The sequence below is a fragment of the Artemia franciscana genome, chromosome 19, assembly GCF_032884065.1.
Source record: "Artemia franciscana chromosome 19, ASM3288406v1, whole genome shotgun sequence".
Classification (NCBI taxonomy): Eukaryota; Metazoa; Arthropoda; class Branchiopoda; order Anostraca; family Artemiidae; genus Artemia; species Artemia franciscana.
This window is the reverse complement of record NC_088881.1, coordinates 27,183,845-27,438,500: the sequence shown is the minus strand read 5'-3', so window position 1 is coordinate 27,438,500 and position 254,656 is coordinate 27,183,845. Positions and strand designations below refer to the sequence as shown.

Here is a 254,656-nt window from a genome sequence, read left to right as displayed (position 1 = left end):
AGATATTACAATTACGTAGACAATTTTAAGTAGACAATTATGAAGATGGACGCTAGTATAGACAAGGATATATGAGAGAGAAGTATAAAAGATGGAGAACAGAAAGAGAAAAACTTTGCTTAAGCTTCCGTATGATACCAGTCCTCTTGAAACCTTGACTCTTATCATCTGAATATGCTGCTGGAATATAAGATTTTCATCCAGAAGAAGTCCAAGGAATTTTACGTATCGGTCAAGCGGCCACCATATAGGATCTTTTAAAGTTGGAAGCTCCCATACTGTAGGACAACTCTCACCTACTGTACTTACATATAGTAGGATATGTATGTCCTACTATAGAACAACTCTAACCTATACAAGAAAAAAAGCAGGTTACGACTTTTTACATTCTGAGCCAGTGATAAATTTATTACCAATGATAAATTTTCTCCGGCATCATTTGTAACTTTATTGTAAGGATTGTATGGAGCATAGAAAAGAAATTTTGGAAGCTCCATTCAATTACACCGACAAAAAAAGGATTGTTATTCTCTAGCTGATGCCCCTAACGAAGGGTCATCAGCGAAGGCGATAATTTCATCACTCTTATTGGATGCAGTCTTTTTTTGCGATTTGAGAATTATGTTATTATTTTTTACATTTCTGACATCTTCAGCAGAGATTTGGCGTTATGTACTAAAAAGCCTACAGAGTTCATTGACATAAACAAGGAATAGTGAATGCCGAAGAATTGAACCTTGAGGCACTCCATAAGTAACTGGAACTTGGTCGTCCAAAGTTTCAACACCGTTAAAACGGCTAGTGAAGTATGAAGAAAACAATGACATTTCCCCCCCACCAACTCTGCGATGAGACAGTCGGGGGGGGGGGGGGGGAGTTCAAAGGCTTTTTGTTCTCAAAACTGAGACTACCTTGGATACTAAGCCTTTTTTGGAAATTTATAAAAATGATGTCATTTCACTTGTTTTTTATCTAATTTTATGCCTTTATTTTACTTTTCTACCTTTTATTTTACTTTTCATTTTCTTTTATTATAGTAATAAATGGTATGGAAACTACAGGCAAAGTAAATGTGATGGGTAACCGGTATGAAGTCCAAATTGTTGATCGTTTGTGCTACCCTGTGTATTGGTCAGAAAAACCATACCCTGTTAGAAGAAGTGGGTGGCTCTGGAAGAAGTGTTCTGAAAGCAAATTTACTCCCTTTGATGAAGCAGTATCTGGTTAAAAAGAAATGGTTAATCCGGGTGGATTTGATCTCCTAATCTAGACTGTCTTTTGTTTCTTTTTGTTTTAGTGCAAAAAACCTAGATTAAAGCTCAAATTTAGCTATTAACAGCAAGCCTGGTGATTTCGCCTCAACTGCCATTTCATATTTAGATGTTAGTTGGTAATTTGTCAAACTGTAAGCTCCCCCAACTCAAATCAGTCTACAGTGATAAATACCTATATTGATGTTCCTTTTTGATAATAATACAAATAAAATGGAAACATAAATGTCACTCAGTAACTTCTGAAGAGAACCAACAGAAAATGAGCTAGGTTGTTTGTTGTACAGCTGCGTACGCTCCTTCTCCGCACCAACCTGTTTCAAGCTTCACTCTTTACTCCCTTCTTTAACTTTCTTTTCTACTGTTTATTATTACCTCTTCTCGACCCATTCGTAGATGTCCTCCCTTTTATTTGGTCCGTAGATGGATGCCCGAAAAGCCCAATTCTATCATACACCTATCATAACTCATCCGTAATAAGGGGATCGAACCACATTTTCACTGCCTATCATTTGATATATGGTTATTCAAAAAAGCATCTGAACTTTTCCTTAGACAATTCCAAAAAAAAGGCAAAAAACGATTGCTGAGGGTGGGTGTTAAAGGGTTTTTATCTGCTTTGGAAGACCAGTTTACGAGTCTGAAATTAATTTAGTTTTTAGGAGAAATAGTGTTTTATATGCGTTTTTACGACCAGTTTATGAGTTGCAGAAATATTTTGGAGGTGGGGGGGGGGTCAAAGTCTAAAATATCACCCTACATTCGGAAGTAACTGCCCTCAACATCCCTTTGTGAACTTCAAGCATCTGAACTTTTCCTTAGACAATTCCTGTGGAAAGTAACTAGAAGGTCTTCCTCGCCCTTTTGAATTGCCCATGTTTCAAGCTAAACTTGACAACTGCATTTTTGCTTCTTCCAGCATCCCAGTTATACTTTAAAAATTATCTTCCTGTTCTTGCAAACTTTTCAACTGTAAAAGATACTGTTCTCCTTGGCTTCTCCTTTTTACACCTTTTCTGCATCCACTGTTTTTGCTAATAATGCTGCCTAGATAAGTGAAGCTGCCCATTCCTTGGTCGTCTCCTGGCTCTCTTCATCACCTCTTCATTCACATTTAGTCCTAGTTTCATGACTTCGTCTTCTTAACATTAGCTTTAGATTTCAAAGTTTCAAACAGTTCGTGGTAACGAACTGTAGGAAGGAGCGATCCGGCTCAATAGTAACCAAAACTCTAAAAAATTGAATTTTGATATCAATAGCTACATCAAAAGAATCGCATTTTAATGCTGATTTTAAATATATAACTTAGTCTAGTTTAGTCTTACCCATCAAAATTTACGAGCCTGAGAAAATTGGCCTTATTTAGGAAAATAGGGGAAAACACCTCCTAAAAGTCGTACGATCTAAACGAAAATGACATCATTAGATTCAGCGTATCAGAGAACCCTACTGTAGAAGTTTCAAGCTCCTATCTACAAAAATGTGGAATTTTGTATTTTTTGCCAGAAGACAAATCACGGTTGCGTGTTTATTTATTAGTTTGTTTGTTTTTTTTTGTTTTTTTTTCCCAGGGGTCATCGTATCGACCAAGTGGTCCTAGAATGTCGCACGAGGGCTAATTCTAACGGAAATGAAAAGTTCTAGTGCCCTTTTTAAGTGACCAAAAACATTGGAGGGCATCTAGCCCCCCTCCCACGCTCATTTTTTTCCCAAGGTCAACGGATCAAAATTCTGAGATAGCCATTTTGTTCAGCATAGTCGAAAACCATAATAACTATGTCTTTGGGGATGACTTACTCCCTTACAGTCCCTGGGGGAGGGGCTGCAAGTTACAAACTTCGACCATTGTTTACATATAATAATGGTTATTGGGAAGTGTACAGACGTTTTCAGGGAGATTTTTTGGGTTTTGGGGGTAGAGTTGGGGGAGGGGGCTATGTGGGAGGATCTTTCCTTGGAGAAATAAGTCATGGGGGAAAAAAATTTAATGAAAATGGCGCAGGACGAATTTGGTCACGTTAGAAAAAAACGTCAAATTCAGAGCTTAATATAGGGAAGAGGGGGGCGAAACCGTACGGGGGCGAAACCGTCCGTTGTACCTCTCATCCAAAGTCCTTGAACTAATCCATTCAGAAAATCGCCGCTAGATGGCATTCATGTAGCGCACATTAGGCGGAAGTTTTGAATATTTGATGCCAAAGGCCACTGAGATAAGAGGTAAAGAAGTTTTTTATATACTCTCTGGAAATTTTGACACCTGTAGTCCTCGTCGAATATTTTTCAAGTTATTGTAGCTATAGGGTCGTAAGTTAGAAGAATCGTAAGAGGTATGTTTCCGGTATTTTCCTCGTAATTTTCATCAATAAATGTCTGGCGGTTTCCAAAAAAAGGTGAATTTTCAAAATGGCGTCAATAAGGGGTGACTCCGGACAGTTTTTTGGGGGCGACTCCGGACACATTTCGAGGTGTCCGGTTTCGCCCCATGCTGATGGAAGGATCTCCGAGTCTGGAATTGGAATTAGCTAGAGCTAGGAAATTACCAAGTATTTCAATTTTATTATAGACTAGGAATAAGAATTTATTAAATTCAACTTTCAAAAAACAAAAACAATATTATGCCCCAACAGAGAGCAGAGCTCGTAATGCTGGGACAGTACAAATGCATAAAAAAAACACAACATCTCATCATAAAAAAAATACAAGATAGGAGATAACAGAGGAGTTCACCCCAGCGCAAGAATACCACAATAAAATATATGCTAAAATCTATTATTCATCAATCCAGACACCCGGGCAAAAAACTATTTTTGAAATATATTTTTTCAAAGAAAATCAGCTCACGAAACTTTGGGGCGTTTCTGCTAAATTAAGTTTATTTACAATATGAGGATATATAGGCTTCTCTCCGTCTTTGACATTTTAGACATTTCTTTTATTAATGGTTCGCACCTATATTCGAAAAGGGGGTGGCCCCCCAGATCAAGAATTACTGAAGCGTGCTGTGAGACAAGTCGTAAATGAGAATTCATCTTTCCGATCAGCCGCGGAAGAATTTTCTTTGAAGAAGTCTACCCTTGTGGATGCCGTGAAACGCTACAAGAGTAAAATGTAAGATCTTGAAAAGGGTAGCCAAGTGCAAACATTGATAATGATAATTTTCAGGAGAGTTCTAAGTTCGTTTTTACTCCCAAAAAAAGAGAGAACTCACTATATACCTCGAAAACTGCTCAATATTGAACCACGGACTAACTCCAAATGCAACGAGAAAGTTAGCCTACCAATGGGCAACAACTCTGAAGCTCAAATTCCCTCCAAGTTGGGAGCTGAATGAAAGAGCAGGAGTCGACTGGTTCAAAGGATTTATGAACCAGTAACGCCAGTTTGTCCATTAGAAAGCCGGAAAACGCAAGCCAGGCTCGTGCTGCCGGCTTCAATGCCACTGTAATTGGTTCCTTCTTCCGTAATCTTCAGGGACTGTATAGCAAGTTCCATTTTCCTCCTGGTAGGATTTGGAACTGCGACGAAACAGGAGTGCCCACAGTTGTTCAGGCTCCAAAGGTGATTGCTAAAATGGGGGCAAAACAGGTGGCACAGACCTGTCGGCAGAAAGAGGGAAAATACCCACAATGCTGTGCTTTGTGTCTGCAACTGGTCAGAGTATTCCACCAGTGTTTGTTTTTCCAAGAGTTAAGGTTCCCGAGAGAATGTATCGAGATGGACCACCAGGATGTATTGGCTTAGCCCATCGCAGTGGATGGATAACCTCGGAGAATTTCCTTTGTTCATTGCAGCACTTCCAGAAAGAAGTTAAACCCAGCAAAGAGGATCCTGTTTTGCTCTTGTTCGACAATCATGAAAGCCATATTTCAATTGAAGTAGTTTCCTTGTGCAAAGATAATGGCATTCATCTTCTGGCCTTTCCTCCCCATTGCTCTCATCGCATCCAGCCCCTTGATGTTTCGGCTTATGCACCATTCAAACATGCCATCAGGGAATCCTTCGACACTTGGTTGCAGATAAATCCAGGTTGGAGGATTTCAATACACGAAATAGCAAAGTTGTTCAAGCAGCCCTATCTAGAAAAGCTGAACCCTCATAACATCACAGCTGGTTTCGAAAAGGTAGGAATTTGGCCTTTGAATCCGAATGTCTTCACAGAAGCCAATTCTCTACCAGCTGAAGTGACAAACCGCCCTGACCCAGCAGAACAGAATCACTCAGATTCTAAAGGATGATCCTCACCCTGGTTCAGTTCATTCTTCTGCTCCTGTCTTGGGGGATCAACCAAAGGACACACCAAAACTACCTATAACTCCTGGAAGCATAAGACCATATGCAAAAGCAAGAATGCAAATGGATTCCCGCAAAAAGCACCAAGATAGGGAAAACTAGAATTTTGACAGATACTCCAGAGAAGGAATCCCTTGAAGCAGAGGCTCAGGCAAAGCTTGACAAGAAAACTAAAAAAAGGGTTCCTAAACGTAAACCAAATGAGTCCTTGATATCGGAGTCATTGAAGAAGTCCAAGGTTTCATCCATTGACGAGGAGGCTGAGGTTAGCATTTCAGACAAAGATATGCAGCTAATAGACGATTCAGATGATGAGTCTTTGCACATTGGAAGTGTCAGTGAACTTCAGACTAACGAAGAATTTTCTCCAGGAAATTTTGTGCTTGTGAGGTTTATGATGGGAAAGAAACCAAACTCCGCTGTTTACTATGTTGGTCAGATTGAAGAAGTGAGTGGCAGATTAGCTAAAATAAACTACCTCCGCAAATCAAGTGAAAAGTTCATCTTCCCAGAATGTCCCTATTGTGCTGAAATTGATTTTGATGATATTATTATGAGGTTGCCTACTCCTTTTACTGCAGGAGGGACAGGGCAAGCAGTCAAAGGCCTTGTATTTGGGTGTGACTTGTCTCGCTATGCCATAAAATAATGATGTGAAATGCCTTTTCAGTTCTTTTGATATTCCAGTTAATTCTGCTACTTTTATATTTTCTGAATACACTGTTTGAATCGTTAACTAAAGATGTCCCAAAATACCCCTTATGTGTCCGAAGTTGCCCCACGGTAGGGGTGACTTCGGACACTTTAAGAGATCATATGTTTTAGGGTCTCACTGAGAAACGACTTGATGGAAGTCATTGAAAAAAAATTCCTAAGAGTGATGAATAAATAAGCTTTCTGTACATGTAAGAACAAAGTTTGTATCTTTAGAAGAACATACTATAGGGGTCAAAAACCTAAGACCGTACGGTTTCGCCCCCCTCTCCCCTACAATGCTGGGTGTTTGGAGCCTCTCTATTATGGAGTATAATTTGAAAATAACACAACTATACGAGCGATAAAACATATATACCACAACCATAACTCAACTAACGAAAGAACTGCTAAGAGATAACACAACTGTAAAGCGAAAACAGGTGAAAACTAACGGGAAAATAAACGAACTAAGAGGTGGAAGGGGCCCAGAGAAAAAAATACAATCCTTTTCCAATTTTGAGCCTAACTTCCGCAAAGGAGTAATAATGTCAGAAGCCCCGAAATACCGAATTATTTTCTTTTCAAACAGTTCGTGGTAACGAACCGTAGTAAGGAGCGACCCGGCTCAACAGTAGACGAAACTCTAAAAAATGGAATTTTGATGCTAAAATATACATCAAAAGAATCCGAGTTTCATGCTGATTTTAAATATGTACGTTTCATCAAATTTAGTCTTTGCCATCAAAAGTTATGAGCCTGAGAAAATTTGCCTTATTTTAGAAATAGGGGGAAACACCCCCTAAAAGTCACAGAATCTTAACAAAAATCACACAATGGCATTCGGCGTATCAGAGAACCCTGTAGTAAAATTTACAAGCCCCAATGCTATCTACAAACATGGGGAATTTCGTATTTTTTGCCAGAAGACAAATCACGGGTGCGTGTTTATTTGTTTGTTTTTTTCCCCAGGGGTCATCGTATCGACCAAGTGGTCCTAGAATGTCGCAAGAGGGCTCATTCTGACGGAAATGAAAAGTTCTAGTGCCCTTTTTAAGTGACCAAAAAATTGGAGGGCACCTAGGCCCCCTCCCACGCTCATTTTTCCCCAAAGTCAACGGATCAAAATTTTGAGATAGCCATTTTATTCCGCATAGTCAAAAACCATAATAACTATGTCTTTGGGAATGACTTAATCCCCCAAAGTCCCTGGGGGAGGGACTGCAAGTTACAAACTTCGACCAGTGTTTACATATAATAATGGTTATTGGGAAGTTTAAAGTCGGTTTCAGGGGATTTTTTTTTGGGTTTTGGGGGTGGGGGCTATGCGGGAGGATCTTTCCATGAAGAAATATGTCATGGGGGAACAGAAATTCAAAGAAAAGGGTGCAGGATTTTCTAAAATTACTATAAAAAAACAATGAAAAAATAAACATGGAAAAGTTTTTTTTCAACTGAAAGTAAAGAGTAGCATTGAAACTTAAAACGAACAGAAATTATTACGCATATGAGGGGTTCTAAAAATACTTTAGCATAAAGAGCGAGGTATTTAGGAGGAGATAAATACCTTGCTATTTATGCTATAGTATTTTTAGTAATTTCAACTATTTATTCTACGACCTTTCTGATTCAGGGGTCATTCTTAAAGAATTGGGACAAAACTTACGATTTAGTGTAAAGAACGAGGTATTAACGAGGGTACGAACCCTCTCATATACATAATAAAAATTTAAGAATATAAAAGTTTGTTACGTAAGATAATTCTTAAGTTACATATATTTTTTATATATTTTATATATATTTTTATATATTTTTTTGGCTCTTTACGCCAAAGTTTGACTCTTTGCCACAATTCTGCTTTTTAATACAGTTAAAAGCTTTAGCCTAAAGAGCGAGGGATTGCGGAGGGGACAACCCATTTCATATACGGAGTAATTTCTGTTCGTTTTAAGTTTTAATGTCGCTCCTTACTTTCAGTTAAAAAAACTAGTTTTTTTTATGTAATTTTACAGCTAGAGTTCATAGCCTTCTATGACTGCCAGTTAAGTAATATCATCCCTGAATTAAAAACGAATGAAGTGTGATTGTCAAGACCTTATATACCCTATTCGAGTTTATTGCTACTAACACATTAGTTTGTATAAGTTATCCCGTTTGGCTACCGACGTCAAGAACATCAAAAAAATTGTAATAATCATGACAAATAATCAGAAAAGAAATTGATCAAATTAGACAAAGAAATTCTTCTTTGACTAATTTGACTAATTCTTCAAGAAATTCTTTTTTGACTAATTAATCAAAGAAATTAGTCAAGGCAGTGGTGTTGCACTGATATAGAGCGATAAGGTCCCCATGTATTTTTTATTCCTTAGCCACTGTGTATGAAAACGCTGGGCGTAGGAACTCGGAAAAGGCTCACCACCCTTTTCCCGCGCCATTTTGTCCCCGGGTACCCCTGTAACTCACCTTGGTATGGGATAAAATTTAAAAATAAGCATTTTCTTCGTTAATTGTCGGAAAGCCATTTAAATATGTCTCTGGGGATAACATACTCCACCAACATCACAAGCAAGAACCCTTAGAATGAAATACTAGTTGTTCATTGATAGATCTTAGTAGAAAAAGGTAGGTATGTTTGGTCTTAGCTAATGGACTATTTTAAAACTTTCAGGGACTGTTCCCTGTGCCAAAGGGATGAAGTGTGCCCAAAAATAACTTGAAAATCTGTTCTCATTTGATTGGTTGAAATTTTACATCCATAAGTCATGGATGAAGGAGACTGAAAGACAAAAAAAAATTATTTAATGGGTATGGACCACCAGAAAATGGGTTAGACCGCTTTTTCTTTTTTCTTGGTCTTTAAATTAGTTGTCTTTTCAGGAGTGTTGCGAGCCAAGCTCTTTTTTTGCACGGAAAATAAAAATTGTAAAATATAAACTTAGCTTTCAGGCTATTTTATTTTTTTATTTGGGTTATCCAATTATTCTCTTGCTATGCTTATTGATTCGTATACTAAACTCAAATATTTTATGATAAATCCGAACATGTGAGCATTGAGAATCATTTTTTTTTTGCGCCGAAAATAGAGTTTGGGCAGCTTAAACTTAAGTTAAGGCTATGTTTTGTTGCTTTTTAGATATGAATCATCCTTAAAAAGGTGTAAAATTTAAAAATAAAATCCCACCTCTTTGTTTTTTTCGAAAGAACCAAAATTTTTAAGTCTTGCTGTTATGCAAAGATTTTTTTTAGTCATTTTTAGTTTTTTTTAGTTAAACTTTACGCTAAAGTTTGACTCTTTGCCACAATTCTACTTTTCAAAACAATTAAAAACTTTAGCGTAAAGAGAGAGGGATTGCGGAGGGGGACAACCCATTTCATATAAGGAGTAATTCTGTTCGTTTTAAGTTTTAATATCGCTCCTTACTTTCTGTTGAAAAAACTATTTTTTTTTATTTAATTTCTGAACGTTTTTGGATTAATACATTTTTGATTTTGGCTCTCCACGCATAAATTTACAAAATGAAATTTGCATTTTAATTCCTTTTTTGGCTAAATGGCTTTCTCTTAGTTTTGATCAGGCGATTTTGACAAATAAGGGGTAGGAAAGGAGGCCTAGGTGCCCTCCAGTTTTCCGGTTACTTAAAAAGGCAACTAAAACTTTTAATTTTTAACGAACGTTTTTATTAGTAAAAAATATACGTAACTTAAGAAATAACCTACGTAACAAACTTTTATATTCTTATATTTTTTATTATGTATATGAGGGGGTTTGTCCCCTCGTTAATACCTTGCTCTTTGCACTAAATCTTAATTTTTGTCCCAATTCTTTAAGAATGACCCCTGAATCAGAAAGACCGTAGAATAAATAGTTGAAACTACTAAAAATACTTTAGCATAAAGAGCAAGGTATTTATCTCCTCCTACATACCCCGCTCTTTATGCTAAAGTGTTTTTAGAACCCCTCATATGCGTAATAATCTCTGTTCGTTTTAAGTTTTAATACTACTCCTTACTTTCAGTTGAAAAAACTTTTTCATGCTTATTTTTTCATTGTTTCTTTTTTATAGAAATGCTAGAAAATCCCGCGCCCTTTTCATTGAATTTCTCTTCCCCCATGACATATTCCTCCAAGGAAAGATCCTTCCACATGGCCCCCTCCCCTAAACCCCACCCCAACTGTACACTTCCCAATAACCATTACTGTATGTAAACACTGGACAAAGTTTGTAACTTGCAGCCCCTCCCCCAGGGACTGTGGGGGAGTGAGTCATACCAAAGACATAGTTATTTTGGTTTTCGACTATGATTTTCAGCAAGATTGTATAAATTTTAGGGGGTCTTTCACCCATTTTTCAAAAATCAGGCAAATTTTCACAGGCTCGCAACCTTTGATAGATTTAAGTAAACTTAATAAAACTTATACATTTAAAATCAGCATGGAAAGCCAATTCTTTTGATATATCTGTTGGCATCAAATTCTGTTTTGAAGAGTTTTGGTGACTATTGAGCCGGATCGCTCCTTACTTACATTTTGCTACCACGATCTGTTTGATATTATCTGGATGTAACTGGCTACATTTGTTCACTAACAGATGGAGTAGTTTTTTGGTAGATATATGCCTCTAGTAATTTTTAGGGTATGTAAAATTACGGCTTTCAACAAGAATTGGACGACCCAAGGCTCGCTAGCAAACAAACAATTCTACATTTGGAAAGATCCTATTGTATTAAATAATGACAACATGAAGAATTAACATAATTTTAAAGTAATGTTTAATATGTGCCTTTTCTAAGATCCCAAATTCAGGATTAAAATCCAAATATTCTGGGAAAAATCCCAAAGTTTGACAGATCTAAGAAGAGTGAGGATGGTGATTTAAAATACATACGAAATTCACCTAATTTTAAATCAAACGAAAGGCCTCAAACAAGTTTGCTTCAAGCCTGCTAGCTGCCCAGCTTTTGCTTTGTTGCAAGCTTAAATCAAGTTTTGAAACAGCTTGCAAAACAAGCCAGAAGCAAAGAATCCCCTGCAATTAGAAAGAAACAAAACAAGGTTTTCCTTGAATCCTTATTTGGTAGCCCAGAATTAAGATTAAGTAGCAGAGATAGAAATAATAGATTTATGGTGGCAGTTTTTCAGATGAAATCGGAATCGATCGAGTGCCGCGTCAGTGAATCCCTTTTCTATCCCCAAATTTTAATTTTCCTTAAAAGCCACTTCAAACTGGGGCATTGATAACTAAAATGGATTTGCCGCTTCATTACGCTTAGGAAAATTTGATTTCGAATCATTTTCTTGTCTATAAGATTTTTCAAACAGTCCGTGGCAACAAACCGTAAGTAAGGAGCAACCCGCTCAATAGTAACCAAAACTCTAAAAACGGAATTTTGATCCCAATACATATATCAAAAGACTCAAATTATTATACTGACTTCGCTCTTTACGCTAAAGTTTGAATTTTGTCCGAATTCTTTAAGAATGACCTCTGAAACACTATGCTCGTTTAATTGGAACAACAAGAAGCGTCTTTCAAAATTACTAAAAAACTTTAGCGTAAAGAGCGAGGTGTTGACGACGAGCCAATCCCTTGCATTTACGTAATTTAAGTTTTCTGTTCGTTTTAAGTTTTAATGTTGTTCCGTACTTTCAGTTAAAAAAATATTTTTTTTTAAATTATATAAAGGTCAAAACTGTTTATTGCTAGTGAAGATAACTAGTTTTTAAGATTGACTAGTGAAGATAACTAGTAAATAACGCATTATACCCACTTTACTTTTTACTTAGACAGCGCTATTCTGCTATGATTAGTAGATGACATAATTACAATACTAGGATGTGACTTTAATTTGACGTCATTATGGTTATTTACTTGCATGCAATCTTTTATATTTGAAAATGACGTCAGTGTGACAATCATGACGTCAAATTTACCATATAAATTTGATTTCTTAGTCTGTGGTCATCATTAATTCAGTAAATCTTACACAGTGATTCTATAAAGTATATAATGAATACCTTATATAAATGTCTTTTCATTGGAATTCCAGCCTCCTGTGCTGTAGTATCAGTTGCCATAAGAAAATGCTGTAGGTGGGCCATAAAAAATATTTACAAGCTGAAACGGAGAAGTGCTCGAGACAATATAATGAAGTGCTCAAGTCTCTTAAGAAGTGCTAAAAAGCTGACAAGGAAAGAGTGTAAAGAGAAACCCAAAAAGGCCACAGAGAAGGAAGAAAAACAAATTTCTCGCAGTGTTAAGAAGAGAAGCCAAATATTAGACAAGCTTTTAGAAGCTTTTAAGACCGAGCTTAGCAAGGTTGACAAATTTCAGAAAGCTTTAGAGAAAAGAGAATACAGGGATGAAGAGTTGCTCCTTATTGCAAAAATAAGGAAGACTACCGAATACCAAGCGGATTACAAAGCTATTGTAAATGGAGAAGACCCAATAGAAGGAATTCAAGCTTTTCTCAGAATAATGGAAACATTTAAAGCTCACATAGATTTCTAAGCTATGGAAAAAGGAGAAGACATTAAAAAAGAAATAGAAGCTTATCTTAGAACCCAAGCAGATGCTCGAGTTTCCAAAATAGGAAAAAAAAACATCACAAAAGAGGACAAAATCTTGATGGAACAATAAGAACTTCTCAAGTAAAAAAAGGACGAAGAAGAAAAAAGGACAATGATTTAGTTTATTTTACAGATTTTGCTTATTCACACCAGCGAACGCATAAAAGAGCGTATAAAAGTAAAAAGAAATGAGAGGGTGAATGGTTTTGTTGTAAAAAACCAATCAATGGTATGGAGCTAACCCGCCATAAGATTTTTTTAAATTGTCTTATTAGAGTTTAATTTAATTAAATTATTTATACAAATTTTTACTTTTTCTTTTATGAAGTTAATGAAACCAACCATTGTGTATATAGATTGGTCTGCTGTCATTTTTTCTTTACCGTATTCACATTTTTTCTGATATTTTGATAAATCTGTACTCACTGATCGATATAAAAGTTGTTCGCAAATGTTCATCAGACATTCAAAATGCTTAGTCCTAAGAACCCCGGCTTTGAAGCCGTTTTTAAGCTAGTGCAGTGAAACACAATATCAGACGTACGACTACCCATATGAGCCCCACAAGCACTAGTTCTGTCCATGAAATTAATCATCACTTGCTCACACATTTCCCCATCAACTTTGTACTCTAATAGGAAAAATTCACAAGCTGTCAAGATTGCGGTGGATAGGCTGGTCTCCTAGTAACAGTATTAGTCTTTCTGGGAAGTTTTCACACTGTGAAGCGTTTGTGTTTCCTGGAGTGTAGCAAGTTGCCAGTTTGTTTGTTTTTTTTTTGGGGGGGGGGCAGACATTTTCAGTGTTCAGTTGATTCAACTCAAAGAAAATTATTAAGCATCTTAAGATAACGAAATCCTTTCAACGTGACGACCCTTACTTAGTCATCTTCGAAAAAATGGACAGTTTAACCCCTACTCCAACTTAATCGCCAAAACGTAACTCAGGCTTTTGATTTATTGTGTTGACCCTGATTTTTAATCAAATATCTTGATTAGCCTACGAACACTTTTGGCTTCATCAGTTTCCACGAAAGTTTCCCCACTTTTGTAGGGATTTTTAACGATCAACACTTGCTGTTCCATACAATATCTTTCCAAGATTATAGCTATAGACTACAAAGATGAAATTGGAGAACAAAAGCACAACATCAAAAAATTACACTAGGTATGTGTAATAAAAACAACTTGTAAAAACCAACAAATAAAAATAGATGGCTTTTCAAATCCTGCGTTCTTTTTTAAACACCCTTTATTTTTTTAACTAATTCTCTGAACAGCAAAAACCAAAAATGGTTAGCTTTTTATGGAGCTGTGACATCCATCGTGGCCTTGGTTGTGGCGGTCGGTTGTGGCGAAAGAGCATACAAAAAAGGCCGACCCACAGATGATATGAAGTTTTTTTAGGCAGGTTAGCTCAAAAATAAATCGGATTTTAAATTCAGAAACAGTCAATTGCTCCGACTACTAATGTTCATTGCAGAACCAAGCCACCTGAGACTAACACAGCTGCGGACACTTCTCCACTCAGTCTACTGTAAGGTTTCCCTTTTCCCCCCTCGTGAAGTTTCAGTTCATTTTAAATATTTCATTATATCCTTTTTTCATCCCATTAAAGGAGAATTTTCTTTTCGTTCGGCACCAGATGAATCGTCAAGAAGAAACAAAATTGCATAATTTTTGATGAAATGAAATCAAAATGACATCCTTTAGCCGTAAAACTTGTCTTATTCCAGGGCTGTTCAACATCGATTGGAGGTCAATCTGCCCTCCTCTTTAGCTCATAATTTTCCAATCGCTACGAATCAAAATTTAAGATAGGTATTTTGTCCAGCATAGCCGAACAGTCCTGTAATTGTATCTGTAGAGGAGGTATAAAACTAATTAAATGCCTCTATTTGTGTCCAGATTTTTAAAAGGCTCTGTGTTGTTAAAAATTGGTGAAAAAAGTTTCTCCAGTATGCAAAAAGCAGGCCAGATTATAAATTCTAAAAAAACGAAAACATTTACGCTATTATTTTCTTTTTCCCTGAAAAGACTATGTCAATATAAAACGAAATGAAATTCATTAAAAAAAACTTTTCCCACAAAATAAATTTTCAAAGAAAAATAAAAACTCCACTCAACCAAAAATAAGCAAAAACAAAGGCAAATAATCTACCAAGTGTAAAACTACAACAAGTCAGCATCGATGAATAAATGAAACCCAAAATGAACAGAATTACAATAAATAACCGAGTTCAACTCAAAACGAGCAGAAACTAGCATGAGTAGCTCTCAAAACCATTATGCCTTCCCAAGACCAGAACATAATTTGCTAACTAACTAAATAAAAATTATATGTTTTTAGAACTTTAATAAGTTAAATATCTGTCCCACAACTACCGTTTCTTCGCGAACGTCGTTTGGGTTTGATCTGTGAATCTAGCCAATTTCTTCTTAGCAGTGAAAAACATAGAGATACTACCACCAGTAATGAGGAATAAAATAGATACAAGGTCACCTAGCACAATAAGACTGGAAGTGCCTACTCCAAGAACAAACCGTTTTGCCAATTCGTTCGTTTCTTTTTACATGTCAGCGTTTAATAAGCTATAGTCTCGTGTTTTTTTTTTATTCCTTGTTTTCGTTGTAAGTACTAGCGCAATTTAGTTGGATTTTTATTCTAAGCTACGATTGCTTGTATAAATAAAGCTTGAGAGTAAAGAGCTAATGTTTGCTAGGAACCAGAGTCTTCGTATAATTCAGAAAACAAAATTAAATTTGATTTGATGCAGTAAATACATACATAAGCAATAACCATTCTCTTCGAAATTCAAGGAAAACTAAACAAAAACTATAAAGATATTTAACAATAAAGCTTCTCAATGAGAATCAAATGTAAAACCAAAATTGAAACAGTGTTAGTATTATTACTTCATGGAAGCTCAAAAAGGCTGACTAAAGAAATATTAGTATTATGCAATCGCTAGATTACTCAAAATTTTTGAAGCAACTTGGGATTTTTTTTTTGTAGATACAAATTCAGTATCCCATGACCTGAGAGCGAAATTATCCTGTTCCTTACAAACCCAAAACTTTTGAGATCTTACTTTTGTTTTGAATGATTTTTTCCGCTTTTTAGAATGCTCTATATGGGAATCTTCTAAGACCCTCTGCTGCCTAGTAACTGTAAAGTCAGTTATATACCTATCAACTCTTCTATGTTTGTCCTGGTAATGAAATTACCCTATTCTGCTTGTTGGTTTTTACTATTAGTAACGGACGAAGAAAAATTACAATTTCAAAAATTAAAATATATCTTTAACTTTGGAATGTTTTTTTCTTGGAATTAGTTGTGAGAATTTTAGGGAAATTTTGGCTTAGTGACATGTGACCATAATCATTTTATAAATGGTTTTATCTTCCATTCTAGATTCCTCCATTCATATGCTCCCTCTTCACCTGAATCTGTTCAAAGTATTCCACTTAACTCCCTCCTATGAAATTCTAGTTTTCTCTCTATTATATCTCTTTGAATTCTTCTTACCCTGTTCCAGGAAGCCCTTGATTTCCCTTGGTCCTTTAGAAGAAAAAAAAAGAAAGATTTTGGTTATTTACCATTCTTCGTTCGTAAAACTTGACTTATTCGTCTTAACCCTTACTTCAAAATAGGCCTAAAAAGTGGAATATAACATTTTTGGTGTGGTTTCTTGTTTGATTTATAGTTATTCAAACGAGTTCCTCAAACCACCTTTAGACAATTCCTCTGAAAAGCATTTTGCATATCTTCCTCAGTCTTTCAAAGCATCCACATTTCCAGGATATACTGCATTTTGATCATTATTGTGACTTTCAGTATCCTAATAGTAGTTTGAGGACTTATCTTCCAAATTTTTTCCCAAAAAAATGTCCATTTCTTGGCTATTCTACTTTTTACCTGTTTACTGTAGCCATCATCTTCTACAATGCTTTGTGAATAAGTGAAGTTGTCCAGATTTTCATTTAGGATGTATGCTTGAGGCGAAACTTTATTTAAAAGAATTCATTTTACATAGCTGTCATATATGCATTCATCACACATACATGACACATACCGTAGATAAATACATCAATCGATAAATCATAGAACTGTCATGCATATATAGCCCATACATACAAATATGTATATATATATATATATATATATATATATATATATATATATATATATATATATATATATATGCGAATGTTAGTTTGATATGGGTATTATATATGCACCCCCACAATAGCTGCCATACATTTATAATTCGTACAATGCATACTAGCTTGTATTTATGATGTGTGTATAATACACACACATACATATTATGCTTCGTGTGTGATACACACAAGTCACACATGCATACACATACATAATACAAACATACATGCATGATTAGTTGTCGTACATGCATAATACATGCATCGAATCTAAAGGGTATTGGGTTGCAACTAATAAAGGAAACTATGGTATGGAGATGCGTCCTCAATGTTTGACATCAAAGTTGACACTCTTGCTTCGATGACATGGTTTTGAAAAACAGTTAGTGCTGTACACTTGTGAAGTTTGAAAGTATATCTTGGGTAGTCTCGTCTAAAATTTGAGTATTTTTCATTCTTTCGACGGAAGTAAACTTTTTAAACACCAATATCAGACTTTTCATTGTGCTCAAATGCTGATGTAGCCTATTTTTTCTCCGTTGACAATGAGACGCTAATATCGAGATTTAGCTAGCCCTAATTTGAGCCACTCATGTTTCTCACGGAATTTCCTGGTTGGCTGAAAAACTATGAAAAATTCTGATTGGCTTGGTGCAAGTAAAATCTTAGTGTGAATAGGTTTAATAATAAGTAATTAGTAATTCCATAATTACATAATTACGTAATTCAATGCAGGTTTAGAAACAATAGGTGAATAAAGTTTAATATTAGCTTTAAAAGACAAGAACCTGAGAAAATTTTATCAATTAACAAAAGAGAGAAAAACCACCAAAAAGTATCAATTGATCTCGGTGAAAATCAATACATCAAATTGAGAATATCAGAGAACCCTACTGTAAAGATTTCAAGCTCTTCTATACAAGTTGAAGGATTTTGCTGTTATTTTCCAAAGGAAAGATCATGGATGCGTGTTTTATGTTTTTGTTATGTTTTTCCCAGGGGTGACTGCATTTAACCAATGCGCCTAGGATATCGGGAGAGGATTCATTACATCGAAAATCAAATGTTCTAGTGTTTAGAGTGACCAATAGGTTGAAGGATAGCTAGCCCCCCTTCCGCGTCCTCTCTACTCCAAAGTTGTTCAGTATAAATATTGTTATAGCCATTTTATCTATCATAGTTGAAAGGTTGAGTAACTATCCCTTTGGGGATAGTATGACAACTTCCCCACCCCTACAGTCCCTATAGAAATGGCTTTAAGTTACAAAACTTACCCATTGCTTAATATTTTTCAACTATGATGGTATTGTCTGGAGGGATTCTTACAGAGAAGTTTTCATTGAGTGGAGGCAATTCATGAATGTTTCTTTAATCGTTGTTTGTTTGAAAAACGATTAGGAATAAACAAAAACAAATTACTTTAACTGAAAGTAAGGAACAACATTAAAAATCAAAACGAAAGGAAATCATTCCGTATATGAAGTGGTTGATCTCCTGCTCAATACCTTGCTTTTTACGCTAAAGTTTGACTGTTTTTGTCCCAATTCCATAGGAACAACTCCTGAAACTCAAGGGCCGTTTAATTTGAATTAGGAAGACTTTCTAAAAGTGCCAAAAAACGTTCTTGTGACGAGCACGGTCTTGAGGAAGAGGGCAACGCCTTTATATACGGAAGAATTTTTGTTTGCTTTGAGTTTTGATGTTGCTCCTTTCAGTTAAAAAAAAAATTATTATGAAAGAGTAATGGCTGTTTAAGAAACAGGCGACATAAATATATAAAATTATTGATAAAATCTTGGTCGGGTATTCTTTTAAGCTGTTTTTATCTGACCACCTAAAAAATTTGAGAGACTTTTAAAAGAGTTAAAAAAAACTTTTTTTACCATTAAAGATTTCTTTTCAGTCAACATTGTGGTGCAATTTATTTTGGTCATGTTTGGCCTTGGGACAGAACGCCGAAGCTCACTCTGCCCTCGTGTTGAATCCTGATAAATCTCAAACAAGTGACCTTCTATTTGACCTACTGGAACGAGGCAATGCCAAAGAGCTGCTAAACTACTCTTACAGTGGAATGGAAAGCTGCATATTTGAGTATATGCTTTCATGTGCTAGATCATTAACTATTGGTGAAGCAAAGGACTATTATAACTTTCTTTACTCTTTGAATATTACGAAGAATAACCCTAAACAAGGTAAGCTTGAGCTTAAGATCCACGATGAAACTTGAGAACTAATCCTTAACCCCCCAACCCACCCCTCCATATACAACCACGTTGGGCTTGAAGAAAGAACTGAAACTTTTGCGCTGGTCAAGTCTCATGATCATAGAAACTTTGTAAGGGGCTCATTCGATCGGACATTCAACGTTCTAACACCTTTTATGTAGGACGAAAGTAATGCGAGAGCAACCAGCCTTCCTCACTTACCCTTTTGTGCTACCCCTCCTTCTGTAGGCCCAATGATATTGGATCTAAGTTCGGAGATATTATTTTTTGTTCAGAAACTCTAGAATGTTCAGAGCGTTGTCAGGCTATCAAAATAGTGTATCTGCACCATCTTAAAAAAAGGCTAGGGAGATCAAGTTACAACTTCCATGGAGTTTCTTTTTTTTGGGTGGGGGAGGTATTAGGTCTTCCAATTTAAACTTTGGGGAGAGAACAGCGAAGGATTAATTAGGTTTTGCCTAGAATTTACTAAAATTTTGGTAATCTAAGTCCTTGTGAGATTCGAAAGTATTTACAGTGAAGTAGTAATATAAAGTGGAAGAAATTAAGTTTACCTAGGTCATTGTATATAAGTTTATACAGTATAATCAAACTCAGTATTTTTTTTAGCTACTACATTATCGGCGCTTACAGACAGTTCTTTCTCTTCCCATTTAATCTGCCATCAGCGGTCCAGTGTACATTGCCCTGGAACACGTATTTTGGCAGAAACGTTCTCAAAATGCCTTTGAAACCAACTTGTGACTTCGAAACCAACTTTGAAATCAACTTGTAATTTCTAAAATCATCTATCAATAACATTACACTACTAATAACCGATTTCTGTATACTATATGTATTAGAATAAATTAATTTAAAATTAGATTCTTTAAAAGTTATTGTTACAAAGGTGAAGCCAAATTTTGTGTTCAAGAGAAATCTGACTTGCCTACTCGTGAAAAAAATCTAACGTCGCTTAAATTTCTTCTTATTTCAAGGTTCTCCGGGGCACTTGCATCTCGGTCCGTTTTTGTCTAACGGTTGAGATAGGGAATGATTTTACTGTCTAAATTTGTATACCAGGGTTAACAAAAGGGGGTACAGGTAATCTTAAGATCGGTTCGGGAAATTGAGTCGAAACTTTGGGAGGTTCTGTGGAGTCAAATAAATCTCAAATTTTGACTTGATGAAGGGGGCAGAGGTAAATCTAAAAACACTATGCGTATTTAACCTGTAGCAATAATTTTATTTGCAATATCTTGAGACCAGCTTTAGAAATGTAGCTCCAATTTCAGGTAGTGAAGGGAGGAGGAGGAGGAGACTTCAAATTTTGTGCTGGAGGAGGGAGTGGCTAAATTTATGGTTTCCAAAGCATCTCATGGCTTTTGCACTAGAATCTTCATTGGGAATTACAACTTTGTAGCGAGGTAAATCCAAAGACACTATTGGGTACGAAGCTATGAACTTATCGCATGAGCAATATTTCTGAAATGGCCTGAGATATCATGTTAAAGCTTTCAGGGAATTTTATATGGACCAAGTTAGCCTGAAATTTATACTTATTGAGAAGGAGCAGGGGGAGAAGGTATTTTTTCGATTCACCTAGCTTTTTTGCACTATAACCCTTTCTGAGACTCGTGATCTATTCATGGTTAACTAGCATTGTACTAAACCAAGACAAACTATGTATTGCTGCCTGATGAAAATATCGTATCTGCTTTATCCTTAGGATGGCTTTGGGGATCAAGCTGAAAATTTTGAAGGAATGTAAGGGAAAGGATTTAAAGATCTGGTGTCGAATCTATTTAAATTTTTAGCTCTATTAGCCCCTATTGGACTAAAATCTATTTGCAGTGAAACTGTTTTTAGAACAAGAGAAACCATGTTAACCGTTTTATTAACGTGCCACATCTGTAATATCTCCAGAACAGTTTGGGAATTGAGTTAAATTTTCAATGGGATTTGTAGGACCAAGTAAACCTTTAATCTTGGACAGAGGTAGATATAAAGAAAATATGTTTTCTTGTTATCAAACTGGTAAATCTGAAATATTGGGAACGACAGGTGAGGATTGAGCTGAAACTTTGGAGCATTAGGGGGGGGGGGAGGAGGCAAGAAGGCTTCATGTTTTGTGTTTATTCAGATGTAATGCAAAAAATGTATGCCTCCTTTCTACTTAAATCATTTGAATAGTTTGCCTAAATTGAACTTTGAATCTGTTTACGTGAAGTAGTTAGATGAATTAAAATAACTCTTATGGACAGAAATAAACATTAAAACTCGAGAGTGGCCTCAAAATTATTTCGTAAGACCCTTATTTTTATATAACCTAGCTACTTCACTTTGAGTGGTTTTGATTGTTCCCGGCCAAAAAGGCTAAATAATTTGAGATACACAAAAAGACTAAGTCATATTCTTTCGTCTATGCAATAAGCTTTGAAATGACATTCGCAACTTTCTTCGCCAGGTAGGTTCTTGCAATGAAAATAGATTCGAAACTAATGTTGGATGCATTAGTCTGTGACCTCCAAAATTGTGTTCGCCTCAGATAGGTATACAGCTTCCACGGCTAGATAGACTTGAATGAAAGCTGAGTATTTTGAATACTCACTATGTTGATTAAAAGTGAACGAATTTAAACTAAAAGATCGTTTTTTTTTTGAAGAGCAGTTTATCAAAGAAAAGTAAAGAGCCATATTAATTTACAAGACGAGTAAACGCAAGCAGACGAGACGAGCAAAAATAAAGGACTGTAATAATTCAAACTTGAAACTGGTGACTATTACCATCAATGAATAAATGAAACTTAATTTTAACATAAATTAAAATTAATAATGACATCTAACGTCAAGATAACAGTTACTGCTATAGATGAATTAACACATCCTAAAACTAGCAGAAATCAAAATGAATAATCAAGTCAAACTTGAAACGACCAGAAATTTAAAAGAGTCTTGCTTCCGCCCTAAATCTTTTAAAGGCCATTTACGCTTTATTGAAAACCAAATATAATAACATGTTGAACAGTTGTAACACAGAAAAATCAAGAATTTCTGGAATTTTCAGGAATTAGTGCAACCTTCTATCCAACAATAAGTTCGCTTCTATTAGTTCTTTTCAGTCATTTTGATTATTATGGTAATCTGATTGTTTCTTATTTTTTTTTTATTTCTTGAAAAATAAAGCCATACTGTCCAAAATATATGTCGTTTTCAATAAAACACAAACGACGCCCAAACTGTTTAAAGGATTTGAGAAGGATGATTGGTTTTATCACTTTTATTTTCAAACCATGATTAATCTTCTGCCATACATTTTTATTGTTGTGTTGCTGTCGATTGTTGGAAAAATAAATGACACACAGTTTGAAATACATATCGAAACCACTAAACTTTTATGCTTAGATCATACATATCAGCTTCAGATCCTTTATATCAGCTTCTTTATATAAGTTTCAGATTATCATTGATCATTATATCCGCTTCAGATTTTATCACCTTCAAGGATTTTATCTACTTAAGATCATTTTTTTTATGTTTACCGTAATTTTCACTTTTGGCCTTCTGTGCTTATTGTATTTTATATATCACATCTTCCATGGTTTATAGAAGGAATTCTTAAAATTCTAAGACAATGGGTAAAAAAAAGTGTCAAACAGATTGGGCCATACATAAAATGCTTCCAATCTAACTGTTGTGGAAGAGTTACATGGACCTGATTGCGTATGGTCTAATTGTAGGCCAGGTAAATGAAATAGATAATAAATTCTCTTAAGTTTTGAGTCAGTAAATTATCTGTGCTGATTCAAAAGGTGTTAGTGAAATTTTTCTTCGCCGCTTGGATTTACAACTTGTACCCTCAAACCAAGCCAAAACAATCGATTAGTTTAATCAGCTTCTCTCATATGTTGGTTCTCAACTTGTTTTCAACAAGTTGTGTATCAACTTGCTTTTTTCCAAAATGTACACTCTTCTCGCTCACATTGTTAGTTAGGAAATAGAGCTTTTACTCTCAAAATCAGTTTTGTTGTATCTTCTATGCATCAAAAACAAAAACCTTTTTTGTGTACAATCACCTATTTCTTAATAATAGTTACTTGAATTACTGTAACCAATATTCTTGCCGTAATCTCCAATCGTTGAACAAGTTTATGAGATCTGGTGTTCTGCTCCTTTTCTAAAGGATTTAAAGACGGTATATCTATACGTTACTAACAGCTTGCTTTGACATGGTTCACACCTCAAATCGTTGAGTTGAAAAACCCGACTTTTCGACCTTATGATTTTACATTGCTATCCAATTTTCTTATAATTTTCCTACTCTAGTATATATTATTTATTTTTTCTTTTACCTTTTTATCTAAAAAATGAGAGTATTATTGCAATATATTATATATTTTATTATTATTGCTCTGCTTGCATAAATGTATACAATATTTATAAAAGTGTTTATTTTTATTAATTCTTATATTTTAAAAATATATATTTATCTTCGTTTTTGCTATGTTTTATGTCTTTTATTGCTAGTTCTTACATTTTATTGGAGATATTTGTATATTGATAATTGTTATTTTCTTATAGCTTCTAATGTTATGCATGAACAAGCATATCGACTTAAAACAGAGACTGAAGCCAATAGTCGTAGCCTCAGTCAAAAAGTGCAGTGCTTATTGCTCACGATGACTTGCTTGGAATTGGTACATGCCTCAAATGCTTGGGTTGAAAGACCAGACCTCAGAAAAGGTATTTTGGGTCATGAGAGGAATGTCGAGGTATAATCATTGCTTTCTTTCTCTTGTGTTTGGTCCTTGAAATCTCATAAGTTTTGACAAGTTTGGTAACACTTTTTGATTTGTTTTGATTTTTTTTAAGTAGAGTGTTTTTAACTTTTTTTTTTAGGATGACCGTAGGGGGAGAGTGATTGAAATCTATGAAGTTTTTATGCCATCCTATTTCAACTTTGGAAAAGAACCCTTAACACAAAAAAATTAATATTAACGAACTTTGCTATTATATCTGATATGTTTAGTTTAATTGACGTGGTCTTTTAATTTTTTATCGTTTACTCCCTCCCCCAGCACTGTTCCCGAAAGAATTCCTGCGGAAATAAGTCTGGTGCAGCTTTCATCGCACAAAAAGTATATAAATGTCGATCGAATGTGTGTGTGTGTGTCCTTGTGCGTTGGATTGTGCCTATGCTTGCGTATCAATATATGAACTTGTATGGTATGTGTTTTCATACTCCGCGTCTAATCCTGATTAGTAAATAAGAAGACGAATCCTCGTTTCTATCATAAAATTTCTTCGAAAAGAAGCATTTCAGAACCGGAGTCAAAAGGCCCATACCCCATTGCACATGCCCCCATCAACATGCAACAATTAAAGTAAACTCCTTGCACATGAATAAGTAAACTATCAAGAGAAAAGGGTGGAATATTGAGGAACTATTCACTCTCAGAAATCCTGTACACTGGATTGCGCATGCCAAGCGTGGTGGAACTGTTCGAACTGTACCAAGAATGGTGGAATTGTGCCAAGCGTGGCGAAATTCTGCCAGGCGTGAGGAAACTATGTCAAGTATGGTGGATGTTTGCTAAAGAACGATGTGACGTCAACCATCACAGCCAGTTGGGAATGTACGTTACACACTTATTGAGTTAAATAATTAAAAATTAACCATCCAGTTTAAAACTTGAGATGAACAAGAAAAAAGTCCTATAATAATCCAAATTTAAACGATCAGAAATTACTGTCAAAGAATAATTGAAATCAAAAATAAGCCAAAATGAAGATAAAAATCACATCAAAACTAAAAGTAACGGTACTTATATATATGAATAATTAAATTTTGTTGATCAGTCCAAAGTCGATAATAAATCCCGCCTTGGAATAAAAACTGCTGAGGAAGAGAGCCATTGAATTCCTACGATGCTTTCTCCCTCTCAAAATTCAAGGTTGAATCGTCTTCTTGGAGCTGAGAAAGTGCTCCAGATCTGGTTTCTAAAATTAGTCCCTTGTTGTTGGGGTTAGATTGATCTGTGGCAGAAAATGAGGCAGACTAGTGATCTCTGTCTGAGGGATCGTTTGTCCCGAGCTAAAACATCTTGTGGTTTTTTCACTGATGACATCGCAGGGCTCAGAATCATGCAGAACCACAGTCGGCGCTTTATGGAGCTCTGGTTCTAAGCTGAGACCACTATGATTTCTTGATGATCTCTGCCTGGCTTGAGCTCTACCTGGACGTTAATCGGAAGCACCTTTTCTTCGAATCTCGTAAAAAAATTTCCCAGCAGAATTTTTTGGGGTAATGTGGGGCAGATCCCTGTTTCAGTCAGTACATCAAGGATTATTCTTTTGTGTTTCATAAGCTGTATCGTCAGAAGCCTGACGGAGCATTCTATTTTGCGGCCCTCCGTCGTTACGTATTTCAAAGTTTTCCCAGGGATGGTGGTAAACTCTCTTGACCCGTCTTTAATGAGTCGATCATTAAAGGTAGTATTTGCGCATCGCAGCGAGCCTTCATAACATATCCTGACTTCGGTTTTGATAGCTTTTCCATCAGATCAGTTGCATATACCCTTTCCCTTTTTGGCTCTTTGGTTTTTCGTTTACCTCCCCTGCATTCCTCTGTTGCATGTGACGTTGAGTTAGGATGGCAATAGTGACGTTTTGGTCGGCGCTTGTGTGGTTTGCCCTCAGGACATCGCTTCAAGAAATCTCTTTCTTGTTTTCTTTCCTCCTTTCTGTTTAAGGATTTACTTCCGAACAGAAATCCATTTCTTTTTTTTATTTTTCTGATTTCTGTTGAGGGGTTCAGTTCCGAAAAGAAATTCACTTTTTGTTTTTCGTTCTAGTTTCTGTTTTTTGTTTTGCTTCCGAACAGAAATCCAATTTTTTTTAATTCTGATTTCTGTTTATAGTTTAATTCCTAAAGAGAAATCAACTTTTTTATTTTACTTTTCTGATTTCTGTCTACATATTCAATTCCAAACAGAAATTCACATTTGTTTTTCGTTCTAATGTCTGTTTTCGGGTTTAGTTCCGAGCAGAAATCTCATTCTTGTTTCTTGCTCATTCCTTTTTACGGGTTTACTACATAACACAAATCCACTTTTGGTTTTGTTCTAATGTTTGTTTTCGGTTTCACTTTCGAACAGAAATCCCCTTCTTGTTTTTTCTTCATTTCTGTTGACGGTTTTACTTCCGAACAGAAATCCACTTTTATTTTTGTTTTAATATCTGTTTTCGGGTTCACTTCCGAACAGAAATCCCCTTCTAGTTTCCTCCTCATTTCTGTTTACAGGTTTACTTCCGAACGGAGATCCTCTTCTTGTTTTTCTTTTTGTTCCTGATTTCTGTTTACGGGCTTGCTTCTGAAAAGAAGTCCACTCTTTTTTTCTGATTTCCGTTTACGGGTTTACTTCTGAACTGAAATCCATTTTTTCCTTTTCATTCTGATTTCGGTTTACGGGTTTATCCCCGAACAGAACTTTCTCTTTTTTTCTTGCTTTTTTTCTCTTACTCTTTTCTTGTTTTACAGTTTCGAGTTCTAATTCTGGGTTCTTCCCGATTACACGTTCATAAGTTAAGCCCTTGTAATTTTACGTGTTGCGCTGGCGGACGACAAGGAGACGAAAAAGCATTCGAGGGAAGCAGGAGCTCCAAGGACTGACTTCGTCCCTTACCACACAAGGTCAAGAACCAAGCATAGCTCTGAAGGGGAAGATCTAGAGAAAACGCTCAAGATGGAACAAACAGTCTTGTAGTCGTTGCTAGAAGCCTTCCAACATTCAGTGGCAAAGTCGACAAAAGCCTTGGTGGAAAACCACAAGAAAGCATTAGGAGAAGCTTTAATGGTTGAGCGAAAGCTGAACGGAGTAACTCTCCACGGAAGGCAAAACCTACACGAAATTTTAGTTAAATCCAAAGACGGAAAGAGGGTAGTTGATTGCAAGATTTGACCCTCATTAACGAAGTGAATTAAAAACATTTGAAAATCATTTGATAGTTGCCAGTATTTAGCAAAACGAGAAAACGTGGATTTCGCTGAGTGTTTTGTTGCTTCTGAAGAAATTCATTTTGGAGGGATAAAGCTACAAATTAAAAAAAAAGCGTGAGTAACCCCCCCCCCCCTTTCTATCCCTCAATCACTCACTTTTTCTTTCTCGCTTTCATTCTATTTTTATTCTCTCAGGATGGAGAGTTTACAATTGAAGTTTATGAGCTTTCAGATTTGAAAAAGGAATACGATATTACTGTTGCCCAACTTAGCCTACTTCAGTTAATGGAGAGACAAGCTCTGAACCCTAATGTACCGTCCTCAGCCCAAGAAACTGTTGCCCAGTTGGTAAATATGAAGGGCTATGAGCTTGCAATCTCTGTTGCCAGAAGCCAAGCAAAAATATTAAACAAACAATTTTGCTTTGGATCCAGGGGTGGGGTTTTAGATCGATTTGTGCTTTATGCCTTAGGCTTGCGGTTTCTTTCATTTATTTATATACTCTATATTATAAATTATAAAATGATACATGTTATGATATAGTCTGACGTAAGCCTGCTGGTAGGCTGGTTGATTTATTTTTAGGTTCTTAGGTTTGAATTTTCGTTTATAGGTTGTTCTGTTACGATTTATTTGCTATTTGCGAACAAATATGTAATTTTACAAGACTCTAATTTCTTTAAAAATACAAAGACTGGCCAATTAAAGGAAACGTAGGAGAAGTCGAACATAAAATAATACCAGTAGTCACCGAAACTAAAAAAGAAAATTTTGTAACAATTTGTACATAGAAAGAATCTGCTTTTCATTTTGATTCCAAATATTAAAAATTTATTAAGAATATTTAAAAATATTAGCGTAAAGGAATATGCCTATGTTTTGTAAAAGTGGGAAACTCCTCCCAAAAGGAGGGGTGGCCGAAAACATAACCAGCAAATTCAGTATATCTGAGAAAAGCAGCTGAGGTTTCCAGTCTTAATGTATTAAAAGTAGTTTTTCTTATTTTTCGAAAAGAATGGTTACGGAGGCCATCTATCTATCTATATATCTTTTTATCTTTATATATTTTTGTCGGAGTGACTTTATTGCCCCAGTGGTTGTAGAATCTCGATTTCTTGTTCGAATAGAAATTCAACGTTCATTTCACGAATCAAAAATTCAACAAATCAAATTCAACGAATCATTTGGAATAACCCTGTTGTATGGGTGGAATTGGTTGACAGTTCTCTCCTTATTGGAGAAAAATTATACACTTATGCACATATCATATACTTATCTGCACTAAAAGGCGAAGGGCTAAGGGCTTTTAACCTTCCAGACTACAGAAATTCAAAGTTTAGCTCCCAAAAGTACACTGTAAGCCCTCGTTTTCAAACTTCTTGTGGGATGTGTTTCAGTGAATTATTGAGAGGGATGTTTATCTCCCGATCTCAATGAATTTCGAGGAATATATTTTTACTAACTTCTGAGGGATTGGGGGCTGATGGGTGAAAAGTTTCAATTTCAAAATTTTTCACGCCTAAAAGTACTCTTTTCCTTGAAACATTGTGGTACAAAGTTTAAACGTTAGTCTAAGGACCGAAGAACTCAAGGGTTCTAACCACCCTGGTGTTTAGGAAGATCCTACGTATGAAATAGAGAATTAACCAAAACTGATTGAATCAACAAATTTTAAACTCGAAGTCCCTTCAGTCCCCTATTCTGTAGTCTGTAGACTAAAGTATCCCGTTATTTTAGAAGCGAATGTTCTAAAAAAAAACGGTTGAATAATTTGTTTTTTCATATTTGCGTACAGTGGAATCTTCTGCTCAAAATTTCAGCTGAGAAAGGCAATTGGCAAACAGAACACATGTGATTCCCGACTGACACTATTTCCTTTATTCTAAAATGCTTTCAGTAAAGCGCTTGTCAAATTATAGTAAGGAGTGAGTGGGACGTGTTTCCTTCATGTATAGGGCAATTTCTTGTCGTTTTAGGTTTTAAAGTACTGTTTACAATCATTAAAATAGCTTCCTTCTTTTCTTGTTATAGTTGTTTCATACTTCTATTTTTGCCCTTTCTTTGTCTGTTTTGTTTTCTAGTTTCGTTCAATGATTCACTCATTGTGTTGTTTTTAATTTATGAAAAATGACCTTAATTAATGATGTTTTGATAAGATTAACTTAAAAAAGTTTAAATTGAAAATAATAGGTTATTTATATGAAAATCTGTAAAAAAAAAAAACTATGAAGAAACAAGAAAAAAATGATAATACTTTATATATTATATTACTTAGTTTACGTTATTTATTTATTATATCTTGATTCTGAAATCGAAAGAGCTTCTTGTGAATTGGTCTGCACTTCCATTTTTGTGTTTTATTCTTCCTCCTTTTTGTATGCAATGATTCATCTTGTATTATTTGCTTTTTTTGTATTGGTCATTCGTTATTGTATTTGTGATGTATTTTATTTTTAGTATACTGTAACGGTAAATGTCCCAGTGGTTTATTTTGCTACTGTCTAAATTAATTATGATTTTACTTAATTATTCATTTCTTCGCAGGTTTGACATCAAGACAACTATCGTGATTGATGCTCTGACATCTGACTATATAAATCTGTTGAGGTCGTTCAAGAATGATTTTACTGCCGAAAGTGAAACTCTTCATTTCATACGATTGAACAATCCTTCTGGTTCGTTTTCATTTTTGTGGGTTTATTATTATTATTGTTTTGTTATTATTACTTAATGTTATTCATTATTATTATTATTATTATTTAATGCTATTTTGTTGATCTAGAAATAGTTTTCGGAAACTGATTTCCAATTATGCTATGAATGTTATTTTGGGGGCTCGGCTTATTCCCTTTCCTTCGCAGGAAATTCCCACCCCCCTGTAATGTCCCTCCTGAAAGATCCATCAAAGCTAAAAACTGCGCAGTCAAAAGGAAATTAAGACAAATAAAAAGTACAAAGAAAAGTATAATTGTGCATCAGCTATTTTGAAGGAAGGACGGTGGGCCATTGTTAAGTTGGGAGGAGGGATGCTAGATGCCTAAAAGATATTTTTCAATGCCCAAATTGGCTATATCTGTATGAGCTTCTGATAAACTAGGACGGTGTATTCGGGGGGGGTGGGGTGGGGGAGGGGAGAATCTTTCATTACCCTTAATTTAGGCTAAGCTTAAATAAGGGTACTGTAGAGAGATATCTCCCTTCTTATTGCAGAAAAACCACTCTAACCTCTATATTAAAGCTTCATTTAACTAATATAATTTGCTTCGTAATTCATAAAATTGGATGCCGGTGTCCCCCTACAAATCCCCCCCATAGAAAATTTCCCCATACGCAAAATTGAGCAGGCATAGAGAAAGATCAAAATAAGTACCGCACAATTTCAATCAAATATTCTAAGGGGTATTCAAAGGACCAGATATCAAAATCAATTTTAGGAGAGGGACTGGCTAGTCTTCAATCACTTCTGACTTTAAAGAGAGGACTAGAACTCTCAATTTCTGATCAAATGAGCATTCTCAGAAGTTTATATATTTACGAGGGGGTGTTGGGGATGAGAATGGGGCATCCCTCTCCTATATGAAATAAGTTCTGCTCGTTTTGGGTTTAATATTATTTTTACTTTCATAATAAAGGTGTAGATAAATATTTCTAGAAGTCCAAAGATATTATACATCAATTTCCCCCTACACCTCTCCTTCCTTAGAACTAATTATGTATTTATCTGAAGACTCAGTGAGAGTTAGGATCTTTTTGTATTGAAATCTACCTTTTGAGGCACCTGCCTTTCCCTAACAATAAAATAATCAGAGAACTCTACTCTAGAGGTTTATAGCTCTTTTCTAAAAAAATTAGAGCTTTTTTTGTGAAAAATATCACTGATGTTTATTGTTTGTTATTTCATTTTTTCCCCTAGGGATGGTACTATCAAACCAAGGGTCCCACAAGATCGATAGGCTATAAGGATTATTCGTATACAATTTTAAGTGTCATTTTAACTAACCCAACAGATGAGAGGGCAAAGAGCCCCCTTCTCATATCCCTAGTTTCCCTAAAGACATCCCAATAAAAATGTGAAACAACTATTTGGTTCATCATACAATGGTCCAATTAGTATGCCGAGACGGGGGGGGGGGGCTAGTTACATATGATCTTTTTCTTCTTAAAATGAGTACAAGAACTTCTGTTTTCTTCTAATGAGCTCTGTCTAGGGTTTATATGACCATCCCTTCCATATGAAGTACCTCTGGTAAAAAAAAAATATTTATAATGATGCATTGAAGCTTTATGGCCATTTGCTATAGGCAACGACAGACCGTCTCCTACTGATATGGTTTGTTTCCTTCACGTTTTTTCCTCAGAAAATTTTGCCCCTGTCCTAGAACCCCATCTGATATCTGGTCCTTTGCAACGCTTAAGACGTCTGGTCAAGGTTTCAAGGCTCTCTTTTTTTGAATAGTTGAAAATATCAATGAATTTACATCCAAGAATGACCTAACCTCCACAACGCCTGGGGTAAGGACTGAAAATTATGTCAAATGTCAATTCTTTGTAGGTATAGTTTAGAGTGGAAAGGGTGGGGGAGGTTTAGTCTTAAGAGTGTATTGGAGTCAGTCTTTAGAATCGTTTTTTTTTTGGAAAAAAAATAATTATTTTGCTATGGAAAGGGGGAGGGGTTAGTGGCCTAAAGTCTTTCCTGACCAATTTTAAACTTACAGTCGTAAGCCCTTGGGCCAAGGGGACTAAGTAAGGTATAAGGAAACTATTTAATGATTGGTTCATTTGAAACTGGTCCCTCCTCTTATAGCATGGGCTCCAAAAAGGGCCGAATCTTTCCAATTTGCCTTAAACTTACGTGAAACTTTTGGCTAAGGGGTCGTAATGCAAAAGGGAATAGATATTTATATCCCCTCAAAATGCAGCCCAAAAAAGTGTCAAAAACTTTTTTTTCTCATCTATTTCTAACAGAAAGGACTATTTTAGAAACTTAAAAGGGGGACTGTTCTATTAAAAGTTGAAAGTTCTTCCATCCTTTTCAAAGGCCGAAAGCTACTAGAGGGTATTACACCTCCCTCTCGCTTCATTTTCTGAAATCTGGCCTTCCTCTAATGCGTTTGATATCGAATGAGATTTTGAGATATCTGTCTCATTCGAAAATCTCCAAATGTGTGTTAAGTTTGTCTTTGGAGTTGATACCAGTCCCATAACCGCAATGTTAAACTTTATCTTATTCTGCAATGATAACACAAAAAAAGTATTAAAATAGATTGGTATTGCAAAAACAAATACTATGAGACATTCTACAACACGTATTTGGCCTACATTTTGGAATATTGGTAAAATATTCCATAATCTCTTCCTTTCTTTTTTTTTTATTCGTCGTATTTTCTCTGTGCCTGCTTAATTTTTGAATATGGGATAATTTTCAGTGGGGTTGATAAGCATAGCACCGTTGTATTGATCCAGTTTTTAAGAAATGGTTAATCCGGGTGGATTTGATCTCCTAATCTAGACTGTCTTTTGTTTCTTTTTGTTTTAGTGCAAAAAACCTAGATTAAAGCTCAAATTTAGCTATTAAAGGCAAGCCTGGTGATTTCGCCTCAACTGCTATTTCATATTTAGATGTTAATTGGGAATTTCTCAAACTGTAAGCCCCCCAAGTCAAATCAGTCTACAGTGATAAATACCTATATTGATGTTCCTTTTTGATAATAATACAAATAAAATGGAAAAATAAATGTCACTCAGTAACTTCTGAAGAGAACCAACAGAAAATGAGCTAGGTTGTTTGTTGTACAGCTGCGTACGCTCCTTCTCCGCACCAACCTGTTTCAAGCTTCACTCTTTACTCCCTTCTTTAACTTTCTTTTCTACTCTTTATTATGACCTCTTCTCGACCCATTCGTAGATGTCCTCCCTTTTATTTGGTCCGTAGATGTATACCCGAAAAGCCCAATTCTATCATACACCTATCATAACTCATCCGTAAAAAGGGGATCGAACCACATTTTCACTGCCTATCATTTGATATATGGTTATTCAAAAAAGCATCTGAACTTTTCCTTAGACAATTCCAAAAAAAAGCAAAAAACGATCGCTGAGGGTGGGTGTTAGAGGGTTTTTAACTGCTTTGGAAGACCAGTTTACGAGTCTGAAATTAATTTAGTTTTTAGAAGAAATAGTGTTTTATATGCGTTTTTACGACCAGTTTACGAGTTGCAGAAATATTTTGGAAGTGAGGGAGGTCAAAGTCTAAAATATCACCCTACATTTGGAGGTAACCGCCCTCAACATCCCTTTGTGAACTTCAAGCATCTGAACTTTTCCTTAAACAATTCCTGTGGAAAGTAACTAGAAGGTCTTCCTCGCCCTTTTGAATTGCCCATGTTTCAAGCTATACTTGACAACTGCATTTTGCTTCTTCCAGCATCCCAGTTATAATTTAGAGATCATCTTCCTGTTCTTGCAAAGTTTTCAACTGTAAAGGATACTGTTCTCCTTGGCTTCTCCTTTTTACACCTTTTCTGCATCCACTGTTTTTGCTAATAATGCTGCCTAGATAAGTGAAGCTGCCCATTCCTTGGTCGTCTCCTGGCTCTCTTCATCACCTCTTCATCCACATATAGTCCTAGTTTCATGATTTGGTCTTCTTAACATTAGCTTTAGATTTCATAGATTACAGCTAGAGTTCATAGCCTTCTATGACTGCCAGTTAAGTAATGTCATCCCTGAATTAAAAAAGAATGAAGTATGATTGTCAAGACTTCATATAGCTTATTCGAGATTATTGCTTCTAACACATTAGTTTGGATAAGTTATCCCGTTTGGTTACCAACGTCAACATAGCCTTCTATGAACTCCTTCTATGAGAGTTCATAGCCTTCTATGACTGCCAGTTAAGTAATATCATTCCTGAATTAAAAAAGAATGAAGTGTGATTGTCAAGACCTTATATACCCTATTCGAGTTTATTGCTACTAACACATTAGTTTGTATAAGTTATCCCGTTTGGCTACCGACGTCAAGAACATCAAAAAAATTGTAATAATCATGACAAATAATCAGAAAAGAAATTAATCAAATTAGACAAAGAAATTCTTTTTTGACTAATTAATCAAAGAAATTAGTCAAGGCAGTGGTGTTGCACTGATATAGAGCGATAAGGTCCCCATGTATTTTTTATTCCTTAGCCACTGCGTATGAAAACGCTGGGCGTAGGAACTCGGAAGAGGCTCACCACCCTTTTCCCGCGCCATTTTGTCCCCGGGTACCCCTGTAACTCACCTTGGTATGGGATAAAATTTAAAAATAAGCATTTTCTTCGTTAATTGTCGGAAAGCCATTTAAATATGTCTCTGGGGATAACATACTCCACCAGCATCACGAGCAAGAACCTTTAGAATGAAATACTAGTTGTTCATTGATAGGTCTTAGTAGAAAAAGGTAGGTATGTTTGGTCTTAGCTAATGGACTATTTTAAAACTTTCAGGGACTGTTTCCTGTGCCAAAGGGATGAGGAAGTGTGCCCAAAAATAACTTGAAAATCTCTTCATATTTGATTGGTTGAAATTTTACATCCATAAGTCATGGATGAAGGAGACTGAAAGACAAAAAAAAAATTATTTAAGGGGTATGGACCACCAGAAAGTGGGTTAGACCGCTTTTTCTTTTTTCTTGGTCTTTAAATTAATTGTCTTTTCAGGAGTGTTGCGAGCCAAGCTCTTTTTTTGCACGGAAAATAAAAATTGTAAAATATAAACTTAGCTTTCAGGCTATTTTATTTTTTTATTTGGGTTATCCAATTGTTCTCTTGCTATACTTATTGATTCGTATACTAAACTCAAATATTTTATGATAAATCCGAACATGTGAGCATTGAGAATCATTTTTTTTTTGCGCCGAAAATAGAGTTTGGGCAGCTTAAACTTAAGTTAAGGCTATGTTTTGTTGCTTTTTAGATATGAATCATCCTTAAAAAGGTGTAAAATTTAAAAATAAAATGCCACCTCTTTGTTTTTTTCGAAAGAACCAAAATTTTAAGTCTTGCTGTTATGCAAAGATTTTTTTTTAGTTATTTTATATTTTGTTTTCAGTCCATGAAATAGTATCTTCCCGGCCAGTTGAGCATGTTGAAAGACTGCTCGAGGCTAGTTTAGTAGCAGCAGAAAGGTCTTTGGAAACGGCGTGTCATCGTACATGTGCCTTTCGAATTCTTAGTTCAGATGTCTTCTTACCGGCTTGGCTTGTAAAGTCCTACTCGGTAAGTCTTTTTTCTGTAAAGGTGAATTTGTTTTTTTTTTCTTTTTTTTCCCAAGCAAGAGGAAAGTCGTGTTAACCATCCTAATTTCTTCTTGCTTGCATAGTTTTTCTTCTCTATTTATATTAAAGTTTCCCTCTAGCATGAACTAATGTATTTCCTTCTTCGTGTTTTTTTTATATACTAATTTATATTTAGATTTATCAAAAAGAGAGCAAACCTTTTGAGCTTAAGAAATGTCCATGATTTGCTCAATTTTCATAGTCAAATACAATTTATTACAATTTTTCTTCTTTTTTGGAGGAAGCGCCATGTTCTCGTTACAAGGGGACGTCGAGAAAATGACATAAAATGGAAAAACGATAAGAAAAGAATTCAATAATTTTAATTAACGTAAGCTTAAATTTTAAGAAGAGTATGCATAGATGGATGAAACTCCGGGTAGATTCATGTGGATCTTGAATACTCTTTATCGTGTGTCAATTCCTCTTGAGGGGAAGGGGGGCGCCGTCTAGAAAAATTGAAAAAAGGTAATTTATTCGTTATACTAGCAGTAGAAAAAGTAGGCCGCCTCCACCTGTCTCGTCAAGACCCAACAAGCATTACCTTCATCATGTGTGAAATCCTTTTTTAGGGTGAGGTCATCTAAAAGAAACTGATAAAAAGGATTTTTTTTTATAATGACACTAATGAAACCCCAGCCCCACCCTCAAGAGAAAAACTGAAAAAGCTTCCCTGTAGCCAAGATTGTATCTAGGGGGTCGGTTGGATTTGACCTCCTGCCCCAGAAATGTTTGTCCGACTCGTAAAAACGTAACAAAAATGAATTAAACAATTTTTGATGCGTTTTTGTACCCCCCCTCTGAATAAAAATCTTGTATACGCCGCTGTCTGTAGCTATTCTCGTTGGCCATCGATCTGTAGATAATTTTGTAGATTGTGTTTGGGTGTACGCTTTCATAATTGTTATGGACCAAGGAAAAACGGCCGTAACCCAGCGCAATATCCATTGAATACCCAGTGATTGGGTTGAGTTGTGAGTAGTAAATGTAAATATTGAACAAGTGACATAATTGTATCGTGCTGCAGACTAGAGAATAGTTTAACTAATGGAAATATTCATTTACTAATTAAAATTTTCATTTTTTTTTGTAATAGCCAAAGGAATACAATAATTATGGCTATTGATTATTTGAACAAGAGGTAGGTGTGGTTTCTGCATGAAGTTTTACAAGCAAGACTTGTCATTATGAAATATGATTATGAATCGTTTGGATGAAACTAAAAACATTTAATATTTAAAGAGAGAAATATAAAAAGGTCTGTTCGGAAAGATTTAAGATACTAAAAACAATTGAAACAAAAATATGATAAAAAATGCTTTGATCTTAAAATGCACTAAAAAAGTAAAAACTAATTTTCTTTTCCGGTATTAGTAAAAATTAGTAAAATTAGTAAATTAGTAAATTATGTTATAGTTATATAATTATGTAACTATATATAGTTATAGTTATATATAGTACTAGCTGTTGGGGTGGCGCTTCGCGCCACCCCAAGCCCCCCCGCGCGCGTAAGTCGTTACGCGCCATATTAGTTATGCGCCATTGTAGTTGTGTCCCTGTGTCCCACCTGTGAATATAGATAGATTTATATATGTGTTTCAAACTACGCAAAAATTGCGAATAAACAACATTCTTGGCTTTCCCATTGTCTGTGCATATGCAAAGCCGTATGTACTAATAATGACGTCATATACAAACGCTCTTTTTACAAACAAACAAACATGCATCCACATAACTCGTTTTTATATAGATAGATACAATACAAATTAACTGCGTAAAACTTGCGAATAAACAACATTCTTCGCTGTCCAATTGTCGCTGCATATAAATACATTGTCAGGTTTACCGACCCTCGAACATGCAACGTACAATTGTCCATGGGAAAAACAATCAGGATTAAGATCTATACCACATTTTTCTAATGATTGACCTTGAGCTTTGTTAATGGTGATTGCAAATACTAATCGAATTGGGAATTGCAATCTTTTAAATTGAAAAAGCAGATCCGTTGGAATCATGGGAATGCGAGGAATAAGAACAGCCTCACCCTCATAAGGCCCTGTCAAGATTGTGGCCTCTATTAGGTTTTCCATTGTTTTTTTTACGGCAAGTCGCGTGCCATTGCAAAGCTTTGGTGGGTTGATATTTCTTAAAAGTATTATTGGTACGCCTATTTTTAGTTGTAGCACGTGTGGTGGAAACCCTGAAGGATCTATGGAATTTAAAAATTCAGATGGATAATTAACCGCTTCATTTGGTTCCAAAACTGTGTCGACTGACTTGTAAAGGACTGCCTGGTCTCGAATCTTGTTCAAAACAATATTGTTGATTTCGTGGACGTCTATATTTTTGGGTGCGAGAATCGCTCTTTCACTTAGCCATTTATTATTTTTATAATTTTTTAGAATATTCGGAAATACTTTTTCAATCAATTCATTTTTGGACGTCACTAAATTACAGAAATCAGCAGGTAGTTGTATACGTCCTGAAATTGAGTCTACTGTTTGACCAGAGTCATCGTTTTGCAATCGGACACGCATATTTGTAGTTAATTTTAATATTTTTACGTGTGCCTATAAATTAGAATTTTTTAGGCAAGCATTCATTTCGTCTGCAGGAGTTAAACTACGTAAAAATTGCGAATATACAACATTCTTGGCTTTCCCATTGTCTCTGCATATACAAAGCCGTATGTACTAATAATGACATCATATGCAAACGCTCTTTTTACAAACAAACAAACATGCATACATACAACTCGTTTTTATATAGATAGATAGATAAAATACAAATTAACTGCGTAAAACTTGCGAATATACAACATTCTTCGCTGTCCAATTGTCGCTGCATATAAATAGATTGTCAGGTTTACCGACCCTCGAACATGCAACGTACAATTGTCAATGGGAAAAACAATCAGTATTAAGATCTATACCACATTTTTCTAATGATTGACCTTGAGCTTTGTTAATGGTGATTGCAAATGCTAATCGAATTGGGAATTGCAATCTTTTAAATTGAAAAGGCAGATCCGTTGGAATCTTGGGAATGCGAGGAATAAGAACAGCCTCACCCTCAAAAGGCCCTGTCAAGATTGTGGCCTCTATTAGGTTTTCCATTGTTTTTTTTACGGCAGGTCGAGTGCCATAGCAAAGCTTTGGTGGGTTTATATTTCTTAAAAGTATTATTGGTAGGCCTATTTTTAGTTGTAGCACGTGTGGTGGAAACCCTGAGAATAATATCTCGAGGTAAAAACTGATCACCGACCATGACGATGGCCACTTCGTCGATAGTTGGAGCATTGTATCTACGCACATGTTGGCCAGGAGGCGTTTTGTCAGCGGAAATAACAATTTTATGCGTATAAGTAGGCATCAAATCGATGGCTGTTTTGAACAGACGCACTAAATTATTATTTTCGTGGAAAAGATGTTGTAATTGGGAAACGATTGTCCTTTCAATGTTGGGAGAAATTTCGCAACGTGCATTCAATTCAGAATTTCTATCACTGATGAAGTACAATTGTAAAAATTTATGATTCTCGCCTGAGAATGGTAGAAGAGACCCTGCTCTATGATAAATTTGCCCTTTTACTTTGAAAGTAGACATAAATTGATCTGGATTTTCAATTTGGGCTCCAAACGACGTCATTTGGAAACATGAGTTGTATTTTCTGATTCATTTATATTCCTTATGTCCCGGTGTCCCGGTCGTCATTTATATCCCCCTGTTTTATATCCCGCTTATTTTTCAGTTTTTTCCTTTTTTTAGTTTTTTTTTTGACTTTTTTAGTTCTTTTAGTTTTTACGTTTTTTAGTTTTTTTTAGTTTTTTAGATGATTTTTTTTTAGTTTTTTACCTTTTTTTCTTTTTAGTTTTTATTGGTTTTTACCTTTTTTTAGCTTTTTATCTTTTTTATTTTTTTTTATTTTTATTTTTAATTTTATTAGTATTCTTTTTCTCTTCTATTTTTCATTTTTCCTTTTTTTAGTTTTTTTTAGTTTTTAGTTTTTTAAGTTTTTTCCTTTTTTTAGTTTCTTTAGTTTTTTTAGTTTTTCGGCTTTTTTATTTTTTTATTAGTTTTTAGTTTTTTTTGTAGTTTTTGCCTTTTTTTAGTTTTTTCAGTTTTTTTTTTAGTTTTTAGTTTTTTACCTTTTTTAGCCTAACCAGGATTTGAACCTGGGACCTTCATTCTCCGTTCTGACACCCTCTCTCACCGAGTGACTACTCCAGCATGTTCATTTTGGTGTTTTAAATGGTATATTATTAACCAAATTAATGGGTTTTACAATATACTAAGCATCGTCATAACAAAAATGACGGCAACTAATTTCATGACGTCAGCCGAAACATGACGTCACCTGATCCACAGATCCACAGACCCACAGACAGACAGACAACTTATTTTTATATATATAGATATAGTTATATAAGTATAGTAAATTATTAGTAAATTAGTAATTAGTAAATTAAATTAGTAAATTAGTAAATTAGTAATATTAGTAAAAACTAATTTTCTACTCGGAAGAATTAGAAGTTTTACAGAATAGAAATAAAAGCGCGTGGTAGTCATTACGCATTTTATATCTGTTCGAGGACGATGATCCAACAATTCATTTTTAGTTCGAAAAATTTTCGAATTTTTTTGGGTAGTAGGAATTTTTTTTTACTTTTTGATACATTTGGATGCTAAAGCATTTTAATCTCTAAAAGGAATGTTTAAGTGTGTTCTCCGTACTCTTGATGTAATTTTTTTTTTACTCGTGCATAAGCGATTTAGAATTAAAGTCGGTTGCATGCTTCCTCTAAAGCTAAGATTCGCAAATATCACACTTAGGTTTAGCTTCAATATCTTTATAAATGCTTAATTTTCTTGTAAATTCTCTCATAATATGTCTTGGTAGATTCCAAATGTTTAAGGTAACAGATTGCCGGAGGTTGTACGAAGGCTATCCATGTGCTGTCAAACGAAAAGTAGGTTATCCCTGCTTTTATTTTGATTCCAACCGAGGACACACCCATAGGGCTGAGAGCTTCGTAAGAAATTTCGGAATTCACACGAAATTTCAAAATTTTAGGAATTTTAAAATAATATTCATACATTTTACAGGTGTTTCTTTACTCTTAAGGCCAATAATGTTTTTTTAAGAATAATGTTCTTTAAAAAAATAATGTTCATACATTTTATAGGCCTACAATCGGCGTTTCTTTACTTTTAAAGCCAAACTGTTATCTGCTTTGTAACAGCTATGTAACCAAATAAATTCCAATTCGTATGAAGTGTAAAAATGATACTGCCTCAAGGTGTTGTTACCAATTATACACGTTTTCAACTTCCTTTAAAAAAACTGGTCGTAATGCTAGGGAGATGTCAACATTCTTAATGATATTCTGGCAAACCCCTCAAGGAGTGCATAAGGCAATGAGAAAGGAGGAAATCATGAATATTAAGAATTATTGCTAAAAATCATCTCTTATAACTACAAACTTAAGAATCTTAGGCATTATTTATCGGTATAAGATCTACAAAACGACACAAAAATCAAAGCTGTGTGATTAGTGCAACCCTTTTAAATAGTAAAGAAAGAATTTCATAAATGACCAATTTTAAAGGAAACTGATGATATTAAAAAAACAATTCACGGCCAAAAATTGTGGAATCTTGTGGCAAATCGAGAGGCTACTTTACAATGCTCTACGTCTTCTAAAAGTGGTTTTATTACTACTTCTAAACATTAGAGGTGTCCCACTAATTAATTTGAAGCCAATGTAATTTTTTCATCAAAGAATCTGCTCGTGTCTGTTGTTAATATACATTTCACTGCTATAGGAAAATAGCATTGGCTTCAAACCTGGGAGACTGACCTTAAAGGATGTGTAAGATTGCCGGTACCACCAACTCTAGACATTTAATTTTGTTTATCACTACCAATCTTCAAGACATAATCACCAATCTAATTTGCTATTTCCAATTTATCATCAATAATTCAATTATTAATCTTTATTTCGGTTATACTCGTATCTTTTATATTACCTTCCTTAATCTTTAAACGGTTTAAATAATACTCGTTCTTTGCATTTCTTCTTAATTTATTTACATAATTTCTCAACTCTTTAAACTCATTTAAAATCACTTTAGATTGGTTATCAAGATATTTACAATAAAAATTATTTCTTTGGCTTATTAAACTCAAATTTCATCATTAATCCACGGCTTTCGCGGTGTCGCTTTCTTACAATTAATTTCTTTCAATGGGCAATTTTTCTCAAACACTGGGTAAAGGATATCTGAAAAAATATTAAAAACTTTTCAAGCATCATCCTTTTCACTGTAAACCACCTCCCAATCCAACGAACTAACTTCATTTTTAATTTAGCCAGATTAACTTCTTTCATGTCACACCGAAGAATTTAAGTTTTTTCTTTTAATTTTACAATCTGATAACTTCTGCAGCGAACAAAGAAGTGGTAAGTGGTCCGAATCAGAATGGGTTAATACGTCAGAGGTGCTATCTTCCACCAAAACTTCACTGACGAACAAATAATCGATCAAATTTGCAGAATGGTCCGTTAATGGGGATGAGATAGAATTTAACGGGAAAAGACAAAATGAAAGCATGACATTAAGGAAATCCCAACTGTGGTCATAAATAAAATTTGAATATGTCAAGAGGTACATTGCACGGTTCATGATTATAATAGTAACCGTTTACATATAATATACCAATTACAATTATAAATGATTAGTACATTCAAAAACACTCACAGGCAAATACCCGAAATAAGCTGCATCAAACACTAAATATTTGTCAAGGTAATATTATTAAAATGCCGAATAAAATAAGGGGAAAATGATATGAAATATCTCTTGGTACTAGAGGCCGGGTGAGTCATTAACTGTGGACCATTCTTTTTTATTTGTTGGCGTCTAGTGGCATGTCCTTCAGAAGGAGGGGGAGCTCTGAAGGTCAGGTAACACAACAAAATGAGTTGGGAAATTCTAACAGTTTAGTCCAAATCTATTTGTCAACTCATGTCTGTGACTATCTATTGAATTCAAATGAGTTCTTTCAGTGCGTATGTTGAGTAGTTGTGCTCAAGTATAATTTATACAGATTTTAATTTTGTATCATCTCAAGTCTATCTGTTTTTGTTAAAGTCGGATGCAAAGCTGGACTCAAGACTGGATGTCAATCTGGTTTCGTTAAAGTCGGATGTCAACTGGTCCTTCAGTAGGGGGGGGAGGGCTTCATGGTCCTTCAAGGTCAGGTAATAGACCATAACAGGGTGGGGAATTCAGGCAGTTTAGTGCAAATATGTATGTCAACTCATGTCTACGACTATCAAGTGAAGTCAATATTAATTGTTTCAGTGTATCATCATATGTTGAGTAATTGTGCTCAATTAAAATTTTACATGTGGAGGTGGGATTAGTGATAATTTCAGGCCTCATAGAAGAGGGACATACTAAGGTGGTTAACACCAAGGAAATACTGAAATAAGGAAATAAACCGTTTCTGTCAGACCAAGAACTAAGTTATTAGTAAGTAAGTAAATAAGTGAGATAGTAAGTAATACTTAATAGTAATTATTATGATAATGTTTATAATATTATTATGTGTATTGTTATAAATTATAACATAATGTTATTATATCTAATTATAATGTTATGTATTATAATAAATTTTTAGTAATTATTAGAAATTAGTAATAAAATAGTAGTAAAAAAATAGTTAATAAGAAATAGTTCCGAGATAAGTTTCCAAAAAAACATAGTTTAATCTCGACAGGGATTTCCTATTCTCAATACCATTAAAATTTCCATTATACTGTATAAAATTCAGCAGATTTCTATTTTATTGAAAAGACATAAGATGAACATATAAGCAATTATCCAAGAAACCAAAAACCGAAACATCAGCGTTTCTAACAGCTTTCAAATAAATTGATGTTACTCTTTCCATATCTGACAAGGCCTAAAATTAGAGAAAAAAAGTTTAAAAGTAATCAGCAAAAATATAACACATCAATAGTATATTCGAGCAATTTCCATAACAGATTGTAGTTTAATAATACTAAAATACAACATACTAACTTTTTCCCTATCTGACTATGGCCAGACAGAAGCCAAATCATGGCTAGAAAAACACCAAACAGAAGACTAAACTTCTGTTTAGAACACAATAAAACAAATCAACAATTCCTGCCATTCGCAAATATCTCTCACCAATAGAGAAAGTTAGTATAAGTAATTTCATAGAGCCACTTCTAAAGCTAAAAAATTGGGAGTTGGTTCCGAACACATTTTAAGTGAACAGCGAATATTTGCAAATACCTTTTATATGTCTTTTAGATGTCTTTAAATTAGATGTCTCTTCTGGTGATAGTCGCTTATTAGAATTTTCCACATTTTTTCAAGTTGTATCATTTATCTATAGCAGTGGTCTTTCAACTGAGGTCCAAGGAAACTTTCATAAGGAGTCCATGATTATTCCAAGCGTTTATGATTGCATCCCTGTACGTTGGGCCACGCTGTTTTTAAAATTACTTATATCTTATCTTTTATGCCGGCGATTCAGCTCTTTCTTTCTACAATCAGTACAAACGTCAGCAACGCTGTACCCTTGTATCGTTTTTGGGACAATTTAGAGGTCCTGTAGCAATGCGAAATATTGGAAATTTCGTATAATCCAGTATATCTAGTATAATCCAGAGTCTTCAGTACACTCCTTTTTGGAGAACATGAGTCGCTCTTAAGAATTGAGACAAAATTCAAACTTTAGCGTAGAGAGCGAGGTGTTGAGGAGGGGTAATACCCTTTGGGACAATTTGAAAGTCCTGTAGCAATGCAAAACACTGGAAATTTCTTAGTATAATCCAGAGTCTTCAGGACACTCCTTTTCGGAGAACACGAGTCGCTCTTAAAGAGTTGGGACAACAAACTTTAGCGTAAAGAGCGAGGTGTTGAGGAGGGGCAACGCCCTTTATATACGTAATAATTTCTGTTCATTTTAAATTTTAATGTTGCTCCTTACTTTCTATACTTGAAGGTACAGTAGTGGGATTAAGGTAGGAAAAGGCTGAGAAATAGCTGAAGCGGGTGGAATCCGGGGGGGGGGGGGGGTGTCTTTTGTGAGAAATGTTTCTGTGTGAGCGTTTGTCATTGCATTTTTTTTTTAATTTTTCAAATGTTTCTAAAAAAAAGGGATAAAGATCCTCCTGGGCCATTGCTGGCGCATAGGGCGTCGAGTTTTACAGGGACAAGTAACAAGCTTGTCGCCCATCGCCCTATGCATCAAATGTTTGTAGCCTGACTTTTTTAAGAAGAACAGTTTGATTGAAGAGGTTTTGAATAGGTGTTTGATTTCATTGCAACGACAGTAGAAAAAAGAAGTTAGGCAAGTATAGGACGCACGGAAGGGTATCAGAAATTTTAAAGCTTTTTTCGAGATTTGTGGATGCGCCATTCAGCACCTTAGTAATTGTAGTGATTGAATGTATAGTGATAGTAGTGATTGTATTTTTGAGAGTAAGTTTTGCTAACCTTCTTAGTGGTAAGAAATCTCAGTTTTGAAAAGTAATCCATTTATGCACCAGATTGAGCAAAGGAAAATTTTCGTGTAAATTATTTTACAAGAAGTCACTAGTGTTGGATTAAAACTAGTTATCTTCACTAGCAATATACAGTTTTGACGATTATATAATTAAATAAAAAGAACTAATTTTTTTCAACTGAAAGTACGGAGCAACATTAAAACTTAAAACGAACAGAAAACTTAAATTACGTAAATGCAGGGGGTTGCCTCGTCGTCAACACCTCACTCTTTACACTAAAGTTTTATAGTAATTTTGAAAGATGCTTCTTATTGTTCCAATTAAACGAATATAGTGTTTCAGAAGTCTTTCTTAAAGAATTCAGACAAAATTAAAACTTAGCGTAAAGAGCGAATAGTCAGAATAATAATTTGATTCTTTTGATATATGTATTGGGATCGAAACTCCGTTTTTAGAGATTTGGTTACTATTGAGCGGGTTGCTCCTTACTTACGGTTTGTTGCCACGGACTGTTTGAAAAGTCTTATAGACAAGAAAATGATTCGAAATCAAATTTTCCTAAGCGTAATGAAGCGGCAAATCCATTTTAGTTATCAATGCCCCAGTTTGAAGTGGCTTTTTAAGGAAAACTAAAATTTGGGGATAGAAAAGGGATTCACTGACACGGCACTCGATCGATTCCGATTCCATCTGAAAAACTGCCACCATCGATCTATTATTTCTATCTCTGCTACTTAATCTTATTTCTGGGCTACCAAACAAGGATTCAAGGAAAACCTTGTTTTGTTTCTTTCTGATTGCAGGGGATTCTTTGCTTCTGGCTTGTTTTGCAAGCTGTTTCAAGACTTGATTTAAGCTTGCAACAAAGCAAAAGCTGGGCAGGTAGCAGGCTTGAACCAAGCTTGTTTGAGGCCTTTCGTTTGATTTAAAATTAGGTGAATTTCGTATGTACTTTAAATCACCATCCCTATTCTTCTTAGATCTGCCAAACTTTCGGATTTTTCCCAGAATCTTTGGATCTCTATCCTGAATTTGGGATCTTAGAAAAGGCACATATTAAACATTACTTTAAAATTATGTTAATTCTTTATGTTGTCATTATTTAATACAATAGGATGTTTGGACCCAGTTTCAGCAGCTACGAAAGTGCCCTTGAGCTCTTGAATTTGCCCACCTTATTCGATCAAAGACATGAGCTAATAATGAAATTTGGGAAATCACTATTAATAAACGGGAGGCACCGATCCATACTTCCACCATCCGTATCAATCAGCAGACATACTACAACAAACCAGAACCAGTCAAGTACCGTACGAACAGATTCGCAAACTCCTTTGTACCATATTTCGTAAGAGCATTTAACAAGTGAATTGAAAGTTGTGCCGTATTTCGTAAGTGTATCTAATTAGTGACCATTTTATGATTGTGAAAATAGCGTAATTTAGCGTTCACTTTTGAGTGCTACGATAGCTATTTCAATAGACGAATTTCCAAATGTAGAATTGTTTGTTCGCTAACGAACCTTGGGTCGTTCAATTCTTGGTTAAAGCCGTAATTCTACATACCCCAAAAATTACTAGAGGCATATGTCTGCCAAAAAACTGCTCCATCTGTTAGTGAACAAATATCGCCGGATATATCCAGATAATATCAAAAAATTCGTGGTAGCGAACTGTAAGTAAGGAGCGACCCGTGCAATAGTAACCCAAAGTCACCGGATCAAAATTTTGAGATAGCCATGTTATTCACCATAGTCGAAAAACCTAATAACTATGTCTTTAGGGACTACTTACTCCCCCGCAGTCCCTGTGGGAGGGGCTACAAGTTGAAAACTTTGACCTGTGTTTACATATAGTAATGGTTACTGGGAAGTGTACAGACGTTTTCGGGGGGATTTTTTTGGTTTTTGGGGGGAGAGTTGAGGGGGGGGGTACGTTGGAGGATATTTCCATGGAGAGACTCATGGTAAAAGAAAATTTCAATGAAGGGGGCGCAGGATTTTCTAGTTTTATTAGAAAAAAAACAATGAAAAAATAAATATTAAAAGTTTTTTCTAGTGAAAGTAAGGAGCAGCATTAAAACCTAAAACGAACAAAAATTATTACGAATACGAGGGGTTTACCTCCTCGTTATACCTCACTCTTTCCGCTAAAGTATGTTTAGTAATTTCAACTATTTATTCTACGGCCTTTGTGATTCAGATTCTTAAGGAATTGGGACACAATCTAAGCTTTAGTGAAAAGAGCGAGGTATCGACGAGGGTTGAACCCCCTCAGATACGCAATAAAAACATAGGAATATAGAAGTTCGTTACGAAAGTTAATTCGTAAGTTACGTATATTTTTTACCAATGAAAACGTTTGTAAAAAGATAAAAGTTCTAGTTGCTTTTTTAAGAAGTCAAAAACTTGGAGGGCAACTAGGCCTCCTCCTTCGCTTCTTTTTTCTCAAAATCTTCCGATTAATGGCAATTAATTAATATGCAAATTTCGTTTTAATTATTTTTGTGCGGAGAGCCAAGATTAAAACATGCATTAATTCAAAAACGTCCAGAAATTAAATTAAAAAAAAAACAAGTTTTTGTAACGGTAAGTAAGGAGCGACATTAAAATTTAAAACGAACAGAAATTACTCCGTATATGAAAGGGACTTTTCCTCCTCAACGCCTCGCTCTTTACGCTAAAGTTTGACCCTTTCTCTTAACTCTACTTTTTAAAACAGTAAGAAACCTTAGCGTAAAGAGCGGGGCGTTGAGTAGGAAAAGTCCCTTTCATATACGGAGTAATTTCTGTTCGTTTTAAATTTTAATGTCGCTCCTTACTTACCGTTACAAAAACTTGTTTTTTTTAATTTATATATCAAAAGAATTGGATTTTTATGCAGGTTTTAAATATATAAGTTTTATTAAGTTTACTTATATTCATCAAAGGTTACGAGCCTGAGAAAATTTGCCTGATTTTTAAAAAAGGGTGAAAGACCCCCTAAGATTCATACAATCTTGCTGTGTGATGAAAATCACACCATCAGATTCAGCGTATCATAAAACCCTAACGTAGAGGTTTCAAGCTCCTATCTGTAAAAATGTGAAATTTATACGTTTTGCCTAAAAAAAGATCACGGATGCGTGTTTATTTGTTTCTTTTTGTTTTTCCCCAGTAACTAGGCCCCCTCTCACGCCAAAATTTTTCCCAAAACCGTCCGATCAAAATTCTGGTTTTGTTCAGCATGTTCAGCATGGTTGAAAGGTCTAATAACAATGTTTTTGGAGATAAAATGACCCCCCACAACCCATGGGTAAAGGTCTTTAATTTATAAAATTTACCCATTGTTTACGCATAATATTTGTATAGTATTAATATTTTGGGAAGTATGTATACATTTTTTGGGTGGGGAGGGGAGGAAAATTTTTTTGCTGGGGGGACTTTGAGGGAATTTGCAAGAATTCCCATACGAAATTTCTTTATTTGTCTCGATTTCTCTTTACCGACTCAATTTCACGCGTGGAGATGTTGTGGGTAGTTGTCCGGGGTAAATTTCCACCAGGATTGAATAGTCACGAGGATATTTCCGTAAGGACGGGGCTTTTTCTATGGGGGTGGAGACAGATTTCCTGGCGTTATTTAAAAAACGATCTGAAATTAAACATAAAAAACTGCTTAAGTTTTTTAACTGCAATAAGGGTTCAATTTTTATTATAATTTTCTCAGAGGGACTCCATATGGATGGGATGGCCGTGGAAACTTTTGAGGGGATTAATTCGACTAGAAATCGGAAGTTCTAGTGCACTTTTTAAGAGTCAAGAGTGATAGGAGGGCAACTAGACCCCACCACACCCTGTTTTCCCCAATCGCATCCGGTCAAAATTTTGAGATAATCGTTTCGTTTAAAATAGTCCTAAGATCATAAGACAATGCTTCCGGGATCGGCACCCCCCCACAGCCTGGGCACATGTATTTTAAACTACACACCGGGGGCATATAAGGTTTTTATGGATGGGTTGGTCGTAAAAACTTTGTAGAAGGCTCATTTGATTGGTAGTTTAAAATTATGATCTCCTTTTTAAGATTCAGAAGCGATCAGAAAGCAACTAGTCCCCTTCGCCCTCTTTCCCCCAAATGCATCCGATCGAAATTTTGAGATAGCTATTTTGTTCAAAATAGTCCAAAGTTCTTAAAACAATGCCTACCTGGTTAAACAAAGCCCCAGAGCCCGAGAGCAAGGATTCTGAGTTAAGGCCTGGGGGACACATAGGGTTTGTATAGAAGGGATGGTCGTACAAACTTTGGAGGAGGCTCATTCGGCTGGGAATTGAAAGTTTTAGTTCCCTTTTTAAGAGTAAAAGTTGATCAGCGGGCAAATAGCACCCCCCCAATTCTTTTTTTCGCAAATGCATCCGATCAAAATTCTGAGATAACAATTATGTTTAAAATAGTCAAAAGATCATACAACAATGCCTCTGAGGTTGACACAGCCTCAAAGAAATAGGAAGCAAGGATTGTTATTTATACCCTGGGGGAGAGGGTTGAAGGTTTTTATGGAAGTGATATCGTATGAGCTTTGGAGGATGCTTATTTGATTGGAAATTGAAAGTTCTAGTTCCTTTTTTAAGAAGCAAAAGTGATCAGGGGCAACTAGCCCCTCCACTCCAAGCCGTCTTTTCCCCAAATACACCTGACTGAAATCTTGAGATAATCATTTTGTTCAAAATGGAGCAAAGATTATATAACAATGCCTCAAGGGTTGAAACAATTCTTCAGAGCCCGAGGGTAAGGGGTGTAAGTCATTCCCCAGTGGCATAATTTTTTTTTTATGGAAGAGTGGTCGTATTGGTAGTCGTAAGAATTAAAACTAATCCGAGGGCAACTAGCCCCCCATGTCCTCTTTTCCTTAAATTCGTCCAATCCAAAATTCTGAATTATCCCTGTTCAAAATAGTCCAAATATCATATAACAATGACTTCAGGGTTGGCACAACCCCCCAAAACCTGGGGGCAAGGGTTGTAAGATATGCCTTGGTGGCATATAAAGAAGGGGTAGTCGTATAAACTTTGGAGGAGGATCATTTGATTGAAAATTGAATGTTTTAGCTCCCTTTTTAAATAATAAAAGTGATGGGATGGCAACCTCCCTTCTGAACTCTTTTCTCCCCAAATCAACCCGATCAAAGTTTTAAGATAGCCATTTTGTTCAAAATAGTCCAAAGGGTCCAAAGGTAAAATATATATTTATCAAGGGTTGACAATCCCCAGCCCCTGGACAATGGCTATTAGTTATGGTAGGTGCCCATTGTTAAGATAAAATGTTTTTATGGAAGGGATGGTCGCATAAACTTTGATGGAAAATAGAGTTTTAGTGTCCCTCTTTAAAGTCTTTAATATATAAGAGTAGGATATTTTTCATTTCTATTTTATCATTAGAGTTGGTGCATGTTCCATCTTAATTTTCCGTTTTGTTGATTTTTTTTAAAACACATTAACACATAATGCCATTATCTTGTTCTATTATGCTAGTATCTACTTAGAAATTTAATCTTAACATGTGCAAGGTCTTTTAAGGAAACATTTGTAGCACTTGTCATTAAATTATATGGACTGTAAAGAAGGTTTTCAAGTTTAATTATCACAGCCGTTTGCAACCGGACCTTTTTTAAACAACGCATTTAAAAGGTTTTACTTGCCCTTCCACCCCTTTTCGAAAGAATTTTATATCTAAAATACGGCAAGGTGAAAAATAAACACATAAAACCCTTCAGAGCAAAGAAAGTATATTCAAATTGGAAACAAAATAAGTCTAAACCAACCAAACATCCGCCTGATAATTACGCCTGATTACGCAGAGATAGAGAGAGAGAGAGGAGAGAGAGCGGAGAGGAGAGAGAGAGAGAGAGAGAGAGAGAGAGAGAGAGAGAGAGAGAGAGAGAGAGAGAGAGAGGGAGAGTGAGAGAGAGAGAGTGAGAGAGAGAGAGAGAGAGAGAGAGAGAGAGAGAAAAAAAAAAAACAACTCTATAGATCTTAACTAAACAAAATAACCAATGTTCAAGCCAATAAAGCTACGCTGAACAGTCTTTTTTTTAAATTTCCTAGCAGATCCAATTTAACAAAATAAAAGAAAAACTTACCACACAAAAACCAAAAAAAAGAAAGCCTTACCACACAAAAACCAGAAAAAAGAAAGCCTTACCTTGCTCCAATAAGAATCCGTCGTTACTTGATACTTGAGCTCCATAAGGAGTTTGTCAAGAACTCTCAGTCGACTTGGTGGTATATACCCTTCCTGATGTTTAAAAGCAATTTTTTCTAGACTCCGAACGAGCTCTGAGTGCTTTTCAACAGCAAGCCGGGAGGCTTCTTCAAGAAAACCAAGCTGGTGATATAGTGATACCAACTCGGGCCAATTTCGTAACTGAAAACCAAAATGAAATAAGGTAACTCTTGCCTAAAAGAACGGTTTTAACTTTAAGTAAATGTTGTCTGACTAAGGCTGTATCCAGGAAGAGGAAGGGGGGCTCGAAATCCCTCCTCTCCTCCGCAAATGTCTGTCCAACTCATAAAGACATAACAAAATGCATACAAAAATGTTGTTATGCTTTTTCTAATCGTAATCCCCCGCCACCGAGCGAAATCCGGATCTGAATGACAGTCTACAGAAATTCAAGAAAGATAAACTATTGTAAAGCAAACCTGCTAGAGATAAGATTCTTTACAAATAAACTCTCAGTTTCTCTGTGTTGAAACCTCAGAGTGAATTAGTGTTTGAACTCAATAATGGGAGCTCTTTAAGCCGAAATCCAGATAAATATTGGTTAAAGTAAAAAAAAAGGCTTCAGATAAATCTTTACGCAGTGGAAAACTACTACTACTAGCAACAACTCACTGCAGCGAGTCACCTGGATCCAAAACAGTTTGCACCGCTCCTCCTCAACATTAATTAATTCTCTTCCCCCCTAATTTAAAGTTTCAGTTTCTTAGAAGTCCTTCCTTATGACCTATACCCATTCCTTTGAACCCATCCCAAAATACGCAGGGAAAAGACATATGTGCAGAACTAACTAAATAGAGGCCTATTTCTACGAAGACGGGCGGGAGGATTAAATTTGTAAACCGGAAAACTATTAAAAAGTTGTGTGAAATCTAAATCATGTGAATTCGGAATTTTCAGAATTTCTTTGAAATTCCTAAAATTCCGAAATTTCGTGTGAATTCCGACATGTCTTACGAAGCTCTCTGCCCTCTGGGTGTGTCCTCGGCTGGAATCAAAATAAAAGCAGGGACAACCTGCTTTTCGTTTGACATCACATGGATAGCCTTCGTACAACCTTTGGCAATCTGTTACCTTACACATTTGGAATCTACCAAGACATATTATGAGAGAGTTTACAAGAAAATTAAGCGTCTATAAAGATAATGAAGCTAAGCATAAATATGATATTTGAGAATCTTAGCTTTAGAGGAAGCATGCAACCGACTTTAATTCTAAATCGCTTATGCACGATTAAAAAAACATTACATCAAGAGAGCGGAGAACACACTTAAACATTCCTTTTAGAAATTAAAACGCTTTAGCATCCAAATGTACCGAAAAGTCAATAAAAAAATTCCTACTACCCGAAAAGTCATTTTGATATAAAATGCGTAATGGCTACCACGCGCTTTTATTTCTATTCTGTAAAACTTCCAATTCTTCCGAGTAGAAGGAAAAGAAAATTAGTTTTTACCTTTTTAGTGCATTTTCAGATCAAAGTATATTTTTTATCATATTTTTGTTTTAATTCTTTTTAGTATCTTCAATCTTTCCGAACAGATCTTTTTATATTTCTCACTTTAAAGATTAAATCTTTTTAGTTTCATCGAAATGATTCATAATTATCTTTCATACTAACAAGTCTTGCTTGCAAAAATTCATGCAGAAACCACACCTACCTCTTGTTCATATAATCAATAGCCATAATTATTGTATTCCTTTGGCTATTGCAAAAAAACTGAAAATTTTAATTAGTTAATGAATATTTCCATTAGTTAAACTATTCTCTAGTTTGCAGCACGATACTATTATGTCATTTGTTCAATATTTACATTTACTACTCACTACTCATCCCAATCACTGGGTATTCAATGGATATTGCGCTGGGTTACGGCTGTTTTTCCTTGGTCCATAACAATTATGAAAGCGTACACCCAAACACAATCTACAAAATTATCTACGGATCGATGGCCAACGAGAATAGCTACAGACAGCGGCATATCCAAGATTTTTTATTCAGAGGGGGGGGGGTACAAAAATTTAAAAAACGCATCAAAAATTGTTTAATTCATTTTTTTTATGTTTTTACCTGTCAGACAAACATTTCTGGGGCGGGGGGTCAAATCCGCCCCCCTCCTAGATACAATACTGGCTACAGAAAGCTTTTTCAGTTTTTCTGTTGAGGGTGGGGCTGGAGTTCCATTAGAGTCATTGTAAAAGAAAATCCTTTTTATCAGTTTCTTTTAGATGACCTCACCCTAAAAAAGAGATTGACGCCTCAACTTACAAAAACGCCTCAAAAATTGTTTAATTCATTTTTGTTACGTTTTTACGAGTCGGACAAACATTTCTGGGGCAGGAGGTCAAATCCAACCCCCCCCCCTAGATACAATTTTGGCTACAGGGAAGCTTTTTCAGTTTTTCTGTTGAGGATGGGGCTGGGGTTTCATTAGTGTCATTATAAAAGAAAATCCTTTTAATCAGTTTCTTTTAGATGACCTCACCCTAAAAAAGAGTTTGACGCCTCAACTTACAAAAACGCCTCAAAAATTGTTTAATTCATTTTTGTTACGTTTTTACGAGTCGGACAAACATTTCTGGGGCAGGAGGTCAAATCCAACCCCCCCCCCCCCTAGATACAATTTTGGCTACAGAAAGCTTTTTCAGTTTTTCTGTTGAGGGTGGGGCTGGAGTTCCATTAGAGTCATTGTAAAAGAAAATCCTTTTTATCAGTTTCTTTTAGATGACCTCACCCTAAAAAAGAGTTTGACGCCTCAAAAATTGTTTAATTCATTTTTGTTACGTTTTTACGAGTCGGACAAACATTTCTGGGGCAGTAGGTCAAATCCACCCCCCCCTAGATACAATTTTGGCTACAGGGAAGCTTTTTCAGTTTTTCCGTTGAGGATGGGGCTGGGGTTCCATTAGAGTCATTGTAAAAGAAAATCCTTTTTATCAGTTTCTTTTAGATGACCTCACCCTAAAAAAGAGTTTGACGCCTCAACTTACAAAAACGCCTCAAAAATTCTTTAATTCATTTTTGTTACGTTTTTACGAGTCGGACAAACATTTCTGGGGCAGGAGGTCAAATCCAACCCCCCCTCTAGATACAATCCTTTCTACAGAAAAGCTTTTTCAGTTTTTCTGTTGAGGATGGGGCTGGGATTTCATTAGTGTCATTATAAAAGAAAATCCTTTTTATCAGTTTCTTTTAGATGACCTCACCCTAAAAAAGGATTTCACGCAAGATGAAGGTAATACTTGTTGGGTCTTGATGAGACAGGTGGAGGCGGCCTACTTTTTCTACTGCTAGTATAACGAATAAATTACCTTTTTACAATTTTTCTAGACGGCGCCCCCTTCCCCTTAAGAGGACTTGACACACGATAAGAGTATTCAAGATCCGCATGAATCTACCCGGAGTTTCATCCATCTATGCATACTCTTCTTAAAATTTAAGCTTACGTTAATTAAAATTATTGAATTCTTTTCTTATCGTTTTTCCATTTTATGTCATTTTCTCGACGTCCCCTTCTAATGAGAACATGGCACTTCCTCCAAAAAAGAAAAAAAAATTGTAATAAATTGTATTTGACTATGAAAATTGAGCAAATCGTGGACATTTCTTAAGTTCAAAAGGTTTGCTCTCTTTTTGATAAATCTAAATTTAGAAATATAAATTAGTATATAAAAAAAAAACACGAAGAAGGAAATACATTAGTTCATGCTAGAGGGAAACTTTAATGTAAATAGAGAAGAAAAACTATGCAACCAAGAAGAAATTAGGATGGTTAACACGACTTTCCTCTTGCTTCAGAAAAAAAATGAAAAAAAAAAAAATCAAATTCACCTTTACAGAAAAAAGACTTACCGAGTAGGACTTTACAAGCCAAGCCGGTAAGAAGACATCTGAACTAAGAATTTGAAAGGCACATGTACGATGACACACCGTTTCCAAAGACCTTTCTGCTGCTACTAAACTAGCCTCGAGCAGTCTTTCAACTTGCTCAACTGGCCGGGAAGATACTATCTCACGGACTGAAAACAAAATATAAAATAACTAAAAAAAATCTTCGCATAACAACAAGACTTAAAAATTTTGGTTCTTTCGAAAAAAACGAAGAGGTGGCATTTTAATTTTAAATTTACACCTTTTTAAGGCTGATTCATATCTAAAAAGCAACAAAACATAGCCTTAACTTAAGTTTAAGCTGCCCAAACTCTATTTTCGGCGCAAAAAAAAAACTGATTCTCAATGCTCACATGTTCGGATTTATCATAAAATATTTGAGTTTAGTATACGAATCAATAAGTATAGCAAGAGAACAATTGGATAATCCGAATAAAAAAATAAAATAGCCTGAAAGCTAAGTTTACATTTTACAACTTTTATTTTCAATGCAAAAAAAGAGCTTGGCTCGCAACACTCCTGAACAGACAACTAATTTAACGACCAAGAAAAAAGAAAAAAGGGTCTAGCCCATTTTCTGGTGGTCCACGCCCCTTAAATATTTTTTTTTGTCTTTCAGTCTCCTTGATCCATGACTTATGGATGTAAAATTTCAATCAATCAAATATAGAAAGATTTTCAAGTTATTTTTGGGCACACTTCCCCATCCCTTTGGCACAGGGAACAATCCCTGAAAATTTTTAAATAGTCCATTAGCTAAGACCAAAGATGCCTACCTTTTTCTACTAAGACCTATCAATGAACAACTAGTATTTCATTTTAAGGGTTCTTGCACGTGATACTGGTGGGTATGTCATCCCCAGAGACATATTTAAATGGCTTTCCGACAATTACGAAGAAAATGCTTATTTTGAAATTTTATCCAATACCAAGGTGAGTTAGAGGAGTACCCGGGGACAAAATAGCGCGGGAAAAGGGTGGTGAGCCTCTTCCGAGTTTCTACGCCCAGCGTTTTCATACACAGTGGCTGAGGAATATAAAATTACACGAGGGACTTATCGCTCTATATCAGTGCAACACTACTGCCTTGACTAATTTCTTTGATTAATTAGTCAAAGAAGAATTTCTTTGACTAATTTGATTAATTTCTTTTCTGATTATTTGTCATGGTTATTACAATATTTTTGATGTTCTTGACGTTGGTAACCAAACGGGATAACTTATCCAAACTAATGTGTTAGTAGCAATAAACTCGAATAAGGTATATAAAGTCTTGACAATCATACTTCATTCTTTTTTAATTCAGGGATGATATTACTTAACTGGCCAGTCATAGAAGGCTATGAACTTTAGCTGTAATCTATGAAACCTAAAGCTAATGTTAAGAAGACCAAGTCATGAAACTAGGACTAGATGTGGATGAAGAGTCAGGAGACGACCGAGGAATGGGCAGCTTCACTTATCTAGGCAGCATTATTAGCAAAAACAATGGATGCAGAAAAGGTGTAAAAAGGAGAAGCCAAGGAGAACAGTATCCTTTACAGTTGAAAACTTTGCAAGAACAGGAAGATGATCTCTAAATTATAATTGGGACACTAAAAGAAGCGAAAATTCAGTTGTCCAGTATAGCTTTGAAAAATGGGTAATTCAAAAGGGCGAGGAAGACTTGCTAGATTACTTTCCACAAGAATTGTCTAAGGGAAGGTTCAAGTTTTCTTTTGAATAGCCATATATTAAATGATAGGCTGTAAAAATGTGGTTCGATCTCGTTTTTACGGATGAGTTATGATAGGTTGTGCTTTATTGGGCCATGATAAGCCCCAAAATTGGGCTTTTCGGGCATCAAACCAAGGACCAAATAAAAGGAGGACACCTACGAACGGGGTAAGAAGAGATCATAATAAACAATGTAAAAAAAGTTAAAGAAGGGAGTAAAGAGTAAAACTTCAAATAGGTTGGTGTGGAGGAGGAGTGTACACAGCTGTACAACAAACAACCTAGTTCATTTTCTGTTGATTCTTTTCAGAAGTTACTGACTGACATTTATTTTCCCATTTTATTTGTATTATTATCGAAAAGGAACATCAATATAGGTATTTATCACTGTAGATTGATTTGAGTTTGGGGGAGCTTACAGTTTAGCAAATTCCCAATTAACATTTAAATATGAAATGCCAGTTGAGGCGAAATCACCAGGCCTGCTGTTAATAGCTAAATTTGAGCTTTAATCTAGGTTTTTTCCACTAAAACAGAAAGAAACAAAAGACAGTCTAGATTAGGAGATCAAATCCACCCGGATTAACCATTTCTTAAAAACTGGATCAATACAACGGTGCTAGGCTTATCAACCCCACTGAAAATTATCCCATATTCAAAATTAAGCAGGAACAGAGAAAAAAACGAATAAAAAAAACCAAGAAGCCAAATACGTATTTTAGAATGTCTCATAGTATTTGTTTTTGCAATACTATTCTATTTTAATACCTTTTTCGTGTTATCATTGCAGAGTAAAACAAAGTTTAACATTGCGGTTATGGGACTGGTATCAACTTCAAAGACAAACTTAACAGACATTTGGAGATTTTCGTATAAGACAGATATCTCAAAATCTCATTATATCAAACGCATTAGAGGAAGGCCAGATTTCAGAAAAGAAAGCGAGAGGGAGGTTTAATACCCTCTAGTAGCTTTCGGCCTTTGAAAAGGATAGAAGTACTTTCAACTTTTAACAGAACAATCCCCCTTTAAGTTTCTAAAATAGTCCTTTCTGTTAGAAATGGATGAGAAAAAAAAAGTTTTTGGCGCTTTTTTGACCTTTTTTGGGCTGCATTTTGAGGGGATATAAATATCTATTCCCTTCTGCAATAGGACCCCTTAGCCGAAAGTTTCACGTAAGTTTAAGGCTAATGGAAAGAATCGGCCCTTTTTGGAGCCCATGCTATTAGAGGAGGGACCAGTTTCAAAGGAACCAATCATTAAATAGTTTCCTTATACCTTACTTAGTCCCCTTGGCCCAAGGGCTTACGGCTGTAAGTTTAAAATTGATCAGGAAAAGACTTTGTGGCTAATTTCCGGACCACTAACCCCTCCCCCTTTCCATAGCAAAATAATTAATTTTTTTACCAAAAAAAAACGATTCCAAAGACTTTGACGCCAATACACTCCTAAGACTAAACCTCCCCCTCCCTTTCCACTCTAAACTATACCTACAAAAAATTGACATTTGACATAATTTACGGTCCTTATCCCAGGCGTTGTGGAGGTTAGGTCATCCTTGGATGCAAATTTATTGATATTTTCAACTATTCGAAAAAAAGGGAGCCTTGAAACCTTGACCAGACGTCCTTAAGCGTTGCAAAGGACCAGATATCAGATGGGATTCTAGGACAGGGGCAAAATTTTCTGAGGAAAAAACGTGAACGAAACAAACCATATCAGTAGGCGACGGTCTGTCGTTGCCTATAGCAAATGACCATAAAGCTTCAATGCATCATTATAAACATATTTTTACAAGAGGTACTTCATATGGAAGGGAAGGTCATATAAACCCTGGGCAGGGCTCTTTCGAAGAAAACAGAAGTTCTTGTACTCATTTTAAGAAAAAAAAAGATCATATGTAACTAGCCCCCCCCCCCCCGTCCCGGCATACTAATTCGACCATTAAATGATGAACCAAATGGTTGTTTCAAATTTTTATTGGGATGTCTTTAATGAAACTAGGGATATGAGAAGGGGGCTCGTTGCCCTCCCATCTGTTGGGTTAGTTAAAATGGCACTTAAAATTTTATACGAATAATCCCTATATCGATCTTGTAGGATCCTTGGTTTTATATTATCATCCCTAGGGGAAACAAATAAAATAACAAACAATAAACATCAGTGATATTTTTCCAAAAAAAAAATTAAAGATCTAATTTTATTAGACAAGAGCTATAAACCTCTAGAGTAGGGTTCTCTGATCATTTTATTGTTAGGGAGATGCAGGTGCCTCAAAAGAAAGGAAGGAGAGGTGTAGGTGAAAATTGATGTATAATATCTTTGGATTTCTAGAAATATTTGTCTACACCTTTATTATGAAAGTAAAAATAATATTAAACCCAAAACGAGCAGAACTTATTTCATATAGGAGAGGGATGCCCCATTCTCATGCCCAACACGCCCCTCGTAACTATAGAAACTTCTGAGAATGCTCATTTGAACAAAAATTGAGAGTTCTAGTCCTCTCTTGAAAGTCAGAAGAGATTGAAGACTAGCCAGCCCCTCTCCTAAAATTGATTTTGATATCTGGTCCTTTGAATACCCCTTAGAATATTTGATTGAACTTTTGCGGTACTTATTTTGATCTTTCTCTATGCCTACTCAATTTTGCGTATGGGGGAATTTTCAATGGGGGGGATTTATGGATTACGAAGCAAATTATATTAGTTAAATGAAGCTTTAAAATAGATGTTAAAGAGATTTTTCTGCAATAAGAAAGGAGATATCTCTCTACAGTACCTTTATTTAGGCTTAGCCTAAATTAAGGGTGATGAAAGATTCTCCCCTCCACCCCCCACCCCCCACATACCCCTTCCTAGTGTATTAGAAGCTAATACAGATATAGCCAATTTGGGCATTAAAACATATTTTTTAGGCATATAACATCCCTCCTCCCAACTTAACATTGGCCCACCGCCCTTCCTTCACAATAGCTGATGCACAATTATACTTTTCTTTGTGCTTTTTATTTGTCTCAAGTTCCTTTTGGCTGCGCAGTTTTTACCTCTGGGGCGAATCTTCTAACAGGGACATTACAGGGGGGTGGGAATTTCCTGCGAAGGAAAGGGAATAAGCCAAGCCCCCAACATAACATTCATAACATAATTGGAAATCAGTTTCCGAAAACTATTTCCAGATCAACAAAATACCATTAAATAATAATAATAATAATAATAATAATAAATAACATTAAGTAATATTCAAAATAATAACAACAAACCCACAAAAATGAAAACGAACCAGAATGATTGTTCAATCGTATGAAATGAAGAGTTTCACTTTCTGCAGTAAAATCATTGTTGAGCGACCTCAACAGATTTACGTAGTCAGATGTCAGGGCATCAATCACGATAGTTGTCTTGATGTCAAACCTGCCAAGAAATAAATAATTAAATAAAATCATAATTGATTTAGCCAATAGCAAAATAAACCACTGGGACATTTACTGTTACAGTATACTAAAATTAAATATATCACAAATACAATAACGAATGGCCAATACAAAAAAAAAAACAGCAAATAATACAAGATGAATCATTGCATACAAAAAAGAGGAAGAATAAAACACAAAAATGGAAGTGCAGACCAATCCACAAGAAGCTCTTTCGATTTCATAATGAAGATACAATAAATAAATAACGTATAATATGTAATATAATATATAAAGTATTATAATTTTTTTCTTGTTTCTTCATAGTCTTTTTTTTTACATTTTTCATATAAATGGCCTATTATTTTCAATTTAAACTTTTTTAACTTAACCTTATCAAAACATTAATTAAGGTCATTTTTCATAAATTAAAAACAACACAATGAGTGAATCATTGAACGAAACTAGAAAACAAAACAGACAAAGAAAGCGCAAAAATAGAAGTATGAAACAACTATAACAAGAAAAGAAGGAAGCTATTTTAATGATAGTAAACAGTACGTTAAAACCTAAAACGACAAGAAATTGCCCTGTACATGAAGGAAACCCGTCCCACTCAATCCTTACTAAAATTTGATTAGCGCTTTACTGAAAGCATTTTAGAATAAAGGAAATAGAGTCATTTGGTAATCACATGTGTTCTGTTTGCCAATTGCCTTTCTGAACTGAATATTTGAGCAGAAGATTTGATTGTACGCAAATATGAAAAAAAATTATTCAAACGTTTTTTTTTTTGTTTTTTTTTTTAGAGCATTCATTTCTAAAATAACGGGATAAAAATCCGAACTTTAGTCTACTGAGATGGGGACTGAAGGGACTTCGAGTTGAAAACTTGTTGATTCAATCAGTTTCGGTTAGTTCTCTATTTCATACGTCGTATTTTCCTAAACACGAGGGTGGTTAGAACCCTTCAGTTCTTCGGTCTTTAGACTAACGTTTAAACTTTGTAACACAATGTTTCAAGGAAAAGAGTACTTTTAGGCGTTAAAATTTAAAATTGAAACTTTTCACCCATCAGCCCCCAATCCCTCAAAAGGTAGTCAAAATATATTCCTCGAATTCATTGAGATCGGGAGATAAACATCCCTCTCAATAATTCACTGAAACACATCCCACAAGAAGTTTGAAAACGAGGGCTTACAGTGTACTTTTGGGGGCTAAACTTTGAATTTCTGTAGTCTGGAAGGTTAAAAGCCCCTAGCCCTTCGTCTTTTAGTGCAGATAAGTATATGATATGTACATAAGTGTATAATTTTTCTCCAGTAAGAAGAGAACTGTCACTCAATTCCACCCATACAACACGGTGATTCCAAATGTTTCTCGGAACAAAGGAAGTTTAGGAATCAAACTTGTGCTCTGCATTCGTCTGAAGGACCTCTCACAGGAGGTTGGAAAATTCGGAGGTAAAATGAACCCATTGAGGCTTTAGATACCCCTACCCCAGTTCGCGTGAAGAAATACCCGCTGATCTTTCATCGTACGCGGTAAGAAATTATACACCACTACACATAAACTTACAAAATCTCAAGTAAGACAACTGAATCTGCATCTTTAGAGTTCTAAATCGATTTGTTTCTTTCAGAATTTTCAGTCTATAGTACTTTGACCTTCTTTGGCAATTGCCTTGCACCGCAAAATGGCTGAAATTCTCACCCTGGCCTGGCCTGTCATGTTTTTTAAAGCAAAAACACTAGAATGTTGAATTTCTATTCGAACAATCGATTTTCCGAGATTCAACGACCCCTGGGGCAATATAATCACTCCGAAAAAAAGATAAAAGAATGGCATCCGTAACCATTCTTCTCGAAAAATGATAAAAACTGCTTTTAATAGATAAAGACTGGAAACCTTAGCTACTTTTCTCCGATATCCTTAATTTGCTGGTTATGTTTTCGGCCACCCCTCCTTTTGGGGGGGGGGTTTCCAATTTTCCAAAACACAGGCAAATCCCTTTACGCTAATATTTTTAAATATTCTTAATAAATTTTTCATATTTGGAATCCAAATGTAAAGCAGATTCTTTTTATGTACAAATTGTTACAAAATTTTCTTTTTTAGTTTCAGTGACTACTAGCATTATTTTTTGTTCGACTTCTCCTACATTTCCTTTAATTGGCCAGTTTTTTTTTATTTTTTAAGAAATTAGAGTCTTGTAATATTATGTATTTGTTCGCGAATAACAAATAGATCATAAAAGAACAGCCTATAAACGAAAATTCAAACCTAAGAGTCTAAAAATAAATCCACCAGCCTACCAGTAGGTTTACGTCAGATTATACCACAACATGTATCATTTCATAATTTATAATATAATAGAGTATATAAATAAATGAAAGAAATCGCAAGCCTAAGGCATAACGCATTAATCGATCTAAAACCCCACCCCTGGATATAAAGCAAAATTGTTTGTTTAGTATTTTTCCTTACCTTCTGGCAACAGAGATTGCAAGCTCATAGCTCTTCACATTTACCAGCTGGGCAACAGTTTCTTGGGCTGAGGACGGTACATTAGGGTTCAGAGCTTGTCTCTCCATTAACTGAAGTAGGCTAAGTTGGGCAACAGTAAGATCGTATTCCTTTTTTAAGTCTGAAAGCTCATAAACTTCAACTGTAAACTCTTCATCCTGAGAGAACAAAAAGAGAATAAAAGGGAGAGAAAAAGTGAGTGATTGGGAGATAGAGGGGGACCGAGATGGAGAGACCCTTCACGAAACAGTTCAACTCATATTACAGAGACAGAGATCCGACCTGGCGATTTATGCGTTTTTATTATAGATTGTCAAATTATTCACGTTTTTTTTTTTCAATTTGTAACCTTATCCCTCTAAAATGAATTTCTTCGGAAGCAACAGAACATTCAGCGAATCCACGTTTTCTCGTTTTGCTAAATATTGGTAACTATCAAATGATTTTCAAATGTTTTTATTTCACTTCGTCAATGAGGGTCAAATCTTGCAATCAATCACCCTCTTTCAATCTTTGAATTTAACTAACATTTCGTATAGGTTTTGTTTTCCGTGGAGAGTTACATATAAGTGGGCCCGTTTTCCAGCTTCCCCGACCCCAACATCAAACATTACCCAAAACATAGTCATGTTACATCTTTTCTGAACTGGAATCATACAAAGATTCTAAATCTTCATAATTGCAGGACCAAAGTAATTCCGTTCTGTCTCCAACTCCCCCCCCCCCCACACTGCCAACGTTAAATTTTGTTTAAATTTTATAACAAATTCTGTGATCATGAAGCGCAAAAATAATTACACTATTTTTATCAAAGACTAAAAAAAAAAAAAAAACTTTTCTAAAATCATGAAATTATTCCCAAAGGCACACAGAAATAAAAGACAAAAAAAAATCCTGGCACCCAGAAAAATTGAAATTATATAAGACTAAAAATGCGCGCTTGAAAAAACGCCAGCACCTTCTGATAATCGTAGTGATGTTGTCTTTATATTCATACTGAAGAAAGCGGAGTTGAAGAAGTCCCTCAGTGGCTACAAAATATGAATACTTAGAAAGCGACTTAGGCTTCAGGTTTATGATGCCAAACTTCAAGCTTTGTAAAACAGACTATGTCACAGGATTCATTGATTGCTGTAAAAATTGACACAGACAAGAGAAAATACCATCCAGCAAATATGACACAAAATTCTAAAATCAGGACTACCCAAGGCTAAACGAGATGGATTCAAAAATCAACGGAATTTTAATTAAAATGGAATAGTTGTGGGCATCAAGTCTTGGCTAATTGTAGAACAAGCCAAGACATATAGTCCAATTGAGCGAGAGGAAATTCTGGCATTAGCCCCCTTTTTTAGGATTGTACAAAAATGATGTTTTATCTGAAATTAGCGAAACCAATAACTACTAATAATGAGCTCAATGTTTAGTTAACCTATAATGGCTTACGTGACCTTTCTAATGGGCTGACGTCACAGAATTCACTTGGCTGACACCCCGAGTGAAGAGGATGAATTGCTCGTATGTACACAGGCGTTTGTAAATATCACAGCCTATATAGACACCAGTTGTGCAAACACATTTCAAAAGCAACACATAGCTATAGTCGCGGCATTACGTCAAAACCAGACACTCTCGCAGTTGGAAACTGGATTCCGAAAAGGCTGATTGGCTGTGGGAGAAATTTCTGTTTTCACTCCCAGAATAGAGCCAAGATCTTTCCGCGCTGATTCGCTGATGGAGCCCCGGAGGTTAACGCCTAGTCTAAAGATGTGTGTTGAAATGGGCAAGATACGACTCCACGCAACTGGTCTCTATATAGGCTGTTGTGAATATTTTGTTAGTTGAATTCTGACTAAAACGGTTCATATTATTTGGTGACCAGCGGAGGGATCCGTTCCCAAAATGAGCTCTTTCTTCCGGGTTCTTTTTACAAAGAAAGACTATTATATATCTCTGCTTCCGGGTTTAGTTCCAAGCAGAAAAAAAACTCATCTGTTTCTATTTCCGAATAGAAATCTCTTTCTTGTTTTCGTTTCTAATTTCAGTTTTCTGGTTCACTTCCGAAAAGAAACCCCTTTCTTGTTTTCTTTCCTCCTTTCTGTTTGAGGATTTACTTCCGAACAGATATCCACTTTTTTTACGTTCTGATTTCTGTTTACGGATTCAGTTCCGAAAAGAAATTCACTTTTTGTTTTTCGTTCTAGTTTCTTTTTTGGGTTTACTTCCGAACAGAAATCCACTTTTTTAAAATTCTGATTTCTGTTTATAGGTTAACTTCTAAAGATAAATCAAGTTTTTTTTATTTTACTTTTATGATTTCTGCTTACACGTTCAATTCCAAACAGAGATTCACTTTTTCTTCTTCGTTCTAATTTCTGTTTTCTGGTTTACTTCCGAACAAAAATCCACTTTTTTGTATTCTGGTCTTTGTTTACCGGTTCAGTTCCAAACAGAAATTCACCTCCGTTTTTCGTTCTAATGTCTGTTTACGGGTTCACTTCTAAACAGAAATCTCTTTCTTGTTTCTTGCTCATTCCTTTTTACGGGTTTACTACACAGCAGAAATCCACTTTTGGTTTTGTTCTAATGTTCGTTTTTGGTTTCACTTCCGAACAGAAATCCCCTTCTTGTTTTTTCCTCATTTCCGTTTACGGTTTTACTTCCGAACAGAAATCCACTTTTGTCTGTTTTCGGGTTCACTTCCGAACAGAAATCCCCTTCTTGTTTTTTCTTTTTGTTCCTGATTTCTGTTTACGGGTTTGCTTCTGAACAGAAGTCCACTCTTTGTTTCTGATTTCCGTTTACGGGTTTACTTTTGAACAGAAATCTGTTTTTTCCTCTTTTTTTCCTGATTTCGGTTTACGGGTTTATTTCCGAACAGAACTTATCTTTTTTTTTTCTTGCTTTTTTTCTTTTGCTCTTTTCTTGCTTTACGGTTTTGAGTTCTAATTCTGGGTTCTTTGTGATTACACGTCCATAAGTTAAGCTCTTGTAATTTTACGTTTTGCGCTGGCAGACGACAAGCAGACGAAAAAGCATTCCAGGGAAGCCGGAGCTCTAAGGACTGACTTCGTCCCTTACCATACAAGGTCAAGAACCAAGCATAGTTCTAAAGGGGAAAATCTAGAGAAAACGCTCAAGATGGAACAAAAATTCTTGAAGTCGTTGCTAGAAGCCTTCCAGCATTAAGTGGCTAAGTCGACAAAAGCCTTGGTGGAAAACCACAAGAAAGAATTAGGGGAAGCTTTAATGATTGAGCGAAAGCTGAACGAAGAAAACCAGCTGTCTCTAGTACATCATCCGAAGAAGGCGATGCAACAAGACCGAGAGCTTGTAGAAAATAGCTTCCAGACTCTCATAAGTATGGAGCCTCGACCTTGTATATGACCTCACTGAGAGGAAGTGACGACGTGGAGGCCTACTTGGAAGCTTTTACAGGAACTGCAACTGCCTGCAATTTGCCTCAAGCAACGTAGGTGGCCAGGCTTGTAGCAAACCTTTCCGGGAAAGCTCTGCAGGCTTAAACAGCCATACCAACTGTCAGGCCTATCGACTTCGACGAGGTCACAACAGCGATTCTCAAGAAATTCTACGTCAATAGCGAGACTTTTCTCCGGCAATTTCGACATGCTAGTAAGCGCTCAGGTGAATCCAAATACAGAATACGGGGACTAACTGACTACCACAGCCAAAAAATGGCTGTGTATTGAGAAGGTGGAGGAACAAAGAACGGCAGAGCGTAACCTGGCCAGGCATTTAGATCCGGTTCTAGAAAATATTGTAATGGAACAGTTCATCACAACTGCTAACCCAGACCTTAGGGTTTTCTTAGGGCAGAGAGATGCAACAGCCCCGAGAGAATGCATCAGAAAGGCTGACAACTGGGACAAGTCTCTACCGCCTGCGGAAGAAGGAGGTAGCTCGAACAACGGGACCTTTAACCAAACCTCAATCAGATTCCTGGTCTTGAAGGCAAATCATACAAGCACCGACCAAAACGTTACTATTGCCATCCTACTCAACGTCACAGCCAACAGAGGAATGCAGAGGAGGCAAACGAAAAACCAAATAGCCAAAAAGGAAAAGGGTATATGCAACTAATCTGGTGGAAAAGCTATCAAACCCCAAACCAGGATATGTTGTCAAGGCTCGCTGCGATGGGCAAATACTACCTTTAATGATCGACTCATTCAAGCCGGGTCAAGAGAGTTTACCCCCATCCCTGGGAAAACTTTAAAATACGTTACGACGGAGGGCCGCAAAATAGAATGCTCCGTCGGACTTCTGACGATACAGCTTATGAATCAAGAAAGAAGAATCTTTGAAGTACTGACTGGAGCAGGGATCTGCCCCACATTACCCCAAAAAATTCTGCTGGGAAGACATTTTACGAGATTCGAAGAGAACGTACTTCCAATTAATGTCCAGGTAGAGCTCAAGCCAGGCAGAGATCATCAAGAGATCATAGTGGTCTCAGCTCAAAACCAGAGCTCCATAAAGCACCGACTGTTTTTCTGCATGATTCTGAGCCCTGCGATATCTTATCAGTAACAAAACCGCAACATGTTTTAGCTCAGGACAAACGATCCCTCAGACAGAGGTTACTAAACTGCCTCATTTTCTGCCACAGATAAATCTAACCCCAACAACAAGGGATTGATGTCAGAAACCAGATCTGGAGCACTTTCTCAGCTCCAAGAAAACAATCCAACCTTGAATTTCGAAAGGGAGAAAGCATTGCAGGAATTCGTGGCTCTCTTTCTCAGCAGTTTTTATTCCAAGGCGGGGTTTATTATCGACTTTGAACTGATCATCTTGGTGGAACAAACGAGCAGATTATTGTTTCCAGTGAGTATAGATCACAGATTATCAAGATGGGTCATGAAACGTGATAAGTGGTCATCCAGGCAAGGCTCGGACCACTGACCGCATTCTACGTAATTTTTGGTGGCCTAGAATTTACAAGGACATCGATAATTACATCAAGTCATGCAGAGCTTGCCAAATGATCGCCAGGCGCAAACCAAAGGAAAAGGTACCCCTAGCCCTCTTCCCACCATAACTAAGCCATTCTTGCGAACCGCCATGGACTTAGTAGGACCACTACCTAAAAGCTCCGAAGGTCATCGGTGGCTTCTAGCAATTACTGACTATGGGTCTAGATATACTGAAGAAATACCCCTGCAGTCAACAAAATCACCAGTTATTGCAGATGAAGTTGCCAAGTTCGTCCTGAGTTATGGGATTCCCGACGAATCTTGGCAGATCAAGGAACTCAGTTCCTGTCTTAAAAAAAAAATTGTACTAAGTACTGAATATAAAGCCAAATAGGAGAAGTCCATACCACCCAGAGACAGATAGACAAAATGAAAAGTTCAACGGGACTCTAATATCCATGCTTCGCCAATACATAAGGACATCAACTAACGGCTGGCACAAGTTTATACCATTCTTACTTTTCGCATATCGAGAAAAAGCGCATCCGTGTCTAGGGTATAGCCCATTCGAGATATTATACGGACAGAATCCTCGCGGGGCCTGAACCTAATGCAAGAAGAATGGGAAGATAAGATGGGGGAAGACCAAATAATTATTGCAGAAAATATTCGACAGATGCGCGTGCGATTATCCGAAATATACGATGTTGCCAAAGAAAGACATGCAACAGAAGCATCAAAAATGAAGCGGTACTACGACCGAGCAACGAAACCAAGGACCTTGTCCAAGAGTGACCAAATTCTACTTTTATTGCCGGGATGAAGTAACAAAATTAATGTCCGCTGGCAAGGACCATTCAAGGTGTTGCGTATTATTTCTCTAGTCGATTATGAAATAGAGCTTGGAGGCTCAAGGAAAAAGAAAGCAATCATATATATATATATATATATATATATATATATATATATATATATATATATATATATATATATATATATATATATATATATACTAGGTATATATATATACCTAGTTGGTGGGGCGCTTCGCCCCCCCCAAGCCCCCCCGCGAGCGTAAGTCGTTACGCGCCATTGTAGCTGTGTCCCTGTGTCCCACCTGTGAATATAGATAGATTTATATATGTGTTTCAAACTACGTAAAAATTGCGAATATACAACATTCTTGGCTTTCCCATTGTCTGTCCATATACAAAGCCGTATGTACTAATAATGACGTCATATGCAAACGCTCTTTTTACAAACAAACACACATGCATACACACAACTCGTTTTTATATAGATAGATAGATAGATAGATACAATACAAATTAACTGCGTAAAACTTGCGAATATACAACATTCTTCGCTGTCCAATTGTCGCTGCATATAAATAAATTGTCAGGTTTACCGACCCTCGAACATGCAACGTACAATTGTCCATGGGAAAAACAATCAGTATTGAGATCTATACCACATTTTTCTAATGATTGACCTTGAGCTTTGTTAATGGTGATTGCAAATGCTAATCGAATTGGGAATTGCAATCTTTTAAATTGAAAAGGCAGATCCGTTGGAATCATGGGAATGCGAGGAATAAGAACAGCCTCACCCTCAAAAGGCCCTGTCAAGATTGTGGCCTCTATTAGGTTTTCCATTGTTTTTTTTTACGGCAAGTCGCGTGCCATTGCAAAGCTTTGGTGGGTTGATATTTCTTAAAAGTATTATTGGTATGCCTATTTTTAGTTGTAGCATGTGTGGTGGAAACCCTGAAAGATCCACGGAATTTAAAAATTCAGATGGATAATTAACCGCTTCATTTGGTTCCAAAACTGTGTCGACTGACTTGTAAAGGACTGCCTGGTCTCGAATCTTGGTCAAAACAATATTGTTGATTTCATGGACGTCTATATTTTTGGGTGCGAGAATCGCTCTTTCACTTAGGCATTTATTATTTTTATAATTTTTTAGAATATTCGGAAATACTTTTTCAATCAATTCATTTTTGGACGTCACTAAATTACAGAAATCAGCAGGTAGTTGTATACGTAATGAAATTGAGTCTACTGGGAGCTTTCCGTTTCCCATTGCCAGAAATTGATCTGAAAATGTTTGACCAGAGTCATCGTTTTGCAATCGGACACGCATATTTGTAGTTAATTTTAATGTTTTTACGTGTGCCCATAAATTAGAATTTTTCAGGCAAGCATTCATTTCGTCTGCAGGAGTTGATCTAGGTATTATAGGTAATGTTTGCCTGAAATCTCCCGCAAGCAATATTAATGTGCTGCCAAAGGGTTTCGACTTCCCTCGCAAATCTTTCAAGCATTGATCCAGAGCCTCGAGCGATTTTTTGTGTGCCATTGTGCACTCATCCCAAATAATAAGTTTGCATTGCTGCAATACTTTACCCATCCCAGATGATTTGGAAATATTGCACGTGGGAGTTTCTGTAGAATGCAAGTTCAGAGGCAATTTCAAAGCGGAATGAGCAGTTCTTCCACCAGGCAGCAATGTTGCGGCTATTCTGGACGACGCAATTGCCAACGCTATATCATTTTTTGATCGAATTGATGCCAGAATCAGTTTTATCACAAACGTTTTACCAGTACCTCCTGGCGCATCCAAAAAGAAAATTTCACCAACGTTGTTATCGACACAATGCATTATCGTATCATAAATGTCTTTTTGTTCCGACGTTAACTTGGAAATGTTATTTTGTACATACGACAATAGATCACTCGTACTGTAACTTTGTTCACGATCCAATTCTACACATGTCGAAACAGCAGCGATACGGTTAGGTGAAGGCATTCCCAAATCCTGAAGAGGTTTGTTTGCCATACGTACGCACAAATCTTCTATAACAACTAAAGTGTAGTTATAAATTTCTGATGTAAAATCAAAAGTCATATCTGACGTCTCTAACTGTTTTCGATGGAGTATATCTTCGGACATTTTTGACTTATATTTTTCCCATAACTCTGTAGGAGCTGATGGAGAGCAAGTTGTTAAAATGATGCCAAACAATGCACGAATTTGACTTGGGGTTGACGTTTCGCACGCGTCATTGAAGCAGTTATCCCAGTGTTGGTCATTCTCCAATAAATTCAGAGCTTGGCATGCACTACGGTAAGTGTCATGTATAGTACCATTTACAGTCCTCAAATACTCAAAGGATGTCGGACCGGGCACATTCACCAAAAGCAGGCGTAGAAAGAAGCATTCATGTTGATTGGGGTGAACGGTGTAGAGTCTTCCTATCGTGGTATCTTTGAAGATGGTAGGTTGGCCGTCGACTGACTTACCCTGTTTTCGACGTTCAAATACTTTATTTTTAGTATTCCACGTGTAATACGAAGGCACTTCAGTATACAGCAGTTTTTTTGCAAAAGAATCATTTTTGCAAAGCGAAAAGAAAGCGGTTAACTTTGCATCCGGTGGATTCAGGGCTCTTTGTTGCACGTTGGTTTCCGAGAAATAAACACGTTGACCATTCTGTAAATGTACCGCTAAGTGAACAACAGCTGGACTACGTTCATGTATCGGAAATGAAAGAATTCGCCAAACAGCTTCATTACTGCTTATGTATCTTCCAGCCTGATATTGTACGATTTCGTCGATATCTTTGATTTCGGGCTGCAAGCCAAAAACTGCCATGTCACTGCCTTTGTTGACGTATTTACATATGTATTTGATTGCCTTTACGGAGTTACAGTATTCAACGTTTATGTGTGCATTAAATGTTTTTGATAATAATGGCGAATATGGAACAACCCACTGGTTATCTACTTCGATGGTGGTACCGTTACGCTTCTTTATTATTGCTGTTTTACCGCCATCTTCAGTAGATCTTCTTCTATATTGTGGGTAACCATCATTGCCAGTAATTGTGTTGGATACTAAAAGTCGAGGATATTGCTTTGTGCACCTTCCTTTGGCCATGCATGGTGAATTTTCGTTCAGTGCACCGCAAGGTCCATGTATCATATTTTTTACAATAATATCATGTAACCCCTTATCGACATTTTCATCAGGTATTTCAGCGGAAATCACATCATCAATTTCGTTCGAAGTAATTTTTTTATGTAGCCAGATTAGTATATGTGCGTGTGGCAAACCTCGTTTTTGCCATTCCACTGAGTACATCCAGCATCGCACTGACCCAAACACTTCAAGTTTTACTATGTAGTTTATCAGTGATTTCAACTTTTGCCGGAAGACACGGGCCGTAATGTCATGTCTATGAACCGCCGATTGTCCTTGAAGTAAAAGCTGCAGTATCTCGTCCCAAGATTGATTACATGTAAATGTAATAAATAAATCTGGACGACCATAGAGACGAACATACGCAATAGCATCTTGAGCATATTCATGCATATGACGGGGACTGCCAGCATATGACGAAGGTAAAATTGTTAATCTTCCAACGTTTGTGATATTACCGTCATTTATAACTGCATCTCGCAAATGAATGTATTGTTCAGAGCGGAGCTTGGTCTGATTCAGGCGGATATATAGCAAACGTTCTGATTCAATTTTAGCATACATATCAACGACGAATTGGTGAAACAATTCACGGCATTTTAAAATATAATTTTCTTCATCCTGCCGAATCATTAGTCTATAGGAATAATAATGCATTGCACTGCATTTCTTATTCATTTCTTTGTTAGTGGCTGGATTCATCAATTTAATATTAAAGTGATAGCCGTCGGCTCCATCCCAAAAATTGATAGGATATTGTAGGGCATCGTAGCATCGATGAGTTTCAGCAATTCTTAACAACTGAGCGTTTCGCTTATGAAGAATAATATCTCGAGGTAAAAACTGATCACCGACCATAACGATTGCCACTTCGTCGATAGTTGGAGCATTGGTGGTTGCAAATGCTAATCGAATTGGGAATAGCAATCTTTTAAATTGAAAAAGCAGATCCGTTGGAATCATGGGAATGCGAGGAATAAGAACAGCCTCACCCTCATAAGGCCCTGTCAAGATTGTGGCATCTATTAGGTTTTCCATTGTTTTTTTTTTACGGCAAGTCGCGTGCCATTGCAAAGCTTTGGTGGGTTGATATTTCTTAAAAGTATTATTGGTACGCCTATTTTTAGTTGTAGCAGGTGTGGTGGACACCCTGAAGGATCTATGGAATTTAAAAATTCAGATGGATAATTAACCGCTTCATTTGGTTCCGAAATACAAATTAACTGCGTAAAACTTGCGAATATATAACATTCTTCGCTGTCCAATTCTCGCTGCATATAAATAGATTGTCAGGTTTACCGACCCTCGAACATGCAACGTACAATTGTCCATGGGAAAAACAATCAGTATTAAGATCAATACCACATTTTTCTAATGATTGACCTTGAGCTTTGTTAATGGTGATTGCAAATGCTAATCGAATTGGGAATTGCAATCTTTTAAATTGAAAAGGCAGATCTGTTGGAATCATGGGAATGCGAGGAATAAGAACAGCCTCACCCTCAAAAGGCCCTGTCAGGATTGTGGCCTCTATTAGGTTTTCCATTGTTTTTTTTTACGGCAAGTCGAGTGCCATTGCAAAGCTTTGGTGGGTTTATATTTCTTAAAAGTATTATTGGTACGCCTATTTTTAGTTGTAGCACGTGTGGTGGAAACCCTGAAAGATCTATGGAATTTAAAAATTCAGATGGATAATTAACCGCTTCATTTGGTTCCAAAACTGTGTCGACTGACTTGTAAAGGACTGCCTGGTCTTGAATCTTGGTCAAAACAATATTGTTGATTTCGTGGACGTCTATATTTTTGGGTGCGAGAATCACTCTTTCACTTAGCCATTTATTATTTTTATAATTTTTTAGAATATTCGGAAATACTTTTTCAATCAATTCATTTTTGGACGTCACTAAATTACAGAAATCAGCAGGTAGTTGTATACGTCCTGAAATTGAGTCTACTGGGAGCTTTCCGTTTCCCATTGCCAGCAATTGATCTGAAAATGTTTGACCAGAGTCATCGTTTTGCAATCGGACACTCATATTTGTAGTTAATTTTAATGTTTTTACGTGTGCCCATAAATTAGAATTTTTCAGGCAAGCATTCATTTCGTCTGCAGGAGTTGATCTAGGTATTATAGGTAATGTTTGCCTGAAATCTCCCGCAAGCAATATTAAGGTGCTGCCAAAGGGTTTCGACTTCCCTCGCAAATCTTTCAAGCATTGATCCAGAGCCTCGAGCAATTTTTTGTGTGCCATTGTGCACTCATCCCAAATAATAAGTTTGCATTGCTGCAATACTTTACCCATCCCAGATGATTTGGAAATATTGCACGTGGGAGTTTCTGTAGAATGCAAGTTCAGAGGCAATTTCAAAGCGGAATGAGCAGTTCTTCCACCAGGCAGCAATGTTGCGGCTATTCCGGACGACGCAATTGCCAACGCTATATCATTTTTAGATCGAATTGATGCCAGAATCAGTTTTATCACAAACGTTTTACCAGTACCTCCTGGCGCATCCAAAAAGAAAATTTCTCCAACGTTGTTATCGACACAATGCATTATCGTATCATAAATGTCTTTTTGTTCCGACGTTAACTTGGAAATGTTATTTTGTACATACGACAATAGATCACTCGTACTGTAACTTTGTTCAAGATCCAATTCTACACATGTCGAAACAGCAGCGATACGGTTAGGCGAAGGCATTCCCAAATCCTGAAGAGGTTTGTTTGCCATACTTATGCACAAATCTTCTATAACAACTAAAGTGTAGTTATAAATTTCTGATGTAAAATCAAAAGTCATGTCTGACGTCTCTAACTGTTTTCGATGAAGTATATCTTCGGACATTTTTGACTTATATTTTTCCCATAACTCTGTAGGAGCTGATGGAGAGCAAGTTGTTAAAATGATGCCAAACAATGCACGAATTTGACTTGGGGTTGACGTTTCGCACGCGTCATTGATGCAGTTATCCCAGTGTTGGTCATTCTCCAATAAATTCAGAGCTTGGCATGCACTACGGTAAGTGTCATGTATAGTACCATTTACAGTCCTCAAATACTCAAAGGATGTCGGACCGGGTACATTCACCAAAAGCAGGCGTAGAAAGAAGCATTCATGTTGATTGGGGTGAACGGTGTAGAGTCTTCCTATCGTGGTATCTTTGAAGATGGTAGGTTGGCCGTCGACTGACTTACCCTGTTTTCGACGTTCAAATACTTTATTTTTAGTATTCCACGTGTAATACGAAGGCACTTCAGTATACAGCAGTTTTTTTGCAAAAGAATCATTTTTGCAAAGCGAAAAAAAAGCTGTTAATGTTGTATCCGGTGGATTCAGGACTCTTTGTTGCACGTTGGTTTCCGTGAAATAAACACGTTGACCATTCTGTAAATGTACCGCTAAGTGAACAAAAGCTGGACTACGTTCATGTATCGGAAATGGAAGAATTCGCCAAACAGCTTCATTACTGCTTATGTATCTTCCAGCCTGATATTCTACGATTTCATCGAAATCTTTGATTTCGGACTGCAAGTCAAAAACTGCCATGTCACTGCCTTTGTTGACGTGTTTACATATATATTTGATTGCCTTTACGGAGTTACAGTATTCAACGTTTATGTGTGCATTAAATGTTTTTGATAATAATGGGGAATATGGAACAACCCACTGGTTATCTACTTCGATGGTGGTACCGTTACGCTTCTTTATTAATGCTGTTTTACCGCCATCTTCAGTAGATCTTCTTCTATATTGTGGGTAACCATCATTGCCAGTAATTGTATTGGGTACTAAAAGTCGAGGATATCGCTTTGTGCACCTTCCTTTGGCCATGCATGGTGAATTTTCGTTCAGTGCACCGCAAGGTCCATGTATCATATTTTTTACAATAATATCATGTAACCCCTTATCGACATTTTTATCAGGTATTTCAGCGGAAATCACATCATCAATTTCGTTTGAAGTAATTTTTTTATGTAGCCAGATTAGTATATGTGCGTGTGGCAAACCTCGTTTTTGCCATTCCACTGAGTACATCCAGCATCGCACTGACCCAAACACTTCATGTTTTACAAGGTAGTTTATCAGTGATTTCAACTTTTGCCGGAAGACACGTGCCGTAATGTCATGCCTATGAACCGCCGATTGTCCTTGAAGTAAAAGCTGCAGTATCTCGTCCCAAGATTGATTACATGTAAATGTAATAAATAAATCTGGACGACCATAGAGACGAACATACGCAATAGCATCTTGAGCATATTCATGCATATGACGGTGACTGCCAGCATATGACGAAGGTAAAATTGTTAATCTTCCAACGTTTGTGGTATTACCGTCATTTATAACTGCATCTCGCAAATGAATGTATTGTTCAGAGCGGAGCTTGGTCTGATTCAGGCGGATATATAGCAAACGTTCTGATTCAATTTTAGCATACATATCTACGACAAATTGGTGAAACAATTCACGGCATTTTAAAATATAATTTTCTTCATCCTGCCGAATCATTAGTCTATAGGAATAATAATGCATTGCACTGCATTTCTTATTCATTTCTTTGTTAGTGGCTGGATTCATCAATTTAATATTAAAGTGATAGCCGTCGGCTCCATCCCAAAAAATGATAGGATATTGTAGGGCATCGTAGCATCGATGAGTTTCAGCAATTCTTAACAACTGAGCGTTTCGCTTATGTAGAATAATATCTCGAGGTAAAAACTGATCACCGACCATAACGATTGCCACTTCGTCGATAGTCGGAGCATTGTATCTACGCACATGTTGGCCAGGAGGCGTTTTGTCAGCGGTAATAACAATTTTATGAGTATCAGTAGGCATCAAATCGATGGCTGTTTTGAACAGACGCACTAAATTATTATTTTCGTGGAAAAGATGTTGCAATTAGGAAACGATTGTCCTTTCAACGTTGGGAGAAATTTCGCAACGTGCATTCAATTCAGAATTTCTATCACTGATGAAGTACAATTGTAAAAATTTATGATTCTCGCCTGAGAATGGTAGAAGGGACCCTGCTTTATGATAAATTTGCCCTTTTACTTTGAAAGTAGACATAAATTGATCTGGATTTTCGATTTGGGCTCCAAACGACGTCATTTGGAAACATGAGTTGTATTGTCTGATTTTTGACAAAAAACGCTTAGATTCTGACGTAGTTCCAGTAAGGAAAGTCTTCAATGGCTCTGGTGGTGCAGCCGATAGAGGAAGTTTAACTTTTCCTGAGGCGCAACACATTCCCATTGTTTCACCATTGAATTTCAAGGCCTTGCAATAGGGACAAATTTTAGACATTGTCCCGATTTGAACACATCTACTCAAGCTATAATCATCGACTGGGTTGTACCTGAATGCCAGGCGATAACTTTCAGATTGCTCTGATTCCTCGGCACGCTTTCTTTTCTTACTTTCTCTATCAGCAGCAAGCCTGATTTCTTGCTGTTCTTGTAATTCCTCGGCACGCTTTCTTTTCTTACTTTCTCTATCAGCAGCAAGCCTGATTTCTTGCTGTTCTTGTGATTCCTCGGCACGCTTTCTTTTCTTACTTTCTCTTTCAGCAGCAAGCCTGATTTCTTGCTGTTCTTGTAATTCCTCGGCACGCCTTCTTTTTTCACATTCTCTTTTAGCAGCAAGTCTGCTTCTGCGTTGCTCTGGTAGTTCCTCGGCATGCTTTCTGTTCTTTCTTTCTCTATCAGCCTCAAGCCTGTTTCCCTGCTGGTCTTTTGATTCCTCGGCACGCCTTCTTTTTTCACTTTCTCTTTTAGCAGCAAGTCTGCTTCTGCGTTGCTCTGGTAGTTCCTCGGCATGCTTTCTGTTCTTTCTTTCTCTATCAGCCTCAAGCCTGTTTCCCTGCTGGTCTTTTGATTCCTCGGCACGCCTTCTTTTTTCACTTTCTCTTTTAGCAGCAAGTCTGCTTTCGCGTTGCTCTGGTAGTTCCTCGGCACGCTTTCTTTTCTGACTTTCTCTATCAGCAGCAAGTTTTTTGGCATAGACTCTTTGAGCATCTTCATCAGTCATTGTAAACTTAAACATTAATAGATTTCTACGCGAACATATGTCTTATATAACTTGAATGACGTCACCTTCCAAGCAAAAATGACGGCAACTAATTTCATGACGTCAGCCGAAACATGACGTCACCTGATCCACAGATCCACAGATCCACAGACAGACAGACAACTTATTTTTATATATATAGATATATATATATATATATATATATCCTCCTTTATTTTTCAGTTTTTTTCCTTTTTTTAGTTTTTTTTTTGTTTTTCAGTTTTTAGTTTTTTTTTATGTTGCATGTTCAAGAGTCGGTAAACTTGACAATCTATTTATATGTCCCCCAACGGTAGTTTTTATATATATAGATAGATTCGGTCGTTATCTGTGTCCCGGTGTCCCTGTCTGTAATTTCTCTTTGAGTGTCCCGGTCGTCATTTATATTCCCTGTTTCCTGGTGTCCTGGTCGTCATTTGTGTCCCGGTGTTCCGGTCTGTAATTTCATCAATTGACAAACATGACGTCGTCATAACAAACATGACGACAACTAACTTCATGACGACATACAGCTCAATCCTAATGACGTCAGTCGACAGACAGACAAACAACTTATTTTTATATATTTTTATATATATAGATATATATATATATATATATATATATATATATATATATATATATATATATATATATATATATATATACTATATATTATACTCTTTTTTGAGTATATATAACAAACTTAATGTCCGCTGGCAAGGACCATTCAAGGTGTTGCGTATTATTTCTCTAGTCGATTATGAAATAGAGCTTGGAGGCTCAAGGAAAAAGAAAGCAATCATATATATATATATATATATATATATATATATATATATATATATATATATATATATATATATATATATGTGTGTGTGTGTGTATGTGTACACATAGTGTGCATTAGTGGAAGCGTTAATTATTTGAGTTTTATTATTAGGAGAAGGGGGGCAGCAGCCAAACCCATATGGGTAATAATTCATAACCATTCTAGGTTTAGCTTCAGCAGTCATTCAATTTTTAATCATTTAAAAAAAATAAATTATTCATATATATAAGTACCCTTACTTTAAGTTTTGATGTGAGTATTATCTTAATTTCGGCTCATTTTCGATTTCAATTATTGTTTTTGAAAGTAATTTCTGATTGTTTTAAGTTTGGATTATTATAGGACTTTTTTCTTGTTCATCTCAAGTTTTAAACTGGGTCGTTAATTTTTAATTACTTAACTCAATAAGCGTATAATGTACATTCCCAACTGGCTGTGATGGTTCGCGTGACATCCTTTTTTAGCTAACATCCATCATACTTTACATAGTTTCCTCACGCTTGGCACAATTCCACCACTCTTGGTACAGTTCGAATAGTTACACCACGCTTGGCATGCGCAACCTGGTGTACAGGATTTCTGAGAGTAAATAGCCCCTCAATATTCCACCCTTTTCTCTTGATAATTTACTTGTTCATGTGCAAGCCGTTTACTTTAATTATTGCACGTTGATGGGGGCATATGCGATGGGTTATGGGCCTTCAGACTCCGGCTCTGAAATCCTTGCTGCTTCTTTTCGAAGAAATTTTATGATAGAAACGAGGATCCGTCTTCTTATTAACTAATCAGGATTAGACGGGGAGCATGAAAACACATACCACACAAGTTCACATATTGATACGAAAGCATAGGCACAATCCAACGCACAAGGACACGCACACACACACACACATTCAATAGACAATAATATACTTTTTGTACGATGAAAACTGCACCAGACTTATTTTCGCAGGAATTCTTTCGGGAACAATGTTGGGGGAGGGGGTAAACCATAGAAAATTAAAAGACCAGGTCGATTAAACTAAACATATCAGACAAAATAGCAAAGTTCGTTAATATTAATTTTTTTGTGTCAAGGGTTCTTTTGCAAAGTTGAAATAGGATGGCATAAAAGCTTCATAGATTTTAAATACCCTCCCCCTACAGTCAACCCAGAAAAAAAAGTTAAGAACACTCTAGTTAAAAAAATAAAAATAAAAAAAGTGTTACTAAACTTGTTAAAACCTACGAGATTACAAAGACCAAACACAAGAGAAAAGAAAGCAATGATTATACCTCGACATTCCTGTCATGACCCAATATGCCTTTTCTGATGTCTGGTCTTTCAACCCAAGCATTTTAGGCATGTACCAACTCCAAGCAAGTCATCGTGGACAATAAACACTGCACTCTTTGATTGAGGCTACGACTATTGGCTTCAGTCTCTGTTTTAAGTCGATAAGCCTGTTCATACATAACAATAGAAGCTATAAGAAAATAACAATTATCAATCAAGAAAATATAAGAACTAGTAATAAAAGACATAGAACATAGCAAAAAAGAAGATAAATATATTTTAAAAATATAAGAATTGATAAAAGTAAACACTTTTATAAATAATGTGCACATTTATGCAAGCAGAGCAATAATAATAAAATTTAATATACTGCAATAATACTCTTATTTTTTTGATAAAAAGTGAAAAGCAAAAATAAATAATATATACTAGAGTAGGAAAATTATAAGAAAATTAGATAGCAATGTAAAATTATAAGGTCGAAAAGTCGGGTTTTTCAATTTAAGGAGTTGAGGTGTGAACCATGTCAAAGCAAGTTGTTAGTAACGTATAAATCTACCGTTTTTAAATCCTTTAGAAAAGGAGCAGAACACCAGATCTCATAAACATGTTCAATGATTGAAGATAATGGCAAGAATGTTGGCTACAGTAATTCAAGAGGTTCTATGTCCAATATAAATTTCAAAGGAGAGCAGAATCGTATTTTAGTAACTAATATTAAGAAATAGTTGATTGTACATAAAAATGGATTTTGTCTTTGATGTATAGAAGATACAACAGAACTGATTTTGAAGGTATAAGCTCTATTTCCTAAATAACAGTGTGAGTGAGAAGAGAGGGCATTTTGGAAAAAAAACAACAAGTTGATACATCTTGAGAACCAAAATATTAGAGAAGCTGATTAAACTAATCGATTGCTTTGGCTTAATTTGAGGGCACAAGTTGCAAATCCAAGCGGCGCAGAAAAATTCACATTGAATCAACACAGATAATTTACTGACTTAGAACTTGGAGAATTTATTATCTATTCCATTTACCTGGCCTACAATCAGACCATACACAATCAGGCCCAACTCTTCCACAACTGTTAGATTGAAAGCATTTTATGTACTGAAGTGGCCCAATCTGTTTGACACTTTTTCCAGCACATTGTCCTAGAATTCTAAGAACTCCTGCTATAAACAATGGGAGATGTGATGTATAAATACAATAATCAGAAAAGGCTAAAAACGAAAGTTACGGTAAGCATAAAAAAATGATCATAAGTAGATAAAAATCCCTGAAGGTGACAAAATCTGAAGCGGATATAATGATCAATGATAATCTGAAACTGATATAAGGAAGCTGATATAAAGGATCTGAAGTTGATATGCATGATCTAACCATAAAAGTTTAGTCGTTTTGATTTGTATTTCAAACTATGTGTCATTTATTTGTCCAACAACCGACAGCAACACAACAATAAAAAATTATGGCACAAGACTAATCACGATTTGGAAAAAAAAAGTGATAAAACTCATCATCCCTCTCAAATTCTTTAAACAGTTTGGATGTCGTTTGAATTCTAATGAAAACGATATGTATTTTGGACAGTATGACTTTATTTTTGAAGAAATCAGCAAAAATAAGAAAAAATTAGATTACCATAATGATCAAAATGACTGAAAAGAACTAATAGAAGTGAACTAATTGTTGGATAGAAGGTTATAAAAAACCCAAAAAATTCCAGAAATTCTAGACTTTCCTGTGTTACAATTATAAAACAGATTATTTAAAATGTATTTGGTTTTCAATCTTCAACGCCCTGGTCGGGTCTGTAATTCTTTATGGAACAGAAACCTATCCGGCCACAATCACAGCTCTCAAGACCGTAGACGTAAAACCTAAAGAGGATAGAAGGCCTGAGATGGCTCAACTTAGTCAACAACGAGAAGTTGCTACAGAAGTTGCACTGTTTTCCATCCAAATTGCGGAGCGCACAGTACGATGGTACGGTCTACGGTCATCGCCTTAGAATACCATCACACCTGCTTGAAAAAATCGTGCTGGGCTTTAACCCCGCAAAAGCCTGCTGGAAACGATCCCGCGGCAGACCAAGACATCGATGGCCCGATAGTCTTTCAAAATACTTGAAGTTGGTAAACATCGATGTCCATGATGCACCAGCGTTAGCTGCTGATCGCACGAGTTGGAGGAGGCTGACATCACTATCTATACTGAGCCACTTCCGGCAGGTGACATAAGTCAAAGTAAGTCAAAGTCAAGTTTCAATAAAGGTAAATGACGTTAGGCCCTTAAGAGATTTAGGGGCGGAAGCATGACTCCTATATGTGGTAATTTCTGGTCGTTTTGAGTTTGACTTGATTATTCATTTTAACTTCTAGTTTTAACTGCTAGTTTTAGGAAGTGTTAATTCATCTATAGCTGTAACTGTTATCTTTACGGAAGATGTGATTGTTAATTTTAAATTTATGTTCATTTTGGGTTTCATTTATTCATTGATGGTAATAACTATTCGTTTCAAGCTTGAATTATTACAGTCCTTTAATTTTGCTCGTTTCGTCTGCTTGTGTTTACTCCTCCTGTGATTTAATATGGCTCTTTACTTTTCTTTGATAAACTTCTCTTTTAAAAACGATCTTTTAATTTGAATTTATTCACTTTTAGTAAACATGGTTTTATCGTTGGTTAATATCAAGAATATTTGAAAAGTTCTCAGATTTTCTGCTAAAGAATCAAAATATTGGACTGTAATTTAAATGTTAGACAAAATTTGATAATTCAATCGAAGCTTTCGATCAACAATAGCTTTGTGTAATAAATTTGTGATAATTGTTTTACTAGCATATTTTGGATAGATCAGAGCGTCCCATCCAATTTTGGGCAGTGCCATAACAAGGCATTTCTAAGATCATGATGCCCTCCCCATAACATTTAAATTTTGCAAGTCAAAATTTTACCTGCATACACCTGAAGGAAGCTTAAAAGACCATTAGCTTGGTATCTTTTTTCAATCTTCCTGTAGGCATACTTTATACTTGTGAAAAATATTATCTAAATACAACAACACCTTTTACGCAATGTATGGCGTCATTGCTATACTAATATGTATATTCTGGCTCTTTATATGCACACGAGTGTGACCTCATTTATCTAGATGTTTTTTGTTTGTTTTTTTAAATTAAGGCTCTAAAGTAAAATCAACCAAAGAATGCACGTTATGCCCATAACCCACCAAAATATTGCCATGCCTCATCGGTGGGGCCTGGACCCCAAGTTGGGTATCACGGGGGTAGATGGAAAGGCCTTACTATCATACCAAATGAAAATCTGCGTGATTTTCGTCTTTCTACGGTTCTGAAGCCATCCTAACCTTCATCCTGTGGATCCCTTTGGATAAACGCATATTTTAATCCATCATTTCATTTAAATAATCTTTTAATGGTCTTCTTTGTTATGGATTTTTTTCCTTTAAAATTACAAGTCTCTGTAATTTATTAAAAAGTATACTTGTCTGTAATAATAATATAGTAATAATAACAATAAAAGAACGTCGAAAATCAGTCCAACCTGATATGCTTCCTTAATTTTTGCCTCAATTGGGACTCTCTTCGTTCTAAAGTTTTAATTGAGGTGTTCCCAAGGCCTGAAAACTTAAATCAGATTGGCGCAAAAAAATCCAATTTTTCAAACTAAGAACCGATAAACCACGTTCTTCTTCCAAAATTCATTGTTCTCGCCAAGGTTAATCTGAACGTTCTAGTTAGTCTGAAAACTTCATATAGATTGGAGAAAAAAGCCGTTTGGTCTATTTTTGGACCATTTCATGAATTAATGCCACCCACGTTTCTTCAAAGTATTTTTTTCTCTTAAGTTTGTATGTCCCAGCATACTTGCTCACTACGTTATCTGATCGAGGATGGAGCATATTTGGGCCTACTTTGGGCGTCATAAATCGATAGAGCATTTTTTTAAATGCCCTTCGTTGTTTTTTAGGTTCACTTCTTTTTAGCAGCATATCATGTTAGTCTAAGATAGTTTGAGAAAAACAAACTTGTTGACACAGGTATAACCTGTAGATGCAACCAATATTCAAAATATTCTGCTTTCATTCAGGTCTACCGAGCAGTGTAAGTTGTATTCCTATGGCGAACACAATTTTGGGCCAATTTTGGGAGGTCACAGACTAATGCATCCAACTTTAGTTTTGAATCTATTTTCATTACACCAACCTACCTGGCGAAGAAACTTGCGAATGTCATTTCAAAGCTTATTGCAGAGATGAGATATTTGACTTTTTTTTGTGCATCTCAAATTGTTTAGCATTTTAGCCCAAAACAATCAAAACCGCTCACAGTGAAGTAACTAGGTGAATAAAAATATCGGGATTTCATGTTTATTTCTGTCTATAAAAGTTATCTTGATTCACCTAACTACTTCACGTAAACAGATTCAAAGTTCAATTTAGCCAAATTGTTCAAATGTTTTAGGTAAAAAGGAGGCATACATTTTTTGACAATACATATCTACAAGTACAAAAAGTAAGTGGTCAGTTAGTCTTTTGTTAGAATTGACCGTGCCTTATGTTTCAAGATATAAATAAATTATATTAAATATAAATTATATCTAATTAATTATATCTATAGTTATATTAATTATATCTATAGTTATATTAGTAATAAATTATATCTATATTGTATCTATAGTTACATAGTAATAAATTATATCTATATTTATATTAGATATAAATTTTTGATAAATCAGAGAATTTCTAATTCTGCACATACACTTCAAGTAAGAAAAATACTTATCTCTATAGTCAGAATTGCATCCTGAATCCAAAGTTATTGTGCATTTGCATCAGAAAGGAAATTAATATTCACCATATACAGACCTAGCCTATACCAATTCAGGGTATATATTTGCACGTTAGTGAGTATATGTGTATGTATGTGTATATGTGTGTATGTGTATATGTATGTGTGTATGTATATGTATGTATATGTATGTGTATATATATATATATATATATATATATATATATATATATATATATATGTATATATGTAAGCCCTATAGATAGGTAGAGTAGCTCCATAGGAGGCTTAGGCCAAGTAGGACCTTGTCCCAGTGGGGCCCATAATAGAAACTGGGAAACCCTCCCCCTGGGGGTCATAATTTCAGGTGGAGGAGGAAGAAGGCCCCTCAAATGTACACTCAGCAGGGCCAACTGCCGTGTTCACGCGTCAGATGAGTTACAAACCTTCTCCCAGTAATGGGTTAAATTGCATGGTGAAGCAGAACACCATCGTGGGAGGATCCTCTATAGGAGGACAACTGCGGCAGGGCGTAAGATCCAGATTTATGGACAACGGCCTCTGTAAAGGGCTGCCTCGACCCTTTCGGGGTACCTGCAAGACTGGGAAACTTGCGGTCAATTTTTCCCACTTGAGGAGTGGCGCCCCTCGAGGAAATTATAGCCTAGTAAACAACACAGCACTCGTACGGGATTCTGATTATTGGATAATTTTCTGGGCTTGGTTTGTTTTGATGGGCGTTTTCGGGCTGAAAAACCTCTTCCTAGCTAATTTATCTACTATGGGCTGCCTCCCCGTAGTAGCATAATATTTGTAGGCATGAATATATAATGAGTCGGAGGTAATAGGCTTGGGACTGTCTGTGCAGGATTTCGACTCTTGTTGATAGAAGAGCATCGCCAAGTGCTGAAAACCATGTTGTGACCAAGATGGGCCCAGGATTGCACAAAGCCTCCAACTTACTGGAGGTCCCAGGGACTTCTTGCTGTCCGGTTCTAAGCCGGCTTAAGCGCTTCGGTGTAGACTTGAGAAGATATGTTGGTCCCCATCCTGCACTGGTATCCGGGATCACTGCTTTTCTTGAGGCCAAAATAATTTCAAAGATTTAAAGAACATGAAAATTGGAACTTGGAATGTTACGACGTTAAAAAATGACTATCGCATCGACATTTTGACTGACGAATTCAGACGGTTTGAACTGGATTTATTAGGAGTTTCAGAAACTCATATCCCAGGGGTAGGAAGCATGAAATTAGGTGACATAGAATTTGTTTACTCAGGAAGGAAGGATGGGGTACATAGACAGGGAGTAGGGCTCATGATGAATAAGGAAGCTGCTAAGTCTTGTTTAGGCTGGGAAGGTATTAATAATAGAATACTAATTGCTCATTTTATGACTAAAAAGTTTAGGGTATCAGTTATAGTAGTATATGCCCCCATTGAACCAACTGATGGAGATACTAGTGACTCAGATGAATTTTACTTACAGTTACAGGAGCAAATAGACAGGGTACCAGGTAGAAATATGGTGTTTTTGCTAGGAGATTTTAATGCCCAGATTGGTAGAAATAGGGATAGATGGTATCCTAGCCTAGGTAATTTTGGTGTAGGAAAAGAAAACAGTAATGGCTATAGGCTTTTGCAATTTTGTAGGTATAACAACCTAGTTATAACCAATACGGTGTTTGGTCACAAAATGGCCCATAAGTTGACATGGTACTCACGTGATGGTAAGACAGCAAACCTTATTGATTATGTTATTGTAAACAGAAGACTAGCAGGATCAATACAAGATACTAGGGTGTATAGGAGTGCCGTTATTGATGTTAAAAGTAAAGATCACCATCTAGTAGTGTCTAAGGTTAATTTAAAGCTGAAATTTCGGAAGAGTAACTCCCTCCCGGGAAGTTATGATGTTGGTAGACTTCAGGATGAAAATTTGAGAAAAAAATTCCAGGAACAGTTGAGTACTAAACTTGAGGGTTTAAAATTTGACAATGTGGAAGATGGATGGAATAATTTCAGAAAAACAATTTGTGAAGTTGCTGATGGTGTCCTAGGGAAGAGTGCTAAGACAGCAACTAGGAATATTAGTGAAAAAGCTTTAGGTTTAATAGAGAGTAGAAGGGGTTTGTATAAGAATTATCTGAGCGATAGGTCGTATGAAAACAAAAGGAATGTAAAGAAAGTGGAGAAAGCATTAAAATATGAACTAAGGAGATGTGAAATGGAGGCGATGGATAAAATTGCTGAGGATCTGGAAGATGCGGCTAGACGGCATAATAGTAAAATATTATACTGGCATGTTAATAAATTGAAAGGGAGTAGCCGATCCGGACTAGTCCCAGTTAAAGATAGAAATAGGGTCACAATTAGTGATAAGGAAAAAGTTAAAGAAAGATGGGTGGAACATTTTGAGAATGTGCTAAACCGAGATACAGTTGCAGGAAAAGATATAGATGAAAATGAAAAAGTTTGTGATACCTTGGATGTGAAGGAAGATTTGTTTAGTGAGGAAGAATTAGCGACAGTACTAGAAGGATTAAAAAATAATAAGGCCCCAGGTGCTGATAGTATGATTAATGAGTTCCTTAAATATGGTGGCTCTGAGGTTAGGAATAAGCTACTGAAGATTATGAACATGATTTTTGAAAAAGGGGAAGTACCCAATGATTTTAGGAAAACCTTAATTAAACCACTGTATAAGAAAGGTGACAAGAGTGAATGTCGGAATTATCGAGGCATTAGTCTGGTCTCTGTAGGTAGCAAATTACTGAGTAATATGATACTTTTTAGACTGAGACATGCTGTAGACAAAGTTTTAAGGGAAGAACAATGCGGTTTTAGAAAAGGTAGAGGATGTGTCGACCATGTTTTCACCCTTAGGTTAATAATTGAGAAGTCCCTTCGTTGTCAAACACCTTTGGTCCTTAGTTTTATCGATTATGAGCAAGCTTTCGATTCTGTTGATAGAACAGCGTTAACAAAGGTCTTATCGTTATATGGTATACCAGAAAAATACATTAAAGTGATTTGCGCTATGTACGAGAATAATACTGCTGCGGTTAAGGTAGGAAATGAGGTTAGCAACTGGTTTTGTATTAAATCAGGAGTTAAGCAGGGTTGTGTTCTATCCCCCTTTATATGGATCATTTTGATGGACTTCGTCTTAAGGAGCACAGGAAAGGCAATTGGAGACCATGGAATCAAATGGGGAGAAAGAACGCTCCTGGACTTAGATTATGCTGATGATTTAAGCATATTAGATGAAAGTGTGAGCAAAATGAATGAATTTTTAGAGGTTTTACGAGTTCAGGGTGCTAAAATAGGCTTGAAAATTAATGTTAAGAAGACTAAGTCACTAAGGTTAGGAATAAGTGAAGATGAACAGGTGACCTTAGGTAACGAAAAGATTGATCAGGTTGGGAGCTTCAGTTACCTTGGTAGTATTATTAGTAAAGATGGTGGGAGCAGTGAAGATGTTAAAAGTAGAATAGCTAAAGCTCAGGGTGTTTTTTCACAGTTAAAAAAAGTTTGGAAGAATAGAAAGATAAGCCTACAAACCAAGATTAGAATATTGGAAGCTACAGTGATGACAGTGGTCAAATATGGCTCTGAAGCATGGACACTCCGAAAAGCAGATGAAAATTTACTAGATGTTTTCCAGAGAAATTGCCTACGGATTGTTCTGGGTACCCGGCTGACTGACCGTATTTCAAACAGTAGGTTGTACGAAAAGTGTGGTTCAATCCCGCTTTCTGGGGCTATAATGAAAGAAAGGTTGAGATGGCTAGGCCACGTTCTACGGATGAAGGATGACAGATTACCGAAGATTGTCCTTTTTGGCCAACCGTCTGGGGCTACACGGAAAGCAGGTCGTCCTTGTCTGGGTTAGGAGGATGTCATAAATAAGGATTTAAAGGAAATGGGAACTTCCTGGGAGGGTGTAAAGAGGGAGGCTTTAAATAGATTAGGTTGGAGGAGGAGCGTGCGTAGCTGTGTTGGCCTCAGGCGGCTTGGTGCTGCAGTGAGTTATTAGTAGTAGTAGTAGTAAAACATGAAGACTTTTGCCTCCTCCTCCCCCCCCCCAATACTCAATAAGTTTCAGCTCAATTCTCACCTGTTATTACCATAATTTCCCAGATTTACCGGTTTGATAGCAAGAAAACATAGTTTCTTTATATTTACCTCTATCCAAGATTCAAGGTTTACTTGGTCCTACAAATCCCATTGAAACTCAGTTCCCAAACTGTTCAGGAGATATTACAGATACGACACGTTAATAAAATGGTTAACATGGTTTCTTTTGTTTCGTTCTACATTACTACTTCACCGCAAACAGATTCTAGTCCAATAGGGACTCATAGAGCTAAAAGTTTAAATAGATTGGACACCAGAACTTTAAATCCTTTCCCTCTCCACCCCTTCCCCCTTCTGAAATTTTCAACTCGATCCCCAAAGCCATTCTGAGGATACTGCAGATACGATATTTTGATCACCCGGCAACATACAGTTTGTCTTGGTTTACTACCTTGCTAGTTTACCATGAATAGATAATAGTCTTAGAGAGGGTTATAAAGAATAAAAGCTAGGTCGAAAAAAAATCCCCCCGCCCCTATTCATTCTCAATAAGTAAAAATTTTAGGCTCACTTCGTCCTTATAAAATTCCCTAAAAGCTTAAACATGATATCTCAAGCCATGTCAGAGATATTGCTGATACGCTATTTTCATTGATTCGTACCCCATAATGTCTTTGGATTTAAGTCGCTATTTAGACGAGACAAAATTGTAATTCGCAATGAAAGTTCTAGTGCAAAGGCGATCAGATGTTTTGGAGACCATAAATTTAGCCACTCCTTCCCCAACACAAAATTTGAAGTCCCCTCCCCAACCATACTACCAGAAATTGGGAGCTAGATTTCTAAAGCTGTTCCGAAGATATTGCAAATATGCTATTCTTACAGGCTTAACACACTTAGTGTTTTTAGATTTAGCTTTGCCCCCTTCCCCAAGTCAACATTTAATGTTTATTTGACTTCACAGAACCTCCCAAAAATTTCAACTCGATTTCCCGAACCGATCTTGAGATATTACCTATACTCCCTTTTGTTAACCTTGGTCAATGAATACCAATTTAGACAGTGGGTGTGTTCCAGGGACTTACTGTAGTAACCGAATGGTTACTATTTCCGTTCCTAGCGGGAAAATGGTTACTGCCCAACCCACTGGGAACGAGAATAGTTACTGCCAGCAGTAACCGCAGTAAGTGATTTTCTTACCGTGCTCAAAAGAATGGTTAGCGCAGTAAGTACATAATTCACCTTCTTCAACAAAAATCTCATTCAACAAAAAATAATATGGACAAGAATGAAGTAATGGAATATCAAGTTATTTGCTTGGAAGAAGGTGGGATGGTGATTTTGCAAAAGAAAGAGGGATCTGAGCCAAGTTAGTAAATCACCATATTTTGGGATCAGCATTAAATGACACCCTGAGTAGTAGGCTATCTATTAGCAAGTAGGTTAAATCAATGAAAAACTTATTTAATTTAAAGATTTCCATGTTTTCTGGTATATCCAGGTATAATTATTACCTTAAATTGCCATTTGGAATCATTCTAAGGATTGACTTCTTCCAGGTAACATTGAGGCTCCATTAAATTGTCACATGGGAGCATTCTAAGCATTGACTTCTTTTAGGCTCTGTAAACAGGCCTAGGCGAAGTATTACAGATAATTTGAGGATTTATGGGCTGCCAAATCATTATTCTGAGACTGTCTTTAATCCTATTGAAGAAGTAGGCTAGGGTAGACTATTCAGAGTCTATTCCAAAGGATGGTAATTTTATCCAGTAAAATTCTAGTTGATTGACTTCTTGCTATCACTGAAAGGGGTTAGGTTAGGAGAATGAAACTTTCAGGGATGGGTCTACAGGCTAAAGTATGTCCTGGGAAGGTATTTCAAAGTACACATCTCTACTCATTCTTGCTCTAGAGGGCCCTGATCTTTGATAACCTTCAAAAATATATATAGCTGAAGTTACATGTTTCCCATTGATTCTGCCAATCTATCCCTCAACCTTTAACTCCCTGTTAATTGAAGCAACTGTGACAAAGCAAGAATGGGGGAAAAGGTAACAGGTGACAGAATACATTGGAACTACATAATTTTGGCTATATATTTGCACATTAGGCAGGTTGGAGGTAAATTATAGTATAGAGATGCATGCTTTTCCCTTTGGTATGTAGGCTAAGTAGAAGGTCACTTGTACCTGATGCTGTCCGTGTTGTTTTTAGTTGGATGGGAAACATCCAAACAAAGTTTCCTTTGAAAAGGAAAGGTGAGATTGCTCAAAAGTGAGATTGAATTTGTCAAAGCTTGGAGGTTTGCCCCTTCAGTCTGTTTAAAGGAAAATGGATTCATAATTGAAGCTTTGTTCATTTCAATCTTAAGGGTGACCTATATTTGTGACAATTCATTAAGTGGTTGTAAAGGGATACATTTGTTTATTCATTTGTCTTCTTTGTTTTCTAACAGTTTTTATTTAATCTTTAAATTGATATCCATTTCTTACAAATTTTTATTGATACCAGAGGTTCATTTGCAAGTTTTTACCTACTTTGTAAACCCTGGTCTCACAATTACATTTAAATTTACTGAAGCTAGGAAACATAAAACTCTATCTATTTAAAGAAAATCAATGGATATAAGTAGGTTTTATTGTATTTAAGCCCTAGGGTCATGGCAATTAAAAACAAATTAAAGAAGATTAACTTTAAAATACTTGATGTTAAATAAGCATAATAGTCACAAAGAAAAACAAATAACAAAATTATACTTCTGTGTTCAGTTGCCAACCTGAGCAACTGTCATAAATTTTTTAAATCTTGCAGAACATTCACCCCAATTACATTCACAAGCTATCTCTCATGACCCACACTCTTGTCCATACATCCACATTTCATCGAAATAGAAGGACCATCATACTGGTATTCTTCATTTCTACTTATATTTAATGGGTTTGAAAGAAAGTTTTTATGGCTAAGTCAGTAGGCCAGTAAAGGACCTGGTGGTCCTTTAGCCAGGTAGTGCAATAGGAAGCTATGGACCAGCCAGCCTATGCTCTTGCATGCCCTTCCTTCTTATTGTCCCTAGATTTCCATCTGTACTCATTTAAAGTTGGGCCAATTATAGCTGAGGTTAGTCATATCACCAACCCCTATCCAAAACCAAATAAACTGACAATGCCAGGAATTAAACCTGTACCCCTTGGACAAAGCATTCCAACCCAGAGCGCCTACCACTTAGCAAGGAACACAAATTTGACCAGAGAACAATAATTATTTGAAAAAAAGTAGAATATTGAAAAAAACTTGCTATAGTTGTCCCACTACTATCCTGTAAATGCTATAGGCCCATTTTATTTAGACAAATCAATTTAAGACAGGTATCAACAAAACTCCATCAGGGATTGTATTTGCTTAAGATACAATCAAGCTATGTGAATGCTTAGCTTTGTGATATTCTAGTCTTGAAATAATAAAAAAGAGCAAATGTATATGTTCTATTTATTTTTCACCAGCTCATTTGAGTAAAATCATTTGTGACAGCCAAATGTCCATGGTTGGCTTAGAACCTCTCTAAACGCTCTGAAACAGAAGGAATTAAAAAATTATACTAATCAGCACTAAACTGTCCCTTAAAATTAAACACGTGTATTTAATTTGAAAATGATGCTACTGCTAGTCAGCCTACTGTGCCGTTCCCACTGGCTCTACTGCAATTAAAAATGGGCAGTTACCGCGCAGTAACTGCAGTTACTGAAAAACCATCAGCTGGAACACACCCAGTACAATCATTCCTATCTCAACCGTCAGACAAAGCCGGACCAAGATGCAAGTGCTCCGGAGAACATTTAAACAAGTAGAAACATAAGCGACATTAGATTTTTTCACGGGTAGACAAGTCTGATTTCTCTTGAACACAAAACTTCGCTGCACCTTTGTAACGCTAACTTTTAAAAAATCTAACTTTAAATTAATTTATTCTAGTACATATATAAAAATCAGTTATTAGTAGTGTAATGTTGGATTACACTACCATTAGTTAGTTAGATAAATACTATTAGACAATTATACTTATAAGATATTTATAAGACTAATACTAATATACTATTATATATATTATAAATACTTTTATATTACTATTATACTATTATATTATATTATACTATTATATTACATTATATTATAAATACTATTATATATATATATATATATATATATATATATATATATATATATATATATATATCTATATATATAAAAATAAGTTGTCTGTGGATGGATGGATGGATGGATGTGTGGATGGATGTGTCAGGTGACGTCACCTGAAAAAACTGGATTAGGTGACGTCAAAACTGAAAAAACTAAAAAAAGGCAAAAACTACAAAAAAAACTAAAAACTAATAAAAAAAATAAAAAAGCTAAAAAACTAAAAAAACTATAAAGGTAAAAACCAATAAAAAACTAAAAAAAAAACTGAAAAAACTAAAAAAAGGCAAAAACTACAAAAAAAAACTAAAAACTAATAAAAAAAGTAAAAAAGCTAAAAAACTAAAAAAACTAAAAAAACTAAAAAAAGGTAAAAAACTAAAAAAAATAAAAAATAAAAAAAAACTAAAAAAAAGGAAAAAACTGAAAAATAGGCTAAAATAAAGGTAAAAACCAATAAAAAACTAAAAAAAAAAAGGAAAAAACTAATAAATGACGACACTCAAAGAGAAAGCGACCAGGACAAAAAACTAAAAAAAAAGGCAAAAACTACAAAAAAACTAAAAACTAATAAAAAAAATAAAAAAGCTAAAAAACTAAAAAAACTAAAAAAAGGTAAAAAACTAAAAAAACTAAAAACTAAAAAAAAACTAAAAAAGGTAAAAACTAAAAGAACTAAAAAAGAAAAAAATAAATGACGACACTCAAAGAGAAAGCGACCAGGACAAAAGGAATGTTCGATTAGCAATCAACAAAGCACCGGGACACAGGGAGTATAAATGACGACCAGGACACAAGTAAAAAAAAAAATTAACAAAACTAAAAAGAAGGTAAAAACTACAAAAAAACTAAAAAGAAAAAAAAACTAAAAACTAATAAAAAAACTAAAAAATCTAAAAATCTAAATAAACTAAAAAAGAAAAAAAAAGGAAAAAAATAAAGGAGAAAAACAAAACTAAAAAACGAATGTATATACAGACCGGTACACCGGGATACAAATGACGACCGGGACACAGGGAATATAAATAACGACCGGGACACAGGGACACAACTACAACGGGGACACCGGGGGAAACAGGGGGATATAAATGACGACCGGGACAAAAAAACTAAAAAGAAATAAAAACTAAAAACTAATAAAAAAAACTAAAAAATCTAAAAATCTAAATAAGCTAAAAAAGAAAAAAAAAGGAAAAAAATAAAGGAGAAAAACAAAACTAAAAAACGAATGTATATACAGACCGGGACACCGGGATACAAATGATGACCGGGACCCGGGACACAGGGAATATAAATGACGACCGGGACACAGGGACACAACTTTATATAGATAGATAGAAATAAAACTGATATACAAATAAAACTGATTCTGGCATCAATTCGATCTAAAAATGATATAGCGTTGGCAATTGCGTCGTCCGGAATAGCCGCAACATTGCTGCCTGGTGGAAGAACTGCTCATTCCGCTTTGAAATTGCCTCTGAACTTGCATTCTACAGAAACTCCCACTTGCAATATTTCCAAATCATCTGGGATGGGTAAAGTATTGCAGCAATGCAAACTTATTATTTGGGATGAGTGCACAATGGCACACAAAAAATCGCTCGAGGCTCTGGATCAATGCTTGAAAGATTTGCGAGGGAAGTCGAAACCCTTTGGCAGCACCTTAATATTGCTTGCGGGAGATTTCAGGCAAACATTACCTATAATACCTAGATCAACTCCTGCAGACGAAATGAATGCTTGCCTGAAAAATTCTAATTTATGGGCACACGTAAAAACATTAAAATTAACTACAAATATGCGTGTCCGATTGCAAAACGATGACTCTGGTCAAACATTTTCAGATCAATTGCTGGCAATGGGAAACGGAAAGCTCCCAGTAGACTCAATTTCAGGACGTATACAACTACCTGCTGATTTCTGTAATTTAGTGACGTCCAAAAAAGAATTGATTGAAAAAGTATTTCCGAATATTCTAAAAAATTATAAAAATAATAAATGGCTAAGTGAAAGAGCGATTCTCGCACCCAAAAATATAGACGTCCACGAAATCAACAATATTGTTTTGACCAAGATTCAAGACCAGGCAGTCCTTTACAAGTCAGTCGACACAGTTTTGGAACCAAATGAAGCGGTTAATTATCCATCTGAATTTTTAAATTCCATAGATCTTTCAGGGTTTCCACCACACGTGCTACAACTAAAAATAGGCGTACCAATAATACTTTTAAGAAATATAAACCCACCAAAGCTTTGCAATGGCACTCGACTTGCCGTAAAAAAAACAATGGAAAACCTAATAGAGGCCACAATCCTGACAGGGCCTTTTGAGGGTGAGGCTGTTCTTATTCCTCGCATTCCCATGATTCCAACAGATCTGCCTTTTCAATTTAAAAGATTGCAATTCCCAATTCGATTAGCATTTGCAATCACCATTAACAAAGCTCAAGGTCAATCATTAGAAAAATGTGGTATTGATCTTAATACTGATTGTTTTTCCCATGGACAATTGTACGTTGCATGTTCGAGGGTCGGTAAACCTGACAATCTATTTATATGCAGCGAGAATTGGACAGCGAAGAATGTTGTATATTCGCAAGTTTTGCGCAGTTAATTTGTATTTCGGAACCAAATGAAGCGGTTAATTATCCATCTGAATTTTTAAATTCCATAGATCCTTCAGGGTGTCCACCACACCTGCTACAACTAAAAATAGGCGTACCAATAATACTTTTAAGAAATATCAACCCACGAAAGCTTTGCAATGGCACGCGACTTGCCGTAAAAAAAAAAAACAATGGAAAACCTAATAGATGCCACAATCTTGACAGGGCCTTATGAGGGTGAGGCTGTTCTTATTCCTCGCATTCCCATGATTCCAACGGATCTGCTTTTTCAATTTAAAAGATTGCAATTCCCAATTCCATTAGCATTTGCAACCACCATCAACAAAGCTCAAGGGCAATCACTAGAAAAATGCGGTATAGATCTTAATACAGATTGCTTTACCAATGTACAATTGTATGTTGCATCTTTGAGGGTCGGTAAACCTGACAATCTATTTATACGGACAGACAATGGGACAGAGAAGACTGTTGTATATTCACAAGTTTTACGTAGTTAATTTGTATTGTATCTATCTATTTATCTATCTATATAAAATCGAGTTGTGTGTATGCATGTTTGTTTGTTTGTAAAAAGAGCGTTTGCATATGACGTCATTATTAGTACATACGGCTTTGTATATGGACAGACAATGGGAAAGCCAAGAATGTTGTATATTCGCAATTTTTACGTAGTTTGAAACACATATATAAATCTATCTATATTCACAGGTGGGACACAGGGACACAACTACAATGGCGCGTAACTAATATGGCGCGTAACGACTTACGCGCGCGGGGGGGCTTGGGGGGGCGCGAAGCGCCCCACCAACTAGGTGTTGGGGTGGCGCGAAGCGCCACCCCAACAGCTAGTATATATATATATATATATATATATATATATAAGATATTTATAGGATAAATACTTTTATACTATTAGATAAATTAGATGATTTTAGAAATTACAAGTTGATTTCAAAGTTGGTTTCGAAGCCTCAAGTTGGCTTCAAAGGCATTTTGAGAACGTTTCTGCCAAAATACGTGTTCCAGGGCAATGTACACTGGACCGCTGATGGCAGATTAAATGGGAAGAGGAAGAGCTGTCTGTCAGCGTCGATAATGTAGTAGCAAAAATTACTGAGTTTGATTATCTATATATATAAAAATAAGTTGTATGTTTGTACGCATATGACATCATTATAAGTATATAAGGCTTTGTATATGAAGTCATTATAAGTATATAAGGGGGTAATTCAAAGATAAATTTTAGTATAAATCCTACTATGGCAGAAGAAACAGCCGAGGAAGCTGCTCAAAGAGTTAATGCCAATAGGCTTGCGGCTAAAAGAGAAAGTAACAAAAGAAAGCGTGCTGAGGAATCACAAGAACAACGTGAAAACAGGCTTGCATTAGGTCTTTCTTCAAGCCCAACGTGGTTGTGTGTGGAGGGGTGGGGGAGGTAAGGGGTTAGTTCTCAAGTCCCACCGCGGATCTTAAGCTCAAGCTTACCTTGTTTAGGGTTATTCTTCGTAATATTCAAAGAGTAAAGAAAGTTATAATAGTCCTTCGCTTCGCCAATAGGTAATGATCTAGCACGTGAAAGCATATACTCAAATATGTAGCTCTCCATTCCACTGTAAGAGTAGTTTAGCAGCTCTTTGGCATTGCCTCGTTCCAGTAGGTCAAATAGAAATGAGCGTAGAAGGTCACTTGTTTGAGATTTATCGGGATTCAACTCGAGGACAGAGTAGGCTTCGGCGTTCTGTCCCAAGGCCAAACATGACCAAAATAACTTGCACCACAATGTTGACTGAAAAGAAATCTTTAATGGTAAAAAGTTTTTTTTTAACTCTTTGAAAAGTCTCTCAAGTTTTTTAGGTGGTTAGATAAAAACAGCTTAAAAGAATACCTGACCAAGATTTTATCCATAATCTTATATATTTATGTCGCCTGTTTCTTAAACAACCATTACTCTTTCAATAATAAAAAAAGTTGTTTTTTTTTAACTGAAAGGAGCAACATTAAAACTCAAAGCAAACAGAAATTCTTTCGTATATGAAGGCGTTACCCTCTTCCTCAATACCGTGCTCGTCACAGGAACGTTTTTTGGCACTTTTAGAAAGTCTTCCTAATTCAAATTAAACGGCCCTTGAGTTTCAGGAGTTGTCCCTATGGAGTTGGGACAAAAACAGTCAAACTTTAGCGTAAAAAGCAAGGTATTGAGCAGGAGAGCAACCACTTCATATGCGGAATTATTTCTTTTCATTGTTCTTTCCTTTCAGTCAAAGTAACTTGTTTTTGTTTATTCCTAATCGTTTTTCAGACAAACAACGATTAAAGAAACATTCATGAATTCTCTCCCCTCAAAGAAAACTTCCCCGTAAGAATCCCTCCGGACAATACAATCATAGTTGAAAAATATTAAACAATGGGTAAGTTTTGTAACTTAAAGCCGTTTCTACAGGGACTGTAGGGGTGGGGAAGTTGTCATACTATCCCCAAAGGCATAGTTACTCAACCTTTCAACTATGCTAGATAAAATGGCTATACCAATATTTTTACCGAACAACTTCGGAGAAGAAAGGACGTGGAAGGGGGGCTAGCTACCCTTCAACCTTTTTGGTCACTCTAAACACTAGAAAATTTGATTTCCGATGTAATGAGTCCTCTCCCGATATTCTAGGCACATTGGTTAAATGCAGTCATCCCTGGGAAAAACATAAAAAACATAAAACACACATCCATGATCTTTCTTTTGGAAAATAAAGCAAAATCCCTCAACTTATATATGAGCTTGAAATCTTTACACTAGGGTTCTCTGATATGCTGAATCTGATATATTGATTTTCACCGAGATCAATTGATGATTTTGGGTGGTTTTTCTGTCTTTTTTTAATTGATAAAATTTTCTCAGGTTCTTAGTTTTTAAAGCTAATATTAAACTTCATTCACCTGTTGTTGCTTAACATGCATGGAACTACGTAATTATGGAATTACAAATTACTTATTATTAAACCTATTCACACTGAGATTTTACTTACACCAAGCCAATCAGGGTTTTTCATAGTTTTTCAGCCAATCAGTAAATTCCGTGAGAAACATGAGTGGCTCAAATTAGGGCTAGCTAAATCTCGATATTAGCGTCTCATTGTCAATGGGGCATTACTAGGCTACATCAGCATTGAACAAAAAGAAAAGTCTGATACTGGTATTTAAAAAGTTTGTTTCCGTCGAAAGAATGAAAAATACTCAAATTTTAGACGAGACTATCCAAGATATACTTTCAAACTTCACAAGTGTACAGCACTAACTGTTTTTCAAAACCATGTCGTCGAAGCAAGAGTGTCAACTTTGATGTCAAACATTGAGGACGCCTCCCCATACCATACTTTCCTTTATTAGTTGCGACCCAATACCGTTTAGATTCGATGCATGTATTGTGCATGTACAACAAATAATCATGCATGTATGTTTGTATCATGTATGTGAATGCATGTGTGACTTGTGTGTATCACACACGAAGCATAATATGTTTGTGTGTGTATTATATACACATCATAAATACATACTAGTATGCATTGTACGAATTATGTATGTATGGCAGCTATTGTGGGGGTGCATATATAATACCCATATCAAACTAACATTCATATATACATATATATATATATATATATATATATATATATATATATATATATATATATATATGTATATATATTTGTATGTATGGGCTACATATGCATGAAAGTTCTATGATTTATCGATTGATGTATTTATCTACGGTATGTATCATGTATGTGTGATGAATGCATATATGAAAACTATGTAAAATGAATTCTTTTAAATAAAGTTTTGCCTCAAGTATACATCCTAAACGAAAATCTGGACAGCTTCACTTATCTAAGTAGCATTTTAGCAAGGATGATGGCTACAGTAAACAAGTAAAAAGTAGAATAGCCAAGAATGAACTTTTTTGGGGAAAAAATTTGGAAGATAAGTCCTCAAACTACTACTAGGATACTGAAAGTCAAAATAATGATAAAAATGCAGTATATCCTTGAAACGTGGATGCTTTGAAAGACTGAGGAAGATATGCAAAATGCTTTTCAGAGGAATTGTCTAAAGGTGGTTTGAGGAACTCGTTTGAATAACTTTAAATCAAACAAGAAACCACACGAAAAATGTTCTATTCCACTTTTTAGGCCTATTCTGAAGTAAGGGTTAAGACGAATAAGTCAAGTTTTACGAATGAAGAATGGTAAATAACCAAAATCTTTCTTTTTGTTCTTCTAAAGGACCGAGGGAAATCTAGGGCTTCCTCGAATAGGGTAAGAAGAATTCAAAGAGATATGATCAAGAGAAAACTAGAATTTCATAGGAGGGAGTTAAGTGGAATACTTTGAACAGATTCAGGTGAAGAAGCAGCATATGAATGGAGGAATCTAGAATGGAAGATAAAACCATTTATAAAATGATTATGGTCAAATGTCACTAAGCCAAAATTTCCCTGAATTTCTCAAAACTCATTCCAAGAAAAAAACATTCCAAGGTTAAAGATATATTTTACTTTTTGAAATTGTAATTTTTCTTCGTCCGTTACTAATAGTGAAAACAAACAAGCAGAATAGGATAATTTCAGCACCAGGACAAACGTAGAAGAGTTGATAGGTATATAACTGACCTTACAGTTGCTAGGTAGCAGAGGGTCTAAGAAGTTTCCCACATAGAGCATTCTAAAAAGCGGAAAAAACATTCAAAACAAAAGTAAGATAAATTTTAAAAAGTAAACAAATTTTGAGTAATCTAGCGATTGCATAATACTAATAATTCTGTAGTCAGCCTTAGTAGAGCTTCCTTGAAGTAATAATGCTAATGTTGTTTCAATTCTGGTTTACATTTGATTCTCGTTGAGAAGTTTTATTGTTAAATATTTTTATAGTTTTTGTTTAGTTTTCCTTGAATTTCGAAGAGAATGGTTATTGCTTATGTATGTATTTACTGCATCAGATCAAACTTGATTTTGTTTTTTGAATTATACGAAGGTTCTGGTCCCTAGCAAACATTCGCTCTTTGCTCTCAAGCTTTATTTATACAAGCAATCGCAGCTTAGAATAAAATTCCAACTAAATTCCGCTAGTACTTACAACGAAAACAAGGAAAAGAAAAAAACACGAGATTATAGCTTATTAAACGCTGACATGTAAAAAGAAACGAACGAATTGGCAAAACGGTTTGTTCTTGTAGTAGGCAATTCCAGTCTTACTTTGCTAGCTGACCTTGTATTCATTTTATTCCTCATTACTGGTGGTAGTATCTCTATGTTTTTCAGTGCTAAGAAGAAATTGGCTAGATTTACAGATTAAAGCCAAACGACGTTCGTGAAGAAACGGTAGTTGTGAGACAGATATTAACTTATTAAAGTTATAAAAGTGAAAACATTTAATTTTTATTTAGTTAAGTGCAAATTATGTTCTGGTCTTGGGAAGGCCATATACTGTAGCTATGCCCTCTTTGCACTAGCTTTTATCAATTCAACAAAATTTCACGTGAAGGAATCAACGTATGGTTCGATGCAGTAGTCCCCTTTAGATAGACAAACACATACGATTGTAAAACTAGAAAACAACAAAACAAGGACAACATTCAGTCAATGAATAAAAACAATAAGACAAAGGAAAACTTGGCAGCTTGGCACTTTCGTTTCTTCCGCAAATCTCCGTGGAAAAGGCGAAACTAAACTTTATTGAGGGCGGGTTAGCGGGAATCTTTATCGAAATATCTTTTTAACTCTGCCTTCTTTTAGCTCTGCTCTGCAGAGCTAAAGCTCTTCTGCTTCTTTCAGCTCTTTAGCTCTGCCTTCCTTACTGTAAGGCCAATACTGTGCCTTCCAATACTGTAAGGCCAAATTATTTAGTTAAGTGAAAATTATGTTCTGGTCTTGGGAAGGCATAACGGTTTTGAGAGCTACTTATGTTAGTTTCTGCTCGTTTTGAGTTGAACTCGGTTATTTATTGTAATTCTGTTCGTTTTGGGTTTCATTTATTCATCGATGCTGACTTGTTGTAGTTTTAGGCTTGGTAGATTATTTGCCTTTGTTTTCGCTTATTTTTGGTTGAATGGAGTTTTTATTTTTCCTTCAAATCTTATTTTGTGGGAAAAGTTTTTTTTTTAATTAATTTCATTTCGCTTTATATTGACATAGTCTTTTCAGGGATAAAGAAAATGATAGCGTAAATCTTTCGGTTTTTATTTAAGAATTTATAATTTGGCCTGCTTTTTGCATACTGGAGAAACTTTTTTCACCAATTTTTAACAACACAGAGCCTTTTAAAAATCTGGACACAAATAGTAGTATTTAATTAGTTTTATACCTCCTCTACAGATACAATTACAGGACTGTGTGGCTATGCTGGACAAAATACCTATCTTAAATTTTGATTCGTAGCGATTGAAAAATTATGCGCTAAAGAGGAGGGCTGATTGCCCTCCAATCGATGTTGAACAGCCCTGGAATAAGACAAGTTTTACGGCTGAAGGATGTCATTTTGATTTCATTTCGATAAAAATTATGCAATTTTGTTTCTTCTTGACGATGCATCTGGTGCCTAACGAAAAGTAAATTCTCCTTTAATGGGATGAAAAAAGGATATAATGAAATATTTAAAATGAACTGAAACTTCCCGAGGGGGGAAAAGGGAAACCTTTGAGCAGACTGAGTGGAGAAGTGTCCGCAGCTGTGGTAGTCTCAGGTGGCTTGGTTCTGCAACGAACATTAGTAGTCAGAGCAATTGACTGTTTCTGAATTTAAAATCCAATTTATTTTTAAGCTAACCTGCCTACAATAAACTTCATATCATCTGTGTGTCGGTCCTTTTTGAGTGCTCTTTCGCCATCACCGAAAGCCACAACCAATTCCACACAGCCCCATAAAAAGCTACCCATTTTTGGTTTTTACTGTTCATTGAATTAGTTAAAAAAAATAAGGGGTGTTTCAAAAGGAACCCAGGATTTGAAAAGCCACCTATTTTCATTTGTTGGTTTTTACAAGTTGTTTTATTACACATAAAAGTAAGTGTAATTTTTTGTAATTTTTTGATGTTGCATTTTTTTGATGTTGTGCTTTGGTTCTCCAGTTTGATCTTTGTGGTCTATAGTTATAATCTTGGAAAGATATTGTACGGAACAGCGAGTGTTGATCGTTAAAAATCCCTACAAAAATGGTGAAACTTTCGTGGAAACTGATCAAGCCAAAAGTGTTCGTAGGCTAGTCAAGATATTTGACAAAAATCAGAGTCCACACAATAAATCAAAAGCCCGAGTCACGTTTTGGAGATTAAGTTGGAGTAGGTGTTTAATTGGTCCATTTTTTCGAAGATGACTAAGTAAGGGTTCATCACAAGAACTTGAACGTATTCACAACAAAGTTGACGGGGAAATGTGTGAGCAAGTGATCATTAATTTCATGGACAGAACTAGTGCTTGTGGGGCTCATATGGGGAGTCATATGTCCGATATTGTGTTTCACATATAGTCTCAACTGCATCGGAAGAAACGGGTGTGTTTTGTTGGTTTCTTAAAAACAGAAATATGTATTGCGGATTCAAAGCTGGTGTTCTTTTTAATCACCCTTTACTTTTTGCCAAGCTAGAAGGAGCAGGACTAAGCATTTTGAATGTCTCATGAACATTTGCGAACAACTTTTATATCGATCAGTGAGTTCATATTTGTCAAAATATCAGAAAAAATGTGAATACGGTAAAGAACTAATGACAGTAGACCAATCATATACATATTTATATATATATATATATATATATATATATATATATATATATATATATATATATATATATATATATATATATATATATATATATATATATATATATATATATATATATATATGGTTATATATATATATATACATTAACGGTTGGTTTCATTAACTTCATAGAAGAAAAAGTAAAAATTTGTATAAATAATTTAGTTATATTAAACTCTAAGAAGACAATTTAAAAAAAAATCTTGTGGCGGGTTAGCTCCATGCCATTGATTGGTTTTTTACAACAAAACCATTCACCCCCTCATTTCTTTTTACTTTTATACGCTCTTTTAGGCGTTTGCTGGTGTGAATAAGCAAAATCTGTTAAAGAAACTAAATCATTGTCCTTGTTTTCTTCTTGGTCCTTTTTTTTACTTGAGAAGATCTTACTGTTCCATCAAGATTTTGTCCTCTTTTGTGTTTTTTTTCCTATTTTGGAAACTCGAGCATCTGCTTGGGTTCTAAGATAAGCTTCTATTTCTTTTTCAATGTCTTCTCCTTTTTCCATAGCTTAGAAATCTATGTGAGCTTTAAAGGTTTCCGTTATTCTGAGCAAAGCTTGAAATGCTTCTATTGGGTCTTCTCCATTTTCCATAGCTTGGTAATCCGTAAAGAATTCGGGAGTCTCCACTATTTTTGCAATAGGGAGAACCTCTTCTTCCCTGTATTCTCCTTTCTCTACAGCTTTAAAAACTTTCTCAAGCTTGCTTGCTTGCTCAAAAGCTTCTAAAAGCTTGTCTCTCATTTGGCTTCTCTTCTTAACACTGCGAGGAATAGGTTTTTCTTCCTTTTCAATAGCCTTTTGGGGTTTCTCTTTGCCCTCTTTCCTTTTTAACATTTTATAACTTGATTTGCCTGTATTCTCCCCACCAGAATAAGGGGTTCGTCTTCTCCCTCATCTTGAGTCCCTTTTACTTTTATTTTGATTCGCTCATCGATCAACGAAGTCAATGTATTAGAGGGTGCATATTGATCTTGAACAACATTTTCTGACGAAGACCGTTGGTCATTCAGGATTTCTTTTTCCTTGACGATTTCATCAACAGGTGCTCTTTTTTGCTCAACGGGCTCTTCTTTTTCTAAGGCTTCGAAAACTTTCACAAGTTCGGTAAGTCCTTTTAAATCAGCTTCAGTAAACTCTTTCCTGAAGTCAATGGAAGCAGTATCAATTCCAATATTTTCTCCAGTTTGGCTAAATGTATTCTTAACAAAATACAAAATTCCACATTTTTGTAGATGGGAGCTTGAAACCTCTACAGTAGGGTTCTCTGATACGCTGAATCTGATGGTGTAATTTTCGTTAAGATTCTATGACTTTTATGGGGTGTTTCCCCCTGTTTTCTAAAATAAGGCAAATTTTCTCAGGCTCGTAACTTTTGATGGGTAAGACTAAACTTGATGAAACTTAAATATTTGAAATAAGCATTAAAATGCGATTCTTTTGATGTAGCTACTGATATCAAAATTCCATTTTTTAGAGTTTTGGTTACTATTGAGCCGGGTCGCTCCTTACTACAGTTCGTTACCACGAACTGTTTGATAACAATGAAAAACAAAACCAGGAATTAATATCATTATACGAATAATTAATAAATTAATTAATAATTAAACAGTCAGTCTACTTTTAAATAGTTTTACTATATACCCCCCATGAAAACTTCAAAAGTATCTTTAATCTCTTTTAATCTTCAGTCAGTAGACGATTTATGAAGAATATTAAGAGGCTGGGAGGGAAAAACGGACTTTCCCGAATCGTGACCAATCCTTTTTTTCACATAAAAAAATGGTAGAGTGGAAATTTCCACGGACAAATTTAGTGCTTTTCTTGAGAAAAAAATAAGGACAAATCAATTTACATAAAGTTATAGCTGGTTCAATAATATATGATAGATTATTCTAAATTTATTCTTTACTAATTGAAAGTAGTATAATTTATTTATTTGTTTATTTTATTTTACAAAACCAGCAGACAAAGTATTGTCTATTTTAAGAATGTTGACAGAATTTGGCTTTTGTATTACATCATTTGTTTAATTAGTACTTTTTTTGTCAAGCAAAAGATATGCATTTATAGCCAATTATCTGACTTTGATTTTCATTTCTATGTAGGCTGGAATGTTTCTTTTTAATGTAACCTAAAATGGTGACAAAACTGTCATTTTTGGACTATAATCCTGACTAGAGTATAGAATTTTCGATGGTGCAGTTTTACTTACCAGACTGGTTTCCATTCGTAAATTGCTTCTCTGCATAATGAATATAAGTCTGTAGAGCCACATATTCACAAGAAGATATGAAAGCAATTAAGAGCTTGACCGGCTGAGCTAAAAGCTGTACAATTATGCTCCGTCCGATTGCTTGAAGGAGGACATCAATGGTGACATCTAAGGAATTTCACGTCTTATATTCAATGCTGCCATCTTAGAGCCATAGCTCATAAGATAGAGGTCAGTCAGATTTTTGCTGTTTTCCGTACCACCAAAATTGTATATTTCTGCAACTTCTTTTACCAATGGTAACTTTTTAGCATGAATATGTTTTACCATCGCTTGCAAGTTAGAAGATGGTGTTTCGCAGAGCCATTTCATCAGCCAAAAAGCTAGAGTACGTTGACTAAAAGCAGCTTTGATTGTGGCATTTATTGCTATTTCATCTCTACTTTGAAGGCCAACAAACTTGTGTCTCATATTCAAAACTTCAATTAGAACCAAAAGATCACGACAGAGTTCGTAACAAAATTTAGTCATTTGTGAAAAACATCTTTCAGCCAAGGATTGCGAAAAAGATGATACGAGCTTCTGATTAGGGACACAACCTGTATCATCATCAATTGACGGTGTTAAGAGTTGGGCAATGACTTGAAATCCAGTATTGATTGAGGAGATTTTACTAAGGAAACGGGAGGTAACAGTGGTGACCATCCCGTGCTCACCATGCAGTCTATTTGCAACTTCAGCGGCAACTTCAAATGGCTCAGTGCGTCCTTCAAGCAGCTCCTGAAAAAAACTATTCTGTCTATCAGCAAGAAACTGTCTTATGTCGTTCAGAAGAAGTTTGACTTCAAAAACTGCTTGGACTTCCGCAACTTCCATATTTCCAACTTCAGATATTGCTTCAAGGGAAAATAATACCTCCAAGTCATCCTTTCTTCTCATGACACCCACCGCATTGCGCCGCAGAAGCAGAATTAATCCAGAGTCAATGCTAGAAAATATACTCAGCGGCCAAGTAATATTCGACTCATTGGAGATACAAAGCTCACGGAATTCCCTCCATACATCAACAACATCTGCTTCTAAATTGACTTCCAAGAGCTGATTGAAACGGTTTTGAATGACTTCCACAACCATTTCTTTCATTGTGCCTTTAACTATGTCAAGTCTGTATTTCAGATTAAAATCCTGGAAAAGAAAATAGTATCAAACACCTTCGCTTTTTCCGATCTTCTCTAACATCATTAACACCATGAAATGACCAAAACTTTATAAAAATTTTCAAGCCACGCTATATTGACATTGTTAGTCTCTGCACTCAGAAATATACTTTTACAAAATTGCAGCAAGTATAAAAATTTGTTATACTCTATTTCGAGTTTTGGCAGAGAAATATAATCGAAAAACTATTCATAATAGTTGACAGTTAGTGAAGAGTCAGATAAGTTTAAAGTAATCTATCAAAAGTAATCACTACAAGAAAAATCAGATTTTAAAAACAGGAAGCATGTCTCTAAAAAAGGATACAATATTTACAAAAATTACCCAACATATTCAACAATGTGAAAACCTCACAACAGAGGCTTAAACCCTCTGCCTACCTACCAGCCAAAAAAAAAAACGAATTCGAATATTTCCCGAAAAAGGATACGTATGCAAAAAGATATGTTATGTATGCAAGTTTATTTGTTTTGGCTAACGTTTTCCTGTGGTATTTTTATCGAACAATTGGCCGTAGACCACCTACGAAGGCTCATCCAAACATAAATTTAGAGTTTTTAAGTATTTTAAGGAACAAAGGAATACGGACTCTTAAGTCCAAAAATTCTGAAATAGCCATTCGGTCCAAGCCTTCTAATAGTCTATCAGCTTCCAACGAAACAAATACAAGTAGTAATAAGCATGTTCCTAAAGCCGCGGTCACTCTTGTCTAGCAGCCACTACTAACTAGCCGCTAGTAATATTACCAGCAAACAGCATATTCCGATCCAGAACCAGCAGCTGGTGAATGCCAACGGGCTAGTTTTTACTAGCCACAAACAGAGGTTGAATGCGTTTAACTTTTTAGCGCTACCTATCATATACTGACAGTCACGTGATCTCCTCTCTGGCGCGAGCCGTCCAATATGAAAAACTAGTTGCTAACAGGCGGCTGGTGAATTAAGTCGTATCTATTAGGTTTTATGCAGTGTTATTTAGTTTCTTATTCCTTTCTACTTCTTTTTCATGATTAACAGTGAATATGATTGACAGAAACAAGTGGCCAGGCAAAGACATTATAACATGTCTAGATTTACTCCCACATTATACTTATCTGAGGGACGCTTTTCTTACAGACTATCTTAACAGATATGCAAAAGACACGGTTTACCAGGTATTATACATCCAATGATTTCAAGTTATCAACCACAACTGTACTGGCGGCTACTTACTAATAACGTGGGCCCTTCAGTTCCACTGACTGATGGCGATATTTACAAGCGGCTGGTTAGTAGCGGCTGTCTAACAGCCTAGTTTTACCGCGGGCTAAGTCTACTATCGTGCAGTCTATAATAAACGTAAAAGAATAATGATATAATAACGATAAATGATGTAACGAACGTCTAAAAGAACGAAAAGATATAGGTGGTCAAACATGGCTCAGAAGCCTGAGCACTCCAAAAAACGGATCAAGATTTGCTAGATGTTTCCAGAGACATTGCCTACGAATTGTTCTGGGTACCTATCTGGCCGACTGTATTTTGAACAGTAGGCTGTACAAAAAGTGTAACTCAGTCCCACTTTCTTGCGCTATAGTGAGAGATAGATTGAGATAGCTAGGTCACGTTCTACAGAAAAAGAATAACAGTTTGCCGAAGAATGTCCTTTTTGGTCAACCGTCTAGGACTAAACGGAAAGCAGGTCGTCCACGGCTGGTGTGGGAGGATGTCATAAATAAAGATTTAAGGGAAATGGGAACTTCCTGGGAGGGTGTAAAGAGGGGTGCTTTAATAGAATAGGATGGAGGAGGAGCGTGCGTTGCAGTGTTGGCCTCATGCGGCTTGGTATTGCGGTGAGTTGTTAGTAGTAGTAATAAATAAACATAAATGGAAGTCTTCAATCAGAAGCAACCTCCTTCGTTGACAAAAAAAAAACAACATCTAAGCTGAAAATCTCCGACTCAAGTCAGCCGGGGATTAGTATAAAACTACACAAGTTAGGCACAAATATAACACACTGAATTTTTAAGTAGCAATTTTTAAGAAGATTGTAAAATTTCCTTAACAACTACCTACAAGAAAAGAGTTTGATCTTTTAGATAGATTGCTAGAAACATCTTAAGAACTTTAGTTAGCTTAATATAGCCTACCTATCAGTAAAATTAAAATTGAAAAAAAAAATCGAAAACTAAGAGATTCAAATAAATTAGCGCTATTGACATCTAATGCTCTTCAAAGACTAGAGTAGGACAAAGTTCGAGTTCAAAGATTTTGTAGATAACTCTATTAAATTGGGGTTTACTTCACTCGGTTAAACGTCTAAGTAATCGACGTCTGTAGCAAGAGCGCTTAGAGGATTGAAATAATAATTTGAAGAAAATGATTATTTGAACATACAAAATTAACCTATAGAAGATTTTCTAGAGATTATATATATATATATATATATATATATATATATATATATATATATATATATATATATATATATATATATATCTTCTATATATATAAAAATAAGTTTTCTGTCTGTCTGTGGATCTGTGGACCAGGTGACGTCATGTTTCGGCTGACGTCATGAAATTAGTTGCCGTCATTTTTGCTTTGAAGGTGACGTCATTCAAGTTATATAAGACATATGTTCGCGTAGAAATCTATTAATGTTTAAGTTTACAATGACTGATGAAGATGCTCAAAGAGTCTATGCCAAAAAACTTGCTGCTGATAGAGAAAGTCAGAAAAGAAAGCGTGCCGAGGATCTACCAGAGCAACGCGAAAGCAGACTTGCTGCTAAAAGAGAAAGTGAAAAAAGAAGGCGTGCCGAGGAATCAAAAGACCAGCAGGGAAACAGGCTTGAGGCTGATAGAGAAAGAAAGAACAGAAAGCATGCCGAGGAACTACCAGAGCAACGCAGAAGCAGACTTGCTGCTAAAAGAGAAAGTGAAAAAAGAAGGCGTGCCGAGGAATCAAAAGACCAGCAGGGAAACAGGCTTGAGGCTGATAGAGAAAGAAAGAACAGAAAGCATGCCGAGGAACTACCAGAGCAACGCAGAAGCAGACTTGCTGCTAAAAGAGAATGTGAAAAAAGAAGGCGTGCCGAGGAATTACAAGAACAGCAAGAAATCAGGCTTGCTGCTGAAAGAGAAAGTAAGAAAAGAAAGCGTGCCGAGGAATCACAAGAACAGCAAGAAATCAGGTTTGCTGCTGATAGAGAAAGTAAGAAAAGAAAGCGTGCCGAGGAATTACAAGAACAGCAAGAAATCAGGCTTGCTGCTGATAGAGAAAGTAAGAAAAGAAAGCGTGCCGAGGAATCAGAGCAATCTGAAAGTTATCGCCTGGCATTCAGGTACAACCCAGTCGATGATTATAGCTTGAGTAGATGTGTTCAAATCGGGACAATGTCTAAAATTTGTCCCTATTGCAAGGCCTTGAAATTCAATGGTGAAACAATGGGAATGTGTTGCGCCTCAGGAAAAGTTAAACTTCCTCTATTGGCTGCACCACCAGAGCCATTGAAGACTTTCCTTACTGGAACTACGTCAGAATCTAAGCGTTTTTTGTCAAAAATCAGACAATACAACTCATGTTTCCAAATGACGTCGTTTGGAGCCCAAATCGAAAATCCAGATCAATTTATGTCTACTTTCAAAGTAAAAGGGCAAATTTATCATAAAGCAGGGTCCCTTCTACCATTCTCAGGCGAGAATCATAAATTTTTACAATTGTACTTCATCAGTGATAGAAATTCTGAATTGAATGCACGTTGCGAAATTTCTCCCAACGTTGAAAGGACAATCGTTTCCCAATTGCAACATCTTTTCCACGAAAATAATAATTTAGTGCGTCTGTTCAAAACAGCCATCGATTTGATGCCTACTGATACTCATAAAATTGTTATTTCCGCTGACAAAACGCCTCCTGGCCAACATGTGCGTAGATACAATGCTCCGACTATCGACGAAGTGGCAATCGTTATGGTCGGTGATCAGTTTTTACCTCGAGATATTATTCTACATAAGCGAAACGCTCAGTTGTTAAGAATTGCTGAAACTCATCGATGCTACGATGCCCTACAATATACTATCATTTTTTGGGATGGAGCCGACGGCTATCACTTTAATATTAAATTGATGAATCCAGCCACTAACAAAGAAATGAATAAGAAATGCAGTGCAATGCATTATTATTCCTATAGACTAATGATTCGGCAGGATGAAGAAAATTATATTTTAAAATGCCGTGAATTGTTTCACCAATTTGTCGTGGATATGTATGCTAAAATTGAATCAGAACGTTTGCTATATATCCGCCTGAATCAGACCAAGCTCCGCTCTGAACAATACATTCATTTGCGAGATGCAGTTATAAATGACGGTAATACCACAAACGTTGGAAGATTAACAATTTTACCTTCGTCATATGCTGGCAGTCCCCGTCATATGCATGAATATGCTCAAGATGCTATTGCGTATGTTCGTCTCTATGGTCGTCCAGATTTATTTATTACATTTACATGTAATCAATCTTGGGACGAGATACTGCAGCTTTTACTTCAAGGACAATCGGCGGTTCATAGGCATGACATTACGGCACGTGTCTTCCGGCAAAAGTTGAAATCACTGATAAACTACCTTGTAAAACATGAAGTGTTTGGGTCAGTGCGATGCTGGATGTACTCATTGGAATGGCAAAAACGAGGTTTGCCACAAGCACATATACTAATCTGGCTACATAAAAAAAATACTTCAAACGAAATTGATGATGTGATTTCCGCTGAAATACCTGATAAAAATGTCGATAAGGGGTTACATGATATTATTGTAAAAAATATGATACATGGACCTTGCGGTGCACTGAACGAAAATTCACCATGCATGGCCAAAGGAAGGTGCACAAAGCAATATCCTCGACTTTTAGTACCCAAAACAATTACTGGCAATGATGGTTACCCACAATATAGAAGAAGATCTACTGAAGATGGCGGTAAAACAGCAATAATAAAGAAGCGTAACGGTACCACCATCGAAGTAGATAACCAGTGGGTTGTTCCATATTCCCCATTATTATCAAAAACATTTAATGCACACATAAACGTTGAATACTGTAACTCCGTAAAGGCAATCAAATACATATGTAAATACGTCAACAAAGGCAGTGACATGGCAGTTTTTGGCTTGCAGTCCGAAATCAAAGATTTCGATGAAATCGTAGAATATCAGGCTGGAAGATACATAAGCAGTAATGAAGCTGTTTGGCGAATTCTTTCATTTCCGATACATGAACGTAGTCTAGCTGTTGTTCACTTAGCGGTACATTTACAGAATGGTCAACGTGTTTATTTCACGGAAACCAACGTGCAACAAAGAGTCCTGAATCCACCGGATACAACATTAACAGCTTTTTTTTCGCTTTGCAAAAATTATTCTTTTGCAAAAAAACTGCTGTATACTGAAGTGCCTTCGTATTACACGTGGAATACTAAAAATAAAGTATTTGAACGTCGAAAACAGGGTAAGTCAGTCGACGGCCAACCTACCATCTTCAAAGATACCACGATAGGAAGACTCTACACCGTTCACCCCAATCAACATGAATGCTTCTTTCTACGCCTGCTTTTGGTGAATGTACCCGGTCCGACATCCTTTGAGTATTTGAGGACTGTAAATGGTACTATACATGACACTTACCGTAGTGCATGCCAAGCTCTGAATTTATTGGAGAATGACCAACACTGGGATAACTGCATCAATGACGCATGCGAAACGTCAACCCCAAGTCAAATTCGTGCATTGTTTGGCATCATTTTAACAACTTGCTCTCCATCAGCTCCTACAGAGTTATGGGAAAAATATAAGTCAAAAATGTCCGAAGATATACTTCATCGAAAACAGTTAGAGACGTCAGACATGACTTTTGATTTTACATCAGAAATTTATAACTACACTTTAGTTGTTATAGAAGATTTGTGCATAAGTATGGCAAACAAACCTCTTCAGGATTTGGGAATGCCTTCACCTAACCGTATCGCTGCTGTTTCGACACGTGTAGAATTGGATCGTGAACAAAGTTACAGTACGAGTGATCTATTGTCGTATGTACAAAATAACATTTCCAAGTTAACGTCGGAACAAAAAGACATTTATGATACGATAATGCATTGTGTCGATAGCAACGTTGGAGAAATTTTCTTTTTGGATGCGCCAGGAGGTACTGGTAAAACGTTTGTGATAAAACTGATTCTGGCATCAATTCGATCTAAAAATGATATAGCGTTGGCAATTGCGTCGTCCGGAATAGCCGCAACATTGCTGCCTGGTGGAAGAACTGCTCATTCCGCTTTGAAATTGCCTCTGAACTTGCATTCTACAGAAACTCCCACGTGCAATATTTCCAAATCATCTGGGATGGGTAAAGTATTGCAGCAATGCAAACTTATTATTTGGGATGAGTGCACAATGGCACACAAAAAATCGCTCGAGGCTCTGGATCAATGCTTGAAAGATTTGCGAGGGAAGTCGAAACCCTTTGGCAGCACCTTAATATTGCTTGCGGGAGATTTCAGGCAAACATTACCTATAATACCTAGATCAACTCCTGCAGACGAAATGAATGCTTGCCTGAAAAATTCTAATTTATGGGCACACGTAAAAACATTAAAATTAACTACAAATATGCGTGTCCGATTGCAAAACGATGACTCTGGTCAAACATTTTCAGATCAATTGCTGGCAATGGGAAACGGAAAGCTCCCAGTAGACTCAATTTCAGGACGTATACAACTACCTGCTGATTTCTGTAATTTAGTGACGTCCAAAAATGAATTGATTGAAAAAGTATTTCCGAATATTCTAAAAAATTATAAAAATAATAAATGGCTAAGTGAAAGAGCGATTCTCGCACCCAAAAATATAGACGTCCACGAAATCAACAATATTGTTTTGACCAAGATTCAAGACCAGGCAGTCCTTTACAAGTCAGTCGACACAGTTTTGGAACCAAATGAAGCGGTTAATTATCCATCTGAATTTTTAAATTCCATAGATCTTTCAGGGTTTCCACCACACGTGCTACAACTAAAAATAGGCGTACCAATAATACTTTTAAGAAATATAAACCCACCAAAGCTTTGCAATGGCACTCGACTTGCCGTAAAAAACAATGGAAAACCTAATAGAGGCCACAATCCTGACAGGGCCTTTTGAGGGTGAGGCTGTTCTTATTCCTCGCATTCCCATGATTCCAACAGATCTGCCTTTTCAATTTAAAAGATTGCAATTCCAAATTCGATTAGCATTTGCAATCACCATTAACAAAGCTCAAGGTCAATCATTAGAAAAATGTGGTATTGATCTTAATACTGATTGTTTTTCCCATGGACAATTGTACGTTGCATGTTCGAGGGTCGGTAAACCTGACAATCTATTTATATGCAGCGAGAATTGGACAGCGAAGAATGTTGTATATTCGCAAGTTTTACGCAGTTAATTTGTATTTCGGAACCAAATGAAGCGGTTAATTATCCATCTGAATTTTTAAATTCCATAGATCCTTCAGGGTGTCCACCACACCTGCTACAACTAAAAATAGGCGTACCAATAATACTTTTAAGAAATATCAACCCACCAAAGCTTTGCAATGGCACGCGACTTGCCGTAAAAAAAAAAACAATGGAAAACCTAAGAGATGCCACAATCTTGACAGGGCCTTATGAGGGTGAGGCTGTTCTTATTCCTCGCATTCCCATGATTCCAACGGATCTGCTTTTTCAATTTAAAAGATTGCAATTCCCAATTCGATTAGCATTTGCAACCACCATCAACAAAGCTCAAGGGCAATCACTAGAAAAATGCGGTATAGATCTTAATACAGATTGCTTTACCAATGTACAATTGTATGTTGCATCTTTGAGGGTCGGTAAACCTGACAATCTATTTATACGCACAGACAATGGGACAGCGAAGACTGTTGTATATTCACAAGTTTTACGTAGTTAATTTGTATTGTATCTATCTATCTATCTATCTATATAAAAACGAGTTGTGTGTATGCATGTTTGTTTGTTTGTAAAAAGAGCGTTTGCATATGACGTCATTATTAGTACATACGGCTTTGTATATGGACAGACAATGGGAATGCCAAGAATGTTGTATATTCGCAATTTTTACGTAGTTTGAAACACATATATAAATCTATCTATATTCACAGGTGGGACACAGGGACACAACTACAATGGCGCGTAACTAATATGGCGCGTAACTAATATGGCGCGTAACGACTTACGCGCGCGGGGGGGCTTGGGGGGCGCAAAGCGCCCCACCAACTAGGTGTTGGGGTGGCGCGAAGCGCCACCCCAACAGCTAGTATATATATATCTATATATATAAAAATAAGTTGTCTGTCTGTCTGTGGGTCTGTGGATCAGGTGACGTCATGTTTCGGCTGACGTCATGAAATTAGTTGCCGTCATTTTTGTTATGACGATGCTTAGTATATTGTAAAACACATTAATTTGGTTAATAATATACCATTTAAAACACCAAAATGAACATGCTGGAGTAGTCACTCGGTGAGAGAGGGTGTCAGAACGGAGAATGAAGGTCCCAGGTTCAAATCCTGGTTAGGCTAAAAAAGGTAAAAAACTAAAAACTAAAAAAAAAACTGAAAAAACTAAAAAAAGGCAAAAACTACAAAAAAAACTAAAAACTAATAAAAAAATAAAAAAGCCGAAAAACTAAAAAAAGGAAAAAACTTAAAAAACTAAAAACTAAAAAAAACTAAAAAAAAGGAAAAATGAAAAATAGAAGAGAAAAAGAATACTAATAAAATTAAAAATAAAAATAAAAAAAAATAAAAAAGATAAAAAGCTAAAAAAAGGTAAAAACCAATAAAAACTAAAAAGAAAAAAAGGTAAAAAACTAAAAAAAAATCATCTAAAAAACTAAAAAAAACTAAAAAACGTAAAAACTAAAAGAACTAAAAAAGTAAAAAAAAACTAAAAAAAGGAAAAAACTGAAAAATAAGCGGGATATAAAACAGGGGGATAAAAATGACGACCGGGACACCGGGACATAAGGAATATAAATGAATCAGAAAATACAACTCATGTTTCCAAATGACGTCGTTTGGAGCCCAAATTGAAAATCCAGATCAATTTATGTCTACTTTCAAAGTAAAAGGGCAAATTTATCATAGAGCAGGGTCTCTTCTATCATTCTCAGGCGAGAATCATAAATTTTTACAATTGTACTTCATCAGTGATAGAAATTCTGAATTGAATGCACGTTGCGAAATTTCTCCCAACATTGAAAGGACAATCGTTTCCCAATTACAACATCTTTTCCACGAAAATAATAATTTAGTGCGTCTGTTCAAAACAGCCATCGATTTGATACCTACTTATACGCATAAAATTGTTATTTCCGCTGACAAAACGCCTCCTGGCCAACATGTGCGTAGATACAATGCTCCAACTATCGACGAAGTGGCCATCGTCATGGTCGGTGATCAGTTTTTACCTCGAGATATTATTCTCAGGGTTTCCACCACACGTGCTACAACTAAAAATAGGCCTACCAATAATACTTTTAAGAAATATAAACCCACCAAAGCTTTGCTATGGCACTCGACCTGCCGTAAAAAAAACAATGGAAAACCTAATAGAGGCCACAATCTTGACAGGGCCTTTTGAGGGTGAGGCTGTTCTTATTCCTCGCATTCCCAAGATTCCAACGGATCTGCCTTTTCAATTTAAAAGATTGCAATTCCCAATTCGATTAGCATTTACAATCACCATTAACAAAGCTCAAGGTCAATCATTAGAAAAATGTGGTATAGATCTTAATACTGATTGTTTTTCCCATTGACAATTGTACGTTGCATGTTCGAGGGTCGGTAAACCTGACAATCTATTTATATGCAGCGACAATTGGACAGCGAAGAATGTTGTATATTCGCAAGTTTTACGCAGTTAATTTGTATTTTATCTATCTATCTATATAAAAACGAGTTGTATGTATGCATGTTTGTTTGTTTGTAAAAAGAGCGTTTGCATATGATGTCATTATTAGTACATACGGCTTTGTATATGCAGAGACAATGGGAAAGCCAAGAATGTTGTATATTCGCAATTTTTACGTAGTTTAACTCCTGCAGACGAAATGAATGCTTGCCTAAAAAATTCTAATTTATAGGCACACGTAAAAATATTAAAATTAACTACAAATATGCGTGTCCGATTGCAAAACGATGACTCTGGTCAAACAGTAGACTCAATTTCAGGACGTATACAACTACCTGCTGATTTCTGTAATTTAGTGACGTCCAAAAATGAATTGATTGAAAAAGTATTTCCGAATATTCTAAAAAATTATAAAAATAATAAATGGCTAAGTGAAAGAGCGATTCTCGCACCCAAAAATATAGACGTCCACGAAATCAACAATATTGTTTTGAACAAGATTCGAGACCAGGCAGTCCTTTACAAGTCAGTCGACACAGTTTTGGAACCAAATGAAGCGGTTAATTATCCATCTGAATTTTTAAATTCCATAGATCCTTCAGGGTTTCCACCACACGTGCTACAACTAAAAATAGGCGTACCAATAATACTTTTAAGAAATATCAACCCACCAAAGCTTTGCAATGGCACGCGACTTGCCGTAAAAAAAAACAATGGAAAACCTAATAGAGGCCACAATCTTGACAGGGCCTTATGAGGGTGAGGCTGTTCTTATTCCTCGCATTCCCATGATTCCAACGGATCTGCTTTTTCAATTTAAAAGATTGCAATTCCCAATTCGATTAGTATTTGCAATCACCATTAACAAAGCTCAAGGTCAATCATTAGAAAAATGTGGTATAGATCTTAATCCTGATTGTTTTTCCCATGGACAATTGTACGTTGCATGTTCGAGGGTCGGTAAACCTGACAATGTATTTATATGCAGCGACAATTGGACAGCGAAGAATGTTGTTTATTCGCAAGTTTTACGCAGTTAATTTGTATTGTATCTATCTATATAAAAACGAGTTATGTGGATGCATGTTTGTTTGTTTGTAAAAAGAGCGTTTGTATATGACGTCATTATTAGTACATACGGCTTTGCATATGCACAGACAATGGGAAAGCCAAGAATGTTGTTTATTCGCAATTTTTGCGTAGTTTGAAACATATATATAAATCTATCTATATTCACAGGTGGGACACAGGGACACAACTACAATGGCGCATAACTAATATGGCACGTAACGACTTACGCGCGCGGGGGGGCTTGGGGGGGCGCGAAGCGCCCCATCAACTAGGTGTTGGGGTGGCGCGAAGCGCCACCCCAACAGCTAGTATATATATATATATATATATATATATATATATATATATATATATATATATATATATATATACTAGCTGTTGGGGTGGCACTTCGCGCCACCCCAACACCTAGTTGGTGTTATATATATGGTGTTATATGTATATATATATATATATATATATATATATATATATATATATATATATATATATATATATATATATATATATATATATATATATGTTTTTAACAACGTAAAACATGCGAATATACAACATTCTTCGCTGTTCCATTGTCTATGCATAAAAATAGATTGTCAGGTTTACTGACTCTTGAACATTCAACATATAATTGTCCATGGGAAAAAAAAATCCGTATTCAGATCTATACCTCATTATTCTAATGATGTGTCCCTGTGTCCCGGTCGTCATTTATATTCCCTGTGTCCCGGTCGTCATTTATATTCCCTGTGTCCCGGTCGTCATTTTTGTCCCGGTGTCCCAGTTTGTAATTTCTCTTTGAGTGTCCCGGTCGTCATTTATATTCCCTGTGTCCCGGTGTCCCGGTCGTCATTTGTGTCCCGGTGTCCCGGTCTGTAATTTCTATTCGAACAATCACTGTGTCCCGGTCGTCATTTATATATCCCGCCTGTGCCCCCGGCGTCCCCGTTGTAGTTGTGTCCCTGTGTCCCGGTCGTCATTTATATTCCCTGTGTCCCGGTCCTCATTTGTGTCCCGGTGTCCCGGTATGTAATTTCATCAGTTGACAAACATGACGTCAGTCAACAAACAACTTCATGACGCATACAGCTCAATCCTTAAAATGACGTCACTTGACAAACATGACGTCAGTCGACACACAAACATGACGTCACTCGACACACACACAGACAACTTATTTATATATAGATAGATAGATAGAAACCTGTACTATTTTTAAACTGTCATGATGTCAAACCTGAACGCTGTATTACTGAAAACCAAGCAGCAATTACAAGTGAGAAATTTAGCAGGGAATGGTGGTTACATTTGAGGGTTTAAGGTGTCATTCCCGTTACATGTACCTCTAGGCTTAGGACACGATTGTGGGTCCGTCCCCTCCTATAAATTTTCTGAATTTCTCTGAAGATTTGTTCTTATTTTGGGACATGAGACTTAAAAATTATTTGATTTTTTTGTGGTTTTCATGAAGGTGACCAAAGCGGAAGCTTTCAACAGATCGTAATGGGCGAGGGGTCAGATCCTCCTCTTGATAATCAAGTGCTGTAGTTATGGGAGTCACCTTGCATCACTTAGCGGTCTGTTAGTCGTCTCGTTCCCGACTTTTATATATACTTGCCATAAATATAATCAAAAACACAGGGAACGAACTTTACTTCGCGTCATCTGCATAATCATAAATAACTAGGAGTTAGATATTTGCGAGTTCGAACCTACAGCCTAGAAAATATACCTAACCTTCGAGGCGACACGTATCTGGCAGGGAGAGGGACCCCCCCCCCCCAATGGTTTCAGCCACTCGATAAAAAATTGAGTCGACTCAACGATAAACGGCGGTGTGAAAATGACCAGCCAGTCGGTAAAATTCATCCCCCCCCAAACTTTTTGACTAATAATGTTACGCCTTTGCCTGATATATGCTGCCAAGTGACTAAGATGACTCCCAATTAGGCAAGAACTACCATAAACAGTAACAGTAACAGACTATTATTCCAAAGATCATGGGTATGAATTCTATAGATGGCACATTTTTTATAACAAATTGCTAATACCGATAAGTAACCCAAGAACAGAGACTTACCGTTAGTGCACGAAATATGGACTCTTCGCTGTAATTATAAGGTTTCAGTATGTCACTCAAATAAACTTCAAGCGGATCTAACTGATCAATTGCAAGATAAGTAACTCGTTGTTGCCAAACATCATCTTGTACCCATACAGCGTTTCCTGATACTAATGATACATGGGCAGCCTCATGTCGACCATTTTCTCCGAAGAGTGCAAATAAATCAGATACTCCACAGGAAAAATTGACAAGATTTTTCTGAAAGATAAAAATACACAACTATTTTGTGTTAAGCAGATTACACCTGTTGAGAAAGACTTTTGCGTATGGAGCGCTTGCATCGTCCATTGAGTAACTTTTCATCCTGAATTCAAATATCTAATCAGAATTTTTTTTTTATCACCCACATTTTCTTTTTCCATATATGAGTATTGAAGATTGGCATGTGCATATTTTTACGCAGTTTTTATTACGTACGAGTTAATTTTGTTAACGCATGTGTATAATTTGTAAAATACTAATAGAAAATCACTCAAAATGAATATACTATATCTTTTTCATTTTATTTTTTATTGGATTTTAGTTTTTTGTAGCTTTTGTGGTCAGTGTCCCCTTTTGGGGGCCCTAAGTAAAGAGCGAGGATTTCCATGTATTAGTGTATATGTATAAAGTTCTTCTATGCATAATTTTCCTTTATCCCCCCACACTTCACATGGAAGAGGTGATCATAGAAATTGAAGAAAGGACTCATTTGACTGTAAATCGAAAGTCAAGACTCTATTTAACTCTATTACAGAGTTGATAGTTAATAGAAATAAAACAAAACGTAACTTTTCACAAACACAAAAAAGAATTTTTTGGCAAATGGAATGAAATTTTTTTCAGTGTATATGGATTTTGAAAAGACAAAGAAAATGTAAATATCAGAAAATCTAAAAGCTACAATTGTGTTGGACAACCAATAAACAACTTAACTGAAATATCAACTGCACTTTACATGACAAAAGTTAGCAGTTGATATGACATCATACCACCATCAAAGCGTACTGAAACTAAAGAAAATATTGAGACAACTGGAGACATTTTATTTATTTATGGGGTTTTTCTTAGCACAAACACTACAAATATCCTAACTTCTAAGTGGACTCGACTAGCAACTATACCCACCTATTCTGGGACGTAACGATATTTTAGAGTGTTCAACAGATGATATTTCTTGATTCAGCCCCCTCCCCCCCCCAAAAAAAATATACGGTTTATTAATGGCCCTAAAAGAGTGTTTCCTGAATCAGCCCCCCCCCCCCCAAAAAAAAAAAAATAATAAAAAATAAAAACAAGAACAAGGCGAGAAAAACAAGAACAAACATCAGGAACAGGAGCTAAAATAGGGAAAAGGTAAGGGCATTAAAATGAAGCGACGCAGAAGGGAAAAAGCACAGGAACCAACGCGTGACTTAACATACGGACAAAACAGGAATAGATACAGGGACGAAGGGGCACAGAAGCGAAGGAACACAAGTAATAATAAAGAGCTAAACGCAAAAACGAACACAGAAACAAACATCCAAATAAATTAAGTTTCACAGAATAGAGACAATTGTAGGTTGGCGGTTAAAAAGTTTTATTTACGAGAATTGACGATGAGAACAGAAAAACCCATTCATCCGTGTCCAATCCGACTTCTTCTGTCTAAGGGTTCCTTAAACTCTTGACATTACAACACAAACTAGGACAAATTACCAACAAGTTCGTGCTGCACTTGTAAACACGATAATGTCAACAAACACTAGCTGTCGTTCGCTCTTTACTAGATTCCAGCTATGAAAAAACCCAAGGCTTTTTCCTCTTTACAAAAAATAATTACGGGCGATGGATAATTTTATGCCATTCATATGAAATTGTACCCGAAAAATAAATTAAAACAAAGAAATGGAAGCTACTCTAATTGATATTTAGAAAAAATGCCTTTAAAGCCATGAAACGTTTAAACTAAATCCTTTATAGATTGACGATAAACAAATTTACAATTCAGGAAAGGACTCAAATCCCAAGTTGGTCATATTAATTTGACAAGATGTAATTTTCAGTCACACTACGTATCACGCAACTGCCTGAATGATTGGCGTAAATAAAAGTCAGCATAGAATGCATTTAAATTTGATTTTGCAATTTTATGAAATTATAAAACACCTAACAACTGCGAAGACGTGTTGAATTTATTGAAAGTCTATTAAAATCAGGGAAACAACATGTCTCTGAGTATGCATTTCTCGGACCCTTATCTCGATTTTTGTTTACTAATCTTACTGCTGCCATCAATGAGTATAGAGAGCGCTTTTATCAAGACGGTTTAAACATGGAATATATATATATAGATATATATATATATATATATATATATATATATATATATATATATATATATATATATATATATATATCTCGGAGAGTGAAATGAACACATTGAAGAGAGATTACCAAATAGAGTTATCGTTTTTTTTTTTACAATATTACCAGATTACCGTCTACCAAATACAGCAAGAACTCAAAGCAGTTACGTTTTAGGTAGCTTTAGAAATTTTAATTTATTCATTTAAATATAATAAATTCTCTGAAAGAAAATGCTTATATGTTTATATTTAGTACGCTTTTTGTACTAGGAGGAGTTTGTTTTCACTATGTGCCACAAAAAATTATTTTATGTAATCTAGTATCATTAGTATTGAAATCTGGCCTTGTCACCACCCTGGCATTGAACACATACACTATTTTCCACCAAAAAAAAAACAAATTTTTTAGTATATATTTCATGGTTCATTTTAAAACGTTTATTAAATTCAACTTCAACAACGACTTAAAACGTTTTCAATTCTGTTTGCCATCAATAAGGTAAAGGTAAAGGATACGGCATTAGACTTTACAGTCCGTACCGGCGGTGCTGATCTCCGTTTCCTGGCCCTTCAGCCAGGAAGTGCAATGGGGGGTTGGGGGCCAGCCATCCTGTGCTTTCGCACACCCTTTTATTGGTGTTGAAAACGGAAAAAAATTTCCTTTTTTTGGTGTTTTAAAACACCTTTAATTGGTGTTTTAGATTGTGTGATGTGGTCTTGTAAGCCCAATTTGAGTAATTATTTATTATGAAACCGTGTGAAAAACCAAAGTTTTTCTTATTTGTGACACCGTTGTAGCTGTCACTTGCGCTTTACTAAAAACAAAATATACTTACGAAATTTGGTCTGTAATAGTTATAATAACGAAAAACAAAACTGCTGAAATTGCCAGGAATTAACATCATTATATTCATAGTTAATAAAATAATTAATAATTAAACAGTCAGTCTACTTTCATGTTATTGGTTATTCTTTTTTTTTTTTATCTTGCTCATTATGGTATTTTTTTGTTGTTGATGTTTTGACATATAAAAACCATAATCTTCTAAATACATATCGTTTTTAAGGAAATACAAGTGACACTCAAACCGCTTGGAGGGTTTAAGAAAAAAGAGGGGGTGATAGCATTACTTTTACTTGTAAACTTTGATTAGTCTTGAGATAAAGCCCAAATAACAATCTGGCCTTCGAAATTTTTAAGGGGTGGTCGCTCTTCTCCTGTTTATTTTAATTTCTATTTGATGTAGTTTTGTTTCGATTGACCATCTTACTTTCTCTTTATTTTAGAATTCATCTATACTTTTTATTCTTTTTTCATCTATTCATCTATACTTTATTACTTTTTATCTTAGTGATTGATGTAATAAATCATTTGATTTCTTTTCGTTTTGGGATATATTTATCCATTGTTAGCGATTTTTTTCCGTTTTCAATTTAGACCAACAAATGACCTTATTTTTGCTCGTCAAACGTTTTAATATGACTTTTTTACTTTTCCGTTAAAAAAAAATCATTTTTAGAAAACAATTTCAAATTATTCATTAAAAGAGTATGATCCAATCACTCAAAGACAAAATCGCAAAGTACACAGCCACACCTTCATAAGAAAAAGCAAAAAAAAATGGATTTCAACGAAAGAAAAAAAAGGAAACTGAGAGATAAGATAGAAATTTAGGGTTGCCATTACCCATAAATAAGGGAAAAGAACTGAAAGGAAACCAAACATCTTCAAATAAAATAGGGGTATCTAAATATAAAAACAAATCTTATATAATTATATACAAAAAGAGAAAAGGTGTAACTACAAGTCACAGGGAGGAACTAACAACATTTAATGCTATTTTTGAAGAATAATGCAAACCTCTTAAATCTGGTATTGTATATTCAACAATTCCTACCGCAAACAAATTAATAAAGTACTCATTAATAAGGTAGATTAACGAAGCAAATAAAGTAAATAATTAAGGTAAATTAATTTCTTAGCAGTTGAATTTACTAGCAGGAAATAAGATTTTGAATAATTGAAAAAGATTTTGAATTATTGATCTAGATTTGCGTCTTACCTCTACTTACCTTTTTTTATTGTATATGTATTTCAACAAAGTAGAGACAAATATTGTCATAAAGTGAGACAAAATCCTAACACAAAAAGAAACAAATAAATTTTCTTATATCTGCGAAAGGAAAGACTTTCAGCCCCGTGTAAGTATTGTAACAACTGTCGAAACAATTTTGCATTTAAAATGAAGACCCTTATCTTGTAAGAGCCCTAATTAGGGAATCTGGCGTCACCCCCCCCCCCCCTTGGAAAATTCCCCCATGCGCAAAATTGAACAGCCAGAGAAAGTAATAACAGATGCCTAAAAAATTCGATTAAATAACCCAAAGGACCGGATATCAAAAATTTTAGGACAGGGACTGGTCTCCAATATTTTTGACTTATAAAAAGGACTAAAATACTCGATTTCCGATCAAACGAGAATCCTCCAAAGTTTCTACGACCACGAGGGGGAGGTTGGGGATGAAAAAGGGACAGCCCCCCTCCTATGCGAAACAGATTCTGCAAATTTTGGGGTTTAATATTACTCTTTACTTTCATAGTAATAGCGTAGACCAGAAATATTCCCAAAAATCAAGTGGGATTAAATATCAATTTCTACATCCACCCCACCTCCCCTATCTCCTTAGAACTAATTCTGTATTTACCTGAAGGCTCAATGGGAATTAGGATGTTTTGGCATTAAAATACAGCATTTGAGGCACCTGACCCCTTCCTAACAACAGTAAGCAATGGCTTGGGAGGGGGTAGTTGCCCTCTGATTACTTTTAAGTCTTCAAAAAAGGCACTGGAACTTACAATTTCCAATTGAATGAGCCCCCTCCTAAGTTTATACGGCATACCTTCTAGCGCTTCCCCTGTGGGCTAGAAGGGGGGGGGGGGGAGATCAAACCTGGAGGCATGGTTATTTGACCTTGAGTTATTTTGAACAAAATGGTTATCTCAAAATTTTTATCGGATATGTTCAGGGAAAAAAAGGTGTGGGCTGTAGCTTGTTGCCCTCCAATCACTCTCAAATATTTAAAAAGCTATAAGAACTTTTAATTTGCAATTGAATAATGTCCCTCCGAAGTTCATACGACCACCCCTTCCATATGAAAGGTCTCTGGGAAAAAAAGTAATAATATATTAGACCCTTATCGCTCTTTACTATAGGCAACCCTATAGCATCACATCTGACTCAGTTAGGTCAGTAAAACTTTTAATATTCCCTCTAATGAACATTCAAATTATGGAAGGGGATTATGGTGCCGTGGAGAAAAATTTTCTACGGGAGAAACACCTAGACTCTCTGATTCGGGAATCTACCACACCAGAATATAAAACGAGGATAATTTAACCTAAACTAAAGCAAATGAATAACAAAATTTCAAAAGTAATGTCTCTAGGATGACAGAGAAGTAAAGCTGATCCGTCACCACGCTGTATTGCCAACTTCATGGCTATTTTATTGGCCTCCCAGAGTTGAAAATATTCAAACTTTTATCAGCCAATACGGCTTTAAAATTGATATGTTTGTTCTTGTTTTTTTTTTTTTTTTGCCAATCTCTGTTGTTGTTTTTTTCGATATACTCTAAACAATACGAAAAGGATTGAGCCAATGTCGACGAATCTCGAGACGGATACTTTAATTGAAAACTTTTTTTTAATCCGGGCCTGAAAAGAACTAAAATAAAAGGATAGAAACTCGTTTAAGGCTTATTTAAATTCCATTCATTTGAATAACGCTTGAATTTTACTTCACTCGTCTGGTGTATTTCTGGCTAATTTATAAAAAAATTACAATTTGTTCAGGCTTTTCTTGAGGTCAACAAAACATACATAAGTGCTTGAAAAAAAAAACACACATCAAGGCTTGTATAGATTTAGAGAGTAAAGCTTGTCAAGTGCCCTCGTGTAGGGACACTTAATAAAGAACGATGTGAATTATATATATTTTATTTTTGTCACTCGTACAGAAAGGGGGATCATGGAAATTTAGAAGAGGGTTCATTGGATTGGACAATCATATGTTCTAGTGCTCTTTTTAAGAGTCAAAAGTAATTGATTAAAGAAAGATCCAATTGTCCAAAAATACAAAGAAAGAGGGAAAAAGAGAGACGGATAGAGAACGACAGAAGGGAAAGAGAAAATAAGAGAGAGAGAGAGAGAGAGAGAGAGAGAGAGAGAGAGAGAGAGAGAGAGAGAGAGAGAGAGAGAGAGAGAGAGAGAGAGAGAGAGAGAGAGAGAGAGAGAGTGAGAGAGAGTGAGAGAGAAAGAGAGAGAGAGAGAGAGAGAGAGAGAGAGAGAGAGAGAGAGAGAGAGAGAGAGAGAGAGAGGGAGAGACAGAAATAGGGAGATAGAGGGAAGAGCTTACCTTAGCAGTTTGTATAGCAAACTTGAAACTGAAAGTGAATACGCCACCAATATACGCAATCTCATACACTTGAAATTCTTTTGACTCATGCAGAGAAAGGCTAACTATTAAATTGTTCATGTCTTCAGGATCTACCCAAGACGCCATTTTATGCACATTTTCTGCAAAGAAAAATTACGTTTGAATTAAAGAAGATTCAACAGAATTTGATGACAATCAGCAAATTGAAAATGCATGTTTATCCCCCCCCAAAATATAGCATCAGCATATTTAATATCGTAGATATAACAACGGACACCGCAGAAAACTAACCTGGGTTAGAGGGGTAGAATAATGTCGCCAATCTTCAAGTGACTTCGAAGTATTTTGCTGTGGGGACTATATTGACACATTAGAAAATCAGTTGACCCCTTTGCAAAGAAACCTCCAAAGTAAAACCTACCAGGCTCATGGAATCGAAATTAACTACATTCATTTTATTTTATGTTTCTTCTCACTTGCATCGTATTTCTCTAACACTTAAATTTCAAATACAAGGATTCTGAATCCAAATTAGAAACGAAATAAATTATTATCGCGTCTAACCATATTTATACTAAAAATATATTTGTGTTTGAATTTCAAATACAGAAAAATACACAATAAATCGTTCCTTTCATTTTTGCTCCACTTAGTTTTCGAAGTTACACTCCGGATTAACAAGCACACCGATAAACAATCAAACAAGTGCACACCTCATTTTTGCTGGTTCTTTGGTTCCAAAATTCTTCAATATAATTTTCCAAATTTCCAGCTTGATTTATTTAGCTAATTCTTCAGTGCACACGAAACCAGAAACACGAATTCGCTGGCTTTTCGTCGCTGCCCGTGAATATTATTCATTCATTATTCATTATCAACGTGATAACACTATTACTTGAACATTATTCATTATCAACATTATAATTTTTGTTCCTCATCTATTTATCATTATCTCATTTCCTTTTCCATTTCATTAATATGTATTAAAGAAATATATATATATATATATATATATATATATATATATATATATATATATATATATATATATATATCATATTTCTTCCTCATTTCAACACTATTTTTATTTTAGGCCCCTTCAATTACGCAAAATGGCTGCAATAGCTCGAATGGTGAGCCTCTTCTCGACGATGAATGGTCTAATATACACACGGTGAGTTCTTGCCTGTTTTATTTATATTATTAAATAAAAAAACTATTTTTTTTAACTGAAAGTAAGGACCCACATTAAAACTTAAAACAAACAGAAATTACTCCGTGTATGAAAGGGGCTGCTCCCTTCTCAACGCCCCGCTCTTTACGCTAAAGTTTGACTCTTTCTCTCAATTCTTCTTTATTAAACAGTAAAAAACTTTAGCGTAAAGAGCAGGGCGTTGAGAAGGGAGCAGCCATTTCATACACGGAGTAATTTCTGTTCGTGAATTACCTCTGAATCAGAAAGGCCGTAAAATGAATAGTTGAAATCGAATAGTTGAAAATTCTCCTGTCCTTAAATGCAACCAATAGATTTCCGTTGGATCAAATAACAAAAACTTTGGGGTCAACATACAGAGTGCAGGGGAAACAAGGGTTGAAACTTTTGCCCCGGGAATATATAAGGTTTTCTGGAAGAGGTGGTAGTATAAACCTCAGAGGGGACACAAATGATTAGAAATTGAAATTTATAGTTCCCTTTTTAAGAGTTAAAAGTGATCTGATGGCAGCTAATTTGGTGATGGCAGCTAAGTTAGCTAATAATGTTGATAATGAGTAAAGTGATAATGAATAATGTATAATGTAGCTGTTAATAACTAATGTATAATATGATTTGGAGGATGGACGGAAACTGAACTAGAATTAGAACAAAGGCAGTGGAAATTAGAACAGGCTCGAAATTTAAGTCGGTATCACAGAGAAAAAAGGGAAGAAATGTGGCAGAAACGTACAAAAGGGGCCTCGCGACTCGCTCGTTCCCAGATATCCTAGATTTTCCCAAATTTTTGGGCAATTTTTATACAAATTATTAAGAAAATTCTTATTATTGGCTGTGACCACAAAAAAAAAGAATTTTTTGCTCACATGTCTTGGTGTGGATCCCACCTTCTCTTTTCAAATGTACTTGGACGACAACACGAGACGCTTTATGTCTAATTAAAAGTTGACCCTAAGAGAAAGATTATTCGTAAGCAAACGCTGAGAGTTAGATGCTTTCGATTTAAACAACTCTTTTTGAAGTAGCCTATTTTAGAATGATATCGTTCTTTTATCGTATTGTAAAAAGTTTAAAGACATTGAAAAATAATATGCACAATCAAGTGGAAGAAAGATTGTCCAGTGTTTCAATAAAGACTTTGAAGACACAGTGTGTCAAGAAAGATTGTCTAGTATCTCATACCCCATCAAGTAGGATGAGAAAAGTTGTCTTAAGTCAAATACTACAGGCAGTTAGTTTAAAATATCGTCATTGAAGTGGCCAGGGGGGGGATACAGAGAGGAGACTCTACCCATTAAAAAAAAATTGAATATCCATTTCGTCTATATAATGACTAAAAAAAATAATTTCATAGTTACCCCCCTCCTTAATTGGTTTTAACTATTCCCAAAACTGGATCCTGGTTACGCCCCTGAGTGACATATATCCACGGATACCAATTTAACATTATTATACGCTCATTCAAAAGTGCCAAACCAGCATTTTTAGGTCAAAATTAACTTAAATCGTAGCTAACAAAATATAATTCATATTACTTTTTGTATTTTTCTTCTTTCTGATGTACTCTTGACTGCAGTGGCATCAATAGGAGGGACAAGCGTCCCAAAGATTAAAAAAACTGCTTCCTTTCATATTTTCATCAAAAAATTTCATTCTTCAGTATTTTATTCTTACTGATATACTCTTGACTGCAGTGGCGTCAATTGGAGGGGCAGGGGGCAAGTGTCCCAAAGATTTAAAAACTGCTTCTTTTGATATTTTAATCAAAAATGCAATTTTTCGGTATTTTCAACGAAAACGTTGGTAAAGAAATAAAATCCCCCCTTCAGATTTTGTACAAATCCATTTTCCCTCTCCCTCGTCCAAATTATTTTCCTGAATTAATGCTACTAATTGAGAGTGCTCTAAAAAGTCAAAAACTAGCAAAAGTTAGTTGTCCGGATCTTCATTTTATATTAAAATCCTAGAAAGTACTAAAGTGTGACAGATTTTGAGGAATTAAAACAAATGAGTAGATACACATGAACTCAATCTCTAAGGCGGGGGGAGGAGCTATTTTCAAGCCCCCAAGTTCGTCAAAACAGCAAAATATCATCTTCTTGCCATAATTTTCCGGTTTTTAACGAAAATAGATCTTCCAGATCAATCTCAGGGGCACAGTATATCTTTATATCTACCTCTGTCCAAGATTCAAGGTTTACTTGGTCCTACAAATCCCATTGAAAATTTAACTCAATTCCCAAACTGTTCTGGAGATATTACAGATGCGGCACGTTAATAAAACGGTTAACATGGTTTCTCTTGTTCTAAAAACAGCTTCACTGCAAATAGATTTTAGTCCAATAGGGGCTAATAGAGCTCAAAATTTAAATAGATTCGACACCAGATCTTTAAATCCTTTCCCTTACATTCCTTCAAAATTTTCAGCTTGATCCCAAAAGCCCTAAGGATAAAGCAGATACGATATTTTCATCAGGCAGCAATACATAGTTTGTCTTGGTTTAGTACAATGCTAGTTAACCATGAATAGATCACGAGTCTCAGAAAGGGTTATAGTGCAAAAAAGCTAGGTGAATCGAAAAAATCCCTTCTCCCCCTGCTCCTTCTCAATAAGTATAAATTTCAGGCTAACTTGGTCCATATAAAATTCCCTGAAAGCTTTAACATGATATCTCAGGCCATTTCAGAAATATTGCTCATACGATAAGTTCATAGCTTCGTATTCAATAGTGTCTTTGGATTTACCTCGCTACAAAGTTGTAATTCCCAATGAAGATTCTAGTGCAAAGGCCATGAGATGCTTTGGAAACCATAAATTTAGCCAAATTCCAGCATTCAATTAAGCAACCATAAATTCCAGCACAAAATTTGAAGTCTCCTCCTCCTCCTCCCTTCACTACCTGAAATTGGAGCTACATTTCTAAAGCTGGTTTCAAGATATTGCAAATAAAGTTATTGTTACAGGTTAAATACGCATAGTGTTTTTAGATTTACCTCTGCCCCCTTCATCAAGTCAAAATTTGAGATTTATTTGACTCCACAGAACTTCCCAAAGTTTCGACTCAATTTCCCGAACCGATCTTGAGATTACCTGTACCCCCTTTTGTTAACCCTGGTATACAAATTTAGACAGTAAAATCATTCCCTATCTCAACCGTTAGACAAAAACGGACCGAGATGCAAGTGCCCCGGAGAACCTTGAAATAAGAAGAAATTTAAGCGACATTAGATTTTTTTTCACGAGTAGGCAAGTCAGATTTCTCTTAAACACAAAATTTGGCTTCACCTTTGTAACAATAACTTTTAAAGAATCTAATTTTAAATTAATTTATTCTAATACATATAGTATACAGAAATCGGTTATTAGTAGTGTAATGTTATTATTAGATGATTTTAGAAATTACAAGTTGATTTCAAAGTTGGTTTCGAAGTCACAAGTTGGTTTCAAAGGCATTTTGAGAACGTTTCTGCCAAAATACGTGTTCCAGGGCAATGTACACTGGACCGCTGATGGCAGATTAAATGGGAAGAGAAAGAACTGTCTGTAAGCGCCGATAATGTAGTAGCTAAAAAAAATACTGAGTTTGATTATACTGTATAAACTTATATACAATGACCTAGGTAAACTTAATTTCTTCCACTTTATATTACTACTTCACTGTAAATACTTTCGAATCTCACAAGGACTTAGATTACCAAAATTTTAGTAAATTCTAGGCAAAACCTAATTAATCCTTCGCTGTTCTCTCCCCAAAGTTTAAATTGGAAAACCTAATACCTCCTCCACCCAAAAAACAAGAAACTCCATGGAAGTTGTAACTTGATCTCCCTAGCCTTTTTTAAGATGGTGCAGATACACTATTTTGATACCCAGACAACGCTCTGAACTTTCTAGAGTTTCTGAACAAAACATAATATCTCCGAACTTAGATCCAATATCATTGGGCCTCCAGAAGGAGGGGTAGCACAAAAGGGTAAGTGAGGAAGGCTGGTTGCTCTCGCATTACTTTTGGCCTACATAAAAGGTGTTAGAACGTTGAATGTCCGATCGAATGAGCCCCTTACAAAGTTTCTATGATCATGAGACTTGACCAGCGCAAAAGTTTCAGTTCTTTCTTCAAGCCCAACGTGGTTGTATATGGAGGGGTGGGTTGGGGGGTTAAGGATTAGTTCTCAAGTTTCATCGTGGATCTTAAGCTCAAGCTTACCTTGTTTAGGGTTATTCTTCGTAATATTCAAAGAGTAAAGAAAGTTATAATAGTCCTTTGCTTCACCAATAGTTAATGATCTAGCACATGAAAGCATATACTCAAATATGCAGCTTTCCATTCCACTGTAAGAGTAGTTTAGCAGCTCTTTGGCATTGCCTCGTTCCAGTAGGTCAAATAGAAGGTCACTTGTTTGAGATTTATCAGGATTCAACACGAGGGCAGAGTGAGCTTCGGCGTTCTGTCCCAAGGCCAAACATGACCAAAATAAATTGCACCACAATGTTGACTGAAAAGAAATCTTTGGGAAAGATTTGGCCAGTGGCTACACTTTGGACAATATCATAAAGATTAGACATCAATAGTATATATATATATATTTATATATATATATATATACATATATATATATATATATATATATATATATATATATATAATATATATATATATATATATATATATATATATATATATATATATATATATATATATATATATATATATATATATATATATATATATATATATATATATATATATATATATATATATATATATATATATATATATATATATATATATATATATATATATATATATACATATATATATTTATATATATTAGATTTTATTTTTCCCTTTTTTCTTCCAAGACAATGGAATTCAATTCAGTGGATATTCAGTGGATTTTCAACGGAAGTCCTGGCCAATTGTAGAAAAAAGCCAAGACAGATTGTCCAGATCAAGACAATAATTTTACCCCCTTTGATGGCCGTTGTTACTGTCGTCGCCATGCTGTATTGCCAACTTCATGGCTATTTTATTGGCCTTCCAGAGTTGAAAATATTCAAACTTTTATCAGCCAATACGGCTTTAAAATTAATATGTTTGTTCTTGTTTTTTTTTTTTGCCGATCTCTGTTGTTGTTTTTTTTCGATATACTCTAAACAATACGAAAAGGATTGAACCAATGTCGACGAATGTCGAGACGGATACTTTAATTGAAAACTTTTTTCTTAATCCGGGCCTGAAAAGAAATAAAATAAAAGGATAGAAATTCGTTTAAGGCTTATTTAAATCCCATTAATTTAAATAACGCTTGAATTTTACTTCACTCGTCTGGTGTATTTCTGGCTAATTTATAAAAAATTACAATTTGTTCAGGCTTTTCTTGAGGTCAACAAAACAAACAGAAGTGCTTGAAAAAAAAAACACACATCAAGGCTTGTATAGATTTACAGAGTAAAGCTTGTCAAGTGCCCTCGTGTAGGGACCCTTAATAAAGAAAGATGTGAATTATATATATTTTATTTTTGTCACTCGTACAGAAAGGGGGATCATGGAAATTTAGAAGAGGGTTCATTGGATTGGAAAATCATATGTTCTAGTGCTCTTTTTAAGAGTCAAAAGTGATTGATTAAAGAAAGATCCAATTGTTCAAAAATACAAAGAAAGAGGGAGAAAGAGAGACGGATAGAGAACGACAGAAGGGAAAGAGAAAATAAGAGGGAGAGAGAGAGAGAGAGAGAAAGAGATAGAGAGAGAGAGAGAGAGAGAGAGAGTGAGAGAGAAAGAGAGAGAGAGACAGACAGACAGAAATGGGGAGATAGAGGGAAGAGCTTACCTTAGCAGTTTGTATAGCAAACTTGAAACTGAAAGTGAATACTCCACCAATATACGCAATCTCATACACTTGAAATTCTTTTGAGTCATGCAGAGAAAGGCTAACTATTAAATTGTTCATGTCTTCAGGATCTACCCAAGACGCCATTTTATGCACATTTTCTGCAAAGAAAAATTACGTTTGAATTAAAGAAGATTCAACAGAATTTGATGACAATCAGCAAATTGAAAATGCATGTTTATCCCCCAAAATATAGCATCAGCATATTTAATATCGTAGATATAACAACGGACACCGCAGAAAACTAACCTGGGTTAGAGGGGTAGAATAATGTTGCCAATCTTCAAGTGACTTCGAAGTATTTTGCTGTGGGGACTATATTGACACATTAAAAAATCAGTTGACCCCTTTGCAAAGAAACCTCCAAAGTAAAACCTACCAGGCTCATGGAATCAAAATTGACTACATTCATTTTATTTTATGTTTCTTCTCACTTGCATCGTATTTCTCTAACACTTAAATTCCAAATACAAGGATTCTGAATCCAAATTAGAAACAAAATAAATTATTATCGCGTCTAAGCATATTTATACTAAAAATATATTTGTGTTTGAATTTCAAATACAGAAAAATACACAATAAATCGTTCCTTTCATTTTTGCTCCACTTAGTTTTCGAAGTTACACTCCGGATAAACAAGCACACCAATAAACAATCAAACCAGTGCACACCTCATTTTTGCTGGTTCTTTGGTTCCAAAATTCTTCAATATAATTTTCCAAATTTCCAGCTTGATTTATTTAGCTGATTCTTCGGTGCACACGAAACCAGAAACATGAATTCGCTGGCTTTTCGTCGCTGCCCGTCACCATTGTTTTCGTCACCGTTATAACAGTTCCAAAATTCTTTAGTATAATTTTCCACATTTCCAGCTTGATTAGTTTAGCTGATTCTTCACTGTACACGAAACCAGAAACATGACTTCGCTGCCTTTTGGTTGCTGCCCCCTCGATCACGCCTTTGGCCCTTTCAAAAAACGAAAGATTACGACGTCCCCCTAAGCAACATTTCTTAAATTATATCTTCTAATAAAAATTTTGTCAATTTTTGCACAATTTACAAAACTTATAGTATATTTAAGAAGGATTTGCCCATTTATAAGATTCGTTCCAGACGATTTCACACTTCTATCTTAAGCCGTTGAGCTGCAACTCAGCGAACGGAAAAACAAATAGACGGACACTTTGATACAAAATGTCGATATATATATATATATATATATATATATATATATATATATATATATATATATATATATATATATATATATATATATATATATATATATACATATATATATACAGTACATTGCGTGTATGAGAACAGCTAACACTGCTGCCGTAACTGGTGTCTCGTACAAAAAATTAGGCTAAAAACAACAAAACACTTAAAAACTACTTTCCTGTATAGCACAAGGGCAAATTAACAAAGACATCTTTCATGTCATTAGGCCCCGACCCCCTCCTGGACCCGCCAGCGTACATATCCAGAAATTTTATTTGTACGATTTTTCTTAATTTTGATTGTCAGTCTGGAGTAAAATAATGACGAAGACAACACTGCCTTTCCACCACAAACGAAGAACCACACTTGGAAAACTACATTGAACTGATTTCCACTATCTTGAGATAATTTTCCCTACTGTTTTCTAAGTGTGTTCCTTCGTGTGTCAATCTGGAGTTTTCTGACATAGTTCAAAGCATTAGTTTCAAACCTCTAGTTTCAAACCATTAGTTTCAGACCCTCTCCCATTGAATTTTTTTTAACTTCTGAATAATGCTAAAAAAAACTAGTCCAAGTTATAAATCAAGGTGTATGTATAGTACATTGTGTGTGTGAAAACTGCTAAAAACAACAAAACACTTAAAAACGACTTTCCTCTATAATGACTTAAGGGCAAATTAACAAAGACTTGTTTCACTTCATTAGCAACTGGCTTTAATTGCAGGTACCTATAAATCTTATATAAATGCATAAATATGTACATAATATATCTTGCATGTAATATATTCACATACTTTTATATATCTTCATATAATTTCATATATCTACATACTATTACACATAATATATCTTACATGAATATGAAAAATATTCTTACGTCCAATAGCGTAGTCCTTTTTTTCGAGTTCATATATCCCCTTGTACTCATGAGTGACAGCGTTCCAGACATGGAGTTTGATGTCGTCAGTTAGTCCAAATATTAAAACGTCATCATTGGAAAAAGACACGATTTGGACAGTATCAACAAAAGACGCTGCTGACTTCCCTGATCTGAATATATATATAAAAATATTCAAATTACACATAATTTATTTAAAAAGTAAATACTTTATAATAAAAAGTGATAATGAATAATGTATAATGTAGCTGTTAATAACTAATGTATAATATGATTTGGAGGATGGACGGAAACTGAACTAGAATTAGAACAAAGGCAGTGGAAATTAGAACAGGCTCGAAATTTAAGTCGGTATCACAGAGAAAAAAAGGGAAGAAATGTGGCAGAAACGTACAAAAGGGGCCTCGCGACTCGCTCATCCCCAGATATCCTAGATTTTCCCAAATTTTTGGGCAATTTTTATACAAATTATTAAGAAAATTCTTATTATTGGCTGTGACCACAAAAAAAAAAGAATTTTTTGCTCACATGTCTTGGCGCGGATCCCACCGTCTCTTTTCAAATGTACTTGGACGACAACACGAGACGCTTTATGTCTAATTAAAAGTTGACCCTAAGAGAAAGATTATTCGCAAGCAAACGTTGAGAGTTAGATGCTTTCTATTTAAATAACTCTTTTTGAAGTAGCCTATTTTAGAATGATATCGTTCTTTTATCGTATTGTAAAAAATTTAAATTACGTAGAATGTTAAGACATTGAAAAATAATATGTACAGTCAAGTGGAAAAAAGATTGTCCAGTGTTTCAATAAAGACTGTTGAAGACACAGTGTGTCAAGAAAGATTGTTTAGTATCTCATACCCCATCAAGTAGGATGAGAAAAGTTATCTTAAATCAAATACTACAAGCAGCTAGTTTAAAATATCGTCATTGAAGTGGCCAGGGGGGGATTACAGAGAGGAGAACCTACCCATTAAAAAAAATTGAATATCCATTTTGTCTATATAATGACTAAAAAAAATAATTTCATAGTTACCCCCCTCCTTAATTGGTTTTAACTATTCCCAAAACTGGATTCTGGTTACGCCCCTGAGTGACATATATCCACGGATACCAATTTAACATTATTATACGCTTAATTAAAAGTGCCAAACCAGCATTTTTAGGTCAAAATTAACTTCAAATCGTAGCTAACAAAATGTAATTCATATTACTTTTTTGTATTTTTCTTCTTTCTGATGTACTCTTGACTGCAGTGGCATCAATAGGAGGGGCAAGCGTCCCAAAGATTAAAAAAAAACTGCTTCTTTTCATATTTTCATCAAAAAATTTCATTTTTCAGTATTTTATTCTTACTGATATACTCTTGACTGCAGTGGCATCAATTGGAGGGGCAGGGGGCAAGTGTCCCAAAGATTCAAAAAACTGCTTCTTTTGATATTTTAATCAAAAAATGCAATTTTTCGGTATTTTCAACGAAAACGTTGGAAAAGAAATAAAATCCCCCCTTCAGATTTTGTACAAATCCATTTTCCCTCTCCCTCGTCCAAATTATTTTCCTGAATTAATGCTAGTAATTGAGAGTGCTCTAAAAAGTCAAAAACTAGCAAAAGTTAGTTGTCCGGATCTTCATTTTATACTAAAATCCTAGAAAGTACTAAAGTGTGACAGATTTTGAGGAATTAAAAAAAATGAGTAGATACACATGAACTCAATCTCTAAGGCGGGGGGAGGAGCTATTTTCAAGCCCCCACAGCAAAATATCATCTTCTTGCCATAATTTTCCGGTTTTTAACGAAAAGAGATCTTCCAGATCAATCTCATGGGCACAGTATTTTACTACCTGTAGGGATTTTTTTTTTTTAAACAAAAGACTCAAATTACAACTGAAAAAGTAAGGAATCCTCCTTCAAAAAAATCACTCTCCATGTAAAAGTTTCAATTAAGCTAACTAACAACAATCAAAAATATTTCTATTAAAAATATCTTACTACCTGTAAAAATTTTTCTTTCAAACAAAAGACTCAAATTACAAATGAAAAAGTAACCAATCCTCCTTAAAAACACTTGAAAAACATATCTATTGAAAATCTCAACAAGAAAATATAAACAGGGGCGCCAATTCACGAAATTGTAGAGGGTTGCAAGGATTTTTTTTCCGATAGATATAAAGAAACATCAAAATCCAGAGGGGAATGATTACAAAAACAGGTGTTTTCAAATTTTAATTGGCAAATGGAGAGTTTCCTTCAACACAGACAAAAATTCTAAACTTTGGGGAGGAAAAACAAATCTAGTCCCTTTCCCCAATTGGCGGTCCAGGATACAAAGAACAAATTATTGTTACCAGTATTCTGCTCAGCTATATAGGAATACAGGTTCTATGAATTGAAATTGCCGACAAGATTTTTCTCAAGGTTTGTTCCCTTATGCGTTAGATGAGATGTTGTATATCACTCGCTTAAGTGCTCCAGGCATTAGACCTTCCCGAATCCTTCCAACTAGTGAGCCATAACTTAGCTCACTTAACACGGAAACTTGTAATAATTTCCCTAGTTTTATGAGCTGAATGCTTGATCCAAGAGCCATTTTAAATCACTCACCTAAGTGCTCCAGGCACTAGACCTTCCCATATCCTTCCAACTAGTGAGCCATAACTTAGCTCACAAAACCAGGGAACTTGTCCTACTTTCCCTGGTTTTATGAGTTGATTACCTGATCCAATAGCCATTGTAAATCACTCACCTATTTACTTCAGGCATTAGCCCTCCCCATATGCTTCCAACTAGTAAGCCACAGCTTAGCTCACTAAACACGGGAACTTCTACTAGTTTCCCTAGTTTTATGAGTTGAACGATTGATCCAAGAGTCATTGTAAATCACTCATCTATGTTCTCTAGGCATTAGACACCCCCCCCCATATCCTTCCAACTAGTGAGCCATAATTTAGCTCACAAAACACGGGAACTTGTCCTACTTTCCCTAGTTTTATGAGTTGATTGCTTGATCCAAAAGCCATTGTAAATCCATCACCTAAGTGCTCCAGGCACTAGACCTCCCCATATCCTTCCAACTAGTGAGCCATAACTTATCTCACAGAACATGGGAACTTGTCCTACTTTCCCTAGTTTTATGAGTTGATTGCTTGATCCAATAGCCATTGTAAATCACTCACCGATGTGCTGCAGGTATTAGACCTCCCCATATGCTTTCGACTAGTAAGCCACAGCTTACCTCACTAAACACGGGAATTTGTCCTACTTTCCCAAGTTTTATGAGTTGAACGATTGATCCGATTGCCACTGTAAGTCACTCACCTAAGTGCTCCAGGCATTAAATCTCCACATATCCTTCCAACTAGTGAGCCATAACTTAGCTCACAGAACACAAGAACTTGTCCTACTTTCCCTAGTCTTATGAGTTGATTGCTTGATCCAATAGCCATTGTAAATCACTCACCTATGTGCTCCAGGCATTATACCTCCCCATATGCTTCCAACTAGTAAGCCACAGCTAAGCTCACTAAAGACGAGAACTTCTACTAGTTTCCCTAGTTTTATGAGTTGAACGATTGATCCAAGAGTCATTATAAATCACTCACCTAAGTGCTCCAGGCATTAGACCTCCCCATATCCTTCCAACTAGTGAGCCATAACTTAGCTCACAAAACACGGGAACTTGTCCTACTTTCCCTAGTTTTATGAGTTGAACGCTTGATCCAAGAGCAATTGTAAAATATGCATCTTCCAAAGGAGACAAATAAGAATCAGCATGCCTTGGTGCGTTGCCTAAAAAAAAAGAAAAAGCTTTTAGCCTAAGTAAAACATTCCTGCCAGGCACAGGTACATATATTATAAGTGCGAACTCTTGCATGCAAAGACTTGTCTAAATCCAAACTACTTACAATAATGAGGAAGACTTGAATGAAGGTTGTTAGGTTTATTCCAAGCTGGACAATAAATGGACTATAATAGATATACGTAATACGTAAAGTATTATATTAATACTGACTCGCACATATGATGAAGGTTTTTTTTTGGGGGGGGGGCATATCATGAGCTCCGCAAGGGGATTTCTGTCTTTTAAGGGACCACGAGTCTTTCAAAGTACATCTAAGTTCCCCTTCTTTTTTTCAAGTCCCGTCTGAAACTAGTGTGAAATAAAACCACATCCAGAAATTTTCGGAACTACGGCTCGGGTTTATTCAAAGTTGGACTATAAATACTGGATGAGAAATATCCAAGCTTACAATTCCTTTTAATAGCTTTTGTGCGTCTTTCTCATCTTTTTATGCTATTAGTATTTGGTAGTTGATTTTATCTACTTTTTTTCTTTTGTATACCTGTTGGTAAAGACTGCCAGATATAAAGCCGAAATATCCAGAAATTTATACGCAAAAAAGTTATTTTTTTAATACAACGCTCTCAATTAGAATTTTTTTGCCATTTTTATAATTTCATGTCAGTTTAACTATAAATGGAAGGCCATTGTGGTCAAACAAATTGTTTTGCAATTTAAGAGAGAGGGGACCGAAAAAACCTCCAATTCAACAAATTAGAACATGCGAACTGAGACATTAGCCTATCACCAAAAATAGGGACTTACATATTTTATTTAAGTATTTTAAGAGCAAGTGTTTTTTTGGAACAAGCAATTGTATCAAACCAGTGGTCAACGAGTCTTGAAAGAGGGCTTATTGGAACGAAGATTTAACGGACACGGCATACACACTTTTCAAGACTTCGTCATGTTTGCACCTTGTATAAACAAACACACAGAGAATCAAGGAATAATAATCCTCCTCCCTTCTCAGCCGAATATACCTTTTTCCTACACTTCCCCCTCTCCCCTAAGACAGCCAGAAAATATTCCAACACTCCACAAACGATCAAACATAGTTAATACATTCATAGTTAAAAACTGGCTATTTCAACTGATGAGGAATGAGAAACCACTAGACAAGGCTATGTTGGAGCAGGGGGGGGGGGGCGTGGGGGGGCTAAACTTTTACGAAAACTTGCGGTCCGATCGTCTAATGTATTGGTTAAAAAAGCCTAAAGTGACATTTTTTCTAAATTTGAGCTCTTTCTCAAACCACAATCTCGAGTAACGAATCTGTCATTACGTACTCCATTGCTCCATTATCTATCCTCTCGTGCTCCAAACATTATACCAAGTACAGGGTTTACAGTGTAAGTCATCACTAGGCAGCTTTCCAAGTAATTTTGGGTTTCATGTTCAACTTATCGCGAAGTTTATAATAAACTTAAATCTTTAAGTTTGTAAAATGAAATATTACAGAAGCTAAAAAATGCTTAAATGTGCTGGGAGTTCACAACAATCGTTCTTACAAATGTTCAGTTGCAAGATTAAATACATTTAACACCATCCATTGGACAAAGAAAAGTGACATAACAGGAACTAAAATCAATTGTCAAAAATCCAAGCATGTCACTGCCTTGAGGCACCATTACTGAAGCACCTTTTAAAGCGTAAGTGGAAACACTAAAAAAAAAAAAAAAAAAAAAAAAAAAAAAAAAAAAAAAAAAAAAAAAAAAAAAACAATCACTCGTTCAGCACTGTCACAATTGCAGAAAAAAAAAGCAAAAAATAAAACAAAAAATAAACATATGTCCATGATTACTTGTCCAGGGAAAGTATCAAATTTAGTATTTTTGAAGATGATGGATCGAAACTTCCTTTTAGGGCAAAAAAAACTTCGGATTTGATGGCAAAATTTTAATCTAAATTGCACCGCTTATTGGGTGACTTTCCCCCGTTTCCAAAAATTATGCAAATACTCTTGTTGGGTGTCATTGCATGTCATCCACTTTATTACCAAATAAATGTAATTTGATTCTTTCTTATGAATCCACTTTTCGCTACTCTTTAAATGTATTGATTTTTCTTTAAATCTGACTAAAAATATATCAACTTATATCATCATTATTATCAGCGAAAATATTTCTTAAGTATAGTTCACAATCTTAATTTTATTCCAATGATCTTATTCCCAAGACATCGGCAAAATGAATTAAAAGGAAACCATTGATAGCTACTTTTACCTGATTAATCAGGATCCCCTTGGTCCATGAAAGGCGCGAGTTCACCTTGTCTTCGCTTACGTCTTTTATCGAAATTTTGACTTGTTTTTGGCCTAATAATTAAAATAAGCTTTTCTATGTATTACAAGTGAATTATTGCTCAACCCGAGTTATGTTGGGGTAAGGTGGTCAAAGCGGAGTGTCATTCTAGTAGAAGATATTTTTCCAGTGAGAGGGGGAATATCACAGCAGTGGTTTTCTTTTGTCAATGCATGGCTGGGCAATTATAAGCTAAAGACGTTAGCCTATACGAAAAGGTAGGTCAAGGCGAGTTCTTAGTTACCGTGTTGAGCGGCCCTGATAACAGTCGTACGGCAACTTATTTTGGAGTGTGGAAACCGTGTTTACCTATATTGGTGGCTAGTGGTCCTAACATCTTCAACACTCTTATGCTAATATCTTACGTTGCTTTAGGTTTAGCAGAAGTTATACCTTCAGATTACGCCTTCGGAATTCGGAAAATGCAGATTCTTTTTTATATTGTTTTCTAATTTCGGAGAAAACAATAGAAATAGAGAGAGAGAGAAAGAGAGAGATTGGTATATTGAAGAACTATCGTAGCATAGCTAAATTCAGTTTTTTACAAATTCTTCCATTTAAACAAAAATCATACACTATAGCTCATACAATTTTGCAGGAAGAAAATCGTATTTCAAGATAGAAGGAAACACATACGATTTTGCAGGAAGAAAATCGTATTTTAAGATAGAAGAAAATACATACAATTTTGCAGGAAGAAAATCGTATTTCAAGATAGAAGGAAATACATACAATTTTGCAGGAAGAAAATCGTATTTCAAGATAGAAGGAAATACATACAATTTTGCAGGAAGAAAATCGTATTTCAAGATAGAAGGAAATACATACAATTTTGCAAGAAGAAAATCGAATTTCAAGATAGAAGGAAATACATACAATTTTACAAGAAGAAAATCGTACTTCAAAATAGCATTTTTTTTTATCCTTTTATTCAAAAAAATGGAAATAATACGAAACTTACCAGAAGGTTGTTCTGGTAAATAGCCAGAAGGCTATTTTTGAGCCGGTTATTAGGCAGGAACCCGTTACACCAGTTTACGAAGACTACCAGGAGACAAAACCTGATAGACTCCAGTGCAAAGATTACAATAGTGAGTTTTCTAACCCATATAGGTTCACGAAAGATCATTTGGAAGACTTAATGGAACTACAAAGGCGTGTTTCCTCAGTGTCTGATCCTAACACTGCCCAGAAAATTGTTGAGATTGTAGAGGAAACTGGATGTTTTGAATATACTGCGAAGACTTTTGATTTTAATGCTTCCAAACTAGACGTTGTGACTGTCCGTAAACTTAGAAACATTTTGAGTTTTTGACCTATGGCTGCGATAGTTTTTTTTTTAATTTTTGACTAATTTGTTTATTTATGCTTCTAAATTTTGTTACGAATCTCGAATTAGGCTATAATTATTATATAATAAACTTTTTCCGTCCTTTTATGGATAGAATAATTTATTTTTGTTCGATTAGGAATATTCCCAAAAAAAGCCACAGATTTTTCTTTTGAATCCTGATGGAACTTTGACCTTGGACTAACCAGAGTCTCACTGTGTACTTGGTGAGAACTAAATTATTATTATTTTAACTGTCTTAAGTATAGGGTCCTTCAGACCAACATCAGATTGTTCTAAACGTGCTGAGGCCAACGCAACTTCACCGGTTCAGCCTCCAACCTCATTTATATAAACCTCTACTCTTTATCCCTTCCCATGAAGTTCCCTTTCACTTTAAATAATTTCTTCCCACCCTTCAGGGACGACCTGCTTCTTATTTTGTGTCTGATGGATGATCAAATAGCCCAATACTTGGCACTCTGTCAATCAGTCCTTGGCAATCTGTCATCCGTAAAACGTTGCATTACCATCTTTACCTTTTTTTCATTTTAGTTCTAAAAATTGAGATCGAATGATATTTTTCGCACAGCTTATTAGTTTATATACGATAGTTGATCTCTGTCAGTATTTCTTGATAATGCCTCCTAAAAACCTTTAATCTTACACTACCTTTCAAAGCGCCCATATTTCAGAGTCACGCTTGAACACTGTCATGACAGTGACTTCCAATATAGTAATCTTAGTTTGTAGAGTTATTTTTATTGTCTTCTAATTTTTTTTAACTGCAGAAAGAGCACCCTAAAATAGCTGGGGAGAAAATGTAGTATATTTCAGAAAAGGACAATTAGCTACAGCAATGCATCTCTTTTTGAACCGGTGAATTTTATCGCATTAGTTATGAATCTGAGTCGCAGAATTGGAGTTCTTCTTCTTCTTCTTTTTCAGCAGTCGCGGGCTTTTCAGTCGAGACTATTCAGCCATTTTCCTTTTGACTCACTCTGTGAGATGGACAGAACTACTGAGTTGGTTTGTCCTTGAATCTGCTCAGATTTCGTGCAGTAAACCTTTTGATACTAGGAGTTGAATTATAAGAGAATATATATTGAATATAGAGAATATATAAGAGAATATATATATATATATATATATATATATATATATATATATATATATATATATATATATATATATATATATATATATATATATATATATATGAGTTCTGTGCTCTGTGTGAAGGTATGGTCTGCTAGACTCTTGGCTGATAGTGAGATTTTGTGGTGTTTGAAGTATTCTAACAATTTATATTGCAGGGTATACTGTGCGGACGTCAGCATATTACATTCAAATAGGCAATGGTCAATTGTTTCATTTTTAAGATTACAAAGGGGGGAGGAGGGAACTTTGCCACTTGAATTAGGGAACTGATATGAAAGTTACTTAAGGAAGGGTTAAGCAACAAAACATATTGAAAACAGTTTTAGCCTTCAGCCATCCGATGATTCAACCTAATTCTTTTTTTATAAGTTGAGGGTAAACTTTCACAAGTCATTCCTTAATTCAGAAACCCTCATATATAATTTTGATTAAGTTTTTATGATTATGGATTTTATTATGTCTTGTTTGATTTTATTTGTGATTTACTGTAGACGGTCCTTGGACATAGAGCCGAAACAATAATTTAGGGATAAAAAATTTCACTCTCTTAGATTAATACTGTGTTTGTATAATGGAAAGGCAGTACGGTCTTCACCGTTGTGTATATAAAAAGAAACCTGGAAATGAAGAACTATTTGGAAAATGAAAACGAATAGGCTTGGGTAATTTAGCAAAGTGTGATAATAAGAGAAAACGTAGTGAAAATAAAATGACTGAAAGTCACAGCGATTGAAAATAAGGAAAAAAAATTAAAATATTTTTGCAAGTTTGGTTGTTGATCAATACTCAAGCTTTAACCATAAAATTTACGATTGACCAATCAGAGTGAAGGTTTTAAGCACAATTTTATGAAATTTAAAAAGATGGAAGTTTTGTACATTATTTTTTCTAAATGACGACTTTGTCCAATGATATATTTGTTACCGTAAATGTCCGAAATTGATGAAAGTTGACATTCACCGGTGAACCTTATTCGCAAAGCTATTTAAATCCAAGTAGAGAAAAGTGAATTTTGGACATTCACCTGTGAATGTCGATATTAATCAGATTTCGGACACTCATAAAGACAATACTTAAGAGCAAATTTTTAAAAGCATTTTCTTGCAAACTCCGATTTCTCTTCTGTAGACCAAGTTTGACGGTAGTATGAAGGAAAACATAAAATTTCAGTTAATCATGTCTGTCTTATACATAAGTTTCACTGTAATGTCGCTCAGCTTAATGTTTCGTAAAGTAATTAGGCGTAGTTGTGATAAAGACAAAAATGGGTGACAGTTAACTTACATGTGTTGTTTATGTATTTGTTTTTGGTAGGATAAATATTGCAATTCGATTAAGTAAATTCGACTTTAGTCGATAATCCAAAGTAAATATGGATTTCAATGACAATGTCGCAATCAGATTGGTATTTCGATTCTTATATCAACAGTTTTTTTTTCACTAAAAGGATTGTTATTTTGAATTGTCAAATTGGATAGAAAAAAATATTTTTGCTATTTTTAGAAATCATGGAAATATTCTATATTTACAATTTTATAAATGAAACATAAAAAACTATAAGTGGAATTCGCCATATAGATTGGACAAAGTGGAAGAAATGGATAGGACTAATTAGAAGAAAGTATTATTAGTCCCCACACAGATCTTTAATGGGGGGGGGGTAGAGATAAGGAACCACCTATATTATTTGAAAGCTAATTAAAAAAAGCGTTGTACGATCACTCGGCAAAAATAAAACAGACTCCAATCACTCCTAGCTTAAAAAACTGAAGAGGAGTAAAAAAAACTTTTTACATTTTTTTTTTTGAAGAGGTCAAAAACTATTAACTTGATACCTTAGAGTTGATTTGGGCATCATGTTCTTTGCAATTGGCCACGGCGTCACAGCCATGTAAAAAGGGTTAAGGAGTGGCAACAATTATTTTGATTGGTCTTAAGAGTAAAATTTTTTTTTAAAACAAGCTAATAGAAACTTTTGAATAATGTTCAAAAGAAAAATTTTTCTTATGACCCATTTTAGGTATACAATCAAGCTAATGATAAATATGACAACCTTTACGACAATGTAACTTTTTTCACCTAAGATTGTAAGAACAGAAACAATTCCTCCATAATATTCTTTCTTGAAATTTCCACTGAATTTGAAAAAAATTATAGTGAAAATTATTTAAATTTTATTGGTTTCGTCCTCAATGTTTGTCGCTAGTACATAGTTGTTCGTCAATTGTTTCTCACTAGAACGGACTGTTGATCAATAAGGTCGCCAGAAAGGTCTTACATAAATAAGTCTATACTCTCCTGCCATCTATTAAGTTACATTTCTTAGATTTTCTATTAGTTGACTCAAATATAAAATTGTCAACAGGAAGGATACCTCCCAAAGGATCTCTTATTTTTACACAACAAATTACATACATTCAGCAAGAACATAGGATTCACGCAAAGTAATTTAATTTACCTGGATTATTTTTTCCATTTATCAATGGTCTAGTTTATTTTTTTTCAGAGTAGAATTTGCCTTGAAAAATTACCAAAATATGATATTTTTATATCATATCCATACAGTTGACTTTTTATTAGTGGGAATTAAGCGAGAGAAATGGAAATATATCTGGTCTCATGAGACCAGATATAGCCCATGCTACATTCAAAAGCTTGCTTTTTGGGTAATGTTTATATTAACAGACTAGTCAGGTAGCTAAGAAATAAATTTACCTCTATAGGGTAAAAGACCTCTTTTTTGGAAAGACTACTTTTTTTGGTAGGCTATTCCAGAAAAGTAGCAATGGCTTTTTGGACCACCCTTACTCTACTACAGTGCAATGTAGCCTAATATGAGGGCAGTAACAAGAACCCTGCCTTCTTGAATTAAAGTTTTACCAGAATTTGTCAGAATAAATTAAAAATGTGGTCTATTTTGACAAGCAATTAAAAAGAACAGTAAAATTCTAGTTAGTTGACTTCCTGCTATCTCAGAAAGGGTATAGGTTAGGAAAATGTAACTTTCAGGGATGAATCTACAGACAAAAGTATGTCCCAGGAAGGTATTTTAAGCAACTACCTCCACTCCTCCTCCCTCAAGAGAGCCCTGACCTTTGATGACCTTTAAAGATATGTGTGTTATAAAAGTGAAACCTTGCAAAATAGATCTTCTGCTTGAATGAAGTACGACAAAAATGTTTTCAGCTTCATAACTTTGCTCAATTCCATTTTATAAAGTTTTAAAGATATTACCTTAAATTGCAGCTAGGAGCAATATAAAGATTTATCTGTGTAGAAACTCCAAAGTTGATAGCACATGACACATAGTTGAATACATACACTTGACTAGTGGTTTGATGTTGCTGATTTGAGTGCTTCCCAGTTATACTTCCATTCTTTTTTGACCATTTGTTGTCAAGATGGTTCTTAAAGCTGTCTGTGGTTTGGGCAGCTTGGGCTGCCCCAAGCTGTCTTCAAAACCTTATAAGGTTTTAAAGATATGAAATTTTTCCTAAATTTTGAAAAGAAGCATTGATATGGCTCAAAATTCTACTCAAATAACAGGAATTGCATTTTCAGACCTAGAGGCAGAGAAAAAGCAACTAGTAACTGAAAATTAAGGTAAAATGCTCTTTTGTCAAAATTTCAATAGGTGTAGACCTGTCATGTAGGCAAATTTCAGGGCCTTCTAGAGGGAGAAGGAGCATAGGTAGGTACTTTAAAATACCTTCCCAGAATATACTTTAGCCTGTGGACCCATCCCTAAAAGTTTCATTTTCCTAACCTAAACCCTTTCCAAGATAGCAAGAAGTCAATTAACTAGAATTTTACCAAAAGAACAAATTATATTAAATATTTGTGATTTATGGAATAAATATCAAGCAATAAAAAATACATTTTTAAAATTAGAAGAAAATCATCTTTCTGTTACCAGGCTATGTGAATAAAACTTAGACACTAAAAGGATATAGGCTATATGTCAAAACAGGATAATTGGTGTTTCCAAAAAGAGACCTTGTAGGTAAGTCAATAAACAAGTACTTTCAGGTTTTTTATCTTAAATTATTTTCATAATAACCATATTGATTTATAGCTTAGGTTGTTAGCTTTTCTCTGGTATGTACAGTTTCTCTCAATGCCTCTTTGGCAACAAAATGTGCAGATTTTAGTCCTGCATAATTTTGCTCAATCAGGTACTAGTTTTGTACCATAGCCAGAGTTGCATCCTGAATCCAAATTTAACATTCACTTGTGTTGGAAATGAACTTTACCCCCAACCCTATACAGGTGTGTACTAATTCAAGGTATATATTTTGACATTAGGGAAGTGGGGGTAAAGTTCATTTCTGACACAAATGATTGTTAGATTTGGATTCAGGCCACAATTCTGACTGTAGAAGTAAGTTTGAGCTTTAGTGTAAAAATTACCCCCCCCCCCTTAATGTTCAAATATAGACTCTTGAGTTGGTAAATATAGGAGTGGGGGTAAAATTCATTTCCAATACAAATGAATGTTAAATTTTTATTCAGGATGCAATTCTGACTATGGAGGTAAGTTGGAACTTTACTCCCCCCCCATATTGTTCAAATATAGGGGGTTAAGCTATTGTTAATATATAGGGGTGGGGGTTAAGTTCATTTCCAATACAAATGAATTTTAAGTTTTGATTCAGGATACAATTATAACTATAAAGGTAAGTTTGTTTATTAGCTACCTGAATAGTCTGTTAATGTAAACCTTACCCTGATTTTTTTTTCCAAATTAGCTTTGTTTAACACTACAAACCAGCTTATGGTAGAAGTCTAGAATTAAAGTCTAGATTAGTGCCTTTTGAGAAGGATGCATGCTAAGAAAACAATGCTTACTTTTTAAGATGCAGAATAATTATAGCTACATAATTTGTATGCAGCTCTGCTATGCTTTACACCCTCCCCCCTAATGTGCAAATATATAGCAGAAGCTAGGTATTTTCAATGTATTCTCCTAATGCATCTCCCTTGTTTTAACCTGTGTATCTGGCAATTGAATCAACTATGACAAAACAAGAGTGATGGGTAGCAGAATGTATTAGAAGTATGTAATATGGGCTATATATTAAAAAAATAGGGGATAAGGGCTATTGGGGAGGAAGCATGTTAAGAAAACAGATTAGTAAATTTGCAGTTTACTGCATAATTTGGCTAGGATGAAAGTAAATATATCACTTGATGCATTTTTCATGTTATTTTATAATTTGATAATTGTTTTTGGAGAAAATTACATTTTGATCCCTCAAAGGGCTAAAACAGCCCATAGCTAGCAAAAACTTAAATATATGTTTCCAAAACTGGCTAGTGAGAAAAAATTGCCAATTTTAACTGATTCAGGAATGGTAATTACTTTGTACAACTTTAGTGTAGTCTGTGGAACTCTGGAGAAGATTGTCTTTTTTGCTATCCAAGTCTTTGGGATGTTTTACCAACAACAATTTTTGATGGGTTGTGAAATTCGATTTATTATGTATAATAAGCCCAAGATCACTCTATACAGTGATTGCAGAATAAGTTGTGGTTGTCTATTATTTGATTTTGTATTATATACATGACTAGGATTAGTTTTCCCAAACTGTATAGTTCTGTATTTTTGATGTTTAGCTCAAGGTGTCAACTCTCCAAGAATTTAGAGAAAGATTTAATATCATCTTGTAAGCTAGTGTCTGCATTTACTGGGCAAATGATTTTAGAAGTGCCAGTATAAAGGGTTTTTATTTCTGACTAAAAGTGGCACATCATCAGTGTAGATATTGGATAATGTTGGTCCAAGTACAGCACCTTTTAGAACTCCTACTTAAAACTGTTGGAGTTTCAGAAATGAATGATTGACTTCCATGACCATGAACCTTGACCTCTTGCTTCCTATTTGTCAAGAATGTCATCCAGCTGGTTGCAACTGAAACAACACCAGTGGCATGTAGCTTTATTTTCAGTCTATGTCCATCAAGATAAGGTAGTGTTGAACCTCCTGTAGAAAATCTTGCCGGTGTTGTTTTGAGGTTATGATCTGACATCTCAGTTTAGCCTCTATTCAGCATTGACTCAGTTTTGATCAACTCCTTTCCTGAAGGCTTCTAGGGTTTGAGACTGGACAGTGGCTTTGGACAGGCTTTTCCAGATTGTAACAAAAAAGACTGAGAAGAATTGTTGTTGCTCTTGCCTGGTACAACAGGGGACCTGCTGCTTCCTTGTTTGTCTTTCTGTAATAGTTGAGAAGGATGATGAAAAGCATGACTCAATTGGTCTCTTTTCAGCAACTTACAATTTGTTATTGTATCTCCTCCATTTATACAGTATAATAAAGTAGGGAGTTTGAGTGAGATTAGATGGTTCTTGTAGGTTTTGTGTTGTAATATTAGAATGAGCTTTTTGCTCTTCTTTGAACATTCTTCAATACCTTCACATTCATCTTATAGCTGGGAGAAGCTATGGTTAGGCCAAATTTCTGGTGAGGGTGGACCATGGCCTTCTAATGTTCAATTATAACACATGGGTTCCTGGTGGTGAAAGTTTATACTATGAAGCCAAGGGCTTGGTTTGCTTTTGTCACCTGAGCTTGTATGGAACAGAAAACTTCAAATCATATTCAACAAATGAATCCCAGGTACTTCTCTTCACCAACTGCCTCAAGTTGGGTATCTCCTAAACAATATGGACATTTTGGATTGTTATGTCTAAGATGAAGGGCTTTTCATTTTAAGGCATCACTCTAAAGATACTAATCTGATGACTAGTTGGATAGCTGGTTAAATTTTTCTTGCATATTTGACTGGTTTATATCCACTGTTCACTAGGAGCAGACAACATTATGATTATTGTTATTTATTTAAAACATGTCTTCATAAAAAAAATACTGACAGAGCACTGCAAAGGGAAAAACAAAAGCAAAATATCACTATACAACTATGACAATGTAACTAGAGTTGAAGAATTTGGCCCCAAGCATGTCTTGAAATCTTTTGGTTCTATTTCTACATAAGTTTAGCAGTGGCTATAGTAGGATCTGTTATGTGAAGACTTTTGATGAGGTTTGAATTGCATGTCCAAATTGGATATCTTAGTAGGTTGACCCAGCCCTAAATGGGTACCTGGAGAAAACTGGGGAAGGTAAAGAGGAAGGGTGTGCAAAAGCACAGGATGGTTGGTCCCCAACCCCCCACTGCACTTCCTGGCTGAAGGGCCAAGAAATGGAGATCAGCACCATCAGTAGGAACTTTAAAGTCCAATGCTGTATTCTTTACCTTACCTTTATTTAGTGAAATGGAAGAAAGTGGAATAGATTTCTGATTTATCAGTATTTGTAAGAATCTTCCGAAAGGGTGCAATGTAGAAGATTTGGAGGAGAGACAGTATTGTACAGTCTTGCAAGATAATAGCAACTGATGAAGCTGATATGCAGCATTTGATGCTGCATATCATCTTCTGTTAGGAGATGATAAGTGTAAGAAACAGTATTTCCAATGGGAATACTAAGGTAAACAATTTGGTCAGAAGGGCAGATCTTTGAATTCCCAAGTAAATTTTCACAAGGAAGTGGGCCTTTCCAGTTAAAAAGCACTACATCAGACTTTTCAGCATTAAATTCAAGACCAGATTTTAAGTATTCTGCTTGCTGTTTTTGGAAAGTTTCAGAAATTTTGTCCAGGTTTTCCCGATGTTAAAAATATCATCAGCACAAGTGACTAAGGAGATATTTAGGCCAGAGAGGTCATAAGATATCTCACATTGGTCCTGAGCTTAAAGGACATAGTTATTGAAATAATAAGTTGAGGCTATTGCACCTTGGCAGGCTTCTCTCTTAACTGGTACAGTTGTATCCAGTGTTGTCTTGCTTAGCAGCGATTTTAAGACGAACTCATAGCTTAGCATTCATAATCATCGTAGGAGCTTGCAATCATCTGCATTTAGTGTCAAAGGATTCATCAAGTTATCTGTACAGTTGCTGATATACATGCTGAATAATGTAGGGCCCAGGGCAGTCCCCTGAGGTACTCCACTCTTGACTGGTTGCAATTCAGAAAAGAAAGCATAGTCATTGCACTTGTACACCAGTATCCTCTGAGTCCTGCCAGTTAGAAAGACTTCTATCCAAGCTACTATATCTTGGTGTTATGTCTTTAATTTCAAAATGAGTAGTTGGTGTTGAACTTTATTGTAGGCTTTGGCTTTGTCAATCAATATTAAATCCACCAGTAGACTAATATCTAAGGGTCTAGGCAAAAGTCACATGACTCAACTGGGTTAGTATCAATTCAACATCCTTTTTAAAAAATCTTGGCTTTTGCTAAACAGTTGATTTTTTTGAGGTGAGAGACCATTGCTTTGTTTATGATGCCCACAAGTACTTTACATGCAACCAATGTGAGACTTATGGACTGATAGTTGCTAGCAAGGTCGATTCACTTTGTCTAAAGCCTTGCTGGTTTGGAGCTATCAGCTCGTTAAAATCAAGTTTCTTACACCTGACCTCATAAGACTTTCCAACACTTTACCCACAGCTGGTGTTAAACATTTGGTATGTGGTTCTCAACCACATCTTGATTGCCCCCTTTGAGACAGGGGTTGATCTAGAGCAAAATCTTGGGGGAGGCCCAATTTGACAAGGGTGCCAATGAGCAAAATCTTGGGGAGTCCAATGTGACACAGGTGCCAATAATTGACCAAATCAGAAAATTTATTCTAAAAAGAGAAAAAAAGGAGTGAGGGCACCAGTAATACTCTATGGGGCCTGGGGTCCCCTCGCTCTCCTGGATCCACCATCGCTTTGGGAATAGGTGTAATATGTGCCAGTCTCCAGTCCTCTGGCACCACTGAGATGTCTAGTGAACTTTGGAATACTTTAGTTTTTGACTTAGCTAAAACTGCACCTACTTCCTTTAAAACTAAGCGAAATGCCATCAGGACCAGTGGACTTGTTATGATCCAGCCTTTTCAACCATTCTTACACTAACTTAGAAGAGAGACTGAGGCTTTTGTATAGGGCTATCAATTCAGTAATTTAGCTCTTCTGGTAGGGTTGCATCATCTGGGGATGTGTTCATTTAAAAAATTTGCTGTATCCTCAGGGCTAGTAATTGACTGATCTTGTGATACTAAATGGGCATCTGAATGTCTACCTGATCTTATCTCTGATACCCGTTTCCAGAATGTTTTTATTTACCTTTTTTCTTAGTTGCCAAATATTCTTCACATTCTGCACGCACTTTTCTTGTCAAATCTCTGAGATGATTCCTAGCTTCTTTGAACTTTTCCAGTTTCTCTGGGGATAAAGAATTTTTGTAAGCTGTCCATGTTCTCTCTTTTCTTTTTGTTTATTATCTTTTGTTCAGTTTTTCTTTGTGTTAATAGCTTTTTGTATCTCTTTGAGAATCAGTGGAAGTGTTCTGGGTCTGTTCACAAACTTCACTGTTTTATATTTTTTCAACTATATCTAGAAGACTTTCTCATTTTACTTCATGCACTTTTAAGATCTTGTTCCTCAACAAAAAACCAACCAGATTATGTTAATTTTTTACTTACTTCACTATAATCCACAAACACATGTTTTACATATTTATTTTTTCTGGGTGAAAACTAATGATGCGTATTAAGGATGCCACGTGATCACTACACCCAAGTCATGGCAGCTCATTTACTAATGAAATGTCATTTATATCAAAGATGGATTTAGGACAGAGTCTTTGGAGAGGGGGGGGGGGCAATGTGACAAGGGTGCCAAAAATTGACCAAATGGATAAGTTTATTTTTAAAAAGGGATAGAATGAGGACACCAGAAAAATCTTGAGGAGGGGCAGGCTCCAGCCTGATCTGTATCATCTGTTATAAGCTTTTTCTGATCAGTATCTTGTATTGAAGTTAATGCATGATACAAAAAATATAATGTAAATAACTCTTGAAACAATTTTCTCTGTAATGTTTTTACATCATCGTTGTCAAGGTTGCTGAAAGCCTTGCACCCATTCAACACAACCTGATCATAGTTTATCTTATGGATGAGTGTTTGGTTTTGACTTAACAAATTGCAATAAGGTCGACTGTTTTTATTGCAAGATTATATACTTCTGTCATTTTGTCTGGAAGAGAATCACTGTGTAAACAAGATGGAGACACCTACCAGACCCCACAGGACTGTCAGGTTTAATACATGTTGCTGATACAGTTAGCACTTTAAAAACTATCATATATCAAGTAATCAAGTATACTAGGCTGAGAGTTTACATGATCAAATATACAATTATCTGTGTTTTGAACCCTTCACTATTGCACCTGAGTGGTACCTATGCTGACACTCTGGTGCCAATCTCTATTGTTATTTGGCAAAATAGCCTCTCTTCCTTATACATAGAAAAAGCAAATGTCACTTTTTTTATAAAAAAACAAGAGCTAAGAGTTCATATGGCACTTGTGACGAGGCGAGAAGAGCTAAGAGCCAAGAGATCATATGGTATGAGCTCTAACAAAATTCTATGAATCAATAGATTGATTTAAAAAGGAAAATAAGAGGCTTAATGCCAGTCAGGATTTAAAATAAGAGCTCTGAGTCACGATGTCCTTCTAAATATCAAAATTCATTAAGATCCGATCACCCACTCGTAAGTTATAAATACCTAATTTTTTCTAATTTTTCCTCTCCCTTTAGCCCCCCAGATGGTCGAATCTGGGAAAACGACTTTATCAAGTCAAATTGTGCAGCTCCCTGACACGCCTACCAATTTTCATCGCCCTAGCACGTCCAGAAACACCAAACTCGCCAAATCACTGAACCCCTCCCCCTAACTCCCCCAAAGAGAGTGAATCCAGTACGATTCTGTCAATCACGTATCAAGGACATTTGTTTATTCTATCCACCAAGCTTCATCCCGATTCCTCCACTCCAAGTGTTTTTCCAAGATTTCCCCCTCCAACTCCCCCCAATGTCAAAAGATCTGGTCGGGATTTGAAATAAGAGCTCTGAGACATGAATTCCTTCTAAAAACCAAATTTCATTAAGATCCGATCATCTATTCGTAAGATAAAAATAGGCCCTACCCCAATTTTCACATTTTCCAAGAATTCCGGTTTCCCCTCCAAATCCCCTAATGTCACAGGATCTGGTCAGAGTATAAAATTAGAACTTTAAAGCACAAGATCCTTCTAAATATTAAATTTCATTAAGATCTGGTCACCCTTTCGTAAGTTACATACCTCAGTTTTAAAAATTACCCCCCCCCCCTCAATTCCACCAAAGGGAGCAGATCCGGTCCGGTTATGTCAGTCACGTATATTAGACAGGTTTCTATTCTTCCCATCCAGTTTCATCCTGATCTCACCACTTTAAGTATTTTCTAAGATTTCCGGGCCCCCCAACTGCCCCTCCCCCCAATTACGCTCGATCCGGTTGAGATTTAAAATAAGAGATCTGAGTTACGAGGTCCTTCTAAATCTGAAGTGTCATGAAGATCCGATTACTCTTTCGTAAGTTAAAAATACGTCATTTTTTCTTATTTTTCAGAATTAAGCCCCCCCCCCCCAATAGAGCGGATCCGTTCCAATTATGTAAATCACGTATGTAAGACTTTTGCTTATTTTCCCCACCAAGTTTCATCCCGATCCCTCCAATCTAAGCGTTTTCCACGATTTTAGGCTCCCCCACCCCAAACTTCCCCCAATGTCACCAGATCCGGTCAGGATTTAAAATAAGAGCTTTGAGACAAGATATCCTTCTAAATATCAAATTTCATTGAGATCCGATCACCCGTTCGTAAGTTAAAAATACCTCATTTTTTTTTATTTTTCAGAAATAACCCCCCCCCCCCTAACTACCCCAAAGAGAGCGGATCCGTTCCGTTTATGTCAATCATGTATCTAGGACTTGTTTTCATTTTCCCACCAAGTTTCATCCCGATCACTCCACTCTAAGTGTTTTCCAAGTTTTAGGTTTTCCCCTCCCAACTCCCCTCCAATGTCACCAGATCCGCTCGGGATTTAAAATAAGAGCTCTAAGACACGATATCCTTCTAAACATCAAATTTCATTGAGATTCGATCACCCGTTTGTAAGTTAAAAATACCTCATTTTTTCTAATTTTTCAGAATTACCCCGCCCCCCTCGCCCCCAACTACCCCAAAGGGAGCGGAGCCGTTCCGATTATATCAATCATGTATCTGGGACTTGTGCTTATTTTTCCCATCAAGTTTCATCCCGATCCCTCCATTCTTAAGTGTTTTCCAAGATTTTTGGTTTCCCCCCTCAACTCCCCCCAATGTCATCAGATCCGGTCGGGATTTAAAATAAGAGCTCTGAGACACAATATCATTTCAAACATCAAATTTCATTAAGATCCATCACCCGCTCATAAGTTAAAAATACTTCATTTTTTCTATTTTTTTCCGAATTAACCGGCTCCCCACTCCCCCCCCCCCCCCAGATGGTCAAATCGGGGAAACGACTATTTCTAATTTAATCTGGTCCGGTCCCTGATACGCTTGCCAAATTTCATCGTCCTAGCTTACCTGGAAGTGCCTAAAGTAACAAAACCGGGACCGACAGACAGACCGACAGAATTTGCGATTGCTATATGTCACTTGGTTAATACCAAGTGCCATAAAAACTGAGAATCTTATAGTTTGTGGAAACAGGCTTAACCCTAATTAGCAATGACAGAGGCTAGTAAGCTAGATTGCCAGTTGAATCTCTGTAATTATTACGGAGGGTAGTTCATATTGTGATGCAAGGTGAGACTTCAAAAAAGCATCATCATCATCACTGGGGGACACTCTGTGGGCAACTATATTCTTCCCTTTTTCTTCGTCAGGTTCAATGTGCACAGTATGCCAATTGTCAGTCTCAGTGGTTTGTTGAACCTTATCCTGCACCTGGTCTTTTTTAACATTTCAAAGATTAGTTGTTTAGTTTGAGGTACATCACACTTTGATTGGAGGATTGATAAAATGCTGTTGACTTGCTCCTTGATGCTGTCCAGGCTATTTCCTTGGTTCTGACACATTAAATTCATGCTCTGGATGAGGCTTAATGTTTTCAACAATTTCAAAACATTTTACTGCAGGGGTTTTTCCACAATGGCGCTAGGGGTTCCAACAGCTTTTCCTTTTCTATTTACTTTACAAAAAGGGTAATACCACTGACAGTTAATTTTCGAGTTCATCTTATTGAGGAAATCATGCTTTTCATCACTTAATTTAAACCATAATGCAAATATCCACTTACTGCAGGATTCACACTCAATTGCACATGAGGATTTGCTAAGGCTTTCATCACAAACTGCACAACTTCCTTTGTCTTTCTGTGGGCTCTCTGAAACATGTTTGTTTGTCTTTGGTGGTATGTCTTTCAAGGCAGTACTTCTCACTTTGTTTCAAGGTCAAAACCTAAATCTCAATACAGAAGTAACTATATTCCAGAAGTTAATACCATGTCAAAAAGTTCATCACAAGTTTTTCAAAATAAGGTATATTAGTCTATCAATACATCTGTTCTTGCAATAATTGTCAAATACTATTATTATAAGATTCCCTTTCAAGATTCGAGGATTTAATATAGTTGGAAGTAATGTGATTTGAAAAAATCAGCATAAAACAGCAAAGCTGTGTGTAGTCTAAGGCTGTATCTGACCCTGTCTAAGGAAGGGGGGGGGGTACAATTTTCATAGTAGCAAGCATTTGGAAACAGTGAAGAATAAAGACTCGAGAGTAGTTTTCTTTTGTTAAGAAAATATTTAATAATAATATTTAATTTAATAATTAAATTGTTTAATTAAATATTTAATAATATTTAATAATAATATTTAATTTAATAATATTTAGCTCAGAAAGGCAATTCAAAAAATTTATCCCAACTGTTAATGATAAATAAACACTAAAAATAATGCAAGCTCGTAAATTAACCAAACTTTTTTTTATATAGCACAGGGGATATCCACTCCATTAGGGGAGGGGGGGGCTAGAGCTAGGATGTAGTTGCAACGCCAATTGAAGTAGCCTGGCATTGAATGGGGATGTTTCTAACTTTTTCTTCTGGTTTTATTATCTGAAGATTCTAAAGCAAATCTCCCTGCAATTTTGTGGCAACTGGGATCATAGTCCAGGCCTTGTATTGTCTGGCAAAGATCAGTCAGATTAAAAAAAAGTCAATTTTATGTATCACATGCATAAAAAGAATTGAAAGGGTAAAACCCTTTGGTTATGATAAACATATTAAGGAAGAATAAGTAGTTTTAAGCAATTTCAGGAAGGAAGTAGTGACAAATAATTACCATAATTACCACAATACTTAATTATTACCTCGATGCTTCTGCAACATCCCCCCTAACTCTAAGCATTAACCCTTTTCCTCATGTAAGACGCAATTTCAAGTATTCTACAAAATGGCTATCCCAGCCTAATTGCCAGTATCTGTAAAATATCTATCCTTTTCCCAACTAAATAAGGATTGAAGGTTCTGGGGTATTGCCTGTAATGTCTTCAAAATTCTACTTAAATATTGTTTGCCCAAACATAGTGACCTATTTAGTGCTTTTTTGTGTGAATGAGTTAGAAAGGGTAGAAAGCTCCTCATAAGAATTTTCACCAACTAGTCTAATATATAGAGAAACACTTGTTTCCTAGGATGAAAAAGAGACAGGTTATTGTCGGGACAATAAAACACTAAGATGTAATCTTAGTCTTTAGGTTTAATCTTAGATGGAATAATTTGAATGTACTAGCTCTCTTCCAATGTGAGGTGGATGATCATTCCCCCAAATTTTATTTTACACCTATGACTTTTAATGGATCACCCCCATGCCATGGGTGCCCAGAAGCTGAATTCTAGGGGGGAGGGGCTTACCTGGTCTAATCAGCGTTTCTAATGCTGTATAATAGGAACATCAAAATAGAAATATAAGGCAGCATCATTCAGCCAGGGAGGATTGCTGCCCTCCCCTCCCCTGCCCCCCTTTATGGGCACCCATGCGCCCTCCATGCTTCAGCCAAGAAACAAATTAATGAAATTCACAAAACTTTGTACATCTAAGCATTTAATGGAAATCTAATTCCTAATTACCAAATTCTGTTTACCAAATTCTGTTTACCAAAAATCAGCCTGATTTTCAGCTACATTGTCCTACCAAATTTTGTTCCTCAAATCCTCTTCCCACAAAAAATTGGAGCCTTATCTAAAATATTGGTAAAATCTGTGAAAATTGAAAAAAACCACTTTTGTCCTTCTCCCTGGATACATCTTAGGTCTACTCATACCTCAAACCGTAAAAACTATCTGTTTCTTTTAAAATTATGAAGTTCTTAGGGTAGTTTCACGTTTTTGTCAGTGTTACCACGTTGAATTATGGAAATAAATAGGCCTATGATCATATTGTGCCTCCCTTCCATTTTAGAAAACAATGCAGACACGAAAATTTTAGTACTACAAAATCTATTAAGACAAACTCTTAAAAACAGGTAAACGAATAACAATTTTGTATTATTGTCTTTTAATGAGATAGGTGTGCTTGCCTATTAGTACAAAGTTTGTCAAATCTTGGTGTCAATGATGAGATGATTGAATGAAGCTTTTTTTCTTGTCTTCTTTTCTGCAACCAAACGAAGCTGATATTTCGCTTTCTTTTCAGCTAATGCAGAAAATCCTGCTTCGTCTGAATAAGATTTTGCGAAGGGCATCAATGCTTTTTAAGCTTTATTTGATAAAATATTATATCCATTCTTAATATCTAGCCAAAATTGAATGAGAGAAGCAATCTGAAAAGGTTATTTTAAACTATCTGTCTTATTACTTGTTGATTCAAATTCGTCATCTTCTTCGTTGATAAATGTTTCCGGCACCCATGCATATTTTATAAAATCGAGATCATCAAAATAATTAGAGAAATTAATTAGTAAAGTATCCACGTGTTCACCAAATAGATTTTTGTTTGCTTCTATGTTGTCTTGGGTGCATAAATTTAAAAGTGGAAACTGGTCAATTTTTTTCTTCCAAATTTGCCTTCCGTAGCTGTACTTTTTTTTATGAATGTTTTCACGTTATCTTTTTTAATCATCAGATGTATTTTTGGCCTTTATATCGATTTATTTAAAAAGCATAATTTTCCTAAAATATCCGCAAAGCATGTCAGTTTAACAATTAAATTACCGCCGCTAAACCTCTTTGCGTCTTCGGCAATTTTTTCTTCGGTAAAATTGCAATTTACAAGTTCATGTATCCTTTGAAATCACCTTTGCACAAGATAGCCAGCGTTCTTCACAAGAATACAAAAGGGAAGTGTGAGTAACTCCCATATTGTCACACCACTTTGTAAATAACCTCACTTATAATAAACTGTTTATTATTTAGGTTATAGCTTTTGTTACTTTTGTAAAAAAAAAAAAAAAAAAAAAAAACGTCTATAAGTTCTTCATTCATACTTTTCAAACTTCGTGTTAACGAACTGTAGTAAGGTAACTGTAGTAATAGTAACCGAACTCTAAAAAATGGAATTTTGTTGCCAATAGTTATATCAAAAGAATCGCATTTCAATGCTGATTTTAAATATATAAGTTTCATCAAAATTCGTCTTACCCGTCAAAAGTTACGAGCCTGAGAAAATTTACCTCATTTTAGAAAATAGGGGGAAATACCCCCTAAAAGTCATATGATCTTAACGAAAATCACACCATCAGATTCAGCGTATCAGAGAACCTTGATGTAGAAGTTTCAAGCCCCTATCTACAAAAATGTGGAATTTCGCATTTTTGCCATAAGACAAATCATGGATGCGTGTTTATTTGTTCTTTTGTTTGTTTTTTTCCCCAGGGGTGATCGTATCGACTCAGTGATCCTAGAATGTCGCAAAAGGGCTCATTATAGCGGAAATTAAAAGTTCTAGTGCCCTTTTTAAGTGACAAAAAAATTGGAGGGCACATAGGCCCCCTCCCACGTTCATTTTTTCCTCAAAGTCACCGGATCAAAATTCTGAGATAGCCATTTTATTCACCATAGTCGAAAAACCTAATAACTATGTCTTTGGGGACGACTTACTCCCCCGGAGTCTCCGTGGGAGGGGCTGCAAGTTACAAACTTTGACCTGTGTTTGCATATAGTAATGGTTACTGGGAAGTGTACAGACGTTTGCAGGGGGATTTTTTTTTGGTTTGGGGAGATAGTTGAGGGGGAGGGTTACGTGGGAAGAAATTTCCATGGAGGAACATCTCGTGGGGAAGAGACTTTCAATGGAGGGGGCGCAGGATTTTCTAGCATTATTTGAAAAAACAATGAAAAAATAAATATGAAAAGTTTTTTCTACTGAAAGTGAGGAGCAGCATTAAAACTTAAAACGAACATAAATCATTACGCATATGAGGGGTTTACCTCTTCGTAATACCTCGGTCTTTACGCTAAAGTATTTTTAGTAATTTCAACTATTTATTATACGGCTTTTGTGATTCAGGGGTCATTCTTAAGGAATTGGGACAAAATTTAAGCTTTAGTGTAAAGAGTGAGGTATCGACGAGGGGTGAGCTCCCTCATATAGGCAATAAAACATACGAATTTAGAAGTTCGCTACGTAAGTTAATTCGTAAGTTACGTATATTTTTTACTTATGAAAACGTTTGTAAAAAATTAAAAGTTGTAGTTGCCTTTTTAAGTAATCAAAAAATTGGAATGCAACTAGGCCTCCTCTCTCGCTCCTTTTTTCTCAAAATCTTCCGATTAAAACTATGAAAAAGCCATTTAGCCCAAAAAATTAATATGCAAATTTCGTTTTAATTATTTATGCGCGGAGAACCAAGATAAAAAATGCATTAATTCAAAAACGTCCAGAAATTAAACAAAAAAAAACAAGTTTTTTTAAATGAAAGTAAGGAGCGAAATTAAAACTTAAAACGAACACAAATTACTCCGTATATGAAAGGGGCTTTTCCTCCTCAACGCCCCGCTCTTTACTCTAAAGTTTTTTACTGTTTTAAAATGTAGAGTCAAGAGGAAGCGTCAAACTAGGAAAATCCACTTTCATATACGGAGTAATTTCTGTTCGTTTAAAGTTTTAATTTCGCTCCTTACTTTCATTTAAAAAAACTTGTTTTTTTTGTTTAATTTAAGCTAGAGCTGGTCTGTGAAGCATCTTGTGTGTCCAGAGAGCATTGGGAGTGTTTTCTTTTAATTTGTGCTAGGAGGTTAGTTTTGTGTCCTGACATTGACTTTGCACCGTCTCTACCAAGTCCTGTGCATTTTTCTATAATATGCCTTTTTCATTACAAAAATTGTCAATTATATTAAAATTTTCACTGAATGTGGCTTTGCCAGAAATGAGTTTGCAAAAAAAATATATCTTCACACACCATCTTCAACACACCAAAAACATCCTACTTGCAGCAGCGTCAATTCACGAAAATGTAGGGGGAAACGAGGTTTTTTTTTATTATTTTTTTTTATGAAGTTGCTGAAAAAAAGAACATTGAGCCAACATACCTAAAACAGGGGGTAGCGATGACTTCGTGGTAATTTTAAAAGTCTAGGGGGCAATTGCTCCCCCGCCCTCTATTTGTGCCTCTTCCTACTTGTAAGCTGAATTTTGTAATACGTATCTGAGAAACTAGAAACTACTTGATCGCAAAAATCGTCTAAGAGATCGTCTCTTAACGGAGTATTCGGCAGCATCGCAAAAGGGTTAAAAAAATTTGTGCAACTGCGTAGTCTTTCTTTCATTTGACTTCTTTGTCATCCTGGCCAATGTTCGCGTCTCCCCTGAAACTAGTCCGTGCCTCCCCGGGGAGGTGCGCCTTCAAGTTTGGAAACACTGCCTTAAACCGTGAAAACCATTTGGTTCTTTTAAATGAGGTATTTTTGCTTACAAAGGAGTGATTGGATCTCAATGAAATTTGATGTTTGGAAGGATATTGTGTCTCAGAGCTCTTATTTTAAATCCCGACCGGATCTGATGACATTGGGGGGAGTTGGACGGGGAAAACCTAAAATCTCGGAAACTACTTAGAGTGGAGGGATCGGGATGAAACTTGATGGGAAAAATAACCACAAGTCCCAGATACATGATTGACGTAATCGGAACGGATCCGCTCTCTTTGGGGTAGTTGGGGGGGGGGGGGGTAATTCTGAAAAATTAGAAAAAATGAGGTATTTTGAACTTACGAACCGGTGATCGGATCTCAATGAAATTTGATGTTTAGAAGGATATCGTGTCTTAGAGCTCTTATTTTAAATCCCGACCGGATCTGGTGACATTGGGGGGGGATTTGGGAGGGGGAAGCCTAAAACTTGGAAAACACTTAGAGTGGAAGGATCGGGATGAAACTTGTTGGGAAAAATAAACACAAGTTCTAGATACATGATTGACATAAACGGAACGGATCCGCTTTCTTTGGGTTGGTTGGGGGGGGGGGGTATTTCTGAAAAATTAGAAAAAATGAGGTATTTTTAACTTACGAACGGGTGATCGGATCTCAATGAAATTTGATATTTGGAAGGGTATCGTGTGTCAGAGCTCTTCGGATCTGGTGACATTGGGGGGAGTTGGGAGGGGGAAATCTAAAACTTGGAAAACACTTAGAGTGGAGGGATCAGGATGAAACTTGATGGGAAAAATAAGCACAAGTCCTAGATACATGATTGACATAACCGGAACGGATCCGCTCTCTTTGGGGTAGTTGGGGGAGGGGTTGATTCTGAAAAATTAGAAAAAAGAGGTATTTTTAACTTACGAACGGGCGATCGGATCTCAGTGAAATTTGATATTTAGAAGGATATCGTGTCTCAAAGCTCTTTTTCAAATCCTGACCGGATCTGGTGACATTGGGGGAAGTTTGGGGTGGGGGAACCTAAAATCATGGAAAACGCTTAGATTGGAGGTATCGGGATGAAAAGTGGTGGGAAAAATAAGCAGAAGTCTTACATACGTGATTTACATAATTGGAACGGATCCGCTCTATTGGGGGGGGGGTTAATTCTGAAAAATAAGAAAAAATTACGTATTTTTAACTTACGAAGGAGTGATCGGATCTTCATGGAACTTCATATTTAGAAGGACCTCGTAACTCAGATCTCTTATTTTAAATCTCAACCGGATCAACCGTAATTGGGGGGGCAGCTGGGGGGACCGGAAATCTTAGTAAAATACTTAAAGCGGTGAGATCAGGATGAAACTGGATGGGAAGAATAGAAACCTGTCTAAGATACGTGACTGACATAACCGGACCGGATCTGCTCTCTTTGGTGGAATTGGGGGGGGGTAATTTTTAAAATTGAGGTATTTGTAACTTACGAAAGGGTGACCAGATCTTAATGAAATCTTATCTTATCTTACGAATAGATAATCGGATCTTAATGAAATTTGATTTTTAGAAGGAATTCATGTCTCAGAGCTCTTACTTCAAATCCCGACCAGATCTTTTGACATTGGGGGGAGTTGGAGGGGGAAATCTTGGAAAAACACTTGAAGTGGAGGAATCAGGATGAAGCTTGGTGGATAGAATAAACAAATGTCCTTGATACATGATTGACAGAATCGTACTGGATGCGCTCTCTTTGGAGGAGTTGGGGGGAGCGGTTCAGTAATTTGGCGAGTTTGGTGCTTCTGGACGTGCTAGGACGATGAAAATTGGTAGGCGTGTCAGGGAGCTGCACAATTTGACTTGATAAAGTCGTTTTTCCCAGATTCGACCATCTGGGGGGCTAAAGGGAGAGGAAAAATTAGAAAAAATTAGGTATTTATAACTTACGAGTGGGTGATCGGATCTTGATGAATTTTGATATTTAGAAGGACATCGTGACTCAGAGCTCTTATTTTAAATCCTGACCGGCATTAAGCCTCTTATTTTCTTTTTTAAATCAATCTATTGATTCATAGAATTTTGTTAGAGCTCATACCATATTATCTCTTGGCTCTTAGCTCTTCTCGCCTCGTCACAAGTGCCATATGAGCTCTTAGCTCTTGTTTTTTTTTTTTTTTTTATTTGTTGTCAGCCATTGCCAAAGACTTATAACTGCGTAGGAAGCTCGTTTTCATTACAAACTGAACTCTCGATTTTTCTGTTATTTTTTTAGATATATTTTGTTGTAAAACTTTGCCAATTCAAACAATCACATTCCACCTTTACTGTTTAATTGAGGCTCTAAAGACGTGAAATGTGCCCGCTCGCTTCGGGTATGATGACATATTAATTGTTGTAGAGCTTCCGGCCAGCCTCCAGTTCGTTAGAAATAAAAACAACCCGGTTCCCGTGCAACTGAACCCTCGGTTAACTCAATTGTGTGTAACTGAATCCATTTAACTTAATCCTTGCGCAATTCGACCGTCATGCAGCTTACCCTCCCCCCTTTACAATAACCTTCGTTTAACTAAGCCCTGCAATCTAACCTTTCATGTAACTCAATTCCTACTAAGTTCCTATCCACCTCATGCAACCAAATTCCCGCCTAACACAACACTATTTGACACGACCCCCATTTAGATCAACCCCATTCAGGTGAACATTCCTTAAATCAACAATATACCTATAAATGTAATTCAGGCCGTTTCATCGAAAGTAACAAATTTGACTTGAATGAAATGATCTTTATTCATTGGTTAATTCTTAGGCAAGTGTTGTTTTTATGCTGATTTATTGCAAAACTATTTCCCTTCCCTTATAAAAACAACAATTTATCCTTCTGTCCAATGCATTTGAAATTATCAAAAATTTCCGTGTCCAGTGCTCGAATGCATTTGAATTTCATGATGGCAGCAGTGGGTTTGAATAGGGGTTGTGTTAAGCAGGGGGTTGAGTAGCATTGTAGTTGAGTTTAAACGGAGGTTGAGTTAAATAAGGGTGAATTCCTTGGGGGCTGATTTAAATAGGGTTGCGTTCAATGAGGTTTAAATTGCACGGGGTTGAGTTGAATGTGGGTTGAGTTAATTAGGGTGAAGTTTAAAGGGGGTTAAACTAAACGGGATGTGCGGGGTTGAACAGGGTTCAGTAAAACGATGCCTCAGTTTTACACACACTAAACAGCCCAGATATCCATGCAGGTAGGGTCAGTTTATTAACACAAACCTAAAGAAAAGAAAGTGAAAAAGCCGTCATGGCTCTCGACACCATTGGAGCTAGTTTTCAACTGAAAGCATTTATTATAATTTGTCTTATCAGTTGCCTAATCCGTTTCACAAGTAGTTTGAAAATTGCAGGTATTCTTATTTGTTCAGTTAAAGATGGGACAGCATGTGTCGAGGACAGATTTTGAGTGGACGGAAGATCAAGAGCCTCATGCACCTAGAAGAAAAGAAATCCTTGGTAAGCTATATCGGAACTATTTTAAACCTTGTACCACCTAACCACTAGGTTCACACGGAAGGATATAATGGTAGGGTAGTTGTCAATGTGTTAGTAATTGGGTGGCGAAGGAGAAGTGTGAGAGGGTCATGGTCTAAGGAGAGGTTAGAGAGGGCCTTCTGTTTGTCATAAATTCTGAGCGAATAAAATAATTTTACTGAAACCTTTGGATCTGTGATTCTCTTGCAGGAGAAGGGAGGGGAATAAAGGGAAGGGCACAGTAATATTCAATCGGAGTATGTGCTAGTAATCTGGTAGAGATGGAAGTGACTAGGGTTTGAATTGGTGATCGAAGTTAATATTTTCAATTCTAAACTGGCTACAATAACAGTAAAAGAATAATACTGTTCTATTCCAAATTCAACACTGTTTCTAAATATGATTGTTGCTATGGTGACGATTCCCCCCCCACCCCCTTAGTGTCGGGAAATAACCCTAGGGTATATACAAAACTTTGCCTTTTTCCAAGTGGACATTATAAACCAACTGCAGTCAATAAATGACTGGAAAAAAACAAACAATATAAGTCAATAAAATTAGTGAATTTTGGATAGAGGCTAGGGATATATCTAAGCAAAAGGGGGATGTGGTACTAGACTTCAATATTCATTGTAACAAATAGTATATTATGACGAAGACCACACTGCCTTTCCATAATACAACAACAAAAGAGAGAATAATGAGGATTTTTTTTCCAAGACAGTGAACCAACAAAACCTATTTGAATATTTCGGCCCTATATCTATTACTTTTTTTATTTTAAAATAGCCTTGGCATATTGTAAAATAAAAAAAAATGGATTTTTAACTGAGAACGTTTATTGTAAGTGTTTTATTGTTTTTTATTTTTTCTTTGCTGAAGACGGCTCTTAGATATAGGGCCGAAATATTCAAATAGGTTTTGTTGGTTCACTGTCTTGGGAAAAAAGTCCTCATTATTCTCTCTTTTGTTGTTGTAACAAATAGTATATTATGTAAGTGTTGAATGGGAAACAGAATGATATTACCTGTCTATTGTTACTATAGCTAGTTTAGAACGAGATAATAGTACCAGATTACCGGTTGCGGTCTAAAAAAAGGAAGGGATATACAGGGAAGAGGGGAGGAGTTTGTTTTTTTGTTTGATATACATTTCTAAACGATTGTATCAATTAGATTTAAACATAGCATGTTTGACCGTCTCTAGCAGGAAAAAATCAGAAGAAAGATATGGGTTTGAGGGAGGGCGGTAGAGTGATATTAAGGTCATTTGATGCGTCGGCAATCAGATTTTTGGTGGGTAGGAAGAGGAATGGAGTAGTGTACGGTCTAGGGGGTGGAGTGTTTAATAACGGGGAAGTGGAGGGAGAGGATGAGTGATTTATTAAGAGTATATTCTATCAGTAAGCACCGAATTTTTTTCCGATGTAATACAAAAGGTATATTACAAAATCATTATAAATATTCTGGAGTTATGCAGAGTAGATTTGGCTTGTTATTAATTATCTCCTGGTCTCATCATACACAACGAATGGTAATTGAAACATCAGGAAAAGGCTTATTCGATCGCTAACATCAGCTCGTTTTAAGTTTTAAATATGCTCATTGCTTTTCATGGAAATATCTTGTTTTTTTAAATTTATTTACTTAAAATAGCTAAATTTAAAAAGAAGTTTAAAAAGACAAGACTATTATAGATCCCTATCATAGGAGTCTATAATAAATTAGTCTTCTATATAGACTATTATAGACTCTGAATTTTTATTCTTTTTTCTAAATTAAAAAAGTTAAGCAGTTTAAAGTGTTTGGTTTCATAAATAGGAAGCCAGTGGATCACTGAGGATGGGCAAGGGGGTACACTTGTACCCATGTGTAGCAACTATGCGAATTATACGCATTTTTTCCCCTTGGGGTATTTGAATGCAGAAAAGCTGGCAGGAGTTCTCACCGTTGGAGTTGGTTAGCTCTTTTGGGCACCTATTTCTCAGTGATTAGTCCACGCACTTGTAATCTAAATTATTAATGAATTTATTCATAAAAAGATGAATCTCTTTTTGTATGTTCCTTAGATCTGTAAACTCAAGGTATTTTACAATTGTGTCTGGTAAGCAAAGATAGGTTTTAATGCTACCCTGTTATTACGAAATTTGTTTTCCTCTATAACCAAGTTGCCAAAGGGACACTTTTGGCGTCATTTTGACACTGTGCGTTTGCAAAATTTGACACGTCAAATTTCAACAAGTGCCACTTTTCGGGTTTTCCATAAAAACATATGTTGAAAAGGAATGAAAAGCAAGTGAAAATAGGGAAAACTTCCTATGTTTCAAGCAGGGTTATATCATTCTCTAAGTAATAAAACTCTGGCTCAGTAAATGGAAAGAACTGATACTAAATAAATTCAAAGATACAAGTACCTTGTCCTTTCGATGCAAGTTAAAGGTGTAGGCTTTTCAGAAAATCACAAGGAGAACATAACCGTTCAAGGGGAACATCAACGTGATTTTTGCTATGCGGAGAATTTGTTGGATTTTGATTAAATAATTTTTTTGCTCATTAAAATAAACTTATTATGTTCCTTTTCTTTTTTCCCTTAATTACTTTATTGACTTGGACATTAATTTCTTATTACTTTCTTTATTTAACTACATTTTAAGAATCAGCTATTTTAAATTAAATAATTACTCTCAGGTATTTCTTTTCTATGGGCCTTAGCACTGTTTGATAAAGATGGCAGGGTTTTCCAAACAACCGCAAATTCATGAGAAGTGGGGTTAAAAAGAAAGATAAAATGAAGGAAATGGGTAGGCCTATATTGCTGAGCACCAAATTTGAACTTTCATTTCAGGTCATTCCAAAAAATTTGAGCATTTAAAGGCGTCAGAATGACGTAGTACTTCTGTCACCTCTGGCAAGATAGCGTAAGAAAAGAGGTTGACCGAGACTCGCACATTCGAAATTTTTAGGTTTAATTCAAATTTGAACCCCCTGATAAATTTTTTTATTACGTTTTTTTGTACTGTCTTTTCAATTAAATAATCACCCTTAATGCCATTCTCTTTCCTGGCTGTTGCTTAGAAATAAAAATACGGAAAATACGCCTATTTGATCGACTTTACGGATAGTTCCTGAACGAAGCAAAGTCGGCAACTAAATTTACATCTAAATTTACAAAATATTAGAAATTTACTAAATATTACAACTAAATTTACTAAATTTACTAAATTTTTATTGAGAAAATTCACATCCTACAGGGACGTCTCTCCGAACTTAGATCAAGGACTATTTTACTTTCCAAATGTCGAAAAATAAGGAATATTTCTCTTTTTTTCGTTTTCTCATGCTTAGCCATTGTGGTCTCAGAAATTATTTAACTCCCTGTTACAGATTCGGGATTGTTATTGGGGTGAAAGGACGGCAAGGCGGGATCTCCTCTGATTTTCTTATATCTACTAATAAGAAAACTAATCAAACAGTTCGTGGTAACGAACTGTAAGTAAGGAGCGACCCGGCTTAATAGCAACCGAAACTCTAAAAAGTGGAAGTTTGATATCAATAGTTTATTAAGTTTCATCTTACCCGTCAGAGGCTACAAGTCTGGGAAAATGTGTCTGATTTTTTAAAAAGTGGGACCCCCCCCCTAAAAGTTAAAGAATCTTAATAAAAATCACACCATCAGATTCAACGTATGAGAGAACCTTACTGTAGAGGTTTCAAGATCCTATGTGCAAAAATGTGGAATTTTGAATTTTTTGCCAGAAGAAAGATCACGGATGCGAGTTCATTTTTATTTTATTTTTTCTTCCAGGGGTGATCGTATCGACCCAGTGGTCCTAGAATATTGGGAAAGGGCTTATTCGAACGGAAATTAAAAGTTATAGTGTCCCTTTTAAGTAATCAAAAGATTGATGGGCAACTAGGCCCTCTCCCACGCTCCTTTATTTCTCAAAATCATCATCGGTTACCAACCGATATGAACCGATATGAATATGATCAAAATCATATTGGTTACCAACCCGTTTCCAGACCCGCGCTTTTTTAAATGTTTTATCATCATCGTCCTCCCTCCCTTGAATCAGCTACAAAATTCTCGACTATAAATAACATATGTACCGTATTATTATATAATTGTATCCAAATCCTTTATGAAGTCACCTCACAGAATCTGTCTCGTACTTTCAGGGTTTCCGTGTCCCTGGTTAAGAACCCCTGGTTTATGCTGTAGCTTAGGGACTCGGAGGTAGCGCTTCGATTCGTATTAATACTATTTATTAGAATGTCGACAACTTCCAGAATAATAATCTGTTGGGGAATGGAAAAGTGAAGATTAAGGTTACAATTCCCCCTTAATCAACAGGATTATATTGGAGATCATTTTGTGGTTCGTAAGCTTCCTAACCTTTTCTTTATTAGTATTACAAAAATAAAGCATATCTAGAAATAATTTTTAAACAATTTTTCAATCTGCAACGACAAGATTGCTATCTGCAACATGTTCGTTGCAGATAGCCAAACTAGATAATGGGATACCCAAACTAGATACTGGGACATCCAAACTAGATACTGGGATACACAACTAGATACTGAGATACCCAAACTATATACTGGGATACCTAAAACTAGATGCTAGTATCTTATTGGACCCCGAACCAACGTGCCGAAAAGATGCAAATTCTGACTTCTTCTCAACGCTATTTTTGATTTTATGCAAAATTAGGATACTACTCGATGTTTTTCCGCGAACTTTATCCTTTTTATAAAGCCTATGTAATTTTAAAATAGTTTATCTGGTTTTTCGCATTCCTAAAGTCATGTTGACTAACTCACGTGTTGGAGTCATGGAGTCTTATGTTTTCTATATGCACATTGGGTGTTCAGAGTCACGATTTCTACTTATATTTTATGACTTATCACGTTTTACTAATGTTTGTATTCTTTATCTTAAGACAAATATTAAACATGGAAAGGGAAGTTTGCTCGAGAAGTGATTGAGATTGCCAAAAAATAAATATCGGTACTGAAATAATAAAGACTTTTGTATTTTGAAGGGATATAGTTCGAAAATATCATATCTTTAATAAAAAGAAGATTTCTGGTCAGGTATGCCGTTAGGACGTTTTTCGAGCTCAAATTTTTCCATCGATAGGTTGTGGCCACATGCCCAGTTCAAGTCCACTTTCACACGTCAAATGGTTACGATTTTACTAGTGGACATTTTAGCGTAAAAATTAATTTCTAACGAAGTTTCAGGCATCAAAAAATCAATATACAAAAACATAAAATCTCGTCGTGAAAAATTGAAAAACATGAATGATGAATTGCCAAATAAGGCTGAATTATTGATTCCAACACTAATAGCAATACTTTTTTTTATATAAATAATCATTCTTTTATATGTGACATATTTCTAGTGTTGATCAGAAAAAATTACGGGACATTTAGAATGACTAATTTACTATCTTTTTTAAATAATCGGTAAGTGTCCGCAACACCTAGCTAATCACGTGAAGCTATACAACTGGTACTTGAAGCCAATATTTCTCCACAGTACTTGCAGTCAAGATCTGTTTTTTCGTCATAACCTAGGGATTGATTTAGAACTTCGGGGGATAGTTTTTTTTAGGATGGGAGTTTAAGGGTTAGGTTCTGGGTTTGAGGGAATAAGGGAAAATAATTTTTCTTCGGTCGTCACAAAAGATGATATGGTACGTTTTGTTTCTTTTTATGCCATTTTGTCTAACTAGCTCTTTGGCTAGTTGACGAATAAACAACATACAGAACAACTGTCAACAATATACCAATATACACAGACCTAATTCTGGGACTACTAAAGGAAAGGTTTTGTAAAAAAAGAAATTAAGTAATGCACAGTTTTCGCACTTTTTGCTAGCTTTGGTAATTTTTTGTAATTTTGGCTGATACTGGGGCACTTTCTTTTGTAAATTTGGTGGCAACTCTGTTCGTTATGTCAAGATGACGGTGATGTACCTCTAGTGCCCATTTTCACGAGAATATGAGCTAAATGGAAGTCATCCATCTACATGAATCTATTTTTTACGCGCTGGATTTGCTTAGTGGGATTTTTTATTTGTTTTCATCCCCCTCTAATCCATCTCATGTTGAACTTGTTTAAGAGCTCGAACTCAACTCTACCTTGAGACCAGAGTAGAACTGAATGTGAAGATCCACTTTTTTTTAACAAATTGTTTTTTTTTGTCGAAGATGAGTGGCGAACGTGAGTTCAACTCCCACCCTCGTGAAAACTGACCCCTTAGTCTCTGAGGTCAGTAATGTTTCGTAAGTCTGTCCATGCCTAAACATGTATGGCTGGCCATTGGAGGGCTGAGCTTTAACTTAATGCAGCCAAGCACCGAATTCTAGGTGTGGACGGGACCTGCCTGTACTTTGATCTCTTGGCAGACACGTGTCTAGACATGTAAGTAGATACGTATGTTAGCGCTACTAAAGAATTCGTGTCATAATCCTACATGAGATGGAAGTAGACAAGCAGTTGCCAACATCTGTCGATTTGTTAGATTGAAGATCAAAAGACACATGTTTAAGCTTTCAACTCTGTTATAATGGTCAGTAGAATTTTGGCTGTTTGATGGGGAAATTAAAAAACAACCAGCCATGAAATAGGTCCTTGTATTCATAATTGTTTAAACTATCGACAACATGAAGAATTTAAATCTGGCCAATATCTGGTTGCACTGAAAAAAGCAATCTAAATGAACATGGAGCTGAAGAATGCTACCAGACATTTTTTTATTTGTGCATATTTTGTTTAAATTTTACGAATAAGAGATATAATTATCAAAGAAATGGATAGTAAAACGAAATAAATTTAAACACTTAGGTTCATTTAGTCAAAAAAAATATATAAGGATACAAAAATAAAGAGGCCTAGTTGTACAATAACTCAGATAGTAAAACTTGGTCACTTGACCCCCCTCCCCGAAATCATGAAGTTCCCATATAAATGTGCACATTTTGGTTGTATAATGGTAAAAAAAGCAATGGACGAATAAAAATTGTTAGGAACTAAGGAAAAAAAAACTCAAAATCAGACAGGGAGACAGGATATGGTGGCCCACCTGTTTATTTACTTATTTAAGTCAGTCTTTCAAGTTATTTTTGGATACAGTTGCCCAGAAAGTGAACAATTGTATTCTCAACGTCCATATACTGAGTGAAATAGTATAAGTAACATTTCATGGAGGCTATTTTGGCCACCATACTGGATTAAGCCATGGCACTGTTTCTGTTTTTCAGAAAAACCGAAACGGAAAAAACAACAGATGAAAAAAAGACAGAACAGAAACAGAATCGTCAAAAACAAGCGACCTGTTTCTGCTTTTCGTTCTGTTTTGGAAAACAGAAAACCGCCGTTTTTTATAAAGACGACAGCTGTTTTAACAGCTGGTTTTTGTTTCCTCTTTTTTTATGATGTTGCACCCTGTCATCTATACTGGGAAACATTATGCGCTGCGATTCCCAAGTTAGCGTAAAGAAACCGCCTTGAAACCATCCTAAATCCACTAATCCGTCTCTTTTTCATCGACCGCGTGTAGATCCTACACGACCCCGACTGTACAGGTTATTCTAAATTGTCAAAAACAAGCGACCTGTTTCTGCTTTTCGTTCTGTTTTGGAAAACAGAAAACCGCCATTTTTTATAAAGACGACAGCTGTTTTAACAGCTGGTTTTTGTTTCCTCTTTTTTTATGATGTTGCACCCTGTCATCTATACTGGGAAACATTATGCGCTGCGATTCCCAAGTTAGCGTAAAGAAACCGCCTTGAAACCATCCTAAATCCACTAATCCATCTCTTTTTCATCGACCGCGTGTAGATCCTACACGACCCCGACTGTACAGGTTATTCTAAATTGTCAAAAACAAGCGACCTGTTTCTGCTTTTCGTTCTGTTTTGGAAAACAGAAAACCGCCATTTTTTATAAAGACGACAGCTGTTTTAACAGCTGGTTTTTGTTTCCTCTTTTTTTATGATGTTGCACCCTGTCATCTATACTGGGAAACATTATGCGATGCGATTCCCAAGTTAGCATAAAGAAACCGCCTTGAAACCATCCTAAATCCACTAATCCACCTCTTTTTCATCGACCGCGTGTAGATCCTACACGACCCCGACTGTACAGGTTATTCTAAATTGTCAAAAACAAGCAACCTGTTTCTGCTTTTCGTTCTGTTTTGGAAAACAGAAAACCCATTTTTTATAAAGACGACAGCTGTTTTAACAGCTGGTTTTTGTTTTCTGTTTTTTGTTTTTGTTTCCTCTTTTTTTATGATGTTGCATCCTGTCACCTATACTGGGAAACAGTATGCGCTGCGATTCCCAAGTTAGCGTAAAGAAACCGCCTCGAAACCATCCTAAATCCACTAATCCATCTCTTTTTCATCGACCGCGTGTAGATCCTACACGACCCCGACTGTACAGGTTATTCTAAAGCTTATTAGAGGACCTGATTACAACACGATTTCCTTCTTGCCACCTCAAGACGTTGAACAATGGAGTACAAAATAAAAACAACTAACTTTTGTCCTGTGGTAGCGCAGTGGGTTTGACCTTAGCTTGGTAATACTGGACCCAGAGATCGAATCATGCTGCAGGAACGCACTGTAGGGCCGACGCAGGGACCTTAGTAGTCAAGAGGGCGTCGTTAATCCAATACAACAACAACTAACTTTTCTTTCAAATACTGCACTATGATTAACTACTCACTTCCATTCTGAACTATGATCAATACATTTTTTATCCAACTAGTTTTTAGGTTCAAACTTATTTCTAAGTGACAAGTTCAAACTTTGAACTTGTCACTTGAAAGATTCTTGTTTTAATGGTTCTGTCAGTTGTACTGTCAGACGCACATTGCTTGCGAACAAAGTAGCAAGTCATATTAAATGCATGCTCACTGCCTGGTACACTCCTGGCAGGGACCACGAGATGCCCGAGAGTAGATGAGCTCCAGGATGGGATTCTGACCCTAAAAGTCAAACGGATCAGTTAACTAAAAGCACAATAATTTTTGTAAGTGGCACAGTGGAAGGTTGAAAAAACAGTTTAAACTGGCGCTATTGATCTTGATTCACAAAAAGGGCACGAACTGTAAACGAAAATTTACGATTATCTCTGCAACCATAGAGTGACCTGTGGGCGTTTGAAGGAAAAAAGAAGAAGCATAAAATAAAGATAAAGGAGACACATCAATGATACCCATGCTAAAAATATGACCTTCTTTGGTATTTAGGGCGGGGGACTGTATTCCTCTGGTTAGGTGTTTTTGACCATGGCAATCTCAATAGTATACTTTTTATTTCGGTCCAACACCATTTTAGAGAGGCTTTGGGCTTTTCTTGAAAGCAACGGAAATATGTTTTCATGCTCATGATTTATGCTGAAGTTTAACGTGGGTAATAGTAAGCATTCCTGAATAAGCATCAAAAGAAAATTCGCATAGAAATTTTTTTGTAAAAACCCATCTTTTTTTTTAATTCGGTTACCATGGGCCGAGTTTCGTAGTCATCAACTTCACTCAGACACTCTGGTTCTTTCATATTTCTGCTTTCACCTAAGAAAGCGAGATCACATGAACTGCTAAGTAGGCTTGTTGTGAGAGACTGTCTGGCCGCCACTCTCTCCACCAAAGTCATTCATAGGGAAATAGATCCAACCAAGGTGCACGTTGGTAAAGCTCCAAGTTGAATTTATGGTTTTGGACAAAGTGCATCTTTTACTGGAATAAGAGCTGATCCTTGAGAGAATTTTTGAGTTGGCTCATAGATCTCACCTCGCAGATGCTTACCAACCCCTTCACCAGCATGTACACTTTGCTCGATGTTTGTGTAGGTAGATCTACCGGAAATTTTTACTACCTCTTCAAGTTATCACAAACAACTAGATGTGCTCTGAAGAATCAACCATTCCTGCTCGGACAATTCCATTTTTCTAATCTTGATATCTCGAGAATGAATGTCATAAAATTTCTGAAGGGCAGATTTTCTCTGGAGGAAGGAACTAATCATGATTTGTGCGCTGTTCCAGCGAACTTTCATGTCATGAAGTGCCTGACCATTCAGCCCTATGTCTTTGCAGAGACCTTCAAATATGTCTTGTTGGACGTTCCATGTTTTATGTTGCTTCATGGTTTTACGGAACTTCTTCAGCGCAGCATTTATTGATACTGGCACTATGTCTTTAGTGCTGCCTCTAGAATCAGATGTAGTTTCGGCCCAATCGTCAGACACACTTTCTTCATCCGATTTGCCAGGGTCATCCATTGCAGATGCGGTGGTTGGCAATATCTTTATCTATGACATCGAGTAGGTCATCTTCGGCTGTATCAATCTGTTGCTCTCAACTAGTCATCATTGTCATCAGATTCACATTCAATACTTACTCTACGTCGATTTCTTCCCAGAACTTGAGAGCATTTGTTACACAAAGATGAATGCAATGACCAAAGCACGAAGAACTTTCAATCCCCCAAGGTAGCGGGCTTAAACAACATTTGAACCAGAGTCGGATACTGCACAAAATACTTCGTCTTTAGTTGCATATATTTTCAGGGCCACTTTGATAGTTGCGAGTATATTTTCAACTGCGTGTCGAACCTTCAAGCGCATGATGCGTCTAGACGGCCAATTATCTACTGATTTGCTTGAGATGCACAGTTACTGCCTGGTAGCCTCCCCCTGTATCAACAGGAGGTACAGTCAACATGTTGACTGTACCAACAGTCAAAGGTCAACGAGACTTTTTAGCCTAGCTTATATCTGTTTTCAAGTTCATAAGTTTCCTTTTCTTTGCTTGAAAGACTTGTCTCTTGATTGTACGGGCAGATGGAAGGAGCAGACCACCAGTGAAATCATTAACAAGTCCACTCACACCAATGTTGTCGAATATAGACAGAAGTATCTTGTCTACAAGTACTGCTCTGACACACTGCTTTGTCAACTTCACTTGATTAGAACGGTTGCACAGCAACATAGAGTGAATATCTCTAGTTCCATTCCTAGAGATATGGCCAGAACTTCTTTGGATCTTTTGCTGTTCTTCCAATTTCTCGTTTTCGGAATGCGAATCCTTTTCTGTATGACAAAGAGCAACTTCGGGATTCCTCAATAAATTGTTTGTTCTCGGAGTGTTGGCAATGGAGAAACAGATACTTTCACTTCTATTTTGTCAAGATTCTCGAAATGATTTATGAGTTATTATTTTTCTGGGTGATTGATGCATGAGCAGGTTAAAATGGAAGATAGAAGATTGATTTTGGAAATGGCTTTTGTGTTTTCAAGGCTGTTTTTGAGAAATATTAAAAAAAAAGTATTAGAATTGCAAAAAAAAACCAAAAGCACCTAAATAAATCAATCCTTTGTCTTTTATAGATACCTGCTCATGCATCAATTACTTAGAAGAACAGATATTTTTATGGGAGAGGGGTTTGGCAGCTCTACCACGAATATTTTTTTAGGAATGTAAGAAGAACTATATAAGGTAGTTCTACGGTTTTAGGCTCAGCTCACTTCAGACCCGGGGTAGCTAACCTTTTCTGATCATCTGATATATAACTCACAACAATGCAAATTCAAGCTTACGCTTAACCTTTTGTCTCTCTCGATCGTTTATTCCTTGTTATTCAAGACCACTCTTGACTTGATTTCTTTTTTTTCATTTTCTTCTTCTGTTATACAGACGCTCCGGCCTTTTGCCGTCAGATAGCATCGCAGAAGTTGTCTGACCCTTCTTCGCTAGACAATAGGGAAAACGCAAGCGCTCGGTAAAATCTTTTACTATTGTCTGTAATATTTTGCTATCTCGGTTATATTTTCTTACTTTTGTAAAACAGATTACCGTAAACCTTAATTGTATGTTATTAAATGTTGCAATTAAATGTGTAATCAAACGTTGTTAAAAGGTAAATAAACAATGAAGTGTTTATCGTTGCTATGGACTAGATGCATTCTTAAATTGCTGTTCTGCTGACATAGTCCTGTCTTTTTAAAAAGAAACCCTACTGACCGGGACGAGGGGGGGATGTTCTCTCACTGCAAAATGTGAAAAATGGCATAAACACTATGGCTATTGTTGTATAATGACTGAAATAACCTTTTTATATACTTGTATCTCCCCCTGTTTATTAGTTTGACTCCTCTTTAGCAGGGGCGTAATTTGATGTGGGGTAGGTGGTTAACTGCCCCCTCCAGACCCCAATTTGCACAGGGTCTTCCATGCGGACATGCAAAGCTAAGAGTCAATCATGGGCTTTCATGGTCAAACCTAAAATAAGAGACAGTTAATAGATTTGTAATTGAAGTAGCTCATTTCTTTTTTTTTTGTCAAACTTAGTTTTATTGACGTTAAATAATAAGGTGCTAGATTACTTTATTAGAAACCTTGTACAATGGTCATTATATTGTTAAAATAATCATTATACCGGAGTAATGATCTGGGATAAGTATTATTATCGTACTTATTAGTAGCAAATTAAAAAAGAGCTATAATTCCATCGTCATTAGGAAATGGAACAGAATTGTCCTTTTCTATTTATTTAATATTAATTTATTTATTTTTTGTTGTCGTTTATTTTCCTTTAGAGAATATTATAAAGGAATGGGGTCGCAAAAAAGAAGTTCAACATTTGACTTCAATTTTAATTCCGTAATTTTCAACCACGAGATATTCAGTGAAGGGGTCCAGCTTTACAGCCTACCAGTTCCTCGGCCACACCTCTAAAAAGCAAAACATATTTTTTTAAACCTGAAAAGTACGAAATGAGGAAGAAGCTAAAATTGATTCAAATTCGAGTAAATTAACGTAAATTGTCATATAGATCATAGGTTACCAAATCTAAATAAAAAGAAATAGTTAATATTTGAATTGCTTCGTGGTTTTATGAATTTGCCACTTTTAATTAGCTGAGCTGTCATGCCTGACACACGACTTTAAAACATTTTTTTTCTTTTGAAGGGAACAGGAATGGTATTATTCCCTACCTTCACTCACTTCGGTTCTTGCACGTTTTTCGTGCTCTAGCGTATATGAGATATTTCTGTCGTCAGCAAAACGAATAAAAAGAAAGAAAAAGGTACAAGTAATATGGATATTAGCATGAAAAGGTAGTGAATCATTTTGGGTATCCTTGGTAAATATCCTTCAGCATAGAGTACATAGAGAAAACGTATAATACGAGTAGTCTTATCCTTAAATCATGAACTAGAAAGTCTATTTGTGAAAAGCCTAGTTTTGTTATACCATTGTGAATTAACCGCAATGAGGCAGGGGGAGAGCAGTAAACATATTTTTACTGTGCTCTTGAGATTAGTAGGCAAAAATTAGGGCCTAGAAGAGAAACCACCAGAACCAGAGAACACAGATAAATGGAAATCGGCTGTTTGAACTTGTTCTTAAATCATGCTGACATTCAATTTTTTTTCTTTTAATTATTTATTTTTGCTATTAAGTTGTATTGTTAAAATAAGGATTGTCACTCCTTGACTTTAAAATGTCGTGAGCTTCTCTTCTTTAAAAAAAAAAAATGGTTAAAAAAAGGTAAAAAAACGGGTTATAAAAACGTTTTATAAACGTTTTTATCATGATTCCAAATGCTTCGCTCCGTGGGGTTTGCGCACTTGTCACTTTCTTTCAGCATTATCTTGGTTCTCTTGGTTCTCTTTTTTGGATAACATTGTCTTTCTTTTTATTTTCTTGTGTGTGCTTCTGTTGTTTTTGTACCCATCTATCCTACCTATCCTAACTATAGTTTTCCTACCTATCCCCCTACCTTCAGTCATTTGGTCTTCGGCTCTTACATGTTTTTATCACGATGTCAAATGCTTCGCTTGGTGAGGTTCTCTTGCTAAAAACTTTTTTTAGCTGTGCAGAGTTTGTCCAGCAGTTTAAATTGTCTTGAGAATAGCTACACTTAATACAATCTGAAAAAGAGGGCACTAAGGTAGCTACACGTTTTGAGCGACGGTTGGTGTCTCTTTGTGAATGCTTCGAGTGCTTCTAGAGACACCTGAGGGTTTAGGTGCACAAGTTATGCGCAATACCAACATTAGAAGTTAATTATAGTTTATTCTTAACATAGAGTATATTAACATATATATTTAATCATTAGTTTATTCTTAACATAGAGAGGCTTGAGAGCCTCTGGGTCTCATATATTATTTATTATTAATATTAATATTATTAATATTATTATTCTGGGTGAGAATATTAAACTGACAGTGCATATTTATTTGTGTCTTTTTCAGATCACTCAATAAATCAACCGAGTTTATCAATAAATCAATTAATTGATTGTTTCAAACCAAATCAATTTTTCCAACCCCACATCAACACCAGTTTACTCACCAGTCTCCAATTTTCACTTTAATTAGACTTTGGAGCTTCCATCCCCAAACCTTAAAAAATGTCGTGAGCTTCTCTTCTTTGAAAAAAACTTTTGGTAAAAAAAATGGGTTAAAAAACTTTTTATAATCGTTTTTATCATGATGTCAAATGCTTCGCTTGGCGAAGTTTGCACATTTATCATTTTCTTTCGGCATTATCTTCTGCTTTTAACTTTTGTTGTTGGTGGATTTTTCAACTCTGGGGTGCTGCAGAGCCAGCGCTCGGTTTTTGGCCTATATCTCCCAAACAGTTTAACAAAACAGTGTGTTTTTAATTTTTAAAATTATTTAAGTCATCCGAATCAAAGTCAGTAAAATTATCTAAATGTAAATACTGCTTAATTACTCTTATTGTAACTACAAACATATATTGGATTTTTTCTAACATGCGTCACAACTTTAATGGAGAATGCTGTATAATAAGACAAGCAAAGACTAATTTAATACCTTTGCTTTAAATAACCATTGTATAAGGTCATACGAATGTAACAGAGTTAGAGTTCTGCAGACATAATCGTCTATTAAATGTTGAGACCATTCATCGGTCATCCATGTATTTTCTTTATTTTTGATAATTTAACATTGATTCACTTTTTTTTCTTTTTTTTTTTTTAGCGAAATACCGTCAGGGTCTCCCATGTTGGTATGCAAAGCTAAGAGTCTATCAAGGGTTTTAATGGTGAAAACTAAAATAAAAGACAATTATTAGATTTGCAATTGACGCAGCTCATATATTTTTTCTTTTTTTTTGTCAAACTTAGTTTTATTGATGTTAAATAATAAGGTGCTAAATTACTTTATTAGAACCATGAACAATGGTCATTATGTTGTTAAAATAATCATTATACCGGAGTAATGATGTGAGATAAGTGTAATTATCGTACTTATTAGCAGCAAATCAAGAAAGAGCTAGAATTCAACCATCTTTAAAAAATGGAACCGAATTGTTTTTTTTTTTATTTACTATTAGTTTTTTTTTCATTTCTTTTCCTTTAGAGAATACTGTATAGGAATGGGGTCGCAAAAACGAAGTTTAACATTTGACTTCAATTTTAATTCTGCAATTTTCAACCACGAGGTATTCAGTGAGGGGTGCAGCTTTACAGTCTACCTGTTCGACCCACACCTCTAAAAAGCAAAACGTATTTTTTTAAACCTGAAAAATACGAAATGAGGAAAAAGCTAAAATTAATTCAAATTCAGAGTTAAATAAGAGCAGAGTAATTTAACGTAAATTATTGCATAGATCATAGATTACCAAATCTAAATAAAAAGAAATAGTTAATATTTTGATTGCTTCATGGTTTTATGAATTTCTTACTTTTACTTAGCTGAGCTGTCGAGACTGACACACAACTTTAAAATACCTTTTCTTTTGAAATGAGCGAAATGGTATTATTCCCTACCTTCACTCACTTGGTCTTCGGCTCTTGTATGTTTTCATCATGATGTTAAGTGCTTCACTCCGTGTGGTTTACCATCGATGAGGTTGATGAGATGGTTAATCAAGAGTCTCGGGCTCTCTAAGAATTGAAATCAAGGAAATTTTTTACCGATTTGAAGTGTTTTTTAGCGTTAAGTCTTATTCATAAACTAATACTAAACGATATCGCCGCTTTCCATTTGTTATGCAAATATAACCATTACTTGGAGTTTTGACTCTCAATGAAGAAAATCTAATTTTCTCACGATATCAATAGTGGTTTGTTTTTTTTCATTTGAATGAGGTTGATCCTATCTAAATGGTCGAAACGTTATGCGATTACTAAAATTTATCATCTTACTTTCCAAGGATGTAAGCCCTATTTATTGCTTGATGGATCTTCAATTTTTCTAGACTTCTCACTTGTTCATTTTCTTTCAGCATTATCTTCTGCTTTAAACTTTGTTGTCTGTGGATTTTTAAACTCTGAGGCGCTGCAAAGCCATCGCTCAGTTTTGGCCTATATCTCCCAGACAGTTTAACAAAACAGTGTATTTTTAATTTTTTTAATTATTTAAGTCACCCGAATCAAAGTCAATAAAATTATTTAAATCCAATTGCTGCTTAATTACTCTTATTGTAACTACAAACATATGTCGGATTTAACATACGTCATAACTTTAATAGAAAATACTGCATAATAAGACAAGCAAAGATTAATTTAGTACCTTTGCTTTAAATACCCATTGTATGAGGTCATAGGATTGTAACAGAGCTAGAGTGTGCAGACCTAATTTATCTATTAAATGTTGAGACCATTCATCGTTCATCCATGTATTTTCTTTATTTTTGAAAATTTAACATTGATTAGCTGTTTTTTTCTTTTTTTAGCGAAGTATCCTCAAATCAAACGGCTGTTTGGGTATGACCCCAAATTCAAATGGATAGTTACGGCCATGGTACTGACACAGTTGCTTATGCTATATCTCGTCAAAAATTGGAGCTGGTACACTGTATTGGGTCTGGCATATTGTTTTGGTGGTGTGATCAACCACTCCCTGATGTTAGGTAAATTTTTCCTTAGTCAGTTTATTTTCTTCAAATACAGACCTCCTATTACTGGCCTATACTGAACATTTGCCCCGTGTCTCATTCCTTAAGGGCCTGATTTTCAGATTCCTTATAATTCTCTGTGGCTTAGTTTTTGGAAGATTCGCGATTTTTAATGTCTACTATTGTTTTGAAAGGGCCCTGAGCTACGAAAGTGTTATAGTGTTATACAAAAAAAAAATTATGCCCTTCAAAAAATTAAGAGCTAACTTTTAAGAACTCTTATGGATCCCGGTATAGAACAATTCTGTATAGTTAATATTTTTAGGTACATTTGTGAAAATTATTCCAGCGCCATATGGTAGTCACACCAGGTGATAAAAAGCCAAGTTATATGAGTGGTGTGTTTTTTGCTGATTTTAATATCACATATGTGCTACATAAGCGCAAATTTTAAATGGGAAGACCATGATTTGAAAAGTTAATAGACGGTCAACTCTAATTTTTTACCGGATATATTGTTGTATTTTATATATTATACAATAATATTTTATATATTATATTCTATTATGGTATTATATATTATATTTGATGATAAATATATACATGTGTATATATTTTTCGGTATATTGTGTTGATAATAATATTATATTTTATATATTTTGTCAGATATCATTCAGTTGACATAGTCTATTGGAACGGATTCGATACCTTAAAACCATTTTGCAAACATTAGTATCGGCTGATCGTCTCAAAGACAAAATGCGGGTCGTTAGTGAGATTTCCCAGCGCCGCAGAGAACTCCCAAAGCTGCCAAATTGCTCAAACAATATTTCCTTAAATTTTCTCAAAATTTCTGGCAAAAATTTATAGCGGATCTTTAGTGTGTCAAAAGTTAGAAAAGCTAATTAAAGGTTAGTTTAAAAGCTGCCAAATTGCTCAAATTATATTTCCTTTGGTCTGATTTTTAATATTTATCGAGCAGAACATTTTTATGAACTGCCCTTTACTGAACTTTAAAAATGAAGTTCTGTTCTGTGTGATCGAAAAAATAAAATGGACGCTTTCGAATTATGCAAGTTTCGTTAAAACAGAATATTTCTATTTTTGACACAAAACTTAAGAAGCTAACGGTTTTCCGAAGAAGCTGAACGGTGTCGGCTTTTACTTTTCTGTCGTTTATTCGGATCTCTTGTCTAAGCTCTAGAAGTTTGGGTAAGACCACCCTACCGATTTTAAATAGTTCAGCCCAACAAACTAAAAAGTTTATAATGAACGAGATAATCTGATCATTTAAGGTGTTGAATCCCCTTAATAGAAAAAGAAAAATCAGGAACAACATAGATAAGATAACTGCTATTCAAAACTTCCGTCTTTTTTATTTTCAAAAAGTTATTTCTTAAATCTTCGTTCTGATTGGCCAATCATCACAAATTGCCTTTGAAAGTTGAACACTCCCGAACTCACCATTTTATTCATGAGATAAATTATTGGCGCTGGGGATGTGCATATTTTTTTTCTTTTTAATTTTTACCATAGTGTGGTTCTGACGTAGAGCCACGCGTAGAGTGGACTAGACGACTTAGAGACGTAGCATACGGAGTTGTCGGTAGAGGTCTCTTTACCGACATAGTTGTCAGTAAAGGTATATGTTAGGGGCTATTGAGAAGAAAACATGTTAAGAAAATAATTCTTACTTCATAATATTCAGAATAATTCTAGCTAAGAAATTTTGCATGCAGCCCTGCTATACTTTACCCCCCCCCCCCTAATGTGCAAATATTTAGCCCAAATTTCATATTTTCCGTGTATACTCTCAATGCGTCTCTCTTGTTTCAACCTGTGTACCTGTAAATTGAATCAACTGTGACGAAACAAGAAACGGAAAAAAAGAGTAACGGGTGGCGGAATGCATGAGAAATATCTAATTTGGGCTATATATTTTCGAATTAGGGTGAGGGGGGTGGGTTAAAGTATAGCAAGGCTGCATGCAAAATGTATTCACTACTGTTATTCTTCATATTATGAAGCAAGAATTGTTTTCGTACCATGTATCCTTCTCAATAGCCCCTAATCTAGGCCTTTACCCAGTTATATGGCTTGCTGTGTTGATTGGTGTCAAGTTATTTCATTGGTAGTTTTTTGCTTATTGCAAACACTTAAAGCTATAATTGCTCAAAATTCAAAATCCAAGGGTTGTTTGCAATCACGATTTAGGTTAGGGGAACTCATTAAATGTATACTGTTACGCCGCCATGTGACTGCACTTGTAGAATTCACTACTGGGGATACGGGTAGAGAATAGAGTTACTTTAAGGGAAAAGCTTCTTTAAATTCATTAAAAGCAAAATATATATATATATATATATATATATATATATATATATATATATATATATATATATGTTACATAGAAAAGTTTAGTTTCTTTAAAAGAAGGAAACTGCTGGGCGGTTATGACATGTATTATAACTGTTCATGGACACTTACCTTATCCTTTAGACTTCATCACTTACCTTACATTTACCTTACCTTATCCTTTAGAACATCAAGACTGCATCACCGCAATTATCAGGGAGGGATAACGACTTTTCATATCGTGAGCACTCAACCTGGACATATGAAGTTAAATAAAAGTATTCAAAAAGACGGTACGACTACCGCTTCAATTCAACCATACATGCTAACCGTGCAACCAGTCAGTCAGGAACGTGCTGAGAAATTTTGTTCGGGATGGGGGCTTTGGGTGTTGTAAGACATCTAATTAAATATTAGATAAATGCCCCTTCTTATTTCTTTTCCTTTAGTAAAATTCTTCTGTTTTTCTTAAACATAAGAATTTATTAAACTCACCGCTGTCCTTGACTTACGGACCGCGGTGAGTCCCCCTGTCCAGAGGGATGATAGATAGCTAAAAGGTCCAATTTCAAGTGGTTCGTTCACTTTCCTCCCATCAACATATTTTTGATCATGTAGAAAGGTTGTGCTCACTCCTGATGGGTCACTTGTCCCCCCCCGCTATTGCTATTAGTGTGAAAATTTGAAATGTAGTTTTGAGTTAGTGTTATAACAGATGACGAGGAGAAAAGGGAGTCTTCTCATTTGTATTTACTATCCCCTTTTACCCCATTTTCTGACCAGGGTGTTAAACGCTATATGATTACAATTGGTATATTCGGGAATGTTGAACTCCCAGTTTTAGTTTGGTATTCCTCGGTAGGGAGGGAACCAAGGAACTACCGTATCAGTGTTTAAGGGGTTGTTCCTCCAGGTATTATTTCCGCAAGGTTTGCTCACGTCCGTCTATCCCTGCTCTGACCCGACTGCCTGGTGTGGTAGTCAGATATACCCACCAGTTTTTGCGTTGGGCTGCTACTAGGCTTTTTTATTTAACCAATAGGGTTCAATGGTGATTTTTAAATTGTTTCACAAAAGGATTTGCCCAGAAATTCGAAAAAATCTAGAATTTCGAGGGGGAAGTGAAGCTCTTGCCCTGCTAAAAACACTTCAATCAGGGATGTGAGATACTCAATCTGACTAATTTATTTTTTCATTACAGCAATTCATGAGATTTCTCACAATTTGGCGTTTGGCCATGCTAGACCAATGGCTAACAAAATTCTTGGAATTTTCGCCAATTTGCCAATTGGCTTGCCTTTTGCCTGCGCCTTTAAGAAGTACCATTTAGAGCATCACAGAGTAAGCATTTCTTAAATATAATAACTAAATTGTTCCAAAGACTGATACTAGATTTTTGTATATATTTGATTTCTTGTTACCATACCCTTTCCGATGGCAAATGCATTCGGTTACACGCGCCTAACCTCTATGAATGAGGGGATTCATCTAAAAATCGTGCCGAAACTTGGGCCTACATTTTAGGCCAAAATTTGCTGGTGTCCTTTGGACTAAATTTAGTGAAAATATTTAAAGTGGTTTTTGTACTTTTTATTGGCAGACAGTACCGTTTTCATCTTTTTTAATAATTCTGTACATATGAGGAATTTAGGAAATTTGACTTTTTTTAAGCATGCCAGTATGCATAAGGTAAGCAATCTTTTCTCGACAAACTTTCTTTAATATTTTCAGGAAAGTAATTGAGTTAGGTAAATGAAATCTTTGTAGAATTTCAAGAATTGATATCTAAGCGGATTACTACTGCTGCTAACAACCCACTGCAGCACCAAGTCCCTCGAAGCCTACACAGCTACTCGTCCTCCTCCATCCAAATCTATTAAAATACTCCCTCTTAGCACCCTCCCAAGAAGTTCAATTTCCCATAAATTCTTCTTCACGACCACTCCATTCGGAAGACGGCCTGCTTTTCGTTTGGCCCTAGATGGTTGGCCGAAACGGAGGAAGTTTGGCAATCTGTCATCCTTTACCTGCAGGACATTTCCTAGCCATTTCAACCTTTCTCTCATTTAAGCTCCTGGAAAGTTAGATTGAGCCACGTTTTACGTACAGCTTACTGTTTAGAACACAAACAGTCAGACGGGTACCCAAAAGAATGAATCAGGGAGTCTTATCAAATCCTGTAAGTTTGAACATGCCGTAACCATTTCAGAAATATTGCTGGTAGGCCCTTTTTACAGGCTACATGAACATAGTGTGTTTTGATTTAGCTCAACACCCCCCTGAAGATTCTGGAATTTTGGCTCCAACTTCTCCCCACACCCATGATTTTTACAAAATTACCCCACTGCCCTCTTTCCAAATCACAAATCCTCTATGTAAATAATGAACAAATTGTATAAACCATGGTCCTTACCCAAGCATTTTGGGGGTCTTGTCATCTGGGGGGCCAATAAAATGGCTATCTTGAAATTTTGATTGGATGCCATTGCGATAAGGGCAGTGAAAAGGGGTGTAGATGGGACATGGTTGCCTTTTAGGCTTCCCCAAATGATTGCTGTAAAACTCTCCATTGAAAGAAAAAGACGATAAGTCTAGCTGTGTTAATTAGAATTTACCAACAATGCAAAACTGAACTTATTTCTAGCTCCTTGATTAAGTCAAAATTTCTGTAAGTTTTATCCACTGCTTTATACTAATATACTAACTTTATACTGCCTCTACTAATTCCTTTAATATATTCATTGAGTTTTTCTTCTACTTGCTCCCAGGAGGAGGGATTCTTTCTTGAGGTTGCTTCATATCTAAGACTGTATTTTGGTGTTTGAATTTTGACCACCCGTGGGGTAATACGAACCCTCTCCCTCCGTAACGCTCAGGACGAAGGGCACCTACATTAGCTGGATTCTTGGATATTTCTCAAGGAAGTACTTCATTACTGTTTTGTAGTTGCTCGTGGTTGTAAAAATAGTTTCACCCATAAGGAATTTTCTTTAAACTTGATTTTTTGTATAAAAGCTACAGGTTAATTAACATATTATACTGGCTAGAAAGCTTTAATAATAATTCATATAAATGATTTAATATATGCTATTCAGAGGCAAATTTGACCAGGGCAACGCACAGACCAGCAAAGACAATTAAAAAATTACAGTTAGTCTTAAATGTTAATGATTTATTGGCGATTATTCCCAATATTTTTGGTGTTATATGTTTATAGTCTAGAAATATTTTGCTAATATTGCTTATATTTTAATATTCTCAGGGTATATTGCTTATATGCTCATTATCTATATGATTACATTACGTAAGATATATATTACTTTTAGTCACGAGACGCTTCTTCAGTCCATTTTGGGCTAAGTCAGGTTTGGCTTCTTTGAAATTTACTGGGTTTTTGTGGTTGTAAACCCTTTCTAACCCTGTAATTGAGAAATTTTAGAATGGACGGAATCAAATTAGCTCCTAAAAGCTATAACATTCATTGACGAAAATTCTTTGAAGTATCTTCGTTTTAACTCTTAGATTATTGTAATTTTTTGTAATATTATATTCTTATTTTAATTAACGACGGAGGAAATTGTAAAAGGATGTTTTTTGGAGATTCATTTTATGAACATCCTAAATTCATGCTGGACATCAGTCAAGCGTAACTTACCTCAATTAATTGCGATAAATTTCGCAGGCAAAAGCATATATCAGTTTTTGACTTTATCGTGTCTGGTCATGTTGAGAATAAATTAAAATAGCTATCCTTTTATATTAAATTATTAGCATTAGCACTTATAACATATTTAGGTTTTAAAAAATAATATACAATTTTAGACGCAAGGAAATCCAACAGAAATTCAAATTTTAGGGAATAGTCTTGCGACGGTTCATCTTAAGCGTAAATCGCATGCTTTGATGCGAAAACCTTCAAAAATAAAACTTGGCCTTTCTCAGATCTGTTCTAAATGGTTCATAATGTCAGATTATTGCCTCCTGTTTTAAAAGACCCCAAAGCCGAAGGGAAAAACCTTATCTTGTTGTGGTCCCCTATGGCCTCCTCTCAGAATGTGGCCTCCTATCAACAAGAAATTTTGGGTGACCCTAGTCACCGGATAGAGAAGTTTTTATCGGGTTACATGGCGCTGTCGCCTGACTTTTTGCCGCTAGCAGGGGCGTCATTCACGTAAATGAAGGGATTTATGTAGATTTGACGCAAAGAGTCAAACGGGAAACTGACAAGAGGGAAAACTAGTACCAGTGTGAGAAATACAAAACCGAAAAACGGGAAATACAAAACTGAGATCGGCGCAGACACTAAATGGACTGTGTTGTTTTATTTGCCAGAAAATGTTTTTGATTTTCTTCTTGTAGTAAAAGTATGTATTTTTGAATATAAATATGGAAAATATTGTTCCTTTTTTAAAGTGGAAAATATTTGTAAGACAGAGTATTTTCCTTTTTATTGTTATTTATACTATTATTCTCTTTTTTGAAAATGAAAATAAGATAGTGGTAGAACTCTAATAAAAAGGTGTAAAAACCAAAGGGAACGAAAAGTCACATATGCTCATAAAAAAAGAAGATAAAACCTTTTGCCGGGGGGGAACCGAAAAAGTAAAGAAAACAGCCGAAAATCATCCCTTATCTTGTTCTGCAAATTGTGCAAAGGAAAAATATAAAGCTTAAAATGAAAAAAAAAACACTTAGAGCATAAAAATTACATGGCTTTGAACTTTCTTAAAAATTACTCCCCCACCCTTCTTTCTCTGAGATTGGTTCGAAGTCTCCCCCATAACTCAATGAATATTGAAAATGTATCGTATTTATTTTTTTCCGCTGTTGACCCACCCCCTCCACCTAATCCCGAACTATCGGACCTGAGTACACCTATACATTTCATATATAATAACTAGACTATCCTCGAGCTTTAACTTCTTTTTATTTTTCATTTATTAACGCTTCTTTTTCCTTATTTTAGTACCAGGGTGACGACGAACTCGATAGCGACATACCAACATCACTTGAAGCCAAACTGTTTTGTACCACTGGTGGTAAACTGCTCTGGCTATTCCTCCAGCCCCTTTTCTATGCCCTCCGACCCGTATTCACCCGACCTCGCTCTCCTACCAAGCTAGAACTTTTCAACACAGTCTTGCAACTGTCATTCAATTTTGCAGTCTTCTATTTCCTTGGCGCAAAGAGCCTGGTGTACATGCTTGGTGGTTCTCTGCTTGCTATGGGAGTTCATCCAGTCGCTGGGCACTTTATTAGTGAGCATTACATGTTTAAGAAGGGCTTTGAAACGTATTCCTATTATGGTCCGTTAAACTGGATTACCTTCAACGTTGGCTATCATAATGAGCATCATGATTTTCCTGCTGTTCCAGGGTCGAGGCTTCCTCAGGTATGTAGTTATGTTCCTCAGGTATGTAGGTATGTTCCTCGGGTATCTAGTTATGCTCCTCCGGCATGTTCCTCCGGTATGTAATTATGTTCATCAGGTATGTAGTTATATTTCTCCATTATGTTTCTCAGGTATGTAGTCATGTTCCTCTGGTATGTATTTATGCTCCTCCGGCATGTTCCTCCGGTATGTAATTATGTTCCTCAAGTATGTAGTTATATTTCTCCATTATGTTCCTCAGGTATGTAGTCATGTTCCTCTGGTATGTAGCTATGTTCCTCGGGTATGTAGTTATGTTCCTCAGATATGTAGTTATGTTCCTCGGGTATGTAGTTATGTTCCTCATGTATGTAGATATGCTCCTCAGGTATGTAGTTATGTTCCTCAGGTATGTAGTCATGTTCCTCAGGTACGTAATTTCAAATAATCAGTGAATGGTTTCTTAGGCCAGTTTGATTGTTGAACTTAATTGGAAGATGTTTCAGCTAACAGCAACTGTACCAGGCATCAATTGGAGAATCAAACAGTATTTTTACCGGTCCTTTGCCTTGTCACCACGAGGCTTCTTTATATATCTGTCAAAAATTGAGCTAAAAGATTGAAATCATTAATAAGCATGAATAGAAGAAACTTCAAAATCACAAATGGTCCAGAAAGATATTTGCTGAGAATGAAGGACCACAGAGAACAAATGCAAAACACTAGATGAAGATGGGTTGGCTTATCCAATCTGTGGTGCTAGGCTTATTCCTCCACTCCCCCGAGAATTTCTCCAAGGAAAATTCTCCTGGACAATTCGCCATCCCCCCGTGGAAAATACCCCATTCAAAATTGAGCAGCCACAGAGAAAGCATGACAAATAAAAATAATGAAGAAAAGAATGAATTTTAGAATATTCCAAAATATATGTAGAATGTTTTATAGTATTTAATTTAAATTTTATTTAGTTGAATTCTGTTTTCGTGTCTCTGGAGTTGAGTTATCATAGCAGGGTAAGATAAAGTTTAACATTGGGTCTGTGGAGATGATAGAAACTCTAGGGGGAAATAGACATTTTGATGTTTTTGAACAAAGCAGATAACCCAAAATTTGACTCGATATCAAAGGGGTTAGAGGAGGGTTGGATGGCAGAAAAAAAACCGAGAGGGGGTCTGATTGCCCTCCAGTAGCATTTGACCTTAAAAAAAGGATACAAGAACTTCCGATTTTTAATTGAATGATCCCCCTCACAAGTTTCAAAATAACCCTTTCCGTTTGAATTGAGTAGGAAAAAAGTTTTGTCACTTTTCTAGCCCTTAGGGTGCATGTTGAGAGGAAGGAATATTTTTTCCTCTTCTGCATTGGGGTCTCCTTAGCCAAAAGTTTCAAATAAAGTTCATGCCAATCGGAAAAATTAGCCCGTTTTTTTAGCCCAGTTTGTTACAGAACGGACCAATTTCAGACGGACTAAAACTTTGAATTATTTTTTTGCGCATCAGTCCCCTTGGCTCAAGGACCTAAGGTTGTAATTTTCAGGTTGATCAAGAAAAAGGTTTTCGGGGCTCATTTCTGAACCCCTAACCCATCCTCCTTCCAACAACAAATCTTTTTGACCTAGAAAATAATCCCTGAAAGTTTCACGCCATTGAACTGCTGAGATCAAAAATACCCCCCCCCCACCCTTTCTGCTATAAAATATATTTGTAAAGAATTGACAATTTGCTTAGTTTATGGCTATCCCAGAGACTTCGTGGGATCTGTAATCCTTGGATACAAATTTGTTAATATTTTCAACTATTCTGAACAGAATGGGTCTTAAATCAGATGTCCTAAGGGGTTACAGAAGGACAAGTATCAGAAAAGGTTCGAGGACATGTGTTGGTCACTCTCCAACTCCTCTCGACTTTAAAAAATAGGCACTAAAAATCTCAATATCAGATGGGGTGAGCATCCTTCAAAGTTTCTGTGATCACAAAAGGTGGTTGAGGAGGGGGTAACCCCCCTTCCATATAGAATTGATTATGCTTGTTTTGGGTTTAATGTTACTCTTTACTTTCATGATGGATGCGTGTTCCGGAAATATTCCAGAAGTCAAGAGAGATTAAGTATCAATTTTACTTCCGTTCCCTAGAATTAATTCTATATTTTTCTAAAGGCTCATTGAGAGTTAAGATGCTTCAGGATTAAAAAGTACTCTTTGAGGTATATGACCTCCCCCCCCCACCTGTAAAATGACCCACCCTCGGTCCCCCTTCTTCATAATAGCTGATGAAATTAATTTGTTTAATCTAATGGAGCCTTAAAGCAAATGTAAGAAATAGTTTTCTGGAATGAGAAGGAAGGTATCACTCAGCAGAACATAACTCAAGTAAGTCTCATAAAACAAGAGACTCGTCCATTTCGATTTAAAAAGTCCTGACTACGTCCCTGCATATTTTTTTGGACACAAATAAAACTATTACGGATACGTCGACATAAAGCAGTTTGAATACTTGACAGTTTCTTACATCGACCGATCAAGTCGCAATACTACAATTAATGAATAATACGACGGTGAATTTAAAATACAAAAGCCAAGTAGCAATTTCTACGAGACTTATCCATTGTTTCGGCCTCCTTAGGTTCTTAAACATTCTAGTGGGTATTGAATTCCTTCTATTAATTCCAAAAGACATCAGAGATTCTCAATTAGATATTTAATAGCCTTAATCCATAGTAAGTATAGATTGAGAGTCTTTTGGGCATAACCAGAATATTTTGAAAAAGAGTTCATTTCGGCCTCCTTAGGTTCTTAAACATTCTAGTGGGTATTGACTTCTTTCTATTGGAGTGATCATAGTATCTATGCTAAATGTAGATTGAGTGACCATAGTATCTATGGTAAATATAGATTGAGAGTCTTTTGGGCATAAACAGAATATTTTGAAAAAGAGTTCATTTCGGCCTACTTAGGTTCTTAAACATTCTAGTGGGTATTGACTTCCTTCTATTGGAGTGATCATAGTATCTATGCTAAATGTAGATTGAGTGACCATAGTATCTATGGTAAATATAGATTGAGAGTCTTTTGGGCATAACCAGAATATTTTGAAAAAGAGTTCATTTCGGCCTCCATAGGTTCTTAAACATTCTAGTGGGTATTGACTTTTTTCTATTGGAGTGATCATAGTATATATGCTAAATGTAGATTGAGTGACCATAGTATCTATGGTAAATATAGATTGAGAGTCTTTTGGGCATAACCAGAATATTTTGAAAAAGAGTTCATTTCGGCCTCCATAGGTTCTTAAACATTCTAGTGGGTATTGACTTCCTTCTATTGGAGTGATCATAGTATCTATGCTAAATGTAGATTGAGTGACCATAGTATCTATGGTAAATATAGATTGAGAGTCTTTTGGGCATAACCAGAATATTTTGAAAAAGAGTTCATTTCGGCCTACTTAGGTTCTTAAACATTCTAGTGGGTATTGACTTCCTTCTATTGGAGTGATCATAGTATCTATGGTAAATTTAGATTGAGTGACCATAATATCTATGGTAAATATAGATTGAGAGACTTTTGGCCATAAAAGAATATTTTGAAAAAGGGTCCATTTCGGCCTCCTTAGATTCTTAAACATTCTAGTGGGTATTGACTTCCTTCTATTGGAGTGATCATAGTATCTATGGTAAATGTAGATCGAGTGACCATAATATCTATGGTAAATATAGATTGAGAGACTTTTGGCCATAACCAGAATATTTTGAAAAAGGGTCCATTTCGGCCTCCTTAGGTTCTTGAACATTCTAGTGAGCATTGGTTTCCTTCTATTGGAGTGATCATATCATCTATAGTAAATATAGATTGAGAGACCTTAGGGGCATAACCAGAATATTTTGAAAAAGAATCCATTTCGGCCTCCTTAGGTTCTTAAACATTCTGCTGAGTATTGACTTCCTTCTATTAGAGCGCTCATAGTATCTATGTAAATGTAGATTGAGCGTCCATAGTATCTATAGTAAATATAGATTGAGAGACTTTTGGCCATAACCAGAATATTTTTAAAAAGAGTGTATTTCGGCCTCCTTATGTTCTTGAACATTCTGCTGAGTATTGACTTCCTTCTATTAGAGTGCTCATAGTATTTATGTAAATGTAGATTGAGCGTCCATAGTATCTATAGTAAATATAGATTGAGAGACTTTTGGCCATAACCAGAATATTTTTAAAAAGAGTGTATTTCGGCCTCCTTATGTTCTTGAACATTCTGCTGAGTATTGACTTCCTTCTATTAGAGCGCTCATAGTATCTATGTAAATGTAGATTGAGCGTCCATAGTATCTATAGTAAATATAGATTGAGAGACTTTTGGCCATAACCAGAATATTTTTAAAAAGAGTGTATTTCGGCCTCCTTATGTTCTTGAACATTCTGCTGAGTATTGACTTCCTTCTATTAGAGCGCTCATAGTATCTATGTAAATGTAGATTGAGCGTCCATAGTATCTATAGTAAATATAGATTGAGAGACTTTTGGCCATAACCAGAATATTTTTAAAAAGAGTGTATTTCGGCCTCCTTATGTTCTTGAACATTCTGCTGAGTATTGACTTCCTTCTATTAGAGCGCTCATAGTATCTATGTAAATGTAGATTGAGCGTCCATAGTATCTATAGTAAATATAGATTGAGAGACTTTTGGCCATAACCAGAATATTTTTAAAAAGAGTGTATTTCGGCCTCCTTATGTTCTTGAACATTCTGCTGAGTATTGACTTCCTTCTATTAGAGCGCTCATAGTATCTATGTAAATGTAGATTGAGCGTCCATAGTATCTATAGTAAATATAGATTGAGAGACTTTTGGCCATAACCAGAATATTTTTAAAAAGAGTATATTTCGGCCTCCTTATGTTCTTGAACATTCTAGTGGGCATTGACTTCCTTCTATTGGAGCGATCATATCATCTAAAGTAAATATAGATTGAGTGACCATAGTATCTATTGTAAATATAGATTGAGAGACTTTTGGGCATAACCAGAATATTTTGAAAGAGTCCATTTTGGCCCCCTTAGGTTCTTAAACATTCTACTGGGTATTGACTTCCTTCTATTGGAGCACTCATAGTATTTATAGTAAGTGTAGATTGAGCGACCATAGTATCTATAGTAAATATAAATTAAGAGACTTTTGGGTATAACCAGAATATTTTTAAAAAGAGTCCATTTTGGCCTCCATAGGTTCTTAAACATTCTAGTGGGTATTGACTTCCTTCTATTGGAGCGAACCTAGTATCTATAGTAAATATAGATTGAGAGACTTTTGGGCGTAACCAGAATATTTTGAAAAAGAGTCCACTAAGTATTTTTAATTGAGCTTTGATCATGTAGGGTAAGCATATTTCGTTTTTATGTATTTTGTATGTCTGGCCGTTTTGGGGTTACCTTCTGTGCACTGCTTGCCCAGCATCTTTTTTCCTGTCCAGTATTTTCTTTTTTAGTTTTCAGTTTTGTGGTTTTATTTGTTCATCTACTTTTTTGTTCATAATAAAGTGCTAACTTCTTATCTTCGTTACAGTATCAGTTCAGCAATCCGTTTGGGGCTTATTATTTTGTTACTACGTTTTATTGTATTGAGTAAATATTTTTTTTCATTTACTGTTTTTTTATTCATTCATACCATTTTCAGACGAAAATTGAATCTGGTTGCGAAACTATGTAATTGAATTCTTATTTTGGTATTGTCTAATTCCTAGTTCCCAGGAAAACTGAAAAACTAATAAGACTGAAAATTCCAAAACGACTTAAGCACAAAGAAAAACAAAAAAAAGTAGTCAATGTCATCTTGTGCCGGCCAGTAAAATCCTTAACCTAAGTACAGAAGAGTTTCTTGCTGTATCGAATCTAGGCGTTAACTGTTTGATTAGTTATCATTTAATTAGTTTATTAAGTTAACTTTAATCAAATCATTTGTCAGTTTAATTGTTTTATTAAAATTTATTAAACTAATTAATTTAACTCTTTAACTAATTTAATTTCAGTAAATCATTTAATTAGGGGAATATTTAGAGGCTGTTGACAAGATGAATTCCGTGTAAACTAGTTCAAGTTCAACCATTTTGTTATTCGTATATACATGTATATATTTCACATAGGCCCATGGTGAGACAAACTTGAAAAACTAGGCCTAGACAAAGATAAAATAACAGACTAACACTATAACAGAATAACAGAATAACAGAATAACACTATATAACAGAATAACACTAGAGGATAGCCGAGAGGCCCACATTCAACCAGAGTAACAAAGCATACAAACAACTTTATCTTATTAAATAGACTCTAAATTAGGTAATTTTGTGCTAAATGAAACTTAAGATTCCTCTTTATTAATTGAATAGAACTAAATTTATCAATAAGATCTTTGCTAGCACCCCAGCACCAGGCTATCGACACAAACGGAGCAAATTTAGATCTCTCAGTACTATACTTGTCAACGTCGATTCTCTAGTTTTTGTCGAATGTTATAATTATGTAAATCTAGTGATTGAGTAAACAAGCTTTGATTTAGGTAATATGACGATAATTTTTTAATGTCATAATTAAATTTGAAAAGAATTGCTTCAAAAATAAATTGTTGAGAAACTGGAAGTATATCTAGATAAGTATATACAGATACTTATTTTGTAAAATCTGTATTGGTTTAATATGGCCTTTAAATGTAGATAAATAGACTAGGGAACAATAATTAATATTAGACTGAATCAGAGCAAAATAAATGCTTCGTAAAGCAGAGTAGAGCAAATAATGTTTTAATCGTGCATTAAACAAACACACCTTGAAATTGTAGTTTTGGAATGTGTATTTTAAAAGATAAGCTTTTTTCAATCACAAGTCCAAGGTACTTTATCGTTTCCACCCTAGATATTGATAATAGATACTTTGAAGAAGTAGCTCGGGTAATGCGAGGGAAAACATTTGACTTTCTATCGTAAATTATGAAAATAGTTTTCGATAGGTTCAAAGCAATAAAATTTGATGAACACAAATCGAGAATATTAGATTATCCGTCACGCGTCAACCCAAAATCAGTCCGATCTTTCATCTCTTAGTTCTATGACTATCTACCTTAGTTCTACCCTAGGAATGATAGACTTGTCTATGAACAAGTGAAATGACATCATTTTTATACCTTCCGAAAAAGGACTTATGCCAGATTTGCCTATCACTCACTCGGACTAACTGTCTTGGCTTTTTTCTACAATTACTAGTATCCAGATCCTTGATGGCCGCAACTGCAGTATCCATCCTCACAACCAACTCTTCGTCACTCCACTCAAAAAGTGAAATTGCCGTATCATCAGCAAAATGTGTTTTGAGACACGGGACTGCCAAACCGCGGTGAAGATCATTTATATTAATTTAAAAAAAGCAGAGAACTAAATAGGAGAAATGATCTTGAGAAATTCAAAGGTATCTAAAGAGATAATGCATTTTGCTAATTCGAGTACGTGAGGAAGATCGTTAAATCAATTATAGTACCCCTATGTAGGATGTCAGTAGCTAATGACATAGAGAAGAATGGGGCTTATGGGTCCATACTATTTCAAATATAATGAGACCTAAAGCAAAATTTCTTATAATATTCTATATTTATCATGTAAATCGTTCGTTTTTTGACCTTTTTTTCCAAATTAACCCCTTTCCCCAGAAATGTCTCTCAATTTTGAAAGAAATTCAAATTCCATACCTGGCAGTAAGATTATGACTTGCTCAAGAAACGGCACACTAGAAATATTAAAATCAATAATATTGATTATAGACATTCGTAATAATTAGTTGGCATCTTTTAATACCTCGGAGTTTACCGGAGTATACCTAGTTGGCATCTTTTAATACCTCGCGCGGAACCGATAATTAGTCATTATATTTTACATTGCAGTTACGTCAAACTGTATTCAAAATAAAAATGATTAATTGTTTTTAGTAAGTTAACATTTTAGTTTTACTTTGGCCATGTAGATATTTATTTTTAGGTACGAGCAATAGCACCAGAATACTATGATACACTACCCCATCACGATTCCTGGGTTAAGGTTCTATTTGATTTTGTCACTGATCCCGATGTTGGCCCCTACGCTCGTGTTAAGAGGCAGGCCCGTGGATTAGATGTGGATAACTCTAAAAAGAGTTTGTGATTCAGACAGATACTAGTCTAGTGATACCAAATGGACCACTTTTATCATTTATTTTCTCTAAAAAATTTTCCACTGCCATAATTTCCTATATATTCTAACAAAACTGTGGAGTTCGTTGCAGTTGTTATACCCAGGCCATACTATTAGGAGCATTATGGCCTATGTCGTGACTCGGCCTCCAGGCCATACTATAGTCGCGCTTCTGGATCAAATCAAAATTGCGCTTGATTATAGCGCCAACTATGTATCCTGTTCCTAATATCTCTGCTTAAATTAGAGTCGGCTCTCAAGCATAAAATCCGTGATTGACCAATTAGATTCAAGAGTTAAGGCATAACTTTTTGAAATTAGAAAAAAAGCAGGTTTGGAACAGCAGTTTCTGTATCTGTATCAGGAGTTAATCAGAAGTTACAAAGACATAGTTTTGGTTGAGAATAATTGTATAAAAATTTATTCTGATTATTAATAATTAGTTAATATTAATTATTAATTCTATCAATGCTTTTCAAATCAATTTTTTGTCGTTTGAGCTCGTGCTTCTGAAATTCATCTATAATGTTAAAATTAAGAGAAAGTCCATGTCATTCATAAAACTTGGCGTTCTATTCGAAAGGTTTGACTATGATATAGCTCCTTACTTCATCAATATCATCCATGAAATTTTGGTTTGGATTTTAAATTAGAAATAAGGAATCGAAATGGAATTTCTGAAATGACGAAATTGAGTTTTTTTTTTTTTTTTTTTTTTTTTTTTTTTTTTTTTTTTTTTTTTTTTTTTTTTTTTTTTTTTTTTTTAGTGGGGATAAAACTACCTCTTCTCTAAAAAAAAAAGTTTTTTTTTTAGTGGGGATAAAACTACCTCTTCTCTAAAAAAAAAAAGAAAAATTTTCAAATAGCCAATTGAAAGAGTTCCTAGAAATCTTTTCATCCTTCAAGGAAAATTATCATTTTTTACTTGTCGTCAACTCTCCTCCTTGCTCGTCTCCGCCCTTTCTTGTAAACACTTTATCACTTAGAGATGCTTATATACAGAGAAATATGGGGTTGGATTTCACCCCAGCATTTCTAATAGGCAAGAACTTGAGGAATGAACGATCGAAGTTGAAAACATGCTGGTTAGATGTGTGTAATACTAAAATTACTTTATAATGGAAATAAATATTAATCTAGTGATGTCAAATGGGCCACTTGTGGCCTTTATTTGTGCTATTTATTTTTACATTTATTAAGTTTTACTATTGTTTAATTAACGTTGCTGTCGAAAATATTTGATCTAGACTCGGGTTTTCCACCATTTATTACTTTCCAAGCCAGTAGTGGTTCTGGCCTCTTGGTTGTCGCCCCCCCCCCATCCTGTCTCCTACAAGGTTTTCGGGCCAAATTTAATAAATTTTTATTTATTAACAAAATTATGTTCAATTTATTAATTAATTAATAATTTATTTTTATTTATTATTTCAAGTTATTAATTATTTAATTATGTTTCATTGTTTGTTCATTTTATTTTGTTAGTTAATAATTAATTATTTATTTTAATTTGTTAACTGCATCCACTACTTTATTAATAAATTTTTAAAATCATGAAATGATTGTAAGCGTTAGGTTATTTATTTGAAATTTTGCATCCCTAAAGTTTCTGCGCCCGGTGCAAGTGCCTCCCCTGTCCCTCCCCTAAAAATGTCTCTGTTTCAAGCATAAGTTTGTCTATATCCCTTTATATGTAATTTCTCACCTTTTCTTGTATGAAAAACTATGCTTTGTTCAAACGAGTTCAGATATTACCTACATATTTATCTGGGGATTGGTCCAATAGGGGTTTTAAAAACGAAGTCCTTTTCTGACATTTTTTATATTTTTTCGTTCATTTTTTTGGTTCTGTCTTTATTATTTTTCTTAAACTTGCATCCACGTTTCTTTATTTAACTATTTTTACAATTATGTTTTTTAACCCAGATATTGGGTGTGGTGTTTGTATTGACTATAAAATGAAAGAGGTAAGGGAGTTAATTAGCTAAGAATATTAAAGGTAATAACACAGACAAATTTCCGGTCATTTATTTATCTCTGAAAATAGACTTATGTTCGCTGTTGATTTATGTCAAAGATGTAGATTCCAGGGCGGAGTTATGTTATCACATAACCACTTTTAGTGTTATGACCATTTCATCAAATATCGAGTTTTTTATAGCTCTTCTATATAATTTCTGATTTTTTCATAAGATGTAATAATGTAATATTTATTAACACTAAAAGCTTTTATAGGCCATGGTTAATAGAAAAAATCCCTACAGCATTAGATTTAAAAATAAAACACTGCATACGTTCGAACTGAATGGACAAATTAAAGACAATGGTACCTACGTCATACCCATACCCATCAACCTTCCCAACTTCTTTATAACCATCCTCCATTATTACATATAGTATCCACCCAATCCTCCCTTTCAAACCACTCCAGAAAAATAATTTTGCAATTTGTGGTAATTTTTTTTAAGTCGTGACCCGCAATACTGACCAATCTTGCCAGAACCCGTCTGAACTGAACATATTCGGCCTTGATTTGAAATGAACTGAACCTATTCGGCCTGGATTCGAAGTATAACAATGGAAATGAGTTATTCAACGTCTTATATTAAGTTATGTGGGGGCTAAAGAAGAATGCATCATTTGTTACATTCTAGCTATGGGTACAAGTTTTTCTATTTTTCTAATGTTGATTTTAGTGTATATTTACGTGACATCTATGATTTTTATTTGAACAGGGGATAAAACAAAAATATCGTTTTGCAGTCTTAACCTAAAGATCTCGAGTAATATTAGAGCCAGGATAGATTAAAAACCTTGTCTGGCCTTTATTTTTTTCTTTTGAAGGGTAAAAAATATCGGATTTTTTTAGTTTTGATTAACTAATCATCAACGAACTCGATTTTTTTTTCGGGGGTAGGGGCTCAAACCTGGTAACTTCTCTCCTTCCCTTTGGTTCAGGCTGTGGTCGTTGCTTGCTTGGGATTTCTTCCGTAAGAGGGATTTCTTTCATATATGGATTTCCCCAGCAACTACCTGGGTCTACAGCTCTCTCAGTAGGTTCTATAAGATCTGAGTAAGTTCATAATTATTGCTAATGAAAATATTTCCCGTGAGATCGTTTTTTATCCTTCCTACTTTTTCCCAATTATTTTCGTAATCACTTTATTTGTAATGCGCTTTTTTAATACGTGTTAATAAGATTCATTTAAGTGAACTTTCGTCAGACCACTCCGGGGGATCATTTTTTGGATGACACAGGCATGGGTGTTACAATGTTTTTTGCAAAAGAAAATCTACTTTAGTAGGTCTGCGATGTAATTTTCACGTGCTTAGAAATAGATAGTCCTACCTTTCAATAATTACTCCTTAAAATGCTAAAAACAAATGGTGCAAGTAGAATGGTGCTCAGTGCTAATTAGTGCTCAGGTGCTCAGTGCATAATGCTTTAGTGCTAATTAGCGCTATTTGCCATATTCACGATAATGCCCCCAAATTAACGAATCTTATCACCATTATTCACCAATATGACAAGCCATTGTACCAAAAAAGATAAGAATTTATACGAAGGAACGCTTTACATGTGAGGTCCTTCACGCGTGGAACCCTTCACGTATATACGTGGAAAATTCGGACTGAACCAAATCAAGTGATTTTGGCCTGCTCATAGTGCGATTGTTCTTTTTAAAATTGACAATTTTTTCAAGGCGTCTCTTAGTATGTAATTTATTTTTGTTTATTTTTTCTTCTTAGCTGACAGACCAAATCTTGCACGAAAAAATAGTATTAAAGGGGGCTGTGAAAGCTTCCTAAACCCTTTCTCTGGGCATGGCTTAACGAAAGTTATTTTTTTACACAAGTTACTTTATTTATTCAGTTTTCTTGAATCTGTCAAATCACAAATGTTGATGTTTCAAATTTATCCTTATGCTAAGTAGCCAGGGTTGCCAACACTTCTTGCAAGTAGCGTGCTTAAGTCATCTTAGAAAAAGCTGATCCAGTTTTGACATTCAAAGTGAAACTAATATCTTGTCAAAGCCTAGGTTCGTAAGAATATATTTATTGAACTTATAATGCTAAGGTCTCTCTTAACTTTGATTTATATTTAGATTAATATAAAAGTATAAAATTAAACATTTACAAAATTATATACTATTTTTGAAAGGCATATTATGCAGTTGGCAACCTTGCATGTTCCCAAATCCTGAAATTCCCTTTTTTGATAGCTGTAAAAATAAAAATATTGTTTATTCTTCTTAATTTAAATGTCGTGGCTGATGTCCATTACTCCCAAACTTGTTCGGTTTGGTTCTTCTTTCTTTAGGCTTTAGGCTGATATTGACAAGCACCGACAATTTGTAACTTTGGTCATTTCATTAGTGTAGCATTGGATCAGTTTTACTATTGTATTTACGCTAGATGGTGTTGCTTACTATCATGGCTACTCGTTTGATTGATCTGATGATTTAATATATTCAATTTAAATTTGTTTAGTATCTAGTGCTAATTAATGGTGAGAAATTGTCAGTTATTAGAAACAATAAAGATTGATTCTAAATTAGCTTAATTATCATGTTAATTAGAAATTAACGTTGTGCTAATGAACCTGATTGTTTAATAAACTTTCTGCACGAAATTTGATTTATTAATAGTTATTTGGGTCAAGAGCTTAGGCTCTTTTTTATATGAAAACTTTGCCCAACGAGAAAAATGGGAATCTAGGTAAAAGAATTATTCAAAGTTAGTAAAAATGCAATAATCTGAACATTTCAGTATACTATGTCTGCAAAGAAACAGTGACATCTCGTAAATGACAAATACTACCGTTGCTTCTCGAACAGTGACATATGCTTAAGAAGAAGAAGAAAATACAGGAGAAATACTACCGTTGCTTCTGGAAATACACGGGAAACTCAGGAAAATACAGGGGAAATACTACCGTTGCTTCTCGAAATACAGGGGAAATACTACCGTTGCTTCCCGAAATACAGCGGAAATACTACCGTTGCTTCCCGAAATACAGCGGAAATACTACCGTTGCTTCTCGAAATAAAGAGGAAATAATAACATTGCTTCTCGAGCAGTGACATATGCTTAAGAAGAAGAAGAAAATACAGGGGAAATAGGGCAAAACTATTTTCTCTATTTAAAAGAAGAAAACTACCAACATGCGCAATATTTAGGCCGGTATTTATCAAAACGCTTTTCTGACTAAGGACTCTCCACGGGATGGGAAGAGAAAAAAAAACCTGTATTCAAATTCATTACTAATAATGGATTTTTGGAGGTTTAGGATGCGAGAATGGGTTTGAAAATTAAAGATGATAGGACAAAGACACTCAATCTAGGAATAGGCAGGGATAAAAGGATGATGTTCACTGCTAACGAGATTTAACGTGTCGATATGTTAGTATGTTACCATATGCTGGTATACTCATATGCCGATGTGCTGGTATGTCTACAGACAAATTTAATATTATCAGTAAGGATGTAAAAGTAGAATAAAGTAGTAATGGTAGAAAATAAAAGTAGAAAATATAAGTTGGAAAAAAGTAGAAAATGGAAAATATTAGTAGAAAATAAAAGTAGAATAAGGAATGTAAAAAGTAAAGTAGCTAAGGCTCTGAGTTTTTCTGTAAACAGTTCCGAAGAATAAATAATACACATGCAGTTCTGTTAAATGAAATAAGGTGAAAAAAAACCTTCCTCCACTGCTTAAACGGCTTACACACTAGGTACGTATTTTTCTATACCAATTAGTTAAGTTGTGTTACGACCATCACTCTATAAAACCATCATTTTCACTGTCTAAAATACTCACAATCACCACAAGCAAACTAATAACTAATCAAAATTATAAACATGAAATTGAGATTTAAGTTCTAATCAATCGTCCAAGGTATTCCAGGAAAATCTTTTTAACCTCCTTTCAAAATTTATTAATCATTCATCCAAAAATTCAACTTCATTGCTGCTATATTAACTTTTCTGTAAAGTAATTTAACCGAGATAACGTAAATTTGTTTGTAGATCTTTAGTCTAATTGGCGCTGCCTTGGTTACGGACAAAGTTAATCCCATAAGATTACGTAACGTAAAGTCTCACCTTATGCTAATGTGAAAGGTTTTGCGACGTATTGTGGAAGGACTAAAAATGGGGATAAATAAACAACAGGTAAATGTCTTAGCGTACGATACAACGCTTCGGTTTTTCTTTATCTCTGCGTGCATCCAAATTAATGGCCTATTTTATGAATGAATTAATCTTTAGAAGAAAAAATGAAAAAAAAAACGTTTGTCTGTTGTAAAATTTTCAAATTTAGAAGTATTTCAGAAATCAAACCCAGAAAATTCCCTCCATGGGCAATTACCCCCCCCCCAGACTCCTGACACAAAAAGTGATTGTTGATAGTAGTGGAGTGTAATTCCCCTGTACACAGTTTCTAACCATGCTGATTCCAATGGTACACTTTCCGTTTTAATCCGACGCCTTTTTTGAGGGGTTTCCAAACGAAAAACAGTATATACATTTTCCACATTTTTGAGTTCCTCATTTGCCATTCAATACCAGTAATGTTAATAAATGCCAGTAATGTCAATACCAGTAAAATAATTACCAGTAATGTCAATAAATGCCAGTAATGTCAATACAAGTAAAATTAATACCAGTAATGTCAATAAATGCCAGTCCTTAAAATAATAGTCGGCAAACGGTACCGGCGTTGTCTAGTGCTGAAGGTTTATTTATGATTGTGAATGATAAAACGATTCGGTTTTCTTGGCCACAAAGGCCACCCAAATCGATAGACTGCTTCCTTAAGTGGAACTGAACCTAAGATTATTGAGAAGAAAAGAGTCAAATGAGAAATGGAAGATTTGTACGTTCAAAAAATCCCGTAAATAGTCCTCAGAATAAAAATCGGATAACGCTAACAGTGTTATCTAATGATGAGTGTGTTTGTGATTGCGCATGATAAAATGATTTGTTTGCTTTTTTTTATCGACTAGCTTAACCAAATCAATAAACCACTTCATTAGGTGTCATTGAACCCAAGATTCAAGCCCAAACTTGAGAAGAAAAAGCCAACGGAAATTCACTAAGCATAATTAAACCTAAGATTCAAGCTTAATCTTCTAAATGTGATGGATATATTAAATAAAGCGTTGGGTGTGGGTTGGAGGGGGGGTTGAAAAACGAGTGAGCTTCAATATAAAAGTGTATTTTATGTGTTTTCTTCAGTATAAAAATGTGTACTCTCCAATACAAAAGTTTATGTTATATAGTGTGACAGGAACATCGAAAAATGTAATAATTGAAAAGCCTACCAACACTTTTGACCGTATTGTTTACTGGACTTGGACCGCCATTTTGGTGGGTATTATCACCCTTTTTAAGGCACGAACTTATTATTCTTAAGTTGAAGTCTCTGTCCCTCTATAAATCCCCTTTTTTAAGGCAGGAACTTTACATTCTAAAGTTGACGTCTCTATACCTCTATAAATATTTTCTTTCTGATAACCTACTTTAAAGGATGACAGGCTATCAGACGAAGGCTATTGGACAAAGTTTAAGCCAAGTCACGGATGCAGAGGGAGAGGGCCTGTGGTATCGGCATTCCGAATTCTCGATGTGTTGAAGATTTATCACGTTTTTTTAACATTTTATTACGATTTCGGGTGTTGTTCAATGTTTTTTTTATGTTTTATTTGCATCCTCCCTCCAAATTACGTTCTTGCGTAGGTGCGTCTGTATATTTTGATTTAACATTATTATGAGATTAGCAAACACGTGTCTTTTAAATTTTTTCTCTAGATTTTCTCTATTATTTTGCGTAAAAGTTTTACTTGAAACAAGATTGACAAATATCGGTGGATAAGCCTCTTTATATAAGTGGATTGTTGACTTGCAAATTGTGGAACAGCAATTCCTATAAAGATTTGTTAAATAACGGTAAAAGAAATTATATAATATATGAAACATAAGTAGATAAAAATAAAGTTAAAATTTTATTTTGGTATAATGATGAGGCGGTTCCCCCTGAGGTAAAGGGCAGGAGGATATTTAGTAGTTATGTCAGAAAAAATGAGAGATAAGGTTGTTTCTGAGAGTGTCCAGTGTCCAGGACTAGACTTAGTGTTGTGATTATGTGTAGTTTATTTTATGAATTGATAATAAACCCCATTGAACTTGAACAACAGAGACAATGCTGCCCTTTCATCACAAAAACAACACAAGGTCGAACAGTGAGGAATTCACATAAAATAATGTAATTTTTTAAACCTCAAATGAATATTTCTGTTGTTTTCTCTTCAGTCCTGGCTGGATTTCCTTGAAGTAATGATTCTGGTTCTGTTTTTATTTATATATTTTAGCTTCAACTATCACAGGTCTTTTGTCCTTTGCTGATAGCGGCCCGTAGATATAGAGCCGGAATATTTATTGTAGGTTTGAAAACTACACTGTCTTGGATAAATTCCCCATTGTTTTACCTGATGTCGTTTTTATAAAACCTATAAATGTGCTATCGAACCGATTCTACTAAAGTTAGGGGCGCCCGATCTGGGACGGATCTAGGGTAAAATCTTGGGACGGGGGTCCAATGTGACAAGGTCGCCAATGAGCAAAATCTTGGTAGGGGGGGGGGAATGTGACAAAGGTGCTAGCAATTGACCAAATTAACGAATTTATTCTTAAAAAAAGTGAAAAAAGAAAAAAACGGAAATAGGGCACCAGAAAAAATGTTGGGAAATGGTCCCCACTGGATCTGCCGATGTGCCCGATCGAATGAATAATTCAAAATGCATATATCTCCATTTGTTACCGAGATATTCTCAATTTATAATTCACTCAAAACTTGTTAACACCAAATTCGACCAGTTTTGCATACCAAAGAGCGTTAAGTGCATGACTCTTCCACAGCCACGAAGATTATCACAGAAGGTCCACCATGAGATCAAACAGTTCGTGGTAACGAACTTTAAGCAAGGAGCGACCCGGCTCAATAGTAACCGAAATTCTAAAAAATGAAATTTTTATACCAATATTTACATCAAAAGAATCATATTTTTATGCGGATTTTAAATATATAATATCAAGTTTAGTCTTACCCATCAAAAGTTACGAGCCTGAGAAAATTTGTTTTATTTTAGAAAATCGATTAAAACGCCCCCTAAAATTCATAGAATCTTAACGTAAATCACACCATCAGATTCAGCGAATCAGAGAACCCTACGGTAGAAGTTTCGAGCTTCTATCTACAAAAATGTGGAATTTTGTATTTTTTGCCAGAAGACAGATCACGGATGCGTGTTTGTTGTTTTTTTTTTTCCAGGGGTGATCGTATCAAACCTGTTGTCCTACAATGTAGCCATTGGGCTCATCCTAACGGAAGTTAAAAGTTCTAGTGCCCTTTTTAAGTGACCAAAAAAATTGAAGGGCACCTAGGCCCCCTTCCACGCCGATGTTTTTCCCAAAGTAACCAGATTAAAATTTTGAGATAGCCTTTTTGCTCAGCATAATTCGAAAAACCTAATAACTATGTCTTTGGGGACGACTTAATTCTTCACAGTCATTGGGGAGGGGCTACAAGTTACAAACTTTCAGCATAGTTTACATATAGTAATGGTTATTGGGAAGTGTACAGACGTTTTCGGTTGACTTTTTCGCGTTGGGGGGGGGGGGGTATGTGGGAGGATCTTTTCGTGGAGGAACTTACCATTAGGTAAGAGAATTTCCATGAAGAGGGCGCCGGATTTTCTAGCATTATTTAAAAAAAGAGAAAATAAATTAAAAAAAAATTCAACTGGAAGTTAGGAGCAGCATTAAAACTTAAAACGGACAGAAATCATTACATATATAAGGGGGTTCGTCTCCTCCTCAATACCTCACTCTTTACGCTAAAGTGTTTTTAGTAATTTCAACTATTTATTCAACGGCCTTTGTGTTCAGGGGTCGTTTTGAAAGAATTGGGACAAAATTCAAGCTTTAGTGTAAAGGGCGAGGTATTGACGAGAGGGCAAACCCCCTCATATACGTAATAAAAACATAAAATATAGAAGTTTGTTACGTAACTTAATTCCCAAGTCACATATATTTATTACTAATAAAAACGTTCGTAAAAAAAAAATAAAAGTTGTATTTGCCTTTTTAAGTAGCCAAAAGTTGGAGGGAAACTAGGCCTTCTTCCCCAATCCTTTTTCTTGTCGAAATTGTCCAATTAAAACTATGATACATCCATTTAGCCAAAAAAAATTAATATGCAAGTTTCGTTTTAACTATTCATGTGCGGTGAGCCAAAATCAAAACATTAATTAATTAAGAACGTTCAGAAATTGAATAAAAAAGCATGTTTTTTTAACTGCAAGTAAGAAGCAGCATCAAAACTTGAAACGAACAGAAATTATTCCGTATCTGAAAGGGGCAGTCCCCTCTTCAACGTCCCGTTCTTTACGCTAAAGTTTTTTATTGTTTTAAAATGTGGAGTTGTGAGAAAGTGTCAAACTTTAGCATAAAGAGCGGGACGTTGAGGAGGGGACACCTTCTTTCATATACAGAGTAATTTCTGTTCGTTTTAAGTTTTAATGTCGCTCCTTACTTGCAGTTAAAAAAAACTTGTCTTTTTTGTTTAATTTTTACTGCAAGTAACAAGTTTTTTAACTGCAAGTAAGGAGCGACATAAAAACTTAAAACGAACAGGAATTATTCCGTATGTGAAAGGGACTGTCCCCTCCTCAACGTCCCGTTCTTTAGGCTAAAGTTTTTTATTGTTTTAAAAAGTGGAGTTGTCAGAAAGAGTCAAACTTTAGCATAAAGAGCGGGACGTTGAGGAGGGGAAAGCCCCTTTCATATACGAAGTAATTTGTGTTCGTTTTAAGTTTTAATGTCGCTTCTTGCTTGCAGTTAAAAAAAACTTGTTTTTGTTTGTTTAATTTCCATCAAGGCACGATTGGACCTTGAGAGATATAGACACATATTTCCCAAAACAGATTTTTGCTTCTCCTAAACATTTTGGAAAATGTCACTTAACGTCTTTCGTATTTATACGGCCGTATTGGAAAAGGCCTATGGTCTCAGTTGTAGGTTTTATTGACGTGTTTGTAATCAACTTGACAGCTCAAATTAGAATCAGTTTTGCTTTCCGTAATAAACGTTACCGACTTTACATAACTTTGCTGGCAACGCTGGTAGATTACATAACTAAGCTAGAAATGTTTCGCTATGTGTTGTATCTGTCTTCAAAGTAAAAGGAGAGTGAAAACGAAGTCTCATATGAATCGAAATTTCGATTTTTAATGAAAATGACCTCCATATGCAGTAGCTATTATTTTTTGGGTAATAGAGTGCCAAATTAAATAAAAAGAAACTTGGGGGGTCAGAAACAAATGTAATCAAATAGCTTAAAAAATTGCTTTTATTTGAAGGCGTAGTTGTTTTTGGGCAATAAGCAATTCTATGCGTAACAAAAAACATATTGTTAATGTTTGTATTTCTACGCACGAGAAAGATTTTACTCGTTAGTTTTGCTTATTCAACTCTACGCTTCAGCTTGGAAACAGTGACAAAAATATAAAATTACCCTAAAAACTAGATAACGTTCAAACAACCAAAAGCAAGATTTGAGAAAATTAATTTTCAGGCATGAATTATCCTAAGATGGATCCAAGGAATTTTTTTTATTTTGTTGTCCTGGTTACTTTAAGAAATTTCATGTTCCTGACTGATTTTCCTTTTTTTTTAGTCTAATGACCTGACTTATTGCGTTTAAGTAAAAGACACAAACATCGCAAGGAGTGTTGTGAACTCTTTCGTAATTTTGACTTCAATCTAATGTCGATTGACTTTGAAACTAACAGCAAAGACGAAGAACAACGTGCTCTACAGCTAAGTGAGATTTAGCACGGTAATATATCAAGTGGGAATCGACCCAAGTTTTTTTTTACTTATGTACGTCTGTACTTATGTACTCATTTTTATTTGACAAGCCAGTTGGGCTCATTGCTGTAGGCTATATCTATATATTGTATTTATGTACTTATGGTTATATATATATATATATATATATATATATATATATATATATATATATATATATATATATATATATATATATATATATATTTATATATATATATATATATATATATAACGAAAAGAGAAATCATCAATGCAACAGCACAAACACATTAAAAAAAAAAAAAAGGAGATAGAAGGAGAAAGGGAAAACTGTTTTCCTAAATTAGTGATTAATATAGACCAGCACTTGAATGAGGCCTCAGCCCTACTCATCCATACAACCACATAGGTAAAAAGGAGATAGAAGGAGAAAGGGAAAATTGTTTCCCTAAATTAGTGATTAATATAGACCAGCACTTGAATGAGGCCTTAACCCTACTCTTCCATACAACCGCATAGGTCAAACAGCATAGCCATACACAATCAACCATAAAGAATATATATATATATATATATATATATATATATATATATATATATATATATATATATATATATATATATATATATATATATATATATATATATATATATATATATATATATATATATATATATATATATATATATATATATCACGCTAGCTGACAGATAGCAACAACTTCGGTAGTTTTTTTATGTTGTGAGAGTTTGCTTGTTAATAAAGTACTATTCTACTAAGTTTTCTTCAATGGCTATTTGAAACCCTAACACGGTTTGCACAGTAAAGGTAAATATTAATTTTTTTAACATTACTTAAACAATTCTTGATACAATTCTATGCGTATTTTTATGCACTTTTCAAATATACTAATTGATGAATCTGAGAGTTTTACTGTGAACCCTTAAAGTGACCTTCATAGTGACACCTTGTTCCTCATCAGAAAATGAGCTAAGAATTGGAGGAGAGGGCCCTTAAAACTGGAAACTATCAGAATGGGAATGGGAATATTATTACAATAGTTGATTCTGCATTACAGCACAACCCTGGAAAATGGGTTGTCAACCGACTGCCCACGTCTCGACGGCTTGTTTTATTTCTAAAATATTTCTAAGCAATATTAACATTTTTAGCATATATTATCTAATTTCAACCAAACTTTGTTTTAAGGGCTGATGAGCTTTTTAGTTAAATATCTAGAACTACTTTTGGAGCATGAAACTTCAATATCACAAAAATTAAGCATACAGGTCAGGTATCCAAGGATTTTTCAGGTTGCTAATTATAAATCTGAGGCTAAGACAACTGTGATTATTATAGAGGAGTCAGAAAGAAAAACCTGATGAGTGCACATTTCAGGAATAGTGTTAGACTTTCTTCAACGTGGTTATCTGAGGAAATTTGAGCTTATTGATCTAATGGCACTAGTTTTATCCATTTATTCCTCCTTTCACTCTCTTATAATCCAGTTTTCCTCTGAAATCACTCAAACTACCCGAAAGAAAAAAGTAATATTTATAATTAACCAATTCATTATCAATTTGTTCCTATTTTTAATCTGTTTCCCCCAAATCCCTGAAGTGTTGTTTATGCTTTAATAAAAATGGGATATTTAAACTCATATATTTCGAACATCTATTTGGTTGTAGCATATAAAAAAAATTCAATATGATGACCAAACTTACATCCAAGTCATTCAAAAATTCAAATCATTCTTTTTTTTGTTGAAGAGATTTGCTTTTCAGTTTTAAGTTTCATAAAGGAACCATATTTTTAACAAAACTTTTGTAGTCTAATTCAGCAGTTTGTCCATCTAGTCCAGCAGCGATCATTTCTTCTACTTCTTCGGTAGCAAAAGGCTCTCCGCACCCAGTTAAGTACCCTTCCAACTCCTCGCGAGTTAAAGAGCCTCGGCTTGTTTTATCCAGAGCTTGGAAAGCCTTGATTAGCTGGTCTTCACTTGCTGGTTGAAATCTATAAAAAAAAAGAAAAACGAGTAGAGACAATATGTAGAATTTTTTGGTTGAAAGACCATATTTCTCCTTTCAAAGTTCAAAGCATTGAAGCACTGAACCCTTGCGGCCTGAGTGTCGGCTCAGTTTGTTGAGTCCATCCGAAATATTTTAATACTTAGCTCTATAACTGTCTACCTTGGTTCTACTGCCCTAGCAATAATGCATGGACGGATAATAGATATCTATTAGCAAATGATTTAACATCATTTTATACAATCCTAATAAGGGGGGAATTAATGCCAAGTTTGCTTCTCACTCAGTTGGACTATCTATCTTGGCTTTTTCTACAATTAGCCATGACTTGATGCCCACAACTATTCCATTTCAATTCATAAAAGATGAGGAAGGGGGTCAAAATAATTTAAATATTCAAGGCATATGAGAGAGTTTCGTAGGAACGCTGCTCTTAAACTTTTAGTCTATAAAATACCTGAATTATACCTTTCTAGTAAGTTTATTTAATCCTTTATGTAGCATATATAAGGAATTTAGCTCTTTATAGCAGTTGGAGGTGAAGTAAGATTTATTTTACGAAGAGGAGTTAGAGACAGTAATAAAAGGAATAAAAACGATCTTGCTTATAGTCGGCGCAGTAAACGAATTTTGAAATATGATTATGATGGCTGCACAAATAGAGTAAAAATTACTTAGCGTGAATGCGTGATGATGATTTTTGGACTGATAGATGCTGGAGCTAAGTTTTTCGAGACGAACGGTGTTGTTACAGGAAGGGAAAAGGATGCGACGGTCAATTCTCATTCTTAAATTAGTATTTGAGAAGTCTCCGAGTCATTAATCATTTGGTTTTAGTTTTATAGATTGTGAACAGACATTCGCTGCATACTAAATATGTACACTAAAGTGGTTAGGACTATATTCGAGAATAAAATCTCTATGGTCAAGGTAAGAAGTGAAGTTGCGTGGAATCAAGAGCAAGGCAGAGGTGTATCCTACTCCTGACTATGAAGATTATTTTGATGGACTTAATCCTAAGAAACACGTCAAAGCTCTGGGAGAACTTTGCATCAAACGATAAGGTAAAAACCTCCTAGAATTTATAATGCAGATGACTTGAGTGTGCTCAAATTGTGCTCTGCAAACCAGTTTATGATGACATTTCAAGGAATTAATTAAAAGAAATTTTCCAAAAAAGAAGTTTTTCCAAGAGAATGTAAAGAGCCATATTAAACTTAAGACCGACAGTAATAAGTTCCTATAACAATTCAAACTCAAAATGACCAGAAATTACAATTAAAGAATAAATGACGCCTAAAACAAATAGAAATTAATTGCTAGCTCCTATGGATCGTTCGCCAGGCCAAGATTCGCAGAGCTTCGCAAGAGAAAAAAGCTTAGAAAACGACACGCTTACCCGATTAAATCAAACTAAGCATGCCTTTGGGAATAACACGACCCCCACTGTCCCTTGGGCAAGCTTTCACAGAGTTTTCTTTTTTGGGGGGAGAGAAGTAAAGGGGATTTTAACCTTTAATTGAGGAAGGGCGTTAATGTGAAAAAAATACAATATGTTTGTCTTGGTTGTCGAAATATCACACCCGTGATATTTTGAGAACAACTTGGTGTTTAAATTTAAAAGTGCAGGTGCTTGTTTTAATAATAACCAAAAAATATATTTAGTTACAAAGATGCAGTTGAAACAATATATAATATAATATAAATCATATAATAAGACGGTGGATCTATGTCCGTCAGAAGGCAACAAAATTATGCAGATTGGCACAAAAAGATCACAAAAAGGTGGACAGCACAATCATAGCAATCATACAGATAACAGGTACTAATATAAATGAATAAACAAATCTTAAAACGAATCAAAATTAAATTGAATGTATTAGGTAAAACTTAAAACGAATTAAAATCACTATAAAAAGGAGTTTGGTTACTGCCCCCTTCCCCCTCCTCTAACCTTAAAAGTCTAAAGCATATTTTGCATTTGCGCTTTATTGAATACTATGTGTCTTAAACATTCCTTAGAAAGAACTAACGAAAATAAAACGAATTTTTGATATATAATGTCATTAATGGAAATTTATCATCATTAATCAGATTAATAAAAATTGAAGGTAAAAATGCTAGCGGAATAAATGAATTTTTACTTGGTTTTGAAAATTCTGGGAACAAAAAAAGGGTTGAAAATTAATTTTAGAAGACAAAGTCGCTTAGACTATGAATAAATGAGAGTGGTGTTTGGTTCCGAGAAAATCGATCAAGTAGATAGCTTCATTTACCCTGTCAGTATCCTTAGTAAAGATGCCGGATGCAGTGAAGATGCAAAAAGTAGAATACCCAGGGGTAAAGAATGTTTTTTCCACAGTTGGAAAAACTTGGAAGAATGGGATAAAATAAAGAATAAGATAAAGAATAATATAAGTGTGTGAGTTGAAAATTGGATATCTGAAGCAACGGTCACTGCACTGGTCAAGTATGGTTCAGAAACATGAGCAATTCGAAAGGCTAAGAAGATCTGTTAAGTATGATCTTAATATGATAAGTTATAATATGATAACTTATAAGTTATAACTTATATACTTATAACTTATAAGTTATAATATGATATATTAATAAGTTAATATGATAAGTATGATCTTAATATGATAATATAATATGATAAGTATATACTTAATATGTTAAGTATGATAGGCTAAGAAGATCTGTCAAGTATGGTTCAGAAACATGAGCAATTCGAAAGGCTAAGAAGATCTGTTAAATGTTTTTCAGAAAAACTATCTAAAGATAGTGACATCCATTTGACTGGCCGTATGCCAAACAACAAGTTGTACAAAAAAAACTGAAAGAGCCATGATTGAAATGAAATAAAGGGCTATAATTGAGGGCTATAAAATGCAAGGATCTGATTCTACAATAAAAAAATGAAAGTGCTATAATTGAAATTAAATTAAGGGCTATACAATGAAAGGGTTTTTCTATAATAAAATAAACGAAAAAAATGAAAGGGCTATAATTGAAACAAAATAAAGGATTATAATTAAGGGCTAAGAAATGAAAGGTATTGATTCTATAATAAAAGAAACAAAAGAATGAAAGGGGAATAGTGAAAGGATGGTTAAGATGGCTAGACACGAATTGCGGGTGAAGGATGGCAGAATGCCAAAGATTGAGGTTTTCATCATCCATCTGGGGCCCCAAAAGAATCAGGTTGTTCCCAAATGCGAGGGGTAAAGGTCAGACGCAACTAAGAACAAAAATATTTGCATGCAGACTGATGATCGGTTTGCTTTTGTTTTAGGTTGGAGTTTAAATATTCATATTTTAGCGAAAAAATATCGAACAAAAGCATATGAGGGATAATTCGATCTAGCTTCACATCGTTCAATTTTTTTTTACCTTTTACTTTTAAATTAACTCTTTGAGTCTAGAGATCTAGTGGATTCAGTTGGAGGCAGCATTATGACCCAAAAGATCTATCCTAACTCGTGACCAGAATTGATGATTATTTGATACATTAGCGCAATACTTACTTTTTTTGAATGAGCATATCATAAACAGATGGCAGGAACTTCTCAAATGTGACTGTCCCCGTAGTCATCTCAGCAGTCTCTTCCATTTCTGATACGACGTGCAGCAGATCGGCTTCTGAGGGGAATAGACCTGCAATGATAGGATCAACAATGACTAGGGTGTGAGTGATAGCTTTACATCCCTGACTGTATACATCCCTAATAATGAAGTGGGAAGACGTAACCGCTGCGGCAAAACTTCTGAACAAGTTGAGAGGCTTCGCCGACGCCCTCTGTGCCATCAATACCTTTGGAAGATCTAAGGTCTAAGTCTCATACAACTAACGTGATTCTTCTGGGTACAAAACTCGTCTAGGTAGAAAATCACTTCAATAAAAACTTTATTTATTTATCTGCTAATGTCTTTTTCTTCATTTTACCAGAAGAAAAATTAGACGTAAACGTTAAAAATACAACAAGCTGATCATTCAAGTCCCTATATAAAGCATAAAAACGAATCTAATATTCTAGCATAAGGATTTGGGGAGTAAAACAAGATCAGCAAAAATATCACCCCTCTCACTTTCTTCCTTAATTTCTGGATTTGCCCGTAACCCATTGTTCTAATTTTGCATATGAAGCCAACGGTAAAAACAATGGTGCAGAAACACGAGCCAACAACTAGGCAAAAAGAGATTTATTCAAAGGAAAGCCGCACTGTGGGAGGAGAATACTAAGGAAAACAGCCCCTCTCACCCCTCCCGCCCGTCAAGCAAAGAAAACAGATTAAAGTTCGAGTCTATGAGCATGTCAGCAAAAAACAACGTCAAAATTCAGCAATGCTCCCCCTCCTCTATACCAAAGTCCGAGGTCTGCTCCCAGGAGTGTATCCAGGAATTTTTGTTCGGGGTGGGGTGGTTTGAAAAAAATGCATTAATTTTTTTGTTTATATGTATTTTGTTTAGTCTTTGCGAGGCAGAAATTTTTTTAGGGGGGCAACCATCGTAGCCCCCACCCCTCGATGCGGCTTTGTCTGATTTAATCAATGTTCTACTCGTGGATGTGACACCGCGAGTAAAAATAGTGATTCATCGGCGTGAGGCAATGGTTAAATAAGAAGAAAGTTAAATGAAAGCAAGTGACACAATGGAAGAAAAGATGCGAGAAAAGCAAACCAGTACTCTGTGTTTTAAATTCATTAGAAATGAACAGTCTGATTTTTACCTAGAGATCTTATTATTGTTCCTACTTCTCGTATATCAACTGTCTTTGTACCATTAACTTCGAATATTTCAAATGCTTCGGTGATTTTTTTAACTAGTCTTTGGTTACGTTTAGTAGGCTTCACCATTTTGGTTTATTCACAATAGACAAATAACAACTTCCGTTTCTATGGAAACAGTTTAAAGCATTAAGCAAGCAGCGAAGGTTCCACTTTGAACCGCAAGAAATCATATTTTCGCAAGAAAATAGATAGGCTGTTGCAGCAGACTTTTGGTCAGGGCCTAACTTTCTATGGAGCAGAGGTGGGGGGGAATGCCATTATCCCCCCTAACAGGCCCCAGTTTGTCTCTCCCCTAACTGAAATTTTGTTTCTTCAAAAATCTTGTCAAAACTAGCATAAGCCTGCATAATTCAAGCCTCCACAGGAATGGGTCAGTTTTCTTTAGTATATTTTCACTTGAATTGAGAGAATTGGCTCCAACTTTGTCCCCCTCCCAGGTTTTTGACGAAATTACGCCACTGCTCGTCCCCGAGACGAGCTTACTTTACAATTCTTGCTTACAAGTAGCTCTCTAATCAAGAAAAATTCCCCGAACAATGAATCTTAGAAGCCTACTAGTGTCTGGGCTCCAATGCTCAACTTCAGAAATTTAGCTCCTGTAGCTCCTTGGCTACCAGTACCCTTACATCAAATTTCAATCGAATGCGGGAAATTTAGTGTGAACAAGCAGGATTTTATAGTCTTCCCTGAAACAGACTATAAAACTCCACTTTTTTTTTCATATATATATATATATATATATATATATATATATATATATATATATATATATATATATATATATATATATATATATATATATATATATATATATATATATATTTATTATTATTTCATTAGAGTCTATTTAATCTACTGATCTACTTAATTAATTTAGTCTATTCAATCTATTAGTCTATTTGGTTTTGTTTTCTATAGTTTTTATTTTATTTATATTTTCTTTTCTTCTCCTTTTTGCTCTTCTCTTGGTGAGTAAGTAATTATTTTGATTTTTTTCTTCTTCTCTGAGTAAGTGACTCGTTTATCTTCCCCCTTATTTATAGGTCAAAGAGCCTTTGAAGGAATAGTAAAATGTAATATTGTATGTGTATTTCATGATGAATAAATCATATCTTATCTTACTTCAGCTCATATACTGTGAGCTCGACCTCAAGGACAAGCAAAAAAAGCCCACTCAGGGATAGTACGCAGCTTTCCAAAATATAATAAACCAATCAGTTAATCTGGCAAGTGTATATACTTTCCGACAAAAACCTCGGAAGAGCATTGTAACCGGTGGAATATGAAAAAAAGATAGACAAACAAGATAAAACCAAAGTGCTGTTTCCGCACCACTTTAGTTGCGGAGCAACCAAAGATGCAGGACGAGTTGTTTGGTTGCGGGAACAACCGAAAAGACAATTATGTGTCTTTCATGCCTTATTTATTTTTTCTCCCGGTCAGTTTGTATAGAAGGCGTGGTCAATGAAAACTTTAGAGGAGGATCATTGGATTGAAACTGAATTTCTGGATACTTTTTTAAGAGTAAAAAGACATATGATTAAATTATGACGCGATTTTTCACAAAAACCAGGTTATTTTCAGTTGATAACGTAATCTATATAACAAGTATAAAACGCAGCCCTGCTTAACTCCTGACTCAATACCAAATCATCTACATACCTCATTTCCTATCTTAACCATAGCAATATTGTGATCATGCGTAGTAAATACAAGAGAGGGGGTCATGGGTGCAGATTGGGTCATGGTCTGTTTAATATTGTACATGAAGGAATATTTAATTTATATGTGTGTTTACTATTATCTTTTTTCGGGGAGGGGGTTGCACCTATTTTTCCATTTCGTTTTGTATGATGTTTGCATCTTATGTATTTCTTATCCTCAGGGGAGAATCTTCAGCATTTTTATTGGGGGGGGGGGGGTAAAGAGGTCCATATCTAGGTAGTCAAGGGGCATGGGATATAATAATTTTTTCTTCACATTATTGAAGGGGGGAATAGCTCCTCGGTTTTTCCAATTTCTTATTGTTTTATAACATTTACTAGATTCTATTGTTTTTGGCTAATTTATAATTCACTGTCAAAGATTTCTTCTTTTCCTTTTCTTTTCAGTATTCAATCAGCCTTTGGAAAAAACAGTTCCTTACAAATAAATTTTTGTAAGGAAATCATTTTTGTTCATCCGGAGGATTCTAGGCAACTCTAACGTGACGCACTTACGCTGAGTGGAACAGAACCCGTTCATAAACGGTCTGTTTCGAAATAATACTTTAAAAGGATTTTATACCTTATAAATCATTTTTCGAGCCTCAACGGTAGCTGACCAACTGAAAGACAAAGAGTCGATTTGCAAATCCACCCAGGGGACTAGTTATCATTGAAAGCTATTGGGAATTTGTGGTTTAACTATGAACTTTCATTAAAACGAAAGTTAAGTTTTATTTTATGTGTTGGCAATGTTCTGCATTAAAACAGTTAGTACCACATGGATCTCCCAAAGCTGCCACATTGATCAAATGACATTTCTTTTGAGGTAATTTTTGGCGCTTTCCCAGCAGGCATGCTGGTTTAACTAAGAACTTTCATTAAAGACAGTTAAATTTTATTTTATTTGTTGGTAAGGTTCTGAATCGAAACGGTTAGCACCACATGGATCTCCCAAAGCTGCCACGTTGATCAAATGGCATTTCTTTTGAGATAATTTTTGGCACTTTCCCAGCAGGAATGCTGGTTTCATTAAAGACAGTTAAATTTTATTTTATGTGTTGGTAAGGTTCTGAATCGAAACGGTTAGCACCACGTGGATCTCCCAAAGCTGCCACATTGACCAAATAACATTTCTTTGAGATATTTTTTCTAGAAGGCATGCTAGAAAACTTTTAGGGACCCCCATCTCCTGAACTCCAAAACGTAAATTTGGTTCCGTTTAATCGAAAAGACAAAATTCAAACTTGCTAATGATATATGTTTTGTTAAAACTGAATATCCCTATCTCCGGCATAAAACAAGAGGATCTAAACGGCTTTTCTAAGATTTCTTGGAAAGTAGGTGTCCACTTTTAGCTTTCTGTCCATTATTTGGATTTCTTGTTCAATAAATTGAAAAACGCTGTATGTGCCCGGATTACAAAAGTAGAATATCTGCAGCATAACAAGAATGGCTCGAGAGGTCGAATTAGAGTTTTAGGGGGGGACTTAGGTGAGCTCGAGTTTTGACTTGGGGGAGGAGGCAGAGGCAAATTTAAAAAGGCTATGCGTATATAGGCTGTTAAAATAGTATATCTGCAATATCTCGGGAACAGCTTGGAGGATAAAGTTGAAATTTTCGTGGTTATGGGACATGGGGCCTTCAATTCTTTGAACCTAGACTATTTTGCACTCTAAGTCGCTATAGGAATTGGAATTAATTCACAGCTAAGGAGTGAAGTAAATCAAAAGACAATATGTGGGACTAGGTTATCAAAATGTTTCATTTGTATTATCTTGGAAATAGCTTGGGATATGAAGCTATACCTCTCAAGGAATGTTCGGGTGGCAAGTGGATCTTGGATCTTGCCTTAAAGGGAGGGGGCAAAAAGATAAGGTATAAATATGTTGGTCTCCACCCTATTTGAAATTTTTGGCGCTTTATAATTAAATTAAATAAAGTACCAAATTTCTAACACTTTATTCATTCAGTAAGCAGTTAAAAAATGAATACGAATACAAAAAGTTTTTATGGAAGTCGCTCGACTAGGTAGACGCATAATGACCCGCATTACACTCCTTCCTAAAAATCAGCTTTAAATTCTACCCCCCTTCCCCGGGCAGTCTAAGTTATTACAAATTGCTTACTTTGGCTTCGATCCTAGTTACCATAACCCCCAAGATGAATTTTCTTTTTAGAATGAATTGTTTAAAATGCAACTTAAGGAATAAAAATAGCATCTCGTTGAACAAAAACAATTGTTTCCCTTTTTCAAACTACAGAAAAGAACAGGAATCTACAGGACTGAACAGGAATCACTTCAAAAATTACCTTTTTTTAGAAGCATCTATTCTATGTTTTCATCTCATGCTAATGCATGCTAACAGAAAAAATAACTTATAGCGTTTACGCTGTCTTTTGGATGGGGACACTATTTGGAGGAGGGCGAATATAGAATTGTATTCATTCTTGCTGCCCTTTAAGGGGAATCTTGAATCTCACTTCCCCAGAGCAAAATTGACACAACGTATCTACTTCTGGGGCAATTTCCCTTCAAATTAAAAATAAATACTTGTTTTTTCTCATGTATTTTCGTTTGACTAAATTGAAAGGCAGTGTGGTCTGAGAAATTACTTTAACTTTCCGAATTTTAGTTTTGAGATTCCATAACGGAACTTCAATTATTTATTCCATGAACATAGTTACTAAACTATTCAATTTTTAGGGGAAAATAGCTCAATAAGAATCTGGCATATCACGCAAGCAGAAGTTTTAATTGGATTTTTGTTGATAACATCTGTTTGAAGAAAAAATAAAGAATATAATGTTGTTTTTACTTGGATTTTTGAAGATTTTTTTTTTATTTGTTTGTAATTTTAAGCATTTGGACATTTCTGAAAATGCTCTCACCCAAATTTTTTTTATTTTTCTTCTTAGAAGCACTTTGAACGTAATTTTTTTTTGTTTACCGCTTAGGATGGCTTAGAAAAGGTCTTTGCCGTAATGTCTACTTTGTCTTTTCGTTTTTCCACTGGCAGAAAATCACCCTCGATTGTTTTTTTGTTTTTTGTTGTTTGTTTTTTTGTCTTTTCCTCGTATCCTTTGTTTTTTGTCGAACTGAAATATTATCAAGAATATATAAATATATTATTAATTATCTATATATATATATATATATATATATATATATATATATATATATATATATATATATATATATATATATATATATATATATATATATATATATATATATACTCAGATGTGAATGGCGAATCCATGACTTTGTAATTTGATTCAGGATTTGCGAGGTAAAGCGCCAAAAAATAAATAAAACAAAATCAGCAAAAACTAAAAGCAAAACACTTCAGTGCATACCTTTCGTCTGTTTCTTCCATCCACGTCACTCAGCATCCTCTTCTTCCTCTTAAAGGAGTCTGTCGGCATCATTACCTGACAGTATTAGACCATCAATCATACTCCAACGCTGTCTGGTAAGATGACGACAGGTTTGATATAATAATAATCGTCGGAAGTTAATGAGGGAATTTTTGCGTTATCAGAAACAGGATGTGCAACCCCCTTGATAAGACGCTGTGTATGTATAACTTTAATACCCGTAATTCTAAAAATTAATGTGGGACAATGTAAGAATTAACTGCTTCTTGGACATAAAGGTGATGCTAATTCATTTTTTTTTTACATTTCTTTTCATTTCTTTTTCTTCTGGATTTGCCTTTCAGTTCCAGAGGCGAGATACATTTCAACGTTTGGAAAAGATAAATGGAGAATGAAGTGAAAATCAAAGAATTATAGAAAACTTCCAACAATACTAAAATTATTCTAGGGAGAAAGAGGAGCTGGGTCCCTATACTCCCTAAGTGTTCGTACTTGAATACGAATAAAATTAAAACTCCATTGAAAACACTATAGTGCAGTCAGTTCTTCATATTTAGTGGGGTATATGGGCAAGTCATGACGATTCAATCTTTTTCTTTTTCGGACAGTTCTTATTATTTGGATTTTATTAATTATTTGGATTTTATTAATTATATTAATTATTTTTATTAATTGATTTTATTAATTATTTATTAATTATTTTAATTATTTATTAATTATTTGGACAAAAAACCAAGACTTGTGTTTCCCTTGATTTCAAAGTCATAATTGGGTACTGACGTGTTGTAGCGACCACACCCAAGAAGTAAAGTTAGGTTAATCATATTAAATCTACCAAAATTTGATGAAAATACAGTACTTTAGTAACAAAATTATGGAAACTACATGAAAGAATTATGGAAAGTAGGCCACCCAGAACGGGTCTTATTAAATACCTAAGCTAATCACCTCTATATATTACATACTTAATTGAAATATACCTGCATAGTACTTTATCTCATTGAAACTAAGCTACTTATCTGTGAATGCAGAAAGAGAGACCGGTTCTATTTAGATCAAGAGCAACAGTGTTGTCACTACAATAGGTAAGAACCCATTATTGTACTCCAAAAGCGGGAAAATTAAGTAGCAAGACTTCGATTTGAAAGCTTCCATAAACACTTTTCCTAGTTATAAGACTTTAAACACTATTATAAGTTATAAACATTTTTCCATAAACACTATTTCCTAGTTATTATACTTTTTTCCTAGTTATTGCCTGTTGCTACTGTGTTTTCGTATCTGTAAGATTCATCACACAGGTAAGTACCGTGGCGTCACAAGCCTCTTTCTAATTTAGGAAATGCTGCCTTGGCTCTTGATTCTAATCGTTCAATCATAAAATTTAAATTTAAAGGTTAAACATTCCTCAAGTCGCCAAATTACGTGCTTTATGCATTACTAACGCTGTACTTGTCCGTAATTCCAGGCGTATCCGTAAGTGTTACTGCAATATAATTCAAACCTAGTTCAATCGTCACTTGAACCTTAGACGCCGCGTAATTCTTTGAATGTCAGCCACGGTTGAACTGTCGATTCTCAGCTTTAGACTTTTTCGTAACTTAGCATCTTTCAAACTATTTCAAGTGAATAGTGTTCCAACAAGCAACTGTTAGGTCTAAGTACTTTCAATAGACCCAGGTACGAATTATAATTCAAAACGCAACATTATTCCAAAAAAACTCATCTCAAAAACAATGCCATAAAATGTAATTTGGATATGCTTGGGAATTATTTACTCGGTAAGAGTATGTTTTTACGATCATTGACTGTCAGGCCACTGTTTAGTGCCGCGCGGACTAAGCAGGTGGATCAACCTTGTGCAGTTTGGATGGGAAACCGAAAGCACTTTCGAGGTATGGCCCTCGCTTAAAGATAAGTTCACTTTTTTTCACGTTTTTCTTTAAGTTCTTTCTTCACTTCATACGTTTTGTGTTTTTTTTTTTGCCACCTAAAAATGCCGAAATTTAAGCATTTCGACTTGGTTTTAGTCCACTTCGCAGGATATCCTTTCTGGCCATCAAGAGTAATCAAAATTACAACTGAAGGTGATAGAGATTCGAAATACATTGTTGTCTGCTACGGTTAGTATAGTGAATATATAGTCGCTGAGTCAAATATCACATCCGAAAAGGCTTAATTTCAAGAGGCTTCAAAAAACGAATTGAAAGAAGTGTTGTTTGATGCCTGAATCGAATTGAGTCGATGCCTGATGTATATCATAGAAGTAAGACTATCACCGCTCTTAATCTTACTATGGCTGATCCTGAACCTGCAACTTCAGGCCTACTTGATTCAGTGGCTAAGGTGGAGGCTGAGCTGGAAAAAATTAAGTTGAGTCTAAGAAATGATATAGCCTGTAAAGTAGCGGAAATGGCTACTGGCGGTGGTTCTACGGATACAATTGTCAGCGAAGTGCACAACTCTATTGGGGCTGAATATAATCCTAAATTTAAAAAGCTTGAAAAATCGCTCAAAACTCTAAAAACACAGATTGAAAATCTTGAGGAGCGAGTTAATCGCATAGAGATGAGACTTGAAGATTATGACCAAGAAGCCCTGCTTGATAGTCTTGTAATTCTTGATATCCAGGTGTAAACTTGAATACCACCGTGATTGATTCGGTTAAGCAGAAGTTAGGCGTTAGAAATATAACGGATAGGCATGTTACAAGCGTATTTTGCTTCTGGTAGAATATGATCGGCACTGATGGTTCTAGCAAAGCAGCTCCCATAATGGTGAAGTCACACTGTCTTCAGTATGATACTACAGCAAAGATACTGTCCGAAGAGTCTTCAAAGAAAAAGCAAAAGCGTGTATCAGTGTATACATCATTGAGGCTTTAACAAAGCGCCGAAGAGACATTTTGAACATGGCGAGAGACAAATTTGGTGTGAAGCATGTTTGGACAGACCATGGTAATATCCTTGTGAAAAGGTCAAATGACCCTTCCGGCCGCAGAATCCGGTCACTTGTTGACTGCGTTTGATTTTATTAATTAATTTATTTATCTATTTCTATTTTTTCTTTTTTTATATATTTTTTGCGTTTGATTTTTATTGTTCAATAGTTACGCTGATATTTACTATTTTTCGTTTTAATGGGTTTTAGTAAGTTTGTGGCTTAAAAGATATATACAAGAACCATTTGATATTGACAAATATCTATTATAAATATAGATATCAAATATCTATTATATTTGATAAATATCTATTGACAAATATCTTATTATAAATATCTAAGCTTGTGGCAGAGCAGTCTACTAGAAGTTTTTGACCGGGTCGTTTTAGCACGTATATTAATGGATCTGCAGATATTAATAAAACAATAAATGAGTGCCTTTTGTGCGTGTGGAACTGCCACATTACGTCATCTTATCATGATATTGTTCAGTTTATATATGAAAATGATTCCATTCAGTGGCTTGATTTATGTGAGACGTTTTTTGGGTAAGAATAGTCTTTTCTCGTTCTATAGTTTTACAGGGTATTGTTTGGAATCGAAAACCGTTCACGAATGGGCAAAGGTGGCCTTGCGTTTCTAGTAAGGGGCTCTCTACAGCACAAGGTGCGTGGTGATTTTGATATTTGGCTAGAGGGTACGTTTGAAAGTTTTTCTGTTGAAGTTAGATTCGAAGAAAAGAATATTTTATTTTGTAGTATTTATAGACCACCAAGTGCTATGTTTGATCGTTTTAAAGCTGGTTTTGATGATTTAATGCTGAATGTAAGAAATTCAGGTTTGGAATTTATGATAATGGGTGGTTTTAATTATGGTTTGAAAAAACTAGCTGGTTTGAATCTCATTTTTTTTAATTTCATTTCATCTCATGGTCTATACTCTGGTCACAATTCCAACGAGGATCACCGAGCATTTGCGACCTTGATTGGCAACATATTTGATCCGTCATGCCAATTAGTAACTACATACGCAGACGTTATAATTTCACCTATCTCTGATCACCTGCCCGTCCTATCTAAATTAAAACTTCGCATAAAAAACAAGTACTGAAGCGTAATATGCACAGCCAAGATCTAAAGCCAGCGAATGTCCAAAAGTTTTCCGAAGAGTTAGCTGTGGTAAATTGGGAGAGTATATCTAGGGAGAATAACCCGTCTTTGGCTTTCGAAAAGTTCAACGCCACGCTGCTAGGTCCTTATGACCTGACATGCCCACTGAAAAGCGAGAAAATAAGAAAAAAACAGCAAGAAAACTGTGGGTTGATGATGAGCTTCTGCGAATGATTGATGTAAGAAACGCTTTGTATGCTGCACATATCAATGAACCAAATGAGTTTAGTTACACACAGTTTAAGGATCAACATACTCTAGTTAACTTTACTGGACGAAAAAAATGAGAGACTTTTATGGCGAAAAATTTAAGAAAAATGCATCAATTCCTAAAGCCACTTGGAAAATTATTAATAAAATGATCAGAGGTAGTCCTGCTCAAGACAGTATAGTCTAAATGGTGGTGGTGAAATAGTTTGAGATCTTTACAGAATATGGGATTTGTTTGCTCATCATTTTCCGTAGATAGGTGAAACTGTTCAGAGTGAAGTACCAGTGAACAAGGAGTTGCTGACACAAGAATCTACTTTTGAAGACCTAAGAGGTCAAGATTTTGAAATAAAATCAGAACCCTGCGATTCTGAAGAAATAAAGAAGATTGTTCCTTCAATAAGTCAAATAGTGCTGGGACCGATGGCCTCAACCTACAAACTCTAAAATCAGTACTTCCGAATATTCTTCCAGTACTAGTATTTTTGATAAATTTGTCAATGGCAGAGTGTCAATTTCCCCATTCGCTGAAAATGGCCAAAGTCACCCCGCTTCCAAAGTCTGGGACTCTATGTGACCTTTCAAATTGGAGACCTATATCAACACTTCCCCTCATTTCAAAGATATATGAAAAAATAGTTCACAAAAGACTATATGAGCATCTAACGAATTGCAGATTTCTGTCTGAAACTCAATTTGGTTTTAGAAAAAGACATTCAACTGTGCATGGCACTTTGATTTAATTGACAAAGTAAACAGTACTCTGGAGAAAAATTATTTTTGCATGACAATTTTTATAGATTTTAAGAAAGCTTTCGATACTGTTGATTTTGGAATTTTGTTGGATAGATTGTCAAAGTTCGGTATTAAGAATAAGTATTCGAGTTGGTTTTAGTCGTATTTGCGAGTTAGATGTGTAAAAGTTGCAATAGATAATAAAGCTTCACAGGTCTACCCACTGAATTGTGGAGTGCCACAAGATTCTCTCCTAGGTCCTCTTTTATTTTTAATTTATGTAGATAGTATGATATTTTTTAGCCCTGGCTATTTAACGTCTTTTGCCGACGACACTGATATAAATGTTATTACCAAATCGTTGCCGGACTTGATAGACCAAGCAAAAAGTGCTTTAAAGGGGCTTCATATGTTTGTTATGCTCAGTAAACTTGCTGTGAAAGCTTGAAAAACAAATAACATGGTTTATAGGAGGACTGGTGATCCCCAAGATTTATCTTTAGATATTAAGTACAATGGTGCTTCTTTGAAACAAGTCCGAGAAACGCGTTACCCCGGGTTTCTTGTTGACTTCAAACTGAGTTGGAAGGCGCACAGTGACCTAGTTTCCTGCAAAGTGTCAAGAGGAGTTGGAATGCTGGGGCGTCTAAGAAATGTGCTTCCTTTGAAAGTTCTAATGTCATTGTACCATACTTTAATAGCGTCGTATATAAATTACGGTTGTTTCATCCAGGCTGGTAACTTTCAATCTAATTATAGGAGAGTTCAAGTGCAACAGAATAGGGCAATTAGAACTTTAGGAAATTATGACCGTGGGAGCGCTAACACTGTATCTATACATAAGGAGTTTGAAATTTTGGATGTTGGAAAAATTAGTGACATGCAGATTGGTATTTTCGCATATCAGTGTCTACATAAATTAGGGCCTGATATTTTTAATGAAGTTTTTAACTTAGGTTCTTCCTATCACGATTATGAAACGTGAAACTCAAATAATCTTGTTAATGAGCTTCAGAATGCTTCCCAGTCGGCTCGTCATCAAACAGTTCGTGGTAACGAACTGTAGTAAGGAGCGGCCCGGCTCAATAGTAAACGAAACTCTAAAACACGGAATTTTGATGCTAAAAGATACATCAAAAGAATTGGATTTTCATGCTGATTCTAAATATATAAGTTTCAGCAAATTTAGTCTTTGTCATCAAAAGTTACGAGCCTGAGAAAATTTGCCTTATTTTGGAAAATAGGCGGAAACACCCCCTAAAAGTCATAGAATCTTAACGAAAATCACATCATTGCATTCGGCGTATCAGAGAGCCCTACAGCAAAATTTTCAAGATCCTATCTACTAAAATGTAAAATTTCGTATTTTTTCCCAGAAGACAAATCACGGGTGCGTGTTTGTTTGTTTGTTTTTTTTTTCTTTTCCCCAGGGGTCATCATATCAACCAAGTGGTCCTAGAATGTCGCACGAGGGCTCATTCTAACGGAAATGAAAAGTTCTAGTGCCCTTTTTAAGTGACCAAAAAAATTGGAGGCCCCCTCCCACGCTCTTTTTTCCCAAAGTCAACGGATCAAAATTTTGAGATGGCCATTTTGTCCCGCATAGTCGAAAACCATAATAACTATGTATTTAGGAATGATATACTCCCCCATAATCCCTGGGGGAGGGGCTGCAAGTTACAAACTTTGACTAGTGTTTACATACAGTAATGGTTAGTGGGAAGTGTACAGACGTTTTCAGGGGGATTTTTTTGGTTTTGGGGGTGGGGTTGAGGTAAAGGGGCTACGTGGGAGGATCTTTCCTTGGAGGAATGTGTCATGGGGGAAGAAAATTCAATGAAAAGGGCGCAGGATTTTCCAGCATTACTATAAAAAAAACAATGAAAAAATAAACATGGAAACGTTTTTTCAATTGAAAGTAAGGAGTAGCATTGAAACTTAAAACGAACAGAGATTATTACGCATATGAGGGGTTCTAAAAATACTTTAGCATAAAGAGCGAGGTATTTAGGAGGAGATAAATATCTCGCTCTTTATGCTAAAGTATTTTTAGTAATTTCAACTATTTATTCTACGGCCTTTCTAATTCAGGGGTCATTCTTAAAGAATTGGGACAAAACTTACTATTTAGAGTAAAGAGCAAGGTATTAACTAGGGTACAACCCCCTCGTATACATAATAAAAATATAAGAATATAAAAGTGTGTTACGTAAGTTAATTCTTAAGTTACGTATATTTTTTACTAATAAAAACGTTCGTTAAAAATTAGAAGTTCTAGTTGCCTTTTTGAGCAACCGAAAAATTGGAGGGCAACTAGGCCTCCTTCCCCACCCCTTATTTCTCAAAATCGTCTGATCAAAACTAAGAGAAAGTCATTTAGCCAAAAAAAATTAATATACAAATTTCATTTTAATAATTTATGGGCGGAGAGCCAAAATCAAACATGCATTAATTCAAAAACGTTCAGAAATTAAATAAAAAAAAAAACTAGTTTTTTTAACTGAAAGTAAGGAGCGACATTAAAACTTAAAACGAACAGAAATTACTCCGTATATGAAATGGGTTGTCCCCTCCGCAATCCCTCGCTCTTTACGCTAAAATTTGACTCTTTGCCACAATTCCACTTTTTAAAACAATTAAAAGATTTGGCGTAAAGAGCGACGGATTGCGGAGGGGACAACCCATTTCATATACGGAGTAATTTCTGTTCGTTTTAAGTTTTAATGTCGCTCCTAACTTTCAGTTAAAAAAACTAGTTTTTTTTTTTTATTTAATCAGATACATGGGACGGACTGTCTGAAATCCATTCCCACAGCAAGGTAAGGAATCAAAAAGTCTGCCTCAGCTGAAACGTCGCCTTAAGGCCTATATTCTGATCAATTGGTAATGTTGAGTATTTTAGACCGTTAGGAGGGTATCTTTTCCAATCCCCATTTTGTTAAACTGATCATCAGTTTTTGTTTTGGTTTCTTTTTTTGTAGTTCATGTATTTTATTCATTTATTTTTTGATGATGTGTGAAATATTCTAAAGAAACGGATCGTATGTCATGTCAGCTATGCTTACAGGCCATTCTGGTCTATTTTTTTTTTTAGCTGATGAATGAAAGTTTATAGTATTATTTTTGAATAAAGTTGCTTACCTACCTTAATTAATTACCTACCTACCTATCTAAAAGTACAGCCACGAACTTCCCTCTGACGAGCTATCTCCACTTGCATCGCCGTTCGCTAAGCCAGTATGGCAAACACGGTGCGATCGGACACCATTCGAGGAGAGATATCCCACACTGAGTACTGGAAAAGCAGTTTTTCAAAATGCTGCTCCTCCTTTTGGATTGCCTCCCGATGTGAATTACCCCTAAAAGTCCGTCTGTAGGGTTCTTTAAAAGAAATTTCGTCCGACATAATTCTGGTGAAAAACCTAGGTAAATAGTTGACTAGTGGCCACTAAGGTTTTAGCCCCTAAGTGTACCAAAAAATTGTTATAAAACCTCCCTAGGTCATATCCTAACCACGAAACTCATTCTTTCTTATACAAATTCCAAGACTGACCTAACCAAATCATTCACAAAGATTGAAAAATAGCAGGGTAACGACAGTCATGAGGCTACCATTCCGCATGTACCATTCTTCCAAACCCAAGTTCTGAAATGATCCTATGGTGGTTTGCAAACCCTCTCCCACATGTCAGTTATTTTTACAAGTAGACTAATGGTTTAAAGCTTAAGGAAAAAGGCATAAACCTCAGTTACGATAGGATTTTCTTAGAGATTTTTTTAAAGTACAAATGATTTTTCTGTAGATTTTTTATTGTTACTTTATTGTTTATTCTACACACAAGATCACAAAAAGTGAGATGTGTATTCTCTAAAAAAAAATCGAATTGGCGATCTTATCGGGTAGCAAACGTCACACCCCTTTTTATTTCATTAAATGAAGAAGATACTATTTCCCTGTGAAAAGTGAATAAAAAATTAGTATTAGAAACGAGTATAATCACGTTAAACATTACGAAATGTTAAACTTAAAACAAAAATAAATTAGTAAGAACGAAAGAATGAAACTTAAGACAAAGAAAATTTACACTGAACAAAAAGAGCACCGATTATCGCAAAATAAGTTGGTGTTGCCACCTCCTCAAACCCTCCAAAAGATTAGTGTCATTTATAGTAGTTAATGAAACATGGGAGAAATACTATTAGGGATATGGAATTCGTGCTTGCTGTGTTTAGACTTGGAAGAGTCACTTAATCATTTCTGACCAATCTCTAAATAATAATAATTATATTTACTCATTATCAATATGCATCCCAAGGTAAATAAAGTAGTAAAACATAAAAGCTGTTAAAACGCTCAGATCTGTAGGCAGGGTTGCCAACAAATACGAATCTGACGCTTTAACGTTGGCTGATACTGATAGATACAATAAGTACAACAGTACCTACTTTTCCACTGTCTGATTTTTTAAGGATATGTTGAAATGCTTCCACATCGAGGGAGATTTTGAAAAAGAACGCAAACTAATGGTGTGATCATAACATACCAAAATTTTCAAGAAGCAATTAAATATCAGAGCTTTATTTGTGTCAGCCAAGTTTAAGTCTTTATCAGCTGCATTTAGGAATATTAACAGAACGGTCTTAAATTAAAAAGATCTTTCTTTATTCAAGAATTATGCAATCAATCACAGTTGCGACCGTTTGCGACAGTTGCGACGTTTTTTGCACATTGCTCTTTAAGTCTGACAGAAGTCAAAATAGATCTCTAAGTTTAAAAAAGAAAAGAAAAGAATGGTGTGGCTTACACTCAGATAACTGTGGTTTAAATATGTGACAATGATGACTTAGAAAAATTGGAGGGAGCACCCGATCAGCTCTGATTAAATTTTCTTTGAAATCACTGTCTTGGATTTGTCTCTTATTTGTCGTATGACAACCACAATTTGTGGTTCACAAATGTCCTATGACAAAATGTCACATGACAAATGTGGCGTATGACAACCACAATTTGTGACAATTGTGACAACCACTATTTGACAACAAACCAGCAGATTGTTAATAATTTCAGTGATATTGATCTTAGCCAATATAGGCTATTGTAGGCAACATATATAGGCTACCTATATAGGCTACATAGGCAGGAATTATCTGGACCTATGTTTTCCAAAATAACATCAGTTTTATTACAATAAATTTTCTGGGGTGGGTGGGTGCTAGGTTTATGGGTAAATGTTTACTTTCGTTCCAGGTGCTCTAAAGTACATATAGCAAGATTCTGATGATCGCATATTGTTTCTTTGTCATTATTAGAGAAGCCCATCCATTTCTGGTTGACCCTTCTCCTCCATGGGGAAAACTAAAAATGCATAAAGTGGGCCCTGCTTACAGGTAACATTGCCTATATAGTGAAGTGTATTAGTCCATGAGCCCCGTGGGCAGCGGGACAAGGTCTGTATTCTATATTTATTTAACAATGAGTGATAAAACTTAAAGAAAAGAGGATTAATTAAATAAACATAGAATACAGACCTCACCCCGGTGCCAGCGGGGCTCATGGACTAATACGCTTCGCTCTATAGGTAATTTTACTTGTAAGCAAGCCCACTTTACGCATTTTTAGTTTGCCCCATGGAGGGGAAGGTCAACCAGAAATGGATGCGCTTCTAGGCATTTCTAAGTAGTCTAAACTGGAACGAAAGTAAACATCAATCGGTTTATGTCCCTTCTCAACCTCTAAAAATTTCCTAAGGGACAAATCGGGATGCCTCTAGGACAAAAATATTTTCTCTTAATTTATGATTCTTACCACATCATTAAAAAATTGCTTTTCCTTCGTATGGAGCTATTCGTAATAAAAGTATAGATACCCTAACTGTGATACAGTTTTATGACAATCACAAGCATCACTAATCCCAACTCCCATAAGACTGTTCCAGAGCACACACAATTATACAATGCCTTCTCGAATGGTATCCAGTCTCTTGAATTATTTATCGGCACTTTTAAGTGGCTTGTCATCTCTCAGAAACCATATCTAGAAAATTTGTTTCCAACAACAGATTTCAGGTCTTGAAATTTAAGAAGATAAAACAATAAGAAATATGTAATGGGAATTTATATTATCATTGAGTACAATTGAATGGATAAAAAACATAGGAACAATAGACAATAGAAGGTAGGAAATCTTGGAGGCATGAACTACAACTGATTTCTTTATTCAGCCCTTTGCCCAACCCCCCAAAAGATTAAAAAAGTCTTTGGTCCTAATAAGTTTTTTACTATCAGCACCTTTTGCATTACCTACTCATTCAAATATTCATCAAGATACCTAGAAATATAAAGGGTAGTGTATCGCTCCTAAAAAAAAAAAAATCGGAAAAACTCTCTAACCCGAATTTGACTTTTTTGACATTTCAGATCCTGCCCCACAAAAAGTTGACAAGAATAAAAGGGATGCGCCCGGATTACGGTCCAAAGAGCAATTGCCCCCTCAAAGAAACTGCAAATACTACGTTACAAATGTACAATTTTCAACTTGACCCCTATCCTCTCCACCATTTCATCCGAAAAAAAAACTCTAAATGAAAAATGCCTTCAGAACATTTCCACACCGGAGGAATTTACAAACATAATATTAATGTGTCAAGTAAATATGACGAAGTAGGAAAAGCTGATAAATCGGAGAATTTTTCTGCCATCCTAAAGAAAATTGGTTGCTAAAATTTTTGGGAAATAATTGTGTTTATGTAAGCTAGCAAAAAATTGGGAGCTAACATTATTCGAGAATTTTTTTTAACGAAACATTGTTGGAGAAAGATTATTGAAAAATTTGAAGCTTAGAAATTTAAAAATTGATAACGGGGCAAAGCACGATGACTAGATTCTACGTTATAAATATTGATAGAGAATCCATGGCTGCTAATACTTTTTACAGACAGTAAATTTCTTTTTTACGTTTGCCAGAAATATCTTCAGAGAGGGTCAGGTATGCTGGATTTTTCTTTAGTTACATTTGTATTGTTTTGAATTTCCCGTCTAAACGATATTTCTCTGAGAATTTTTGCGAAAAATTTTGGTCAGCCAAAACCTTTGACCTCACGAACTGACTGATTCTTGAGAACTGCAAATCTGTCCCTTGTACTCAGAACACTACTCTTTATTCTCTCCCATGAAGTTTCCACTTTCTTTTAAGCTTTTCTTATTACCCTCCCCCCGTTCAAGATGGAAATAATTTCCACGGAAGGGGGCATTTCTGGAGTGATCAAGAAACTGATTAGGGATTAAAATCTTATTCAAATGAAAGAATGCTTAAGAGAATTTTTCAGGGTGAACCGTTCACAAGCAATTTTACAAGGAGGTGTAGTTGAATTCCTCTTTATAATTGAATTAGTACACACTCTTAACGATGAGTTTTTTTTTCTATTTATTAAAAAAAACTTTTTCACAAAATAAGTTTTACAAATAAAATTAAACTACTCCATGAAACCAAAAAGGAACAAAAACAGAATCTAATAATCTACCAAGCGTAAAGCTACCATAAATGAGCATCAATAAATAAAAGAAACATAAAACAAAGAGAAATTGCAATAAATAACCGGGTCAAACTCAAAACGAGTAGAAATTAACATAATAAGGACTCACAGTCCCTATGCCTTCTCAAGGCCAGAACATAATTTGCACTTTACTGAAAACACACAAATGAATGTGCATTGTCAGTTTAATATATACATGCTCATATTCATTCTTTAAAATCTTAGCTATTTTTGGTTTATTAAAATTATAAAAGTAAAAACAAAAAAAAAATGTTCAAAAGCAGCTAATTGCCCTCCAATCCTTTTGGTCACTTAAAAAAAACATTAGAACTTTTGATTCTGATCAAATAAGGTTTCTCTCAATCTTCTAGGATGAATGATTGGATCCGACCACCCCTGAGGAAAAAAATAATAATAAACTCACATCTGTGACCTTTCTTCTGGCAAAAATGCAAAATTCCACATTTACGTTCTTCGAAGCTTGAAACCTTTGCAATAGGATTCTCTGATATGTTGAATCTGATGGTGCAATTCTCACTAAGATCACTTGACTTAGTGGGGGTATTTTCCCCCTTTTCCGAAAATTGAACAAATCCCCTCAGGCTCGTAACTTTAGATAGGTGACATTAAACTTAATGATCTTTACACACTTGGAGTCAAAATTATTGACTTCAATATATAAAAATTATATAAAAATTCAATTTTCCGAAAATTGAACAAATCCCCTCAGGCTCGTAACTTTAGATAGGTGACATTAAACTTAATGATCTTTACACACTTGGAGTCAAAATTAAAATTTGATTTAAAAAAAGCATAAAATTTAAAAAAAGCCGAGTCCTCTTTACTTACAGTTCTTCACCATCAACTGTTGGATATCAACTGAAAGGAGGCACACGACCACTTTACCCCAAACAACTATCCAATAACAATCAACACATTCAATAACAACAATAACCAATTACAATCAATAAGTCTTTTCGTTCTTCTTTATAATGTCTGTTCAGCAATATACCATCTTTTGAATTACTACATCTGATCTCACCCCCTTTTAATATTTAGGAAATAACAGAAAGACACTTTGTACAAACAGCTGTTTGTTACCAACAGTCAAAAAAGCCTTTTTATCCTCCTATAAAATGCTTGTTAATCAATGAACCATCTCTTGAATTACTGCAAACCTCATATGCCACGGGGCATAACTTACAACCTTTGCCCTGAGGGCTGTGGGGGGAGGGGTTGTCATTCTCAAAGACGTAATTTCCGGACCTTTCAATTACGTTGAAAAAATGGCTATCTCAAAATGTTGATTGGATGTGTTTGGGGAAATGTTGGGCGTGGGAAGGAAGGTAGTTGCCCTCCAATCACTTGTGACTTTTAAATAGGGCACTAGTCCCTTCAATTTCCAATCGAATGAGTACTTTTTAAAGTCTTCTACGACAATTCCTTCAATACGAAGTGCCCTGGTCTAAAAAAAAAAAAAATAATACATTGAAATAAATAATACAATAGATAATCCAACATCGTTCTTTACTTAGGCAGCGCTATTGCGTTACCTATTATTACTTTAATCCACTATTTTTGTAACTGTGATGCACTAATTTTTTAAAACATATCCTGGGAAGGCTCATTTTAAACCTATTACTCATATCTACGTGCTTAAATCAACTTTACCCTCCATAAGGGCCATATAGCACTAAAAACAGCACTTTTGGTGCCACTTTTTAAGTGGACAAGTTTGGAAACATAAAACGGTACCATTTCAATAATCATGGTCCAAGGCCCTTATCACACCCTCGTAATAAGTTTCATAAATCGCCTACTCGTCTTAAAATTATAAGATTGTTGCGAAAACAAATCAATTAAAGCTAAAAGCTTTTCAACTAAAAATCCACCAAAATTGGAACGATCAATAGTTTTGAATTGGACCTTCAAACTTCACTCTGCGATGAAGCCTGTATGCTAGTCCTAACGGCGGTAATTGAGGGGAAGGGATGTCCTTGTCCCTTAGTTTTTTTGCAAATGCCTAGGTTTCGAAAATCACCTTTTTTGGTAATTTGATTGGAAAAGGCATTTTTTTTTCATTTTAAAAAATGGGAAACAACCGAAAGTACACTTTGTGGGAATGTGCCATCAAGTAATATTTATAAAAAGTGACTAGGTATAAAACTGAGCCCTTAAATGAGCCCTTAAACAGCTCTATTTTGTCACAGTAGCCTTCTAGTTTCTGCTAGTCAGTATGCGATTTATAAGGCCCAGTCTTCATTATGGCTTTTTCAGGCGAAGTCGGCCGAGTAAAAAAAGGCTTTTTTTCTAGTCTCCCCTAGATCGGTGATATCTAGAAATTATATTAAAGATAAGTTTTCAACTGAAACCAAGGAATGACATTAAAACTTAAAACGAACATATATTATTCCAACCAAATAAAAAAGATCATGGCAGCGTTGTTTCTGCAATAAATTTTAATAAAAAACGAACAAAGATTAATTTAAAAAACAAAGTTTTCCGAGGAAAGTAAAGAGCGAAGCTGGAACTTAAAACGGACAAAAATTATTACTTTACAGCCTATATGAATATATATCAATAAAATTAGTACAAATAAACCAACTAATCATGCTTCCCTATGCTCTTAGGATTATAGAAAACTAACGCTTCACTGAAAACACAAAATAATATAGGAGATTTGGTACAGTAAAAGCAAACCAAATAAGGACACTTTTTAAGATTAAAAATATTATCAATACTTCTTAGGATCAATCCCTTTTAAGATAAAGCAACTATCCATTTTAGGATTGTTGCTTAATTTTTTTTTTTTGTGCTTTTAATTTGGTTTCACTTCTGCACAATGGCTCAGTTCAATGACTGGCTCTCATTTTGGTTCTAAAAAGGACATGTTATGATTAGTTTGTAGACAAGTTTGAAGCAAAGCTATCTTGATAGTATTAGGACTATTGACTAGCTTTCGAATTTACAGTGAGAGAAGGAGGCATAAACCAAACGCTTGTTTCTTGTGATTTTTGTTTGTTTGAATTTTGATTTGCATATTCAATTTAATTTTCACTCGTTTTAAGATTTATTTATTCATTTATATTAGTCCCTACTGCATGTTTGTTTGCTATGACTGTTTATTTAATTTTTGAGAAATGGGAAAACACTACCGAAAAGTCAAAGAATCTTAATGAAAATTACACCATCACTCTCGATGTATCAACGAACACCATTTTGAGAGTGTGGAGCTCCCATCTGTAAAAATGTGTAATTTTGTATTTTTTGCCAGAAGATGGATGAGGGATGCAAGGATGTTTAGTTTTTTCCTACGGGTGATCGTATCGAATCAACGGTCCAAGAAGATCAACGGTCCAGATCAATTGTCTTGGGGATTTGTTCGTAAGAGTTTCTCGCGCAGAAGATTCTCCATGTGAAAATTTTCTCAGCATAAATCTGTAATTTTCCGTTGGGGAAAATTTTTACTGAGGGGGAGGGGTGGGTATTTCCGAGAAGCAATTTACTGGGAGGGGTGAATTTTCGGTATGATTTGATAAATGCTCAAAAATTAAACAGAAACAAGTAACTTTGACCCTTACTCTGAAAGGGTCATCTTATTTTAGTTTTGTATTTGTTTTAAGGTTTGGTTTTTTATATTTTATCGGTCTTATTCTGCACTGAGGACGGTCAAGCGCAGGTTTTAAATGAAGTATTTGCATTATAATCTACGTTTTTCAGTGGCTTGTACTATCCCCGTTTCTCTCTTCTTTACAGTTATTTCCGTTTTGTAGATTTTCTACTGCACAAATTAGGCCCTAAGGAAGTGTTATCGTCCCATATCTTCTCTATATGCCAATTCACTAGGTTTTAAAGAATTTGTAAGAATCTAAGAGAATTAAAAAAAAATCCTAAGACGGCTCAAAAACTAAGTCAAGTCATTGATTTTGCGTATTATAAACCTAAAATGAAAGTGCTACTAGTTACTTGAAATTTCATAACTAGAATCCTAGTGGCAAGGAGACCTTCCCCGCTAAAGTTACTAATCCTTAGATCTACGATTGTTGCCGTAAAGAAAGTCCATAACCAATTCGGTCCCTCTCTTCTCCACACTGACAATGCTGCTTCTGGATTAATGTCCCTGTTCTACTTGCATTTTAAAACTGTGATAGATACGTGTTTATGTTTTGAAGTTATGGGTGGGAGTTTAAGTTAAAGTAATAAACAATGGACTTTTGCTCTCGTTCTCATTTTAGAAACTTCCCACGAAAAGCTCCTACTTTCAAAAAGTTCAATCACTTCATTTTGGGTTCAACTAGTGGCATCAATTGGGGTTAGGGGAGGAAGCCTCTTGTCCTTCTAGATTTTTTGTATAGTTTCTTTAAAAAATGACTGTCTTGGTATTGTCACAAATTTTTTTTTAAACAAGTGATTTAAAAAAATATATCCCCCCCCCCGTCTAGCATTTCCAGGAATACGAAAATATATAATACACATTGAGCTTTACGCAGGGATAAATAAATGGGAAAGGGGGTGGCAGAATTTTCTTTGATGTACCACTTGATACAGCCTGGGTCATATTAGCATATAATGCCCAAAGAAATCCATAAACTGTACTACAAAAATATCTATCTAATCAAACACTGTTTATTACGATACTTTGAAAAATATTTAAGGTGTATTTTGAAAATAGACAGCAGGATATATCAAACTTACTTTACTGGGGACCTGAAATGATTCTCATCTAAGGGGTGCCTCTTTCTAAGAATTTACCAATTGATACAGATAATAGATTATATATATATATATATATATATATATATATATATATATATATATATATATATATATATATATATATATATATATATATATATATATATATATATATATATATATATATCAATCTTAAACGTATGAAGAAGTAAATAATAAAATTGATTTTATACAGCTATCGAATTTCTCTATTCTATTATAAATACTAGAAAAAATTGTCAAAAAAAAACTGTCAGAAACTCTGTGAAATAGGCCCCTTCAATATTTTCCTCTTAATGCCGAAGTAACATTGGTATACTTTCTAAATCACGTTCAAAAAATTTGCAAGACACCGCCATTTCAACGAGAAAACTAAGAAAACTGATAACACAAACAAAGTAATGCGTCGCGATAAATCGATCGGCGACCCTAGGACTCCCTCAGACTTCACCAATTGAAACAATATGGAAACAGCTGTATAAAATACATATTATAACAATGTACATTGCAATCTCTTATATATATATATATATATATATATATATATATATATATATATATATATATATATATATATATATATATATATATATATATATATATATATATATATATATATATATATATATATATATATATATATATATATTATTTTGCACTGCTAAGGAGTTTCTTCAATCTTCGATATGAGAACAACTATTTGCTCGCCAACAGAATAATCGGAAACTCTGTAAATGGAATCTATATCAATTTTCGCTTATTGCTGAGGAAACATGGTAGAGAAACAGGAGGGTTATCAGAGTGCATTCAGCGTTGATAACCCCACGTTCAACTTTTCCATCTGCTCAAAAAGATAATGCTTCTGTTCTAACATGTGCGATAAAATGCTAAGACAGAATCTGTAGAATTTCTTCATGTTAATCTTTTGAGTCGCTCACAATTAATGCGGATAATTGTGATTTTGATTTTTTTTTTTTTATATATATAAAAGAAAGGAAGAAGCAATAATATGGATAACTTTTTTAATACATTCAACAGAATTATTTCGGCTTTGGTGAAAGTAGCAATATATATATATATATATATATATATATATATATATATATATATATATATATATATATATATATATATATATATATATATATATATATATATATATATATATATATATATATATATGTATATATATATATTTATATATATATATATATATATATATATATATATATATATATATATATATATATATATATATATATATATATATATATATATATATATATATATATATATATATATATTTATATATATATATATATATATATATATATATATATATATATATATATATATATATATATATATATATATATATATATATACTTCATTTTTTGTAATGCAAACTTTAATTAGTTAATAATTGAATATTAATGACAAATTTGCCAAGTAAACAACAGTAAATCGTCTTTTTCACAGTGCTTGCATATACAAAGGTTAGGTTTAGCTGTTTACAATCCCCCCTCCCCAGAAAATACTCCTCGTGGTTGACTGGTCTCCGAACACTTTCGACTTACAAAAAAGACTAGAGCTCTCAATTTTTTATGTAATGATCCTTCTCCGAAGTTTCTGCGACCATGATTTGGAAGCGGGGACGAGGAAGGGGCAGTCTCCCTACTATACGGAATAAGTTCTGCTCATTTCGAGGTTTAACGTTATTCTTTACTTTCATAACAACAACGTAGACCAGAAATATTCCAATAAATCAAAAGGGATTAACAATCAGTTTTAAATTTTTGATACGTGTTTTAAAATCTCTTTTTTTTACCCTCCCCCAAAAAATAAACGTTCTGCTTACGGCCCAGGAGATTATACATCATTTTTTTTGCCCTGCCCTCCCCTCGTCTCTCTCTTAGAACTCATTATGTATTTATCCTGAAGGCTCAAGGAGAGCATGCTCCTTACTTTCAATAGAAAAAACCTAGTTTTTTTTTAAATTTAATTTATCCAAAGGTTCAATGAGAGCTTGGATGTTTTGGCATTAAAATACAAACTTTGAGGTATCTCCCTCCCTCCGTAACTACAAACTATCAGAAAACCCCATTGTAGAGGTTTAAGGGCATTTATGATTTTCTTTTAATTTTTCTATTATTTACAGACAACTATCTGTTACTTGGAAACATACAGATATTTTTTCCAGGGGGTTTTTCTGTGGAGGGGGGATTGTCTCAAAGAATTTTCCAAGTGGAGAAGCTTTTTCGGAAGAATTACCCTGAATTCTTCTATAAAATTCTATTTATTTGTCTTTCTACCTCTTTGCAGGCACAATTCTACATATGGAGAGAAAGTTACGACGGAATTGTCCAGGGGAAATTCTAAGCGGGGGTCAAATTTTCAGGCAAGATTATTCCTTGGAAAAACGTGATTAGTGTCCGTTAAGATGCTGAAAAGTGACAACTCCCTTCTTACTGCCCATAAATTTTTCTGGCGTCGATTTTAATTCATCAATGCTACTCTCCCCCCCCCTCCCTCCTAGAACCAACAATGAAGCCGTAGCCTGAATGTATATGTGGGAGCTAAGAAGAAGTAGACAACACGTACCAAAAAATCATTTAGTTTTCATTTGAAGGGCGAGTGAGGCTAAGAAAATTAGGCAATTGAAACGTCCTCTCTTAGGTATCTTACCAGACGTTACATTTGGTATCTTACTGTATCCCTGCATTATGAAGCAAATCGCTTCAGATAAAAGTTTATATAAACGCTAGAAACATTTTTGTGCAATAAGAAGGGAGATGTCACTTTGTAGTACCCTGGTGGACATTACCTACATTCTTCCACGCAAAAATCTTGTTAGACAACTTGATCCCCGCTAAATGAGAATTCTTCACATGAATTTTCTCCAGACAAGAAATTTCCCTAGACGATTTCTCCTCCCCTCTTAGAAAAAAAACGCGAAAAATGTCCGTTTGTTTTTAAGAGCAAATACTATCTATAAGCAATGGAAAAATTAAAAAACTTAAAAAGACAATTAAAATTCTATAACGGGGTTATCTTATCGTTTTGTAGTTATTTAGGGAAGGAAATACTTCAAAAGGTGCATTTTAATGCCAAAACAGCCCAGCTTATATGTGAAGCTTCAGATAAATACATAATTACTTCTAAGGGAGAGACGAGATGAGGGTGGAGGTAAAAATTGATATATTACCCTCAAGGACCGTAACCTTAAATCGTATTATCGTATATCTTAAATCGTATATTTAAGATATACGATTAATATATCTTTAACGTAAATTAAAAATAACTTTAATTGTATGTTGAAAGTTACAGATATAACAGCTGGTGCAAGACTATAAAAAGCTTTATAGATTAGTTGGTTGTTGTCAGACCGCGTTCTCACTTTTAACTAATAAATCAACATTCTTGCTCTTTATACTTGGTTTTTGTGTTTTCAGTAAAGCGCTAGTTTTCTATAATTCTAGAAATATAAGATTGATATATTACCCTCAAGGACCGTAACCAAGACTTTTGTTCAAGGGGGGTAGTTATTTTGGTTTGGGGGGGGGGTACAAAAATCTTTAACAAATGCATCTAAAATGTAAAATTTATATTTACTCCCTTATGATTTTTAGGAATATTTCTTGTCTGCGCTGCTACCCTTTTCATGCAACCATGAAACCGGCGAAACCCTTTCTAACTGTCATGATTGCCCACCGTCAAAAATCGTGTACACCATTTGATTTCTAGCATGTAGTATAGATTTCTTGGAATTATTTGAAAAACGATCAGAAATTAATTTTTTTCAACTGAAAGTAAGGAGCGACATTCAAACTTAAACGAACAGAAATTATTCCGTATATGAGGGTACTGCCCCCCCTCAAAGAAAATTCAAAAGATCATTACAGCGCTGCTTCTGCATTAAATCTAATTAAAAACGAGCAAAAATTAATTAAAAAAAATTAAAGTCTTTTGAGGGAAGTAAAGAGCGAATTCGAAACTTAAAACGAACAAAAATTATTGCTTCAGTCTATCTAACATATATCAATAAAGCTAGTACAAAAAACAACAACAAATAATCATATTTCCCTATGTTTGTAGGATTATAGAAAACTAGTGCTCTACTAAAAACGCAAAACAATATAGGAGAAACCTATTAAGGCCACTTTTTAAAATATACAAATAAAACATTTTTTGAGTAATACTAAAGTGTATTTTCTTACAATTTAAGATTGTTTATTACTGACTATTGGTATTGTAGCTGGTAAGTCCAAATGTTACCTGATAAATCAATCCAATATTTCTGTGTGCTGTTCAGTGACTTTGCGGTTATTAAAAAAGTATTATTTTTATGCTTATATTTTTAAGATAATTTTAATTGTATGTTGAAAGTTACTGATATCACAGCTGGTGTAAGACTATAAAAAGCTTTATAGATTAGTTGGTTGTTGTCAGACCACGTTTTCACTTTTAACTAATAATTCAACATTTTTGCTCTTTATACTTGGTTTTTGTGTTTTCAGTAAAGAGCTAGTTTTCTATAATTCTAGAAATATAGGGAAATATGATTATTTGGTGTATTTGTAATAGCTTTACTTCCCTCAAAAAACTTTGTTTTTTTAAATTATGGAAGTAAAGAGTAACACTAAACCTCGAAATGAGAAGAATTTATTCTGTTTTTGAGAGAGACTGTCCCTTCCTCATACACATCTCCCATTTATGGTCACAGAAGCTTTGGAGGGTGCTCATTAGACCAAAAATTGAGAGTTCTGGTTCTTTTTTATAAGTTGAAAGTAATTGGGACCAACCAGCCACGGTTGGGGGATTATCCAAGATAGTATTTTCTGGGGAGGGGGGGGCAAATGCCATATATCCCTATCCTCCCCCTATGGGAAGGGGGCAAGGCTTATAAGTTCCTATTGTATCTATTCAAAACCATTTAAAAGGTCTGGGTACAACCAAGGCAACTGCTCCAGGCGCCGTAACTGGGATAGGGACTGCTGCCCACTTTGATTAAAATTTTTATTTTGATTCAGCTTTATTTGCTTATATTTGAGTATGGAAGGGGGATTGTTCACTCTGCAGGCATCACTAACCGTGCTAATAGCTCTGTATCTGTTGATATAATACAATCATGGTTGCGGTAGTAGTTGCAACATAGTAAAGAGCGAACCACAGCCCATAGTAACCAAAAAAAAATGCGTTTAGAAAAACCTACCAAGTGAAAAATTCTCATCTGACACTGATTCAAAAATAGTGACTATTAATTTGGTTCGTCTTAAAAATGAAAGTTTATTGCGAAAATAAATTTATGGTGATTTCGAAAAAATCTGAAACCATTGTAACCAGCATGGCTGAAAGCCTTTTACAGGAAAATTAGAGTCTCCTACTATAAAAAACAAGAATGGGTTTTTGCATGGGTAGCACTGATGTCTCCTGTTTTTTTTTTTTTTTTTTTTTTTTTTTTTTTTTTTTTTTTTTTTTTTTTTTTTTTTTTTTTTTTTTTTTTTTTTTTTTTTTTTTTTTTTTTCTCAAGTAGGGAAAGGGGCGACCAGAACATCATAGAGGGATGTTTAATACCTCATTCAAATGGGATTCAATTTGATAGTGCCAATCTTAAGAGACCAAAAATTGGAGGGCAACAAGCCCCACCCCTCCTGAAAGGCCCCCTCCCCCAAAGCCACCCAATCAAAATTTTTGAGAATGCTATTTTGTTCAACTTAGTTTAAAGGTCTAATATGTTTAGTTTTGGTGATGATATGAACCTCCATAGCCCCTGGGGAAAGGGCTGCACACTGTATCTATATCGGACGTATCGATATCACGCATATAGGTATGGGCGTATTGTTCTTGGCGGTATTGGTATCGCAGGTATCTTAGACAGATTCTTAATAGCTCATATGAAAGATATTGTTCATATCAATGCCTTCCTATAAATTCCACGATCAGCAAGTTCCAAATGGCACTAAAAACGGCACTTTTGGCGCCATGTCTCAAGTGGAAAAGCTGGGATTGTTGAGTTGCCAAAACTTTTTAGAATGACGTTTAATGACTGATTTGAAAGCGTGAAAAATTCATTTGAAAGAGATTTTAATCTAAAATTGTTTTTTCCGAGCGCTCCAGAAACCCCCCCCCTTCCTTGGAAACTTTTTCCTGGAAATCCAAACATGCTGAAAATAGCCCCAGACAATTCCCCTGGAAAAATATCCAAATGCAAAATTAAGTTGGCAAAGAGTAAGTAAGAAAAATAAAAAGAATTTTGTTTAGAAATTGTGTCAACCTAGGGGATCATGTTACCACTAAAAACCTCGTTCAACTATTCTGAACAAAATGAGTATCTAAAAATTGGGATTTTACGACTTTGAGGGAAAATGGGCGTGGGAGAGGCCCACTCGCGTGCACATTTTTTCTAACAGCTAGCCCCCCCGAGGGAGGTTAGTTGCACTCCAATATTTCTAGTCACTTGAAAAGGGTACTAAAAGTTTGGATATCCGTTAAAATACAGTCTCTAACGATTTTCTATAACCATTATTTTGATACGATCAACACTGGAAAAAAAATCAAGCAGTTCGTGGTAACGAACTGTGATACGATCAACACTGGATACGATCATTATTTTGATACGATCAACACTGGAAAAAAAATCAAGCAGTTCGTGGTAACGAACTGTGATACGATCAACACTGGATACGATCATTATTTTGATACGATCAACACTGGAAAAAAAATCAAGCAGTTCGTGGTAACGAACTGTGATACGATCAACACTGGATACGATCATTATTTTGATACGATCAACACAGTTCCCGGGGGAGGGGCTGCAAGTAACAAAGTTTGACCAGTGTTTACATACAGTAATGGTTATTGGGAAGTGTACAGACGTTTCCAGGGGAATTCTTTTGGTTTAGGGGGATGGTTAAGGGAAGGGAGCTACGTTGAAGGATCTTTACTTGGAGGAATTTGTCATGGGGGAAGAGAAATTCAATGAAGGGGGGCAGGATTCTCTAGCATAATTTAAAAAAAAACAATGAAAAAATAAATTAAAGCATTAAAACCTAAAACGAACAGAAATTATTACGCATATGAGGGGTTCATCTCCTCCTAAATACCTCGCTTTTTCGGCTAAAGTGCTTTTATTAATTCCCAACTATTTATTCTATGGCCTTTGTGATTCTGCGTTCATTCTTAAAGAATTGGGACACAATTTAAGCTTTAGTGTAAAGAGCGAGGTATTGACGAGGGAGCAAATCCCCTCATATGTGTAATAAAAATATACAAATATAGAAGTTAATTTGTAATTTACGTATGTTAATTAATAACAAAAACGTTCGTAAGAAATACTAAAAAGTCTTTGTTGCTTTTATAAGTTACCAAAAATTGGAGGGCAACTAGGCATCCATCCTTTTTTTTTTTTTTATCGAAATCGTCCGAACAAAAATGTGAGAAAGCCATTTAGCCAAAAAAAATTAATATGCGAATTTCGTTTTAATTATTCATGTGCAGTGAGTCAAATTCAAAACATGCATTAATTTAAAACGTTTAGAAATTAAATAAAAAAAGTTTTTTAACTGCAAGTAAGGAGCGACATTAAGACTTAAAACGAACAGAAATTATTCCTTATATGAAAGGGATTGTCCCTCCTCAACGCCTCGCTCTTTACGCTAAAGTTCTTTATTGTTTTAAAAAGTAGAGTTGTGACAAAGAGTCAAACTGAGATCGATCGAGAGAAAATGGTCCATTGTCATGGACCATTACCTCCGACATTTTTCCACGTCTTTTGATTTAGCTGTTCGGATTCATTCAAAACTATAAAATTTACCCACTATTACGTATAGTATTTGTTATTGACAAGTATACAGACATATACTTTATTTTAGGAGGGGGGAGTGTTTCCCATGGTGAGAATTTTATTTTAGTTAGGGAAGTTTCTGAGGGTAAGCTTTCCCGGGAAAATTAGTCGAATTTGACAGAATTCCTCAGGCGGATTTTTCAGGAGAATTTTTCAGGCAGAATCGTCCTGAAAAAAATCCCTGGGGATTTTCCAGGCGGATATGATTATCCACAGGAATGTGGATAAAATAACACTAGTCCAGGAGTGGTTGGCTCTTAAAACGTTAGTAATGAATTTGGAGATTCTTCTGTCTATGGCCATGGAAGGGTTGGTGACCTTATATTTCCTAGAGATGTCGCCATAGCTGTGCCACAAAGGGAGACGCAGGAGAAACTTAGCATATATGTAGAATGCGCTGCAAATGGCTTTCTTTTCGGTAGCTGTGAATATTTTCCAGAAGGGAACCAGAGCAAGGAGATGGGGAGTAGTAAAAGCATTGTATAGCCGGGCAAGGAGAGGGCGGTTGAAACGATACTTATTGGCAACAAGTAATCCGTAAGACGCTCGTAGACGGGAACAGAGGTGGTTTGTTTGTGCTGAGCGTGTGTCCTTCAATGTAGAAGAAATAGGAACGCCAAGATACGCAAGTGACTCACAAGGCTTAATCAGAGTGTCGCCAATTTTAACGGAGAGGTTAATTGAAAGCTCATTTCTTGAACCATTGAAGAAAAGAAGTTCTGTTTTAGATTCGTTGAAGGAAAGTCCGATCTGCTTGTATGCCGTTGCAAGTGAGTCGTAATTTTGTTGAAATAAAGATATCGAACGAGAAACATGAAAAATGTCATCAGCGAAGTTCAGCAGCGAAAGATTAATCCCACGGAAAAAGCACGACGGCTTTATGACTTGTTGTGCTTCGATGATAGCTTTATTAAACAGTGATGGTGAAGTTTTGCCACCTTGACGTACGCCTTTCTTGACACTCAGCATTTCTTTAGAAGGAAAAGTGCCAGACGGAGAGGGGATCAAGATGACAGCCGAGAGCTTGTTGTACATACTGTAAACAGGGGAAATGATGCAAGAGGAAACACCTCGCTGATGGGCTTTGAGCAGGATATGGCCATGGATGCCAGAATCGAAGGCTCTACTAACATCAAGCGCTCCAAAGACGAGAAGATCACCATCTTTATCTGCATTAACAAGAAGATTTTCGAGAACGCTATGAACATGTTCCCGTCCTAAGTGCTTTTTGAACCCGAACTGGTCGTCCGGAGTAGTGCATCGAAGTGCAATTTCATTAAAAATAAGGGATTCAAATAGCTTACAAAAAGTAGTTGAAACACTGATCGGACGATATGAAGCGCACTGGTCAGCTGGTTCACCTTTTTTGAGAATAGGATGGACCAATCCAAAACCAAAGCTGTCTGGAACGATGCCAGTAACGAACATTATTTGAAATAGCAGAGAAAGGTGCTCTAGGAGAAGATTGCTGGCAAAGCTTAAATGGGTACCAGATATACCATCGATGCCCTCACATTTCTTTTTTTTTAACTTAACAATTTTGGAACGCATCAAGGACGGAGTGACCAGGGCACCAATATCCTTAATTGCAAACTGAAGCTCCTTATCGAGGGCCTGGCAAAAGATGTTGTCTAGGTAGGAATCAGGGGCTGAAAATTGGTCTCTGAAGTAGTCGCATCAGTCTTTTTCTGGCATGCAGGGTGGGTCATTGGAAGATTTGTTCTTAGCTCGAAGACGCCATACAGCAGGAGGCGAATTATCGACAATCTCGCTGGAACGGGCAATTTCGTTAGCCTTATGCTGTGCGATGGCCTTGGAAAATTTACATTTCGTGTAAATACGAACAGCGTTGACTACTCCGGAGCGCAGCTTCCCATAATCTGCCCATAATTGTAGCCAGAATTTTGGTGAATCACATGCGGCCAGGACTTGATTTATAGTTTTTGAATGGCCTGCTGATAGCAAAACATATGCTTCCTCGTTATCAGACTTCCATTTGCTTTCAATTTTTGAAAATAAAATCTGTTTGCTTTCAATTTTGTCTTTTTTCACTTCAGTATGCAAGAAGCGAGATCTTTAGATAAGACTTTAGAAAAGCTGGATGCTGTCCAAGATTTAACCCATACTCAGACTGTGGAGAGGCATAAAAATATTGGTTCAGCTTCTGAGGGTAAAAAAAGGTAAAACGTAAAACAAATAAAAAATTTTGGAATGTGAAGGGGGCTGTCCCTTCCTTAAAATTTGCTCTTTATGCTAGAGTCATAAGTTCTTTAAAATGTTTCGCATTCAAATACAACGGCTCTTGTATGTGAGCAATCTTTCTTAAAGATTTTCGACAAAAAGTCAAACTTTAGCGTAAAAAAACCAAGGTTGAGGAAACGACCGCCCTCTTCCTATACGGTAAAAATTCTGTTCGTTTTAAGTTTTAATGTTACTTCTTACTTTTAGTTGAAAGAAATTACTTCGTTAAATTTAATTTATGACTTTCTTTCAAGTCATGCGAGTAAATCCTCTCCCCTGTGTATTATTTTCCCTAGAAAATTCCCCGTAAACTTTACTCTCCATGGAAAATTCATCCCGTGAAAAATACACGGAGAGAATTCCCCGAAAATCTGTATATTTCTCAATAGCAAATGCTATATGTAAACAATCGGCAAATTGTATAACTCACAGATCGTTAAGCAGTATCTTATGCTTTTGTTCCGTTCTTTTTATAGTAGAATTGCCACTCAATTGGAGCTGTGGGGGGTCATGTCATTCCCAGATGCACAGTAATTTAATCTTTTTACTACGCTGAATCAAATGTCTATCTCAAAATTTTGATCAGATATCTCCGGGGAAAAAGGTGCAGATGATGGGGCTAGTTGCCTTCCCGTCTCTTTGGTCACGCAAAAAGGGCACTAGAACTTTCAATTTCCGTTTGAACGAGCCCTCTCTCGATGTTCTAGGACTATTGGGTTCGACATGATCAACCCTACAGAATAACAAAGAAACAAATAAACACGCATCTGTGATCTGTCTTCTGGCAAAATCAGGAAATCCCACATTTTCGTAGATATGAGCTTGAAACCTATACAGCAGGGTTCTCTGATATGCTGAATCTGACAGTGTAATTTTCATTAAGATAACTTGAATTTTTAGGGATGTCCTCCCCTTTTTAGAAAATCAGGCAAATTTTCTCAGGCTCATAACTTTTGATGGGTAACATTAAACCCAGTATAAAAAGCCGATTCTTTTGATCCATCAATTCTTATCACAATTCCATTTTTTGAGTTCGATTACTGTTAGGCCTAGAACCGATCTTCTAGAACCATTGGCTCGATATGGTCACCCCTGGAAAAAAAAAACATATGTCATCTTTCTTCCACGTTTTGCTTGAAAACCTTTACAGTGAGACTCTCTGACATGTTGAACCCGACGTTGTACTTTTTATTAAGATCACTTGACCTTTTCCGAAGATAGGGCAATTTTTTTTAGGCTCATAGCTTTTGATGAGCCATTAATATTATGTATTTGGAATCAGCATAAAAGCCAATCCTTTTAATGTAATCCCCTCAGAATTTTGAAAATACTTTTTTTTTATACTTCCACAAACTATATTGGAAAAAAAATTTTTGTCTCCCCCACTAGGTTTTAAAAAAATAGCCCTTTCTGTATCTTCATTAAGAAAAAAATCCTTAACTCCCTACATTTTCGTGAGTTAGCACCCCTGTAGATATCAGATTCAGATTCTGTAGATAATGATTAGACTCTAAGTCTAATCATTAATTAAAGTTATTTTATAAAGCAATAAAAAGAATTTTAAAGGCTATACTTTATTAGAGTAAATCTCAAACTCTTACAAAAACGAGGCTTTACAATTCTCAAGGTACAACGCAAACGAAGCTTTAAAATTGACAAACTAAAAAACAATCTTAACCAAGAAAACAAACAAATGAAAGGTTACGTGGAAGAAGAAGGTGAAGAAAGAGATAGAGATAGAGAGAGAGAGAGAGAGAGAGAGAGAGAGAGAAAGAGAGAGAGAGAAAGAGAACATTTCTAAAAATATCTCACGTAGCTTCCCTTTGCCAAAGGGTCTTTGGTAGATAAAGGACAAAACAAGAAATACTAAAGAATAACATGATAAAGGCAAACATCAAATGAACAGTCATTGGCTAATATAAAAGTCAATTACAGAATTTACAAGAAGAAAAAGAAAATTATTAGAAATAGTTCATCTGTTAAGTTAACCTTACACTACATCTAGCTCATTGAAATTAGACTGACTTTATAGCTTTCAAAAATTGGAAGGGGGTACACAAAGAAAAGATAAAATGTAGAAGATACAAAAAATGGTGTGTATAGATAATGGATTGGCACTGTCAAACAAATTTAGTAGACAGCCTTATGAAATGAAAAATATCTGGAACTATGAATAAGCTAAAAACAGAAATATATTTTATATACAAACCTTTACTGGTTAAATAAACCAGTACTGGTAATATAAGAAATAAGCGAAAAGCAAAAAAAACAAAAATGGGAGCAAAACGAAACAGGATTAGAGATTTTGGCAAGTGGTAAAGCAGGTACCATAATTTGTAACACAGCAAAAAAAAAAAAAAAAAAAAAAAAAAAAAAAAAAAAAAAAAAAAAAACGAGCACGGAAATTACAACCAATTATGAATAGTCACAAACCAGATGGTTTAGGGTGGTTATGGTGGGACGGTGCGAGTTGTTAGCTAAAGCCGGTAAAATTACTTTGCAGTTGGAAATTGCAGTTGGTATAGTAAATTTTAATTTAAACACAAATAAGTAAAGGAGCATACTAGCAAAAAATCAGTAATTAGCAAAAAAATAGATGGCAGCATAACCAAGAAAAATAGCAAAATTAACTTTTTTAAAAAACATTGAAACGATACCATAACCAGAAACCAATGTAAATTAAAGCCCGGTTGCCCGCTTTTCTAGGGAATTTAGGTTCAGCAGGTGGATCGTGAGCAGCCCAGCCTTCATTAAGCAGCCCATCACTTGTTGAACAGGACAAAAAAATATAAGAAATAACATTTTGTTTCGGAAGCCCAATCCATATCGCCCGATGGACAGGAAAAGAAAATATGGGAAAAAGACTTTTGCTAGGGGGGGGAGGTATCAATGCTGCATAAGGAGTTTAGCTAATTAGGTTTGAGAATCACAGATCACCGTGTACACCGACGAACTATATATAATATAAAGAATAAACTCAAATATGCTATACATCCCTAAATAAGAGAATAAATTTTACAAAAAAGTATTTTTTTGAAAAAATTTGTACTTTATGGAGATTCACGTCATACAGTGATAATAACTAACCTGGAGATATTATAATTTTTTTCCTTTTTCGACTACAATATTTACTAAGAAAGACTTGACTGAAATATTAGCATTACAATTTATTAAAACTATTTATCATAGATTTTAAATTTTAAACGTTTTTAAAAATTAAATTCCATTTTGTAAATTAAGTTAGATTATTTTTAATTGACTAAATTATTGAAATGATTTTTTATGAGTCTTTCACAGTACAAAAGAGAAAAATTAAAAGTTTCATTTGAGGGAACAAAAATTTCCTACGGCCACTAATACAAAAAAAAAACGGAAAAAAAACAAAAAACAACAAAGACAAACGGGATAAAACTATAAAAAAGCATATTGACGAGGCAAACAAAATAGAGCCCATGTTAGTCAATTAAAAATACAAAGAAAAAACATCACGCAAGAAGCAAAAAAAGTCTCAAGTTTCATGTTGAATTCCTAGCTAAAAGATAGAATCACATTTCATGCACCTTTCAATTCTCTCTGCGAATATACTAATTGCTACCGTCGCAAGTTCTATTTTGGACCCTAATAGAGGTTCCAAGCTATATGGTAACACAGGGGGACATATATTTTTTGAAAGTAGAATCAAGATAAAATTATTC

The 254,656-nt window shown here is 35.3% G+C and overlaps 5 protein-coding genes across 6 annotated transcripts; 2 read left to right on the top strand and 3 right to left on the bottom strand.

Moving 5' to 3' along the window:
- The first annotated feature begins 23,783 nt into the window (after positions 1 to 23,783).
- Positions 23,784 to 57,759, top strand: LOC136039505 (uncharacterized). Of its 2 annotated transcripts, XR_010620472.1 has the most exons (5): positions 23,784 to 23,963; positions 29,735 to 29,865; positions 35,281 to 35,447; positions 51,359 to 51,482; positions 56,515 to 57,759. XR_010620472.1 is itself a non-coding variant. In XM_065723293.1 (4 exons), the coding sequence occupies exons 1-4, from the start codon at positions 23,893 to 23,895 to the stop codon at positions 51,374 to 51,376; spliced, it is 387 nt and encodes a 128-aa protein (XP_065579365.1). In that variant the 5' UTR covers positions 23,784 to 23,892; the 3' UTR covers positions 51,377 to 51,703. The 2 variants fall into 2 exon arrangements, 1 of the variants encoding a protein (XP_065579365.1); XM_065723293.1 differs by lacking the exon at positions 56,515 to 57,759 and having other exon boundaries at positions 51,359 to 51,703.
- LOC136039504 (uncharacterized) lies at positions 43,345 to 64,390 on the bottom strand. The gene is made up of 6 exons (XM_065723292.1): positions 64,314 to 64,390; positions 62,824 to 63,020; positions 60,207 to 60,337; positions 55,170 to 55,336; positions 51,239 to 51,460; positions 43,345 to 43,481 (listed from the first exon to the last, which is right to left on the bottom strand). The coding sequence occupies exons 2-6, from the start codon at positions 62,928 to 62,930 to the stop codon at positions 43,362 to 43,364; spliced, it is 747 nt and encodes a 248-aa protein (XP_065579364.1). The 5' UTR covers positions 62,931 to 63,020; positions 64,314 to 64,390; the 3' UTR covers positions 43,345 to 43,361.
- A 15,555-nt stretch (positions 64,391 to 79,945) lies between these two features.
- LOC136039114 (uncharacterized) lies at positions 79,946 to 150,688 on the bottom strand. Its single transcript, XM_065722599.1, has 9 exons — positions 150,469 to 150,688; positions 143,130 to 143,141; positions 139,627 to 139,813; positions 136,005 to 136,177; positions 133,844 to 134,004; positions 119,985 to 120,227; positions 105,680 to 106,864; positions 97,148 to 97,448; positions 79,946 to 80,131 (listed from the first exon to the last, which is right to left on the bottom strand). Exons 1-7 carry the CDS (start codon positions 150,686 to 150,688, stop codon positions 105,848 to 105,850), a joined length of 2,013 nt encoding a protein of 670 aa, XP_065578671.1. The 3' UTR covers positions 79,946 to 80,131; positions 97,148 to 97,448; positions 105,680 to 105,847.
- Positions 146,972 to 200,532, top strand: LOC136039503 (sphingolipid delta(4)-desaturase DES1-like). The gene is made up of 6 exons (XM_065723291.1): positions 146,972 to 147,103; positions 166,822 to 166,927; positions 183,673 to 183,849; positions 187,391 to 187,530; positions 191,156 to 191,581; positions 199,577 to 200,532. The coding sequence occupies exons 2-6, from the start codon at positions 166,846 to 166,848 to the stop codon at positions 199,736 to 199,738; spliced, it is 987 nt and encodes a 328-aa protein (XP_065579363.1). The 5' UTR covers positions 146,972 to 147,103; positions 166,822 to 166,845; the 3' UTR covers positions 199,739 to 200,532.
- Positions 200,533 to 213,315: 12,783 nt separating this feature from the next.
- On the bottom strand, positions 213,316 to 218,712 carry LOC136039502 (dynein regulatory complex protein 8-like). Its single transcript, XM_065723289.1, has 3 exons — positions 218,413 to 218,712; positions 217,210 to 217,339; positions 213,316 to 213,668 (listed from the first exon to the last, which is right to left on the bottom strand). Exons 1-3 carry the CDS (start codon positions 218,537 to 218,539, stop codon positions 213,449 to 213,451), a joined length of 477 nt encoding a protein of 158 aa, XP_065579361.1. The 5' UTR covers positions 218,540 to 218,712; the 3' UTR covers positions 213,316 to 213,448.
- Between the last annotated feature and the right edge of the window lie 35,944 nt (positions 218,713 to 254,656).

Excerpts from the sequence above, each read along its gene's own strand:
- LOC136039502 (XM_065723289.1), bottom strand. The coding sequence starts at position 218,539 with ATGGTGAAGCCTACTAAACGTAACCAAAGACTAGTTAAAAAAATCACC. Across the intron at positions 217,340-218,412 it reads AACAATAATAAGATCTCTAG|GTCTATTCCCCTCAGAAGCC; the intron begins GTAAAAATCAGA and ends CTATCATTGCAG. Across the intron at positions 213,669-217,209 it reads GATATGCTCATTCAAAAAAA|ATTTCAACCAGCAAGTGAAG; the intron begins GTAAGTATTGCG and ends TTTTTTTTATAG.
- LOC136039503 (XM_065723291.1), top strand. The coding sequence starts at position 166,846 with ATGGGACAGCATGTGTCGAGGACAGATTTTGAGTGGACGGAAGATCAA. Across the intron at positions 183,850-187,390 it reads CAACCACTCCCTGATGTTAG|CAATTCATGAGATTTCTCAC; the intron begins GTAAATTTTTCC and ends TTTTCATTACAG. Across the intron at positions 187,531-191,155 it reads ACCATTTAGAGCATCACAGA|TACCAGGGTGACGACGAACT; the intron begins GTAAGCATTTCT and ends TCCTTATTTTAG.
- LOC136039505 (XM_065723293.1), top strand. The coding sequence starts at position 23,893 with ATGCCTCAAATGCTTGGGTTGAAAGACCAGACCTCAGAAAAGGTATTT. Across the intron at positions 23,964-29,734 it reads GTCATGAGAGGAATGTCGAG|GTTTGACATCAAGACAACTA; the intron begins GTATAATCATTG and ends ATTTCTTCGCAG. Across the intron at positions 29,866-35,280 it reads ACGATTGAACAATCCTTCTG|TCCATGAAATAGTATCTTCC; the intron begins GTTCGTTTTCAT and ends TTTTGTTTTCAG.
- LOC136039504 (XM_065723292.1), bottom strand. The coding sequence starts at position 62,930 with ATGGAGAGACAAGCTCTGAACCCTAATGTACCGTCCTCAGCCCAAGAA. Across the intron at positions 55,337-60,206 it reads ACGATTGAACAATCATTCTG|TCCGTGAGATAGTATCTTCC; the intron begins GTTCGTTTTCAT and ends TTTTGTTTTCAG. Across the intron at positions 43,482-51,238 it reads CGGATTCTTATTGGAGCAAG|GCCTTGTCAGATATGGAAAG; the intron begins GTAAGGCTTTCT and ends CTCTAATTTTAG.
- LOC136039114 (XM_065722599.1), bottom strand. The coding sequence starts at position 150,688 with ATGTCAGATCATAACCTCAAAACAACACCGGCAAGATTTTCTACAGGA. Across the intron at positions 136,178-139,626 it reads CTAATGCCTGGAGCACTTAG|ATCAGGGAAGTCAGCAGCGT; the intron begins GTGAGTGATTTA and ends ATATATATTCAG. Across the intron at positions 120,228-133,843 it reads TTGCTATACAAACTGCTAAG|AAAAATCTTGTCAATTTTTC; the intron begins GTAAGCTCTTCC and ends TTTATCTTTCAG.